General features: G+C 40.2%; 1 protein-coding gene across 2 annotated transcripts; it reads right to left on the bottom strand.

Moving 5' to 3' along the window:
- Nucleotides 1-17,500: 17,500 nt before the first annotated feature.
- Nucleotides 17,501-154,019, bottom strand: cacna1s.S (calcium channel, voltage-dependent, L type, alpha 1S subunit S homeolog). 2 transcript variants are annotated; one of them, XM_018249248.2, is made up of 43 exons: nt 153,767-154,019; nt 143,029-143,116; nt 133,121-133,310; nt 122,593-122,698; nt 113,349-113,488; nt 109,213-109,346; nt 108,620-108,772; nt 108,125-108,324; nt 97,992-98,095; nt 97,426-97,574; nt 94,569-94,650; nt 86,313-86,473; nt 79,113-79,338; nt 78,318-78,525; nt 77,312-77,432; nt 69,364-69,478; nt 68,163-68,256; nt 67,472-67,541; nt 52,990-53,122; nt 52,262-52,391; nt 51,384-51,443; nt 47,587-47,693; nt 46,431-46,518; nt 46,223-46,330; nt 44,049-44,101; nt 43,366-43,512; nt 41,937-42,138; nt 40,074-40,232; nt 38,898-39,008; nt 37,507-37,590; nt 33,290-33,442; nt 33,142-33,207; nt 32,101-32,192; nt 31,701-31,860; nt 31,480-31,607; nt 22,363-22,459; nt 22,178-22,280; nt 21,951-22,052; nt 21,701-21,825; nt 21,157-21,285; nt 20,243-20,445; nt 18,882-18,972; nt 17,501-18,025 (listed from the first exon to the last, which is right to left on the bottom strand). In XM_018249248.2, exons 3-43 carry the CDS (start codon nt 133,270-133,272, stop codon nt 17,999-18,001), a joined length of 5,073 nt encoding a protein of 1,690 aa, XP_018104737.1. In that variant the 5' UTR covers nt 133,273-133,310; nt 143,029-143,116; nt 153,767-154,019; the 3' UTR covers nt 17,501-17,998. The 2 variants fall into 2 exon arrangements, with proteins under 2 accessions (XP_018104737.1, XP_018104736.1); XM_018249247.2 differs by lacking the exon at nt 143,029-143,116.
- Nucleotides 154,020-204,644: the final 50,625 nt, after the last annotated feature.

The following is a 204,644-nucleotide window of genomic DNA, read 5'->3' as shown; positions in this document are numbered from 1 at the left end:
GAAGGGGACACCACTTCCACCAATCTGTTGAGTTCTATGCCGAGAACCATAGCTCTAATTTGTTTAATAGAAAACAAATACATTGTACATTATGCGGGCCTATCTTCTACTAATTTTACTTAATTGAGAATTGAGCATTTTGTAGAATTTCTCTGTGTAACATCTAGAACGGTAAGCTTAAATAGGAAAGAAATATATAGACTCACGGTTACAGTATATTAAACAGCATGTCCTTATGCATCCACAACTTCCCACAATTCTAGTTATACCGCTGGTGGGACTGACCGCTGGATAGGATTGTGGCAGAACCATATAAAAATAGCATATGTAAACATTCTGGGGTGTTAGGAAGAAAGAGGAGATAGAAGAGAAGGGGGGAATAAAGAGAGAAAAAAAAATGGGGGGGGGGAAATAGCAAGGGTGGTGAGGGGGTTAGTAGAAGAAATTGAGGTGGGGCAGCCGACAATCGGACTGAAATCATAGTGTGTACGGACTTGTTCGTTGGTATTGAGGATCTTCTCTGTCAAATGTAGGGCTTCAGTTTGTGAGTCGGTTTTGGTCATAGGTATAGTTATATACTATTAAACTCAACTGTTAAAAGGAACAGCTTACTATAAGGTCTAATACAAAGAAAAAAAATTGCTTAGCCATATTACCACTAGGGAAACTGTCTGATATAAAGTCTTGTGAACAATAAGAGAAAAAAAAAGGGGGGGGGGGTGAACAAAAAATTAAGCACATATAATTAGCCCATTATACAGTTACCACGTATGCTATATCTTTGGGTTTATATACGATATTGGTATCCAAATGGGATGCTGTTGGTCTATCTGGTGTAGGTAGGATAAGCCAAAGGGATATTTACCACATTACTGAGATGAAGCGGTGATATCAAGTGGCTGATCATGTTTTATCTGAGGTTCCTGGCATCAGAGGATCTGGGTCTTTGTCCAGGAAAGGAGATTCCGACTGGCTTGGGGTGAATGCTGATGGAAGTTCATCTGAGTACACAACCTGCTCCATTCCTGAATGTCAATATTTGGGAGGCCCAAGTTACGAGAGAATGGAATTGCATCCATAGGTTATTTTAGGAAACATGTCTTACCGCTCTCTATGCGCCATCCATGCGAATGGAAAGCCTCACTTATAGGGGATATTGCATTCTTTGAGAAGTTGCACTATGTTTTGCAGCATGCGGTGTTGTAGAATTGTAGTGTAGGCCAATTCTTGGTATATTTCAATGGTGTCATCCTCCAGTTACATCGTTTTGATTTCTCTGGCCTTGTGTAGTATCTTTTCCTTCGTGGAAAAATTATGGACATCTCTTGGCTTGTTTGGGCGTCCTCCGCTTACTCTGTGCAGACTGTCGATCTGGATTTCTGTATCTTATCTTGATCAAGCACCTGGTTGAATAGGTCTGAGAGAATGTGATGCAGTTCAGTATTGGCTACATCCGATGGTATTCCGCATATGCAGAGATTACAGCGGCGACTTCTATTCTCTGCGTTTTCTTGAAGTCTGCGGAGACTGAAGATATGATGCGCCTGTGTAGACAGTCTGGTTGAGTTTATAGCGATCGTTTGAGAGAGCAGAGTGACGTTGCTCTAAGTCTTGGAGCTTAGTGGTAATGCCTTGTATTTAATTTTTAAGTACCTGAGTCTCTTGCTGTTGGCTCTGTTTGATATCAGCCAAGAATACAGCCAGGTTGCCTATTTGTGGAAGGGCTGCGATCATATTCAGCAGGTTGGGGTTCTCTTAGGGCAGTAGGTAGCTGTACCCCTGCTGTCTGGTCTACAGATTCGCCCTCGTGGTCCTTGCTGTTGGCCATCTTGGGGCTTTCGTCTGTATTTCGTGACTGAGGATTTTTTGCAAAGAATTAGCCAATTTCTTTATCCTTTTTTCAGAGGAACAGTGTTCTGAGATGAGGGTAGTCAACTTCTGGGATTTCCCCATTTTGTTGAGAATAGCAATGTACACCAGCCCGGCAGACCTAGAGAGCGGGAACCCAGCCGAAACACATCTGTTCTAGGCAGCCATCAAACCACGCCCCTATTTGGGTTTTTTGAGTTGTTTAGCTTTTTATTCAGGAGCTCTCCAGTTTGTAATTTCAGCCATCTGGTTGCTAGGGTCCAAATTCCCCTTGCAGCCATTGATTTGAACAAGAGATTGGAATACTAATAGGAGAGGCCTGGATAGAAAGATGAATAAAAAGTATCAACAATAAATTTCTAGCCTGACAAATCATTTTTTTTAGAAGGGGTCAGTGACCCTCATTTGAAAGCTGGAAAAATAGAAGGCAAATAATAGAAAAACTATAAAAAAAAACATGAAAACTAATTAAAATGTTGCTTAAAATTAGCCATTCTATAACATACTTAAAGGTGAACTACCCCTTTTAAATTAACTGAGGAATAACGGTTTAATTCATTCCTCAATCTAAACAAATGACAACATATTTGAAGGATATTACAATAAACAATTTGGACTTCACTTACCATGCTAAGAAGTGTGTAACAACCACCTGAAAAAGTTGTGCAACACAGTCAACAACCCCTGCCAGGGTACATTTTTAACTACCATTCACAATTTCTTTGTAACCAAGGTGACTTGGTGAATGCCTGATGAAGTTCAAGAGTGAGCCAACAACGTTGCTGTGCAACTATAATAAAGGCATTTTTTTTTTACAGTGCAACAGTTCTACAGTCTGCTTGTTTACTATAAACTCACAAACAGCACAGATGGCTGTAATCTGCTACTCACTTTAATTTTAACCACGTATATCAGCAAAGGAAAATTGAGTTGTTATGCCTGCTTAATGCAAGAATAATTCTGAACATAAACTGCAATAAATAAGCATGAAAAAGATTGACTCTATAGTAGCATGCAAATCTTTGCAAGTGGTCACACCTTGTAATCATAAAATCTACAATTCGTATAACTATTGGTATATATGTGAGTGTATACTGTAAATGTACACTGGTGTTCATGGAGGAATTGAGCTTGATGGAATTTCATCTTTTTTAACCCAACTGAACTATGATAACTAAGCCAATAGTAAATAATGGCCTATAATTACTGTGGTTGAAAAAGTCAGACATGTAAATATTTATTTTCATACATTTTTAATTGTAACCACTAGATTTAAGTCCAATAAACAGACCTTAAAATGGCACACAAAAAAATGTGTCACTTGCCAAGAAAATGGCACAAATAAAATGCCCTGACTAATGTTTTAAAGTAGGTCTGTCCAACTGCCGGCCCCCCTTGTTTGGTCCCCAACATGAAAGTCTGCCTGCTGCTCTGGTATCACTACAGAGATTAACTGGCTCTTGTATTGTTTAAATTTCAAATTCACAATGTAAAACCATGTATTGTTCACACATGTAATCCCCCCTGCATTGTTCACACTTGTGACACTTCTATTGTTCACATCATACTGTTCTCACCTGAGACGCAGACCGAAACTGCCCACATTGTTCACACCTTATTCAAAATGCTAATAGGGCACCAGCACTGTTAGGGTTCTTACTGACGAGCGGTTGAAGCTGCACTCTCCTGCGTTCCGTTTTTCTGCGTTCAGCTGCAGAGGAGCGCAGGAATAGACACATTTAGCTTTTTTTCAATGGGGCTGTACTCACACAGGCGCGTGTAGACGGCGAACGCAGGAGAAATGCAGCATGTTGCGTCTCAACCTGCGTTCTGCGCCTACACGCGCCTGTGTGAGTACAGCACCATTGAAAAAAGCTAAATGTGTCTATTCCTGCGCTCCCCTGCGGCTGAGCGCAGAAAAACGGAACGCAGGGGAGCGCAGCTTCAACCGCTCGTCAGTAAGAGCCCTATCTGAATGTAGTACATTGTAGAGTGTACTACATACAGTATCATCAGATACAAATAGAATTCTATTGTTTCTCTAGACCGGCCCTACCTGTCAGTGCAGACGCTATGGGGTTAAGTATCCACCTCCCGAGGCAGGACAGAAAAAGTAACTTTTTGGCTCCACTCCTCCTGTTCCCCTCAGTTCTTTCTTCTGTCCTGCTTGGAGGTTAGGACAGCATTTCTTTCCTCTATCTTTTTTATCTATTTTTATTGCTGATTTTATTGCTGCACATCGTGTGTAGAGGAACCCTGTACAGGCTAACATACCAGCCTGTACAGGACTGGGTGGGCAAAAAAATCTTGGAGCTTACTCGAGGCATAGTAAAGTCTCTCAGAGACAAATACTGCAAAGCCCCTGACTTACAAAAGGAGCAGATGAGCTATAAATAGAAGTGGAAGACAGACGGCGCTTACACAGCGAACGCACTTCCGGGTTCATGTACTTGGCGCCAAAAAAATAGGTGGGTGCACTTCCAGGTTTTCAGTACTTGACGCCAAACGGCGCTCAATGCGTTTTGTAAGCAGCTCAATACTAGCAGAGCAGAGGATACCGAACACATTACATTAAACACTAAAGAAGATTAAGGTATTTTACGGTTCCTAATACACAATATTGGATCGATTTAGGAGGAATTATAACAGCTGTACTGAATTAAGCGCTGCTAATACAGTATTACAGCCTGTAGCCAATAACACTGTGCAAACTATACACTCTTTGACACTTAAAGCCTATAGGGCTAGGCAATAAAAGCTTATAAGCATAGATCACTAAGTGCTACTATTTGTTTATTCATACAGATTACTAACTGAGTAAAGTTGGCAACATGGATGCAGCCATGGCCCTAGAGCATATCAGGAAGGACAAGACCAATGTTACCACAACTCCTAAAACTAGAAAGGCAATGGAAAAGAGATCCCATAGCCAATTTAAAAAGTGCAAGATTTGCAAGTATACATTACGTAAAGGGGAACAGGGCATATGCCTGGACTGTGCAGAGCCATGACATGGGCAGCGTCAAGTTTCGGACCCCTTCTCAATCCAACTCACCCTTCCCGTTAGAGACAACTGGACACTTCTTTTAATTTATTACATAAATTCATCATCATATAATTCCACATTTCCAACGTCATAATATCAATAACTATCCAGCGGGATCCCCCACCCTTAAAGGAACAGTAACCTCAAAAAATAAGTGTTTTAAAGTAATAAAAATATAATGCAGTGTTGCCCTGCACTGGTAAAACTGCTGTGTTTGCTTAAGAAACACTACTATTGTTTATATAAATAAGATGCTGTATAGCAATGGGGGCAGCCCTTCAAAGGAGAAAAGGCTCAGGTTACACAGCAGATAGCAAATAAGATTTGTCTGTCTAATGGTGTTATTTGTAATCCATTCGTTAACCTGGGCCTTATAGCCGTTTTTAAATTTCCGCCATTGCTCCACAGCAGATTGTTTATATGAACTATAATAATGTTTCTGAAGCAAACACATCAGATTTACCAGTGCAAGGCAACACTACATGATATTTTCATTACTTTAAAACGCTTGCATTTTTTGGTGTTACTGTTCCTTTAACCGCTGAAGGCTGCTGCTATGAAGATCCCTTTGCAACTGGATATATCTTCGTTCTGAGGCTATTCCCCTTGTTTTGTCCTTTCCCCCTTCACAGTGGCCAATATCCACAAACCCCCAGCCTCAGACCTACATATCTTCCGCCACAGGCGTTCCAGTATGAAACCTCATGCCGGGCTCGCCCCCCCCAACCTGCAGCATGGTCCTTTCAATCCCTTCTGCCAAATTCATATTAAAGATATCCATCTCCACCTGAGACAAATGCACCCCTAATTCCCTGGCAGCCGGGATTCCAAGTATCACTATGCCCCCAGAGTGCCTTATAAACGCACTGATTAATTTGTTTATCTTTTGTCCACTACATTTCATTGCTTCCCATTCCTGTGCCCACGTCCAGACCAGCCAACTTATCATCTCCGACCAGACAATCGCCACTACCATAAAAACCACCTAATCTTATTCACATCCTGTTTCATAGCCCTCACCAAATCTCTGAGCCATGACCCCCATGTCATTGCCACCAGCATGAAACACAAGTATATCAGGATGTATCTCTACAGTTGAGAGACCCAGCACCTTGTCCATCACTCTGTGCCACAACAGCTCCCCAAATCCAAACCACTTGATGGCCAATTGATCCTCTGGAAAGCCCAGCTGCATTCCTGCCCTCTGAACTGCAGCTCTCTGTGCTGCCCTGCGTATGTATGAATTGCCCAACAGCCATACCACTTTCCTCCAACCTTTCAAAGAAAAAGAAAAAAGGTACCAGCAACCTAATATAACATGACATCAGTTATTCCAATCCCAACTCCCCAGCACCTTATCCTTATTCCCATATTCCACGAACGATGTGCGGATGTAACTTTTGAACCGTCTGGACTCCCACCGCCCTATCTACCCTATTGTCCCAGTCCGGACCAAGCCGTCTCCGTAGCCGCACCAATGCGGAATGAGTGTGTACCATATTCCTCCGGGACTTTGCCCAATTTTTCCAGGACCCATCTAAAAATTCTTAAAAAACGGAATCTGGATAATGGCACACCATCAGCATGTATCAACAGTGGTCCACCCTTCTCCGAATGCACCCTGAAGGCAACCTCGAGGGCAAATTATTCCCCCATCCAGTTCACCTAATTCAATCTTTTTGCCTCTGCCGCACTTGTCAGTTTTTTACCAGCGTAGCCATATTTGCACTCCATGTTCCTCCATGGTGATGTCCCCCATGCTCAAAACCCCCCAGTTTATTCGTACTTGGCTTACCAATTCTCCTGTCTGGAAAGCACAGAAAAAAGCCAATAAAAAGGCTGCCTGAAATAGCTGTATCTTGTATGGAGACTTCCCAATCCCTCCTGGAGCCTTCCAGCATGGTCCTTTCAATCCCTTCTGCAGGTTTTCTAAAACCTTCAATATGACTATGAAGATTTTCATTCATCCAGGTCATGTACCTAACATCTGTACCCCAGCGGTTTCAGAACATTTCACACGTACATTCATGCAACTCTCACAAGTAACACCTCTTTCTAGGAGTTGCATGACACATTGGATAATCCTATCACAATAACTACACAGAATCTACACCTCTGTGAATTTCTTCAGATGTCACCTCTTTGAAGAGTTACAATGTGCCATTGTGATTGGATTAGTGGAAGAGTTTATATGCCGAGAACTTCCCACACCAGTCATTTGAACTGAAGAAGCTGCTTGTATGAGTAGTGAAACATCTTCATTGACAAGTCCACTTGTTTTTAGATTTACCTATACTAGATAAAAAAACCTTTAATACTTGTCTTACTTCAAAAGCCTTAGTGTAATCTTCCCAATCCCGAAGTTTGAAAAGAAACACCAAGGCTGCCAGTCCTCTCTCCAGGCTCCCTACTGACTTACCTTTTTCCACCTTCCAAAAAATACCTCCATTCTGTCCGCCCGCTAGGCGGTCCCATTCCTCCCAAAAACTGGCTGCCCTAGCACCCCTCCTCCTCTTGTTGCAGACCAGTACTCAGCTTCCCCTTGCTTCCTTTCCCAGACCCTTCCTACTCCTGACTGCACCCCTCGTCTGCCTTCCCAACTGGCTAATAGATTTCTCAGCCCCTGCACAAATGTCTCCCCTTCGCTTCCCCTCGTACCTATTCCTGGCCCTTCCTTGCTGTTGTGGGTGCTGATCCACTAGGTTGTGCTGATGACTCTGCCACGCCGTCTGCCATTACCTGACGCGCTGAATTTCTTGACCTGTTAATCTTCTCTCCTTGGGCTTCTTCTGCCCATGTCCGAGTATTGCCTCTCCTCTCTGGTTCCGGCTCCCTGGGCCTGCATCTAGAAACACAGCAGCAGCATGCATCACCCTGTCCCCCGCTCACTCCCATGTTCCTGGGCTGAGGCCGTGTCTGTCCCAGGCCACCTGCCCCTCCATGTGCTTCCCTATTTTGTATACAATCCCTAGGTCTGTGGCATCTGTCTCTGCTTTCTTCCCTTGAGCGACTCCTAGCAAGCCCGTACGTGGTTCCCTGCTGTGGGCCCATGATCGTCCCTTTCTCCCTGGGCCTCTGCTTGCTTGTGTGCTGCTTGGTTTAACCTCAGCCCTCCAACTGTCCCTGCTTCTGCCCCCATAACTCCCCCGTGATGTATATCTCCTTACCTTATTCCCCCGAGACCTTGCAGGACTGACCAAAGAAGGCTAGAGCTTTCCCATATTTTAATCGGTATCTCAGCTGATTGACAGAGAGTTGTCAAAACCAGATCATCGCCTCACTCTCACCCAAAGGTTCCTCCACACTTACCCGATTCCGGAAGAACAACAAAAATTTTAGGACAAGGCCCCCAAACTAGACTCTGCGGTTGCTCGACGATCCAGGAATACTACTCTACCAACAGAGGAAGCAGCTTTCAAGGAGCCGGTGGATAAAAAAAGATGGCGGTTTCGTTGAGAAGGTACCATACACATGCCACAGCAATTCTAAGACCAGCAGTGGCTTCTGCAAGGCTAGCACGCACAATAAGGTTCTGGTGCCAGGAGTTATTTAAAAACCCTGGATCACCAGAGGAGTTGCAAGAAGAGCTATAACGTATTTGTTCAGCACTTTGGGCCTGGCCTTAAACAGATTATCATGGAGGTTACAGCAGGCAAAAGCACCGTTTTACTATCAGGCAAGAAGCTTAGATCTGATACACCTAATAGACCATACAATAGACCAGTGCTGTCCAACTTCTATGGTACTGAGGACCGGAATTTTTCCAATCTACATGGTGGAGGGCCGATAACGGAAGCCAGTGTTAGCCACTCCCTGTTTTTAGACCACACCCACTTTAAACCACACCCCTGTTACCGCAAGACCATGTCCACATTAATAAAACAAAAAACCAAACGGTTGGTGCTCACTGTAGGGATCAGGGCTGGAACTAGGGGTAGGCAGAGTAGGCGGCTGTCTAGGATGCCATTGAGGGGCGCACTTTTTTCAAGCATTTATTTAATAATTTGTTTCAGTAATGATGGTCACCCAGTTGGGTGGAATCCATCTCCTTCCCCTTCTCCCTCTTGCCGGCAAGTAATAGCTCCTTCTGTGCGGTGCACCGCAACGTACGTATACGAGTCAATGACATCACTGATGCGTTGGATGGCAGAGAGCTGGGGGGCTGCTCGGTGTGGCTCTCTCTAGCTGCTCTCAACCTTGCACAGTTGCACTGAACTGAAGACATTCTTTCTATTACTGTAAAGTGTGAAGCTTCCTGCTGGCACAGCCAGGTACAGATTTGGGGCCATATGTTTGCTGTTGCTGCTGGGTGCTGGCACAGGTACATAAATACTTGGGGGCAATATGATGTGATCAGATTTATTTTTGGCTGCTGCTGACACGGGTAAAGATTGGGGGCAATATGATGGCTGCAGGAGGGCTGTATGATGGATGGCTGCTGAGCTTGCTTGCACAGGCACAGGGGGCAGTAATATAAATGAAAAAGTGTTGTACATTTTCTTGCTCTCTTTATTTAAAAACCATCATGGTAAGGAGGGAAATGGTAATGCAGGACAGGGGGGCGCTGAGTGAAGCTCTTGTCTAGGACAAGGACTACCTTGTGCCTGCCCTGGCAAGGATGTCACTCATATGTAAAAAAAGCTAAGTCATATAAAACATAAATCCATATGCCTCCTCCTCCCCTGTGTATAACACACTACCCCAGCATATGATTAAATACCTTAGGGGCCACTAACAATAGGACCAGTCTAATATATACATACAGTGACACAGTGCTGGTGCCCCATTAGCATTTTTAATAAAGTGTGAACAATGTGGGCAGTTTCAGTCTGGGTCTCAGGTGTGATCAGTACAGGGCTTTAGGGGAGTGAACAATAGAGGTGTCACAGGTGTGAACAATGCAGGGGTTTAGTCTGAATTTGAGGTTTAGACAATGCAGGGGCCAGTTTATCTCTGTAGTGATACCTTTTAAAGTTTACATATGGTAAACAGACACAGCAGGCAGATTTTGATGTGGAGGGTCACATGAGGGGCCCGCGGGCCACCAGTTGGACAGCCCTGCAATAGACAATGGATGCTCCCAGGGACGCCCTTTTCGGCCTTTCCGAAACTCTTCCTTTCGTTCCTCACAATAGAGTGGAGAGCCCAAGAAGGGCAGACCATCCTTGCCCAATCAACAAAGGCAGGCCAGAAAACCAGGTCCTCCAAAGTCTACTTTAACCTGACTCACACAGAACAGGTCCAGGAGAGTTAGGTGGTCATCTCCAAGAATTCTTTCCTATCTGGCAAAGCCACATACAGGACAATTGGGTACTCTCCTTAATCAGCGAACCACAAGCTCTATTATCCATAGTCAAAGAACTACAAGACAATGGAGTCATAACATTAGTCCCTCCAAAAGAACACTACAAGGGATTCTACTCCAATTTGTTCCTGATATCAGAAAGGGAGGGTTCCTTCAGACCAGTGCTAAATTTAAAGCCCCTAAATCCTTTTGTGTCAAAACCAAAATTCTGCATGGAATCAACTCAATAAGCATTCATGTCAATGACGGAGAGATGCTACATGACAAAGATAGATATTCAGGATGCATACTTACCCATCATGGAGGAATCCCACAGGTACTTAAGATTCACAATTTTAGACAGACATTACAGCACAGCCCCCAGGGTGTTCACCAAAGTACTCAGCTCCTTCATTGCACATCTTAGACACAGGGATCATGTTAACACCTTGCCTACATGACCTAGACAATGATTGTTGGGCTACATGGTAGCAGCTCTAGAGGCCCTGCCCTTTGGCAGATTTCACATGAGATGTTTCCAAAACCATTTTCTAAACCATTGGAACAAAGATCATTTCAATCTCACACAAAAGATTCCCATGACCAGGCCAGTCAAACGTCATTAAGATAGTGGACACAAGCTCACAATCTGACCCCTGGCAAGACATGGGTCTTTCACCAATGGACAGTAGTGACCGCAGACACCAGCCTGACAGGCTGGGGCGATATGGCCACCACACGTGTGAAGAGATCTGTACAGCAGAGGAATCTAAACTTCCGATCAATGTCCTGGAAATCAGGGCAATAAGGAATGCCATCCTCCAGTGGTCACATGAATTGAGGGGGCAACCCCTGAGAAATAAGTCAGACAATGCCACAGCAGTATCGTAATGGAAAATCTTAGCTATGAGGAAAGACTGGCCAAATTGGGGATGTTCACGCTGGAGAAGAGGCGCTTAAGGGGTGATATGATAACTATGTATAAATATATAAGGGGATCATATAATAATCTCTCTAATGCTTTATTTACTAGTAGGTCTTTCCAGCGGACACAAGGTCACCCATTCCGATTAGAAGAAAAGAGGTTCCTCCTAAATATTCGGAAGGGTTTTTTTACAGTGAGAGCTGTGAAGATGTGGAATTCTCTCCCTGAACCTGTTGAACTGGCTCATATATTAGATAGCCTTAAGAAGGGGTTGGGTGGCTTTGTAGCAAGTGAGGGGATACAGGGTTATAGAAGATAGCTCATAGTACAAGTTAATCGAGGGACTAGTCCGATTGCCATTTTGGAGTCAGGAAGGATTTTTTTCCCTGTCTGAGGCAAATTGGAGAGGCTTCAGATGGGGTTTCTTGCCTTCCTTTGGATCAACTGGCAGTTAGGCAGGTTAAAAAAAGTTAAAAGGTTGAACTTGATGGACGTGTGTCTTTTTTCAACCTAACTTACTATGTTACTGTGTAGCAGCAACAGGGCACTGCAGGAGCTCCCTCAAATACTAAGTTGGGCAGAAGCTGACGTTCCAGCCATTTCAGCAGTGTTCATACTGGGAGTATTAAACTGGGAAGCAGATTACCTAAACCGGCAAAAGATAGACCAGGGAGAGTGGGCACTTCACGTCAAAGTCTTCGTTGAAATCATGTCCAGATGGGGATTACCAGACATAGAGATATTGGTGTCAAAATACAATTTCAAGGTTCCTACATATTGCGCCAGGTCGCAGGACCTGTATTGTTTTCCAGAAACAGGTATCCCATAGATTTGGGGGTGTAGACAAATGAGCCTAGCTAAGGGCTTTATAGCTAGCGCAAAGAGCACAGACGACAAGGGGCAGCCTTGTCTTGTGCCTCCCTCTAGATGTATATTGGAAGAAGTAAATGGGCCCCATTTAATATATGCTGATGGAGAGGTATAAAGTGCTTTAATTGTATGTTGAAATATTGGGCCAAATCCCCATTTTGACAATATATAGAATAAGTATTCCCATGATATCGTATCAAATGCTTTTTGAATAAACAGACTCAAAAGCATTGCAGGAGTTTTTGTTAAGTTTGCAATTTGGGTTAAGTGAATAACTCATCTAATGTTGTCTCCTGTATACCTTCTAGGGACAAAGCCCGTTTAGTCAAGGTATATAAGGGTGTTGAGTCTAGATACCAATATCTTTGCAAAAATTCTAAAGTCTAAATTGAGGATAGATAATAATTGGCACACTGGGGTGCACATATTTTTTTGGCTACTTCGACCATCGAATTGGCTACTTCGATCTTGGACTCGAACGATTCGAATTAAAAATCGTTCGACTATTCGACCATTCGATAGTGGAAGTACTGTCTCTTTATAAAAAACTTCAACCCCCTACATCGTCACCTAAAACCTACCAAGGTGCAATGTTAGCCTATGGGGAAGGTCCCCATAGGCTTTCTAACAATTTTCTGATCGAAGGAAAATCGTTCGATCGATGGATTAAAATCCTTCGAATCGTCGATTCCAAGGATTTAACAAACGATTTTTCGTTCGATCGTAGGAAATGCGGTAAATCCTTCGACTTCGATATTCAAAGTATTTTACTTTGACGGTCGAATATCGAGGGTTAATTAACCCTCGATATTTGAGACCTAAGTAAATGTGCCCCTGAGTGTTGTCTTTATCTGGTTTTGGAATCACAGCTATTTGTGCTACCAATGCTTCTTGGGGCCAAAAATTGCCCTGGGCAATAAAATTAAAGGCCTTTACGAGATGTGAACATACAATCTCATAGAATTTCTTATAGTATTGACTCGAAAACCCGTCAGGGCCCAGAGTAGTATTAGATTTAAGATTTTTAATAGCTTGTTAAACTTCCTCAGTGGTTATAGGACTGTCTAGTTGATCTTTATGATCTACGGGAATTGGAGCCAATTCTTACTAATCTTGTAAGAATTTGCTGGCATTTTTTGAAGAAAAGGGTGTATCGTGATGGTAGAGGTCTGAGTAGAATTTTTTGGGGGGATGAGCCGTTAGATGTCCCGCACTTGTTTTAATTTTTTGGGGAATAGTAGGGGAAATATTCAAGCCTTTTAATATTCTAGCTAATAAAGTATCGGCTTTGTTATATTTTGTACATCCCTGAGGACTATATGTGGACATATTTTATACTCTACAACTATCTGTATATTAGCCTGCATTGTGAGTGGTGTGCGTTTAAAGAAGTTCAGGACAATATTTACTCCCATGTTGGAACCTTAGATACATCAAAAATATTTTATACACCTAAAATTAAGATTAAAAATGAATCTATTGTGGCGCTGTAGTAACAAATGAGAAGCCTGAAATAGATCTCCCAAACCCCCCTGTATGCGTCCATCTCATTGCTTCAAGTGCTGGGCTGTCTTCAATTGCATTGATGTGAAGTTTCTGGAGGAGAACTTCTTCAACCTGCTTAGGAGAAGAATCTTTTGTGGGACTCTTGCTGTTTTGTAAATGCATGTATTTTATGTGTCTTTACGAGCCTCCAAGAGAATGTGGCCCAAACAAACTTTTTGGAAACGTCACATTCTCCTGAATTACCAAAGTATAGGATCATAAAATGAAACAGTGCATTTAACTTTTCTTGAATGGTAATTCAGTTTCTGCAAGCAAAACACACAGGATCACTAAACACGAATACCCAGGAAAGCATAAATTCTTGGAAAGAACGCATTCTGACCAATATATAGTGAATAAAGTACCCCCTATTGTAAAATATAAAGATATTATAAGTCACTGTGGAGTTCTATGACATTCGGCCTCGTGCTTTTATACAGGTCATGGAACTTTGAAGTTACTTCTAATATCCTCATATTTTCCAACAAGGGGTACTTTATTATAATACACAAATAGTGTAATAGGTAATAAAGTACCCCCAGTTGCAAAATATGAGGTATTAGAAGTTACCTCGGAGTTCCATGACCCGTATAAAAACAGGTCTCGTGTTTTTATATGGTCATGAAACTCCTCTGTAACTTAGAATATCCTTATATTTTACAAGAGGGTGTACTTTATTCACTATATAATACACAAAAGCCATGAATATCTTGTAAATTATATCCTTAGAAATGGTGAGTCATCAGTTATAAACAGTGAGTAGTGATGTAATTTTTGTCACATGACTCACTAAATCTTGTGTATTATAATAAATAAAGTACCCCGTTTTGTAAAATATGAAGATATTAGAAGATACCTCGGAGTTCCATGACCTGTATAAAAACACTCGGCTTTCCGCCTCCTGTTTTTATATGGGCATGAAACTCCTTGGTAACTTATAATATCCTTATAATTTATTAATTAAGGGGGTACTTTATTCACTGTATAAACGGGGAGTACTGATTAGAAGTTACCCCGGAGTTCCACGACCAGTATAAAAATGTGGTCATGAAACTCCTCTGTAACTTATAATATCCTTATAATTTAAAAGTGGGGGTACTTTATTCACTATATATATATATATATATATATATATATATATATATATATATATATATGTATATATATATATATATATATATATATATATATATATATATATATATATATATATATATATATATATATATATATATTTCTGCTCCAAACTAAACTGCATAGCTATGCTAAACAACTAGTAAAGCACAACAATGCATAGATAGAAATGCAAAATGCAATAAAACTGCAAATTAAAAAACTATTAAAAAATAACTGATTTGACAGCATTATTTGTGGTCTACATACCTGATCTATTCACACTGTAAAATAAAGACATTTTAGGGAAAAAGTACACAAAATGGTAAAATACCATTGCTGCTTGAAAATGGAGCTTGCCCGTTCTGTTGAGCCAGGGAGAGCACAGCATCTCAATCTCTTGTGTTGAGGAACCATACAATCAAAGGGCATGGGGTAGCTCCCAATGCATGCAACCCAATTGCAGGTCAAAATCCAGAAACTGCAAAGACTAACAGCCATCTAAAGCAGATGACATTGAGAACCAGTTCCACCGTGATATCCTCCGCTTCATCAGATGTTAAAAGGGAATAAAAACAGGGGGTCCTGGCAGACAGAGACCATCTCCTCCTTGTTTGAGGTCAAGTGGGTGCATTGAATATGTATTCAATGCGCCCACTTGACCTCAAACAAGGAGGAGATGGTCTCTGTCTGCCAGGTTCCTCTGTTTTTATTCCCTTTTAACATCTGATAAAGCAGAGTATATGACGGTAGAACTGGTTCTCAATGTCATCTGCTGGGTGTTAGTCTTTGCAGTTTCTGGATTTTGACCTGCAATTGGCTTGCATGCATTCTCCTAGTCGCTCACCCTCTGCTTGACCTCTGCTGCACTTTTCCCATACTTCCTGTAAAGATGATCATAGACACACCAGTAATATAGTACAAAACGCTTGGTGTGTCTATGATGGGAGACGAGACGACTGATATCGGTAGAAGATATCGGACGGCTCTTCAATTGGGCTGGCTGGAAAATTTTGACCAGGCACCTTTGAAGGCACCTGGACATCAGCCACTGTTAATGCTAACAGCTCTAACAGAAAATGAACGATCTTTCGCATGAAGGATTGTAATTGTAATGTCTATTGCCATCTTTATTATTGATGGATCCCATCAGTTTTGGTATTGAGTTGTGCCGGATTCTTATGGGGAATGCATTTCCATAAGTACATTTTGTAGTGTAGAACTACTGTGAAGAAGATGGAGCACTCATGGGGGACCGGCGGACCATTTTGTTGCTCTTTCCTTTCATATTTTGAGTAGTGCAGTGACATCTAATTCGTTCAGCAGGGGTGTGGTGCATGATGCTGTAAAATGCAAAGTTTGCTTATTTTTATAAAACCTGTCTCAAAGCTTTTCAGTTATGAAAGCTTTTACCCATTCAGTTTTTAGCAGAATGTGTGAAAAAATGTATTCTGTAGTTTCCATACTGTAAGGGTTCTTGCATTGCACCAGCCAGTGTCAGGCATGAAAATTCGTATTCACTATTTTCATTCTTTTCTAGTTTCCTGACCTTCTCCTATATTTCGCCTCTTCCATGGGTGGAGTCAGCTTTCACCGAGAAGGACATCACAAAAGAGGTGGGACCCTGCTTTTTTCCAAATATTCTTATTTAAAACTAAAACACAGCGGTCCTCAGTTGTTGGATGGCTGGACATTCCCAAAAACACGGAGAAAAGCCTAGCCTACCACTAGATTCAAAGATCTAGATTTGCTAGTCTATGGGGTGTCAGGTAGGCATAGGTTAAATGTTTTATTTGAATAAATCTATCTACAACTGTTATTTCTGGAACCTTCACTACTGCATCACCCCACATGTTGTTGTCTTGGTCTGGAATATCAGTCTGCCATTCTCCAATAGGACAGAGCGGAACAAAAACAGGAGGCAAGAGGGTAGTTGAGGTCACAGGTCAAACAAATCAGTAGCGCAGTACAGAATAGTTATCCACAGGGTAGTCAAAAACAGGTGAGAGTCAGAACAGGCATCAAACTAGACAGACAGGGACAGGTAAATTCAAGAACAGGTTAAGCACACCAGGAACTATTGTAAATAGACCTACGTCGGGCAAGGTGAAAAGGAAATGGCGCCTTTAAATATTTGAATTGCGTGCTAAGCGTGATGACGGACTCAGCATGCTAAATAAAACCGGAGATAGCTGAGCGGCGCGTGAGCCTGGAAATGGCCCAAACAAAAACGCTGCACAGAACTTTAAGCTTCAATATTAGAAAAACGTCACAAATAGAAGAATTAAATAAGTTGAAAAAAAGTCTTTATTTCTGATGAACTATTTGAAAACAAGTCAACTGAACCTGTTGGAAGGTGAACAACCCCTTTTAAAACACTAGTTTGATTTTGTATTTGGCAGAATACAAAGCCCATTTTGTATTTGGCAGAATTTGTATTTAATAAAAATAGATGGTTTCCTATTGAATGAATAGTATGCAATGTTCGACAAAATGCACATAAAATCTGAAATTCTGCTGGCACTTAAAGGTTTAAAATGTAATGAATATATACACTTTATCGAGTGAAGACAATTTATTATGGTTGGTGAAGAATTAAATAAGTTGAAAAAAAGTCTATTTCTGATGAACTATTTGAAAACAAGTCAACTGAACCTGTTGGAAGGTGAACAACCCCTTTTAAAACACTAGTTTGATTGCCCATTTTGTATTTGACAGAATTTGTAATTAATAAAAATAGATGGTTTCCTATTGAATGAATAGTATGCAATGTTCGACAAAATGCACATAAAATCTGAAATTCTGCTGGCACTTAAAGGTTTAAAATCTAATGACTATATACACTTTATCGAGTGAAGACAATTTATTATGGTTGGTGAATTGATTATTGACTGAGAAGGATACAGAATTCTAGAGAAGAGTTGGAGAAAAGTCAAACTGTTTAGGCTACATTTCCACCATCACATGAAATACACACAAATGGAAAACTTTTTTTCTCATGAGATGTAAACAGGCAGACCAGAAGATAAATCAAAATAAATTAGCAGCAAATACTTTATTCAGAGATTATTTTATAGGCAAATTCTGATTTTACCTTTTAACAACAATGAATTGTCTGTTTTATGGGTTCAATATTGAATCTTGAGTGAAGCAGGTGATCACAAGGTCAATTAACCTTCCATATCAACTATGGCTAATTAAATTAGCTCTATATGCGATTCTTTCACCATTCACATCAGTTCTCTTTATCTCCTGTGTTGCTATTCCCTGAGAATCATTAGTGGGCTTGAAATCCAAATAATCATTTGATCTTGTTTTTATTGGAATCAATCATCTTCTTACTCACTCACAAGGAGAAGTGATCACTTAGGTCCTGTGGAGGAAGAGTATACTTTTAGTTTACAAGTTAAACCAAAATGTTTGCAAAAGGCGCTCACATGCCCATACTGTATGTATATGTAAACTATTGAGGTAAACCCAAATATTAGCTGTATGTATCTTCCTCTCCAGTTAGATGTGGTGGGCACAAGAGAGCTGCCTTCATAAGGGATATTTCTCTTGTACATTTTAGCATTTACATTTTTATTTTAATCTGAGGAAGGCATTCTAATGTTGTAAGTACAGGGTCTAATCTAATTTTTAGGAAAAGCAAATGCATAAAAAATAAATAATTGCTTGTTTAAATAGGACTCTATAGGGAACTTTCTGGATAATGGGTTTGTACCAGGGGTAACAAGACTAGCTGGCAGACATGTTACTCTTCTTGATCCAAATTTCAGGAGATTTTGGTATGCCTGGCCACAACTATTATTATCTGCTTGTGCACAACGGTCATGACCCTATGCTCCTCCAAAAAGGGTAAACTCTGTAATTATGGAAGACTCCTGAAAAATATGTGACATATTTCAGCTGGGGCTAAAATAGGCAGTGGTGTGAAATTACTCTTTGCCATTGAAATTTCCCACTGTTGCTAACACCAGCAGTAGACTATAGCACCTATGTTAGTAAACCAGCTTGGTACCACAGTATGGCTATGAAACAGCCCTATTAATATGCCTAATAGTTACCTTATGCATAAGTTTGAATATGCACAAAACATACAACACATGCAGGTTGTGCATGCTGAAAAAGTGGGGTAAAAATTGCAGAACATGTCTTAAAAGAACATGAGCTTTTTAGCAATTCTAGCACTTCTTAAAAATTAAAAAGTTAACCTGTCCATCTGTTACCTCTTGGCTTGCATTAGTAGTGACATCCCACTGTTCTGAAATGTTTCGCTTTAGGCCTTCTTCTGGAGTCTCAAGCCTCTCTCCTAGTCTCCTAAAAACAGAGCAGCAAAACCATTTTTATCCATTTCCATTTACCATACATTTAACTGACTGTTTCTTGAGCTACATAATGAGTTTCTTTCCTCTTTGGAATTATAATGGGGTACAATTCACTTTTAGGGGTCAGTATAAGAATATTGGGTTGCATACTGCAAACTCACCATACTATAGGGGCAAATTCACTAAGCCGCGAAGCGCCGAACGCTAGCGTTAATTCGCTAGCGTTTGGCATTTTCGCTACTGCGCAAATTCACTAACGAACGCTGGCGTAGTTTCGCTAGTGTTACTTCGCAACCTTACGCCAGGCGAATTTTCGCTAGCGACGAAACTACGCAAATTCACTAACTTGCGCAGTGTACTGAACGCTACCTTTTACGCTAGACTTCCTTCGCCACCTCAGACCTGGCAAAGCGCAATAGAGTAGATAGGGATTGTTAAAAAAAAGTCAATTTTTTTTCTAAGTCCCAAAAAAACGCTGGCGTGTTTTCTACATGATGGCTGATAGGCTGAAAAAGATCGAAACATTTTTGGGGCTCCCCTTCCTCCCCCCCTACATTTCCTGACTCATGGCAACTTACCTAGACAGTGGGCACATATGTAGGGCAAAATAAAATTTTTATTTGCTGATTTGAAGGTTTTCTAGGCATTTGTAGTGCAGATACGTGTTCCTCCATTGAAATTTGAATTTTGCGCCGTATGCAAATTAGCCTTCGCTAGCGTAACTTCGCTTTATATACCGAATCAACGCTAGCGCAACTTCGCAACCTTACGCTACCCCTGTCCGCAACTTCGGATTTTAGTGAATTTGCAGAGCCCTGGCGAAACTACGCCTGGCGAAGTGCGGCGAAGTTGCATCTTAGTGAATTTGCCCCTCTGTGAGAAGTTTAAAAACATTTTAGTACCTTTATTCTCATCATTATCTCATCATTATAACCTGGGAATTATTACTATGAATGTGTTGTGTTTTAAAGGACAAACTTTGTTTGTTAGCCATTGCTGCCACACACTGGTACCTTGGCTTCTCTAGTGTGTGAGAGTGCAATTGCCCTCTCCGCACTAGTGATGTGCCCCCCCCAGACCCCCGCCACGCAGGAAAGGTAAGCGATGGGGGGGGGGGCCTTGCTCTCTCTGTGCATCTGGTTAAGCTTTCTGTGATTTGGTTTGTTCTGGCCAGTCTTTAATACGTGCCTTGCACAGACTTGAATTACTCTGCTTGCTCTATTCCCCTGTACATGTTTTTAGTGCTTCTAAAAATAACTCACCTTGATAACGTACTGTTGTTGGTATTGCGGTTTCGGCGTGGGGGTGGAAAAAACACATGGTCTGGAAGAAAAACAGGGGATTCTAAATCCTCACTTCCAGCTTCAGAAAAACGTAATGGCCGCTGACTTGTGATAGTAGTGTGAACAGGGCTCACTGGTTCTGTTGGGAAATTGTCTTCTTGGCCAAAAAGTCCACCTGTCCTCTGAAATGGAAAGAAGGTATAATGAACTTTTATTTAACTACTCTATGAGACAATGGTGATCATTTACTGATCCTCAGGGCACAAGTGCTAGTGTTGTAAGAGGTGGAATAGTTCATCCATTAGTGCTCACTAAACAAGCACTTGCATCGTGGGGAATGCATCAAGCCCAGAAAGTATAGTCTGGGGACACATCAAGCATGTCCTTAGTGCCTTCCTATGACAGGTTCTCCAAATTACAAGCGCACACCCTGGCCCTCCTGAAACTTGAATCCCTGGTGCCCAGCGAAATAGGGGATCGGCCAACCCCTCAACAGTCCAAACAAAAAGAAATTCACTGGCACTCAGGTAATGCTCGCAGGGTGAAACCCTTGCTTTAAATTTATTCAATGCGGCATGCAACGTTTCGGGGAGATAAAGGGGTTGTCCCCGGAACGTTGCATGATATAGAAGAGATCATTTATATAATTTGATGCAAAGAGACTGGTCTATCTTTATAATGGTAGTTCATCAGCCTCAACTTGCAGAAATTTCACTTGGCTAAAATTTGTTATTGTAAATTGCCATATATTCAAAGTTATAATAATGCATATGTTTGGGAAAATAATTGCAAGCATTTTATCTAGTTCACATAAAAAGATGTGATAAAACAGAATAATGTTTTTGTTTCTGACATAGAAATACACATTTTCTCTTTCATTGTTTTATGTGTACCCGGTATATCCCTTCCTCGATGGCTGCTTCTACCATGGCTCTCTCCAGCTCCTCTTCAGCTGTCAAGTCACCAGAGATGGCACGTTGCATTTCTGGCTCTGCCTCCTCTTCTACAGTACGCAACCCAGCCTGAAATAAATTTTATCCATTATTATATTTAATATTAAAGATGCAATAAATAAATGTCTACTATGTTTGTCTACCACCTATGTTTGTCTACCACCTATGCATTACTATTTCATCTTCCTAATGGAATACACAAATACACACATACCTGCTTGTGCCTATGCTAAATCTGAGGCCTTTATGATGCAAATTTTTGCAATACAATTTCTATTTAGACAATATCTAGTGACCATTAAAGATATCATTATATGAAAATCTGAGTTCCCTTTGGTTATTAGCACTCAGTTAGACCATCTGTTTCTCACACAGTCTGACTATATTTCTGAATGCTTCTGGCCTGACTGTATCTACTGTATGTTGTTAAAGAATGTTGATGCAGTAAAATATAGTTTGATGGAGGAGATTAGGATGAAATTACCTGGATTTCTACATTATTTTTCTTTGGCCGGTACCCGTAATACTCTTCTTGTCGTTTTTTAAACTTCCTAAAATATTCTTGTATGAGGAAAATTGCATAAAACTTTCCTACTGTCACCTCATCCTCTGTTGGCCAAAATCACAGGAGAGAATAGATAAAAACAGTAACAATTAATCTTTTATATAAAACAATAATGTTCATTATAATAAGTTTATCTTGAGAAAGCAGCTGTGACAATTTCTTCATTTACCTCCGATTGGTGGTATAACCTGGTCTAGCAGCTTCATGCTTGTCCTTTTCCAAATTTTCTTAATGATCATTCTTAACTCTTCATTGCTCTGTTCAAAATTACCTAGGACAGCGGACAGATTATAAGAAATAGAAATTGATTTTGATTTGTGTGCACAGCATATTGAAATATTAGGGAAGAGTGAAAACTGGGTAAAATACAGCATAAAGGAAGAGATGCACACAAACCTTCAGTCTTGATTTTTAAAGCCGTCCTCACAAGGGAAAACAAAGTTGCATTAAACGTTACTGTCCCATCACTGTTCAAAGGCATATTCATACTGACCAATCTCTGTAGATAAAATTATTAGTATTTAGTACTAATAATAATACCAACAACTTTTATTCTCTACCTAGTGTAACATGTATTTTACCTTGCAAGCTACACGGTGAGGACAGAATTTTCCAAAACCAAGAGGAGGTTGAATTCGTCGAAGGAGTGTAACTACATCAAGGTGCTTGATTCGCCCCCTGTAAACATGGAACAGACTAAGCGAGTGTTGCTTGTGAATTAAGTGTTAAGCAGCGTTAAAAACCTTAAGGCGTTTAAAACCAAAAAAGCGTTTGTGAGGAATTACATTTGGGAGACTGTAAGTACCCAGTGTAAATATGAGTGGGTTTGCTGGTATTACTCAGTGTGTGTCTTGTCACATGTATGTGGTGTTGGAGCAGCAGTTCCATGCAGTATTTACATGTGAGAGATGTCGGTGGGTTTTCATCTTGGAATCTGAGCTGCAGACTCTAAGGGGTAAACTTGCAGCACTGAGAGCAGCGGCAAACGAGGGGAATGACAGGAGGCTCGCAGAGCAACCACTGGCAGGGGCTAGTGGAGTGGGGGGAGGAGAAGAGGCAGTGGAGGCTAATGAGGGAGGAAGGTTTGTGACAGTCAAGAGGGGAAGTAGGGGACAGAAGGGTAGGGGGGCTGGTCCACAGTTTGTCCAAAACAGCAAATTCGCGGTTTTGGCTGAAGATGCTGGGGAGGAAAACTCCGAACTGGCGTGTATGGAGCAGGCTGATTCTCGGAGCACCCCGGGAGGCAGTGGCTCTAATACGGGTGGTGGGGGGGGGGGTGCAAGGAAGGAAAGGCAGGTTCTAGTTATAAGGGATTCAATTATTAGAAAGGTGGATAACAGGTTAGATGAGTTAGATGGATTCAGTGGAAAACAGGTTAGATGAGATAGTGGGCAAAGAAAGGGAAAATGGGGGAGGGCCACATGTCATATGCTCAATATGGTACCAGTATTAAATGTATGTTTACAAATGCAAGAAGTCTGACGAAGAGAAAGGCGTTTAAAAACTACAAATCTGTAGGGACAGAAGCTGCATTTAATGAATATAAACACTGTAATAAATATTGTAAATCAGCAATCCGGAAGGCTAAGAAAAGAAATGAAGAGTTAATTGCGGTGGAGGTGAAAACTAACCCTAAAAAGTTTTTTAAATATATCAATAGTAAAAAGATGCAGGTTGAGAGTGTTGCTCCATTAAATAATGGTACCAGTATGGTTGTAACAGATACAGAAAAGGCAAATGTGTTAAATCAGTTCTTTTCTTCAGTGTATACAATAGAGGAGTTTGGGTTCACAGGCTCACTTTATAACTGCACGAATGGTTCAGCTCAATCTAGTCAGTGGCTGACTCAGGATATGATTCAAAAAGCTTTAATACAAATTAATGTAAACAAGGCTCCAGGGCCTGATGGCATACACCCCCGGGTTCTAAGAAAGCTTAGTTCAGTTTTAGACCAGTCCTTATTTCTGATTTTCTCAGATTCACTGTCATCTGGTATGGTGCCTATGGATTGGAGAAAAGCTATGTTATGTTATTCCAATATTTAAAAAGGGATTACGATATCAGCCTGGCAATTGTAGGCCAGTAAGCTTGACATCTGTGGTGGGCAAATTATTTGAAGGCTTGTTAAGGGATCACATTCAAAATTTTGTCCTAGTGAATGGCATTATGAGCAACAATCAGCATGGCTTTATGCAGGATAGGTCATGTCAGACGAATTTGATTGCATTTTATGATGTGGTAAGTAAGATTCTGGACAGTGGGGGGGCAGTAGATGTGATCTATTTGGATTTTGCCAAAGCGTTTGATACTGTGCCCCACAAACAACTGCTTTCTAAACTAAGGTCTGTTGGGCTTAATGAAGTCGTTTGCACGTGGATACGAAACTGGCTACAGGATCGGGCACAGATGGTGGTTGTTAATGGGACATTCTCTGCTTGGAGTAAGGTTCTTAGTGGGGTCCCCCAGGGCTCAGTATTGGGTCCACTTTTATTTAACTTGTTCATTAATGACTTAGGGGAGAGTGTTGTAAGTAATGTATCAGTGTTTGCAGATGACACAAAATTATGCAGCCCAATTAATTCCATCCAGGATGTGGCATCCTTGCAACATGATCTTGACAAACTGGCAATCTGGGCAGCTAAGTGGCAAATGAGATTCAATGTTGATAAAGGTCATGCACCTTGGATGTAAAAATATTCCAGCCACTTATACCCTTAATGGGACTGCACTAGGCAAATCCATTATGGAAAAGGACCTTGGAGTCCTTGTAGATGATAAACTTGGCTGTAGCAAGCAATGCCAGTCGGCAGCATCAAGGGCAAATAAGGTCTTGAGCTGTATTAAAAGGGGCATAGAGTCAAGGGAGGAGGAGGTCATTCTTCCACTGTATAGAGCACTTGTAAGGCCCCATCTAGAATATGCCGTACAGTTTTGGTCTCCATCACTCAAACAGGACATTATTGTATTAGAGAGGGTACAGAGAAGGGCAACTAAGCTGGTAAAAGGTATTGAAAATCTTAGCTATGAGGAAAGACTGGCCAAATTGGGGATGTTCACGCTGGAGAAGAGGTGCTTAAGGGGTGATATGATGACTATGTATAAATATATAAGGGGATCATATAATAATCTCTCTAATGCTTTATTTACCAGTAGGTCTTTCCAGCTGACACAAGGTCACCCATTCTGATTAGAAGAAAAGAGGTTCCGCCGAAATATTCGGAAGGGGTTTTTTACAGTGAGAGCTGTGAAGATGTGGAATTCTCTCACTGAATCAGTTGTACAGGCTGATACATGAGATAGCTTTAAGAAGGGGTTGGATAGCTTTTTAGCAAGTGAGGGAATAAAGGGTTATGGGAAATAGCTCATAGTCCAAGTTGATCCAGGGACTAGTCTGATTGGCATTTTGGAGTCAGGAAGGAATTTTTCCCCCTCTAAGGCAAATTGGAGAGGCTTCAGATGGGTTTTTTTGCCTTCCTCTGGATCAACTGGCAGATAGGTAGTTAATATAAAGGAAAAAAGTTTTTTCAACGTTACTTACTATGTTACTATGTAATTAATAATAAATAGTTGCTGCTGAGTTGGGTTAGCTTGGGTGCCATACTGCCTGTGCACAGTTAGTTAATTGTTTTAAAGAAAGTAAAAACGATAATTGAATGGGCCCTGAACACTGTGAATTCCCATATAGCCTAGGTTAGCCTATGCAATAATCCGCCCCTGTGTCTCAAGTTCCATTGCTTCCCAGACCACACGCTTTTGTTTTTATTGCTCTTGAAAATGAATCTAACATACTGCTTCTTTTTCTAGCCTTCCATGTACCTGCATTTTTCATTTGGCACATTAGTTTGGTCTATTAAACAGTAGGAGAGCTAGGTAGAGATTGAAAGAAGGAAAATCTTTTTCTAGACGGCCCGGACTGTCAGTGCAGACGCTATGGGGTTAAGTATCCACCTCCGGAGGCAGGACAGAAGAATAAGAAACTTTTGGCTCCACCCTTCTCATATATACTGATGCTCCTCCTGTGCTCCTCAGTTTGGTACTTCAGCTTAGTTTGGAGGAGAATTAGCAGATAAAAACATGCATGCCATGTACAATAACAGCATTATAACATAACGTAATTTAACCTAACTAGCAGTGTGGGGCTTACTGCACTGACAGTCCGGGCCGTCTAGAAAAAGATTTTTCAGTAAGTTAAAAATCCTTCTCTCTCTAGACCGGCCCTTCTTGTCAGTGCAGACGCTATGGGGACGTCCAAAAGCTGCAGGAGCGGAATGAAAGACATGCATTCTGTAAAATTTGAAAAATGTTGAGAGTGATGCCCAAGTGGCCGTTCTACAAATTTGTTCAGGGGTAGCTGAATTATATAGAGCCCAAGAAGTACTCAGTGCTCTGGTGGAATGGGCTTTGACCTTAAACGGTCTGTTTTTTTTACTGAGGTCGTAAGCACAATTTATGGTGTCCACCAGCCCTCTAGCAATTGTCCGTTTAGATGCTGGTGATCCTTTGTTTCTACCATAAATGACCAAAAAAGAATCGGTTTTCCTATAGGGCTTTGATTTGTCTAAGTAGTATCTAATTGCCCTGACCACATCAAGTTTGTGTAGTTCCTTCTCTTTTACGTTGGAGGGCCTTGGGCATAGTGACGGTAAATTTATCTCTTCGTTTATATGAAAAGAGGAGACCATTTTGGGTGTAAAGGATGGAATAGTTCGAAAAACAGCCCTATCTTAGTGCAAAATTAGCCATGGCTCTTTCTGGGAAAGAGCCGCCATATCTGAAACCCTTTTTGCAGATGTAATTGCTAAGAGGAAAGTCATCTTCCAAGTAAGGAATTGTATGGGTGTGGGGTCTCTAAAAGGAGGCCTAACCTTGCCTACCCCTTGCAGAAACTGTATAAGGTCTGGTTCCCTAGCCCATTGGTGTTGGAGTAGGAGAGAAAGAGCGGAGACTTGACTCTTGAGAGTGGCTAAGGAGAGTCCTAGTTGGAAACCCTGAGTGAAAAACTCAACAATGATAGGTATGGAAGCTTGGCGCCAAGGTAAATCCTTGGTTAAGCACCAGTCTATGAACGTCTTCCATGTCCTATGATAAGCTTTTGTTGTGGACTGTTTACTGGCTTTCAGAAGTATGTCTGTGGCCTGTTTTGAGAACCCCTTGGAAAGCCAGATTTCGGATTACATAGCCATGCCATCAAATGGAGACACTGTACATTGTCATGTTTTACTGGTCCTTGAGTCAGTAAGTCTTGTCTGAGAGGAAGCCTCATGGAGGAGCTGCTAACATGTTTATAAGTTCTAAAGTACCATACTCTCCTCGGCCAGCCTGGGGCTATGAGAATGGTTAGCGTCCCCTCCTGTCAAATCTTGCGGATGATTCTTGGTAACAGAGTAAGTGGTGGAAACGCATAAACTCTGGTGAAAGTCCATGGAATGACTAAGGCATCCACTAATGCTGCCCCGGGTCTTGAGACCTGGCGCAGTATGTGAGAACTTTGCAGTTGTGTCTTGACGCCAACTTGTCTATGTCTGGTACCCCCCATCTGGACACAATCTGTTGAAAAACCTCAGAGTGGAGTTCCCACTCTCCCTGGTCTATTCGTTGTCGGCTGGGGTAATCTGCTTCCCAGTTCAGGATTCCTGGAAGGAATACTGCTGAGATGGCTGTTACATGGGACTCCACCCAGTCGAGTATCTGAGCCACTTCCTTCATTGCCCTGGTGCTGCGAGTACCTCCCCGTTTGTTTAGGTAGGCCACTGCTGTGGCGTTGTCGGACTGAATTCTGAGAGGGTGACCTGTCAGTTCTTGTGACCAATGAAAGATGGAATTCCGGATTGCCCTGATCTCCAGAATATTGATTGGTAACTTTGATTCCTCTGGTGACCAGGTTCCCTGACAATTGTGGGGTGGGAAGGTTGCGCCACAGCCCGTTAGACTGGCGTCTGTGGGGACCACTGTCCATTGGTGCAAAGTCCATGTTTTTCCTAAGCTCAGATTGGGCTTCAGTGTCCACCAGTTCAATGAACGTCGGACTGATTTGGTTACTGGAATGTGTTGTGACAGGTTGAAATGATCCTTGTTCCAGGGGTGTAAGAAATTATTTTGGAAAATTCACATATGAAACTTGCCGAAGGGCAGGGCTTCCAATGCCGCTACCATGTAGCCTAAGAGTCGAAGGCAGACACTGTGAGCTGCTGGCAGACGTGTTGAGCTGTGAGCGAAATCTTTTGGATTTTCTCTGAAATCAGTGAAATTGTCTGGAGGGAGGAGTTGAACCACATTCCTAGGAATTGGATCCGCTGTGACGGTCTGAGTTGGCTCTTTTTGTATTTGATGAGCCAGCCGTGTTGTTGGAGCGTGTTGATGCAAAGTTGAGTGTCCCTCAGACATTGGTCGTATGACGTCGACCTGATCATGAGATCGTCCGAGTATGGGGAAAGTGTGATACCCCTGCGTCAGAGGTACGCAATGAGTGGACAGAGTATTTTCGTAAACACTCTGGGTGCTGTGCACAGGCCGGAAGGAAAGGCTCTGAATTGGTAGTGTTTTCCGCAAATCTTGAACCTTAAGTACTTTTGTGATATTTGCCGTGGTGTTTGTGTATCCCCTTCTAAGGGACACTTCCATTTTTTATGCATAGGCTCTTTGAAAGCCGCCTCTTCTGTGGGTAACGTGGTATTTTTTGATAACCTGGCAATAGCAGAGTCAACCCTGGGTGCTTTGTCCCAAATCTTGTGTTGTTCCTCAGGCATAGGGTAGGTGCTAAGGAAACGCTGAGTTAGTGTGAGCCTGTGATCTGGCTTTGACCACTCATTCTCAATGACCTGTGACACAGATTTAAAAACGCGAAAGACCCTAGATTTCTTTGGCTGCACTCCTAAGACCCTATCAGCCTTAGAAGCAGTTGTTGTTTCGTCCTTAATTTCCAGGGTGACTAGCATCTCCCGCAGTAAACGCTTGGCTATGTCCGGGCCTGCAATGGAGCGGTAGTGATGTTCATTAACTGAGTCATCTGAAGAATTATCACTAACAGAAAGTTCATCTGGTTCAGGGTCACTATCCTGATCACTGATTTCACTTGAGTCGAATGTCTAAAAGGAGTTGTGGCTTCCTCTCTTTACTATGGGTTGGTGCTTTGTGAACTGAAGATTGAATTGTGGACTTAATCCAGTCAAAAAATTCCTCTAGTTGAGGTGTTTTTGTTGATGTGGAAGGATTTTGCCCTTGTGTGTCATTAACCTGAGGGTTAACCTCAATATCCTGAGATAGAATGGGATGAGGTGATAAAACTGGTGCAGGCTCTGGTGGATCTGTACAGTCCTGGCACATATCCTGTTCACTTTTGCGTAATGTATGTATACAGTTTTTGCATTTTTTTTGTTGTTTACGTGACCGCTTGTTTGTGGCCTTTTTGGCCTGGGGTGTAGAGATGGTAGTATTCATCTCCTTTCTGAGGTCTTCTAACACATTGTCTGTATCCATGATGTTCTAATGGTTCTGAGAGGGTGACCCGTCAGACGATGTATCTGTGTGATAGAAATAAAGTATGTCTATGATATGACCCAAGTACTGGAATATATAATAGTGGCTGTTACTATAGCTATATAGTAGAAAGATGCAGTATGCCAGTATGTGTAAGCCTAAAGGCTGTAATACTGCATGAACAGACAGACTTGTTTGTACATTGAAGTTGACAGTAGCCGTTCAGCTATAGGGAGCAGCTTCCCTGCTGCTGTTGCACTCCGGAGCTGCCGCTGTGTGAGATGACCAAGATGGCGGCCGAGTGACGTCACGTATTGCGCGCCTCTTGTCGCCAAGTACTATGCGCATCTCATTGGTGCCAAGTACATAACCCGGAAGAGCGGTAACTCGCTCCTTGGCGGTAATTTTTGGAATGCGGAAGTGCGCTCGCTGTGTTACCGCCTGGATTCCTAAGCCTGTAAGTAAGTCCAGAAGGACAAGGCGGTTCGTCAGTATGGCAACAGTAGTCGTCTCTGAAAAACTTTACTGTGCCCTGGGTGATAAAGAATCCCATCTTGTAAGGCCAGGGAACAACCTATCGGTGTTAATAGCCTGCATCAGTAGTTGTCTCTGATAGACTTTTTTTTCCCCACCAGTCCTGTGGAGTGGTATGTGGGCTGGAGTGATACCTGTATGGACATGTATCCAAACAGAAAAAACTCATAAAATAAAATTGAAAGAAATATATATATATGAGGAGGGTGGAGCCGAATTCTTATTCTTCTGTCCTGCCTCCGGAGGTGGATACTTAACCCCATAGTGTCTGCCCTGACAGAGAAAATATAGAGTTCATATTGGCAAAATAGCAATACCATGCAGGTGTTCAAAGTCACAATTTTGTCATTAATATTTGTATGTCACTTAAGAGAAGAAGTTCTATATATTATGATCTTTTATTTCTATAGCGCCCACATGTTCTACAGAGCTACAGAGAAATTATACATCATTCCCAGTCCTTGTTCCAGTGCAGTTTACAGTGTAAGCTCCCTATATACACACACAATGGTAAATTTTAACAAGAGCCAAGTAACCTTCCTGTATATTTTTGGCGTGTGAGAGTATGTCTAGCCGCAACTGGTTGTCCCAAGAGAGGCAAATAGCATACACCATGTCTACTGTATGTCTAGCCGCAACTGGTTGTCCCAAGAGAGGCTAATAGCATACACCATGCTGTATTTATGGTTATGTGGAATATCTGATATATACTACATAGAGGGCATAAATGAACAGAATGCCAAGTGATCAACATTTTTTTTCTTGTAAAGAGTATGAAATATTACTAAATGCATTAGCTATATAGCTTCTAATTCTGCCCTTGTTGTGACACTGTGAATGTAATCAAAGCCAGGTATCAGTGCTGTGTTGCTGTGAAATATGTTAATGAAATAATATAGTAAAAAGTATAGTAGTACTTTCTAGTACTATTATTATAATTTTTATTAAGTTTGGTAATGTATAGCTAGCTGTTCTCTAGGTGGCTAGTCTATTCCTTTGGTTTTGCATCAGATATGGAGTCATCTGCTGGTTGAACCAAACCAGTCACTCTTCTTTCTCTGAGGAAGTATTTATATGTTATCTGATCAAGAAAGTTGAATCTACAACTTCGCTAATATTCAAATATGCTATACCTTTTGTTTTGCATGCATAACTTTACAAATTGAATATTTACCTAACACCTGTATATATTAAATAGCTACTTTAACTAATTTTAACTTTTTCTAACATTTATGAAATTATAAAAGACAGAAATGTATAAGAGAAAAGGGAGAGGGCGGACATACACAAAGAATATAGAGAAGAATATGAAGGCAAATGTCAGTACATGGGTTGTGGTAAAAGGAACAGGGAGAGAAGAGAATAATGATTAGTAAATAATTGAAGAGACACCATTGGCTTTGGATTTAAACTGTGAGGAAACAGTGGAATGTGAATTTCTAATGTTGGAATACAGAGGACTTTGCATTGTTTCTGCTACAATTCAATGTTTCAGGGGTTCAGCATTTATATTGCCAGGACTGGGGCAAGATGGGCACTCTGGACTGCATGTGTACTCCTGGGTAACTGAGCTGGGGTTCTATTAACACTGAGTTTGTACTGTTATGGCACCAGGAACTCAGTATTTGTTCTATTGGCAGCAATAAGTATCTCTCGCTTGCAAAGCAAATCTATCAGTCCTCACATACTTGGCTTCCGGGTCATACTCTGCCCAGATCCTTTTAAACTCATCCAGATGGTGTGGCCCCAGAATAGACCAATCACGGGTCAGATAATCAAAATTATCCATGATCACAGCGACAAAGAGGTTGATGATCTGTTAGAAATATAACATAAAAAATTATCTTTTAAAAACAAAACAAAAAAAAAAGATTTAAAAACAGGCTAAATCTTCTAGACTCTCTCTTACCAAGAAAGCACAAAGCATGTAGAAACTAATGAAATAGAAGTATGCAAAGCTGGTCCCACATGTGTATTCCTCACCAGGCAGGAAATCAGACTTTGGATCACACAGCTTTCCATAGGAACAGGCCAGAAGAATTTCCTGCCAAGCCTCCCCAGTTGCACACCTAAACACAAATTTTACACACTATAAATCCTCAGCATTTTTTGATGAACATGGAAATGCAAAACATGCATACACAAAATCTGAGCCTTAAAAAAAGCTTTTTGTTTCTAATATTCTCCATTTCTTCTGGGTTCTTTGCATGATATTTATAAACTCCTAACTTTCCCAATTGCCAATTTTGAATTTTCTATTTACCATTTCCATCAGTGCCATATTATACACATTATATTACATATCTTACCTAAAAAGCACTAATACAGCCTGAGGGAACGTTTGAAAGTTGTTGTTGCGATTTATTTGTGTTCCATCAACCATGGCAATTTTACCAAAAACCTACAAAAAAAATAAATGTGTAAAATGAAAAATAGTGTACATCGTAATAAACATGTTTTTTTATAAGGCCATATATACTGTGTGTATATGTATATATATATATATATATATATAATATCAAAACAGGGGGGTTGTGGGAGCACTCTAAAGGCTTTAAAGTATATATAAGTATAATAAATGCTATTGCATATGTACCCAAAACAGGGGTTATTTTGTTACAAAGTTATGATCATAAAATTGATAAGCCACCATACCACGTCAAGGTAAACCCCGAATGGCGGTCCCTAACTTGTTTTATATTTTATGTGCATTTTAGCATTACCTGTAATCAATGTCCGTTGAACGCTGTTTTTTCACTGAGGGTTAATATATATAAACTTGCTTTTCAACATTACAAGAGTATGAAGATGGATAGAGGTGTTGTAGTTACATAATAGTTAATATTTAAAAATGAACACAAGAAGGTTTATACCCCAGATGCAGATTCCATATTTTGAAAAAATAATTAAATATGCCAAAACCACAAATGGGTTAGACTAATCCCTGAATCACTTCTGTGAACTACTTATAAATGACTCATATTCATATCAATATCCTTGTATTTTCAGCCAAATTTGGTCTGTTTTACAGGGCCGGAACAAGCAGTAGGCAGAGTAGGCACGTGCCTAGGGTGCAAAGCTGGGGGGCGCCGGAAGTAAAATTTGAAAAAAGGTGGCAACCCTACTGGCTGGCCTGGCGCTGCTGTTTTATATACTGTGGTATGTATCTAAACTAATAACAGAGTCTTCAAAAGTGCTCTCAACAAAACAGAAAAGAAGAAAAGAAAAACACCCTTGGCTAAGCAGGCACAAAATAACAATAGCATTGAAATGGTTACATAAACTGTAGAGCAGCCAATAGTATAGTGAATATCTTTACAGTACTTCCCCACTAAGCTTTACATACTAACCTGCATTCCAATGACAGCATAGATAAAAAACAGCATTACTATGAGGAGTGCCACATGTGGAAGTGCCTGGAGAGAAATGATGGCATCATTAAGAATGAATAGGAGAAGTCAGTATTATCATTTCATTTCTTAAAGTAAGATCTTTTACCTGGAAGGATTTAATAAAAGTCCAAAGGAGGGTTCTGACTCCCTCTCCGCGGCTTAGAAGCTTGACAAGGCGCAAGACACGAAACAACCTAAAAAATGTGATGGAAATTCGAGAAGTATCTTCAGAGCCTGGAGTTACTACTGGGTCTGGTGTCTGAAAAAGAAAACTGAAGGTAAATAAAGGAGCCATTTACTGAGATCCTATAGAACTCAACATGACAATAATCTATAGGTAGACTGAGGTGCTTGACACTTACTAGGAAACCTGAAAATGCTGGTTCACCAAAATACATTGTTTTTTGTTCCCTCAATTCCCAGTCCTTCATTATTTAATTTCTCCTAAATTATTTTAGCCCTTTTCTTCTCTTTTTTCCTACATATCTTCTTATTAAAGAGAATGCTACCTAAAAAATACCTTTTGTTTGAATTAAACTATGTTGAATTAAACTAAATGTGGTCTTTATATATATATATATATATATATATATATATATATATATATATATATATATATATATATATATATATAGATATAGATATATAGATATATATACAGTGGTGTGAAAAACTATTTGCCCCCTTCCTGATTTCTTATTCTTTTGCATGTTTGTCACACTTAAATGTTTCTGCTCATCAAAAACCGTTAACTATTAGTCAAAGATAACATAATTGAACACAAAATGCAGTTTTTAAATGAAGGTTTACGTTATTAAGGGAGAAAAAAAACTCCAAATCTACATGGGCCTGTGTGAAAAAGTGATTGCCCCCCTTGTTAAAAAATAACTTAACTGTGGTTTATCACACCTGAGTTCAATTTCAAAGGTTATAAAGCCATTTCTAAAGCTTTGGGACTCCAGCGAACCACAGTGAGAGCCATTATCCACAAATGGCAAAAACATGGAACAGTGGTGAACCTTCCCAGGAGTGGCCGGCCGACCAAAATTACCCCAAGAGCGCAGAGACAACTCATCCGAGAGGCCACAAAAGACCCCAGGACAACATCTAAAGAACTGCAGGCCTCACTTGACTCAATTAAGGTCAGTGTTCACGACTCCACCATAAGAAAGAGACTGGGCAAAAACGGCCTGCATGGCAGATTTCCAAGGCGCAAACCACTTTTAAGCAAAAAGAACATTAAGGCTCGTCTCAATTTTGCTAAAAAACATCTCAATGATTACCAAGACTTTTGGGAAAATACCTTGTGGACCGACGAGACAAAAGTTGAACTTTTTGGAAGGTGCGCGTCCCGTTACATCTGGCGTAAAAGTAACACAGCATTTCAGAAAAAGAACATCATACCAACAGTAAAATATGGTGGTGGTAGTGTGATGGTCTGGGGTTGTTTTGCTGCTTCAGGACCTGGAAGACTTGTTGACAATTTATTTAAAGTCTCAGCAAAGTGGAAACATGCTGCAGGGTATCTGTTCTTTTGCACATTAAGTATAATTAGCAAATACAGAGACTTAGGCTTCCTACATACAAGTGATTTTCTTTTTGCATGTGAAGTACATTCATACACAGGTTTGATTACACCTAAAAGCATCAGCTAATTGGAGTGTTTCCTTGTTTTTGACGTCAAAATCAAACGACAATTTTAATGAAGCATTTTGGTGAAAGAGCCCTTACAATGTCACTCTGAAGGTCATTTATGAATATATGGACCAAAGACAGACTCCTGAGGTACTTTACTAACTCATTTACTTATGATCCAACTGTAAAACACTTTATTTATCCTCACTTAACCTTTCAACTAGTTTTTTATCCAAGAACAGTAGGATCAAGGTCAATATTGCTGAATATAATCAGTAATAAAGTCCTTTTGTGTGGTACTGCGTCAAATATTTTACCAAAATATAGGTTAATAACATCCATCTAAACCCAAAAGTGCTCACTTACTCATAGAACTTGGTTCCACAACCCCATTACCTGTCACCATCCTAATTCCTCTGAAAACACATTTTATGTGCTCTATAATTTGAAATATATAGAGCTCTGTAACACACATGGCAGGTAACAGTATGACACATGTGATGTCTGTTATAATCTAATATGCAGTACCTACATTATGGCAATACATATACAGCTGGATGTCAGCCATGGTTCTGCACCTTTAGTAACCATCTTAGAGTTAGACTAAGTATCTTTATAACCTTTATCAATATAAACCATGATTCTGATCAAGCTATTTGATATAAAATCCTGTAGTCTAGGGTCACTGGTCGCCAAAATTATTTTCAGACAACTGAAAACCCCTTCTATTTAATGAAACCGGCAATTAGTCTCAAATAAATAGCCGGTACACGGATATGTTGCAAAGACAGTCCCCTGTGTATACTGTGTCAAACAAAAGAAACACAATGTTTCAGGGGTAGGACTTTTCTTCAGGTGTTCCATATTAATTTGCTGCGGGACCCCCACTCGTAAGTGCATGAGCTTGAAGGGGATCAATAAATGTTCTAATAGTTAGCCAAAAATGTAATCTATAAAGGCTAGAGTGACTAGATGTCTAACATTATACTTCAGCTCTCTTGCTTTCACCGATTGGTTACCAGACAGTAACCAATCAGTAACTTGTGGGGGACCATATCATAGCTGTTGCTTATGAATCTGACCCTCATTCTGAGGTTCAATTGCAAACTCACTGAACAGTTATGTCCCATGTGGCCCCGCTTAAAGTAGCTGACTAACTCAGAGTTAGAGAGTTGAAAAGCAGGAAGTAGTGTTCTGTTTTGTTTTGTTAGACATCCAGTCACTGCAGCCTTTATACATTACATGTTTGGCTAACTAATTATATTAGAAACATTTTTTTTTTATTTTGCACAGCCTATTTAGCCAGTTTTTATTTTTACGAACGAACGATCAAATGCCATTTTATTCTATCAAAAACTTAGAAAACAAGCCTATGGGACTTTCCCAGGTTTAATCTGGCGAAGTAGGCAGTTGAAGTATTTTTAAAAGAGACAGTACTTCGACTATTGAATGGGCGAATAGACGCAGCGTTTTCTTCGATCTATTCGAATCATTCTACTCAGGCGAATTTACGCCAATTCGATAGTCGAGGAGCACAAAAAACTACTCGAAATTCGAGTTTTTTTCCATCAATTCATTCACCCGGGCTTGGTGAATGTGCCCCCCAATCTGTTCCTTTAAGCCAAAAAAACTGAATCGATGTAATTGATGTAAAACATTTTTAAAAGTTTTTGAGATACATATTTAGACTGCTAACTCCAGGCTACTTTTAGCTCAAGTGGGAGTCTAACAACCCTTATGCTATCTAAATGCAAGTGCACACAAACATCACCAGTGATATTGCCCATAGCAACCCATCAGCAATTAGATCTGAAAACAGAGTTGTTGAGCCAAGCCTGCCTAGCAGTATAAAACTGTCAAAAATGACTCTCTCAGAAATCACTTAAAACAGAAAATTAATCTAAATTGTAAAATATTACATATGTAAAATATTTTTTCACCACTTCATATTTTGGGGTAGATCCCCAACAAACAACAAAAGCTGACCAATACCATGATCAGTAGTAAGTGTCACTGGACTCTGGAGCCATGTCAAAATACATTATGCATCAGATATATACTATAAATATATATCCTAGCTTTATCTTCTGCCTGGAGCTTGCTAACAGAAGACCTCTCCACCTTGTGTATGGAAAGGGTTTATGTGCTCTGCATATCTGGACTTGCTTTGACAAAGATGCAGGTACGCAGATAGGGTCTGACTGTAACTCAGCCTCTTCCTGTCATCAGATCAGCTCAACACAAAAAGCTGCAATCCCAGCTGGCACAGCTTTCTACTTTTTACCCTGCTCTTCATTGTGCATAAATATAGCATAAATATAGCCTTTTATCCAATTAGTATCAGCAGCACCTGCATGCTATCATTTAAAACATGAATCTAGAATTTAGATTGTAGGCTTATCTGATTGTTGAAAATATCTGCATTAAATAAATAAAGAAACAGACACAACAACTATTTTCCCCCCTCTCACCCAGCATTTCCTGTCAAACAGAAGGTTACAAAGCCATCCATCACCCCATGATTTAGTTCTTTCAAAAGTTGATATTAGAACATGACACTAAATGGCTCAAATGAAGTTCCCCTGGAATTATTATATTATATTTTGAAGTTCTGGAAAGGTATCGCAGTCTATAACATCCACCTTAAAACGGAATTTAAAGATCATTCTCAACAAATTTTTAACTCACATCTATCTCACTGAGGATAACATCAATTATACTCCCAATAACAATAAGAAAATCAAAAACATTCCAGGGATCTCCAAAGTAACCCTAGAAAAAATGAAAAACAAAATTAAGTGTCTGAATTGATATACTGTAATAAAATGCAATAACTTAGATATATTGCTGTATAATATTGATATATTATTAATCTATTATAAAATTACTATGTTATTACAATACATTTATATTAATACGTATAAATTGAAATCTTGAAAGCAAAAAACTTATTTCAGAATATTTGATTTCAGTATATGTGCAAGTTATGTCAAGGGTTCTACTATGTCCAAAATAAAAAACTTTTGTTTGAAACTGGATACTTGGCTTTATATACTGCATGCTGGTCAAAAAAACTCCAAAAAGAGAAAGGTGCTCTTAGCAACCACCTAATCTGCTGTCTCTCTGTTGGTGTCTGAATGGATGGTCTAAAATAGACAACTGGTTAAAAACATAGACTGTGAGTTAGCCCTAGTAAAAGGTGGGCAGTTGCAAGTTTTGCAATATTTATATTTATTATCAACATACTGTTTATGCAAATTTACAAGGTTGCTATATGATAAATACAGCTAGACTTAGTGGGGTTATTTATCAATATCCAAATTTTTCATATTTTTTAAAATAAAGAACTCAGACCAAACTAGAATCCACAAATTGACCTAATTTATTATTAAAAAAAAGCACAATTTAATCAGATAGAGAGAAAACGCTACAAAATTTAGCAAAAATCTGAGGTTTTTCCCAAATCGTACATATTTCAGGCTGATTCCAGTGCAGACCACAGAAGCTTTGACTTATATAAACCTCGGCAAGTGGATTTTCGGATTCAGACTTTTTTCAGACCTCGGGGTATAATAAATCTCGAAGAAAAAATTTGGATTTTATATTAAAAAAAAAAAACTCACATTTTTCGAGTTTTTTTGCATTAGGACTTTAATAAATAAACGCCTTAGCGTAACTACTGGTAAGTAGCTTTCCCCCCATATTTTTTTCTTTCAGAAAAAGGAAAGAAAAGAGAGAAAAAATGTCAGTCAACACTTAAGTTTTATGGGAATTGGTAAAATTCAGATTAAAGTATTTGGACACTGTTGTTTTTGGCCTACTTGAAATGGTAGTCAATGGTGGCTGTAGGACATGGGGTTTAAATCTGATGCAAGAGGACTAATAGAAATGGGCAGCTGTGAGCATGTAGGAGGAATAATCCTACTGCAGGAATCTTGGAAAGCACTATGTTAATGGTATACAGGAATTTTTTTTTGGGGGGGGGGGGTGAGGAGCTGTATTTTCTTGCTTTAGGAGACAAATTGCCTAAAATGTCCCTTCCCAAACAATTTTGTTTAGATACTAGAGCACATACTTACCTTGGCTTTAAATGCTGCCAACTTTAGTAACATTTCCACTGTGAAGATTCCAGTGAAAGCCACATTAAGGATATCAGACAGATGACTGAACTCTGCTGTCTGCCCATAATGCTATGGAGAAAGAAAAGAGGTTTAGGATGGACCTTCCCATATCTTAGTTTCATCAATGGTTTCTGAGTGTGTGTTGAATATATGTGACAGGGAATTTGGGCTTTTTTCACCAGCAGTTGTTACGGGGCCTGGGTGCCACCCCGTCCCCCCCAAGGGATTTATGCCGGCAGATTTTCGTTAATTGCCGGCGGGCCTGAGGGGGGACGGTTCCCGGTGCACCCCTGGTAGTTCTGCCACTGTTCACCAGTGATTTATATCTATTAAAAGGACTGGAATCAACCTGCCACTGCATGCACGGATCAGATTTCAGCCTGAAAATGCCTAATGCTTAGATTGTAAGCTCCACTTGGAGACTAATATTGATGATGGAAAAAAAAAACAGTTTTAATATTCATAATTTAAAAAAAAAAAAAAAAAAACTTTTAAGGGATGTTTAGTGTTAAAGGAACAGTAACGTCAAAAAATAAAAGTGGTTTAAAGTAATGAAAATATAATGCATTGTTGCCCTGCACTAGTAAAACTGATGTGTTTGCTTTAGAAACACTACTATTGTTTATATAATTAAGCTGCTGTGTAGCAATGGGGGCAGCCTTTCAAAGGAGAAAAGGCTCAAGTTACACAGCAGATAGCAGATAAGCTCTGACTGTCTAATGGTGTTATCTGTTATCCATTTGTTAACCTGTGCCATATAGCCGTTTTTCAATTTCCGCCAATGCTCCACAGCAGCTTGTTTATATGAACTATAGTAGAGTTTCTGAAGCATATCAGATTTACCAGTGCAGGGCAACACTACATAATATTCATTACTTTAAAACACTTAAATTTTTTGGTGTTACTGTTCCTTTAAATATTTTCTGTGGTAACATGACATTGCCCTTAGGCATCGTTTCTAAGAGAATCCCTACACTTTTTGTGGGAAACTTTTAATGCACGCATTGCCATACAGTTTAATGTACTGCACTGATAATTTCACCTAATTCCATCAACCTAATTTCATACTGAACATCAGTTAGTATTTGTTTTGAAATTTCATATGCACATTCAAAGCACAATCTGCAGCATTACCTTCATTCCAAGACTGATTGTATTAAGCGTGATGAGAGCAAACATCAGATATTCAAAGTATGAGGAGGTAACAAGGTACCAGATCTTATACTGGTATTGATTCTTTGGTATGTATCGACGAAGAGGACGTGCCTTTAAAGCATACTGTACGCATTGCCTCTGTGGGTACAGAAAATTAAAATTACTTCTACACTCTGTGGTGACTGGAAACTGCAACTATAACCACTGTGATTGTGTGGCACTACAACCATCTATAACATCTTGAAATTTGAGGAGCAGATTTTGAACAAGTATATTAATAACACGTTTTATTGCTCTGCAAACTTGGTGAGCAGAACACCATAAAGTGCAAGCGAGAACCAGTGTAGGAGGTAATTTATCTGCAGTTTTCTTTCTCCAATAGAGCTACAAGGGAAAGGACAAAAGTAACTGTGGCTGGAGACTGCAATTATCCCCGTTGCAACTATGTGGAAGTACAACTCCCAATTGCATACGGTATTCTGCAGTGACTAGAAAGTACAACTACTGTGATTGTGTTTAACTACAATCCTCAGTTGAACTGTAAGTACAAAAGCAAGTCTAAAGCATGAAAAATTAAGTCTTTATTAAGGGTATCACATGTGTTCTTCTTTCTCTTTATGGAGAATTTGTACAAAAAGAAGGACCAGAAGGGAAGAAAAAGGGCCGCAACCATCTATTTCTAAACCTGCTTAAGTAGAAGATTAGTGGTTCGACACATATTGTGGCTGCATTCTAAGTAAAACTATGTCATTTGGAAAGTTTTAGGGGGTTATTTACTAAACCCAGTCTGGCTTTTTGGAACAAAACTCAAATTTTTCTCTTTTTTTTTTTTAACTCAAATTGGCAGAGGTCCTATCCTATTTTGAAGTTTCTGTGGACTGCTCTGGATTACCCCGAAAATCAGACCATTTCAGACTTTTCAGGCACAAATACCAAAAATGTGGGCTTTTTGGGAAAAAGCCAGAAAAAATCTAGGATTCACTTTATCACTGGATATTATCAAATTTTACCTGAATTGATTAAATCTAGCTTTTTTAATAATAAATAAAGTCGGATATGGGAGTTTGGTAATGAGATAATAATGCAATAAATTTGGATTTTTGTACATAACCCTCTAACATTTTATAAAATAACTGTATCCTATTTAAACATTCGGTTAGAAAAACGAGAATAATTTTTTTTTTAATAAAAAAGTAAAACATTGCAATTGAGGGATTAAAATTGGTGTTAATTTTGACACCAAAAAAAAATTTAAAATTCGAATTTAATATTTCGAACCTTAATAAATCTACCTCCTAATCTCACATTTTGATAAATCTGCCCCTTAAACATTCAAGTTAAAAAAAAAGTATAATATCATTGTCATAAATCTTTTGTGCAGGATTTGGTATTCGGCCAAATCAAATACTGAAAACTGGCAATTTTCAGTGGTTCTAACATCACTTGTAAATGTATCTGCCATTGCAAAAAGGTTTTGTCTGGTTGTTGTTTATACTTTCTGCAATGCTGGGTCTGACTCCTGAAACAATGTAACACAAAGCTGCTAATTAACAGACCTGGAGGAGAAAGGGATAAACAAATGCTGCTGCTGCTCACGTCAAAGTTATAAAACCGCCAACGTATATTGGAAATATCTTTACGATTATAATTTTTCTCTATACAAAAAACTTTTGGGTGGTTCTAAATTCTAAATTTGTGTTTAATGTGATCTTGTTTCACTTATTTGATGTCCTTTCCCTACATAAAGTATATAAACATATGGTATCATATAAAGCCATATTGATCAGATCAATATGCCTTTATATTATCATATTATTTATATTAACATATATAGTTGCTTACCTGGTTCTTGTCTAGCTCACAGTTTTTGTACTCCTGCTCCCCCTGTTCCTGGAAAGTGACGATAACAAACCCCACAAAGATGTTCATCATAAAAAAAGCTATAAGGATTATGTAGATAATGAAGAAGATTGCAATCTCAATACGATAATTGTAGATAGGCCCCATATCCTCTGAATGTGAATCAATTGCTCTATACAGCAACCTGTATATACACAACAGACACATAGTGAATATTTGCATATAGTTGTTACAATTCATTGTCATGTTACTGACTTGTGAATGTCAGATAGTATTAATGTTCTTTGATTATACAAACTTAGGCAGAGCAAAAAGAAATAAATTGATTAAGCACAGAAAAGCAAATTAGAAAGGTATGAAATATATAGTTTACGTTCCGGGTTTGGGATATATATGAAAGGGATTGTTCACCTTTGAATTAATTTTTAGTATCATGTAGAGAGGGATATTCTGAGACAAATTGTAATTGGTTTTCATTTTTTTATGATTGCTGAAATGGCATACTGGAGAGTTGCTGAATAAAAAGCTAAATAGCTTTTTATTCAGCAGCTCTCCAGTATGCCATTTCAGCAATCTGGTTGCTAGGATCTGAATTAACCTAGCACAGAGACTGTGATATTAATAGGAGAGGACCTGATTAGAAAGGTGAGCAATAAAAAGTAGCAGTACCAATTCATTTGTAGCCTTACAGTGACCCCCATGTGAGAGTTGGAAAGAAGGCAAATAATTAAAAAACTATAAAAAAAAAGAAAAAAATGAAGGGCAGTTTAAAAGTTTTTTTTATGGTCAAAACTGTCAAATTTGATTAGTGAATTATCCAAACTCGAATTCGACTTTTTTTTTTTTTTTTTTTTTTTAAAAACAAGAGTTTAAAAAAACTCACATGAATTTAAAAATCAACTGTTAATACATGTGCCTCCCCAAGTTAACTTAAAGGAACAGTTCAGTGTGAAAATAAAAACTGCGTAAATAGATAGGCTGTGCAAAATAAAAATGTTTCTAATATAATTAGTTAGCCAAAATTGTAACATATAAAGGCTGGAGTGTTCTGAAACAGAGCTGAAAAGCAGGAAGTAGTGTTCTGACTGACTTGTTATACATCAAATCACTCCAGCCTTTATACATTACATTTTTGGCTAACTAACTATATTAGAAACATTTTTTATTTTGCACAGCCTATTTACCCAGTTTTTATTTTTACACTGAACAATTCCTTTAAAGGCGAACTAACTATATTTTAATACATTTTTTATTTTTGCACAACCTATCTATTTACCCAGTTTTTATTTTTACACTGAACAATTCCTTTAAACTTTATTAATTATCCATTAAGAACTTCTTAAGAATTTGTAGTAGCTTACAATAACACAGGTAATTTTTTTATTTTATTTAAGCTATGTTTAATACGTACTGAGGCCAGCCCTCAAAGGTAGAGATAGTAAAAAGAGACATCATTCCAGAAAGCACATTATCAAAGTGGAAGTCACTGTGAGTCCAAATTCTCTCCCTCAGTTCAATTTGAGTTGAGTCTCCATCCTTTGCCACAATAAAGTAACCCCTAAAAACACAAGAAAAAAAGGGAGAAAAGCCATGTATGCTCATTACACAATAAGGAGGGTCATAGTATATCCATCTCTCTATCTATGCATCTCTCTCTCTCATTGCTTGAGGCAATAGCCAGTATATGGGCTTGTGAAAAGCCATTTTATTTATGGCAGTTTACCATAAAGTTTAGAACTGATTGCCAAGCCCTAACTTACAATTAGAGACATAAAGCTGTGTAATTCTCTCCACAATGCAGCTGTACTTGTCAAATACACAAGATGGTTTTAAGAAAAGATTAGACACAAGTGAGAAATACAGTTAGTGAAAAAAACTCTTAGCACAAAGTTTATTTAGTGACTGGTCTGACTGCCCTATTGGATTTTTCACCTTCTGAGGCAAATTGGAGAGGCTTCTATCAGATTACTTTTTTAAACTTCCTGGATCAGATAGCAGTAATGCACATTCCAATGCCTACGTTAAATGTGATGAATAATGATGAATTGACATGAAATTATATATCATTTCCAAATATGTTAATTACAAACATACTTGCATTCCTCCTGAATCATTTTGGTGGTGTCTGTGCAGCTGTAAAACATGCCCTAAAAAGTAGACACAGAAAATCAGTACTCAAAACCATAATGTCTCTGCTCTGTTTTTCTTTGTATAGTTAACAAATCATAATAATTAGTTGCTTAGGTGACAGCATAGTAAAACTTTTTTTTAGTGGCATATAATAATAAATGTATATAATCACTACAAAAAAAGGTTTCCAAATGGTTACACTATGACTATAGTCTCAACAAATTAAACCCCAGTCACTAGGAAGGACCAGAAGGGAAGAAAAAGGGCCGCTATAACTCAAAGTCCAAATATGTGTGGGAGATCTAGTGGTAATAAATGCAGTAGCAAAAATGATTGTAAAGTAAAAACTTTTTATTAGGACATATTGTAATAACCTAACACGTTTGTACCAAACGGAAGCATAGTAAACTGACCCAGCTATCTGGATTTCATTTTTTTTTTTTAATTGTAATCTTATATTGAAGATTACATTATATATTCATGGGCAGTTTTTCCCAGTTGTAGTATTTTATTATATTTTTAGTTTTTTATTTTAAAAATGTATTATTTTTTAATTTATCAATTCCTATTTTTGACACACATTGATATTCTTTCTGTTAACGTATTTAGTACATTAATATATAAAGGGTTAATTTATCTAGATATTTTAGTACGTTACAAAATGACCTATTCTTAAATTGGTCTTCATTTCCTATTTATTTTAGTTATTGAATTATTCAACTTTCAATTCTGACCCACTGCAACCTCAAAATACTGTATTGCCCTCTATATTTATTGTCTATTACCTATTTTCAGGCACTCTTCTATTGAATTTTTGTCACTGATTCAAACCACAGCCTTGCTGCTATGCAAATGAGACCCTAGCAAAATATGTTAAAAAATGAGCAATCGTCGATTGTCTTAGAATACCATTGGGTAGATAATGTAATGTAATATTTAAGCTACTGATTTAAAATGTATTTAACGTGCTACAAGAGATGAGATGAATGATTTGGGTTAGTCAGAGCATAATTTCCTGGGAGGAAAGTATTTCGTAACTGCTGCAAGCAATGTATCAAATGTTCTAGCAGAGATTGAAAAAAATATATTCTAAAAATGAAGGAATGTTGGGATGATTATTGGATCCATAACCATAAGAAGGCTAAAGAGTGGTAAAAAGGTCAAATATAGAAAACGATACTGTATACCTGTAAGACTAATATCTATGGTGGGAAAAGCTAAGTAGTAACCTAGGCACATGTTGTGATATATTTATATTTTACTGAAACATTTGATCATGTAAAAGTGTGGCTCATAAAATCAGAGGGAGAAATGGTTGGTGCTTGGGTAGAAAACTAAGATGTATAATTAGAAAAGAATTATTGGGACCAGAGTTATTTATTTCTTTGGAGATGATTTAGAAAGTAAATGGTCCATATTTGCAGATTACATTAAAGGGAACTATTGTGATAATTAAAATGTAACATAAGCAAAATGTCTAAAATCATTATAATTAATTAAAAATCTTTCCTATTCCTGGAATAATCAAGTTAATTTTCACCTTTACTCTCTCAGCAATATGTCTCACGTCATGCAAGTGTAAGAGCCAGATTTTTAGTGACATGGATTAGTTCCAATACAATTGTGTAGAAAAAGAGAGAATCACAATGTGGTGGAATGCTTTAAAAGTTTTCAACTCAATGAACTGAGGCCTATTTTTAGCCTAACTTAACATCATGTTTTGCTCAGAGTTGCATATCACAAGGAACAATAAAGTAAGAATGTAACTCACTGTAAAAACAAAAATAAAAAAATTAAGAATTGTTTACATGTGGTTGTGCCAGGACAAAACATTTTTGTGCTTTTGGTACAATTTAATATAAAATAAGAACATTAGCTTTTTTTTAAGGGTAACAATTGTTCAGAAATACCTAAAAAAAACAACTAAATTTAACAAAAATTTTTGGACATTTACAGGGTGATTGGTGGGTGGGAGGAAGAAGAAAGACCCCCTACATGCTCTTCCCTATTTTGTCTTGAATAAAGCAACTGTATTTTGTAGCTTAAGGGGAAACTTTTTACATTTGGACTGATCTTGAACACGCCCTTCTGGTTTTATACCCTTCCACAAATAGGAATTCAAACCACCCTCCTTTTACCTTAAATAGTTGCACTCCAATACAAGAGAACATGAACTGTAGAAGGGTGGTCACAAGAACAATGTTTCCAATGGTTTTTATAGCTACAAAAACACATTGGACCACATGCTGCAGAAAGATAAAGATAAGAGAAAAACAGATAATGTATTTAATGTATAGGAAAGCAGATGTGTGTTTAATGAATATTTAAAAAAAACCTTTAATTCACCTTCAGGCCCTTTGCACGGTTTATTGCTCTGAGAGGACGCAAAACTCTGAGAACCCTCAGAATCTTTACCACAGAGATAGCACTTGACCTATACATAAAATAGAAACAGTCAAATGAGAAAGAATGTGAAGAAGTGAAAATCAGTTAACTCTAAGAGATGAAAATTATATAAACATCTGTTAAAGGGGTCGTTCACCTTTAAGTTAACTTTTAGTATGTTATAGAATGGCTAATTCTAAGCAACTTTTTAATTGGTTTTCGTTATATGTTTTTTTTCTGTAGTTTTTCAATAATTAGCTTTTTCTTCTGATTCTTTCCAACTTTCGAATAGGGGTCAGTGACCCCATCTAAAAACTCTGAAAATGCTCTGAAAGGCTACACATTTATTGTTATTGCTGTTCACCTTTTCTATTTTTTTCCAGACTCTGATTCAAATCTGTGCATGGTTGCTAGGGTAATTTGGACACTAGCAACCATATTGCTGAAATTGCAAACTGGAGAGCCGATGAATAATAAGCTAAATAACTCAAAAACCACACAAATTTAAAAATGAAAACTAATTGCAAATTGTCTCACACTCTTATATCACTCTTTACATTATTATCAAAAGCGAATTTAAAGGTGAACAACCCCTTTAAATACTGCTGCATTACATTTTTATAGAATAAACAATCACACGTCTGTCCCTTCCTGCAGCCAGCTATGTGTGTTTAGCAATATAGGCTGTTGAGAAAAGGCCGCATCAAATGCACCAATGGGGTCCATGCTCAAAGGACTAGATATCTGGCTTTTTTTGCCCAGATATCTGTCAATTAGGGGCCATATACAGGTAAAAACTGCCAACTTAGTCTATATGGGCCAAATTAATATCTTAAATGTGCTTGTTCTCACACCTTATAGATAAAACATTTCAATATTCTTCCTTATCACTAACACACCCCTGACTTATGGACTTGCTTTCTAGCTCATTTTATTTCTGGAAAAATCAAATCATACATAGAACATATCTGCAACAGGAAATAAAATTGTGTGACAACCCAAGTGTGATAATTTGTCCTGCATATAAAAACTTCTAATCTAACCCTATTTGTTTTCATGATGGAAATGGAAAGTAAAATACAATTAACAGAATTAAAGAAATCAAGTGAAAACTTACTGGATACCAAAGGAGACAAGAGAAACGGCAACTACCAGAAGATCAAGAATGTTAAAATAATTTCTGCAGAAGGAGCCTTTGTGGAGAAATGCACCATATGTAGTCATCTGAGGAGGAAAACATTTGGGAGAACAACACAAAAAAATCCAGTGTATTAATGCTGAAGCTGAAAGAAACAAGCTGATTTCTCAGTCGGCTACAGGCTCTTTGCTAGGAATGGGCTGCACCTCAATGATGATGGTGCAGCTGTTTTGGGAGAGAAGATGGCTAGACTGTTGGAGGAGATTTTAAACTAGGCGTGGGGGGGTTCAGTAAAAGATGCAGTGGAAAACAGATTAGATGAGATAGTGGGCAAAGAAAGGGAAAATGGGGGAGGAGATTTGGCTGGGGGTACTGTTAACGATAGGGAGGACCACATGTCATATGTTCAATATGGTACCAGTATTAAATGTATGTTTGCAAATGCAAGGAGTCTGACTGGTAAAATGGGAGAGCTGGAGGTGCTGGTGGGAAAATATGATGTGATTGGTGTGGCCAAAACATGGCTGAATGAGTCGCATGACTGGGCAGTTAATATCAGTGGCTATACTTTGTTTCGGAGGGACAGAGGCAATAGAAAAGGAGGAGGGGTATGTCTGTTTGTTAGGTAGGATTTAAAAGCTTATATAAAGGAGGAGGTTATGTTAGAAAATGAGGTGGAGTGGAGTTCATCACCAATTGTAAAGAGTCCAGCAAACTAATTATAGGCGTATGCTATAGACCCCCTAATATAAGTGAGAAGGAGGAGGCTAAGCTCCTGATGCAAATAGAAAAGGCTGCTTGTTTGGGTAAAGTAAATGATAATGGGGGATTTTAATTACCCAGATATTGCCTGGAGCAACAGTACTGTCAGATCAGTTAATGGGAACAAGTTTATAAACTTGTTGCATGACAATTTTATGGCACAGGTTGTTAAGGAGCCTACCAGAAAATATGCTATTATGGATCTAGTGATCTCAAATGTCCCAGAACTTATAGCAAATGTGCAAGTCATTGAACCCCTGGGTAATAGTGACCATAATGTTTGGTGCAAAAAAAACAATGAATTTTGGAAAAGCTAATTTTAGTGCCGTGAGGGCTGCCCTACAGAGTATTGATTGGGCCATTAAGTTTTCAGCTAAAAACACAGAACAGAAATGGTTGTCATTTAAAATGATATTAAATCATTACTGTTCTCAATTTATTCCCTTAAGGAGTAAATGTAGAAGCTCTAAGAATCATCCTATGTGGCTTAATACAAAATTAAAGAAGTTAATAGGAAAGAAGAGAAAGGCATTTAAAAACTACAAATCTGTTGGGACAGAACCTGCATTTAATGAATATAAACACTGTAATAAATGTTGTAAATTAGCAAATCGGAAGGCAAAGAAAGGAAATGAAAAGTTAATTGCGGTGGAGGCACTAAACGAACCCTTAAAAGTTTTTTAAATATATCAATAGTAAAAAGATGCAAGTTAAGAGTGTTGCTAAATTAAATAATTGTACCAGTATGGTTGTAACAGATACAGAAAAGGCAAATGTGCTAAAGTTCTTTTCTTCAGTGTATACAATAGAGGAGTCTGAGTTCCCAGGCTCACTTGATAGCTGCACTAATGCCTCAGCTCAATCTAGTCAGTGGCTAACTCAGGATATGATTCTTAAAGCTTTAATAGAAATTAATTTAAACAAGGCTCCAGGGCCTGATGGCATACACCCCCGGATTCAGTTTTAGACTAGCCCCTATTTCTGATTTTCTCAAATTCACTTTCATCTGGTATGGTGCCTATGGATTGGAGAAAAGCTGATGTTATTCCAATATTTAAAAAGGGATAACAATCTCAGCCTGGCAATTATAGGCCAGTAAGTTTGACATCTGTGGTGGACAAATTATTTGAAGGCGTGTAAAAGGGATCACATTCAAAATTTTGTCCTAGTGAATGGCATTATGAGTAGCAATCAGCATGGCTTTATGAAGGATAGGTAATGACAGACAAATTTGATTGCCTTTTATGATGAGGTAAGTAAGATGCTGGACAGTGGGGTAGATGTGATCTATTTGGATTTTGCCAAAGTGTTTGATACCGTGCCCTACAAACGACTGCTATCTAAACTAAGGTCTGTTGGGCTTAATGAAGGCATTTGTACATGGATAGGAAACTGGCTACAGGATTGGGTACAGAGGGTGGTTGTTAATGGGACGTTCTCTACGTGGAGTAAGGTTCTTAGTGGGGTCCCTCAGGGCTTGGTATTGGGTCCACTTTTATTTAACTTGTTCATTAATGACTTAGGGGAGGGTATTGTAAGTAATGTATCAGTGTTTGCAGATGACACAAAACTATCCAGCCCAATTTATTCCATCCAGGATCTGGCATCCTTGCAACACGATCTTGACAAACTGGCAAACTGGGCAGCTAAGTGGCAAATGAAATTCAATGTTGATAAATGTAAAGTCATGCACCTGGGATGTAAACATATCCAAGCCACTTATACCCTTAATGGGACTGCACTAGACAAATCCATTATGGAAAAGGACCTTGGAGTCCTTGTAGAGGATAAGCTTGGCTGTAGCAAGCAATGCCAATCAGCAGCATCAAGGACAAATAAGGTCTTGAGCTGTATTAAAAGGGGCATAGAGTCATGGGAGGAGGGGGTCATTCTTCCACTGTATAGAGCACTTGTAAGGCCCCATCTAGAATATGCCGTACAGTTTTGGTCTCCATCACTCAAACAGGACATTATTGTATTAGAGAGGGTACATAGAAGGGCAACTAAGCTGGTAAAAGGTATGGAAAATCTTAGCTATGAGGAAAGACTGGCCAAATTGGGGATGTTCACGCTGGAGAAGAGGCGCTTAAGGGGAGATATGATAACTATGAATAAATATATAAGGGGATCGTATAATAATCTCTCTAATGCTTTATTTATCAGTAGGTCTTTCCAGCTGACACAAAGTCACCCATTCCGATTAGAATAAAAGAGGTTCCGCCTGAATATTCGGAAGGGTTTTTTTACAGTGAGAGCTGTGAAGATGTGGAATTCTCTCCCTGAATCAGTTGTACAGGCTGATACATTAGATAGATTTAAGAAGGGGTTGGACCGCTTTTTAGCAAGTGAGGGAATACAGGGTTATGGGAGATCGCTCATAGTAAAAGTCGATCCAGGGACATAGCTTCAGATGGAGTTTTTTTTTTGCCTTCCTCTGGATCAACTAGCAGTTAGGCAGATTAAAAAAAAAAAACCCTAAAAGGTTGAACTTGATGGACGTGTGTCTTTTTACAACCTTACTTACTATATTACTTACTTACTATGTTACTATATGTACAATTTGGGCAAAATGTGAAAAAGCCCACAATTGGCCCCCACTACATAGGGCATCATGCAAATTGTCACAGGCCTTTGTGAAGGCTTGTGGGCTGCACGGTGAATGGAATGCTTTCTGCGTCAGGCTGAGCTGCTCATTCTGACTATTTGCTCTTCAATCACTGCTGGATTTTATATATGCAGAATACAGCGTCTAGGGGGGAGCAGGTGCTCCCAGAATGAGCACTAAGGACCGTGCTCTAGCTCTTGAAGCTTATAGAGTTTGAAAATTTAACAATTTTAGCAAATTTTTCTTGATTTTTGTTCTTCGGCTTTGGTGATAGGCTTAGTAATAACAAGTATTAATGTTTTATAAACAAGGTCCATAGTGTGATCCACATACTGAAATGCTGAGAATAATAAAAAAATAAATAAAAAATGAACAAAACTTTTCATGAAATATATTCTGTATTTCTTACCTTCAAAACGATTTCAGTTGTAAATATGGCAGTGAAAACATAATCAAAATAAGCAAGGATCTGAAAAACAAATGTTAAAAAGTGTCTTCAAACAGATCCATATGAGTAATCCCTACTTTACCTATTTCTGCATTTCACAGAAATAAATGCTGTTATTATTCTCACAACACATAGTTAAGCACTAAACATAGTTATACAATACATAGATGTATATGCTGAATATAGATTACATTCTAAAAACAATAAGCAATGACTGATATAAGTGGTAAAGAGGCCATATCCAAAAGAGTTTACAATCTAAAAAGAGGAGTATGAGACATAAGGTGTCGGGATGAGCACGATCAGGTGAGATGTGGCATTAAGCGTGTTTAGCAGGCTATATTATATGATGAATCTCTGTTAGATTGGAATATATTTATTTAAATAAATGCATTTTAAGAGATTTTTTTAAAGGCAGAGAAAGCAAGACATTTCAGAGGGAATTTCAGAGTAAGGGTGCAGCCCTTACAAAGTATTGCAAAGAGGTTGTAGAACAGGAGTATAACAAATGTTTTAGTGAGTACCAAATTAAGAGATGTAAGGGGGAGACTGCTTTGAATGTCAGGGTCATTAGTTTGAATTTTATTCTCAGAGAGCAATTAGTACATTTGTGAACTGCATAGCTTTGTGGTTTCCAAATTACCCAATTAAGCAGCAAGGCTTCCATGGTAAGAACCTCAGTTGAAGTTTGTGTAATTATTAATGTCTATTGGATTATAATTTATGGATTTATTCATGTTATTATTTGTCAATTGAAATGGTTCTAGCTAAATGTCTGACAAAACCTTAGAACAAAAAGGATAAAAAGGATAAAGAAATATAGTCGCCCCTGCAGTTACCTGGTTACGGAATGACTCTGGCTCAATTGGATCCTCAGCAGCCAAAGAGATGCTGCTAAGCAGAATGAACAGCAAGATAAAATTGGTAAAAGTTGTGGCATTGACAATGCGATGACAAAGAACCCGGAACCTGGAAAGAAAAATTGTAATTCTGTCTTACATGTTGGTCACTTTTCATCATTGGACGAACATTATTCTATGGCTGTATAGTAAAAATCCAATAATTATTATATATTATTATTATTATTATAACAGGCTGTCCCACTGCCCTGTTTACAGTGACCATATACAGTAGATATTAGCTTTTGAATGAATGGATTTTCTCTAATGCTCTTCGGCATGGTCCATGTTTGCTACTGTACCGGCCATGAATCTATTGATTCAGAGGTCAGGTCAATTAAATCATTTCAGACTTATGGGCTTTAAACATAAAACATTTTATTTCCTCTCAAACTATTCATACAGTACATACTGTATCCTTTATCTGTGCATGTGATCTGCATAAAGGTGCAGGATTTGGACAGGCCTTCACAGGTCTCAGAGCAGTTTAACACACCAAATTGGCATAGGAATGAGCTTTTATAATTTTGTCAGTTCACTTTAATGACTGTGAAAGTTTTGTGTGATATTGTGAGTAAAACTGCTGGGAAACCTTTGTTATTCCACAGTTTGATTGATAACAAATCTGTCTCAGAGATAAAAAAAAATATTCAAGTACAATTTCTTACTTGTTAGTGGGGCCAAAGATGAAGAAAGAACTAGCATCAGGCATGGGCACTGCCTTCTCTTTTAACTGAAGCTCTGCCAAGGGCCGTGGTCGAGGACTTAGAGGAATTTCCGGTTCCTCTTCTTCATCATCACCTAAAAGGCATTAGAGTGGCCAGCAGTGAGAATATTACTAATTTACTAATTTATTGTTTCACAGACAGTACAAAGTAGATGCTCCATACAAATCCAGTAAGTAATTGAGCATACCATTATAAATATATTTTATATATACCGTATATACTCGAGTATAAGCCGACCGAGTATAAGCCGAGGTACCTAATTTTACCTACAAAAATTGGGAAAACTTATTGACTCGAGTATAAGCCTAGGGTGAAAAATGACAGATCAACCTTTTCCATTGCATACCGTACTTTTACTCAATTATTTGTTTTGTTGATAATTCATGCACATACCACATAATACCAACCTGGTGCATAATGAACCACAACAGACTTTCAATGGGGCTTTAAATAGGTAAAGTTTATATAAATAAAAATGTGTTAAATTAAAACATCATCTAGTATTAGCCCAACACTCACCTGGGCTGAAAGCCCTACCTACTAATGACACCCTAATGTAAGAATATTGCTACTGCACAAAAGTCACACCCTCGTCTTCCGAAAAAATGCTGCCCCCAAATCTGCCCAATACGCACTGCATTTTTAAGCTTTCCAAGATGGGTACAACTCACCAATAAATGCCCAACCTTGCGCTGTGCCCGCACCCTATCCACAGAACTCTGGCAATGACAGACACGGAAGTCACGTGACCTCCCGCACCGGCTGATGGGCTGATTGTCAGAGAGGAAGAAGAAGAAGTAGCAGCCCCTGAGTGAGTAGCTCTAAGCACAGGACAGAGAAGCTCATACAAGCTACATATTCTGTACAGCTCCTGTGCTTGTCATGCTGCTTTGTGCGCCTATTGTGCCATGAACCGAAGCTCCAGCACGTGAACCGGAACTTACAGATGTTTGACAGGAAGTAGGAAACCTTTGCCGGTGTTCAGGCCTAGGATGGCGCAGTGTCTGCTTTCCGTACATGAGTCTCTGCAGGATTCATTTGTTCCACAGGTGGCCGCACTTTGCAGCGAGGAGGCGGAGAACTTGGCCCGGTAAAATCAACTTTCTTTCTGCGAGCTGGTGCGACCTTTCTGCCCCCTGAGTTCGGAAGGTGAATGACAGTCACTGACAGTCCAGGACCGGGTAGTGGCACTGAGGGAGGATGGGGCAGCTAGGGGAGGATCTGGCCGGGAAAGGGGGAAGCGGCACTGCCCCCTCTTTACTGACTCGAGTATAAGCCGAGTTAGAGTTTTTCAGCAGATTTTTTGTGCTGAAAAACTCTGCTTATACTCGAGTATATACGGTAAAAATGGTGATTACTCTTACTGATCTATGTTATTGTTTGATTTTTTTTTCATTTTTATCAACAAATTTTATCAGTACAGTGATCACATTGCCAATAACATATAAGACAATCAAGATAGAGTCAGTCCAGCAGATCATACATTTATACAATACCACAATATGATAATAGCACCCAATCTAGATCATCAATTCCAATTGTACTTATAATTATAAACCAAGAAAAAAAAAATGGAACATACATAAAGAAAAAAAATAAATAAATCTTCCTCTACATTACCATCAGCTTATTATAAAATAAGTTTTATAATACAATGATTTAACTGTTTAATGTTCCTCCAGTTGGGAATACACCTGCCAAGTATGCCATATATCAAAAAATTGTTTGTACCTCTCCCCAAGGATTGAGCCGTTAATTTCTCATAAAGATATACTCTCATCTCCGTTCTTTAACTTTGTTTTTTTGTAAATATAGAGACTTCCAAGCTGCTGCAATCATTTGTTTTGTTGCATTAAATATATAAGTAATTAAGCGCATCTCTTTTTTTTGGGATACCTTCAATCTGTTTATGTAGCAACGTCTCTGCATAATTGATAAGTGTCAGGTTGGTTTTATGGATCAGCTCTGCAGATTCCAATTGCTTGGTTAGGGTGTTAATATGCATCAATCTGGCTTTCTTTTTTCGAGACGCAGCTTGGATAAGAAGCCCCCTAACATAGGCCTTATGGGCATCCAAGGTAACCTGTGCAGTAACATCAGGTGTGCAATTCAATTTAAAATATTCGATAAGATGAGAGAAGATCTGATCCGATAGCTGTGGATCAAATAACAGAGAATTATTTAGTTTCCATTGTAATTGTCTTAAACTGTGAAAGGGAAGTTGGAGCCGAGTGATTACCATAGAATTAGCAGACCAAACTAAGGAGTGAATATTAGAGGACCCCATAGATGGAAAATAAGGTTACGAGAAATAAACATCATATCATTACGTGAGTAAGACTTGTGCGGTATTGAATAAAAAGTAAAATCCTTTTTACCCACATTATCTTCTCTCCAGGCATCAATGAGTGTTCTAGTACATGTTGTGATTACTTACACGAACAACCTCTAGAAACTGACTGAGCAGTCCTCTGAGAGGACATTCTATCCCAATATGCATTAATAACCACATTAAAATCCCCTGCAATGATTACCAAACCCTTACGATGCATGTCCAGTATCTGGAAAAAAGATTAAAAAAAACAAATCCTGCTTTTCATAAGGGGCATATAAGGAGGCCTAAGTAATTTCTTGATCTTGAAGATGACCTGTAACAATAATCTAGCGACCCTCTGACCTCTGACAGCAAATTAAAGTTCAGATTTTTATTTTAACCACAAGATGGCACTAAAAACAGTACATTGCAAAGTTGGCAGCTAATGTAGCTTGCTAAAGAGCCTGGAATAGGACTGAAAGAAGTTGCATATACCTTATATTCAGGGCCGGAACTAGGGGTAGGCAGAGTAGGCACGTGCCTAGGGCGCAAAGCTGGGGGGGGGCGCGTACCTGCTCGGTCGCCTACCCCATTGTCCGGCCCTGTCTCTCCCCGACTGCCGTGGATATTTTTTCTTAATTGCACTTTTGCGCATGCGCGCACGTAGTTTCGCGCATGCGCGCCATATCGCAACTTCGCGCATGCGCGCCATAGCGCAGTTTCGCACATGCGCGCTATAGCGACGTAACGTGCATGCGCACCACAGCATGCACTCAGCCGGCGCCGTGGCCAGCCAGGTTGCCTAGGGCGCCTGGCTGGGTTGGCCCGGCTCTGCTTATATTGCAATAAAGGTGTTTTTTAAAGTTACTATTCACAAGTGTTGCCCTATTTTCAGTGTCCATTGTGGTCTAGTGGCTGTTGTGGAACCTGCACTTTGTGTTCCTTCTTTCTCTTATCCTGTAAGAATTTCTGCTACCTGCCTGGAGTTATGACCAGTTTTCCCTAGTCTAGGCTCACTCTCATTTTACACAATCCCTGGATTTCTGGACTCAGATTAGGAGTTGAGTCTGTTTTTAGTATACTTCCTGTATTGCTCTCAGATTTATAATAGCACACAAGGTCTCCAGTCAGTCTTTATCTAAACACAGCTCAACCAGATCCAATTAGTTCTAATATATTGAAAGTTACAAGAGGAAAGGGACATAGGAGACAAATTCACCTACATTACAATTACAGTATAATTATGAATTAAAATCTTAAGGATTTAACAGAGGATAGCAATGCATAGAACCAGCCTCATGGCGGCATTGGACCCAGAGAGGAAAGTAGATTCCAGTAAACAAGATATTGCACAGCAGCCAGTAGCCCAACACTGGTTAGAAGCCCACCATGATCCCGTTACATTTAAATGTATGCCAGTAGAACATGTACCTAGACAATCTAGGGGTGGAATTTACTCTTGCAAAGTGAGGCATTTTGGATATTGCAACTGGACTGTGTGATACCGAAGGGGTTAAATGATACTAAAAACTATAGTATAGATATGGGTATATATAGTTTATATGAATTTACAGAGGGGTCAGTGGAAGTGAGTGTATGTAAGGATGCTGGGTTTCGTTTGGAGGGGTACAGGAACATAAAGAAAATCAGTGTTTTAAAGTAATAAAAATATAATGCAGTGTTACCTTGCATGGGTAAAACTGAGGTGTTTGTTCAGAAACACTATTATTGTTTATATAAATAAGCTGCTGTGTAGAAATGGGGGCAGCCATTCAAAGGTGACATGTCTCAGGTTACACAACATATATCAGATAAACTCTGTTGAACATACTGGTGTTATCTGTAATCCACTATTTAACCTGTGCCATATAACCTTTTTTCAATTTCGCTATTGCTACACAAGTTTTACCAGTGCAGGGCAACAGTACGTGATATTTTCATTACTATAAAACACTTTCATTTTTTGGTGTTACTGTTCCTCAATTGATGAGCTCCTAACATAATTTGGCACCAAAAACAATTAGTGGGGGTCCCCCAGTAGGGACTGAAACATTGGATTAAGATGAGTTTCTTACAGATTAATTTGAGTCAGTTCCAATAATATTTTGTGCACACACATGGATGGTCTACCATCCACTTACACCTGATTTGAATATGATTCTTCGTACAGTACCAAGTTATTATTGGATATACATGGCAGAACCTGGTTAACAACAATGATTCATGCCACATCCGGGCATTTATCAAGCTTACGAAACACTGGGCCATTAAGCCCTTTTATCAACAAGAAAATGTTGCCACCTACTGTACAATTCTCAAGCAGGTTGTTACAATGTCACGTTATTACACAATCTGGTTACAATGTCACATGTTATTACACTTCATCTGGTTACACACCCAAATGTTTATTCAATTTCAAAAGAAATATAGACAAAGTTAAAAAAAACAAAAACTATTCATTTCCAATGGTGGTTACTAAATGGTTTCATAAGAGCGGGAGACCTTATGGTTGGAAAAAAGGTTAGAACATTTAACAATCAAAACGAAAGGTACAATATACCCATGTGAGAGTATTTTAGATACTTGCAACTGTCACACTGGTTACACATTTTTTTTAAGGAAATGGATGGAAACTATACCAGTTACGAATTTAAGTGTAAACAAGGGCCAAGACTTAGAGGATCTATTTCCCGATTATATGATCATTTGGTTTATGAAGTAGATAGAGCGCCCCGAAGTCTCAGTCCAAATGGGAAGACGACCTCGGAAGCCCAATAGAGGAGAAATCATGGAATCAAATATATGTCAATGTTTCTAAAATCTCAAACAATACTTTATTAAAGGAGAATTGTTATAAAACCATCATGAGATGGTATATGACACCATAAAAATTACATAGAATGGGGGGCGTGGCTTGGAGTGGCATGTGAACAGACGTGAGTTGGTGCGGCTCCGGAGCTCGGTCACAAAATCCCTGATTGTATCCTGATCGAACAGCAATATCACGGCTACAGAGGCAACCCCAGCAGAGGGACTACCCCAGAGAACGCTGATGGGGCAAAATCGGGCAGTCAAGAGAGCCTCGGAGGCGGCATCGAAGCTCGAAAAATATGCGCGAGAGAATATCTCTGAACAAAATGGCGCTAGAGAGCAGTCTCCCGGGCCCGATGCGAGGGAAGGCCAAAGCCACGCAGATGGTAATTCCCAGGAACCGACCCTAGCAGACCTACTGGCTGAAATCAGAGCCTCAAAGGAATCTAGCAACAGCCTTATATGCTCCAAGACAGAAGAAATCAAAGTAGACCTTTCTATCATTAAGCTTGATTTGCAAAAGGTGCGGGAAAGGGCGGCGGCCCTGGAACAAAGAGTGAGCTCTGTGGAAGACCTATGCCATCCATTGCCCGAACGTATACAGCATTTGCAACAAGCGGTGGTCGCATGCACTTCCAAGTCGGACGACTTGGAAAACAGGTTGCGACGCAACAACCTTCGATTTATTGGCTTCCCGGAAAAGGCAGAAGGTAACTCCCCTGAGAACTTCCTTGAAGCCTGGCTTATTGATCAATTTGGGCGAAATAACTTCTCCACAATGTTTGCCATCGAGAGGGCCCATAGAATACCCACCAGAGCTCCGATACCGGGGGCCCCACCGCGCCCTTTGATTGCGCGCCTCCTAAATGCCAGGGACCGCGACGGCATCCTGACGATGGCACGGAAGTGGGATGCCCTCAACTATCAAGCTGCATGGATTTCGGTGTTTGGAGACTTCTCTGCAGAGGTACAGCGCCAAAGAGCGAAGTTCCTAGATGGGAAGCGGAGGCTACGTGACCTCAATCTGCAGTATGCAATGTTATACCCCGCCAGACTCCGGGTCATCGCGGAAGGCCAGACCAGATTCTTCACCTCGCCCACTGAGCTGAGTGCCTGGCTGGACACCCAGCAGAACCGGGCATGAAACACCCAGGCCCCGGAGGGAGTGGGACCACTCTTCATCCATCTGGCGTAGTCTGGCATTTGGAGGGCGCACCGTGAGTTTTGGGGTGGGTGGGGGTGATCTCCCGTCCACTAAGTTCTGTTTTTCCCATTCTCCCACTCCTAACTGCCCCACAATTTTTTCAGCGATTGGAAAGCAGCTGGGGCCGACGGCCTCCCCATTGAACTTTATAAATGCCACTCAAAAACACTAGCACCATTTCTGCTTAAGGTGTATGAATCAGCCCTACAGGCGAAAGAACTCTCGCCCTCTATGTATGAAGCTGCGGTAATACTCTTAGCAAAACAAGGTAAAGATCCATCCTTACCAGAATCATACAGACCAATTTCCCTCCTAACAGCGGACGCTAAAATACTAGCCAAAATCATAGCAAATAGGTTAAAGAAAGTAATTCACCTCCTAATTCCAGATGATCAATTGGGGTTTATGCCGGGCAAGACCACGGCCATGAATATCCGCAGATTAATGGTTAACCTCACACTGGAACACTCTAACATAGGAGGGTGAGCTGTGGCGGCATTAGATGTCGCCAAGGCATTTGATACTGTGGAGTGGGGGTATTTGTGGAGAGTGTTAAGACTTGTGGGATTTGGAAATCACTTCATAACCCTTATACAGTTGCTTTATGCCAAGCCTATAACTGCATTGCGGGTGGGTGCAACATTGACTGCTCCTTTTGCTCTGACCAGAGGCACAAGGCAGGGCTGTCCGCTGTCCCCACTCCTGTTTGCGTTAGCCATCGAACCCTTTGCTGCGGCGGTCAGGCAAAACACACGCATAACCGGTTGGGTGTCGAGTGTTGGGGAAGACAAAATCCAGTTATACGCTGATGACACCCTGATATACCTTGGGGACTTAACAGAACTTATTAACCTGACGGAGAGGTTTGGGAAGGTCTCAGGGTTAAGAGTAAATCCCTCAAAATCCATGCTATTTTTGGTTGACCCCCAAATGCTAATGAGGATCTGACTAACTGCCCCCTACAAGTGGCAAGTAAATTCACATACCTAGGTGTGGAAATTGCACTACCGATCTCTAGTTACTGTGACCTCAATGTCATCCCTCTTCTAGCCTGGGTGGACTCGAAGCTGACCGCATGGGAGGCCCTCCCTATAGGTCCAGTAGGCAAAATTCACCTGATCAAAATGTTTATACAACCTAAGCTGATGTACGCGCTGTGGCATGCCCCACTGCCTCTCCCCATAAAGATCTTCAATACATTGGACATGAAACTGAGAAAATTCATTTGGGGGAACAGAAGGAGCCGGCTAAGTATGCAGACACTAAAGAGACCGGTGAAAGCAGGAGGGATGGCACTGCCTGATTTTCAGGCCCTCTATTTTGCTTTGCAGATCTCACACCTGACAGTACTCAAGCCAGATGGCCCTTGCTCCGCCTTATTTAAAGTATGGCATACCTTAATCCCCCCAGATGTATCTCCCGTGCAAGCCCTATTAGTGGCTCCCACAGGTCCGAACAGGGCAAAACTCAACCCACACCTGGGAAATGTCAAATGGGTTTTTGCCAGGATTAACCAGACTACAGGATTCACTCAAACTGACCCATCCACCCCACTGTGGCACAACTCTAAACTGGGAGGTGTGGCTGACCTAATACCCTCCCGAAACTGGATCGAGAAAGGGGTATGTACCTTAGCAGATGTTTGGGGTCTCAGTGGCCCTCTCACCTTTCCGGAACTAAGAACCAGGTGGAACATACCATCTTCACATTGGCTATTTTATATGAGACTCAGGGGCAGGTTGCTGGAGTGGCATAAAGGCAGGCCAACCGAGCTAACTGCACATCCGCTCATTTCATTGCTCGGTAAACTTAAACCCCAGGGAACTATTTCCAAGGTGTACAAACTCATGGTGGCTTACAGATCTGAGGGCACACAGTTGAAATGCAGGGAACTCTGGGAGGGTGACCTCGGTGCTCTCACTGATACTCAGTGGGAGGCAGCCCTTAGAGCCCCCAGGAGAGTCTCATTTGTCCCCAGACACCATTTGCTGCAGTTATACTTGCTACATAGGGCCTACTACACGAGAAGCAGGCTAAACAGAATGTACCCAAATACATCAGCTCAGTGCCTCAGATGTGACCAAGCAATAGGGGACTTAATGCATACCCTCTGGAGCTGCCCAGCTCTGCGTGACTACTGGGACAAGGCCCTTGAGATTCTAGGTGAGCTGACGAAGTGTGAAAGTCTAAATGACCCAAAAGTGTGCCTATTAAATATTCAGGCAAGGTTGGGAGTAGATCCACACATGAATGAATTCTTAAACAAAGCTCTATTCCAAGTACGGAGACTGGTCACCCTGAATTGGAAAAACCCATCACCCCCTGTAGTGGACCAATGGGTGGCGGCTATGGCTAACCTAGCCAATACTGAATATCTTTTGGCTAAGCGGAAGGGCCGCCAGGACAAGTTCCATAGGACCTGGGACCCCTGGCTAATGAAATTTCCCCCAAAACAATATTGGTGGTCTGACACTGGTAATGACACTGGTAATGGTTGGTAATGTTTCCTAGTGGTACAATAAAGACAATCAGAGGCATCTCGCAGGGAGTCACAAATGTTTCTTTTCTCTGTATGTGTTATTGATCTGTATTTGATACCTGTTCTGTACGCAAGTGGACAATATGTATATGTATAACCTGATGAAAGTCACATTGATGTATAACCCTGGCAAACTCAATAAACTTACCTGAACAAAAAAAAAAATTACATAGAATGCAAAAGGAGGTTTCTCCCATATGTTTTAGAGATTGTGGGGAAATAGGTACATATTTGCACATGTGGTGGGAGTGTCCTCAGGTAAAAAATGTTTGGAAGCTTGTATTCTGGGAAATTAGTTTGATATGTACTTTAAAGATTTCTCCATGCCCCAAAATAGCTTTAATCAATTAATTTACTTAATTTAAAAATACTTGTAATGGAAAAACTAACTGCACTTGTGAATAATGAGGTTGATATGGGAACCCTACATCTCCTGATATCCAATTAATACTGGTATTAAGTCCTATGGCGAAATTAAATAAGCTAAGATATAAACTCTGTATGGAATGTAACCCTTATAAGTATAAATAACTCTATAATATAATAGTTTATATTGGTTGATTTATTTTAATTTTTAATTTAACTTTAAGTATCAGCAGTCATTGGTGATTGGTGGTCATTGCTATTTGAGTATATGAGGTAATAAGTATTGACCCGGTGAGAGGGTATACTTAATTATTACTGTTCTATATTGATAAATAAATATTGTAAATCTTAATAATGTTGTTGGACAAAAAGTATTTATGACAGTAATTTTATTATTATTATTGTAATTATTGTGCAATAAAAAAAAATTTTAAATGGAAAAAAAAAATAGCTTGAAAGTCATATTCCTATTTCAGTTGCTGCACCCCATGACCAGCTTCCAAAAAATGGGAAACAACTGCCTGCTCAACTTTTCTTATCCTAATTGCAGATTTATGTACTCTAATTCGTTCCCTCAAGGAACGGGAAGTCTTGCTATTATATAGCAAGCCACATTTTATGACATATATAACAAAGGTTGACCCACAGGTGTAGTAACCCCAGATTTTTATGGGAATTCCCTTCCTTGGGGTCAAGAAACGAAACACAATCCTGACCACTTTGAGCTGTAAATTTTATGTAAGATAGTGAGGAGTTAATATCCTACGCAATTTTGGAAGTTGATGTAGCAAAACCTATTCATGAAAATGTTTGCATAGGATGGCGCCACGTTGGACCCCTTCCACAACCCCATAACATCTCTCCCTGTAGATGCTTTCACATTTGTACTCTTAACAAAAAGTCCCTGTATATCTTATGTATGATCTATGAGATGTGACATAAGGATTAATGATCCGATCCACAAAGATAGACAATGGTCTTAAAAGTGAACCCATACAGGACACAATGGGCAGTCAAAGTGGATTATCCAATCTTTCATGATCTTTGGCAAAACATAATATACAGGTGTTACTGGGTGTTCCACCTGTAAATAGGCAGCCAAAGCCCCATCTATAACTTAATTCAAGGGCAAATTTAACCAGACTGTTTATTTTGCTGCAGACCTAGGGAGAGGGCTGGTGTCCAAGGCTTTATATGTTACTGAATCCAATAAATGTCGATTTATTTCATCCACATAGGATTTTCTATCCATCATCACCAGTACCCCTCCTTTGCCTGCAGGTATAATAACAATCACCTAACCATTCATTAATTCTTGTAAAGCTTTGTGTCAGATTATATCGTACTGAATTACATTCCCCTTTTATGAATTTATTCTCCACCTCTTTTCACAGTATTAATAAATGGTTCAATAAATACATTGTCAAGGCTTGGAGTATATTAACTCAGTACTTTCAAACCCAAGGAGCCTCCTGTATATGTACCAACCGTATCCATTTCAGTCAGTTCCTGGCTTCACTAATTGTGCTAAAAGTGCCCGAAACATGGCTGAATGAGCCCCTTGACTGGGAAGTTAAAGGAGAAGGAAAGCTACGGAGGCATTTTATTGCCAATAGATTAGCTGCAATAGTGCAAGCTAGAATGCTATATTTATTCTGTAGAATGTTTTACCATACCTGAGTAAAAAGCTCTAGAAACTCTCTGTTTGTTTAGGATAGGAGCTGCAGTATTAACATGGTGTGACATCACTTCCTGCCTGAGTCTCTCCCTGCTCTGGGCTCAGATTACAGTAGAAAAGGGAGGGGGGTGGGGAAGAGGAGCAAATTGAGCATGCTCTTGCCCTGGGCAATGAGGTTTAAGCTGAAGACAGGAAGTCTGATACAGAAGCCCATGTGTACACAATAGAAGGAAAGAAATGCAGTGTATTTTTGACAGGGGACTCAGAGCAGCACTACTTTGGGGGTTTACTGGTATATTTAGATGGACCTTTCTGATAAGGCTTACTTAGTTTTAACCTTTCCTTCTCCTTTAAGGGATCACATTCAAAATGTTGTCCTTGTGAATGGCATTATGAGCAGCAATCAGCATGGCTTAATGAAGGATAGTACATGTCAGAAAAATGTGATTGCTTTTTATGATGAGGTAAATAAGATGCTGGACAGTGTGGGAGCAGTAGATGTGATCTATTTGGATTTTGCAGAATTTGATAGCATGCCTCACAAACAACTTCTTTCTAAGCTAAGGTCTCTTGAGCTTAATGAAGTCATTTGCGCATGGATAAGAAACTGGCTACAGGATCAGGTACAGAGGGTGGTTGGTAATGGTACATTCTCTACGTGGAGTAAGGTTCTTAGTGGGGTCCCTCAGGGCTCGGTATTGGGTCCACTTTTATTTAACTTGTTCATTAATGACTTAGGGGAGGGTATTGTATGTAATGTATCATTGTTTGCAGATGACACTAAACTATTTATCCCATCCAGAAAGTGGCATCCTTGCAACAGTGGCAAATGAAATTCAATGTTTATAAATGTAAAGTCATGCACCTGGGATGTAAAAATATCCAAGCCACTTATACCCTTAAAGGAATTGTTCAGTGTAAAAATAAAAAATGGGTAAATAGGCTGTGCAAAATAAAAAAATGTTTCTAATATAGTTAGTTAGCCAAAAATGTAATGTATAAAGGTTGGATTGATTTGATGTATAACATGTCAGTCTGAACACTACTTCCTGCTTTTCAGCTCTCTTGGTTTACACTGACTGGTTACCCTGGCTACCAGGCAGTAACCAATCAGAGACTTGAGGGGGGGCCACATGGGTCATTTATGTTGCTTTTGTATCTGAGCTGAATGCTGAGGATCAATTACAAACTCACTGAACAGAAATGTCCCATGTGGCCCCCCTTCAAGTCGCTGACTAGCTCAGAGTTATAGAGCTGAAAAGCAGGAAGTTGGATTCTGACATCCAGTCACTCCAGCCTTTATACATTACATATTTGGCTAACTAACTATATTAGAAACATTTTTTATTTTGCACAGCCTGTCTATTTACCCAGTTTTTATCTCACTGAACTGTTTTAATAGGACTGCACTAGAAAATCCATAATGGAAAGGGGCCTAGGAGTCCTTGTAGATAATAAACTTGGCTGTAGCAAGTAATGCCAGTCAGAAGCATCAAGGGCAAATAAGATCTTGAGCTGTATTAAAAGGGGCATTGATTCATGTCAAGAAGGGGTCCTTCTTCCACTGTATAGAGCACTGGTTAACCAGGTTCTGCCATGTATATCAAATAAAGTTATTTTAATCATAATAACTTGGTGCTGTACGAAGAATCTTATTCAAATTAAGATGCGTTTCACCATGATCAAATAAATTTAGATTTTATATATATATATATATATATATATATATATATATATATATATATATATATATATATATATATATATATATATATATATAGTAATTGGATAGGGACCCGCACTCCAATGTTTCGTGAAAAAAAGGATTTTTACGTCATAACGACTGACATAGTACATATCATCAGTGTGTTTTTTACCAGACACACTGATGATATGTACTATGTCAGTCGTTATGACGTAGCGGCTAACTATAGGCGTAAATGTGTATTGAAACACTGGCCTCTGGTACATAGTGATGGGGTGCTGACTAAAAAGCTCCCCAAAAGACCTAAGTTTAGTTACAGAAGAGGTCGAAGTTTGAAAGAGAATTTAAGCTCTGCAGATCCTGTATCTAAATATACGGAGCTCCAGCGACAACATTTTTTAACGCCTCGTCCAGGCGTGTTTAAATGCACCGGTTGCATAATGTGCAGCAGTCTAATTTTGGGTTCAAGTTTCACTCATCCCCATACTGGTAAAAAATACGCGATAAGCATCGCATGACGTGTACCACCACGATGGTAGTCTATATCATAAAATGCCCGTGTGGTCTCCTATATTGTGGGAAGACGATACATCAACTAAAAGAGAGGATTGGGATGCATCGAGCCAGTATAAGGGCCGCATTAGATCCTGATAGGGACGATAGGAATAAGGGCAAGAAACAAGATATAGCACAGCAATTGGTGGCAAGACATTGGGCAGAGGCGAAACATAGCCCTGCAGCGTTCCGTTGCATGCCAATTGAGCATGTTCCAGAAAGAACACGGGGAGGAGATTCTGATAAGGCTTTACTCCAGAGGGAAGCCTATTGGACCTATGAGTTGGACTGTGTGGCACCGAAAGGGTTAAATGGCCAACTGGTGTTGAGCTGCTTTTTAAATTAAAGTACTAAACATTCTTGTTTTCATGATGTGCAAATATATGATATTTAAGTAGACAGAAAAGGCAACAAAGTTACAAATGTTACAAATGTATCGTTTATGTGGTCAGTGAAAAAATGACACATTGTTTAGAGTGAAATGCCTTTAATGTGTATCTGTCGTTATTATCAACACTACAATATATACTTTGTAGGCATTTGCAGGGTATACATGGAAAGAATCTCAGCAATATGGACTATTTTATGAATTTTCACTTATTCCACTCGGGAGTGGCATCTTGTGGTGAGAATGCTAATTACGTGTCACGATTTAATATGCTCACTAAGCCAATGATTCTAATGAGATGTGATTCACATGTATGACGTCATAATACTAACACTTGTTAATTTATCCTTGATAAAGGCCCAGGCATGGGCCGAAACGTTGGATGCACAAGTTGAAATAAAAATCCTTTTTTTCACGAAACATTGGAGTGCGGGTCCCTATCCAATTACTGTATGCTAATGCTTTGACCTTGCACCCACAGTAACCTCAAGACTGGATCAGAGTGCGTGCGTTTGTATATATATATATATATATATATATATATATATATATATATATATATATATATATATATATATATATATATATATATATACATATACATATACACACCAGCTGCAAACTGTTAACTTGTTTGTGTAAGCAAGAAAGGAGATGGGGCAGGTAGGAAGGTGTGTGCCCTGGCTCCTCCAAAGATTTGTTGCAGGGGGAGGGGTGTAGTGTGGTGTAGTTATGAAGCTGTATAAAAATACTGTTGTATATGTATTTTATTTCACTGAGGTACTAAGTAAAAGAAATGGAGATACATTAATTTACATTTTGAAAATGCTTTAGTTTTTTAATAAATTACCCAACATCTCACCTGGGAAGTCTGCAGATGGATATGGATCTTTGATTTCATTAACATTAGACTCAAATTCATCAATCTTCAGCTGAAAACAGGAATAAGAATATACATGTGGATATGTTGTAATAGTTTCATAACTCCGGGTTTTAGCATGAAATTCTAAAAAAGTTGCATGGCTAGTTGTCTATTTCGGGGATTTAGTGGTTGAGGAAACCATTCCACACGTATGGAGTAAAATCAAGATTCCAGCTTTATTTGGTAATTAAAACAACAAACAGGAATCTATTACAGATGTACTCCTACCCTATGACATGAACATGTCATAGGGTAGGAGTACATCTGTAATAGATGCCTGTTTGTTGTTTTAATTACCAAATAAAGCTGGAATCTTGATTTTACTCCATAGATGCCTGTTTGTTGTTTTAATTACCAAATAAAGCTGGAATCTTGATTTTACTCCATACGTGTGGAATGGTTTCCTCAACCACTAAATCCCCCACATATGATGTCTACTGGAATGGAGACCAGTATGAGGGAGCCAGCGCACCATTGGGAGTGGACACAGTGGAGAAGTGGCCATGGCACTGGCATGTGAGTTTTCTTTTGTTTGGATCCCTAGTTGTCTATTTCCCCATATATGTTCTTTGATTTTGTCTATACTCTACTATACATAGTACTATACTATTACCATACACTACTTATTTACCTTGGCTGTAGTGGGTATACCTTCACCTTTTGCTTTCAGTTCTAGTTTCTTTGCCAGTAACAATTTTTCTTCTTCTGATTTATCAGGATGAACACTAAAATAAATAAACATCTCATTAGGATATGGGAGAAACGCTTAAATAAGAGTTGTAAGGACCAATGAAAAAGGGAGTTTAGTGCAAAAGTGGACACGCCTACTTCATCTGAGAATACAAAATACACCATTTGAAAATATATTTAAATAAACTTAAATGACTAATGTCCAAAGAGACAACTCTCCACAATATTCTTTCAATGACTTCAAAATGTGTCTCTTCAGTAGGAAAAGCCTACTTGCTTGTCAATTGTCAAAGTGGAACCATATATAATGTTACATATAAGAAAACACAATTGCAAAGCCTCGGTATTTTGTTGCAGATTGCTTACTATTATAAATGTTGAAAAAAATAGTAAATATGAACAAAGCAGCCATACACATGTGCCATACTCTCATTAAATTCCAACAGGAAGCAAACAGTTTCATTTTTGTCAATACATCATTGCATGTGTCATAGAGACAAAACATACTAAATTGATAAGCAACATAAAATCGGAGCTGCACATACCAATGCTCTTGTGGGTGGTTAACTCGTTTATTCAACAATTACCATACACAATAAAACATCAATGATTCTCTTATATAATGAATGTACACTGTACAGAGTGTTATCAAATATGTTGGATGCATTTTAAAGGAGAAGGAAAGGTTAAAACTAAGTAAGCCTTATCAGAAAGGTCCATCTAAATATACCAGTAAACCCCAAAAGTAGTGCTGCTCTGAGTCCCCTGTCAAAAGAAACACTGCATTTCTTTCCTTCTATTGTGTACACATGGGCTTCTGAATCAGACTTCCTGCCTTCAGCTTAAACCTCATTGCCCTGGGCAAGAGCATGCTCAGTTTGCTCCTCTTTCCCCGCCCCCCTCCCTTCTCTACTGTAATCTGAGCCCAGAGCAGGGAGAGACTCAGGCAGGAAGTGATGTCACACCATGTTAATACTGCAGCTCCTATCCTAAACAAACAGAGAGTTTCTAGAGCTATTTACTCAGGTATGGCAAAACATTCTACAGAATAAATATAGCATTCTAGCGTGCACTGTTGTAGCTAATCTATTGGCAATAAAATGCTTCTGTAGCTTTCCTTCTCCTTTAAGCAGCTTACTTACCGAGCTAACTTTTTCCTCTTACGTTCCTCAGCCTTTGCTTTTTGAGCAGATGTGAGGTTTTCTGCCTCTGCTAAATTATCCACTGCAATGGCAAGAAACACATTCAGCAATATATCTATATGAAGCTAAGGATGCAGTACCCATTGACCTATGTGAATCCTATTTTACTTTTTCAAAGTTTTATTAATGAAAACAGAATGAAATAAATCAATGTACAGTTTTTGTTTTTATCATTTTAAACTTTTGTAATAATAATGGTATTTATACAATTGATAAAAATCACTTTGCAGCATCACTGAGTGGTAGAGATGTCGCGAACTGTTCGCCGGCGAACTTGTTCGCGCGAACATCGGGTGTTCGCGCTCGCCGGAAGTTCGCGAACGTCGCGCGACGTTCGCCATTTTGGGTTCGCCATTGTTGGCGCTTTTTTTTGCCCTCTCACCCCAGACCAGCAGGTACATGGCAGCCAATCAGGAAGCTCTCCCCTGGACCACTCCCCTTCCCTATAAAAACCGAAGCCCTGCAGCGTTTTTTCACTCTGCCTGTGTGTGCTGAAGAGATAGTGTAGGGAGAGAGCTGCTGCCTGTTAGTGATTTCAGGGACAGTTGAAAGTTTGCTGGCTAGTAATCGTTTTGATACTGCTCTGTTATTGGAGGGACAGAAGTCTGCAGGGGTTTGAGGGACATTTAAGCTTAGGTAGCTTTGCTGGCTAGTAATCTACCTTCTACTGCAGTGCTCTGTATGTAGCTGCAGTGGGCAGCTGTCCTGCTTCTGATCTCATCTGCTGACTGCTGCAATAACAGTAGTCCTTGTAAGGACTGCTTTTATTTATTTTTTTGTTGTTTTACTACTACTACTACTACTACTATAAGAGCCCAGTGCTATTAGTCTAGCAGTGTTGGGGAGTGGGACTGGTGTGCTAATCTGCTGCTCCTAGTAGTTCAGCAGCACCAACTTTAATTTTTTTTTTTAATATTCATTTTTTTTTTATTTTACTTTTTTTTATTTTACTACCGCTGTAGTAGTGTATAAGTTGACCTTTTAGGCATTATTTGCCCTGTAGGCATTATTTGCACACTGTTTTCTTCAACCCGCCATCTAGCTGTGTGACCTTGTTCACATTCTGTCTAAATATCCATAATATTACCGTCTCCAGAAAAAACACCGGAGTGACTTTTTTCAAGCAGCCATAATATATTTTACGTAATCCGTATCCACCGCTGTAGTAGTGTATACGTTGACCTTGTAGGCATTATTTGCACAGTGTTTTCTTCAACCCGCCATCTAGCTGTGTGAGCTTGTTCACATTTTGTCTAAATATTGATAATATTATCGTCTCTAGAAAAACCACTTGAGTTACTTTTTTTCAAGCAGCATTCATATATTTTACGTAATCCGTATCCACCGCTGTAGTAGTGTATACGTTGACCTTGTAGGCATTATTTGCACACTGTTTTCTTCAACCCGCCATCTAGCTGTGTGACCTTGTTCACATTCTGTCTAAATATCCATAATATTACCGTCTCCAGAAAAAACACCGGAGTGACTTTTTTCAAGCAGCCATAATATATTTTACGTAATCCGTATCCACCGCTGTAGTAGTGTATACGTTGACCTTGTAGGCATTATTTGCACAGTGTTTTCTTCAACCCGCCATCTAGCTGTGTGACCTTGTTCACATTCTGTCTAAATATCCATAATATTACCGTCTCCAGAAAAAACACCGGAGTGACTTTTTTCAAGCAGCCATAATATATTTTACGTAATCCGTATCCACCGCTGTAGTAGTGTATACGTTGACCTTGTAGGCATTATTTGCACAGTGTTTTCTTCAACCCGCCATCTAGCTGTGTGACCTTGTTCACATTCTGTCTAAATATCCATAATATTACCGTCTCCAGAAAAAACACCGGAGTGACTTTTTTCAAGCAGCCATAATATATTTTACGTAATCCGTATCCACCGCTGTAGTAGTGTATACGTTGACCTTGTAGGCATTATTTGCACAGTGTTTTCTTCAACCCGCCATCTAGCTGTGTGACCTTGTTCACATTCTGTCTAAATATCCATAATATTACCGTCTCCAGAAAAAACACCGGAGTGACTTTTTTCAAGCAGCCATAATATATTTTACGTAATCCGTATCCACCGCTGTAGTAGTGTATACGTTGACCTTGTAGGCATTATTTGCACACTGTTTTCTTCAACCCGCCATCTAGCTGTGTGTATTATCGTTTCCAGAAAAACCAACTGAGTTTTTGTTGTTGTTGTTGTTTTTTAAAAAATAATGCCAGGCAAAGGCAGGCCGCCACGCAGAGGCCGTGCTAGGGGCCGTGCTGCTATGCAATCCTGTGGCCCTAGCAAATTGCCCAGTTTTAAAAAGCCAATGACCCTGAACTCCCAAAATGCTGAAGAGGTAGTTGACTGGCTTACACAGCACACCCCATCCTCTACCGTTTCTAACTTTACCACAACATCCTCCTCATCCTCCACTGCTATGGCCACCCCACGTAACACTTCCTCCACCACCGGTGCCCCTTCTTCACTGGGGTCAGAGGAGTTATTTTCCCATGAGTTTCTTGAACTGAGTAATGCGCAACCATTATTGCCAGAAGAAGATGAAGGAGATGAGGACCTTACACCAGATTTAATTCTGGCAGAGAACACGACAGAGATGGACATAATGAGTGATGAGGAGGAGGTCCCCGCTGCTGCTTCCTTCTGTGATGTGTCAGAAGAAATTGATGCATCTGAGGAGAATGATGATGAGGAGATTGATGTTTTGTGGGTGCCTAGTAGAAGAGAGCAAGAGGAGGGTAGTTCAGATGGAGAGACGGAGAGTCAGAGAGGCAGTAGGAGAATAAGACTTAGAAGAAGCAGGGAGGACAGCCCGCAGGGATCAGTAGGGCAACAACATGTATCGGCACCTGTGTTCAGCCGGCCAACGCACCCGCCATTGCCGCCAATGCCGCCAACTTCTACTGTTACCGCCAGATCGCACACTTCCAAAAAGTCAGCAGTGTGGGATTTTTTTAATGTGTGTGCCTCTGACAAAAGCATTGTAATTTGCAATGAGTGCAGTCAGAAACTGAGCCTTGGTAAGCCCAACAGCCACATAGGTACAACTTCTATGCGAAGGCACATGAGCGGCAAGCACAAAGCACTTTGGGAGCAACACCTCAAAGGCAACAGGCAAACTAAAAGCCACACTCCTTCTGGTCCAGCATCTTACTGCTCTACCTCTGCTCTCCTTGACCCGTCTGAACCACCCTCCACTCCGCCTTCCACCTTGACCACCTGTTCCCATTCCCAGTCATCTGCCACCAGCCAAGTTTCTGTGAAGGCCATGTTTGAGCGTAAGAAGCCAATGTCTGACTGTCACCCCCTTGCCCGGCGTCTGACAGCTGGCTTGTCTGCACTCTTAGCCCGCCAGCTTTTACCATACCAGCTGGTGGACTCTGAGGCCTTCCGCAAATTTGTAGCAATTGGGACACCGCAGTGGAAGGTACCCAGCCGCAATTTTTTTTCTAAAAAGGGAATACCACACCTGTACCAACATGTGCAGAGCCAAGTTACCGCATCTCTGTCACTTAGTGTTGGGCCAAAGGTCCATATGACTACTGACGCATGGTCCTCCAAGCATGGTCAGGGCAGGTATGTCACCTACACTGCCCACTGGGTGAACTTGGTAATGGCTGGGAAGCAGGGAATGGGTAGCTCAACAACAACAGTGGAGTTGGTGTCACCGCCACGGATTGCACGCGGTTCTGCCACCACCTCTACTCCTCCATCGCTCTCTACCTCGTCTTCTTCTTCTTCTTACTCTGCTGCTGGGTCCTCCTTCTCCTCCTCCACACCTGTGCACCCCCAGCTCCCCCTAGGCTATTCGACGTGCCAGGTACGCCGTTGTCACGCTGTCTTGGGGATGACGTGCCTGGAAAGCAAAAACCATACCGGATCTGTACTCCTGTCATCTCTGCAGTCACAGGCCGATCGGTGGCTGACCCCACACCAACTGCAGATCGGAAAAGTGGTGTGTGACAATGGAAGCAATCTGTTGGCAGCGTTGAGACTAGGCAATTTAACACATGTGCCCTGCATGGCACATGTGTTAAATTTAATAGTCCAACGTTTTGTCTCCAAGTACCCAGGATTCCAGGACGTTCTCACCCAGTCCAGAAAGGTGTCGGCCCATTTCAGACGTTCCTACACAGCCATGGCACGCCTTGCTGACATTCAGCAGCGCTACAACATGCCAGTCAGGCGTTTGATTTCTGACAGCCAGACTCGCTGGAATTCAACGCTCCTTATGTTGGAACGTCTGCTGCAACAACAAAGGGCCGTCAACGAGTACCTTTTTGAACTGGGTGGTAGGACTGGATCTGCACAGCTGGGGATTTTTTTCCCCCGTTACTGGGTGCTTATGCGCGATGCCTGCAGGCTCATGCGACCTTTTGAAGAGGTGACAAATATGGTCAGTCGCACCGAAGGCACCATCAGCGACCTAATACCCTTCGCTTTATTCCTGGAGCGTGCCGTGCGACGAGTGACAGATGAGGCTGTAGACCAGCGTGACGAGGAGCTGGAAGCGCACGATTTCTGGTCGGAATCACCAGAACGAACCCAGGCACCTGCTGCAACGCAGGGAGAGGTGCCAGAAGTGGAGTCAGAGGAGGAAGGTGGCTTTGTGGAGGAGGAGGAGGAGGACCAACAGGAGCAGGCTTCCCAGGGGGCTAGTGGTGACCTTTTGGGGACCCCTGGTCTTGTACGTGGCTGGGGGGAGGAGACCGTGGATGATGCAGTCCTTGATAATGAGGAAGCGGAGATGGATAGCTCTGCATCCAACCTTGTGAGAATGGGGTCTTTCATGCTGTCATGCCTGTTGAAGGACCCCCGTATCAAGAGGCTTAAGGAGAAGGACCTGTACTGGGTCGCAACGCTACTAGACCCTTGGTACAAGCATAAAGTGTCAGAAATGTTACCAACATACCACAAGTCCGAAAAGATGCGGCATTTACAAACCAGCCTGCAAAACATGTTGTACAATGCTTTTAAGGGTGATGTCACTTCAGGAACTCATCAACATTCCAGGGGCAGAGGTGCCAGTAATCCTGCCACGAGCACACCTGCAAGGACAAAGCCCTTTGGCCAGTCTGTAACGTCAGACATGCAAATGTTTTTCTGTCCAAGGCAGCGCCACAACCCTTCTGGATCCACCCTCAAAGAACGCCTCGACCGGCAGGTAGCGGACTACCTGGCATTAACTGCAGATATCGACACTCTGAGGAGCGATGAACCCCTGGACTACTGGGTGCGCAGGCTTGATCTGTGGCCAGAGCTGTCACAATTTGCCATGAACCTCTTGTCTTGCCCAGCCTCAAGTGTGCTCTCAGAAAGGACCTTCAGTGCAGCAGGAGGGATTGTAACTGAGAAGAGAACTCGCCTAGGTCACAAAAGTGTCGATTACCTGACCTTTATTAAAATGAATGAGGGGTGGATCTCGGAGGGTTACTGCACGCCGGAAGACTTGTTCTGACTTCTATGCAGCTGTCCTTCTCTTCAAGCCTCATGACTCCACACACAGCTGTCCTTTAGCGTCCTCCTCCTCCCTCCGCCACCGTTACAAACTAGGGTGCAAACCCTACTGGTTTAATTTTTTCTGGCCTCTGTGCTTCAGTGGCTGCAACCAAAAAAACTGGGCAAACAATGTCTACAAGGTCAACGTATGGCAAAAAATGACTATTTTCAGCATTTATATGGCATATTTTTTCTGGCAACTGTGCTTCAGTGGCTGCGTCCAAAAAAATGCATATTTTCTGCATTTATATGGCATAATTTTTCTGGCCTCTGTGCTTCAGTGGCTGCAACCAAAAAAATGCATATTTTCAGCATTTATATGGCATAATTTTTCTGGCCTCTGTGCTTCAGTGGCTGCAACCAAAAAAATTTATATTTTCAGCATTTATATGGCATAATTTTTCTGGCCTCTGTGCTTCAGTGGCTGCAACCAAAAAAATGCATATTTTCAGCATTTATATGGCATAATTTTTCTGGCCTCTGTGCTTCAGTGGCTGCAACCAAAAAAATGCATATTTTCAGCATTTATATGGCATAATTTTTCTGGCAACTGTGCTTCAGTGGCTGCGACCAAAAAAATGACTATTTTCAGCATTTATATGGCATATTTTTTCTGGCCTCTGTGCTTCAGTGGCTGCGGCCAAAAAAACTGGGCAAACAATGCCTACAAGGTCAACGACGTTGACCTTGTAGGCATTGTTTGCCCAGTTTTTTTGGCCGCAGCCACTGAAGCACAGAGGCCAGAAAAAATATGCCATATAAATGCTGAAAATAGTCATTTTTTGCCATACGTTGACTCAACGTATATGGCAAAAAATGACTATTTTCAGCATTTATATGGCATATTTTTTCTGGCAACTGTGCTTCAGTGGCTGCGACCAAAAAAACTGGGCAAACAATGCCTACAAGGTCAACGTATGGCAAAAAATGACTATTTTCAGCATTTATATGGCATATTTTTTCTGGCAACTGTGCTTCAGTGGCTGCAACCAAAAAAACTGGGCAAACAATGTCTACAAGGTCAACGTATGGCGAAAAATGACTATTTTCAGCATTTATATGGCATATTTTTTCTGGCAACTGTGCTTCAGTGGCTGCAACCAAAAAAACTGGGCAAACAATGTCTACAAGGTCAACGTATGGCGAAAAATGACTATTTTCAGCATTTATATGGCATATTTTTTCTGGCAACTGTGCTTCAGTGGCTGCGTCCAAAAAAACTGGGCAAACAATGCCTACAAGGTCAACGTATGGCAGTTGTTTAAAGAGAACAGTAGATTACTAGCCAGCAAAGCTACCTAAGCTAAAATGTCCCTCAAATCCCTGCAGACTTCTGTCCCTCCAATACAGAGCAGTATCAAGCAGATTACTAGCCAGCAAACTTACTATCATCTGTCCCTGAAATCACTAACAGCTCTCCCCCTACACTATCTCTTCCAAGCACACACAGGCAGATTTTTCAGATACATTTTTGCCCTTGATCCCCCTCTGGCATGCCACTGTCCAGGTCGTTGCACCCTTTAAACAACTTTAAAATCATTTTTCTGGCCAGAAATTTTTTTTTTAGATGTTAAAGTTCGCCTTCCCATTGAAGTCTATGGGGTTCGCGAACCGTTCGCGAACCGCTCGCGTTTTTGCGCAAGTTCGCGAATATGTTCGCGAACTTTTTTTCCGACGTTCGCTACATCCCTACTGAGTGGTTTGTATTTTTCACTGAATATTTTAATATTGTTTGGAGTTACCCTTTTATACATGTTAACTCCTGAAAATTAATTTATACGTTCTGCATTTTGTACCTAGGTTATGCATGCGCTGACACCTAAATGGAGGGAAAACTCTCTGCTAGAACTTAGAAATTAGCATTTGTGTAAAGGCTCAAGACATCACTGAAACCAGCCCTTTCAGTATTCTCATTATAACCTTCATTCACTCAGGTAGTAGCAAAATTGGAAGAATTATTGTTGCAAAGTTGCCCATCCAAACCACACACAGCACACAACATTATATATGGCAGGATCACAAGACAGCATTTTATACAGTTCCTAACTTTTTTTATTGGCCAATATTGCCTACAAAGATTTGATTTAGACCTGATAAAGCAAATGGCAGAATACTGCATAAATTGAAGACTTAAGTGCTGTGTTTAAAGTTAGGCTACAATATAAGGCCATTCATTTTACAAAGAAATGTGCATATAAAACATACAGCATTTACTGTATATGAAAAATAACAGGGCCCTTTAAACAAAAGCACTGAATATTGCTGAAATAAAGGGGGTTGTAATAACAAATATCATTTGTTATTTGATCATATACAGAGAGAGAGAAGAAATATAGCCATATAACATTTAGCACTCCTATTGAAAGGATACAATTCCCACAGACAAACAAGATAACGAAGTAGATACAGATGAACATTCCAGGGGAAGAAGGACCACCATAGGCCATTATTCCATTATACATGACAGTGTTCCAGTCCTCCCCAGTCAATATCTGACGGAAGGAAAAATATGAAAGACTAATATTATTTTAGGGATACAATTACAGAAGAAAAAAATCTTAATTTTGCATCTGGTGCTATTTTTTAACAGTATGCTTCCTAAAAAAGGTGGTATGCTTACATTAAGCTTAAGACAGTAGGGCCCTTTTTTCTTGTAATTTTGGTTAAATTATTGTAAGACACCTGTTTGTTAGTGGTGTTACTAGTGGTTACCAAAGTGCTGTATAACTTACTGGCAATATAAACTATATTGATGATAAGACCAATGAATATTTTCCCCTGTTTTTTGCAAAAATAAAAAATTGAAAAAAAAAAAAATTAAAAATAAATAGAACCTGTAGTCTAGATCCTACTTCTTTAAATTTTCAGTTGTGAGAGGAAGAAAACTCAAGTAATTCTCTGTATATGAAACTCTATCTTACCTTCCTTATCTATAAGCAATATAAGAACATATGCTGAAAAAAATACATGAAACCGTCTTCTAATAAAAATAGAGTCAGAGTGCTGTTATAACCCTAGACCCTCTACAGAGGCTGCCCATTTGCTCTCCCAAACCGAACCATGGCAGACCCCCAGTACCACCCAATTTCCAATACCTATAATTAAAAAGCAGAGTTAGCGCTGTAGGGTTGCTAGATGCTTGTGATGCTGTTTGTAATTTCCCCAGAAGCCAGATCATTGGAAATACTTACATTGGAAATACTTATATCTAGAGGCACAAGATGGCATCCACAACCCCCACAAAAGTGTCTGATATTCTAAAAAGGACAGTTATGTACCATGAATTAAATAATTTGATAAATCTTAGCAAAGCAACCAAAAGTCCCTTTGTATCCTTTTACAAACTCCTGCTCCTTTGTTACGGACTCTATTGTCACCTGGAAGACAGTGATCAGCGACTGTGGAAAGTTATCAAATGTACTCCTGCGAATCTCTGTATCCTCAAAGTCAAACTTGCCACCAAACATCTGCATTCCAAGCAAAGCAAAGATGATCATGAAGAGGAAAAGCAGAAGGAGAAGAGAAGCAATAGAACGGACAGAGTTGAGAAGAGAAGCCACCAGATTATTTAAGGATGTCCAGTACCTAAAAACAAAGGTGTCAGGATACTTTAGATTTCATGTAACTTCCCCCACTCTATGTAAAATGTGAACTAATAATTAGACTTAAATGTGATAGAGTGAGCTTTGACTGGTTTGTTGTTTACAAAAGTGGAGTGCTGGCCTGGAGACAAATGTAAATAACATTGTTCACTGGTGGACATTTTGAAAGTGCTAAGGAGGGAGGTTTATTAAAGTAATAATGGAGATTTAATAATGCATGATGTAGCAAATAAAGGATTCGGTTTAGAATTCGGCCGGGAATTTTCATTTTTCAGGCCAAACCAAACCTCAAATCTTTAATATGATGTGACTTTTAAATCATATGAACAAAGTAGTTGTGTTTTCTTTCATGTGCACTCTTTCTGTGTTTTCTTTCATGTGGCGATTCTTTTTAACTGTGCCATGCCCTAATTTGCACTCTGGTATGGTTCAGGATTCAGCCGAATCCTGAATAGTCTTGAATCCTGCATCTCTACTTATTAACCTCCATTAAAATGTCCATGTGTGTAAATGTTTTACTCTGTGTATCACTGTGTTTATCACATGCACATAGAATCAATATTTTCTTACCGTGTTATCTTGAAGATTCTCAATAATCTAATACAACGGAGGACCGATATTCCAAGAGGAGACATAATGTTGCTGGAGACCAGCAAAATCTCTAGAATACCAGTACACACCACAAAGCAGTCAAATCGATTAAAAAGTGACATAAAGTATGATCGAAAGCCCAAGGCATATATCTTCAGTATCATCTCTAAAGTGAACATTGCCAAAAGTACTTGATTTGCGGTATCTGCAAAAAGATAAAAATTGTGAAGTATTGACATCTGCTATGTTAAGCAAATCTCCACTATAAAAATTAAATGATCTTGTTAAATGTTACCAATTTATAAAAGTTTGGTTTAGACACAGCGACATGCCAATTACCTATTGCAATCACACTCTCTGTTCTAGGGATGCAGCCCCCCCCTTAGACCTGCTCTGACATGAAAAGTTAAGCATGGGTTGGGTAGAGGGGGGGGGGGTCACAGCAGGGAGGCTGCCTCTTAATGCACTAAACAAGTTTAAATAGTAAGTTACTGGGGTTAGTTCCAGGCATGCAGCCCGATTGTCTTGCACAGTCCTGGTAAGCCTAGTAGCCAGGACTTTAGCATCTGTATTTATGAGGGATATTGGACGATATGAACTACAGACTGTTGGATCTCAGCCTGTCTTTGGAATAACCACTATGAAGGCTTAAAGGATGGCGGGAGTGAGTGGGAGTCCCAAGCCGCTTGAAAAGTTTCTAAGAGGCGAGGGACTATTGTTCGGGCCTGTGATTTATACCAGTCGGAGGGGGGGAAGCCCATCTAACCCAGGGGTTTTATTGCTCAGGAGTGTCTTGGTTGGCCATTTTGATTTCCTCAGCCTTTATGGGCAGGTCAAGTCAGGCTCTTTCTGCTGGGGATAGTATGGGTATTGGTATGGGGTCGAGGAACTGATGCAGCTGGGATGGTGAAAATGTAGTGGAGGAGATATAGAGTTTCCTATAGTATTTGGCAAATACTTCAGCTATTGAGTGTGTTTCGTAAATCATTTGGCCCCCCTCAGACTGGATACGGTGATGGCCGCAGATGGCTGCTGTTGTTTTGCCAAAAAGGCCAGTGTTTTTCTGCTTTTGTTCCCTTTGTCAAAGATTCATTGGAAGCTATATAGTAGGGCTTTATTTGTGATGGAGGTGGACTCCCTAGCCAGTGCTGCCTCTGCTTGCCTCACCTCCTCCTCCAGTGGCTGTGGTAGGATGATTGAAGTGATGTTGTTGTGCCTGCGTTAATCGTGTCTCAAATCTGGTGACTGCTTCTCTGGCCTTTGACCTAGCCTGTGCCACTGAGGCCACTAAAAAGCCCCGGGCAGCTTCTTTGAAGGCATCCCATACCATTCCTTGTGTAGCTGTTCCTTGATTACTTAATCAAGGAAGTGAAGTTGTTGGGCCTCACCTAAGCCATAGGGGAGTTATATAGCAGTTTGATCCACTGTTTGCCCAGGCCAAACCTATGTAGTGCTTCCCAAAGGTAGTTCCACTTATTAAGAATACTGGGAACATTCTCAGTATTCTTAAAAAGCTTTTGTGTGTGGCTCAGGATGTTTGAGCCACAGGGGTCTCATAGTCTATCTGGGGGAGAGGGGAGAATGATCTGATAGGGATTGGCGTAAGTAAGAAACCTGTTCAATTAGTGGGAGCATGTCTGTTGAAGTAAAAGCCGGGTCTATCCTGGAGAAGGTTTTGTGAGCCTGACGAGTGGCAGGCGTATGTTTTATTGTCAGGATGTTTCCAGCGCCAGACATTTGTTAGGCCCTTAAGAGTCTGCCCAATGTGATAGGTTTGTGGGCCCAGTGGATGCCTATCCCAAGTCAGGTCCATGACCCAATTCATATTTCCCAGTATATAAGTTGGTGCAGGAGACAGGTTGGTCCGTTTTTTCCCTATAAGTTCAAGAACAGCCATATTAAATGGGGGTGGAACATATATGTTAACAATTATCAATGGTTTATTAGCGATAAGGCATGACATTATCATAAATCTGTTATAATGGTCAGTACTCAAGTGCAGCAGCTTGAAGGGTAGGTTTTTCCTTATCAATACAGATACTCCTCTAGAGTGGGAGAAGAAGGTCCCGTAAAAGGCCCAGCCCACCCTGCAGCTGTATAGAAGAGGTTAATCATGTAGCTGGTATGTTATCTCCTGTGTGCATCAGGGAGGGCAAGTGGTTCCACATCTTAAATCTTAGGCCGTAGTCGGGTCAGCCTAGTGTAAAAGGTGTGGTTCCCTTATTCCTATGGCTTGGGAAATGTCAGTGTCATCATTAAGGCAAAAGTGGTAGCGGGGGCGCTCCCCATGTAGGGGAGGGCCAGACAGTGCACCCTGTAGTTTATGTATAGACCAAGCTGGTACTACGTATCAGGGTGCATGATGCAGGTCAGGGCTGAGACAAATAGTCTAACGGAGAACATAGGTCAGAGATAGGAAGTGTATCAACCAGACCATACAGTGTACCTACTCCTAGCGAGGGCTGGCAGGTGGTGACCGTCGCTCTCTCAGAGGGGCATGTTGTTCATCTGTGTCTTCTGGTGATTCAAAAAAGCTTGTGGTGGCGCAGTCTTGCATTGAATGGCAGAGAAGTCCGGATACAGAGAGATTGTGGTGCCATTGTGTAGGATCGGGCCTTTGAGCCTTGCTGCTCTCAGCACCACATCTCTGTCTCTGGCCTAGGGGGGACTCTGTGGGCTCTTTCCACTACAAACATTAATGAGAACGTGTCCACCCCCAATACCTCCTATAGCCATTTAGTGATAAAGGCTTCTGGATGTTGGCCTTCCATTCTCTCGGGGAGCCTCACAATTCGAATGTTACTCCTCCTTAGCCTATTCTCGAAGTCCTCAGTTTTATACATAAGCACTTGAATTTGTTGTTTCACTGTGGGCATGGAGTTGTGTAGGGTGTTCACTGTGTCTTCGAGAGATTTTCCACTTCAATGGTACGGTATCTCAGGTTCTGAAGATTTTGTCGTAGGAGGGATAGGTTAATCTTGATCCCTTCCAGTTGTGAAGTGTTGGCCGCCTTGCTTTCTTTAATGGCTTATAGGGATGCACCGAATCCAGGATTCGGTTCGGGATTCGGCCAGGATTCAGCCTTTTTCAGCAGGATTCGGATTCGGCCAAATCCTTCTGCCTGGCTGAACCGAATCCTAATTTGCATATGCAAATTAGGGGTGGGAGGGAAACCGCGTGACTTTTTGTCCCAAAACGAGGTAAGTAAGTAAAAAAAATTTCCCCTTCCCATCCCTAATTTGCATATGTAAATTAGGGTTTGGATTCGGTTCGGTATTCGGCCGAATCTTTCACAAAGGATTCGGGGGTTTAGCCGAATCCAAAATAGTGTATTCGGTGCAGCCCTAATGGCTTCTAACAGATCCTCCACTGTGGGTTCGGCAGGCTCTGGACCAAGAGAGGGGCCAGGGGACTCTGACGCAGAAGATTGGCAGGAGTTTTCGTCTGGTGGGACTTGGCTGGGTAAGTGTGCATATTTTAAGGCGAGTTGCATCCTTCGATCTGGCTCGTTTTCATGTTTGCCCATGGTTGCGTTCACCAGGAATAGTTAGTGTATAGGATGTGGAACTGGAAGACTGCCAGGAGGCTTCTACCTCATTCGTCTGGTGCCGTCTTCCAGACATGCAAGGGCGTCTGCTTTCTGATTATTGTTTGGTATGGTAGTCACAATGGTTCTTTTGTGGGCCTACTCAGGGATAAAGCAGGTGAGCATGGCTCTGTAAATGGCAGCTGATTCAGGTTAACTGTCTGCCCTATTGGTGCTGGGTGTTTTCAGACCCTGCTCTTGGGTGTGAGGGTATCGCAGTCTCCCTTGGGTTAGGGTGCTTATAGGCCTAGCAGTTGGCTGTGTGTTCAGAGCCCCTTTCACAGTGTTTGCTTTGCTGGGCCTGGTTGTGGGGGTCCGGAATCTGGCTTCCTGGGGTTTAAAGGAGGGCGCCCCAGGGTCCAGGGCTCACTCACCCAAATTTGCACCCTCTCAGGGCTCCTCCTGTGGTCTGGGTCTCCTGCTTAAGCTTGGAGCGGAGGATTGGGCGCTCCAGTGCGGCCGCGGTTCGGGGATGCGCTTACGCGAGTCCCTGGCTTCTGATGCCTGGCTAGGCCGCAAAGTATTTCTGCACTCCGGAGGAGCTGGGAGGCTGGTTTTGGATCTGGAGGGCAGCAGTTGGCACATTTTTTTGACCACGCCTATTTTTGTGGCTATACCCCCTAATTACTATGTTCATTTTACAACATTTGGCAGGTTATGAAGTTTGAACACATTTCTGTTTTTTTTTTCAGTTATTATAGTTTTGCTAATAAAGGTGAAGTGCGCTTTAAGCTGTGAGTCTAACCTTTCCCAAGGGACCTGTTATCTAATATTGTTACAATTACTAATTTGCTTATCTGAAATTGTTACAAACGTTTCCAAGTGCACCTAGTGGCTGTTCTGGGCTCTGTGCCAAAAGCCAATTAAGTTAGGAAATTGTTTTTTTTTCTGGCTGTTCAGTGCAGAGAAAAAGGGGACTGCAGGTTGAGCTGTCAAAATAAGAGACTGTCCCTCTAAAAACAGGACAGTTGGGAGGTATGTAAGTGGCCTTTATTTTACACACTTACTGTATATACACTTAAATATATTACATACATTTATACACTTACATACATATTTTAGTAAAAAAAAAATTTTCTTGCATTTTTTATTTTACACTTATATGCACTTATATACACACTTACACACGGTCACACAATTTTTGGAAGCGTACACACATTTTATTTTTTTTTCATTTTACCAATTTGTGTTTTTTTTACCCCTAAAAACTGTTTATTTTGGCAGTGGGACTATTGGATAATCTATGTTGGCCACTACTTACACTGTCGGATCAGTTATTTTGTTATTTTATTGATTTACACAATTTTTGTGGTTTTATTGCAAGTATATCACTTATTTGCATTATTGTTCCTTATGTATTATAGTATAGTTTCGATGTTTGGTGCTTTGGTATAGAAAGATGTATTTTATCTTGTTTGATCTGTCAGGGTATGTAACTTAACAAATAAATGGGTTTCTGGGGGTCTTTTACAGTTTAGGGGTCTTATGGCACATAACGCACAGTTGCGGCTCTGTTTTCAGCAGCTGAGTTGGCCAGCGTGAAAATTCATATGCACGTTTTTCATTTAGGGTCTGTACATACCACATACTTTGGTAAATCTATGCATATCATGCATCAAACTATTCGGTAGACCTCTGACAACCATATTTAAGGTGATTTTTCTTTGTTTGTAAAACATTGTGTGAGATAAATGCGCCAAACCAACTTTTTAGGAGATTTTCAGAAAAGCTTTTGTGTAGAAAGACTTCTTTATCTTTGTTGGATTCGTAAGAATGTGTGCTTCCAAAAATATATGGTTTTGGGGGGTCTTTGTGCCGTTAGGATGGTCTTGTGGCACATAAAACTAAGTCACAGACCTTTGTTCATAGAAGGAGAATCGGCAGCCAACAAAATTCATATACGCTATTTTTATTTGGGGTCCGCATATGCCAGCTGTTTTGGTATATCTATGCATATTGGGCATCAAACTGTTTAGTAGACACTTGGCTTCAATATTTAGGGTGTTTTACAATTGTATGTAAGAAATTGGGTGAGATAAATGTGGCCAATTGCAATATTTTAGGCGGTTTTCAGAGATATAAAAACCGCTGCCTTTATCACCAAATTTAGGAAAGGTTTGCAGATCGATGCTTTGGAGTAGAAATTCGTGCATACACAATTTGGATCCAGGAGAATGTGTACTTTCCAGAAAATATATATGGTTTTCTGGGGTGAACATACTTTTTTCTACTTTTGCCCCCCACAAAACTATATAAATGTGTTGATTTTGCAGTACCTGAAATGAAAGACCAATTGGGTGGGAGGGGGTCTTCCTTTTGTGGCCCCTATATGCCACGTGCTTAAATAAACCTATACATATTGGACATAAAACTGTTCAGAGGACCCCAGGCTTTCATATTTGTGGTGATTTGTCATGATACCTAAAAGTATTGTGGAAATACGATGCTGCAGGTTGGAAATTTTGAGGTGATTTTTGGAAATGTCACCAAAATCGTCAAATTTAGGAAAGGTTTGCAGCTTGGTGCTTTGGAGTAATAAGACATGCATACTCAAATTTGGATTCGGGAGAATGTGTACTTTCCGAAAATATATGGTTTTCTGGGGTGAACGTACTTTTTTCTACCTTTGTTCCCCCCCCCCCAAAAAACTATGTAAATGTGTTGATTTTGCAGTATCTGGAATTACAGAACTGATAGCTCAAATGGGGTGTCTACATTTTGGATCCCCTATATGCCACATGCTTAGGTAAACCTGTACTTATTGGGCATCAAACTGTTCAGTGGACTAATGATGTGTGGGAGATATGATGCTGTAGATTGGAAGCTTTGAGGTTATTTTTCTAAAAATTCACCAATATCTATAAAAAATTATAACTTTAGGAAAGAATTGCAACTTGGTAGTTTGGCGTACATAGATATATTTACCCATTTTTGATTTGCCAGAATCTGCACTTCTTTACATATACGACATTTATACTACATTTCTTTACATATACCACTCGTGTTATTTGTATTCGCTGAGTGTGCGAACAGACAAACTAAAAGACCACCCAGGAAAGACCCTTAAATGGAAAGAGTACAAAATGTCTAAAAACTGCTTGGCAGTAGTTGTTCGCATTTAGTACAAATCGGCTGGCAGGGAAAGGGTTAAAGGACCAGTAATATCAAAATATTTTTTAAAAAATGTTAGTATACATCGAAAAAAACCCACCAAGACAAATGAAACTTTAAAATCGCAAAGTCTTTATTAAGAAATAACTTACCGAAACTCTGCTGATCCGGATTTGAGTGCGGTTGCTACAAATTGACTATATATATAGATATATATAGATATATATCTATATATATATATATATATATAGATATATATATATATATATAGATATATAGATATATATATATATATATATATATATATATATATATATATATATAGATATATATATATATAGATATAGATATATAGATAGATATATAGATAGATATATAGATAGATATGCATATGTAGCCTACAAGTTATACCTCTGCAGAGAGCATAGAATAGTAGATGGAAAGAGCATAATGTGTAGAAATTTAAAAATTATATGGCTTACCCTGAGCTTTAGTCAACCATTCTGGCTGGTTGTGATGCTCTGTTGCTATCGTAACAGTGTTAAGTAAGATGATAAGGATAACAAACCAGTAGAAAAATCTAGATTTCACAAGAGCTCGACACTTCCTGCGCAGGAGTCGGTGCCAGTGACGCCATTGTTTCCTATAGGTACAAGAAAATCCACTGATTTTGTGTATATATAATGTTAACAGCACATAATTGAAATTATTTGTTTTAAATAAAATAATGTAATCAACACTGTTGTACTGGAATTCACAATATTTGCAAACAAGAATATAATATCTACATGTAAGGAACTTTTTGTATCAGGTTTTACATAGTGGAAGTAACATAGTGTGTGAGGTTATAAGAATAAGGGATTTGATCAGTGCACATTACTGTTCCCGTTTCACTAGTAACCTAGTGTCTATGCAAGTGCTTAGATATGGGATTCAATAGTCATTGACAGTTAGATTCAATATATCTCATAGGTATTTTCCTAAAAGATATATTAGAGCTTATTCAAATAAATGATTCCAAAACAAACAAAATCTAACAAAATAACTGCCTTTTGCACAAATCCTGCATGTAGAGAGTAATGATTTCAGATGATTTAAATATAGTGAGCTCTAATACATCTTCTAGGCAAAAGGTATAAGATATATTGGATTTAACTGTCCATGACTATCTGACACCCAACTGCTGCATGAAGAGAGGATGAAGAGAAACAGATGCCGAGAGAGGAATAGGGAACATAAACTTGATTATTTCAGAAACAGTACAGAATATTTAATTGATTGTATTTAGAAAGTTTCATATTTCAGTGTAATGAAGCTTATCTTAAATTATCATATTCACAACAGTTCCCCTTAAGTTATCGAGATCCAAATTACAGCAAGAGCTCTTATCGAAAAAGCCCCAGGTCCCAAGCATTTTGGATAACAGATCCCATAACAGATAACATATCCCAACATGGGTCTTTAGTTCCAAAATTATAATTATAAAACTGATGTCACCAAATTATGTCAGGGTAAACCATATATGATGACTACTTATTTACCTCATTTTCAAAGTGTCTCTTGACCTGGGCATTGGTCTCAGTCACATGGCCAAAAGTGGGGGAAGATTAAGCCAGTGAAACCATTGTTGTGGTTTTGACCATGTATATTTTATAAAAGGTTATGGCTGAGGGAGGATAAAGCCCAGTGATTAAGACCAATGTCCAGGTCAGGAGACCATGCAGGAAGGTGCTAGCCTGTGAAAATAACCAGAGTTTAATAGTTAAGATGACAATATTTCTTTTGTCAATACCATGACATAATATGGTAGTGTGAGGAGTGCGGTCCAGTGCGTCCTCCCTCGCCGGCGTCCACTCCAAGATGGCGGCGCCCAGGGCGGGCCACGTGGGTCTTCCTCTTCGGCGCCTCGCCTGGACGCGGCGGATTTGCGCCTGCGCGAAGACGCCAGCGCGAAGACACCAGCGCGAAGACGCCAGCGCCAAAACGTACAGCGTCAACACGCAGCATCAGCACGCAATGCATGACGTCACTGCGCACGTTTTGGCGCCAAAGAATTGTTTAAATGCCCATTTGTCACTCTCTGCCTTTGCCCGTGAATAGGTTCTACTTCATTGTGTTCCTGGGTGCTATTATCGTGTTTGGATTCTTGTTATTTGACCTCTGCCTGTTCCTGTTTACGACTACCTGCTGCCTGAACTGATCTCCTGCCTGGCTGACTACTCTTTCTCTTGATCCCTTCCTGTACTGCGAATTTTGGTGTGTAACCTGCCAGCTTCCTCCTTGGTCCGACACTTCAAACTGAGCCTTCGGGCCTGACAGTATTCACGGGCCATGGACCCTTCCGAGGAAGCTCAACCCCTACCCGACTTCGGAAGAGCTTTTCGTGGGCTGGCTTCTCGCATGGAGTCTTACGAGGCCCAGCAGACTCATTTTGGCCAAGCCTTGGAGGCCATTCTGGACAAGCTGTCGATCAATCCTCCAGCGTCCGCTGCTGTGGCTGCTCCACTTGCTGTGCCTTTACCTGCTTCCAATCCTGAGCCTAAGGTACCTGCTCTACCTCTCTACAGCGGAGACCCCCAGGCTTGTCGGGGTTTCATTAATCAGTGCCTGATACAATTTGAACTTCAGCCTTCACTATATGTATCTGAGCGAGCTAAAGTGGGGTTCGTCATCTCCCGTCTTCATGGGAAAGCATTGGAATGGGCATCGCCCTTATGGGAGAAGAATTCCCCGCTCATTCAGGACTGTAACTCCTTTCTCCAGTCTTTTCGGACCATCTTTGATGCTCCAGGCCGAGTTACCACTGCCTCTTCCCGTCTGCTGCAAATCCGCCAAGGGAGTCGTTCTGTCAGTGAATATGCGATTGACTTCCGTACCATTGCAGCCGAAACAAACTGGAACAATGACTCTTATCATGCGGCTTTTTACTAGGGGCTCTCCATTCGTCTCAAAGATGATTTGGTCTCCCGCGATATCCCGGAGCTGTTGGAAGATCTCATCGCTCTGGCTATTAAGATTGATACTCGAATGCGGGAACACCAATCCGACAGGGAGAGGAGCAAGAAATTCCAGCCACAGTTGGCTCCACGATTTCAGAGACCACTGCTTCCTGGTATTCCTGCTCCAGTTCCGTCTACCTCCTCGGAGGAGCCTATGCAAATTGGCGGAGCCCGCTTATCCGAAGAGGAGAAGATGCGCAGACGCACAGCCGGGTTGTGCCTATATTGCGGAGGCAAGGCCCATTTCGCCTTTAATTGTCCAGTGAAGCAGGGAAACTTCCGTGCCTAGGTAAGTTTGGGGAGACTCACCTGGGCGGAATTGTTCCTTCTCCCCATCAAACTCCTCATCGATTTTTGCTTCCTGTGCAGCTTCAAGTCTCGCCCAAGAGAATTTCGACCCAAGCTTTTCTGGATTCTGGCGCTGCTGGGAACTTCCTTGACCACTCCTTCGCCATCCTTCACAGCATCCCTCTCCTGTCCTTGACAACCCCTCTTCGAGTCCTGGCAATTGATGACAGACCACTCTCCACAGCGTTCATCTCTCATGCCACACAAGAACTGTCTGTTACTGTTGGAGCCATGCATGTTGAGAGACTTTCCTTCCTCATTATTAACTGTCCTTCCACACCTATAGTCCTGGGGTTGCCCTGGCTTCAGCTCCACAATCCGACCATCAATTGGGTTGAAAGCCAGATTTCCCATTGGAGCCATTTTTGCCAGCAGAACTGTTTAAATTCTAATACAATACAGAAATTATCCTCTGTTTCAATAAATCCTCACTCTCTTCCTCCAGCATACCAAGACTTTTGTGATGTGTTTTCTAAAAAATCTGCCGAAACCCTTCCCCCTCACCGGCCCTATGATTGCCCCATTGACCTTCTCCCTGGCACCATGCCTCCTCGTGGCCGTACCTACCCTCTGTCTCCATCGGAAACCAGAGCCATGAAGGACTACATTCAAGAAAACCTGCAACGCGGTTTCATTCGTCCTTCTTCCTCCCCTGCCGGAGCTGGATTCTTCTTTGTAGAGAAGAAAGACGGCACTCTTCGACCTTGTATCGATTATCGGGGTCTCAATAAAATCACTTCAAAGAATCGGTACCCGCTACCTCTTATTACTGAGCTCTTCGACCAACTCAAAGGAGCACGTATTTTCACCAAGCTGGATCTCAGAGGTGCATACAATCTGATCAGAATCAGAATGGAAGACCGCTTTTAATACCCGAGACGGTCACTATGAGTATCTTGTCATGCTGTTCGGGCTCTGCAACGCGCCCGCGGTCTTCCAGGAGTTTGTTAATGACATTTTTAGGGATTTACTTGGTGTTTATGTGGTCGTCTATTTAGATGATATACTCATCTTCTCCCGTTCCTTGGTTATATAATTTCTTCTCTGGGCTTTGAAATGGATCCGGTCAAGATTGCCGCCATTCAAGAATGGCCGCTTCCTACTAGCACCAAATCCATACAGCGGTTCATCGGCTTTGCCAATTATTATAGGCAGTTCATCAAAGGCTTCTCTTCCAGAATTTCCCCTATTTTGGCTCTCATCCGCAAAGGTGGGAAACCCGACTGCTGGTCTTCACAAGCCAAGGAAGCATTTGAGTCTCTGAAAAGATCCTTTTCTTCTGCTCCTGTTCTGAAACATCCCGACCCCCAGCTTCCTTTCTTCATTGAAGTGGACGCCTCCGATATAGGAGCTGGGGCAGTACTTTCCCAAAGGCAACTTAGTGATGGAAAGCTCCACCCGTGTGCATTCTTTTCAAAAAAATTCTCCCCGCCTGAACGAAATTACGATGTGGGCAACAGAGAACTTTTGGCAGTAAAATTGGCACTTGAAGAATGGAGACATCTTTTGGAAGTCTCAACGATTCCTGTGACGATATTCACAGATCATAAGAACTTAGAATATATTCAAGCTCTTAAACGTCTCAATCCCAGACAGGCTTGGTGGGCCCTTTTCTACTCTCGTTTTAATTTCTTCATCACTTTCCGTCCCGGTTCCAGAAATAAAAAAGCTGCGCCTTGTCCAGAAGTTTTTCCCCGGAAGACTCATGTTTTCTAGACGATGATCCCATCGTTCCTCCAGCAAAGATTGTGGCTGCTTTATTTCCTTCCATGGCATCACAGATCCTGTCGGCACAGTCCTCTGCACCGCCTGATACACCGTTGGGTGTGGCCTTTGTACCCCCGGATCTTCACCAGACAATTCTTCGTCAGTCCCACAGTTCTAAACAAGCCGGTCATCCCGGAATCAAGAAAACGACTGAATTATTGTCTCGTCTGGTTTGGTGGCCTTCTCTACGAAGAGATGTCAAAGACTTTGTATCTTCCTGTTCTGTGTGTGCTGCCTCGAAATCCAGTCATTCCTCTCCTGTGGGGTTATTATTACCTCTGCCTATTCCCGCTCGACCTTGGACACGTCTGGCCATGGATTTTATTGTGGAGCTTTCACCATCCCGTGGTTACACGGTCATCTGGGTTGTAATCGACAGATTCAGTAAAATGGCCCATTTCATTCCTCTCCGCAAATTACCTTCTGCTGTTGAACTCTCAAAATTATTCATTCAACATATTTTTCGTCTCCATGGTTTTCCCGCTGAAATTGTTTCCGACAGAGGTTCACAATTTGTTTCGAAGTTTTGGAGATCCTTATGCAAGTCCCTCAACATCTCTCTACAGTTTTCATCTGCGTATCACCCTCAGTCCAACGGTGCCTCTGAACGCGTCAATCAAGCACTAGAACAATTCTTAAGATGCCATATTTCGTTGTGTCAGGATGATTGGGCTGACCTTCTTCCTTGGGCAGAATTTGCTCACAATAACTCTCTGCATGATTCTTCCGAGAGATCCCCTTTTTTTTGTGTGTCAGCATCCTTTGGCTTTCCCACAAGACTTCCTTCTCTCCAATGTACCTGCAGCCAATGATCAAATGGCTCATATGTCTGCAATTTGGCAAGCTACTAAAACCAATCTAGAGAAGAGTTCTATTGCTCAAAAGACTTTTGCCGACAAAAGGTGGATTCCTCCTCCCCCATATGCTATTGGGGATAAAGTATGGCTTTCCACTAGGAACATCCATCTCAAGGTTCCTTCAGCTAAATTGGGTCCCAAGTTCATCGGTCCTTTCCCCATAATTGAACTTATTAATCCTGTAGCGGTTCGTCTACAACTTCCACCCGAGATGCGGATACCTAATGTGTTCCATGTGTCCCTTCTTAAACCTGCTTTAATCTACCATTCTTCGTCCTTTCCTGCTCCAGTTTCCATGGACGTCATCTCGAATTCGAAGTGGAAAAAATTTTGGATTCTCGTTTGTCCAGAGGGACTCTCCAATATTTGGTGGAATGGAGAGGTTTCGGACCCGAGGAATGCTCCTGGATCAGACATTCTGATATCCATGCTCCACTTCTTCTAAAAAAGTTCCACAAGAAATTTCCTTTTAAACCCAGTCCTGGTGGTCCGGAGGCCCCCCATGGGGGAGGAGGTACTGTGAGGAGCGCGGTCCAGCGCGTCCTCCCTCGCCGGCGTCCACTCCAAGATGGCGGCACCCAGGGCGGGCCACGTGGGTCTTCCTCTTCGGCGCCTCGCCTGGACGTGGCGGATTTGCGCCTGCGCGAAGACGCCAGCGCCAAAAGGTACAGCGTCAACACGCAGCGTCAGCACGCAACGCATGACGTCACTGCGCACGTTTTGGCGCCAAAGAATTGTTTAAATAGCCATTTGTCACTCTCTGCCTTTGCCCGTGAATAGGTTCTACTTCATTGTGTTCCTGGGTGCTATTATCGTGTTTGGATTCTTGTTATTTGACCTCTGCCTGTTCCTGTTTACGACTACCTGCTGCCTGAACTGATCTCCTGCCTGGCTAACCACACTTTCTCTTGATCCCTTCCTGTACCGCGAACTTTGGTGTGTAACCTGCCAGCTTCCTCCTTGGTCCGACACTTCAAACTGAGCCTTCGGGCCTGACAGGTAGCTAGTCAATTTTATGATCATAATTTTGGAACTAGAACCCAGTTTTTGAAAGTATACGCACTTACATACATATCACATTACTAGTGAAACAGAGGATCAGAGAATGTGCTTTGATCAATACCCTTTCTTTTGTATACTTTTAGGTAATTTGACTGGATCAGTTAAACTTCCATTGTACTTCTATATTTTACTTAGCCTTGGAATTCTCCCACAATAGTCTTTTTTTTGTATTCCCTCTTTTTGTGTATTGTGAGGCTAAAAGAAGATACATGTCCATCAAACTTTGTGTTAAATTGAAACTGATAAAAATGTAGTTGAAAAGGCCCTGTCTGATTGATCTCTCTACAATTTGTATCAGAGGGGGAAAAATCCTTGCTTGTTTCAGTAACTTGCATCATGTTCTCAATCTGTAAAAAGTCATCAAACCCTTTCTTTTAGCTAACTCTGACCGTACAACACAGCTTTATAGCTTGTGTAAAATAAAAAACAAAAAAACCTTTTGGTATATTAAGATAAACACCCTTTTTCTAATCTGCATGGATACATTTGTGCCCACTGGAGAGAAGCTATATTATGTTTAGAATTTAGAATCAGGGGAGTTTATTTTATAAGTGCCAACAGACCTTAATTTAAAAAGCAAAGCTTTAGGTGGCACTGTACCAAAAGCTTTGGCAAAATACCAAGCAGATCACACCTACTAAAACTCAGCTGTCCCTACTAAATCATTGTAAAAAGCTATTAAATTAGTTTGACATAATCTGCTCGTTATAAAGCTGTGCTGGTTGCTACTTATGTCATTCTCCAAAATAAACTCTTGAATATGATCACTCCAAATAACTTCCCACAACAGATTGAAATTTACAGTTCTATAATTTTTAATAAAGGAATTTCATGTATTACCTAGGTGTTGTAGTACTTTTACAGTTGTAATTTGCTAGGTTGTTAATTTGCTGTAATTTGCTAGGTTGTAATTTGCCCCCCACAAAACTTTATAAATGTGTTGATTTTGCAGTACCTGAAATGAAAGACCAAATGGATGGGAGGGGGTCTTCATTTTGGGGCCCCTATATGCCACGTGCTTAAATAAACCTATACATATTATATTACATTAGATCCAGTATAACATAATTTAATGTATTTAGACATACATTAGATCCAGTATAACATAATTCCTTTACAGTTGGGTATAATATGGCATGCAATTGTCATGCAGCACATTATAAGCTTAATTAATATCTGGGTAATTAAAACATTTTAAAAATAAATTCTTCCTTTAAACTAGATTTCTAACAATGCATATAATATAGACATACCCCTCTTTCTATTTCACCCATCCCTCCCAAACAAGGATTAACTCTATATAATTACTGCCACTGCCCAGTGGTGTGGCTCATTTAGCCATGTTGCAGCAATGTCACTGTCATGTTACTCATCCATTTCCATTAACTTTATTAACACAAAATCATACTGTTATGGTCAGCCTTCGTGCCAAATAAGTAGGAAATGCTTAATTTACTGATGGAAATGCTAAACTTTGGTCAAAATGTAAACTTTAAAAAGGGAGAACGTACAGGTAACTTTTAATTTTCTTTTGAAAATCAGATAAGGATGTATATAATAATGGAGTGACATGTTTTTAATGTCATGCACTTCTATACAGTTTATTAGCATTCTATGCACAAGCCTGGCAAAGCTGGCTGATGCTGACTTGGCATTTCACACATTATCAGTAATATCCCAACACATTTCTTTAAGGATCACTTACAAGAAGCTTATAAACTTGTTGATTCCCTCCAGTTCATAAAGACTTTCTGTTTCCGAGCGACCCTCTTCCAGTTGTGAAAATCCTAACAGAGATGAGAAAAAAGAAAATAAGTAAATTCTGGTTCAGGTACAGAGAGAAGTAGAAACGACAGAAAAACTATTTAACATGGTGCAACTTATGCTCTCTATGTACTGTATTTCAATACAAGTATTGTATTGAAATACAGTACATAGAGAGCAAAAGTTGCACTAATTGTAACAGTTCCTTAGTAAGAGGTTACAGAATGAAAGGTTTAAGTTTAGAAAGCAGAGGTATGATGTATGGGATAAAACTTAACTTTAATTAATAAGACTCTAAGGGGTGGATCACCTTTTAGTTAATTTTTGGTATGTTATAGAATGTTCTATTACTATTTCATTATTTTTTTTTTTATAATTCTTTAACTACTTGTGTGGTGTTTATACAAATGGCCTGTACATGTTACTGTGCTCAGACTTATACTGTGCATACCTCCTGGACAGCTTAAACGTGAAAGTAAAAGTTACTGTTATGTAATGGCTGCAAGAGTCTGCTAATAAAGCACTGTTGTACTCGACTCAGTGTCAATACTGTGTCTGCTGACAAAGGACACTCAATTAACCTGATGCTTGATACAGGTTCAACTGTTTCTATACTACCAAAGGATGTTTTCTTGAAATACTTTGCAAAAGATCTGCTTGTTGCACCTGCCCTGAAACTGGTCAGTTACTTAAAGGATCCAATCCCTGTGCTTGGTTGCTTGCCAGTGACTGTACAATTTGAATCAAATACTGCAAAATGTGACTTTTACATTGTGAATAGGGGTACTGCTATACTTGGAAGGGATCTCTTTGCTGCATTAAACCTACAATTAGTTGATGGCCTCATTACTACAGCACCAGTGCCTGCCACACAGTCAGTGTCTAAAATTTCATCAGAAAGCAACACTTCACTGGGTTGTGAAAAGAACTTTGTACACAAAGTTAAGTTGAGACCAGATGTAAAACCAGTACCATTTCCTGATTCGGCATGGGAAAAACTTGCTATAACCTTGATAGACTATTACAGTAAATGGCCTAAAATTGCATTTGTTTCTCATATAACATCAGCTACAGTAATAACATTTCTGTCTACAGTCTTCAGCAGAGAAGGTAATCCAAAGGAGTGAATATCAGACAACGGACCACAATTTGTCTCATCTGAGTTTGAATCCTTTCTGAGAGAGAGGAATATTGTGCATAGGAAATTTTCAGTGTATTACCCACAAGCAAATGGAGAAATCGAGCGATTCAACAGATGTCTGAAAGAAGCACTACAGACTGCAAATCTTACTGGGAAATCTTGGAAAGTATTTACAACAGAGTTCCTACATAACTACAGAGCAACTCACCATGCAACATCCCAATCATCTCCAGCTGAATTATTACATGGCAGACAGATGCGCACTAAGGGGCAAATTTACTAAAGGGCGAAGTGGCTAACGCTAAAATTCACAAAATCATTTTCCTACTCCTGATGTCAACTACAATAGGCCTGAAGAAAGTGAACCTATAAGGTGTACTGAGAGAATCAGAAAACTACCTGCATGGATCAAGTACTTTGTTATGTGAAAAATGTATAATATTGTTTTAAAATGCATACTGTTTAATTGTTGCTGTTTATTATAGTTGTCCAAATGTGTGGGGTTTATACAAATGTCCTGTAGATGTCACTGTGCTCAGACTTATACTGTGCATACTTCCTGGACAGCTTAAAAGTGAAAGTAAAAGTCACTGTTGTATAATGGCTGCAGGAGTCTGCTAATAAAGCACCGTTATACTCGACTCATCCTCGGCTACCCAAAACATAACTTGTCTTACCCTTCTGACTCTTTCCTGAGTCATCGACCCTAGCAGTCAAAAGCTCTGTGACCCTTTTCATATTCCTTCTTTCGTTCAAACCACTGCCTCAATGCTAGGGTAATTAAGACCCTAGCAAACAAGAGAGCTGCTGAACTAAAAATATAAAAAATGAAGACCAACTGCAAATTGGTCTAAAATATTAATGTCCACATTACACTAAAATTTAAAAGATGACAACCCCTTTAAAATGTAGTGACGTCGACCATAAATGAAAGAGGCCAGTGTATAGCTGGACTGAAAGTATTATTAGTGTAACTTCTATAGACACCACTCTATGAGCAAAAGATGTTCCTATGTCTGCACTAACATACCTATCGACTCGAAGTACCATTTAGGGTAGTTGAAACATGAAAGATGGGAAGGTTAATCACCTTTTAGGTAAAGATGGGTGAATCTGTCCCATTTCGCTTTGCTGAAAAATTCGTGAAACGTTGAAAAATTCGCAAAAAACGCACTGAAGTCAATGGGCGTCAAAATTATTTCGACATGCGACAACTTTGACACAAGCATCAATTTTTATACGTGTGACTATTTTGTCCAAATGCATTAAAGTTAATGGGTGTCAGAATAATTTTGACGCGCCAATTATTTTTTGCCGCAGCAAATTTTCCAGCAGTTTTGCAAAAACATTAGTGGGTAGTGAAACGTGAAAATTTGCTGCAAATCCTTGTTTGACGGATAAATTCACCCATCACTACTTTTAGGTATGCAGAGCTGAACCACTATGCCTACCTAGTGGTCTGACATTGGCTCTGTATCACTCCCCCAGCTACCCTACTGGCTAATGTAAATTTGGCGGCTTCACACCAATACAGATTAATTTTCCCTATGGGCTTTCCATGGTTATTTCTCTGATGCGATGATAGTTATTATAATTTTCAAACATGATTTCCAGTTACAGCCCTAGTCCCACTGCCACCCCTAGACTACCTCCTTACCATCTCCTGGTTCCATGTCTGGGTCCATGACTTCAGCATGTGTGATCCAGTCCAAATAACCTCGCAGATCCTCATCCATTGCTTGCTGTTCTCTCAACATCTGGAAAGCACCCCGTGATTTAGCTTTTTCACGCTCCTTGGTGAACTCTCTAGGGAATTTCACAAATGTAGATTTTTAGGACCTCAAACACCAAAGAAAGCATACAAATATGAAATAAAAAATGCAATATGTTGCAAAAAATTTCAGACATAATATCCAAGGCTATTGTGATACTAAACTCTATAGTTAGTATAGGTATGGGTATATAGAATTTTAATTAAAAGTAGGGAGGGGTGTGTGTATGGATGATGGGTTTTCATTTGGAGGGGTTGAACTTGATGGACTTTGTCTTTTTTCAACCCAATTTAACTATGTAACTATGTAACTATGTTCTACATTACTTCCACAAATGAAAAACGTAAATAACAATATTATACAACATAAAAATGTATACAATGAATACAGAAAAATCATCTTAATTTTGTATAATGTTGACGAGTAAATGGTGTATAACATTAATTCTTACCCGCTCAGGACACCCAAAACTAGATTCAGCACAAAGAATGATCCAAGAAGGATAAGGCTTACAAAGTAAATCCAGGGCCATTCATTGCCAATAGCATCATTGACCTGAAAAAGCCATATGAAAAATCAATTATCAAGTTTCTAAGGTTTATTAATAGTAAGTTATTTAGGCAAATGCTTCTTGCACTCAAAACTCAAAAGGGTGTTACTTACTAAGGTACAATTTTTTCTGGTCAGATTTTTAAAGTCCATGACAAGATGTCCTATTTAAAATTGGAAGATATCCTGATCTAAGCTGGGGTTATCGGACAATGATACGAAAAAGTCTGAATTTTTGGGCTGTAAATCCCAAAAAAAAATGTCGGGATTTTTCTACAATTTTATTGATTAGGATCAGGTGTATCCCTGGGCAAAACGAGGGCTAATAGTAGGATTTTTCAATACACTACTACAGTACACCAGGTGTGCCAGTAATATTAATATAATATATATATATGAATATAACAATAATATGAAGCACTGACATAGAAAAAAAACAATTAAATCTTACATGATAGCTGGAGTATTATTTATATTGCGTATGTCACATATAGCATTTTTCTGTGGGCATATTTTAATCAGTGACATGTGGGGCAGGTTGAGAGTTTTTTCCCCCCACAGGTCCAAATTTGTTTAAACATTTATCAAATCAGATGCAATTTTCTTATTTTTAAGCCATTGTCCTTACATGCCACATGTGGGGATAAAGGATTTGCACAATTTTCTCTGCACTGAAATATTTTATCTTTTAGAAAAGAAGGGTTTGGGTTACTAGAACACTAAGCGGATTCAGGGAGAGAATTCCAAATCTTTACAGCTTTCACTATAAACCTATTCCAATTATTTAGACGGAACCTCCTTTCTTCTAATTGGAATGGGTAACCTTGTATCAGCTGGAAATACCTACTGGTAAACAAAGCATTAGAGAGATTATTATATGATCCTCTTAAATACATGGATCTCCAATGTGAGCAACCCCAATTTGGCCAGGCTTTCCACATAGATTTTCCATACCTTTTACCAGCTAAGTTGCGCTTCTCTGCGCCTTCTCTAATTCAATAATGTCCTGTTTGAGCACTGGAGACCAAAACTGTATGGCATATTCTAGATGGGCCCTTTCCAGTGCTCTGTACAGAGGAAGAATAACCCCCTCCTCCCATGTATATTGAGTGTTACATGACCCTTTTGTCATGTTACACTCCACGTGTGCCACTTACCTGATGGCACGGGACAAACCTGAGCCACTCCGCAAATATCTAAAATAAATGGGCACCTAATACAGGCAGCACTCCTAACTGGTGGCAATAGGGCCTCACTAACTAACTTGCTAGCACAAAGCTGTCTAGCTAACTAAAAAGGTTTAACTTCAGCGCTCTTTAGGATCAGTACCCTTTAAACAGGATACTCACAAATCCTCTTTGGATACTTTACTTTAGAGCTCTCTTCAGGCGAGTCCAGCATACAGTGCAACTACCAGCCCCTTTGGATGTTCCAACAATAACAATGGTCCTGCTGGTTGTTCCTCCGGTCTGTATTCCTTTCACACTCTCTGTCTTTCCAGGCACAGTAGCTGGCTTCCCTGTGCCAGCCCGATCCAAATGAATGCTTTTGGTGCAGCCTCTCAGCTCTCTGGGCCCAATAGCAGCTCTCTGGCCTCTTTCTCTGTTCACCATGTGGCTCTCTATGCCAGGCTCTCTTCTTTTGCGAGTATCCGTGACTTCCTCTTCCTGTCAGCCACTCAGTAGCTGCTGTGTCACTTCCTGTTGCACTGAGATCACTGAACTGCTGGTTGCTAGGTAACAGCTTACAGCACACAGACACAGGCTCTGTGCTTCTGCCCAAGGATAAGAGCAAGGCGTTTGCACAAATTCCCTACATATATATGCCCCTTTTAATGCAGCTCAATACTTTATTTGCCCTTGATGCTGCTGACTGGCATTGCTTGCTACAGCCAAATTAATTATATACAGGACTCCAAAATCATTTTTCCTTATGGATTTGCCTAGTGCAGTCCCATTAAGGGTTAAGTGTCTTGGATATTTTTACATCCCAGGTGCATGACTTTACATTGAACCTCATTTGCCACTTAGCAGCCCAGATTGACAGTTTGTCAAGAATGCCACATCCTTGATGGATTTCATTGGGCTGCATAGTTTAGTGTCATCTGCAAACACTGATACATTAGTTACAATGCCCTTCCCTAAGTCATTAATGAACAAGTTAAATAAAATTGAACCAAAAAAACCCCTCTAAGAACCCTAATCCAAGTAGAGAATGTACCATTACCAACCACCCTCTGTATCTGATCCTGTAGCCAGTTTCCTATCCATGTGCAAATTACTTCATTAAGCCCAACAGACCTTAATTTAGAAAGCATTTGTGGGGCACTGTATCTGTATGCTATAAACCACCTTGTATAAGTGATAAGAATGAAGCCCAGCTACTTTTACAAATAGAAGTGGCTTCGCAACTAGGTCAAGTTATTATTATGGGTGACTTCAATTCAATTTCCAGCCATTGACTGGGGTAATGGGGTTGCCAAGACAAAAGCAGGTTTGTAAATATGCTTAATTACATTTATTTCAGCTCGTTCAAGAACCTACTAGGAATCAGCATGAGCGTACGCAGAAAATTTTCCAAGGGGGGGCAAGGAAGAAAACATATTAAACAAATGACTTGTACCCATATTTTGGTTTCCACAGAAACCTAACAACAGCTTTTCTCTAAATATACAAAGTAGTAAGTGTTGCACATGTATAGCATTGCCATTATATTAGTGACACAATCTCCTTGTTGGCCAGGACATCTTTTCTATTTTCTTAGCACAATTACTAGCACTCAGTTTGTAGAATGTTACTCCCTCTAGCGTTCTAGTTACAGCTGGATACATACAGCGAAGCCTCCATTTTCCTGCCCCACCAATATATAATGCATAACACTTTTCCCTGATTTTTTCTGGTCCCTGAAAAATGTTCATAAAGTAGATTAACAACAGCAAGAAGAGGTTGTGCACAACAAAATGTTGTTCCCAGAGTGGCAAAACGGTTAAAACAGTCAAACTAAAAGAAACAATGAGGGGGATACAAGACAGGAGCAGGAGATGGGGGTGAGGTGCAAAAATATATATTATAATATATAACAGTATATATAGTATATATAACTTCTATATTAACCACGTAGGGTGGTTCTTGGTGCTTCTACATTTACTTCTTAATGGGCAAGTCAACCCCAAATAAAAATTTGCCTAACAAAGAAAACAATTCTAACCAACTTTCCAATATACATTAAAGATTTTCAGTGATTTTAAAGTTATTCATAAAAATCAATTGCTATTGAAAGCAGCATTGGCTTAACTCCTGGTTGTTACTTTTTAAACAATGTTGCAAAAGTCTTGATGCCCTAGCAAAGACAGGTCTGTTAATCAGCTGTCTTGGCTTATATTGAATTAACAGTCTTAGTCATCAGCGCAGAGAATAGAAAGGGACACTGATCACTGGTTTCAAAAGCAATACATATACAGTAAAACCCTCATTTTACGTTTTTCAAGGGACCGGAATAGAAACATGTAAAATCAGGGAAAATGTAAAATTAGGGAAATGCATTATGCATAATATATAGGTGGGACCACAAAAAAACTATTTAAGTGCTTCAGCAGAGTATGGTCGTGCAGCAACAGGCTACAGAGGTGCCGCAGCAACAGGCTACAGAGGTGCCGCAGCAGGCTACAGATGCCCAGCAAAGAATGCAGCAGCAGGCTATAGAGGCCCAGCAAAACACTACCGCTCAACTTCAACAGAGCATGGTCGTGCAGCAACAGGCAACAGAGGTGCAGCAGCAGGCTATAGAGGCCCAGCAAAAGATCTTGGAGGCTCAAGTATTGGCTTTGCGAGAGTCTGTAAAGTAACTGCCTTACACGGGGCTACCATTAACCACCAGCACTCCACAGATGCTCAGTTATTGGCGTTGCGAGAGTCTGCAACTTCACAGGCAACTGCCTTACAATTACTCAAGCCAAGGTGTTGGCTGAGGCTGTCCAGCAGTTTGCTCCAGGACGGGAGTCCGTTGTCATGGCCCAGGGGAACCCGGTAACCACCCGGGCAAGTCATTTTCTCCAAAAGCTGAGTCCCACGGATGATGTTGAGGCCTTTCTTACCACGTTTGAAAGGACTGCAGAGCAAGAAGGGTGGCCCTGAGATAAATGGGCCGGCCTAATAGCTAAATTTTTGTATAGCGATCCACGAAAGGTATATTACGATCTTAACCCAGGTGACGCCATGAATTATGGTGTCATAGCAGAGATCCTGGCCCGCCTAGGGGTAACCACGGCAGTAAGAGCTCAGAGGGTACACAGGTAGAAATATCGAACTAAACTACCGCCTAGTTTACAGATGCACGCCCTTATCCATTTGGTTACCAAGTGGCTGCAACCCAAGGATCTGAATGGACCCCAAATTGTAGAGCAGGTTGTGACAGATCGTTATCTTCGGTCCCTCCCTGTGGACCTGCAGTGTTGGGTGAATCATGGGGACCCCAAAACCGCGGATCAGCTGGTCGAAATGGTTGAGAGGTACACGGCTACCGAGGAACTACTTGCTCCCACCGGTCAGCAACCTTTCAGCAGCTCAGTGTGAAAGGAAGTGGAGACGTGTCACCCCCTGCACAACAAGGGGTACCCGCAGATACCTCTTCACCCCGGAAGGGGGGGAACATGCAATGTTGGAGGTGTCAAGCCTGGGTCCACACGAGAGCACAATGCCCATTGAAGGAGGAGCCCATGGAGTGTGGGGCTCTCCAGCAACTGTCCTGTTATGCCCACAAAGTTTTCACTGCATGCCCTGACTTAATTGAGGGGCAGCTCGAGTGTACTGTCTACATTAATTAGGTTCCAGTCAAGGCTCTCCTGGATTCGGGGAGCATGGTGACCCTGGTATTGGACAGTGTTATTGACGAATTTGAACCAGTGTCCAAGTCACTTAGAGTAATTTGCATCCACAGAGATACCCGGTCTTACCCCCTATTCGAAGTGACCATCACTGCCTTTAGCACTGCCCAGATGCAGGATTCTACCTTAGTTAATGCCGAGAACAAGTGGTGGTGATAAATGGGGTTTCTCAAGAACCATGTGCAGAGAAGCATTGGCCGCACTTCGCTGTAAATGGCAATCTACTCTATAGAGTCACCAAGGTCCATGAGGAGGCGGTGGAACAACTGTTAGTTCCAAAGCCATACAGACAAATGGTACTTGACCTGGCGCATGATGATGCACTGGGTGGACACTTGGGGGCAGAGAAGACCGAAGCAAGGATCACAGACTGGTTTTTCTGGCCAGGTTTAAAGTCTGAAGTAAAAAAAACTTACTGTGTGTCCTGTCCTACCTGCCAGTTAACAGCTTCTCATTTTTGCAGCCCCTTGGTGCCCTTACCCATTATTGAGGTACCATTCACATGTATAGCAATGGACTTGGTAGGTCCCCTGGTAAAATCTGCCCGAGGGCATCAGTATATCTTGGTAATCCTTGATTACGCCACCCGAAACCCGGAAGCCATTCCCTTAAGGAATGCCACATCTAAAGCCATTGCCCGGGAGCTGTATCTGATGTTTTCAAGGACAGGGTTTCCCAAGGAGATACTCACTGACCAGGGTACCCCATTCATGTCAAAGGTTATGTCAGGTGTGTGCAAATTGTTCCAGATAAGGCAATTACGTACGTCTGTCTACCATTCTCAGACAGACAGCTTAGTGGAACGGTTTAATAAGACCTTAAAAACCATGCTTAAGCGGGTGGTACAAAAAGACGGTAAGTATTACCTGCTCTTTTATTTGCAATTCGGGAGGTGCCTCAGGCATCCACAGGGTTCTCCCCCTTTGAGTTAGTGTACGGGCGCAGGCCCAGGGGACTGCTTGATATTGTCAAGGAGGCTTTGGGAGAGTGAAGCTACTCCCCACAAAAGTGTTTTGGAGCATATCTCTCAAATGAGGGAAAGGATCACAGGAGTGATGCCATTGGTTAAGGAACACTTGCAAAGAGCCCAAGAGGCTCAGCGCCAGGTATACAACGGGTCAGCTAAGGTGAGGCAATTTCAAGTGGGAGATAGAGTGGCAGTGCCCATTTGAAATAGTAGAAAAAGTGGACGAGGTGAACTATAAGGTTCACAACCTGGTAAGAGAAAGCCCTACCAAATTTATCACATAATTTGTTAAAGCCTTGGAAGGATAGAGAACCAGTTTCGGCACTGGCTAGTGAGAAACTTGAGTCTCAGGTTGGTGCTGACAGTGTCCTGGTAGCTACAGCATTGTCAAAAGCCCAGGCCCAGCAAGTAAGGGAGTTTCTGCAAAGAAACAAAGATATTTTTTCTGATTTGCTGGGGATCGCTAATGTCATAGAGCATGACGTAATTACAGAACCGGGAGTAAAGGTGTGTCTCAAACCTTACCACATTCCAGAAGCTCGCCGAAAGGCTGTCTTAGAGGAGGTAAAAAAAATGCTGGAGTTAGGCGTTATTGAAGAGTCACATGAAGAGTGAATGGTCAAGCCCCATTGTGTTGGTACCCAAGCCCAACGGTACTCTGAGATTCTGCAATGATTTCACAAAACTCAATGACATTTCCAAATTTGATGCCTATCCCATGCCCTGGGTAGACTAACTTAAAGAGAGGTTAGGTCCTGCCCGTTATATTACCACTTTGGACCTCACCAAGGGGTACTGGCAAATACTCCTAACCCAGACGGCAAAAGAGAAAACAGCATTCTCCACTCCAGATGGCCATTTTCAATATAAGAGAATGCCCTTTGGTTTACAAACTGCCCCAGCTACCTTTCAAAGGGCAAACTTTTGAGGCCCCATCAGAAGTACACATCCATTTACCTGGATGACATTGTCATCTTTAGTAGGGACTGGGCGTCTCATTTGCCTAAAGTCCAGGCTATTCTTGACTCTCTGAGACAGGGTGGGTTCACGGTGAATTCCGAAAAGTGTGCCATAGGGATAAAAGAGGCAAGAAAACTTGGGTGCATTGTAGGTAGAGGGATAGTAAAACCCCAGCTAAATAAGGTAGATGCTGTCCAGAACTGGCCCCGCCCTAAAACAAAGAAACAGGTACGAGCATTCCTGGGAACGATTGGGTACTACCGTAGGTTTGTCCCCAACTTTGCCACAGTAGCAAAGCCATTGACTGACCTGACCAAAGCTCTTTGTCACCACCCCATCTTGGTGGCACCAAATTTCTCAAAGGAATTTATTGTTCAGAGGGATGCTTCAGACGTAGGTCTGGGAGCTGTCCAGGTCATTAATGGGGAAGAACATCCCTTAGTGTTTCTCAGTAGAAAGCTGACTGCAGTGGAGAAAAAGTATGTAATAGTTTAATGAGAATGCCTAGCCCATGGGTAGCCAAGCCGCGGCTCCGGAGCCTCATGCGGCTCTTCATCCTGCTTGCTGTGGCTCCGTCATGCCTGTCACTTCGTATATACAGCCCTCGAACCTGCTAGCGGCTTCTTAAGTGTGCGACCGCGGTAAGCTAACGGTTAGATTACCGTGGTCGCAAACTCAGGAACCCGCCAGCAGGTGCGAGGGCTGTATAGACGTCCCAGGAGTGACAGGCAAGACGGAGCCGCAGCAAGATGATTCATCATGGTCCTTACCGCGGTCACACACTCAAGACAAGAGAGAAGCCTCCAGAGTCCAGCTGCAGCAGGTGCGAGGGCTATAGATGTTGATGTGACACATTTTAATAACGTCTATAGCCCTCACCTTAAAACAGATGAGAACACTAGCATTTAATAGGGCTATTTGGTGTATTATTTCAAAGTAGGCCTACACTGCACTTTTGTTTGTTGTATTCTGTTGTTGTAATAGTTAAAATTAAAAAAAGGTTAAAACTTTTATAAGTTTATAAACTGTGTTAGGTTTTGCGGCTCCAGACTATTTTTCTTTAGTGAAAGAGGGGGCAAAATGGCTCTTTTGATAGTAAAGGTTGCTGACCCCTGACCTAGCCATTAAGTGGGCCTTGGACTCCCTCCATTACCACCTTTTAGGTAGTAGATTCCGTCCCACTCACCTGGATGAAGCAGAAAAAAGGGTCAAACGCCAGGGTAACCCGATGGTTCCTAGCACTTCAGGAGTTCAAATATACTGTAGAGCACAGACCCGGGAAACAGCATATGAATGTGTATGCTCTGTCACGAGTCCATTGTCTAGGCTCTACTAGTGCCTCCACCTCCCCTGGGTTGAGGCAGAGGGGGGGGGATATGTACAAGCCATCCATTTAAGAATGTTCCCTTTAAGAAACACCAGAGGGTTAAGCAGCCAGAAGGTGGGCTGGACAGCCAAGGGGTGTTTAAGGGAGTGAGCAGCAGGTGTGCAGAGGTGTGAGAGAAGGAGCTGCACAGGAGGGCTGGGCTGGATTGTTGGAACGGCTGTACTTTCAGAGAGCTTGGGGGCCTGATAGCTAGGGGTTATTTTCCTTTTGTTTTCCCCACAGACCAAACACCGTGGGGTACCTTGGGGTACTGAAAACTTAAAAACGCTGAAGTAAGCTATTTTGTTTATTACTGGACTTTATGTTTCTGAATGAAGCTGTTTTTCTTTCTGTTGCATTTTGACTGCTGCTGGAAGCTCTTTGTGTTCAAAATAAACGGACTGTTTTTCTTTTCACTTTGGAGTGGCCTGCATTTATGCTAACAATCCCGCTGTGATCCCCCCAAACTTCACAGTGCACAGTTATGCACGACTGCACCGGGGGCCGAAGTGGCCGGTCGTGTTGCTTAGCCCGGCACTGAATAAGAAACTGCCACCGGGGTCCTGGTAAGCATCAGGCCGGCAGGAACATTTCATCGGCTGCTCTAGGCACCTGTTTATAAACACTGCAGCCCATTGGAGCTGAGGCTCAGGCGGGGTGATTTGTCTTTAGCTGTGGGACAAAGTGACGCTACGATCAGCTGCTTCTTTTTCTCTCAGGCCTCACTCTCTCTCCTTCCTCTCTCTCTAGTCTCCTGTGTGGCCTTCCTCTGCCTGCCCCTCTTTCCTCCCACACACCAGAAGCCTAAGACCTCTTAGGTGACCCCTGTGAAAGGGTCGTTCGACCCCCAAAGGGGTCGCGACCCACAGGTTGAGAACCGCTGTCTTATAAAATTACCTTGGAAGTCCTCTTCCTCAAGTTTACACCTAGTTTTTAAAAATCGTTCTTGAGGATTTCCATGGCCGGATTTACATAGCAGGCGCCCCTAGGCCCGCTATCGCCCTGACCCCTTCCTTTTATTCAATTATATTTTCATCATTGGGACCAGAGAGATGGGGATTGGCGTACAGGAAATTTTAAATCATATCTCCTGCACCATTCCAGTGTTTCTGAACCAATGTGGGTGTTGGGCAGAATCCCCCCCCTAAAATCATGCCGCTGAGGATTTCACCACCTTGCAGTGGTTGCTCTGAGAGCTTCCTTTCCTCCCCCACTTTGCCGCTGCCCTCAGTGCTGCAAGTTCCTCCTTTAGAGTCTGCAGTCCAGATTCCAAGGTGAAAACACACATGCATCTCTCACATGTAAATACTGCATGGAACTGCTACTCCAACACCACATACATGTGACAAGACACACACCAAGTGATACCAGCAAACCCACTTGCACTCATGTTTACATTGTCTATTACAGTCTCCAAAACGCAATTCCTCAAAAACACCTTTTTAGTTTTAAAAGTCTTATGGTTTTTAACATTGCTAAACACTGAATTCACATGCACCACTCGCTTAGCAGCTCCCATACTGTGAAGTTACAAACTTATTGAGGTATCAAACCAAACTTGAAATGTTATTTGATAAATCTGCCATAATGGAGTAAAAGATCATGTTCCTTATATAATAATTATTTTCCCTCCTGTGGAGCAGAATGTTAGCTTGCCTTCTTCTTGATTCATTTTTTTTTGAAAAGCAGATATTTTCTTGACAAACCAATACATGAGGGTAGGGGTGATTTGTACAGCATATATAAAAATCATTTTGATAACAGTAAACCTAATACACACCAAATTATTTTTTAACAAAGTATAAATATTGTAAACTTAATACAACACATAGGTAGACATAGGTCTATAGATACGCTCACCCAGTATAGCACCTCTGTCCATCCCTGCATCGTGACACACTGAAATACAGTCAGCATGGCGAAACCAAAATTGTCAAAGTGCGTAATGCCATTGTTAGGTCCTGGCCACCAACCTCTGCATTCACTCCCATTTATTGCGCACTGGCGGCCCTGACCTGTCGTGCTGCATGGGGCAGGTTTCTCAACGGTGGCAATTACATCTAAAACACAGTATATAAACAATTTAAACAAGTAAATATGTATGACTAGATCCCAGAAAAAAATGTATTGTTGGTTGATGTAAATAGCGTTAAACTTACACCCAAACTGTCCTCTTTTAAAAGTTTATTTAAATGTTTATTGAAAAACTTTTTGTATTGTCTATATTGTGCTTTGCTTATCATCTAATTAATGTGTCAGCTATTCTGATTAATTATGGAGTTTTTAAAACTGAGACTAAAGATATTTATACATAAGTGATTTTGTCCATATAAGGAAGCTGTATAATATTCTTACCTGTTGCTTTGAAATAACAAGTCTTGTGCATCTTTCCAGAGAAAAGTTCTAATCCAACGATAGCATATATTATAATCATGAAAAGGACGAGCAATGCAATATGGAGTAATGGAACCATAGCCTTAATTATAGAGTTCAGCACTACCTGAAGACCTGCAACAGAAGCAAGTTTTACAATGCATTAAACATTTAATTATCTTTTTGCTGATGTTAAGGTACTGTACAAGTATGGGATCTATTAGCCTGAGACATGTTACCCCAGGAATACCATTTCCCCTATTGCCCTATTGAAACAAACAGTTCTTAATTTGACCACTTTGCTTTTCTCTGTAATAAGAAAATAGTCCAGGCAAGTTGTAAAACAATGAGTACAAATGTTATTCTGCAACATTGTTGCATTTATTTAATTTAAAAGATTAATTAACATATGTTATTGATATATGAGAATGCTCAACCCATTTAAATAATGATTACAAAAGTACAAAAACAGTATTGACAGTTAACTGCAATAATAGTAAACTTTATATACATAGTATATGCATATTAAAGATGTGTTATTGCTCATAACTGTCCAAATGCTTTGGAATACTTACTTGGCACTCCAGACACCAAACGAAGAGGCCTAAGAACACGGAAAGCTCTCAGAGCTTTAACATTAAAGCCAGATCCTCCTGGTGCTGTTACACCCTGAACCCTATTGATTTGTTCCAAGGCGACTGAGAAAAGTCTGTTACCAGAGAGAAGTATATAAACCGTCAGTCACTGTTTTCCTTTTTGCGACACATATGTGGAATCTACCAACAGAAGTCTACAGCCAAGTATGCAATATTTAAGTCCTTGAAACTGACATACTACTGTCATACTTTCAACAAACCTCCTTTGAAATGTGGTATAATGTGGATGTCAATAACTTTTGTCAAATGTCAAATTACCTTTGGGTAACAAACCACCATTACAAAGAGCAATGTTTTTATCACAGTATGTACATTCTTGACTGTCAAGAAACAGTAGTGTCTCATATGCTTTTGGCACTTTAGTATGGTCCCTTTGGTATAGGCCTATAGGCAAGAATGGGGCCTGTCTATTCATGTGTTCCCATGCAGCATAAACTAGCAACAGACAGGAATGAGCATAAAAGCATTATCCCATAATGTTTCTGATTCACCTGACCTGTGGAGGCCACACTAATATTTCTTACTAACTTTTATTACATTCCCCCAATAGTATCCTTTTCGTACTTTCTCACAGGTAAAGGTTATGTAAAGGTAAAAAAGCAGCATCTTCATCAGCAACAGTGGTTGTTTGGATATGATCATAGAAATGGCCACATAAAGGCAATGTTAATTAAAGGAGAACTAAACCTTAAAAATGAATACTTTATGTACCGAACTTATTGCACCAGCCTAAAGTTTCAGCTTTCAATAGCAGCAATGATCCAGGACTTTACCATCTTGGAAAGTGTCTGCAACATTCACATGCTAAGTGGGCTCTGAGCAGCTGTTGAGAAGCTAAGCTTAGGGGTTGTCGCAAATTATCAAGCAGAAACTGAGGTTGTCCTGAATATATAAATACATGGCAGCACAGGAACCAGAGCAACTAGCATCAGAATCTAATAATCAGCCCCAAAGCATCGGCTTATATTAATAAGCCGATGCTTTGGGGCTGATTATTAGATTCTGATGCTAGTTGCTCTGGTTCCTGTGCTGCCATGTATTTATATTATAAATATATTCAGTGTGGCATCCTTGAAGACACAGATCTTCCCTGCCAAAAGGATGTGGTTCCCTTGGGCTGGTACAGAATCCCAAAACATAATGTGCAAGATTTCTAGCCTACTTCTTTATTTAAAGGGAATGTAAATGCAAAAAATAAAATCCCATTTTTACTTTCTTTGATAAGAAAAAGAAACCTATCGCCACTAAACTTTAATTAAAAATGTCTATCGTTTTTATAAGAAACCTGTCTGTAGGCACTGAAATTCCCCCATCATTTACTTGCTGTGGATAGGAAACTTCAGATAGTCCCTAACTGCTCTGCAGATAAAGGATCATACTTTCAAACAGCAGGGGAGCCCCCCACCTTACTTCCCACAACTTGGGCAGCTTCGTTTGTTTCCCTTTAGAGCAACAGTGTGAGATTCGTATCCGCAGCAGTCAGAGCAAGTAAATGAAGGTGGAAGTTCACTGCACACAGTCAGGTTTCTTATAAAAACTATACAGGTTAATCATTGGGGATAGGTTTCTTTTTCAGTTAATAAAGTAAAAATGGAATTTGGAGGATTATTTTTCTGCAGCCACTGGTTCTGGAGAGTTGGAGAAAGTTTGTATTACACAATACAAAAACTATAAAATCCACATTAGATTACATGACAACACAGGCCCAGTGGAGTCTGCATATTCTGATTATTAATCAGTCTTGCTGTATCAGATTTTGGCAGATATTATTTGACTTTTGCGGTTTTAATAATTTATGATGATCCCTAAGACTCCCAACAGCAGCCCAGACCACATTTAGCATGTGCATGATCTTGGTCTTGCAGAGATATATAACAAAGTTACAAGATGGCCCCCTGTGGTAAACTTTGAAAGCATAAATCATTTGTAAAGTAATATAGGCTATTGGTGCAGTAAGTTCATGTTTATGTTTAGTATACAAAATACTGCATTTCTAGCATTATTCTATTTTAGACTTTAGTTTCCCTTTAAGCTTTAGGTCTCCTTTAACTGTCATGGTTCTAGTATTGCTGTTTCTGCTACAAGTGTGGGATCTACTGTAATATCATATTACCATAATGCATGGGATCTTTCTTAATGAGGGATCTTTCATGTCTTCTTTTGTCATCATCAATGAAAGCCATAATTCGAACTTTACTTTTAAGGATCTATGCTTTAAAATATTTTGTCAAATAAAGTAACTTTTCAGTAAAACATTTAAAAGATGTTGGTGATAAAATGATGACATTGAAAAGGAAAAGCTTTTGGTATTATAATCCTGAGAGACTTTGATCCTTAAAAGTTCAGCCAGCAAAATGTGATCTTTATAGAGTCTATTTATCAAAATTCTAATTTGCTATTTTTTTATTTTATTATTTTCTTTATTTGAATATATTTTTTCTATATTTGAATTTTTACCAGACGCAAATGTTTTCTTATTTTAACATCCTGCCTGTATTTAATTTTAAATCCCTACCTCTCAGTTCCTTCTATGCCCGTTATAGGTCTATCTAGTATAGTTCCTGGGAGTGATTCTGTTCTGCTAATCTGATCCTGACCCCTGTGAAATACCTCAGTCCTCATTATACGATCTGGTTCACTTGCTTGCTCAGAACCTTTGCCCTGATCCTCTCACTTTAAGACCTGGTGGCGCCTGAGTAGCTGAGGGCTCCACCCAAAGCCAAAGGTGGCTGTTATAGGCAGAAGTGTGAGCTGCGACTAGGATCTTGCAAGTGGTTCTGGGTTTTGGGTTACCAATCGTGACACTTATTTATTAAACAATGTGAATGTAAAAAACTCAAAAATTTGAAAAACTCAAATTGAAAAAAAAAAAATGGCAAAATTTTATTTAGACAACTCCTATTGGCTTGTACATGAACTCGCAAGCATTTATATGCCAAACTTTTACTTTCAGGCTTTTTGATTCTTTTGCACTTGATACTGAATATTTTTGTTTTTGAAACCATAATTCAAATTCATGAGTTTAAGTGTAAAAAATGTAAGCATTGATAAATCACCCCTTATGTATATTTTTAAGCAGCATCCAGAAATTGTTATGTTTTGATGAGAAGTGTTGGAATGTGTTTATTAACCCTTGGTCTATCAGATAAATGGATATAAGTTGTGTCTTTGGGATTAATAGAAGATTCTATGGGTACTAAGAGGTGCAAAATCCTTAGAACTCATTCTTTAATAACTTGCATTTTAAGGATCAAGGACCTTTGCCTTTGGGTGCTCACAAATGAGACCGGATGCAAAACATGCTGGCTTTTACATTTTTCACATAGACCCCGTGTTTAATAGATTAGCCCTGTTTTCTTTAACATCTGCATCTGTTAGTATTGTTACTTATCTATGTTTAGAATCTACGTAATGAAATGAAAACAGAAAGTTCCAACCTTTAAGCTCCCTTGAAATGTCAGAAGATAGAGACACCATTAGATGGCTGTAATAACTTAATTTGATAAATATCCACTAATACCTAGGTAGCATTTGTAACATAGGCTGAAGCCAACATCTGTACTTTTAACACTATTTTTATATTTTTATATTATAACAAATTATTATTCGTTGTTATTATTGATTGATTGATTTTGTCCAGCCCTCACTTTCTACCCTCTTTGTTTATCTCCTACTTGTTTTTCAATATTTTTGTCCTCTATTTAGTCAACTGTGTGAATAAAGTTTCATTATAATACTGTTACATGTACAATGGTGAAGGTGACACTGCAAACACAAAAGATTCTGAAGCCACAAGATAACGTTTGACAGAATCCATCACAAAGGAACAAGATAAGGCTAGGTTGCATTTAATGGTCAGCCTAAGGGGGTGGGGAACAGCAAATACACTGTGAAATATGCCTGTACAGAATAGTTATATATATTTTTTGGAAGTTCAGATATGTTTATAAAATACATATTTTTTACATAGCTCAAATGAATGAGATTATGTCAAAAAAGAATGTATATTCTCCTTTCAGTGGAAGAAAACATCAAAAGGATTCAATATTCCTTACCCAACAGACACAATGGTGAAGTCCAAAATATTCCAGCCATTGCGTAGATATGCATCAGAATGGAGAATAAACCCATATGCTACTATCTTTAGAGCTGCTTCAATGGTGAAAATAAAAAGGAAGATATATTCAACCTTTTCCTGAAGTAAGACACAAATGAAATAATATTAAAACCTAGAAATATATTTATCTAAACAAATATTGATAAGGTTTTTAAGATGTAATACGGATTTGACTAAACCTTATATTGGGACAGTGCCATCCCGGCAATTAACATCTACTATGGTCTACATAAGTTCATTATACATATACTGTAGCTGATACCATGGGGACATTGGGATTGGACAAGTATTCATGTATATAAAATTTTATCTGATATAAGTTCTTATGCATATTTTTAACAAATGTCTCTGAATGGTGCGTGCCTACAAAATCCATTATTGCTTCTAAATGCATTATTGGGTCACAAAGCAGTCAACAAACAAGTACCAATACAGTCATATGAAAAAGTTTGGGAACCCCTCTAAATTCTTTGGAGTTTTATTATTGGCTGAACTTTCAAAGTAGCAACTTCCTTTAAATATAACCGCGTGCTTCCGGGTTTATGCGCCGGCGTGATGACGTCATCGTGCAACGGCGTGAAATTCAAGTATTACAAGTAAGGGGCCTGGCACTCAATATCACTGCCCGTTGTTAGGTTCTATTTGTAAAGTTCCTAGGTGCCTGATTCTAATTGTATTACCGGTTTTGACCCTTGCCTGCCTTTTTGACTATTCTGATCCTCTTCAATCCTGGCCTTGCCTGCCTGATTTCTCCGACCTCTCCAATCCTGATCCTGCCTGCTTGTTACTACTCTGACCTCTCCAATCCGACCTCTGCCTGTCCACTATTTTACATTCTCCAATCCTGATTCCGGCCTGTCTGACGATTCTCTGCTTGTGCTGGCCCGGCCTGCCTGTTCCTGGTGGTGTTCTTCCTTTCAGTATCCTGGTGAGACGATCGTGCCCCTTTGTTCATCCAGAACCGTTAGCTTAGCTCCTCTCTCAATTAAGACCTGGCGGCATCCGATTAGCCGAGGGATTCTCACGAGATGAAAGGCAGCGGTTAGAGGCAGAAGTCAGAGCCGAGACCAGGGAGCTTAGCTTGGGTTCTGGATATAGGGTGCCGAACGTGACACTGTGCCTGTGGCTTTCCATTTCCTGATTACATTCCTTACAGTTGAAACTGACAGTTTTAACCTCTGAGGTGGCTTTTTGTAGCCTTCCCCTAAACCATGATACTGAAAAATGTTTGTTTTCAGATCTTTTGACAGTTGCTTTGAGGATCCCATGCTGTCACTCTTCAGAGGAGAGTCAAACAAAAGCACAACTTGCAATTGGCCACCTTAAATACCTTTTCTCATGATTGGACACACCTGCCTATGAAGTTCAAGGCTTAATGAGCTAATCCAACAAAGTTGGTGTTGCCATTAATCAGTATTGAGCAGTTACATGCATTCAAATTAGCAAATTACAAGGGTACCCAAATTTTTGCACAACAAGTTTTTTACATTTGATTTAATTACATACAACTGAATACTGCTTCACTAAAACTATTTGTTCAGAAAACAGCCCAGTACTCAGATGTTACTGGGAAATGAAAGACATACCTTATCTTTTTTGTTAAATGTGGAGTAAATTATTATGCAGGCTGAGAGGGGTTCCCAAACTTTTTCATATGACTGTATCTTTGGGCAAAATATGAACCCATTTATTGGTAGTGCTTGAAAAGCAATTCAGCACAAGGTCTCCAAATTATGGGGGTTTGGAAGGTAGATGAGTATAGGACACGAGTGGATACAGTAGGCTAAAAGGCAGCTCAGTATTGTAGTACACTATCAGTCCAGATTTTAGAATGCTAGCTAGAAATGGTACTTAGACCTTGACTGTGACTAATTCACAGTTACAAGGCCCTATCAATGAAGTAGCAAAAAAAAAATTATGGTGTACAAGTTAGGAGTATCATAATCATATGCCCTTCATACCCAGGTATTCATATGCACACCATGAGTGCTTTACTTTAATCAAGGCAGATTGGTTTAGTATGCATACAGAAGTGGGACAAATGAACAGTAAGCACATAAGTCATTAGTAGAGCAAGAAGGGGATACACTTTTGAATAACATGGATACAGGTAACAGCCTCAACTAAGAAATGCAGAAGCATGCACAAGCATGCACAATCAAATTAACAACATTGAATGTACAGTCATGGCATTTTGGTTATTCTACTGGTAAGGAAACAAGAGTCACGCAAGAATGAAAGTGATGCTATGATTATGCTAGTTCCAAAGTGACTAAATAACATGGAAAAAATATTAATACCATGGTTGCATAAGATAAGGATGAGGTGTACAAAACAGAAATTACGTAATTATGTATGACTCTGGACTGTGCTGAAATCTCTTCCAACACCATATTGAAGTTATCCCATATTCCACTTTGAAAATGAAAAATTAGATGGCGCCCAGTCGTCATCTGGAGAATCATCCCCAAGATGCAGCTAGCCGAGACCGAGTCAAGCGCGGATAACGGACAATGGAGGAGATAGTCTCTGTGCATAACTCCATGACAGATAAAGTAAATTCACAAGACACCCTTTAATCAGCATTACAAAACAAAATAGCCTCCAGAAGAAACAAATAATGCTGAGGAGGGTACCAGAGGACATTACACAATAGTTACTCGGCCAATATGCAAAAACCCTCATATTGACAGCATTACTAGAGACTCCTACAGACCACTTTATCAATAGAATAGACTACCTAAGACGAAAACAGCACCCAATGGGGCACCTAGGGATGTCATACTGAGATTACATTTTTTCCACATCAAGGAAGATTTGCTGCAATTCATGAGGAAACAGAAAAGTCTGCCCCAGTCATATGAAAAAATACAAATCTTTGCGGTTCTCTCACCAACCACACTGGCTAAACGCCGCAAATTTAACACAAGCCTTAAAGTGATTCTGAAGCTAAAAAACTACTTTTTAAAAATATGAATGTACATTAAAAGTTACCTATAGGTCATGTTGATCGTTTTTTGCGGAGAGGTCTGTTTCTGTAAATACTTTTTAGTTGATGTTCCTAAAGCTGACTGTTTTGCCAACCTGACTGTCCCATCTCAGCCTGTCAGTTAAAGTTTCTAATGCTAACAGACTTCTGCTGCACAAATATGGCAGCCCCCTCATAGAGGAACACAGGGGTACCCCCTGTCCTTTGAGCAAATACTTTATGGCAAAACTATAAGTAGCAAACAAAGCCAATACTATGATAGATGTAAAAATTGTTTAATTTCTGGTGTCAGTATCTCTTTAAGAGCCCACGGAGTACCATACAAATGGTACTACCCAACAAAAGTAATAATACAATGGCAAGAAACACAAAAAGTTGTTACAAAAGTTGTGGAATGGAAACAAAGTCTATCAAGTTGGAATATACCACTAGAGCAAGAACCAAAAACCTCCCAGACAACATGATGAATAACAAACAGATCTACCAATCATGGTATTCACACTAAGCCCGTGAAACTACAGTGGCATTAATCCCTTGACACTGGGACAGGAAGTCACTAATCTGTTGAACCAACCCATCACACACCCCCAATTTACCCCCTACCAAGTGCAGCATCACGCCCAGAAAAGGGCATTTAGGTTAAATGGGTAAATTGCTTATACAGTTTACGTATATAGTTAATGGTTTTCATGTTTTTCACAAATTTTGTTTTTGTAACACTGTTATTATTTCTTCTTTCCCTCTCTGTTGGGGCCCAACACCTACTAACATGCTAATTTATATACAATACCAATGTGACCCTGCCAGCTGCCCGTACAATCATACCAGTAAGACAAAATGGTACTGCAATGTGAGGGGCCTAAACACCCCCCGCAAAAGACTACCAGCTCTAGTGGAATGCAAACGGCATAATGCAGATTTAATTTGGGCTCAAGAAACCCATTTCCGCAATAAGGACCGAATAAATATAAAAAACAATAATACAGAATGATATCGCCTCTACCAAGAAAAGAGGTGTAGCTAGCAAAACACAACTTGAGTATACATTGTACAACACAGCTGGCGGATCCTAAAGGTAGATAGATGTCTTATAGTGTTGTTGATTTATAGTACACATTAGTTGATGTTGATCAACCTCTATAACCCCAACAGCAACGAAGTCTAATTCCTCAAACAAGTACTAGAAAAGCTAACACCCATGCAATAGGGCACGCTAGTAATAGGGGGAGATCTCAAAACCATACTTGACCCAGAAGTGGACAGAACCCCCAGCCTTCCACCCTACCCAAAATGTATAGCCACAAAGTCACCAAAGGGGCTAGGACCCAACACAACCTATATGATGCCTGGCAAGTCCGAAACCCTACGGTGAAAGACTATACCCATTACTCCCCTTACCATAAGTCCTACACAAGAATAGACCTCTTTCTAGTCCAACCACAGACACTTAACCACATAACACACAGCTCTTTAACCCTCCTAATACTCCATAGATGTCAGAACCAGCTACTTAAAATCCAAAGCCATACCTATGCCATGGGCAATACGGAAAATGCAGCCTTGAAAAGACAACTGATTAAACAGACCTATCAACAAAAGGATAGATAAAATACAAGCAGCAAATCAGGATTTCAAAATAAACCCCAATGACACAGCCCAATTGTATTCTAACCTATATAACTTAAAAAAACTTACATTAACTTTTAGTGAGATGTAGAGAATGATATTTTCAGACAATTTGCATTTGGTATTCATTTTTTATTATTTGTGTTTTTTCAGTTATTTAGATTTTTATTCAGCAGCTTTGCAGTTTTAGCAATCTGGTTGCCAGAGTTCAAATTACCCTAGAGACCATGAAATGATTTGAATAAGAGACTGGAATATGAATAGGAGAGGTCTGAATAGAAAGATGAGTAATATCCAATTTGAAAGCTGGAAAGAGTCAGAAGAAGAAAGAAAATAATTAAAAAACTATAAAAAAGAAAAAATGAAGACCAATTACAAAGTTGCTTAGAATGAGCCATTCTATGACAAAGCAAAATTTAATGGTGAACCACCCATTTAAAAGATGACCCAAGAGTAACATTACCCTCTACCAGGGATAGTTAAACATACCTGGACACATTTCAACTCCCCACCATCCAACCAGAAGCAGTGACATCTCTGGTAGCACCTATCCTACCAGCTGAAATCTCAGCCACCATCAAAGGCCTACCCACGAATAAAGCACCAGGGCCCTGATGGGATTACTAACAAATAAGAAATTCAGCTCTCAACTCAACCCATACCTCACTAGAACCCTAAACCAAGCATTCCAGACAGGCACACTGCCAAAAGAAATGCTACTCTCTTGTATAACAACAATACCAAAACCAGGGAAAGATAAAACATAGTGTGCCAATTACCATCCAATCTCCCTACACAATGGAGACTTGAAAATATATGCCACCATTCTAGCACAAAGGCTTCAACCCTTACTACCTGATTTAATAAATAACGATCAATCTTGTTTTGTAAAAGGATGGCAACTATATGGGGGTATATACGGGTTAACGTACATGGTTTCCTTTCTGACCCCTTTCCCCTGACCAATGGGACCAGGCAAATTTGCCCTTTAGCCCCCCCTTATCTACATCCTAAGCATGGAACGCTTAGCCCAAAAAGGTCTCATAATTGAGCCCACAGAACCCAAAATGCGGCTATTTGCAGATGATGTGGCCCTAGTCATTACAAACCCATCTACAGCTCTACAAGAACTATTCACTGAACTGTCTAAATTTGGAAGACTATCCCACTATAAACTTAATGTGTCCAAAACCCAGGCACTCCCTATTCACATGCCACATAATGAACTGCAGCAACTAAAATTGGACACATTATGGACTGGAAAGATAACTCCATTAAGTACTTAGGCAGTGTCGGACTGGCCCACTGGGATACCAGGAAAAGTCCCAGAGGGCCCAGGTGTCAGTGGGCCCTCATGCTGCTAAACACTTTGCCTATTTCATAGGCATTCCCTATTTCTGTGAGAACACAAGAGGTTAAATAGATAGAATAAAAGATTATAGTATGTAAAGAAGAGAGACTAGGAGAATAGAAGTTGAGTGAGGAGAGGAAGAAAATTGTACTGAGGATGATGCTCTGGTCTAAAGTTTTTTGGTGGGCCCTTGTCTAAGGTTTTTTGGTGGGCCCTTGGTGTCCCAGTCAGACACTGTACTTAGGAGTCAAAATCACAGCTAACCCCCAATGTTTTATATAAACAAAATTTTACCTCAATGCTGCTGGACACCCACAATAAATTGCAGGCTTGGAAAACTACGTTTATATCCTGTCTAGGGCGGATAAATGGGAAATTCTGCTGATCATTTCCAAAATATTATATAAATTCCGAGTGCTCCCGATACTACTGGGAAATGCTTTTTTCCAGCCACTGCAGAGACTCCTCATGGCATTCATCTGGGGCTTAGGTAAACCAAGGATTGCCAGGGAGATTATGTACATCAACAAGCAAAAATCAAACCTATCTCTGACAACATGGACTCAAGCAGAAATACAAAAACAGGGGGACTTATACAATTTGGATGGCTTTAAAACCTTCTCATCAATCCAAGACACATATAAGCTCCCCAGCATCATGGACATTTACACCACTCGCATCTGTAAAGCCACCAGCATCGTGGCTGATCCAACACACCCCTCACACTCATTGTTCACACTCCTGCCATCTGGAAGAAGGCACCGAAGCATTAGGGCCCTCACTACCAGACTGTATAACAGTTTTTTTCCCCCAAGCCATAAGGCTCCTGAATACTCAGGGACCATACAGATCTCTCACACACACACTCCATCTGACCTTACTATATACCACAACGTTACACAGCCACTGTACACCATTGTACAATTGTTCTTTATGAGCACATCTGCACTTTATCATGTTCTTTATCATGTTCTTACTACTATCATATCACAATGATATACCCATCATGTCTGACGTTTAGCATTATTTACTTAACATATTACATCTGCTGAGTGTGCACTGTCTTGTCCTGTCCCACTATGCTGTCCTGTCTTGCAGGAGTTGGATATTTTTCCACTTGCACTATTTGTCTGTTGTCCGGTACTTCTATGTTGTGTGTAGCACCATGGTCCTAGAGGAACATTGTTTTGTTTCACTGTGTACTATATAAACGTATATGGATGAAATGACAAACTCACTCTTGACAGCAATCAACTATACACGTACCTGGGAATAAGACATTATCTCCAAACAAACTACTAGCAGCAAAACCCCCTACACTAATTGAGCAAATACCTCCTAAAACACCCCCTAAAAAAGAAGGGAATTGCATACAATGTCCTAATATCAATATATACCAAGGATGCTCCTCCTGCCTTAAAAGCATGGGAACATGATCTCCAAAGGGTCATAACCCGGGACCAGTGGAATCATCTATACAGACAGCCAAATACTTCTGAGTCTTAAACCACCAAGAAACAACAATCATGATGTACAGATGGTACCTTACCCCAGAGAGAATAAAAAGGCATACCCCAATGCATCCAATAAATGCTGGAGGTGCCAAAAAGACATTGGAACACTACTCCATATCTGGTGGTCTTGCCCAAAAGCAAAAAGCTTCTGGAACAAAACAGAGGAACTCCTTCGTATCAATTACACTCAGATCTAGCACTGCTAGGTATTCTCCCTCGACAGATAAAGGAAAACCATAGGCTCTTCGTATTTTACACAATCTTTGCCAGTAGATCATTAATTACCAGGAGCTGGAAATATCACACCCTCCCAGGTACAGAAGATATTTGATCAGAAGTGAAACGTATTGTGACCTACAAACAGACATTTGAAGCCTCTATGATAAAAGGATGAAAAATGGCTCCATTACTACTTGTGCCAATTCACTATAAGTCAGAAACCAAAGTACATAAGTGCCTAAGAAACCTGTTATAAGGGTATTCCTATGCAAGACCAATTATTGAAACATAAAGGAATGTAATTTCAATTGATTACTTTATTGTAAGCAGTTGCTCAATACTCTCACTTTTTTTCCCTCTCCCTTCTCACCCTCAAACTCTCTTTACTGCATAAAATGTAAAAAAACTGCAAAAATTGTTAATAAAAAAAAGATGAGTGAAGGCAGAAATATGTATGCGTGTATATGTATTTACGTTTGTATATTTTTATATATATATATTTTTATCTATTTATGTACGCACCACTGTACAGCAAAACAATATATTAATAGAACAAACCATGTCAATGCAAGAATTATTACAAATAAATGCAAAGTATAGTTACATTAATGATTAAGAGCTAAGTGTCGAAGAGACAAGAGGCCCTGTCCTGTGTACAGTCCAAGTGCATATTAAAGCATCTAGCCATATTTCTGTATTAATATAGATGGGGAGGCATGTACTGTGTTTTGACTGCCTGGTATAATGAGTGTGGAGAGAAGCAAGACTATGTAAATATGCACATTTGAAGAAGGACAGTATAAATGGCTAGATACAAATTGTATTTTGTTAATATTGACATTATGAGAGGACCCAGTTTATTTGAAAATCAAGATGGATGGATTCAATTACAACAATTTGTGCCTTTAAGTTAGCCATCTAATTAGAATAGATAACACATGATATCTAATTTTTATAACTTCATATTCATAATTATTTATTAGAATGTTATTTTCTAATTAAATGTACACTAAAGCTACATAAAAATATACAGACATATTGCATAGCACCTACAATTGAAAAAAGACACAACTATGAAATTTGGTCCATTATTTTTAATTTAAAGGGCAAGAAAAGCATACAAATGAATAAATGCAGACGTATTTTACTACATTCACTGGCCTCAAGCATCACCTTAGAGATGCACAAAAAATCCCTTAACTATCCCCCACGCCCACCTCTGACAGGCCTACTCACCAACGTCTTACGCTTGCGGTGTCTGGGAGAATATTTATTAATACAGAGGAATCAGCCCCTCTGCTTCCTCTATAGTTATACCACTGCAGATAAGTATGAAATGAAGTAGAAAAGAAAGGGGACTTCATCATCAGATGCATAAGGTATGACAGTCTAATTATTCATCAGGCTTTACTTGCCCTTTAAATGCCAGTTAATGGCAACTCTTACAAACACACAAAAACATGTACTAGGTAATATTTCTTACCAGGATTGTATTTACTGAGTTGGTGTCATCCTCTGGCATTGGTAGGAAGATGGCTAGGGCCACGCAATTAGCAAATATACTCAACAGAATGATCACCTCAAATGGTCTATTTTCAGGAGTTAAGGAGGAATTAGGATTTAGCAAACATTAAACAAGTCTAGTCTCAAAATAGACTATAACATGTAAAGATAAACAAGGGTTTGTCATCCCAGGGTACTTACAGTACCTCTGTGATTGCCAAACCGCTTTACTTAATTTTTCAGGATTCATTGAGGTCTCTCATGGTGACAAGATACTGGTGAATTGCTAATGTGGAGCCGCTATTCAAAAAGGGATCACGTTAGTCTGACATCATTGATAGGAAAGCTTTTCGAAGGGGTACAAATAGATTAAATACTTGACTTTGCTGCAAATCATAATACTATGCATTTGTACCAGCCTGAATTTATGGGTAGCAGATCTTACCAAACAAAAATAATTGCCTTTTTATGAGGAGGTGAGCAGGAATCTCTGCAATGTCAGTGGATGTAACTTACTTTACCTCAATGATGATGGTGCAGCTGTTTTGGGGGAGAATTTGGCTAGAGGTTTGGAGGAGATTTTAAACTAGGTGTGGGGGGAGGGTTCAGTAAAGGATTCCATGGAAGACAGGTTACATGAGGTAGTGGGCAAAGGAAGGGAAAATAGAGGAAGAGATTTGGTTGGGGGTACTGTTTAGGATAGGGAGACCCACATATCACATGTTCAATATGGTACGAGTATTAAATGTATGTTTGCAAATGCAAGGAGCAACATTTGAAGCCTCTCCAATTTGCCTCAGAAGGGAAAAAAATTCCTTCCTGATTCCAAAATGACAATTGGACTAGTCCATGGATCAACTTGTACTGTGAACTATCTTCCATAAGCCTGTATTCCCTTACTTGCTAAAAAGCCATCCAAATCCTTCTTAAAGTTAGCTAATATATCAGCCTGTACGTCTGATTAAGGGGGAGAATTCCACATCTTCACAGCTCTCATTGTAAAAAAACCTGAAAAAAATCAGATCAAATTAAATATTTAGGAGGAGCCTCCTTTCCTCTAATTGGAATGGGTCACCTTGCGTCAGCTGGTAAGTAAAGCATTAGAGAGATTATTATATGATTCCCTTATATATTTATACATAGTTATCATATCACCCCTTAAGCGCCTCTTCTCCAGTGTGAAAAACCCCAATTTGGCCAGTCTTTCCTCATAGCAAAGATTTTCTATACCTTTTACCAGCTTAGTTGCCCTCTCTAATTCAATAGTCTGACTGGTAAAATGGGAGAGCTGGAGGGAAAATATGATGTGAGGTGTGGCTAAAACATGGGTGAATGAGCCGCATGACTGTGCAGTTAATATCAGTGGCTATTCTTTGTTTTGGAAGGACAGAGACAGTAGAAAAGGAAGAGGGGTATGTCTGTTTGTTAGGCAGGATTTATAAGCTAATATATAGGAGAACGTGATGTTAGAAAACTAGGAAGTTTTATGAGGGGAGTTCTTCACTGATTGTAAAGAGTCCATCAAATTAATTGTGGGAGTATGTTATTGACCCCCATAATGTAAGTGAGGAGGAGGCTAAGCTCCTGATGCAAATAGAAAAGGCTGCTAGTTTGAAAAAAGTAATGATAAAGGGGGATTTTAATTACCCAGATATTGACTGGAGCAACAGCACTACCAGGTCAGTTAATGGGAATAAGTTTATAAATTTGTTGCATGACAATTTTATGGCACAAGTTGTTGATGCGCCAATAAGAAAATATGCTATACTGGATCTAGTGATCTCTAATGCCCCAGAACATATAGCAAATGTGCAAGTGAATTGAACCCCTGGGTAATAGTGTAATAATGTTACAGATGCAGCCACTTTGGTTTGTCTGTTTGACACAGAATAACTAAACACAGATATCCCATTTATGTCATTTAACACAGAAAACTGCGTCACAACATCCCATCTAATTAAGGCATTCACCATTGTTCACAATGGTGCTTTGGTATGCTAATGGAAAGGTTAAATGCATTAAATGAGTTAAGATGACTTTAGATAACGCAGTTTCTTCAATTAACCATGAGTCATGACGCATTTATCTCACAAATCCAAGTGGCTTCATCTGTATATCATTTAATGTCTGGTGCAAAAAACAAATATACACTGGGTCAACAAAAACCCTGAGTTATAGAAAAGCTAATTTTGATGCCTTGAGGGCTGCCCTTCAGAGCATAGATTGTGGCATTATTTTTCAGCTAAAAACAAAGAACAGAAATGATTGTCATTTAAAATTATGTTAAATTGTTACTGTTCAATTATGTTACTTGTTACTATTCCTTTAAGGAGTAAATGCATTAAGATAATATAGATGTAAAGAAGTTAATAGGAAAGAAGAAAAGTATGTTGGGACAGAATCTGCATTTAATGAATATAAACACTATAATAAATGTTGTAAAACAGCAATCCAGCAGGCAAAGATAGGTAATGAGGAGTGCATTGCGGTTGAGGCTAAGACTAACCCCAAAAAGTTTTTTTAAAGGGATACTGTCATGGGAAAAAATTTTTTGTTCAAAATGAATCAGTTAATAGTGCTACTCCAGCAGAATTCTGCACTGAAATCCATTTCTCAAAAGAGCAAACAGATTTTTTTATATTCAATTTTGAAATCTGACATGAGGCTAGACATTTTGTCAATTTCTCAGCTGCCACTGGTCATGTGACTTGTGCCTGCACATTAGGAGAGAAATGCTTTCTGGCAGGCTGCTGTTTTTCCTTCTCAATGTAACTGAATGTGTCTCAGTGGGACATGGGTTTTTACTATTGAGTGCTGTTCTTAGATCTACCAGGCAGCTGTTATCTTGTGTAACGGAGCTGTTATCTGGTTACCTTCCCATTGTTCTTTTGTTTGGCTGCTGGGGGAGGGGAAGGGAGGGGGTGATATCACTCCAACTTGCAGTACAGCAGTAAAGAGGGATTGAAGTTTATCAGAGCACAAGTCACATGACTTGGGGCAGCTGGGAAACTGAGAATATGTCTAGCCCATGTCAGATTTCAAAACTGAATATAAAAAAAAATCTGTTTGCTCTTTTGAGAAATGGATTTCAGTGCAGAATTCTGCTGGAGCAGCAGTATTAACTGATTCATTTTGAAAAAAATTTCTTCCCATGACAGTATCCCTTTAAGTATATTAATAGTAAAAAGATGCAAGAGTGTTGCTCCTTTAAATAATGATACCAGCATGGTTGTAACAGATACAGAAAAGGCAAATGTGCTAAATCACTTCTTTTCTTCAGTCTATACAATAGAAGAGTCAGATTTCCCAGGCTCACTTCATAGCTGCACTGATGGCTCAGCTCAATCTATTCAATCAATTCAGTGACTGACTCAGGATATGATTTCTAAAGCTTTAATAAAAATTAATATAAACAAGGTGCCAGGGCCAGATGGCATACACCCCAGGGTTCTAAGAGAACTTAGTTGTCTGGTATGGTACCTATCTAGGAAAGCTGATTTCATTCCAATATTTAAAAAGGGATTAGGATCTCAGCCTGGCCAGTAAATTTGACATCTATGATGGGCAAATTATTTGAAGGCTTGTTTAGGGATCACATTCAAAATGGTGTTCTAGTTAACGGCATTATGAAGGTTTGAAAAATAGGAATATCCAGCACAAAGTCAAAAAAGACATACATGCAAAGAGTCAGTACAGGTATTCTATAAAAATAGATCTACATGATTACAGCGAGAATGCACAAGATATTAGAATAAAAACATTTGAATATTTTGTGTCAATAGTAACATGAAACATCAAAGTCTGAGTTCATGCCCAGTGGTATCCTTGTATTTAAGTTAAAGATCCAGAAGACTTCTCTCTTAGTAAGTATTTTAAACAAATTGCCTCCTCAGTTGTTCAGACTAACTTTCTCAATACCTTGTATGCTTTTTTTGAAACATTGGTGTCTTTGTGTATATTTGTGTACATCTATGTAGCTTCCAAAGAAATTAATAGATTTCTTGAACAGATTATAGTCTCCATAATTATACATGTATTCCCACTAAGCCATATATAAATTAACATAAAATGGGGCAAATCATGACTACAGGATTGGGTACAGAGGGTGGTTGTTAATGGTAGATTCTCAACTTGGAGTAAGGTTCTCAGGGTTCTCATATTGGGTCCACTTTTATTTAACTTAACTAATGACTTGGGGAAGGTATTGTAAGTAATGTATCAGTGTTTGCAGATGACACAAGACTATCCAGCCCAATTAATTCCATCCAGGATGTGGCATCCTTGCAACCAGATCTTGACAAACTGGCAATCTGGGCAGCTAAGTGGCAAATGAGATTCAATGTTGATAAATGTAAAGACATGCACCTGGGATATAAGAATATCCAAGCCACTTATACCCTTAATGGGACTGCACTAGGCAAATCCATAATGGAAAAGGACCTTGGAGTCCTTGTAGATAACAAACTTGGCTGTAGCAAGCAATGCCAGTCAGCAGCATCAAGGGCAAATAAGGTCTTGAGCTGTATAAAGGGGCATCACGGGAGGAGGGGGTCATTCTTCCACAGTATAGAGCACTTGTAAGGCCCCATCTAGAATATACCGTACAGTTTTGGTCTCCATCACTCAAACAGGACATAATTGTATTAGAGAGGGTACAGAAAAGGGCAACTAAGCTGGTAAAAGATATGGAAAATCTTAGCTTAGCTATGAGAAAAGACTGGCCAAATTGGGGATGTTCACGCTGGAGAAGAGGCACTTAAGGGAAGATATGATAAATATGTATAAATATAAAAGGGGAACATGTAATAATCTCTTTAATGCTTTATTTACCAGTATGTCTTTCCAGCTCACACAAGTTCACCCATTCCGATTAGAAAAAAAGAGGTTCCGCCTAAATATTCAGAAGGGGTTTTTTACAGTGAGAGCTGTGAAGATATGGATTTATCTCCGTGAATCAGTTGTACAGGCTGATACATTAGATAGCTTTAAGAAGGGGTTGGATTGCTTTTTAACAAGTGAGGGAAGACAGGGTTATGGGAGATAGCTCATAGTACAAGTTGATCCGGGACTAGTGCGATTTTGGAGTCAGGAAGGAATTTTTCCCCCTCTGAGGCAAATTGGAGAGGCTTCAGTTTTTTTTTTGCATTCCTCTGGATCAACTAGCAGTTAGGCAGATTAAAAAAAAAAAAAAACTAAAAGATTGAACTTGATGGACGTGTGTCTTTTTTCAACCTTACTTACTATGTTACTATGTAACTAGCAGTTAGGCAGGTTAAAATAGAGTTTAAAGGTTGAACTTGATGGACGTGTGTCTTTTTTTAACCTAACTTATGTTACTATGTATTTTCTAATTGGACCAGTGTGTTGACAGGAATATGTACTTGGTCCTTTGCTTTTCATCTTGCTTATTAATGACCTGAAGGTGGGCATTGAAAGTACTTTTTTTTGCTGATGATACTAAATTGTGCATAACTATAAGTTTCCTGTAGATTGTGGTCACTTTTCAGAGTGATTTGAGTAGATTAGAAAACTGGGCAGTAAACTGGAAAATTTGTTTCAGTGTAGATAAATGGCAGAACATAAATGTAAACTATAAATGGCAGTGTGTTGGGGGTTTCTTTAATTGAGAATGATCTAGGGGTTTTCGTAGAGAATAAATTATCTAATTCTGTGGTTACTTGAGCAAATAAGGTACTGTGTTGCATAATAAAGGGCATTTTCTCAAGGGATGAAAGCATAATTTTGCTTTTTTTTTATTATAGGTCCCTGGTAAGGTCTCATCTGGAGTATGCAGTGCAGTTTTGGACTCAAGTCCATAAGAAGGATATCAATAAGCTAGAGAGGGTGCAGAGATGTGCAACTAAACTGGTTAAGGGGATGGAAAACTTAAAGGGATACTGTCATGGGGAAAAAAAAAAATTCAAAATGAATCCGTTAATAGTGCTGCTCCAGCAGAATTCTCCACTAAAATCCATTTCTCAAAAGCGCAAACAGATTTTTTTATATTCAATTTTGAAATCTGAGATGGGGCTAGACATATTGTCAATTTCCCAGCTGCCCCAAGTCATGTGACTTGTGCTCTGATAAACTTCAATCACTCTTTACTGCTGTACTGCAAGTTGGAGTGATATCACCCCTCCCTTTTTCCCCCCAGCAGCCAAACAAAAGAACAAAGGGAATGTAACCAGATAACAGCTCCCTAACACAAGATAACAGCTGCCTGGTAGATCTAAGAACAACACTCAATAGTAAAAACCCATGTCCCACTGAGACACATTCAGTTACATTGAGAAGGAAAAACAGCAGCTTGCCAGAAAGCATTTCTATCCTAAAGTGCAGGCACAAGTCACATGACATGGGGCAGCTGGGAAATTGACAAAATGTCTAGCCCCATGTCAGATTTCAAAATTGAATATAAAAAAATCTGTTTGCTTTTTTGAGAAATGGATTTTAGTGCAGAATTCTGCTGGAGCAGCACTATTGACTGATGCGTTTTGAAAAAAACATGTTTTCCGATGACAGGATCCCTTTAAATTATGAGGGTAACATTGTAGGTGGTTCTTCATAGTTAGGAGAATGAGGTTGTGGAATATACTGCCAGATGATGTTGTGGTGTAACACTTTTACAAGCATAATATCCAAGTCTATAGTGACACTAAAATCTACAATTCATTTAGATATTGGTATATATATTTTTAGTGTGTGTGTGTGTCGGTATGTTCGCTGGGTTTCATTTAGAGGAGTTGAAATTGATGGACTTTGGTCTTTTTTCAACCCCTTAAAGGAGAACTATTGCGGAAATTAAAATTTATATAAGCTTCAGCAACTTAGGGATGGGTGAATTTGACCTGTTTAGTTTTGCCAAAAATTCACCGCCAACAAAATGACGCAGGCGCCCATTAGTCCATGGGCGTTTTTTTTTGGCGCACAATGCCATACAAGTATATGGGCGTCATTTCCGTGGCGAAACAAGGTGAAAAAATTCGCCCATCCCTATGCAGTATACTAAAATAAGAAATTTTCTATATACAATCAGTTAACTATTCTGAACCGTTTCTGAAATAATCAAGTTCATTTTCAATATCCCTCTCTCAGTATATGTTTCTCTTCATTCTCTGTTCATGCAGGAATTGGGTATCAGACAATCATTGATTCTTTTGCTTAGAAGATGTATTAGAGCTCACTCTATTAAAATCAAAAGGCAGTTATTTTGTTAGATTTTTTGTTTATACTGGAATCAGTTATTTGAGTGAGTTCTAATTCATCTGCTGGGAAAGGAAACCCCCCTATAAGATATATTGGATCTGTCAACGAGTATCTGACACGCAACTGCTGCATGAAGAGAAACAGATGCGGAGAGGGATAGTGCACATAAACTTTATCATGTCAGAAACGATGCAGGATATTTAATTAATTATATTTACAAACTATTTCACAATAGTTCCCCTTTAACTATGCAACTATGTAAATGATCAAGCAGTAGAAGTAATATGAAGCAGGGCCAAGTCGACAGGGCACCCTGGCAAAAATTGTGGTGCACGCAAATTTTTTTGTGATAATTTTGTATTTATTCTGACTTGAGCACAGTATTTTAAAAAATGTGCAGGCAGGCTAGAAGGAATTAGAGTAAACACATGAAAGCACAGGCAGAAGGAATACCTCTATTTCTGTCCTGTTTACAACTTAGACTATGTGGTTCTTTAAGGATATATCAGCTCTGGCTCTCCCATTTAAACAGAAAGTATTTCTGAGAACACCCCCCAGCAAGTCACCCATACCAACTCTATTAATTAACAGCCTTCCTGGATTATCCTGCTTATCTGTAGCAAGAAAAATGGCCTATTTCCCTGACCCCATCACAGACATGGTTAGCTGGAGAAGCAAGACAGGCAAGGCTAGATAGGGCAAACAAACAAGGTTCTTCTGGTACTGGAAATTGGAGCATTATTAGCAAAATGAATAGCAAATACCAAAATTAAAGTGAAATCAAAAAGTAAGGTAACACAAGTTTGTGGTCTGTGCCCAAGCACAGGTCAAAGGGAAAGCAACAGGGATTGAGTAGCAGTTAAAAATTCAAGAACAGGAACCATTTTGCGCGAGTAAAAACACATCTCACAGGTTCATTTGGAGGTGTGTTCAATAGCTGGTATAGGTTCAATTATAAGGCAGTTTCCAAAAAAGTTGGGACACTAAAATGTAAAAGTGAAAAAAGTGAATGGGATGATTTGGAAATATTTTAAATTGCAAATTCTACAAAGACACCATAACATATTGAAGCCTTTACATTGTATTGTTACCAGCAACATGTTTAAAAAAAAGGGTGGGACAGTTAATGTAATCGTTAAAAAAAATAAAAATAAAAAAAAAGATTGTGGCTGGGAAGGTTGTGTAATGCTAAAAAAATACCTGGTGGAATATCTGACCAATTGGCAACGTCAGTAACTTGACTGGGTATAAAAAGCTCATCTAAGAGACACTGTATCTCTTAGAAGTAAAGTGGGGAGGGGTACACCACTCTACATGGACAAGTATTGTAATGCAAAATAGTAAAGCTGGGGAGGGGTACACCACTCTGCATGGGCAAATATTGTAATGTAAAATAGTAAAGCTGGGGAGGGGTACACCTGGTGATTTCATAATCTACAGTACATTATACCATTAAAAGGTTCAGAGAATCTGGAGAAATCTCTGTACCAAGTAAAGTAAAACCAGTAGCACTCTGATAAAGGTGACAAATGAATCTGTGGTTTATTTAGCCCATGTGCATACAAATTCAGGGCAGCGTTTTGGGCTCCACTGAGCCCTTTGCCAGGCTCAGTGGAAGAAGGTAAATGCCTCTAACTCTTTACTTAACCCTCGGTTCAGATTCAGGGCATCGGAATTAACTGGAGCCATCTTCTCTTCGGTAATCTTTGAGAAGGTAATCAGCTGGTCCTGAACAACTGGGCATGCGCCGAATCGTCGGAAGACATGAAGATAACCTAAGAGAAGAAGATGGTGCCAGTGAACTCCAATGCCAGGGCACCAAGGGGTAAATAAAGAGTTAGGGGCATTTACCAAAGGTACCACCTGTTAGGATATGCACAGTGATTTATTTTGTCTGCCTGTATGTGTGGTATAAATGTTTTCCCGCTTTTCTCTATTGCTGGGCAGCAAACCTCTTTTTCTTCCTATGCAGACAAAGTAATAAACTATGCTCTCCACATTTTATCCAGCATTACAAGAATTAAAAATATTCCCAGGCAGCTGGGAAATTGACAAAATGTCTAACCCCATGTCAGATTTCAAAATTGAATATAAAAAAATCTGTTTGCTCTTTTGAGAAATGGATTTCAGTTCAGAATTCTGCTGGAGCAGCACTATTAACTGATTCATTTTGAAAAATTATTTTTTTCCCATGACAGTATCCCTTTAAGTGCATGGGCTGCTGGGAAAGGCAGACTTACATACTTAAGTAACCTACAAAATGCTGTTTAGAAGAACTCCTGATCTCAGAGCAAGCAGTCTGAGTGTAGGGTGGCTGCCTGAAAAGAGGTAGTTACAAGGTACTCAGTTTTTTTGTTATATGGAGTTGAAACAGTGCTTTCTGAGAAAAGTTAGCAAAAATACTTATGTTTTTTTTGTTTCTTTTTGCTCTGGAAATAAATTTACCTTCCAACAGCTGCCGGCTTCTGATCCTTGATGAATGCAGGAAGAACTCCTATCCCACCCCAGGCTGGGGGGGAGCAGGGAGGGGGTCTATGTAGGGTAGGGGGTAGGGGTTTTTATTATTAGCAAGGGTTTGGTTCTACTTTAAGAGGCCCTGCATTGGGTTTATTAGAAAACTAGTGAGGAATCCTGAGAACTTAGGAGTCAGTATGTGCTGCAGCAGCAAGTCTAGCAGCTGTCTCTTGCTGCTTAGCTCTGACAGGATGATCGACAGAACTGCATGTGCACTCTACTTTAGACATTAATATAGATTTCTAAATAATTTCTTAATAATGTAAACATGGCAATCGTTATTCATTTAAATGAAATTATATAGAGTATAAGGCTGCCAGTGTTCATTTTAAAGTTCCCTTGTATTCTTGTGCTCTGTACTTTGCACTTGCTGTGCATTCATCAGAGGGCGCTACACAAAAGTTGTATAGGAACGGGCATAGGAGCAAAGTACCTTTTATCAAAATCCATTTTTGTTTGTGACTGATCAGCATTCAACAATACATTGCACATTAGCCATAATCATATTTTTGCATTTGTAAAAAAACTTATTTAAAGGGTTTAAAGAAGGTTTTATATTAGAATTTTTGCAATGAGTATATTGTAAGTGATAATGTTATACTGCAAATGTGTTCTGTTTGAATATCTTGCTTTTTATGTATTTAAATGCTGATTGGCACAACAAATAGTTTATACCTATGATAAGATATGTTGATAATGCACATCAAAGCATTGCAATATATACTACATTTACAGGTATTATTATTTATCATTAAAGTACCAGTACTGCAAATATTTGTAAAGGATACTTCCATTCAACAATGTTTATGCAGCTTTTCCTGAATGGGTTTTGCAGTCCGAGGCAGAAAAGTGAGCGAGGCGGTCGTGGAGCAGGTGGCACTAGGGGCCTCTTTTTTTTCTTCTGAGTTCCTTCCTCCATTGTTGTGCCACTTGGAAGCATTTCTTTTTCTAGAACTTCTTAGTCTCCAGAAGTTCCACCTAAAACATACAGGACAAATATGTAAGAATACAGGATATTTGCTGCTACAGGCAATCAAGGTTTATTATATTTACTGTATATCAACTGACATTACTATAAAGCTACCTAAAGGAGGGTCAGAAACTTTTAGTATGAAATTATAATATGTAAAATATAATGGGGGTCAAACAATTCATGAACATTTTTTTAATTTATAACAGAAGTTAATCTGCCAGTGGCAGATAAGAATAAGTTACAATAAGTGAAAAATACAACAATTAGAGCGAAAAAGCTTTTAGTTCTGTACATTAGCACAATGCATTTTAAAGGAAACAACTCAGATGCAGTTGAACTGCAGACTTTCATTCAGTGGGTTGTACAAAAAGAGTGCATAAAAATCTGAGGAACTAAACGCCTTTTTCAAGGACTCAAAAGTAATTGGACAAAATAAAATGTTCATTTCTAATGACAACCTGAAGTCTTGAACATCACCACATTCTGGGTTCCCCCCTTTTTAGGGCTGGGACACACTGGGCGATTTGCGTAGATTTCGACTTTCCGCGACCAATCTTCCCCAAATGCCTTCCCTCGCTCTAAGCCTGGCTAAAATGAAAAATGGCCTGCACTAATCACACGCGGCGACTCGTTGTCCGAAGTCGCCCGAAGTTTCCTTGTGAGGCAACTTCGGGCGACTTCGGAAAACGAATCGCCATGTGTGATTAGCGACGGTGACTTTTCATTTATCCAGGCGTACAGCGAGGGGAGGCATTCGGGGAGAAAAGTTGCGGCGATTAGTCGCCAGGCGACTAAATCTCCCTAAATCACCCAGTGTGTCCCAGCCCTTAATGCTCTGCCAGGCCTTTACTGCAGCGGCTTTCAGTTGCCGTTTGTTTGTGGGCCTTTCAGTCTGAAGTTTAGGCTTCAACAAGTGAAATGCATGCTCAATTAAATTCAGATCAGTTGACTGACTTGGCCATTCAAGAATTTTCCACTTCTTTGCTTTAGGGCTAGTCCACAGATTTTGTCGCCTGGCGACTAATCGCCTCGTCTTCTGAGCGACTATCTCCCCGAACTCAGTGAGGCAACTTTGGGCGGCTATTGAAAAGGCATTAGCGCAGGCGACTTTGCATTGTAGCCTATGGGGAAAAACGCAGAGGCAGTTCGGGGAGATAGTCGTTCAAAAGACAAGGCGATTAGTCACCAGGCGACAAAATCTCCCTGAATCTCCTTGTGTAGCCTTACCCTTAAGAAACTCCTGGGTTGCTTTGGCTGTATGTTTTGGGTCATTGTCCATTTGTATTATGAAACGTCTCCCAATCAATTTGCATTTAGCTGGATTTGAATAGACAGTGTCTCGGAACACCTCAGAATACTTTCGGTTGCTTCTGTCCTGTGTCACATCATGAATAAACACTAGTGTCCCAGTGCCACTGGCAGCCATGCATACCCAAGCCATCACAATGCCTCCGCCATGTTTTATAGATGATGTGGTGTGGTTTGGATCATGAGCTGTTCCACGTCTTCTGCATACTTTTTTCTTGCCATCATTCTGGTAGAGTTTGATCTTGGTTTCATCTGTCCAAAGAATATTTTTCCAGAACTGTGATGGCTTTTTTAGATATTTTTTTTTTATAGCAAAGTCCAATCTACCCTTTCTATACTTGAGGCTTATGAGTGGCTTGCATCTTGCAGTGCACCCTCTGTATTTACTTTCATGCAATCTTCATGCAGTCTTCCCCTGGAGAGTGTTGTTCACTTGTTGCTTTCTTTCTTTCTCAGGATGTACCAAACTCCTGTCACTCCTGTCATTCCTAATATTGTAGCAATTTCTTGGATATTTTTTTTACGTTTTTGCAGCTTAAGGATTGCTTGTTTCACTTGCATAGAGAGCTCCTTTGACCACATGTTGTCTGTTCACAGCAAAATCTTCCACATACAAGCACCCCCCCTCAAATCAACTCCAGGGCTTTTATCTGCTTAATTGATAATTACATAACGAAGGTATTGCCCCCGCCAGACCCATGAAATAGCCTTTGAGTCAATTGTCCAATTACTTTTGAGCCCCTGAAATGGTGATTGTGTTAAAAAAGGTTTTAGTTCCTCACATTTTTATGCATTTTTTTTTGTTCAACCCGCTGAATTAAAGCTGAAAGTCTGCAGTTCAACTGCATCTGAGTTGTTTCATTTGAAATAATGTACAGAACCGAAATATATATATATATATATATATATACATATATTATACAGCTAGAGGGAGCTGCTTGTCAAAAATGTTCATTGCAATGCATTGCTATGGATGTGCTTTTCTATCTTTATTTTCTCTTTTGCTCTATATAGATAACCAGTGATTCCTGCACAACTTCCACTGTGAGCACAGCAGCATATATCCCCTCTGTTCACAAGCACAGTCATATTTTCCTAAAAGAAATAGTGGCACCTGGCGGGCATTTTCCTTCTGACATATCGGTGATATTTACATCTGGAAAAGTCCCATGTTCGCTGTAAAGTTTATGCAATTAAAAATGTAGGCTTAAGGTGGCCATACACAGGCTGATAAAGACTACACACAGACTGAGTCAGCAGCTTATCGGTCCGTGCGTGGGGCCCTGCAACGGGCTTCCCTGATCGATATCTTGCTGAAAGTCGGGCAGATGTTGATCAGGCAGGGTTATAAATCCTGTTGCATTGCGGCAACATCTGTTTGTAGATGCGGTCCCGCGATTCGACCCTAAGGCCCACAATCGGATCAGTCCAATATCACCCACCTCAATGTGGGCATATCAGGATGAGATCTGCTCGAGAGCAGATCTCTCTGTGTTTAGCCAGCTGTACAGGCAAAAGAAAAAACAAATGACTAGTGATCGGCAAATTTATTCGGCAGGCATGGACTTATGGCGAATATCCGGATTACATTGAATTCGCAGTGGAAAATTCGCAAAAAAATACAGGAAGAAGAGCGCTCGGGAGAAGATGGCTGCCATGAACTCAGCTGGAGAGGACCTAGAAGGAGGGGTAATTAACAAGTTAGGAGCATTTGCCCGGGGGGGGAGGTAGGACGGGGGGGAGGTAGGACTGGGGGGGGCCTACGCAGGGGGGAGGGATTTTTGTGCCTAGTGGTTGAATTCTCCTTTAAGAAGAACTAAGCATGCTCAGTAGCCAACAGTCAAGGTAAATTCCCAAGGGAGGGGGTGAAGGGTTAACATCCCTACGTGCCAACCCTTGTAGGCCTCTGTACTTGTTTTTCTGTACGACCCTGTACTGTCTCTTCTTAGACAACCTTGCATAAGTATCATCATGTACTATAAACAATATTATCAGCTTGCCTCAGACAAAATAGCTTAGCTAACGCGCATGCACATATTTGTCTCTTTTTTCTATCTTGTCCATCCTGAAGGATATACCTATTACAGACATATACTATGCTAATAACTATGCTGATACGTCACTATATCGGGACGTCTTTACTTATAACCTATATAAGCCTATGTTTGACCTTCAATAAATGGAACTAAGAGTAAATAATATCTGTGCTTACAAATGTGTGTTTCCATGGGGAGTATTTTGGAAGAACAGCCTAGTGATGGGTAAATCTGACCTGTTTCACTTTGCCAAAAATTTGGCAAACAGCAAAATGTTGCCAAACCCATTGAAGTCAATGGGCGTAAAATTGTGCAAAAAAATTTCAAACCATACAACATTTTTTTTTACTATGCATTTTAGTCTATGGCTGTTATTTCTCAGTAAAATGAGGCTTGATACCTCAATAAGTCTGTGACTGCACAGTGAGTGTGGGAGGTGTTAAGTGAGAATGCAAATAACTGTGTGCTGTGTGTTCTGGGTAGTATCTGACAGAGACATGCAGATTTTCTCTTTTGGGATAAGCTAGTAAATACGTTTAGTGCATTTTATTTTATTTTTTGTGTTTTTGCTAGAGATGTAGTTTCTAAGGGGAAACTTTTTTTTTTAACATTAATAGGGGGTGTTTATTTTACTGTTGGTAACAAACAGCATTTTTTTTTCTTTCCCTCTATCTACTAATTAAGAGTTTATCAAGTAAATTCTGACTAGGCTTTGTGTTCTTTGGTTTGATATCTCAGTAAGTCTCTGACTGCACAGCGAGTGCACAGCATGTGAAGTAAGGGGCAGATTTATCAAGGGGTAAATTAAAAATTCTAATTCGAATTTTCTAATTTTTTTATGGTCAAAACTGTCAAATTGGACTAGGGAGTTATTGAAATACGCTTCGAGTTTTTTTAAAAATTTTTTTTATTGTTTTTCGAGATTTATCATACTTTGGCCCTTTAAGAACTCAAATTTGACTATTCGCCACCTAAAACCTGTTGCTGTTTAAGTCAATGAGAAAGTTCCAAGGAACACTTTGGAGTTGTTTGCAGCCATCCTGACATTCGAGAGGTGAATAGCCTCATCTGCCAAAAGTCATGCCGAACAGTCTGCTGTTTGCCTGGTGCTAGTGTTCAGCATGTGGTGGAGTGAGTGGACAAGTTATTGGGAGGGTCTGGGGAAGACTCGTGGTCTCGGTATACAAAGGTACCAATGACAAAGTTAGAGGAGGTGGTGAAGTCCTCAAGTATGATTTCTTGTTGTAAAGTGTAAAGTTGAGGGCGAGGACTTCAAGGAAATTTTCTCAGATACTGCCTGTGCCACAAGCAACGTTAAGAAGACAGTGGGAGCTTAGGGAGATTAGTTTAGGGTTTTTGGAGAACTGGGCTGATATCTCAATCGACTACAGCCCAGGAATGGGCTGCACCTCAATGATGATGGTGCAGCTGCTTTGGGGAGAGAATGGCTAGAGAGTTGGAGGAGATTTTAAACTAGGCTTGGGGGGTTTATTAAAGGATTCAATGGAATATAGGTTAGATGAGGTAGTGGGCAAAGGAGGGGAATTTACTTTATTTCAGAGGGACAGAGGCAATAGGAAAGGAGGAGGGGGTATATTTGTTAGGCAGGATTTAAAAGCTAATATAAAGGAGGAGGTGATGTTAGAAAATGAGAGGGCTGAAATCTTATGGGTGGTGCTCTTCACCGATTGTAAAGAGTCCAGCAAATTAATTTTAGCAGTATGCTATAGACCCCCTAATGTAAGTGAGGAGGAGGAGGAGGCTAAGCTCCTGATGCAAATAGAAAAAGGCTGCTAGTTTGGGCAAAGTAATGATAATGGGGGATTTTAATTACCCAGATATTGACTGGAGCAACAATACTGCCTGGACTGTTAATGGGAACAAGCTTATAAACTTATTACATGACAATATTATGGCACAAGTTTATGAGGAGCCAACCAGAAAAATGCTATACTGGATCTAGTTATCACAAATGACACAGAACATATAGCAAATGTGCAAGTAATTAAACCCCTGGGTAATAGTGACCATAATGTGATCTAATTTAATGTCTGGTGCAAAAAACAAATATACACTGGGGCAACAAAAACCCTGAATTACAGTAAAGCTAATTTTGGTGCTTCGAGGGCTACCCTTAGATTGGGGCATTATGTTTTCAGCTAAATACACAGAACAGAAATGGTTGTCATTTAAAATAATATTAAATTGTCACTATTGGGACATAACATCTGATGGAGAATTTAAAAACTTTAGATCCTTAATGATGAGTTTGGGCTGCCCCCCGTCATGTACTTTTGCTATTTACAACTAAGGGTAGAACTACACAAACGATTTTGACGCGTTCCGACGCACTGCGACAAAACGCATGCAACAAAAATAAGGTAAGAGATAGAATTTTGCATGGTGTCGCATTGATCAACCGACGCAATACCATGCGTCCGCAGCGTCTGCATCCGACAGTCGTGTCGTGTTGGATCAATGCTGCGACACCATGCGAAATTCTCTTACCTTATTTTTGTCGCATGTGTTTTGTTGCAGCGTGTTGGAACGCGTCTAAATCGTTCGTGTAGTCCTACCCTTAGACGCGCTTTCTGTTCCCAGTTCCCCGCTCGACCCCTGCAAATATCCAAAACCACCCTGGAAGTTTACCTACATAGGCGAGATTTAAAAAAAACCTCTCCCATGGTTCTATACCCTGTTATGGCAAGCCAATCCTGATCCGCTGGCCAGGATAAAAGGAAAATGGCAGAACGACATACCAGACCTGGAGGAAGAAATGTGGGTAGATGTCTTAAAGTAAGTTCCAGATATTACAATGTCCGTTAGGGACAGGTTTATTCAAATTAAATTCATTACAGGCTGGCTAATTTGTACCCCCAAGTATCAGATACACGTCCCAAATGTAATCTTGTGGTAGGCACCTTCCTTCATGTTTTTTAGAATGCCCAGTCATTAAACAATTTTGGTCTGCTGTGTAAAGTATATTAATGAGAGCCTGGCTCTCCCTAACATTTAGTGCCCAAAGGTATGCTTACTTGGGGTGCTGTAAGATTTGGGACTATCATCATACCAACGGTTGTGAAAAAAGCTATTTTGTTGACCTCGAAATCTACAATGGCTCCAGCATTTACCCTCTGGAAAAAACTAGTTAAATGATGTGTTACCCAAACAAAAGTTGGTATACTTGGTTGAATGTTCAATCTGTATAAATTGATATGACTCACAATGGCTTAGTTATCTATGTACTCTTTCTATCTTTACTCTTCTTCCTCACTTTACCTATTTTTGTGTAACTGTTAAAGCATTAAATAAATTTAATTCACTTAAGGAGTAAATGAAACAACCTACAGTATGTGACATAATATAGAAGTAAAGAGGTTAATATGAAAGAAAAGGAAGGCATTTAAAAACGACAAGTCTGTTGGGACAGAAGCTGCATTTAATGAATATAAACACTATAATTAATGTTTTAAAACCTCAATCGGAAGGCAAACATAGGAAATGAAGAGTGAATTGTGGCAGAGGCTAAGCATGCAGGTTAAGAGTGTTGCTCCTTTAAATATAATGATACCAGTATGGTGGTAACAGATACAGAAAAGGAAAATGTCCTAAATCAGTTCTTTTCTTCAGTGTTAAAAAAAACAGAGTTCCCAGGCTCACTTCATAGTTGCACTGTTGGCTTAGCTCAATCTAGTCAGTGGCTGACTCATGATATAGTTCATAAAGCGACGAACCAATATGGAGCAGGCACTCAATGAAGGCAAACTTCCACCAGGCAATAGTTCAAAGTGAAAAGAGTGTATTGTGTCCACAGCCTGACATTAAAATTAACGTAAACAAGGTGCCAGGCCAGATGGCATAAACCCCCGGGTTCAAAGAGAGCTTAATTCAGTTTTAGACTGGCCCTTATTCTCTCAGATGCTCTTTCTTCTGGTATGGTACCTGGATTGGAGGAAAGTTGATGTCATTCCAATATTTAAAAAGAGATTACAATCTGAGCCTGGCAAATATAGGCCAGTTAGTTTGACATCTATGGTGGGCAAACTATTTGAAGGCTTGTTAAGGGATCCCATTCAAAATTTTGTCCTAGTGAATGGCATTATGATTAGAAATCAGCATGGCTTTATGAAGGATAGGTCATGTCAGACAAATTTTATTGCTTTTTATGACAAGGTAACCAAGAGGCTGGACAATGGGGGAGCAGTAGATGTGAACTATTTGAGTTTTGCCAAAGCATTTGATACAGTGCCCCCCAAAAAAATGTTTTCTAAAGGTCTGTTGGACTTAATGGAGTCATTTGCACATGAATAGAAAACTGACTACAGGATCGGGTACAGAGGGTAGTTGTCAATGGTACATTCTCTACTTGAAGTAGGGTTCTTAGTGGGGGTCCCTCAGGGCTCGATATTAGATCCACTTTTATTTAACTTTTATTTAACAGTGCTGTCTTTAAAAAACATAAACAATGATAATTAAAGCAAACTGATGCCATGTTAACATACATGTGAATCATCATCTACTGTAAATAGACATTTCAGCTTATTCCATGGTCCTCATTTGTGAAGCTAAATGCAGCATGCAAGGTGCACAAAAAGGCCACAATCAACCTTTTTGCTGCACTTCACATGCTGCCTTTCAGCTGTTTATAAATGGCTGAAGGTCGCACAGCCTTTGGATCTAGCGCTAACACATATAGTTATTCAGACATGCAAGGTAGGGAACAGCAGAACCTGTAGCACACATCAGGGCAGGCAGTAAGTACAAGGGTGTGCTGATGATTTTTCATCATGTGCTCAGTGCAGAGCAGTGGCCAGTTACCAGGGGTAAAAAAAAGCTGCCTCTGGAAACTTTAAGAGCCTAATTTCCATTTTTCAACATCGAAATTTGTCTCTGCTAGTGCAGTGAACGCTAGCTAGCACTAGCGAAGCAGCCCCCCCTGGACCCACTCCGACGCTAAAAGTTGAAAGCGCGGAGTGGGAGGGGACGGCATCGGGGCTGTTGCCTCAGACAGCAGCAGCCCATGAAACGCCGCTGGTGTAGAGCACAGTGCACAGTAGGCTACAAGTGCTCCCAGAAAGAGCAATAAGGGCTCTTGCACTTACGGCCACCAGGGTCAAGAAAGGCTAATGATGGGTGAATCTGTCCCATTTTGCTTTGCAAAAAAATCTGTGAAACTGCTAAAACATTTGTAAAACAAATGGCTACAATTTTTTTTACAATTTTTTACGTGTGCAAATTTTTTTTCTTACTCAAACTGGGAGTTAAAGTCAATGGGCGTTTTTTCATGGTGACTTTTTTGTCTCAGCGACTACTTTTTTTGCAGCAAATTCTTGCGAAAAAATTTGCAGACAGCGACATGTAGAATTTTGCTGCGAATCCAAGCCCCTTGTGATTTTGGCTGTACAATATTTAGGAAAAATACTATTATGTAACAGTTGTGACTATGAAACTATGCATTATAATGAAAAATATACTACCAACTAAAGTAACATTTAAGCCACTGCAAAGTCTCTATTTATTGCTTAAGTACTACCTTAAACATTCTTAAGAAATTATTAATTAAACATAACCCTTTCACTGGCAAAGTGATCTGGGAGTCTATGGGGCAAATTTACTAAAGGGGGAATTTTCGCCTCGCCACACTTTGCACAACTTTGTCAGACGTTAATTCGCAATAAATGTATTTATTTATCTAAATACGAAGTTTTTAAAATATGAAAAAACGCTAGTGTTTTGTCTTTGTCTGTGTTTTGTCTTTGACTTTCGGCATACAGGATATGATGTCATTGACATAACATTGTTGAGGATGTAGCTTCATCTTATCAATTCACTAGAAATAACCTGGCGAAGCAGACTCTGGCGAAAAGGGTAACGTAGTGGAAACATTGCACTTTGATGAATTTGCAGCATAACAATGGTTCATCTGAGTGAAAGTTTGCCTGCCGAAAGAGCCCAAAACTTGCTAGTGAATTATCCCTTACGCATTTTAATTGGCAATGTCCCTGTGAAGTGTCATTTTGGTGAATTTTTGCTAGCAAAAGCCACTTCGCCCTTTGATAAATCTGCCCCTATGTTTCAGCATTTGAAAAAACAAACATTGCAGAGTTCCAGAGTGGATGGGGAGCTGTCAGTGAATGTGTTAATAAGAATCAAATTTGCAACTGGCTGTACATGCCTGACATAGTCCCCTCATCAAATATACCATGGGCTGCTGCACCAATTATCCTTTTTACCATTATCAGCAGCATTTTGTATAAATAAATGAACCTGTAGCCACTGTACTGAGCCATAGCCTTTGACCAATGAACTCATCCAACACCCTTTCCTTAAACAAATGGTATGTTCATTCTGGTATAAATTTAAATATACAATGGCATACCTTCAAACTGTTCCCCGTTTTCAGTCACACTTTTGACAGCTCAACCTGCGGTCCCGTGTTTGTACCGGAAAGTTTGACTTTCTCTGCACTGAACAGCCAGAAAAAGAAACAAAGTTTCTAACTTAATTCTCTTTTGACAGAGAGCTCAGAACAGCTAACATGTGCAAATAAGATGCTTTGTAACAATTTTGAGATAAGCAAATAAGTAATTGTAAATTTAGATAAGAAGGTCCCTTGGGAAAAGTTAGACTCACAGCTTAAAGGGCAATTCACCTTCATTTGCAAAACTGTAATAACCAGGCCCGGATTTGTAGCGAGGCCACCCGCCCAGCCGCTCTATGGGGAGCACTGAGGACTCCGGCACTTGCACACCAGTGCTTTTGCGCCTGCGCGAGGTAGTGCGGGCAGGCGCTAGGCCCCTCTTTTTATTTACAAAATGTTGGGAGGTATGCGATGGGACACTTTTTTTTTTTTTTTTTTTTTTTTTTTTCTTTTAAAATTCTTTTTATTGAATTTTCATGAAAATACAATGAATTAAATATATGAACAATCATATTATGGAATAAAAGAACAATTCATATGAGTAAAATTCAAGAGATGTTTTCATGTATCTGAACCATGAAATAACCAGAAACAAATCAAAATAAAAACAGAAACAAAAACAAAAAGACCCGTACTTTTTTTTAAAAAAAAGATAATTAAGACATGGGAAGTCAGTACAAATAGTTTTAACACACTATTACCAAATTCATTCATTAGTGATCATCTTGTCCCATCAGTTTAAGGATAAAATCTTTTTTAGAAACATCTAAAGATGAAATATACAGGGACCATCTGTTCTTAACTTTATTTCTTTGAATAGAATCATCCATCCTAAATCTAACCGCTTCTTGCATACATAGCTGATGCAGATATGAAATTACGTCTTTCAAAGAAGGGGGTTTATCTTTAATCCAAAACAGAAAAATAGACTTTCGAGAAGCAGCCATAACCAGCCAACAAAAAGACAGTATTTCATCTGTAATCTTCCCAGAAGAATCCCTCTGTGATAACTGAAACGAATCTTTAAGGTCTAACAGTGCATATTGGGGTTTCAACAATATATCTAACGTGACCACTCCTTTAATGTAACGTGAAATTTTCTCCCATAGAGTTGTGATAAGTGGACATACCCACATATAATGAAAAAAATCAACATTTTGCTCTTTGCATTTCGGACAATAAGAAACCTTCTGAGAATCTTTATTTTCTTGAAACAATAGTCCATAACCCAGATGAATGAATCTAAATTGCTGATCTCTCCAGCTCTCAGAAAGTACACTCTTTCTAAAATTTTGAAACGATCTCAAAAGGTCTTTGGAAGAAATGTTTATCCCTAAAAACGCGGACCATTTTTTACTGGAATTATCAAGTGGATCAAAATCATTAGAAATAGGGTTTAGAAGATGTGATGAGATCCATGAAATATTATTTAGTTTGAGATCTTCAGTTAATTGCACTACGGAATCATAAAACTGATGATGATTTAGTTGTGACTTTGTTTTGTGATCAATTAGTTGAAAACCTTGTCTAATTTGCAAATAACTTAACCTCTCTTTCTCAGAAAGACCATATTGTTCTTTAATTTTGTTCCAAGAAAGAGGATCTCCAGAAACCGGATCAATAATATGACTAATTTGAAAGATACCAAATCTTCTCCACCTATGAGAGACAATATTTCTTCCCTTTTTAGGAAAACCTCCCAAAAAAAAAGGAGATAAGAAAGGTGAGACATTAAAATTTAAATTATTCTGTTTACACAAAATTTTCCAAGTGCTGAATGTATCTCTATATATTGGGTTTCTTTTAATATCAATATTTTGCTCTGACCAACCTCTATGTAGAGAAGAAATAATATGCTCTTTTGAGTCTAAAAATTGTTCCAAATCTAGATTTGTGAATTTCTCTCTACCAGACAACCATTCAACAATATATCTAGTATTTGCAGCAACATTAAACTTTCTAAAATCTGGAACATTAAGTCCCCCTAAGCATTTAGGTTTCCTAAGTTTAGATAAAGAAATTTTTGCTTTTTTGTTATGCCAGATAAAATTACTTAAAATTCGATCCATCTTCTGCACATCTGAGTGCTTTAACAATAGTGGGAGATTTAATATAGGAAATGCAATTTTTGGAAAGATCAACATCTTAAATAATGCTATTCTTCCCATTAAATTTAATGGACTATCCATCCATTTTTTACAAAGAGTATTCATTATTTGAATTAATGGGTTATAATTTAATGAATATAGCTTAGAGAGATCAGAAGAGACCAGCAATCCTAAATATTTCAATGTACCAGAAGGAGATTTAATGTGAAGGTCAGCAAGTAATTGTCTTGGAATGGTATTACCAATATTCAAAATATTTGTTTTGCTAGAGTTTATAAAGTATCCCGAAAAAGTTTTATAATAATCAAAAAATTTAAAAATGTTCTTAAGTGATAGTGTAGGATTACTAACAATTAAGAGAAGATCATCAGCATATGCTAATGACCTAATATGTTTGCCGTTAATCATCAACCCTTGAAATAAATCAGAAGAGTCCATAAACCTAATTAAAGGCTCCATAGAAATATTGAACAAGAGTGGGGATAAAGGGCAACCTTGGCGAGTTCCTCTATACAAACCAAATGTTTCAGAAAGTTCACCAACTACAGCAATTCTCGCTTTAGGATTTGAATATATGGAATGAAGCAGTCCAATAAATTGACCTCTAAAGCCAAATCTGTCGCAGCATTCAGAAAGATATTTCCAGGAAACATTATCAAAGGCCTTTTCGGCATCAAGGCTCAAAATTGAACATGGAACCCTAGATTTCTTGGCTTTATAAATAACATTTAATAAAGTACGTATATTTTTAACACCAGTCCTATTTTTCACAAAACCATTTTGTTGAGAAGAAATAATAGTAGGTAGTAATAAAGATAATCTATCAGCTATTATTTTCGTTAATATCTTAAAGTCAATATTTATTAAGGAAATAGGTCTGAAAGAAGCAGGTTGAGAAAGGTCTTTACCTTCTTTTGGAATTAACTTAATATGGGAGACCAAACTAGAATCTAAAATTTTCCCATGACAATAAATCTCGTTATATAAATCAGTTAAAAAGGGGGCAAATTCCATTTTCATATTTTTATAAAAGGGAGAAGTGAATCCATCAGGCCCTCCTGCTTTAAAATCTTTGAGTGAATTAATGGTTAATAATACTTCTTGAGTAGTAATTGGTTGATTGAGCGAAGCTAACTGTTCTTCAGAGAGTTTTGGAAAATCGACCTTCGAAAGAAAAGTTAAGCTTTCAATATCATTTGTTTGTGAAGGGGAATAGATAGATTCAAAATAACATTTAAAGATATTAACCACATCTTTCGGAAGATTAGTTAAATGACCTAAATGGTTTCTAATCAACATTGGTTTATGAGAACTCTTACTATTTTTAAATATATTAGCTAAGAATCTGTTAGATTTATTATGCAAATTACTAAATTTAGCTTTGTAATAAGCCAATGAGGATTGATCTCTCAGGTTATTCCAATATTTAAGTTTATCCAAAGATTCTTTATACTCCTCACTATGTTGTCTAGATGGATGCATAATAAAATTTAAATAAGCCTTTTTCTGAGCTTTAGAATGGAATATGAATTCTTTATTAATTTTTCTCATAAAATGAATTTTATAAGAAGTGATCTCACCCCGGATTACTGCTTTCCATGTATCCCATAATAATGGTAAATTAGCTTTCTCATCCTGATATTGCATATTTTCTCGAAGGAATAAATTCCATCTCTCTTTCAACTTTACATTAAACTCTTGTTTGTCTTTAAGAAAGATAGGATATGACCAGGGAATGTAAGATTTCGGTAAAGGGCCTAATTCAATCTCAATCAAGACCGGGGCGTGATCTGACAAACTAATATTCCCAATATGAGCTGATCTAGTTTTATTAAGTACATCAATTGAGGAAAACAAATAGTCAATTCGAGTCCCTGTCCCATGAGGATGAGAGAAGAAAGTAAAATCTCTTTCTGTTGGGTTTAAAATTCGCCAAAGATCTACTAACTTCGTCTGATTTTCAAAATTGGACAATAATTTGGACTTTCTAAAAGGCTGTTTTTGGGTTGGACCACTTTTATCTAGAGGCCATAAATAAGATTCATTGAAATCTCCACCAATTATAAACCTATTTTGCGGATAGGATCCTATTTTTTGCGCAATCTGAGAGTAAAATTCTTCCTTACTTGAATTAGGAGCATACAATGAACCCATATACCAATTCTTATTTTGCAACAGTATTTCAGCTAATACAAATCTACCGTCAGTGTCACTTTCTGAATTCAATATTTGTAAATTTAAGGATTTATGAAACAAAATTGCTACACCTCCTTTTTTTTTAACTGCAGGAGAGTATACTACTTGGCCAACCCATCCTTTTTTTAATTTTTGAGATTCTCCCTCTGAAAGATGAGTCTCCTGAAGCATGACTACATCAGATTTAAATTTTTTTAGCTCAGCTAGAATTCTCTTTCTTTTAATGAACGAATTAAGCCCATTTACATTCCATGTGACTATGTTAAGCATTGCAACATGTCATGAAAAGTAAAATAAAGGTTTCAAAATACTTAAAATAAAATAGTAAAAGTGTCAGGTCTAAAAAAATAATTAAAAATTCAGTACAGGTCAATGTTCTCAAAAAAAACATGGCAAAAAGATAGAGAAAAAAAATAAAATATCCTGATAAAAAATTTAACAAACCACCTATAACTTACGAGTAAATGGCTTATAAACAGATACCTTATAATAATAAGAGTAATAATTTGAATATGAACATTTCTTAAGACAGAAAATTTTTCAAAACTCAGTGCCTTTACATCAGTTACTAACAACCAACTTAAAATAATAAAATAAAGCACCAAAAGTAAAAGCATTAGGTTAAGTGACTTCACTTTTTTCCTAAAGAGAGAGAAAGTGTAAACTCTCTTATCCAGAAAAGTGACAGGGTAAAGTCTGCATCACTTTTCACTTATAAAGAATAGTACCTTCAAATAATTAAATCAAGCCAGCTTAAGTCATTGCAGTTTCAGAAATCAATTGTTCCTGAGAAATAGGAGATCTGGATCTAGATCTCAAATTAGTAGTTGAAGTCTTGTCTTGAAGTTTCTGAGATTGGCGTGAAGGGACACTTTTAACTTCAGTATTTGAGTGACAGAGCTGCAGGCCAGTGTACAATCAGAACACTTTTTCAGTAATATCTTTTAAAAAAATTATTTTTTTATTGTTTTCTAAATAGTTTAGTGGGACAAGTATGACTAAAGTAAATCCAGCCAATTATAGTTCAGGATGTCTATTATCAAAAAAGAAATCACAAACATCCTATTAGCGATACCCTTTGCATGCATTGTTATTCGTTTGTAGGCATCAGGACATGATGTTTTGTAATATTTTGCTGTTTTCTGGTTCTAAAGGGGTGGGGTGGGAGCACTATGCTGCAAACCAGGGGTGTAACTATAGAAATAGCAGAATCTGCGGCTGTGTATAGGGGCCCCATGAGACCCTAATTCATATACATTTTAAATAATTAAATACTGGTAAAACAAGTGTCTGGTGCTTGTGACAATCCTGAAGCTGTTATACAAGTCAAGGCTTGCAGGGCCGGCTTTACATAGTGGGCACCCCTGACATTCGTTGCCCCCTTCTCTCCCTTTTATTGGTGAAAATTTTCAGCGTCTGGACTGGAGCATTCACGGTGTTTCTGAACCAATGTGGGTGTGGTTGGGCAGCATGCCGCCCCATAAAATTCTGCTGCCCCAGGCCCAAGCCTTGGTGGCCTCTCCACAAATGTGAGCCTGAGGGTTGGTCATGATGGGATTGTTTATACTGGAGAAAATGTGCTTCAGAGGGGATATGATACGTTTTTACAAATATGCAATAGGACAATACAATACATTTTCTGATGCTTTCTTCACCAGTAGATGCCACCCAGGAGTTGAGAAGAAACAATGTTTTTTTGGTACATTATGAGAATGTGTTTCTTTCCCTAAGGCTCTTGTACTGGCAGTTACAATACATGACCATAAGAGCAGAATAACAAATTATTTACCTGACCTTAAACTGTCTCTAAGCAAGTTTTGACTTAGTCAGGATAGCGGGATATCCAACTTGTACTGCCTCTTGACCTCATAACATTATGTAAAACAAGTTCTGTCACTGAATCTACCACTCCAATGTTGCCAATACCAATTACTGAAATGGTTCTTATATGGCTCAGGTGACCTGAGCACTTAACAGTGAGTAATTAAAAAACACACACCAATTGTGTCACATTTCAAGAGAAATTTATGCAGACCTTGTTCTGTAGTTCTGCAGGTCTTGCGGTGCCTAAACTCTGAAGTTGAACCCTACACAACAACGAAAAGGATCTCATCATCCATAAGAATATATCCTTGTTCTGTAGTTGCCTGAAGGAGATGCTAGAAAGCCAATCTTGTTATATCCTGAATAGCATTGTGGTACTCTGGAATAAATATTGAGTTATTTTCAAATATATCGTGATACCATGCATTGCTGGCAGCATGGATGGGTGAGTTTGGTTGGTATAAATACCATGTAGAGATACCATTATATAGATCCATGACAGACAAGATGTGCTTTTACCTTTCTCAGCAAGTAATGCAAAAGTAGGCAGAATAGCTAGCTAAACCAGCCAATATTGGCATTTTCAGAAGGGGAGTGACAGTGGGACTTCATTATACAATGCAGGAAAAGTGATAGGCCCTATAAATACAGATGATACAACAGTATTTGATGGACTCAATACTGTTAATACACATGAGGATGATTATGGGCTCACTGTGGCATTTAATCATTTTCAGAGTGTTTTTAAAAGGAAGATATAATGCAACACGGTAGAAAACGTGCCCTTGTCCAATCAAATTGAAACTCCCAAGGGCCATATCTTAGGTTATGTAGTTACTGGCCAAGAGGCGGGGGGATTAAAATATAAGCTGTTTAGCTCAAATGTTAAAAGAATTAGGTCTTTTGGGCTGTTACCAGAATAAAAAATGTTGCTTTAATTGTTTGCATTAAGCAAATATGAAGTGGCATTTTGATGCATTGGCAACCTACCGGGTTGCCAATGCAGAGGGGATCTGTTGTAAAACAGTTCTCTTTTAATACAGCATCTAAAAATTAGCTCTCAAAAACAGCTCTACCCTACTTTTCCAACCAACAAATCAAAAAACCTTAATCACACCTCTATTAGGCAGACACTTTAGGCCTTATTTAAGAATATGGGGCAAGGTGCAAATCACCAATGCAAACAAAGCACTTTTGCATTTTGATCTCCTAAAAGATAAAGAGTACTGCCTCACTCTGTGAGGTAGGTTGGCAGCACATGGGCATTCAAAGTAATTGTTGCAGAAATTAAAAAGCCACCACTATCCTAATTGCTGCTGTCCTCGACAGCCCACTTGTGAAGTAGAGTAAAAAAATCCAAACTTTAACTTTTAACATCTTTACTTTGCTGCTCATGCATGCTGTTTAAGACTGCATAGAGGATCGCTGGGACATCGACAGAGATGGCGGCACGGTGCTACACTGGGGGCACCCACATAAATTTGAGTTCACTTGTTCACTTGTGGATTTTTATATACCTGAGAGTGCTGCACTTGGCACTGTACTGTGCTATGCACTTTACAAGCATAAAATATGAAGACAGACCATTTGTAAAATAAAGATAATCCGATTTCAGCTACTGATGGTGGCTGAGGACACCGTATCATGAAATATTTGGCTAGCAGGAAATGCTGGGGCTGATGTGTTAAGAAATGCTGGGGTCACCGAGTCATTAAATGTTGGATCGATATGAAACATTGTTTTTAAAATAACTGTTTTTGGTGGGCATGTCAACAGATGAGCTGGGGTCACACTGTCATTTTATACCTGATTCACATTGCTGATTAATGGTGAGTTGCTAGCTATCAAAATGTTATTTTGGAATATGCTGGAAGTCAAAGTTATTCATTTTTAGGATTGCTGGGGTTGAGGGGTGTTCTGTGGTGGGGTTTGTAGTAGGTCACAGTGTTTTATGTGTATATATATTATTTATGTGTATTATATTCTGTATGATGAGACAGTGTTATTTTTTGATGTAGTGTTACTAGCAGTGATTACATGTTGGGGTATGCTGTAAATAAAAGTGTAGTTTTATGCTGGTAGTTGATAAATATGTTGTTTTATGATAGTGTTCACTGTGTCATGCTTGAGATTGCTGGGAGTCAAGTGTTGTTATATGCTCACAATACGATTAAATCAATTGTACTCCCTGAAATATGAGAGCTTAATTTCTGGTTTAAAAAAAATATTTTCAGCACTTATCATAGCTGAATTTTATCTTGCTGTCCCTTGTAACCTGCCTGAGGAAGTACCACGTCTCTGGGATAGTACCATAAATTAGGAATGCACAAAATCCCATATTCAGTTCAGGATTCGGCCTAATCTGAGCCTTTTTTAGCTTGATTCAGCCGAATTAAAGAGCCTGGTTGAATCAAACCCAAACCCTAGTAGATAAAGCAAAACATTTGCAATGTGAGCCAATAGTTTCTGGTGGCACAGATAGTTCAGATTTGGTTTGGTATTTGGCTAAATCCATTAAGGAGGATTTGGGAATTTGGCTGAATACAAAACAGGTGGGTTTGGTGCATACCTACCATACTCCATTGAGGTTTGGTGCATCCCTACCATACTCAATTGATACATTTTTCCCATAAGGAGAATGCTGTTTTTTCAGCAGTATGTCTGTTTTAAGGGCAGATTTATCAATATTTGAGTTTGAGATGTTTCACAAGTAGAGTAAAAATGTGGTGTTAAAAAACAAACACAAATATACTTGAGCGGGCCATATTTATACATAGGCACCTGAGGGTCAGTACCTAGGGCAGCAGCTTTAAGGGGCCAGCCCTTGGGTGTCTATAAAATGAATTTTTTTTTCTTTTAGTAAAAAAACCCTCCCCAGCTACCAGAGTTTACCTGCATAAATCCGGCAGGAGAGATGGGGGTTCATTCATGTCATGCATATTTGAAGTATCCACAAACAAAACACCATGTCATATCCTATGCTGTTGAACAACTGTAGGTTGTTTATTAGCTAATAAAAACTTTCGGGCCTATGCAAGACCCTTTGTCAAGCCTAATGGTGCAATATGGACAATACCTTTAAATACCTTTTCACTATTTGAAGGTATTGTGTGTATTGCACCATTAGGCTTGACAAAGGGTCTTGCATAGGCCCAAAATGTTGCAATTTTATGAGCTAATAAAGAACTTACACTTGTTCAACAGCATTGGATGTGCCATTGGTGTTTTGTTTGTGGATACTATATTGGGCCCTTGGCAGTTTTTGGGCCATATACCTAGAGGCACCTGATACCAAACAGGCATACACTGGAAGCCGCACTCCATTTTTGTAATGCATAGTGGAAGTGACATCACAGACAGCTGTGATGTCACCTTCGCAAACTGGGGGTGCAGTTTCAAGATTTTCAGCCTCACTGAGGATTAATGAAACAATGTTATTATTGTGTTTATGTGTTTGTTGGTTGGGGGGGATTTTGCAAAACGCAACAGCAAATACTGTGTTTTTCTGCAACGTGCATTTTTTTCCTCCTCAACCTAATTTTGACCATTTGTCTAAAACTGAAGCTTAAAATGTAATGTTCTTTCTGGTGGTTGTCAGTAAACCAGGCGCAGACGGAAACGTGTTTGGAAGATGAGTAATCCCTTTAAAAGTGGGCAATATCAGAAGTGGGTGTAGCCAAAAAACAGCAATGTAGCTAAAATTATGCACATATCATTCCCTAGATTCAGCCACTGGTAAGCATACAATACTGTTACACATACCAGGCTAGGACCCTACTCAGTTAACACTGACTGAGCAAAGATTTTTGTTTTTTAAGTCTTCCAGACTGAACAATAGGCAAGTTGAGCAAGATTTCATACTTATAAAAAACATTTTTTTCAAAGAAGGTGATTGGTACACTTTAATATACATGTGCTATTTGATATATTTGCTGGAAGTGCTTTAGCACTTCCAGGACTTTTCCTGAAGCCCTCAAGCTGGCACACTTTGGCATTATATAAATATTTATATAAATATTTAGGTTAATGTTAGACAAGATGGTTTCTTAACAGTGTATTTCCTGCAGTGGAGAAACGTATAAAATCATCCAGGCAGCTTTCTATTGGGTATAATGGAAACTGCCAGGTAAACTGCTGGTACAGACAGATGGTTGTACATCTCAAAATGTGCACTTGGCATGCTACTGTCTATACCAGACTTTGTGGGCAGTTTCAATTTTGTTGGGAGTGGCACAAGTACTTTCCTTATTTCTCTGACAGCCTAAATAAGCCTATTTTACTGACTTTACATATGAGGGCTATTTAATGTATTGTTTATGCTGGTGTATAGTGTGCCCTTATTTATTGTATGACTAAGGAATTTTCTTGTGCTGTAAGATATATAACTTGTCTACCCAACAATTAACAAACATTTAATACTTTCAAGCTGTTAATAAAAGGGTATAAAGTAGAACTACCCTCATCCAGAACCTGGGACTGTTGTAACTTATTTGTATAACCTTCTGTTCAATAAATTCTAAATATAAACTCACTATAAACAAGAATGTATTTAGCATGTTGGTACATACCTCAATTCTTTATTATCTGCCACTCCTTGGAATTCACTTCAAGATATATTCCCTCTAATATTCAAAAATCCAAATCAGTGTACAGTAAGTCCACTTTTGTTTTTCCGTCACAACACATAATAAGTTTGGCTCGTTAGAAAAGCAGCCATGTGTTAGAATGAAATGTTTGCAGTGTTATTATGAAATTTGTAGTATAAAGGGAAGGCTCATTGTTGTCCCCAGGTCTTGCTGGTGTGAAGTGGCAGCAGACCAGAGTTAGCCTTCCAATTAAATTTAGAACCTTGAAAAAAAAAATCTCTTTGCGACAGCTGCACAGCTCAAATTCCCTAACTGTGGGGGAAGGTAACAGAACTAAACTAAGTAACATTTTGTCAGTATAATTGAAAGTCATTTTGTGAGAGTAGACACGTTTTATTTGCCCTGGAATAGTTTGCCTTACCATTTGCTCAGTCCTATGTGTGTTGATTTGTAATCAGAATGTAGTAGCTTAGTAGAGATCAAAGACAAAGTAACTAAATGTATAGCTTACAAAAATTTCCTTCTTTAAATATATTTGCAAAATCCTGTAGAAATTTGTAGTTAATATTGTCCTTGTTATATATGTGATGTTAGGGCTGGGGAAAAATAAATTTAGTTTGGTCACATCATAGGCACAGTATCAAAGCACATGTTATTCCCATAATTGCAACCCACAAATCCATACCAGAAATAAATAAAATACCATGTATACTAACAAGAATTAGGAGACCACAGAACGATTATTGAACAAAGCTTAGCATAAGCAGGATTTAACATTTTGTACAACCATATCATAACATAGTAACCAGAAACACTTATAACAACTTTGGGGCATATTTATCAAGGGTCGAATTTTGAATTGAAAAAATTTCGAAATTCTAATTCAAAAAGACCAACCGAAACTAAGTCAAAGGTTTTGGTCAAATAGGTGCAATTTCAATCTAATAGGTCCATATTCGGCCAAATTTGAATCGTACGAATTGAAGGAATAGCGCATTCGATCTAATTTGATTCAAAGTTTTTCCCAAAAAAAACGAATTGACTCCTAACAGGTTCTAGGAGGTCCCCCATAGGCTAAAACAGTAATTCGTCAGGTTTTAGATGGCGAATGGTCGTAGTCTAATTTTTAAAGAGACAATACATGATAAATTTTGATATTCTAATTTTTTTTACTTTTTTCAAATTTGAATCGAATTTGGACTATTCCCTAGTCGAAGTACACAAAAAATAGCTTGAAATTTGATAATTCTGCCCCTTTGTATAACAAATCAACAATAACATCCCATATAAGGCATTCTCCTTCTCCACACTACTGTTTGACTTCTATTTTTACCTTTCATGTAAGGTTCATGCATATAAAAACAATTTCAAGCTGTGCATTAAATTGTATTTACTGTATGTGAGCAGTGGAGGGGCACATTTCTCCCGTTTCGCTTCTCCAGAAAATTGTGAATTTCCCGCAAAATTCGTGAAACCGTGAAAAATTTGCAAACAAATTTTGAAAATCGAAATTGACGCCCGCATCTGTCTGAAAAGTTGCTTGCGTCAATTCTGATGCTGGCATTAAAGTCAATGGGCGTCTGAATAGTGTTGACAATAGTGGCGAGAATTTTGACGCAAGCGACTTTTCGGACACGCGTCTAAAAATTTTGAAAAATGCGCCGCAAATTTGTGACAGGCGTATTTATTCACCCATCACTATATGTGTTACATCGAGCTAAAATTTTGAGAAAGAGAGAGAGAGAGGTAACTGTGGAGCATTTACTGTACACTGTACCACCAAACACTAATACAGTACAATATTCAGAATAGATCATGTGCTTGAATATGAATATTAACACAATGTTGGTGGTACATATAAAAAAAAAAAAACCCCAAAAACTTTTGTTGCCCTGCACAGATTGTTGAAATGAGGTTATGTAATAGATATACTAATTGTATATTCTATGCTCAAATTCATCTCTGTGTTCAGAAGTGCAAGGTTTGTTGCTTTCAGTCAGGTGCTTAAAAGCTACACCTTCAGATTCCACAATACTAACCCCTGCAGGCCCGGATTTGTGGAAAGGCCGCCTAGGCCCGGGCCTAGGGCAGCAGGATTTTAGGGGGGCGTCATACCAACCACATTGGTTCAAAAACAGTCCAGATGATGAAAATTTGCACGATTAAAGGGGAGGGAACAGGGACGACGAATGGATGTAAATCAGGCCCTGAACCCCTGGAATTGAAGACAGGGGAAGGATTGTATGAATAGGCAGGAATGGCGGTAACGGGAATTAGTGGATCCAGGGAACAAAACGAGATCAAGGATGAGCCCGAAGTCAGGTCAGGCAGCATAAATTCAAGGTCGGGAATCAGGCCGAGGTTGGTACAGGCAGCGAAGAATCGTAATCGGAAAACATGCCGGGGTTGGGTCAGGCAGCAGAGAGTTAAGGGTCAAACAAGCCAAAGTCAAACCAGTAAATCAAATCAGGAAAACAGTAACAAGGCTAGTATCCACAGGAGCCAAAAGATCACTTAGCAATCTGCCAATGGTCCTTGGCAACTTTAAATACGCAGAGCGCATGTGCTGATCGACGCAGGTGACAGACGCCTGCACATGTTCACGCCATTAGTGCTCTGTGGACAGCACTTAATGAACTAAAATTAGCTTTTCTGAAATTCAGGGTTTTTGTTGCCAGTGTTTATTTGTTTTTTTTGCACCAGACATTAATGAGATCACATTATAGTCACTATTTCCCAGGGGTTAAATAACTTGCACATTTGCTATACTTTCTGGGTCATTAGAGATCACTAGATCCAGTATAGAATTTTCTGGTTGGCTCCTCAATAACTTGTTCCATACAATTGTCATGGAACATATTCCATTAACTGTCCTGGCAGTAACAGTACTGCCAGGACAGTTATTGGGAACTGTTGCATGACAATTTTATGGCACAATATCTGGTTAAATAAAATTAGCTATTATCACTACTTTCTCCAAACTAGCAGATTTTTCTATTTGCATCAGGAGCTTATCCTCCTCCTCCTCACTTACATTAGGGGGTCTATAGCATACTCCAACAATTAATTTGCTGGACTCTTTACAATTAGTGAAGAGCTCCACCCATAAGACTACAGTCCCTTCATTTTATAACATCACCTCCTCCTCCTTTATATTAGCTTTTAAATCCTGCCTAACAAACAGACATACCCCTCCTCCTTTTCTATTGCCTCTGTCCTCTGAAACAAAGTATTGCCGCTGATATTAACTGCCCAGTCATGCGACTCATTAAGCCATGTTTCAGCCACACCAGTCACATCATGTTTTCCCTCCAACGCCAGCACCTCCAGCTCTCCCATTTTACCAGTCAGACTTCTTGCATTTGCAAACATACATTTAATACTGGTACCATATTGAACATATGACATGTGGTCCTTCCTATCCTTAACAGTACCCCCAACAAAATCTCCTCCACCATTTCCGTTAATTTGTCCACTATCTTTGTGTTCTGTGGTTTGAAACCTTTAATTCTGTAACTTCAAAACAAGTGGGAGCTGCCACGCGAGTGTTGCATGTGATCTAAGTGTTACATGTGAATTAAGAGTTAAGCAGTGTTAAAAACCTTAAGGTGTTTAAAACCAAAAAGGCGTTTGTGAGGAATTGCACTTGGGAGACTGTAAGTACCCAGTGTAAATATGAGTGCAAGTGGGTTTGCTGGTATTACTCAGCGTGTGTCTTGTCACGTGTATGTGGTATTGAAGCAGCAGTTCCATGCAGTATTTACATGTGAGAGATGTCGGTGGGTTTTCATCTTGGAATCTGAACTGCAGACTCTAAGGGGGGAACTTGCAGCACTAAGTTTGTTTTTATGAGCATGAACTTTTAGATGAGCAACATAATATTCATCACATCTCACTAGGCTAACTAAGCATATAATGAACTGGTTTATTTAAGAACATGCACTTTCATATCACCAGCATAATATTAATTATGTCTCACTCTTTAAAGGCTAACTCAGCACATAATGAACTGGTTTGTTTTAAGAACATGCACTTTTAGATAACCAGCATAGTTACATAGTTAAGTTGGGTTGAAAAAAGTCCATCAAGTTTAACCCCATCAAGTCAACCCACTCACACGTACCATACACTCACATAAACTATAAATATACTAATATCCTTGGAACTACCACTGGGGATCCTTCAAAGTAATCACCACTGCACACAGTGCACTAAAGAATTGGAGGTATGTCATTTTGAAGGAGGTGATGCCATCCAGACTTGGATGTTTACCTCAACTGCCTCAGATTTACTTCAAATTGCCAGTGCAGCTGTGCAAATTTTGATGCATTAGGTACAATTCAATCTAGCGCATTACCCCCACCACAACTATGCTGGAATTACAGGCAAAACAGTGAATTGTTGTGTTGACCTTCTAAAATTTGCATCTTGCACACTGTTTGTGCTATTAAGTTTTCCCTGATCTGTTACCCAAAGTGTGTGGGTGGGGGGGGTGGTTGTAAATCAGTACCTAATATGAACCAGAAGGTTCAGGGGGAGAGGAAGGAACTTGGGCTTGTGCCTATATTGCATTGCTAGAGTAGCAGAGGTTGAGGTGTGGTGACTCAGGTGTTTTGGATTTCTAACTATATGAATCTTTTAGTAACACACATGTCTACCTTTGTTAAACAATGCGGAGTCCCTGAAAATGCTTGGTACAAAGCACCCCTTTTAAAGCAGACTTTTAAGAAAAACAGACTGTGCTGGGGAGGTTACTCATATGTTAGCAGTACATACCCAAGATGTTCACAAGGTGTTTGTTTATGAGGTTTCAAAAAAATCAAAAACGTCCCACTGTGTGGCAAAGCAAATAATAATCCATGTACTTCTTTCCTGTGGATCTCTACCCATAGGAAAGGAGAATAATGCTGTTCATGGTAAAAATTATATTTTTTTGTGCTGGCTTTAGTTTGCTAGTCAATTTTATCTGTCACAGGTGAAACCGCCTTCTAGTACCATTGTTTACTCACACTCTGAAGCCAGTTTTGGCAAGGAGAGAAAAGAAAATTGAGAATTTAAATGATTTAAGCCCACAAATGTGTCAAAGTACAGGTATAGGAACCCTTATCCGGAAAACCGATATCCAGAAAGTAGGGATGCACCGAATACAGGATTCGGCCAAGATTCGGCTTTTTTCAGCAGGATTTGGATTTGGCCGAATCCTTCTGCCCGGCCGAACTGAATCCAAATCCTAATTTGCATATTGGGGAGGGAAATCGTGTGACTTTTTGACCCAAAACAAGAAAGTAAAATTTTTTCCCTTTCCCACCCCTAATTTGCAAATGCAAATTAGGGTTCGGATTCAGTTCGGTATTCGGCCGAATCTTTCACAAAGTATTCAGGGGTTTGGCTGAATCCAAAATAGTGGATTTGGTGCATCCCTACCAGAAAGCTCCGAATTACAGAATGGCTGTCTCCCATAGACTCCATTTTATCCAAATAATCCAAATTCTTAAAAATGATTTCCTTTTTCTCTGTAATAATAAAACAGTAGCTTGTACTTGATCCCAACTAAGATATAAGTAATCCTTATTGGAAGCAAAACCAGCCTATTGGGTTTATTTAATGTTTAAATGAATTTCTAGTAGACTTAAGAATTGAAGACCCAAATTACGGAAAGATCCGTTATCCGGAAAATCCAACATTCTGGATAACAGGTCCCATACCGGTACAAGTAAATTACATACTAAGTAGTGATGGGTGAATCAGACCTGTTTCGCTTCAGCAGAAATTCGCCAAAATGCATTGAAGTCTATGGGCGTCAATGCGACGTGTCAATGGTTCTTCCTTTGTATAGTTTGATATTTTTAATGCCTATAATGTCTACCAGAGTGTTTCCTTTATTTTTTTTAATTTTAGGTCTATTTTGGTAATGATCCTGGCTCTTAAACGCCTTTTTAAATGTCAAATCAAGATACACCATCTTCAGTGATTGCAAAATACAGTATTATACCCCTAAAATTGGTGTTATCAAAATGTTTGATAGGAAGCACAATCATAAAATGTAAAAAGTGAGGGTATGGGCTTGAAAGCAGACAGAAAATGTGTGATAATGATGACACATGTATAAAGAAGGAATTATATGGGTTAATTTGAAAAAATTACTAAAACTCTGAACCGGCTAAGCCAGTACAGGTGCAGTAAGACTACTAATCACATGGGTGTGTGGAGGAACGCTGGGACTCACCCTAAAACCAGATGCTGACATAAGCATTTTGATGAATACCTAAGCACTAGTATAATCTGGCATGTATATGAGAGCAAAAAAGCAAAACATTTCTAAATTTTGTAGGCAGGATATTTTTTTTCTAATGTAATAAGGCAATCTTGACTTCTGCATTTTTTATTATGCCGGTATATTGGAGTGTAAAAAATAACCCCTTAATGTTTATTTGCCGGAAACAAATCCTATTAACATTAATAAGCAACTGGGAGTGGCAGGTGAGGAACTGCAAGGGGTGCAAAATGTAAACAATAAAAATGGCCACACCCAAACTATCTTTGATCTATTTTTTTCAGATTAGTAACTTATTTGAAACTAATAAAATGTTAAACACATGGCTATCATTTAGCATGATATGCCATGCACCAAACCCATTGAGTGCCAGTCCTATTTTATGGAGAGTTACCCCTCAAACTGGTGTAAAATACAGCACAACCTTCGCAGCACTGTGCATTCCAGGCAGAAAAGCAGTTACAGTGACACGCAGTGCCAAATTTTATAAAATTACCTGTTTTAAAGTTAACATAGGAAGAGCCCATGGCTATTGGCACATGAGTTTGTGACTGCCACAGTACTCCAAGAAAAACATGTATCTCATTTGCTTCCCATTCCCTTGAAAGGGAAATGTGCTGTCTGACTGATGCTTCTATTAGTTGTTGGGTATTGTTCAGAAATGTTGACAACCATGTCCTGTCTATTAGCAAATGAATTTGTTTGAGATGGGGTGTCTTCTATTCCAGTGAAAAGCAACTACCTGTCTCTAGAGACAAGTATTTCGATAACTACCTGTATGGTTGAAACAGAAACAGAAAAGGCAAATGTGCTAAATCAATGAAATAATGATGACCAGGAGCCACTGTGCTGTATAACTTTAAGTTTTAATGAGTAAAAATGTGCACAAACCTCTGCGGAGAGATATAATGGCAGCAAAAAACAAATCCAGGTTCAGGCCAAAAGTCAAGGGCAGGCGGCAGATAGAAAGCATCAGGAACAGGCCAAATGTCACGACAGCAGAGTACATACAAAGTCGAAAAAACAGCCGAGGTCAATACCGGGAGATCAATATCAAAGGGAACAAGGACCAGACAAGAACAGGACAGGAACGTGGCAGGAACAAGACAAGATTACCAGATTCAGGAACAGGAACCAGATTGTCAAAACACAAGGCTTGGAGTTAGCAGGAAGGCCAATAATCAGCACAGAGGAGTCTGGGATGCAGGCTTAAATAGCCTTAAACAAACAATTACCTGCAGTTGGATAGAGGATGTAGATTCCTGTAAGATGGAGGCAGTGTCATCGAAGATATTATATTTCATGCTGTTGCTACACTGCCTCCTGTGGCTCAAGCAGGAGGAGCAGTGCGTGGAATTCAACAGGTCCCTTGTTCAAAACCAGGGAGTTCCTAAAAATCAGTTATTTTTTTCATTGTATACAATAGAGGAGCCAGAATGTCCCTGCTCACTTCATAGCTGCACTGTTGGCTTAGCTCAATCTAGTTAGTGGCTGACTCAGGATATGGCTCATAAAAATAAAATTATTGTGAACAAAGCGCCAGGGCCAGATATCATACACCCGGGATCTAAGAGAGCTTAGTTCCATTTTAGATTGGCCTCTATTTCTGATTTTCTCAGATCCACTTTCATCTGGTATGGCATTGGTACCTATGGATTGGAGGGAAACTGATGTCATTGCAATATTTAGAAAAAGGGATAGGCTTAGCCTGGCAATTATAACAGGAAGTTTGACATCTGTGGTGGGCTAATTATTTGAAGGCTTGTTAAAGGATCACATTCAAAATGGCATTATGATCTGCATAAAGCATGGCTTTATAAAGGATAGCTCATATCAGACACATTTGCTAAACTAAGGTCTGTTGGGTTTAATGAAGTTGTTTGTACATGGATAGGAAACTGGCTACAGGATCAGGTACAGAGGTGTCAGGACTGCCAGACGCACCCGACCCAGAAGTATCCGACGGTGCTGTTTACATTCCCGGCGGTCACAGTGAAGATCCAAGATGGCGGCGCCCATGCTGAACACATGGCTGCAGCGTCGCTGTATGATGATGTCATCTCTGGTGCCGGGATCTCATCATAAAAGGGCGCCCAAAACACTGTGACGGCGCCCAAGAATAGGATTTGCTGCCATTAATCCTGGGTTCCTGTTTGTGTTTCCTGTATCCTGATTCCTACTCCTGCCTTGGTTTTGACCCCCTGCCTGGACTCTTGTTATTTGATCCTGATCTGCCTGCCATTGAACTTTTGCCTGGACTTTGACCTTGATTCTGCTTAACCCTTTGGATACCGCGACCTTGCTCCCTCAAGAGGGCTTCCTCCTTGATCCAGACTACCTCCCTGGAGGGAGCTCCCGGCTCCCTGACATTATTCTTGGGCCATGGATCCCACTGAGGAAGCTCAGCCAGATTTCGGCAGGGCCTTTCGAGGTCTGCATACTCGCATGGAGGCGTACGAAGCTCGGCAAAATTATGTCGGACGCACGCCTGGAGGCGATTTTGGAAAAGTTATCTATGCTGACGCCGACTGCTCCAACGCCGACAACGCCCACGCTAGTTGCTGCCGACATGGCTACACAGTCCTCCACTTCTGGTCCACGTATTCCTGCACCGCCTCTCTACAGTGGCGACCCTCAAGCCTGTCGTGGTTTTGTGAATCAGTGCCAGATTCGGTTCGCCCTGCAACCTGCAGAATTTAACTCTGAGCGAGCAAAGGTTGGTTTCGTGATCACTCGTCTGGCAGGGAAAGCGCTCGAATGGGCATCTCCGCACTGGGAGAAGGAGTCTCCTTTAATTGATGATTCCAAAGCCTTCCTTCAAGAATTCCGGACTGTGTTCGATGCTCTCGGTCGGGTGGCGACCGCTGCTTCTCGTCTGTTCCAGATCCGCCAAGGAAATCGCAGTGTTGCAGAATATGCCATTGAATTCCGTACTCTCGCTGCAGAGACTTGTTGGAACAATGATGCCTATCATGCTGCCTTCTACAATGGTCTCTCTATCCGCCTCAAAGATGACCTGGTCTCTCGTGAATTACCCACGCAGGTTGAAGACCTCATTGCTTTGTCTGTCAAGGTGGACACCCGTCAGAGAGAACATCAAGCTGATAGGGACCGAGTCAAGAAATTTCAACCCATGTTGGCTCCTCACTTTCAAAGACCTCTATTACCTCCTACCCCCCAGCAGCCTTCTGTTATTCCTCCGGAGGAACCTATGCAAGTCGGAAGAGCTCGTCTCTCTGAACAGGAGAAACTCCAGAGACGTACGGCTGGACTTTGTCTCTACTGTGGGGGTCAATCTCACTTTGCCAACTCCTGTCCTGTGAAGCCTCAGAGTTCCTCTCTTCAAGGTAACCTTGGAAAGACTCATGTAGGGGCGTTACTCCCAAGTCACAAGAGAACTCTCACCGGTTTCTTCTGCCTTTACAGATCCGTCTGTCCACTAAGACCATTGTTGGCTCAGCTTTTATTGACTCTGGAGCTGCCGGAAATTTCATGGACGCTCTCTTTGCCAAACATATGAATGTTCCCCTGTTTCCCTTGACTCCTCCACTTCGAGTAACCACCATTGATGACCGACCCCTTGAATCCGAGTTTATCTCTATGACGACTGGGGAATTGCCTGTGCAGGTTGGGACTTTACACAAAGAAAAGTTATCGTTCCTGATTATTTCCTGTCCTTCTGTTCCAGTCGTCTTGGGGCTTCCCTGGTTACGCCTGCATAACCCTATCATTGATTGGTCCTCGGGGCAGGTTTCCCGTTGGAGTCCATACTGCCAACAGCATTGCCTTCCTGCTGAACCCATCCAGAGGGTGAATATTTCTACGTCAGATTTGAAGACGCTTCCCTCCTTCTACAAGGAATTCTCTGATGTCTTCTGTAAAAAGTCTGCAGAATTTCTCCCTCCTCATCGTCACTACGATTGTCCAGTTGATCTCCTGCCCGGAACCATGCCTCCTAGAGGTCGCACTTATCCTCTCTCCCCAGCAGAGACCGTTGCCATGAAGGAATATATCCAAGAAAATCTCCAGCGGGGGTTTATTCGCCCTTCTACTTCTCCTGCAGGGGCTGGATTCTTCTTCGTGGAGAAGAAGGATGGAGGCCTACGTCCTTGTATTGACTACCGGGGTCTTAATAAAATCACCGTTAAGAACCGGTATCCCTTGCCTCTGATCGCAGAACTTTTTGACCAACTGAAGGGGGCTAAAATCTTCACTAAGTTGGATCTCCGTGGGGCGTATAACCTCATTCGCATCCGTGAAGGTGACGAATGGAAGACAGCATTCAACACTCGTGATGGGCACTATGAGTACCTCGTAATGCCCTTTGGTCTCTGCAATGCCCCCGCTGTCTTTCAAGAATTCGTGAACGACATTTTCCGGGATCTCTTGGGAAAGTTTGTGGTCGTGTACCTAGATGACATCCTGATTTTCTCCAAGGACCTTGCAAGCCATCGCTCCCAGGTGAAGGAAGTACTCTCTCGTTTGAGGAAGAACTCTCTCTTTGCCAAACTGGAGAAATGTGTGTTTGAAGTGTCCAAGATTCCTTTTCTGGGCTATATCATCTCCCTAGAGGGTTTCGAGATGGATCCTGTGAAAGTGTCTGCAATCCAAGAGTGGCCCCTACCGCTGAGCACTAAGGCAATCCAGAGATTCATTGGTTTTGCCAATTACTACCGGCAATTCATTAAGGGGTTCTCTTCTCGCATTGCTCCTATCCTGGCCCTCATCCGAAAAGGGGGTAAACCCAGCTTGTGGCCCCCGTCTGCTATTGAAGCCTTTCAATCCCTGAAGGATGCCTTCACTTCCGCTTTGGTTCTCCGCCATCCTGATCCGGAGTTACCTTTCTTCATCGAGGTGGATGCTTCTGAAGTTGGAGCTGGAGCTATCTTGTCCCAAAGACATCCCTCTGTTGGAAAGTTGCACCCATGTGCATATTTCTCTAAGAAGTTCTCTCCTGCCGAACATAATTATGATGTAGGAAATCGAGAACTCCTGGCTGTCAAGCTTGCCTTAGAAGAGTGGCGTCACCTCCTTGAAGGTTCCTTGATCCCAGTCACGATCTACACGGATCATAAGAATATATCCAAGAAAATCTCCAGCGGGGGTTTATTCGCCCTTCTACTTCTCCTGCAGGGGCTGGATTCTTCTTCGTGGAGAAGAAGGATGGAGGCCTACGTCCTTGTATTGACTACCGGGGTCTTAATAAAATCACCGTTAAGAACCGGTATCCCTTGCCTCTGATCGCAGAACTTTTTGACCAACTGAAGGGGGCTAAAATCTTCACTAAGTTGGATCTCCGTGGGGCGTATAACCTCATTCGCATCCGTGAAGGTGACGAATGGAAGACAGCATTCAACACTCGTGATGGGCACTATGAGTACCTCGTAATGCCCTTTGGTCTCTGCAATGCCCCCGCTGTCTTTCAAGAATTCGTGAACGACATTTTCCGGGATCTCTTGGGAAAGTTTGTGGTCGTGTACCTAGATGACATCCTGATTTTCTCCAAGGACCTTGCAAGCCATCGCTCCCAGGTGAAGGAAGTACTCTCTCGTTTGAGGAAGAACTCTCTCTTTGCCAAACTGGAGAAATGTGTGTTTGAAGTGTCCAAGATTCCTTTTCTGGGCTATATCATCTCCCTAGAGGGTTTCGAGATGGATCCTGTGAAAGTGTCTGCAATCCAAGAGTGGCCCCTACCGCTGAGCACTAAGGCAATCCAGAGATTCATTGGTTTTGCCAATTACTACCGGCAATTCATTAAGGGGTTCTCTTCTCGCATTGCTCCTATCCTGGCCCTCATCCGAAAAGGGGGTAAACCCAGCTTGTGGCCCCCGTCTGCTATTGAAGCCTTTCAATCCCTGAAGGATGCCTTCACTTCCGCTTTGGTTCTCCGCCATCCTGATCCGGAGTTACCTTTCTTCATCGAGGTGGATGCTTCTGAAGTTGGAGCTGGAGCTATCTTGTCCCAAAGACATCCCTCTGTTGGAAAGTTGCACCCATGTGCATATTTCTCTAAGAAGTTCTCTCCTGCCGAACATAATTATGATGTAGGAAATCGAGAACTCCTGGCTGTCAAGCTTGCCTTAGAAGAGTGGCGTCACCTCCTTGAAGGTTCCTTGATCCCAGTCACGATCTACACGGATCATAAGAATCTTGAGTTCATTCAATCTCTCAAGAGGCTGAATCCCAGACAAGCAAGGTGGGCTCTCTTCTTCTCTCGATTTAACTTTGTCTTGACTTATCGCCCTGGCTCCAAGAATCGGAAAGCCGATGCTCTGTCTCGAAGTTTCGCTCCGGTGGATCGTACTCCTGAAAGACAAGAGCCAATTATTCCTCCTGTCAAGATCATCGCTTCTTTATACCCTCAATTTGCTGATCAAATTCTGGCTGGTCAATCTTCTGCTCCTCCTGATACTCCCATCGAAATGGCATTCTTACCTCCTGAACTTCGTCTGCCTATCCTGCAACAGACTCATAGCTCCAAGCAAGCGGGACACCCTGGTCCTGCTAAGACTCTAGAACTTTTACGGCGTCTAGTCTGGTGGCCGACTATTCGCAAATATGTCAAAGACTTTGTTGCTGCTTGTACCGTTTGTGCCACTTCCAAGCCTAGCCATTCTCGCCCTAGCGGGTTACTACAGCCTTTGCCTGTCCCCTCTCGTCCTTGGACGCATTTGGCAATGGACTTCATAGTCGAACTTCCTCCCTCCAGTGGGAACACCGTGATCTGGGTCGTCACAGATCGTTTTAGCAAGATAGCCCACTTCATCCCTTTACGGAAGCTTCCATCTGCAGTGGAGTTGTCACAGTTGTTTATTCAATTCATTTTCCGCCTGCATGGCTTCCCGGCGGAGATTATCTCTGACAGAGGTTCCCAGTTCACGGCGAAGTTTTGGCGTTCCTTATGCAAGGTCTTGGGTATTGCTCTCCAATTCTCCTCTGCCTATCATCCCCAAACGAATGGGGCAGCGGAGCGAGTGAATCAAGCCTTAGAACAATTCCTGAGAAATCATGTCTCCCTCTGCCAAGATGATTGGTCTGACCTTCTCCCGTGGGCGGAATTTGCTCATAACAACGCCTGTCATTCATCCACTGGAAGATCTCCATTCATGTCTGTGTATGGCCAACATCCTCAAGCCTTTCCGCAAGACTTTGTTTTGACTGATGTCCCAGCCGCTGATGACCATGCGGCCCATATGTCCGCTATTTGGGCTGCAACCAAGTCTAATTTGGAGAAGAGTGCTCTTGTGCACAAGACCTTCGCGGATCGGAGACGTAGGTCCTCTCCTCTCTTCAAGGTTGGTGATAAAGTTTGGCTTTCTTCCCGAAACATTCGTCTGAAGGTGCCATCTCCCAAGTTGGGTCCGAAGTTTGTGGGTCCATTTCCCATCTTGGAGATTATCAATCCTGTGGCTGTCAGACTTCAGCTTCCCCCTGAGATGCGAATCCCCAACGTGTTTCATGTCTCCTTGGTGAAACCCGCTACCTCCAACCGCTTTTCTATTGACCAGTCTCCCCCTCCTACTATCTCTGTGGATGGTCAACAAGAATATGAGGTGGAAAAGATCCTTGACTCCAGAATCACCAGGGGTTCTCTTCAGTACCTCATCAAGTGGAAAGGCTTTGGCCCTGAAGAATGCTCCTGGGAAGGACACTCTGATGTTCATGCTCCTCGTCTTGTGAGGGATTTCCACGCCAGGTTTCCCCAAAAGCCTTGTCCTGGTGGTCCAGAGGCCCCCCGTGGGGGAGGAGGTACTGTCAGGACTGCCAGACGTACCCGACCCAGAAGTATCCGACGGCGCTGTTTACATTCCCGGCGGTCACAGTGAAGATCCAAGATGGCGGCGCCCATGCTGAACACATGGCTGCAGCGTCGCTGTATGATGATGTCATCTCTGGTGCCGGGATCTCATCATAAAAGGGCGCCCAAAACACTGTGACGGCGCCCAAGAATAGGATTTGCTGCCATTAATCCTGGGTTCCTGTTTGTGTTTCCTGTATCCTGATTCCTGCTCCTGCCTTGGTTTTGACCCCCTGCCTGGACTCTTGTTATTTGATCCTGATCTGCCTGCCATTGAACTCTTGCCTGGACTTTGACCTTGATTCTGCTTAACCCTTTGGATACCGCGACCTTGCTCCCTCAAGAGGGCTTCCTCCTTGATCCAGACTACCTCCCTGGAGGGAGCTCCCGGCTCCCTGACAAGAGGGGAGTTGTTAATGGTACACCCTCAACATGGAGTAAGGTTCTTAGTGGGGTCCATCAGGGCTCAGTATTGGGTCCATTTTTATTTAACTTGTGACTATGGGGAGGGTATTGTAAGTAATGTATCAGTGTTTGCAGATGACACAAAACTATGCAGCCCTAATTAATTCCATCCAGCATGCTGAATCCTTGCAACAGGATATTGACAAACTGGCAATCTGGGCAGCTAAGTGGCAGATTCAATGTTGATAGATGTAAAGTCATGCACCTGGGATATAAAAATATGCAAGCCACTTATACCCTTAATGTATTGTTTGCACTAGGCAAATCCATAATGGAAAAGGCTGTAGCAAGCAATGCTAGTCAGCAGCATAAAGGACATATAAAGTTAAGCTGTATTAAAAGAGGCATAGATTCGCGGAAGGAGAGTGTTAGTCTTCCACCGTACAGAGCACTGGTTAGACCCCATCTAGAATATGCAGTACAGGTTTGGTCTCCAGCACAGGACATTATTAAATTAGAGAGGATACTGGCTCCACGACCTCTTTAGAATGGATTTTGAAGGTTCTTGTAAGATGAGAACCAGGAAGCTTAGAAGTTGCAACTTTTATAGACACTCCAGCTCTTAACCACCTCAATGCCTTTCTCAGGATCTGCCAGTAATCAAACTCTTGACTATGTGATAAAGTGCATTATCTCTGTAAGCCACTGGAGACTTTTGGGGTGCAGCTTCTTAATGGTAATATATATTGCTATGTGCTGTCCTATATACACACTTGTCTCCTTCAAGTCCATGTGGTTTTAATTTATATGCCTGCCTCCTGCAACAGATAATTGCATGATCTTTGAAGCCTCCTACCCTGATCCAGCCTGGGATAATCTGTATTCCAGTGATCTCCTTTGCCTGGTTTCCTGTTCTGTGCCATGTCCCTGTGCTCCAATCCTTACTTGATTCTTGTTTGATCTACTGGTATGGTACTCGGTCTGTTTACTGGGCTTCCTCCCTATTGGACATTTCTCGCCAGCTGCCTGCCCAGACCTTTATGGACTTTATGCTTTATGCTACCTGCCTCTGACCACTGGCCTGGTATAAGTATCTGTGTATTACAACGCAAGATGATATGAATATGTTGTGTTTGCACTGTAACTGTTGGGTTTAATCATTATTAAATCACCTTTCTTCATGTATACAGTATGTACCTGGGTTACATTGCACATAGGCTTCAACCGGACATTCCCTCAACTGTGACCAAACCTGACAGCCTTGCAGGTTTCTTAACAGGTCACCCACCAACTGCAACCTGCTGCTCTCATACCGCAACCTACTTAACCTGTGCTACCTGCTGGGTCAGATCAAACTTCTGAACCTAAGATTTCTAATACAGTGGTGACCCTCAGACTTGCTTGGGATTTCTAAATGAATGCAAGCAATGTTCCTTTGAGACTGTGCATTTGTGTGTATACACACAACATATTGTGGTGCATACAAAGAATTTTGTGTGAAAATACAAAGTTTTGCTCTTATTCTGACCTGAGAACATAGTTATAAAAATATACACACACACACATTTAAAATGTGCACACAAAATATTTTTTGCACATATAGCCAAGAAGGAATTAGAGGGAACATTGAATGCATGATACAACTTGAACTTCTTCCTCAACTATTTCCTTATGAAAAATTCAGGTTGGCTTATATTAAAGCCCTTGCTTGTGCATCACTTTTCTGGGAATAAGAATTGTCCCCTTGTCATTTTTGATACCACTGGTAATATTTTTTTTTGATGCCACTGGTAATATGTTAAAGATTTTTGATGCCACTGGTAATATGTTAAATTCTTCTGCCTCTTGAGAATCACCCAGGGGTCACATTCTGCCTATGCCACTGACTTCAGCACATTTGCTACTGAGACTGCATGGAACAGGGAGGCTATGGTGGTGGCTAACTTGAATGATCTCAATGAGCCCACTTAACACATGCTAATTGCTTTAGACTTTCCCTGCTCTGTAAGGAACTGTTTGCTCTTGTCTTCAGTCAGTAGCTTGTATATTGGTTCTGGACTCCTCAAGTTGTCAACAGTCTCCTCAAGTTGTTAAGTTCATCTTGCCTTTTTTACTTTATCCAGAGCCTATACATCTTAGAGCCACCAGACTTTCCCATTTACAACAGGTCTGTAGGCCCGTGTATGTATTGTGGCATTAGTAGCCAGGAGAACGAAAACTTAACTGAAGAAGAAGGCTAGAAATATATTACAATATTTTAGTTTAGGGGCTGACTCAAAATATTCAAATAATTACTACATGGCAGCACAGAAACCAGTGCAACTAACATCAGAATTTTATAATCAGCCATGTTGAATCCGTTTATATTAAAGGTCAATCTCATTTTCTACATGATCATTTGTAATGACCCCCTAAGCTTAGCTTCTAAACAGTTGCTCAGAGCCCACTGAGCATGTGAGTTTTGCAAACACTTTCCAAGATGGTGACCCCCCTGTGACAAATTTAAAGTCCTGGATCACTGCTGATATCGGAAATCTGAAGTTTTAGGCCAGTGCATTAAGTTTAGAATATAAAATATGGCATTTTTTTTGTTTCATCTGTTTTTATTTCAGGAAAAGGCATTATGAGTTATGCTTGACAAAAACCAAGACAAGGTCAGCAATAAAGTAACATGAATGCTTACACCTGATACAAATTGCTGTTTACAATATTTGTGTTAGGAGTTACAAAGCAATGAAACAGTAATCTCAACAAATATGCATACAAATGTAAGAGCGTATCTCAGAGTAAAAAAAATCAAATAAACAATCTTTATGCAGCTTAACTACCAAAATATCGAATAGGTAACCTTGTATGCTAATACTTTTCCCTTTATATGAAGAAATTTAAGCTAGAGAAAAATAGGGGGAAAGCTATGAAGAAGGAGTGAGTTGAAGTAGAATAGCCACATATAGTGTAGTAGAATAAGAAAAGAGGTAAAGGTGCTCAGTAAAATATGGCATTTTTAGACATATTTATGTGCAGGGTTTTGTTCTCAAACCCAAACAACTACCACACCAATGCCTAAATCAGTTGGGGGGAATCTTCCCTAGGCACTGTTGTGTCTTCTCCCTATTAATCAACACAATTTTAGTCCAGATAGCTCTCCTGCCAAGGTTTTCCTGACTCCAGAGCTGGTCTTGGCTCATAGCTCTTGGCTCAGACTGTGGATGGCAGGCCTATTACTCCGGGTCTTTTGACCCTGACCATTACCAGCTACAGGTGTGCTGCCTTCTTTCAGAGATCTCCTTATTGTTCATCAAGTGCCTGGCTGGAGTTCATTCTGCTTCTCCAATAGTTTGTCTTTTCCTCCAAATTCTATCCCTGCCATCTCTGCAACCTCTTTTCTGGGACATATGCCACCTTGTTATAGAGACTTTTCTGATTTGGTGTTTGAAAACAAAAATGCAGAGGTCCTACCTCCACACAGACCTTACAGTTACCCTATTGATTTAATTCCTAAAGTCAAAATGTATGTGCATTCCATTTCCCATTTCCCCAAATCACTATAAAGAATTGTTACCCTCTTCTGTTAGTTCCTCAAACTGTTTGATCATCACTGTCATCTCTATCTACATTATATATGTATCTTGTTCTCTCAAGATAAATAGATTCCAATTGTGAAACTGGGGCCAAGGAGATTGGGCCCCTTCATGTTCAAATCATTGTCAGCAATGCCTGTTTAAGAAAAGATTATCACTGTGCAAAAATTAAAGGTGCGACTTCCACAAATCTGAAAATCCATTTCTGAAGTACATTGTGTCTTTATCCAGGTTTATGATTGATCTGCACTGGACACAGCTGACAGTCCTTTTAAATGAATACTAAAAGAAATTTGAGTTTACTTAGCTTTTATTGTTGAATACATGGTTAGTATGACAGCAGAGCTCTTGACCCCAGAGAATGTTAGGTGACTGGGTACAAGCAGGATTGAAGGGTTTATGTACCACACTACACACAGATAGTGATGTAAAGAGGCATTCAAAGAAACGTCACCCAAATTGGGGTTTTATAAAAATTTTATTAAAATGGGGCCGATGTTACTCAGTGGTCTACAGAAAGATACATGCAGAGTCCAGAGGAGGATTACCAAGGATACCAGCTGAATCTTTGGCACATTCCTAGCTTGGACAGAGTTGTCATCTCCAAGTTGGAGAAGACAACTCTGTCCAAGCTAGGTATACACTTAACATTCCTAATCTTGAGATAATTAAAAGTGTGGAAAAGAAGGAAATACTTAGTGGGACTTTCACTAAGATTCGTAGTTGCGCTGGCGTCCGCTTCACCGCACTTTGCCAGGCGTATTTTCGCCAGTGCTCTGCAAATTCACTAAAATCCGAAGTTTCGCTCAGGGGTAGCGTAAGGTTGCGAAGTTGCGCTATTGTTAATTCGCCCAGCAAAGCGAAGTTACGCTAGCGATGGTTAATTTGCATATGGCGCCAAATTCAAGTTACAATGGTATATGTAGCAGAACCACACAAGCCTGGGAAACCTTCAAAACAGCAAATAAAATTTTTATTTTGCCCTACACATGTGCCCACTGTATAGTTAAGTTGCCATGAGTTAGGAAATGTAGGGGGGAAGGAGGGGAGCCCCAAAAAAATTTTCGATCTTTTTCAGCCTATCACCCATAATAAAGAAAAAAACGCCAGCGTTTTTTGGGACTTAGAAAACATTGTAACTTTTTTTGAAGCAATCCCTATCTACTCTATTGCGCTTCGCTTGGTCTGAGGTGGCAAAAGAAGTCTGGTGTAAAAGGTAGCGTTCAGAACAATGCGCGTTTCGTCCGTTGCGCAAATTCGCCAGGCGTAAGAGTGCGAAGTAACACTAGCGAAGTTAAGCCAGCTTCCGTTAGTGAATCGGCGAAGTAAGGAAAATGCCCAACGCTGGCAAATTCACGCTAGCGTTAGGTGCTTCGGCACTTGGTGAATTTGCCCCTATAATGCATTGCCATTTTAACCCCTTTTAAAGTTGAAACTCTTACCAAAGATGTATTAAAGGCATCTCTGAAATTGTTGAATCTGCTGATTCATTTTCAATTCAGCCTCTTCCTACTTGTCCTTTCACTTTGGAGGTTAGATGTTGGATCTATTTTATCTCAACTTCCTATCTTTAGGAATCTTATATCCATCTGCATAAAATGGTGGTTTGAAAAAGGTGCAAAGTGTAAATAAAAAGTATGATGTTTTTCATTAGTAAATGAACCCACATGTGTGCAAGTAGCATCTGCAATTGTTTAATGTCTTATTGCAATATTTTCAATTTGTAATTTTATTTTTAGTTTAGTTTAATTTTTATATGTTATGTTTGTATGTGCTTCCTGTAATAAACTTTATCCCACCTATTGGATAGCTTAGACCTTCGGACGGTTAGATTTAATCTGTAATGTCCCGTAGATATCTCACAGGACGTGATATCAGAAGCAGGCAATCGGTTAGCGTTCCTCCTTACTGGCGCACCAGTTTCTCAATATATTTCACCTCAAGGAAAAGCTATCCAATTGGTGGGATAAAGTTTATTACAGGAAGCGCATACAAAACTTTCTTTTTGAGGAATGGGTTTTGTTTGTTAAATATAGCACTAATATAATTGTAATATTGTAATTAATCAAAAGCCTGGAAAAAAATGTGGTAGAAATTGCAATTGTTTCAGACCTTACAATACAACCTCTTCCTAAAATAAAACATCTATTATTATTACAACAGAAGGAAAGGCAATGAGTGCATGAAGTATGCAATTTTAATTATTTACAATCACAATTACTTTGTTGCATCCATAGACAGTACCACATTTTTAACTGGTTATATTTAGATAGTTTGTTATTTCCATGAGTTTAACTCCTGAATCCCTTGTGTGTTTCAAAAGTAGCTTAATTCTTACAGTACATCATCTCACATATAGACACACTCAAATATGTAACTTAACTTGTTTAGCTGCTGGCTGTACTGTTCTGGTTATATATCCCAACAGAAAAACATTTACTGACCTTCAGGATACTTCCAGTCCTAAGCTAAGTACAAATTAAAAGCCTAGGATACTTACAATTAATATTCACAAGACAAGATTTACAGTAATGAATATATATCTCCCTATCCCAGCATCTGCAATTACACCTTATCTGGCTGCAAAGATTGTGGTGTTTCACATTAGTGTGCTGTGGTTTACGCAATACATATTGCAAGGAACTGTGAGCAAGCATGGGAAATGTTCCTGGAATCTCAGCAACATCTGTGGGTTCAGTATATAAAATATGGCATTTTAAGCCATATTCATTTTTAGGGTTTAATTCTCTTTTAAAGCCAGTTCCTGAAATAAAATTGTAGTAAGACTATTTATGTCTTACTGTATATGTATATGCTAGAAATACAGGTGTAAAAAACCCAGGCTTGCCACTTTATGTTGAAACCTAAAACTGAATTGATGTAAACGTACTCAAAACTCTTCTCTGATCACCTGGGCCAAAAGGTTACAATGAGGATTATCATCGGTGTATGCTATAAACTACCTTGTATAAGTGACGAGTATGAAGCCCAGCTACTCTTGCACATAGAAGCAGCGTCACAGCTGGGTCAAGTTGTTGCTATGGGTGACTTCAATTATCAAGACATTGGGGTAATGGGGTTGCCAAGACAGAAAAAACTAGTAGGTTTGTAAGTATGCTATTCCAGCTCGTTCAAGAACCTACTAGGAATAACTCTCTTTTGGACCTTGTAATACCTAATAATACTGAACTCATCTCTAGCATTTGTGTGGGTGATCATTTAGGGAATAGTGATCATAATATGGTCTCCTTTGAGATCCTGTTGCAGAACCAATTCTATAAGGGAGTAACTAAAACACCAGATTTCAGATGTGCAAACTTTGACAGGACATCTCTGCAACATATTAAGTGGGAAATGCTTTTCACAGGGTTAAATGCAGAACAAAAATGGGAAGTCTTTAAAATGCTGCTTAATAAATATAAATGTCAGTATAATCCCCCTTGTAAGCAAGCAATGCCGTTGCAAAGCAAAACCTTTTTGGTTCAATAGAAGTGTTGGTGTTGAGGTGGGTAAGAAAAGGCGTGCTTTTAAGGCTTTCAAGTTTGCTGGGACAGCCAAATCATTTATAAGGTACAAGGAAGCCAATAAATCATGCAAAAAAATCTATAAGGCAAGCTAAAATTGATATGGAAAAGAATATTGCAGCAAGCAGTAAAAATATTCCAAAATTATTTTTTAAATATGTTAATAAAAATTAAAGCAGGAAGAGTTGGGACCTTTAATATCAGAGGGGAGTCAGCTGATTGATGAAAACAAACAAATAGCGCAGATTCTGAACACATATTTCATCTGTCTACACAAATGAGGAACCAGTTAATGAAGGTTTCCTTCTTGATAGTCCCAATTCTAGCAATTCTAGTTCTAATTCAAATTTTCACACATGAGGAAATTCAAAAGAGACTAGAACATGTTAAGATAAACAAAGGTCCAGGGCCAGATGGTATTCATCCCAGAGCGAACTTAGCTCTGTGATTGCCAAAGCTCTTTACTTAATTTTTCAGGATTCTTCAAGGTCTGGTATAGTGCAGAGAGACTGGCAAATTGCTAATGTGGTGCCGCTATTCAAATAGGGATCCCGTTCTCAGCTTCAAAACTATAGGCCAATTAGTCTGACATCAGTGGTAGGGTTAGTTAAAGGGTTAATAAAGGATAATATACTGGACTCCACAGCAAATCATAATACTATGAGTTTGTGCCAGCAACAATCTGCCTTTATAGATACGCTTGTACTATAAACAATACCTACCAACGATGCTACCACGAGTCTGGATGGGGTAGGATTGCTGCGGATAGTGACAAGCTAGCTGTGTACACTATTAAGATGGCAGCTACAGTGATCATTTCCTGGTATTACACAGGATCACATGGTAGGGGTATGGTGGCCTAAGAAAGACATTTCTATAGAAAACACCGGCACAATATGGGTACTACTAGCAGGTATAACCTTGCTCGTTTATTGCGGATGCAACGTTTCGGGGCGTGACCCCTGGTCTCTTTAAAGGATTGCCAAGAAGCCAATTAATGCGGGTGAAGCGTATCGCATCCTCCCCGGAACTATATGATAAGGAATCTAAAAATATGGTACAGAGATTCGTGGACAAATGGTACGATCATGATACACTTATGAATACAAAAAGGGAGGTAGAAGCAATTCCACGTGAGGAAGCCCTTGTACGAAAACCTAGGAATAAGTCCACCTTACAGAGGGTGCCCTTTATTACATCCTTTGATACAAATTCTAAGAGGTTAAAAAAGAAAATCTTAAAACATTGGCAAATTTTGTCCACTGACCAAAATTTGGATATTTGTTTGGGGTACCACCATTGTTTTCCTTTAGGAGGGGAAGAAATATAGGGGAACTTATTAAAAATAAAAAACCCAATAAAAATAGGGGTGTCAGTACTATCTTAGACTCTCAGAGCAGTGGCACTTACCCCTGCAGGAATTGCGGACATTGCAACGCTATTATACCTGGTGCAAATGTAACTCACCCACAACAAGGCACTAAAAACGCAATACGCGGTTTATTTACATGTGATACGAAGGATGTTATTTACAGCCTTAAATGTCCTTGTGGGTTATTATACATAGGACAAACCAGTAGGGCCATGAAACTCAGGCTAAACGAACATAAGTCTACGATTCGTACCTACAAACCCCTTTTGACAACTGTAAAGGTTGAGACTAAATCTGGCAAAAATAAAAGTGAAACCTTGTTGGCTAAACACTTCTTTACCCAATCCCACCAACTCTCCCAATTACGTTGGCAGATACTTGAGAAAGTCTCTCCTAAAGCATGTGTGGATAAAAAGAAATTATTACTGCAGAGAGAATGTTATTGGATATGGCGTTTTCAGTCTCGCCACCCAAAAGGGTTGAACGAAGAATTAAACTTGAGCTGCTTTTTATAATACTTTTACCTTGTATTAATCTATAACTTTTTCTTCTCTTTTAGATAAGCAATTTGCGGTCATTTGCCTCAGGGAAAGATTATATACAAAAATTCCTGCTAGGGTAAGATAAAATAAAATCTAATTAATAGAGATAAAGTAAAATAAAATAAAATTAAACTAAAATTAAATAAAATAAAATGTAATTAAGCATGTCTAATTTGTCTTAGTATTGTTTAAAAATGTTTTTCCTTATGAGCATGTAGCAGATTTGAAACAAAGTATTTTTTAAAAATTTGTAACACCTGTTAAACATTATATTGGTATTTTATATTGATACATTTTGTACTGAATGTTGTTACCTTTACTACACTGGACACGTTATACTTGTGGTTAATAATTATTGTTGGACACAGTTTTTTACCAATATAAGCGCAAGATTAGACTGAAATATATTTTTATTCGTTTTTATTCAATTTTACAAAACGGACACTGTAATTTTTTTTGTCACATTTCCAAAAAATTTTTTCAAGGACTTTTTAAGGATTTTTTCCAAGAATTTTTGTAGTTTGGACTATTTATTTTTCTATTGGCCTATATTTATGCATTTGTACTTTTTTTCATTAATTGAATGTGACACTTCTTTCACTAATTAACTTAATTCCTATGCTTTTAAATTCTATGTGCACTAATATCCGGTATGCTTGAGAAAGGGGTCACGCCCCGAAATGTTGCATCCACATTAAACGAGCAAGGTTATACCTGCTAGTAGTACCCATGTTGTGCCAGTGTGTTTCTACGTTGCTTCTGAGGTTGCCAAATTCCTCTATCATCGAGCACCTGGGATTCGCGTTTTTCTGGACGGCCAGGGTGTGCGAGTGTAAGTTCTTTCTTTTTACATTTCTATAGAAAAGGCATAACCATACAAATGAATGACAAGCTGATGCAATACAAACTATAAAACAATGCTGGGGGCATAACAATAGGTTCCATGCAGGATGTTGCCACTTTGCAGAGCAATTTGTATAAGTTGCGTAACTGGGCAGCATACAGGAAAATGAGGTTCAAATGTTGATAAATGCAAGGTTATGCACTTTGGCAAAAATAATATAAATGAAAGTTATACACTAAATGGCAGTGTGTTGGGAGTTTCCTTAAATGAGAAGGATCTAGGGTTTTTTGTAGATAAAAAGTTGTCTAATTCTGGGCAGTGTCATTCTGTGGCTACTAAAGCAAATAAATAGTGATGGGTGAATTTATTCGGCAGGCGCGAATTTGCGGCGAATTTGCGCGATTTGCCGCCAGCGAATAAATTCACGAAACGCCCGCGAAAATTCGCAGCAAAAATTTTTTTTTTAAAAAACGGGCGCCGGCGTCAAAAACGGGCGCCGGCGTCAAAAAACGGGCGCCGGCGTCAAAAACGAGGCGCAAATTTGCCCATCACGACAAATAAAGTTCTGTCTTGCATAAAAAAGGCCATTAACTCAAGGGATGAAAACATAATTATGCCTCTTTATAGGTCCCTTGTAAGGCCTCATCTAGAGTATCCAGTGCAGTTTTGGACTCCAGTCCTAAAGAGGGATATAAATGAGCTGGAGAGAGTGCAGAGACTAAACTAGGTAGAGGGACAGAAGACTTAAATTATGAGGGTAGACTGTCATGGTTGGGGTTGTTCTCTCTGGAAAAAAGGCACTTCCGAGGGGATATGATTACACTTTACACATTAGAGGACATTATAGACAAATAGCAGGGGACCTTTTTACCCATAAAGAGGATCACCGTACCAGAGGCCACCCCTTCAGACTAGAAGAAAATAACTTTCATTTGAAGCAACGTAGGTGGTTATTTACAGTGAGGTCAGTGAGGTTGTGGAATGCACTACTGGGTGATGTTGTGATGGCTGATTCTATTTTGATACTAAATTTTATAGTTAGTATAGATATGGGTATATATAATTTATGGGAAAGTAGGGAAGGGTGTGTGTATGGATGCTGGGTTTTCATTTGGAGGAGTTGAACTTTATGGACTTTGTCTTTTTTCAACCCAATTTAATTATGTAACTATGTAACCTTTGCAACCTACATTATTTTTTACATCTTCTGTGTTGTTTTTTGTGGTACAGGTATGGAACCTGTTACACAGAATGCTCGGGACCTGTGGTTTTCCGGATAAGGGATCTTTCCTTAATTTGGATCTTCATACCTTAAGTCTATTAGAAAATCATGTAAACATTAAATTAATCAAATAGTCTGGTTTTGCTTTCAATAAGGATTATTAAGTCTTAGTTGGGATCAAGTACAAGGTACTGATTTATTATTACAGAGAAAAAGGAAATCATCTTTAAATATTTGGATTATTTGTGTAAAATGGAGTCTATTGGAGGTGGCCTTTCCATAATTCAGAGCTTTCTGGATAATTACATAGTAACATAGTAAAATAGTACTATTTTTTTTTAATCTGCCTAACTGCTAGTTGATCCAGAGGAAGGCAAAAAAAAAAAAAAAACAATCTGAAGCCTCTCCAATTTGCCTCACAGGGGGAAAAAATTCCTTCCTGACTCCAAAATTGGACTAGTCCCGGATCAACTTGTACTATGAGCTATCTCCCATAACCCTGTATTCCCTCACTTGCTAAAAAGCAATCCAACCCCTTCTTAAAGCTATCTAATGTATCAGCCTGTACAACTGATTCAGTTGTAAGAGGCGGAACCTCTTTTCTTCTAATCGGAATTGGTGACCTCGTGTGCGCTGGAAAGACCTACTGGTAAATAAAGCATAAGAGAAATTATTATATGATCCCCTTATATATTTATACATAGTTATCATATCTCCCCTTAAGCGCCTCTTCTCCAGCGTGAACATCCCCAATTTGGCCAGTCTTTCCTCATAGCTAAGATTTTCCATACCTTTTACCTGCTTAGTTGCCCTTCTCTGTACCCTCTCTAATACAATAATGTCCTGTTTGAGTGATGGAGATCAAAACTGTACGGCATATTCTAGATGGGGCCTTACAAGTGCTCTATACAGTGGAAGAATGACCCCCCCCACCGTGACTCTATGCCCCTTTTAATACAGCTCAAGACCTTATTTGCCCTTGATGCTGCTGACTGGAATTGCTACAGCCAAGTTTATCATCTACAAGGACTCCATAATGGATTTGCCTAGTGCAGTCCCATTAAGGGTATAAGTGGCTTGGATATTTTTAGATCCCAGGTACATGACTTTGCATTTATCTACATTGAATCTTATTTGCCACTTAGCTGCCCAGATTGCCAGTTTGTCAAGATCCTCTTGCAAGGATGCCACATCCTGGATTGAATTAATTGGGCTGCATAGTTTTGTGTCATCTGCAAACACTGATACATTACTTACAGCACCCTCCCCTAAGTCATTAATGAACAAGTTAAATAAAAGTGGACCCAATACCGAGCCCTGAGGGACCCCACTAAAAACCTTACTCCAAGTAGAGAATGTACCATTAACAACCAACCCCTGTACCCGATCCTGTAGCCAGTTTCCTATCAAGGTGCAAACGACTTCATTAAACCCAACAGACCCTAGTTTAGAAAGCAGTCGTTTGTGGGGCACGGTATCAAACGCTTTGACAAAATCCAAATAGATCACAGCTACTGCCTCCCCCACTGTCCAGCATCTTGCTTACCTCATCGAATTCGTCTGAAATTACCTATCCTTCATAAAGCCATGCTGATTGCTGCTCATAATGCCACTAGGGCAAAATTTTGAATGTGATCCCTTATCAAGCCTTCAAATAATTTGCTCACCGCAGATGTCAAACTTACTGATTAGGCAGGCGTCCCAAACGACAAAATAGGAGCACACAAGGCTGGATATCAAGGGGTTAATCAGTTGTGGAAAAATCAGGCAAGCAGGGTCGGCAACAGCAAATCACAGTCTATGTATCAAGGATTAGCGTAGCGGAGTGGTCAGAAGGCAGGCAGGGTCGGCAACAATAAATAAAGTCCAATCGAAGTATCAAGGGTTAACACAAAGGAATGGTCGAACAGCAAGCAGAGTTGGCAACAGTGGGTCAAATCCAAGCAGAGTTCCAGGGGTTAATACAGAAGAATAGTCAAAGAGCAAGCAGGGTTGGCAACAGAGGTTCAAATCTAAGCAGAGTTCCAAGGGTTAATACAGGAGAATAGTCAAGATGCAGAAACAAGTCAAAATTCAATAAATATATGAGAGTAACTTACTCAAAATTTAGCCAGGAAACACGATGTCCGAGCACTGGAAATCCCCTCTGTGCAGACTTAAATGGAGACGCCTGCATCATCACGCTGCGCCGCCTGGCTCCCTGGATTCAGCGCCGTGACGCCCCCATAGTGACGGACACAGCGCCAGCTACTGAGGTAAGTCCCTGACATAGATTGACTATCAAAGAGAACAACAATTCCTGTGGAAGAATCGGAAATAAAAGATCAGATGGACCGAAGGGATGAATGCTCTCTTTGAAGAGCTTATGTGACAGGTATCTAGTACTTGTAAACCTGCCATTGCAGCTATTTCAGTCTCAAGATCGTTAAAGTTTTGGCTTAACTCTCTTGAAGAGGGGATGTAACGGTTGGCACACTAAAGTCAGAACAGATGCTAAGCACCTTGGTCTTGGCTCGTGCTTTTGCCTGTAGCAGCCACCTTTGGCCTCGGAAGGAGCCCTCAGCTACTCAGATGCCGACTGGTCTTATAATGAGAGGTGCAAGGCGAAAGGTTCTGACCAGGCAAAAGGGGCACAACAGTATGCAAAGTCTTTGGGCAGAAGGTCATAGTACAAGGCATAAGGCAATAGAGTCATCAGATCAGGCCGGGTTGGGGCAGGCAGAGAATAAACATAGTCAGGCAGGCAAGGGTCAAACCAGGAAGTCAATCAGAGGGGTTAAGCAGAATCAAAGTTGGTAATCAGGCAAGGGTCAGGATTCAGAAGTCAGGATCGTCAAATAGCCAGGCAGTGGTCACAACAGGAATCAAACAGGTTCAAACAGAATAACACAAAGCTCAAAAAGCACTAGGAACAAACTCCTATAACGGGCAGTGTGTAAAAGGAAAATGTACCTTTAAATACTTTTAAATTTAGAGCCATGGTGCGCTGCACCTTTAAAACACAAGGAAGCGCGACACGCGCGCCCTAGGATACCGGCCCCTGTGGCATAGAACACAGTCATGGCAAGCGTCCCCGCTTGGAGTGCGGTGGGTGTCCCCGCCGACCCCCACAAACCCCAACAGGGTAAGTCATTATTACAGGAGATCAATGCAGGGACATCAAGAGATGATATTCTTGATATGTTATATCCTATTAAGATGGCAACTGATTTTTTGTGTGATATGACTGTCAATGTTTTAAAACATGGAGCAAGAACCATGGTGCTTTCTACAGCAGGTAGAAGAGCTCTCTGGCTCAAAGCATGGGCAGCAGATTCTGCTTCAAAGAACAGCCATATAGCCATGCCCTTTGAACCTAGTAGGCTTTTTGGCAGTCCCTTGGAAAAGTTGACGGAGAACTTGGACACAAGATAGATCACAAGATAGTCCGCAAGGTCAGAAAAATAATTTTTTTCTTTCCTCTTCAAGAAAATCCCCACTCAGATCATCTTCTTTCAGAAGACCTTTCAGAGATGGAGACAGGGGGAGAGACACTGGATTCAGAAATAAATTCTTCAGATCCAGGAACATGGCAAAAGACACACCCCAAAAGAAAGACAAAACTCAAATGAAGGGGGCAGGTTTTTGATGCCAGAGGTCAAGAAGAAGTAGGTGTGAGAATTGCTTATTTTCTTCCAGTCTGGAAAAATAACAAATCAGATCAGTGGGTACTTTCAATAATAAGAGATGGTTATTATATAGCTTTCCACCTGGCTCCAAAACCAAGGTTTTGTGTAAAGAGTGGACAACTTATTAGCGGATTCTCTCAGCAGGGTGTCCATGAGTCAAGGGGAATGGGAGCCCAACCACCAAGTCTTTTATTAATTAGTGGAGAGATGAGGATGGTGTCAGATAGACTTGATGGCATGAAAAAAGAACAAGAAACTTCCCCTCTTTTGCTCATTGAGGAAACCAGACAATCCAGCATATGTGGATGCGATGTTGATTCCATGGTCGTTCAAGCTAGCATACATATTTCCCCCATTGCCTATGATCCAGAGAGTTCTACAGAAGATCAAACAGGATCAGTAGTCAATAGTTATGATAGCTCCCTTTTGGCCCAGGATAATCTGTTTTTCAGATCTGTTACTCCTGTCCAACAGAGAATTCTGGAGAAATCCATGGAGGGAGGATCTTCTCTTACAGGCACAGATAAAAGATCCAGATCCATCCAGATGGAATCTAGCAGCATGGAAATTGAGAGGGAATTATTGACTGATCAAGGCCTTTCTCTTGAAGTGATAAATACCTTTATTCTTTCCAGGAAATCATCCACAACTCGGGTGTATAGAAGGATCTGGAGAGTGTTTTTCTCATTGTGCTCAGAGAAAAAAATTTCTCTCAAAAGTTGTCCTATGTTAGGAAATCTTCAATTTCTACAAGATGGATTTTCGAAAAGTTTGAAACCCAATACATTAAAAATTCAAGTTTCAGCATTTCATATTTTTTGTCTAAAAATTTGGCATTAGACCCGCTGGTCAAGCGTTTTTTTAAAAGCAGTCTATAGGATTAGACCAAGGATCCCCCGTGGGATCTAAATTTGTTTTTATCCCTTCTATCTGAAAGTCCATTTGAACCCTTACAATGGGCCTCTCTGAAGCACTTATCCTGGAAAACTACATTTCTTGTAGCCATTACATCCGCAAGGAGGATTGGGTACTTCAAGCATAAGCAGCAGTTCCCCCTTATACTATTTTCTTTCAGGACAAAGTAGTGTTAAGAACGCTACCATATTTTACTCCGAAAGTGGCTTATTCTTCAAACATAAATGCTCAGATAATTTTACCTGCATTCTGTCAACAGGCAGAAAATTCTATGCAGAGGAAGCTTTGTACTCTGGATGTATACAGATATCTGTCAGAGTACATAGACAAGACAACGCCATTCAGATTCACAGATCATCTATTTGTGTTATTTGTACAAAGGAAAAATGGAGAAAAAGCTGCAAAATCCACTATTGCTTCTTGGGTAAATCTTTAGCATATTGTGAATTGGGGAAGGAACCCCCTTCTCAGTTAAGAAGGGCTATTTCTACATCATGGGCAGAGAAAAATTAGAGTAAAAATTTCCCTTCTTCCCTTAATCCCTCTACCCCTTTTTTTCTGTATCCCCTTTGAAAGTTAAAAAAAAAACAGAATACCTCTATTTTTCAGACAATTTGTACCAAATAAAATCTGAAACCTGTTACATTCTGATTGGATTAAAATTGTCCAACAGAATTGACACCTCCCACTGACTTCTTGGAAAAGTTTTACATTAGAGGTTTACGTGTTTTTTTACACTTAATACATCTTGAATTTTTAGAGCTTTTTAGTGATATAGGAAAAACACAATTTTTTGAGATTTGTGGAAAAAATTAATTTGATTGTTAGTAAATGGGCCCCTTAATGTATGGAGATCTAAATTACGGAAAGATCCCTTATCTGGAAAACCCCAGATCCCAAGCATTCCTGAAAATACATATTATAACTGTACTTCCTGTTTTTCATCTCTATATGTTTTTTTATAATATAACTTTATTCAAAATCAACAATAGACATTATTATTAGTGCCGTTTCAATTCGGCGAAAAATTTGCGAAACACATTGAAGTCAATGGGTGTTAAAATAATTGCGACGCATGACTATTTGCATTAAAGTGAATGGGCGCCCAAATAATTTTGATGCATACATTTTTATGCGCTTGCCAATTTTGACCCGGCAATTTTGACCCGGCTGGCTAATTTATTCGCCCATTACTAATTATTATTGCTAAAAACAAAGGCCAATTATATAGAAAGCTAGCCAAGCATCATGCAGGTACACCTTCCACTTGCTCTTACACATTGGTGCAAATTATAAATTATGCAATCTTTATTCTACTGGCAAGTTGATTTTGCAATAAATGCTAATACAGTAAGTACCAAGGAAAAAAACTTGCATATTTTTTCCAAAATTTGTCTTACATTTTCTCATAAAAATCAAAAATTTATCTTAAAAAAGGTAATTAGTTTAACAAAAGTTTAACAAAGTAAAAGGCTAAAAAGTGGAACGGTCACTGCACATACAGTAAGCATTCACATCAATTGCTGTTACTCTTAAGCTTATTTAAAGAAAAACATTTTAAAATGTCTTACTGTTTTGGCGATACGTATTAACTCATTTAATAGTCTTCTTTAACCTAATATTTTGACTGCTTCAGACAACTCATTCATACTGTTAGCAAGTTGTTAATTAATTAAATAACTGTAAGAAGAAAAAAAAACACATTACAGGTTATTCCATTTGTTATTTCAGTTGCTGTTCCCATTTGAAGAGTAGCAGTGTTTAAAAATAAAAGCAACGGGGCGTGGTCTGCATGGAGACCGGATAGGCAGCACAGGCCGCACGCTCCGGTACAAGGGAGCTATATACTGCCGATAATCTGAGCTCACCTGCGCTATCCACGCTTTTACCGGACGGGTGAAGCTCCCGGGATACCTGCCGCAGCCTTCGATGGTGCGGAGAAGCAGGCGCAATCACTCCGTGCGCTACTCAGTGTCTCCCCGCGTCATGGCTAATAAAGATGGCGGCGCGCCAAGCCCCAGACGACCTGCAGGGTCCTGCAGGAGCTGCTGCGGGGAAGCTAGCTCGTTTTGCTAGGGATCCACTGCCACAGCCTTCACCAGCAGGTATGTCCAACGCTGCCAGCATCATAGTGGAGCATACAGCCATAGAGCCTAATACAGATGCACTCTCCTCCCCTGTAATCCCACAACCTCTTGCTGAACCTACCCTAACAGAAGTCCTGCATGCTATAACTTCGAACCACACTGCTCTGGTTGGAAAGATAGATGAACTCAGGACAGACTTTGCTATTCTGAAACATGATGTGCAAAAATTAAGGGAAAGAACAGGGGAGGTGGAACGAAGGGTCAGTGATATAGAGGATTACACAACACCTCTGCCTAACAGGATACTGGCCACAGAAAAGCAAATAGCGTTGTTGGAAAACAAAGCAGATGATTTGGAGAATCATTTGAGAAGGAATAACATAAGGATCCTGGGCCTCCCTGAGAGGGTAGAGGGTAATGCCACAGAAAATTTTGTTGAAAAATGGCTGGCTGATACGTTTACCCGTACCACTTTTTCTTCAGCCTTCGTGGTGGAGAGGGCACACAGGGTACCGGGCAGACCACCTCCACCGGGGGCCCCTCCACGCCCTTTAATTGCCCGTCTTCTGAATTACCGTGACAGGGATTCGGCTCTACAGGCGGCTAGGAGAGCAGGAGAAATACTTTTTGAAAACCACAGAATTTCACTTTATCCAGATTTCTCTTCAGAGATTAGGAAACAGAGAGCTAAGTTCACTGAAGCCAAGTTGCAACTCAGACAACGACAAATCCCATATGCCATGATGTTTCCGGCGCGATTGAGAGTAACAGACAAAGGCAAAGCCAGTTTCTTCACTACACCGGAGGAGGTCATCAATTGGCTGGAGATGAGGCCCCGGCAGTCTCCACGGAGGGAGTAAGGAGCTTCGTTATTCTGCTTCGAGTTGGCTCGACACGTGTTTACTCTTAGGCTTACATTGTTGTTGTGGCTGCTGTGGACTGTATGCTGGTTTTCTTTTTCACACTGACTGTATCAGCAGGAACTGCTCCGGACAGGTAACAAAATGGTATATTTTGTAAAGCAGGACAGCTATTCATTGATTCTTTCATCCCTGAGCGGAAGCGACAGGCCCAATGACATTTCAGTGCGCCCAGTAAGGTCGAAGTGTGCACACGAACCCCCCCTTCACAGTTCAACTTATTTCAATTAGGGGTTAAGGACAAACTCACTCTCACAAGGTTATGGAGTGGGTGGGGTGGGAATGGGTAAGGGTTAAAGTTATGGGGAATGATATAGTTAATTTTTACGGTGTCTTGCGATTCATATCCTATTGTGATTTAATGTCAATGTGCAGTTTTTTTTTCACTGTGTCTTCAACCGACTCTATTACATTTCCTATCTGTAGGACTGATGGCTACCATTAGCATAATGTCATGGAATGTTAGGGGTATGGGGGATGGGATAAAACGCAGACTGGTTTTCGATTTTGTTAGAAGATACAAACCTCAGATAATTTTTCTTCAGGAGACTCATCTGGTGGGTACTAAGCTGTCATCCCTGAAAAAACCCTGGGTTGGCTCACTGTATCACTCGTATTTTTCCAGTTACTCTAGGGGAGTATCTATCTTGTTGGCCAAAACCTGCCCTCTAACGGTGGAGAAAGTAATTTCTGATAAACATGGTAGATTTGTCTTCTTACACGGAAATGTATTTGGCAAGAAATTTAACCTAGCGAACATATATGCCCCCCCCCGCCTACGGAGGAATTTTTTAATGCAGTGACTGACACAATGTTACGTTTGCCCATAGCGCCATTTCTCCTTATGGGTGATTTTAATTCGATAGCTGATGCTGCACTGGACAAACTGCATCCTCCCCGTGTTTTCTCAGGGCATTTCACCAGGTGGGTCTCCTCCATTAGTTTGGTGGATCTATGGAGAGTGCGCAATCCTGCGATCAAACAGTTTACGTGTTACTCCCCTGGCTCCAACAGCATGTCAAGAATAGATCTAGCTCTGGGTTGTCCTGAGATGAATAAATGGGTTAAAAAGGTTGAGATACTTACAAGGGGCATCTCAGATCACTCCCCCCTGTTACTTACTTTTACGTACTCACAAGCTCCCGTGGATAGAATATGGCGGCTGAGCCCCTATTGGGCAAAACATACTCATTTAAATGAAATCATTGCTACTAGTATATCGAATTTTTTGGCTGTGAATGGTGACGAAACCCCCCCAAATGTAAAATGGGATGCTTTCAAAGCCTATATTAGGGGTGAATTTATTAGCAATATTGCAGCCCTCACGAAAATAGCACAAGCGGATATAGCCCAAAAAACTGAAACGGCTCAGGTTAATGAAGCGTCCTATGTCAATTATCCTACAAACCAATCGTTTCAGAAATGGCAGGCTAGTCTGAATGCCTTGAAAATTGCCCAAGTGGAGCTTACAAAAAAACATATGCTATATCAGAAAGGTAATATCTTTGAGCATGGGGATAAAAATGGGAAGCTACTTGCACTGATAGCGAGAGAGGACACATCCAACATGGTAATACCAGCTGTACGGCTATCAGATGGTACGGTAGTGTCTTCAGTTGAAGAAATAAATCAGAGATTTATGGACTTCTATGCTGACTTATATAGCCCCAAAATAAACACCACCCCAGAAGAAATAAGAGAGTATTTACGTGACTTGTCTATACCTAATTTGACTGAGCAACTTTCTTTGGAGCTAGCTGGTAACATCACGCTAACAGAGGTTGAGATGGCCATAGCTTCATTTCCAGCCGGAAAAACTCCGGGTACTGATGGATTACCAATGGAGTGGTACAAGCAGCATGTTAAGCTGCTTGCACCTATCCTGACGGATTTATACAATGGGGTACAAAAAGGGGCTCCGTTGCCAACCTCGATGAGGGAATCTTTGATAATCTTATTGTTAAAACCTGGTAAGGACCCGTTAGAATGTAATTCATACAGGCCCATTGCACTCCTTAATGCAGATGCAAAAATCTTAGCGAAAGTCCTGGCAACACGCTTGGCGCCCATCCTCTCTGCCCTAATTTCCTCTGATCAGACAGGTTTTATGCCTGGCCGTTCCACGGATATAAACATCAGAAGACTGTTCACAAATATTTCCATTACACACGATAACTCAGGCAGTCGACTGATTGCCTCTTTAGATAACGAAAAGGCCTTTGATTCCGTTGAATGGGAATATCTGTGGGCCACGTTGGGTAGGGTTGGCATCCCCTCTTCGTACATTGGCTGGATTAGAGCCTTATATCACTTACCTGTGGCAAAAATCCGTACCAATAATAAATTGTCCACTCCATTCTCGATCCTTAGAGGTACTAGACAGGGCTGTCCTCTTTCTCCGCTATTGTTTGCACTAGCCATGGAACCTATGGCCTGCCGGATCAGGTCCTCCCAGGTAATTGAAGGGCTGAAACTTGGGGATCTATCTGAGGTCATTTCAATGTATGCGGATGACACTCTATTGTATTTACCAAACCCTCACCTGGCATTGTCAACTGCTCTAGCCATAATAAATGACCATACTAACTATTCTGGACTCAGGATTAACTGGTCTAAGTCTGTACTCTTTCCTGTAGACCCTCTCCCTCCGGGTACTCCCCAAAGGACTCTGGGACTTAACTGGGTGTCCACCTTTAAATATCTTGGGATTTGGATTCATGCTGATCTAACTAAATTCACGGAACTTAATATTCTGCCTCAAATAAGATTCATGGAACAGAAAAGGCATGCATGGGCGAATCTGCCGCTGTCTCTAATTGGTAGAATAAATCTACTCAAAATGGTGATATTGCCGAAATTAACTTATATATTTCGACAATCTCCCATGAGAATTCCACACACGATCTTCTCTAAATTGAAAAGCCTCTCGCTTATGATGTACTGGAACAATACTATCCCCAGATTATCTCTTTCCACTTTACAACTTCCAACCCGACAGGGAGGTTTAGCAGCCCCCAATCTTTTCCTTTATTACTTGGCAACACAGTTGGTGGTTGTGAGGAATTGGGCCATTTCTGATGACTCAAATGCGTCCGTCATCCTTGAAGCTAAACTGGCAGGGTCCTTTGAAGGTTTAAAGAATCTACCGTATCGTGGTGCCTCTTACAATATTGCGATCTCCCCCCTGATGAAAGAAACCATAAAGGCCTGGCAGCTGGTTCTTCGATATTTTCCTAAACTTCAACTTCAATGCTCTAGCTTTACCCCACTATGGTGTAACCCCTATTTAAAGCAGCTAGAGTTAATTCCAGACCCTCAGCTTTGGGCTAGATATAACATAAAATACCTGTCTAATGTCATAGCAGATGGTAAACTTCTTGGTTTTCCAGCTCTGAAGGAAATTTTGCCTTGCCGAATAATATGTTTTTCAGATATCTGCAATTAAGACATGCTTTTATAGCTCAGTTTCGGAGTGAATCTGTAGACATTACACTGACTGGCTTGGAGACTGGGATACATAAGCAGGTGTTAGGCAAGCCATTATCATATTTTTATGCACAATTGCAGGATGCTAGGAGTGTCCCACTTAATAAACTTCGAACAAAATGGCAAAGTGACATCCCTGAGCTAACACAGGAAAACTGGGATGAATCCCTTAATTTCATCTTTGAGGGAGTGATTAGCAGTAAAGACAGAATGACACAAATCAATTACCTGCATAGAGTGTACTTTACCCCACATCGTCTGCATACAATAAATCCGGCCATTAGCTCGGAGTGCCCCAGATGTCAGCACTCGCCTGCGGATTTTTTCCATATGGTGTGGGTCTGCCCTGTGATCAAAACGTACTGGAGGGCAGTTGTGCAACTTATTACAGCAAAAACTGATATCTTTGTTCCATTTGAGCCCAGAGTACTTTTATTGAGTCAGGTAGAAGATGTATCTCCGAGGAGGGCACACTGTTCACTAATCTCTATACTCTGTATGTATGCTAAAAAATTGATTGCGCTAAACTGGAAATCTAGGGGGGGACCCAGGGTTCATGACTGGGAGCAGCTAGTGGACAAATCTTTACCAATGTACAAACTTACATATATGAAAAGGGGCTGCCCTGAGAAATTTGATAAGGTGTGGGGTTTGTGGATTGAACAGGACCCTGAGCTAGTCCCACCTTGACTCACTAACTGAACACACTGTGTTACCAATGTCCTCTGCCTGTATAATAAAATCCAGGGGCAGCTGACAATGTCACGGGACCGACTGCTGACTTACTATTTTTTCATTGGGGGAAAATTAACAAGTATTGTGGACATTATCACGTGACTATCGGGTGGGTTAGGAACAGATTTATATTGTTTTAATGGTGCCAAGTTTTGAAGGAATAAAGGTTGTTGTAAGGTTATGGATACACTGAGATTACCTAGGAATGCTGAGATAGAACTGTAGTATAATGACATTCAAGGTTATGTTAAGGATCCGAAGAATCTCACAGACACCATGTTTTTGCTTTTGTTGTTTAAGTTTTATTTTAAAACAAAAATGTTTACATGATACAAATAGTATGGAACAATCATTGTATTTATGTCTGATGTGTTCACTGACTGTACAATAAGTTTCAATAAAAAGAATTGTTAAAAAAAAATAAATAAAAGCAACATCCAGGCCCATTAACCATTTAAGTGCCAGCAGAATTTCCCACTTCATTTCCCCTCAGTGAAAGACATTTGTGCTATCTCATTTTAGGGACATTTCCTGGGGGGAGGGGTTAGTTTATGTAGGAAATCTCTACATAGTTTTTTCTGGAGAACCTGACCTTTTCTAAATCTGCATGAGTTTTACACTTCTGGAATAATATATAGACAGATTTGGAAAGCTTCAAATTTCCCAAACATGTCAATACCAGATATGTATAGTTTTATGAAGATTTCTGACTTGTACAGATCAAAAACTCCCAACGGTAAATTACCGAATTTTAAAGAACTACAGTAGAATATGGCATACTTTGGATTTCAAAGCCAATAATTGTTGGAACAGTATATTTACCCCAGGAAACCATATATATGGGTAACCATGTCTTTCTGCTCCTAATTACCAAACATCAAGGGTTTCTCAACTTATTGGTTTCTATAAAAAATTATGAACATTCAGAAAAATCACCTCAAAACGTTCACTTTGCAAGTTCATACCTCCCACATAGTATTAGGTACCAAGAAAAAAAGATATAGAATTAGAGCCTAAATCAGTAATAAGAATAGTTGTACGTAGCCTACAGGTTAGAATCTATATATACCACAACAAAAGAAACATAGAGAAAAAAGGAATGTTGAGGTGTCTTAGTAGGTAGACACCCCCTCCTCCCTTATGCTAACCAGTTCAGGAGAGCTGTAAATACATTACAGATAAGTTACTAGCGTAACACTTAAAACTTCACCTTTAATTCAAACAATTAAAAACTAGTACATAGAGCGTTGGGCCATGCCCACACAGCACACCAAACACAGTTTATACAGATTCACTACTCCACAACCTATGGATAGTGCTGGACAATCGCCATAAAAAACATATATTAAAAACTTAAGCAAAAAGGTGGAAGGTGGGGGAATCATTAGGCAAAAATAGCTCGATGTGTATGTGCGCCCGAAGGGTGCATATAAGTTTTGCACAACTAGTTAAGGATTATGCAAGTAAGTATCCCTTTACCTTTTAGCCAAAAAAACCCACTCCCCTGTGCCCAATTCTGCCTGTCTACGTGGGGAGCGGATAGGGGCTACATCCCCCACCGTCCACCCGGTGGACCACTGAACAGTTTGAGGTCCATTGTACATAGGATTACCAAAGTATCTGGCATTTAGAAACCCCAAAATGAAGTTAGCACATACAACTTGCCCCGGAATTCACTTCAGCTACTCAGTAATCATCACATTTACTGTCTTTTTTGCGAGGTAAAATCAAAAAAAAATAAGTTGACCCCCAAAACAATATATTTTTGGAAAGTACACATTCAGATGAATCTAAAATGGGTAACCACATCTTCCTACTCCAAACTACCGAGTCGCAATGCTTTCCCAAAATTTTTGTTTTGATGAAATAGCTGAAAATCACCTCAAAGCTTTCCATTTCTACCATCATATCATCATCTTATCTCCCGAATAGCATAATGTACCAAGAATAAACATCCTGGGGGCGTGGTCTAGCGTGCAATGGAGAAAGACACACAAGCCAGGAGCTCCGCTTCAATTGATCTTGAACGACTGTTTTTGGGAAGGGTTCACATCGACTGGTCACATCAGTTACCTCTCTTTATTGCCCATCTGGACTAACATGGGAGTCAATAAGAAAGGAGCCGAAACAGCTACAAACAAGATGGACAAATTTGTCCACCATCAATCCCAAGATGGCGCCCGCTCTCATAGAGGTAATGCATCCTCAGTGCAGGACTCGCAAGACATATCGGATGACCAAGGCCCGGCAGAGCCCACATTGAAAGAAGTACTTCAAGCTATACGTGACACTCGGAAGGCGGTAGAAGTTATGATCGACACACGAGTGGAGGAAGTTAAAATTGATATTGCGCTTCTACGGCAAGATTTACAGTCCCTAAGAGAGAGAACTACAGAAGCTGAGTGACGTATCTCAGATCTTGAAGATGTGATGAGAGATTTACCGCAAAGCATACGGGACTTACAAACACAGTTGCGCACTTGCAAGGCACGAGCTGACGACCTAGAGGGCCGACAATGACGTAACAATCCATGTACTGGGAATACCAGAAGGTGCCCTGTGAGGTTCGTGACCAATCCTTAACATTGGGCAGATCTTCAACTCCTGCTGGTCTCCACGCCTGAGCCTGTTTTGCCTGACGCCAAGGTGCTTCCTAGAACCTCTCCCTGCAACTACAGATCTTCGCTTCCTGCGACTACCACCATTAATCTTGTGTTTCTCTGTAACCCTGCAGTCAGGGCTGGTCCTATCAAATGTGGGGCCCAATTGGGACCATGTTGGCGGGGCCCCTAGACAAAGTGTTGCTGGCTACTGACACACCAAGTATTTAGGAAAATAAGGGCATACAGGCACAAAATAGAAAGGAAAGGGGCAGACAAGGTAACATAATAGGGGCACACAGGGTAAGAGAGAGAGGGAACAAATAGGAGAGTGGACTGGGCCAATTAGTTTGGGGCTGGGCCGATTCAGCTTGGGAGCAGGCTTGGTTGGATTGGGGGCAGGCAGGGCCTATCAAGGTTGGAGGAAAGCTGGGCCTATGAGAGTTGGGGGCAGGCTAGACCTATGGATTTGGGGATGGGCTGGACTCTCAAAGTTGGGGGCAGGCCAGGCAGCATCATGTGCTGAGGGAAATATTATCTGTGCTGCCCTGTGGTGCGGGGCCCCCCAGAGGTGCGGGGCCCAATTGGGCCCAATTGGTCCAATTGGCCTAAGGCCGGCCCTGCCTGCAGTCACGTTATCCAGCGCTGAAGTCGCACTAAAATTGGTGTATCCAGCTAGATTTACAGGCTCCCATATGTCATCTTCACTGGCCCTCCCTCCGTACCTATTTGGGGATAGAACTGGTGAGGGAGCTGTAAGGGTTGTCTTCCTCAACGTCAGTGGTTTCACATGGATCAGTAAGTCGGACAGTATGTCCGAGCCATATCAACAGGAACCACTTGAGGAAGCTAGTATTCTAGAGACTTTGTCCCAGCAAATGGCGGCCCTGACGCGAGCTGTCCAAGACTTGCAAGGTGGTTATCAAAGCATTCAAGCCCGTTTAACCGAACTTCCAGTTGATGACGCCGGCAGTTTCTCTGCATCTTCTTCTGGGCGTCTTGAACCAAAAATCAGTTTACCAGAGAAATTTAGCGGGGATCGCAAGCAGTTTCTGTCCTTTTGGAACAGCTGCAGGTTACTGTTCTCCATGAAACCCTGTCATTTCTTTTCTTCAAGGAGAACCCCAAACTTGGGCTCATCGCCTTTTGGCGCTAAATAGCCCCCTTCTGAAGGGGCGGAATGTCGAGACTTTCTTTGCAGCTATGGCATCCTTATTTGATGACCCGCAGTGTCCGGAAACAGCAGAAGCCGCATTACATGCCCTCACGCAAGGGAAGCGCCCTGTGGAAGATTATGCTGCGGAATTCCGGAGGTGGGCTGTTGACACAAGCTAGAACAAGTCTGCCCTCAGACATCATTATCGAGTCGGTCTGTCAACCCAGTTGAAGGATGAACTAGCCAGAGTGGGAGTTCCTGTTCCTTTGGATGAGCTCATTCAGCTTACCATCCAGATTGACAAACGCTTGAGGGAGAGACGTACTCAGAAATATTCCGTTCCAGTCTCCTGGGTGGTCCCTAGAGCGCCCATTTCAGGCGCCTCATCTGCTCCTGCATGTGTCCCTACCACTGAGCCTGAGCCAATGCAACTTGGTTTAACTCGTCCGAGCCTGAGTCCTGAGGAGAGATTAAGAAGGAGGCGTTTGAATCTCTGTTTATACTGCGGTTCAGCAGACCACTTATTATGGAATTGCCCTCTTCCTCCCGGATGGTAATGTTTCCTCCAAAGGGTGTGGGTTGGGAATACATTTACATCTTGAGAATGCCCATATTTACCTTTTGCTCTCATTACAGTGGGGAAGAAAACAGTTGCAAGAGGCAGCGATCATTGATTCAGGAGCCAGTGGCTGTTTCCTCGATTCCTCTTTTGCTCGTTCCCATGGTATTCCATTACGTCCAAGAGCTCAGCCGGTGATGATCAGAATGGCGGACGGGTTCACCTTTAAGTTCTGGACCTGTTTCTTTTGTGACTGAACCCTTAAATGTATTAATAAACAAGTCTCATCTTGAAATCATTTGTTTTGACGTGGTTCCTTCTCCTCTGTTTCCAATCAATATCGGTTTACCGTGGTTAAGGGTTCACAATCCTATTATTGACTGGGCATCAGGGAAATTATCTTTGTCATCCTCTTTTTGTCTTAAGAACTGTTTCAAAAAAAGGTCGCCTGCCTCTCAGCAAGCTTTGGTCTGTGTCTCAGAAGGAGATTCGAGTTTATTATCAACAGTTCCAATGGCATATCACGAATTTTTGGATGTCTTCAATGAGAAATGTGCCGATGTTCTATGATTGTCCTATTGACTTACTCCCTGGTTCACCTATTCCGTTTGGGCGTATTTTTCCTCTCTCTGAACCCGAACTCAAAGTTCTACAAGATTATATAGACGAAAATCTGGATAAGGGTTTTATAAGGCCCCCCACGTCTCCAACAGGGGCAGGAATCTTCTTTGTTGAAAAGAAGGACCATTCACTTCGACCCTGTATTGATTATCGTGAATTACATAAAATTACCATCAAGAACAGGTATCCTCTTCCATTAATTCATGAACTTTTCCAAAGATTACGTTCAGCGACTATTTTTTCAAAACTTAATCTTAAAGGAGCATACAATCTAATTCGAGTAAGGGAAGGAGATGAGTGGAAGACCGCTTTTCGCACTCGCTACGGACACTACGAATATCTTGTTATGCCCTTCGGTTTATGCAACGCGCCAGCAACGTTTCAACATTTCATAAATTATATTTTTCGGGACATTTTAGATACTTTTGTGGTGGCCTACTTGGATGACATTCTAGTCTATTCTTCATCATTGGAGGATCACCGTAGACATACTGTATGCGGGAGGTTTTTTTCTCGACTACGTTCACACAACTTAGTAGTCAAAGCGGAAAAGTGTGAGTTTGAAAAAGATCAAATAGATTTTTTGGGATTCGTCATCTCTCATAACGGCGTCTTTATGGACTCTAAGAAAGTGTCTTCCATTCTTGATTGGCCAGCTCCTAGTGACCGCAAGGCAGTGCAAAGATTTATTGGGTTCTCTAATTTTTACCCTTACTGATTTAACTAAGCAAAAGATCAGGTTTAAGTGGTCTGTTCCAGCGCAAACAGCTTTTGATCAACTGAAGGAAGCCTTCACCACTGCTCCTGTCCTTATGCATCCTGAACCATCTTTGCCTTCATTTTGGAGGTGGATGCTTCGGAGATCGCTGGCTCTGGAGGAATGGAGACATCTATTGGAGGGTTCAATACATCCAATACTGGTGCTTACCGATCTCAAGAATTTGGAGTATCTTCACTCGGCCAAAAGACTTAAACCTAGGCAAGCTCGATGGGCCTTGTTCTTTCCTCGTTTCCAGCTCCATATTACTTATCGGCCTGGGGCAAAGAATGTCAAGGCTGATGCCTTATCTCGGATGTTCTGTCTAAATTCTTCTCGCTCAGAGGGGCCTGATCCTATTTTGCAACCAAGTAATTTTTTGCTTATTCAACCCTCCTTACTACAAAAGATAAAAGAACATAGTACTTCTGACTTCACTTCTGGAAACTCCGTGGTGAGGGCACGAGGGGGCCTTTATTACTTTAAGTACAGACTTTTTGTTCCACCAACTTTTAGATCGGAGGCCCTGGGTTATATCTATGATGCTCCACTTGCAGGGCACTCCGGGTTTACGTAAGTCTCTTGATTTGGCCCGTCGTCATTTCTGGTGGCCCACATTGGGTAGTGATTGTGCAAAGTATGTTCGCTCCTGTGAGACTTGTGCTAGGTGCAAGGGATCTACTTCCAAACCTTTTGGTCTGCTACATCCATTACCAATACCGAATCGTCCTTGGGGCTCCATTTCCATGAATTTTATTACAGATCTTCCCTCTTCGGAAGGATTCTCCACTACTTATGTTGTAGTTGACCGTCTTACAAAGTTGGCTCATTTCATTCCTCTTTGTGGCATTCCCTCTGCCTCTAAATTGGCTAAAACATTTATCCAGGAAATTGTTCATCTTCATGGTCTACCAGAAAATATCGTTTCAGATAGAGGAGTACAATTTACTTCCAAATTTTGGCGGACCTTGTGTAAGGGTTTGCAAATTGATCTGTCTTTCTCTTCAGGTTACTATCCTCAGACTAATGGGCAGACGGAAAGAACGAACCAAACTCTTTCCTCAAAGATAATTGGACCTCACTTCTTCCAATGGCGGAGTTTGCCTATAACAATTCAGTGCATTCTTCCACCAAGCAAACTCCCTTCTATGCCAATCTGGGTTTTCATCCAACGATGATTCAATGAATACCACAGTTGGTATCGGTTCCTGTGGCACAGGAAAGACTGGAGTTTTTAACAGCCAACATTGCAACCCTTCGCCAAAATTTGCGTAAGGTTCAGATGGACTTTAAATATTTTGCTGATAAGAAAAGAGGTCCAGATCCAGAATTTAAGTTGGGGGACAAAGTCTGGCTTTCAACTCTTAATTTAAGATTTAACTGTCCAACGAAGACGTTGGCCCAAAGTTTTATTGGACCCTTTAAGATCCTACAGAAGATTAATCCTGTGGTTTATGAACTTCTGCTTCCAAAGACATTACGGGTCCATCCAGTTTTTCACTCAGCACTCATAAAGCCGGTTGTTCCGAATTAGTTTATTGGTCGAAGGTCCTCAGTCCCTGATCCTATTGTTGTCTCTGATCATGAGGAGTATGAGGTGGAATCGATTCTGGATTCCAGGATTAGGAACAGAAAGGTTCGGTATCTCATCAAATGGAAAGCGTATGGTCCTGAAGAAAATTCTTGCGAACCTACTGCTAATGTTCATGCGACCGAGCTATTGGAGGAATTCCATCAGAGGTACCCAAACAAGCCCACTAGGATTCACGTCCAGAGGCCGCTCCTAAGGAGAGGGCAATGTCAGGGACTTACCTCAGTAGCTGGCGCTGGGTCCGGTCCGCGCTGTGCAATCCTGCGCTGTGCGTTCCAGCGCTGTGCGTTCCAGCATGGTGAAGGTCAGTGCCGTCACTATGGGGGCGTCACGGCGCTGATTTCAGGGAGCCAGTTTGTGCAGCATGATGATGCAGGCGTCTCCATTTAAGTCTGCACAGAGGGGATTTCCAGTGCTCGGACATTGTGTTTCCTGGCTAAATTTTGAGTAAGTTACTCTCATATATATATTGAACGCGGTTTTGACTTGTTTCTGCATCTTGACTATTCTTCTGTATTAACCCTTGGAACTCTGCTTAGATTTGAACCTCTGTTGCCAACCCTGCTTGCTGTTTGACTATTCTCCTGTATTAACCCCTGGAACTCTGCTTGGATTTGACCGACTGTTGCCAACTCTGCTTGCTGTTCGACCATTCCTTTGTGTTAACCCTTGATACTTCGATTGGACTTTATTTATTGTTGCCGACCCTGCCTGCCTTCTGACCACTCCGCTACGCTTATCCTTGATACATAGACTGTGATTTGCTGTTGCCGACCCTGCTTGCTTGATTTTTCCGCAATTGATTAACCCCTTGATATCCAGCCTTGTGTTCTCCTATTATGTCGTTTGGGATGCCTGCCTGATCTCTCTGTGACCAATCCTTAACATTGGGTGGATCTTCAACTCCTGCTGGTCTCCACACCTGAGCCTGTTTCGCCTGACGCCAAGGTGCTTCCTAGAACCTCTCCCTGCAACTACAGATCTTCGCTTCCTGCAGCTACCACCATTTATCTTGTGTTTCTCTGTACTCCTGCAGTCACGTTATCCAGCGCTGAAGTCGCACTACAGATTGGTGTATCCAGCTAGATTTACAGGCTCCCATACGTCATCTTACTGGCCTCCCTCCGTACCTATTTGGGGGTAGAACTGGTGAGGGAGCTGTAAGGGTTGTCTTCCTCAACGTCAGTGGTTTCACCTGGATTGGTAAGTCTGACAGTCTACCAGAACATCCACTTTTGGAGGGTCTTCCCAAGTTCCTATATCTGCTGAATCAAAAGGAAACATAATCTTAAATATTTTGGAAAAATCTGTTTTTTCCCCGCACTTTGCCATTCTTTTTCTAATAACTTTTTGACTGAATCATGCATTGGAAACACAAAAGCCTTCTTCTCCGCAAAAAGTTGTTGACTATCTGTAGATGTAGAAGCAATTGTATCTTTTTAACCAACTACTTTTTTAACCTCCTTTATCAACTTTGAGAGCTTCTCCACCAGGAACATCTTTTTTACTTTTGGAGGTTGAGGATGAGAAAGAATTTAAATCATCTGAAACAGAGTCTTTTGTAGGGGGATTTAAACATGCTTCACACATTTATAATTCTACAGTAAAGGCTGTTCACATTGAGCACATACTGTGCTAGGTGTATCAGACATCTAGAAAAAATAAGGGTGACAAATGTGTAACTTAACATAAGTAAGTATTTAAATGCCTGACTAATATGAACCGGCTGGAATAGGCTACCATTATGTACCTTATGCAGCCTCACACAAACTTGCAGCCTGGCAGCACGGACCGCAGGAACTACAGGAGAGACCAGCAGCCACCAATGGGTTTGTCAATGGGGCTTATATACCTGTCAGGAAGACCTTATTTCCTCCAAAAAGACAATAAAGCCTCCATTACTTGGTTTTTGCAGTTGAAGCCAAATTGGTCCTTTTGTCGGTGCTGGTGATGTCATCATCAAGTGTCAACCCAGGAAGCGAAATGCGCTGTGAGAACGCTGTCCTCACAGCAGGAGCAAAAACACAGCAAATCAACTCTACCCCCATAGGGGATACAGAGACTGCTCTAAACTTGCCAGATTTGCCTAAGGGACCCAAACCCCCTGAGTAACCCACCCTCAGGTGGTTCCTCATAAGGCCTTCAGACAGCGCCCTGTCTGGCTCTTCGGACCAGAAGTCCCTTGACTTTCCTACTCTGGAAAGGACAGAAAAAAACACTACTGGGAGTTGTTGGGGGGGGGTTAAATGTAGGTTGTTTTATTGGCTGTTCTTTTTTCTGTCCTACCAGGAGATTGGATGGGTGCGTGCTGCCTTGAGGATGATAAGAAAACTAAAATTTCATTATGAATATATGAGTTCTTGTTTCTGGCCCTATATTTTCAACGTTTCTCTAAATTTACACAGATTTAGTATCTATCAATCCTTTAAATTAAGATAGTCTATCCATGGAGCCCAAGTATGCCAGTAATTAGAATTTTTGTGAAGAATCATTGCAATTATTTCTTGCATTTTCCAAGTTTCTTCCATAAAGAGAATCCAGTTTTGGATTGTAAGGGGATTCCTATTCCCTTTTTTCGGTATCATAGCTTTTGCAGCTTGTAACATGAAAAGTGGCAATTGATTATTTATTGTAGTATCTGTTTGGAGATCATAACGGAGGATTCATTTCAATAAAAAATCATTTGAGATCTTTTCCTGCATGACCTTCTCTATTGTATTATTATTTCTTTCCAGTAACTGTTTAAATCTTCCCACTGGTACCATATGTGTGCATAGGAGCCTGTCTTTATGACATCTCCAACATTTTTCCTGAGATTCAGGAAATGCTCTCTTGTCTAGGCTAGGAGGGAAATCCAAGTTTTGTATTTGTGGTTGTAAACCAAATTGTTGATGTACTAGATTATATTTTTTTATATGAATCAAACCACACTTTCAATGAAGCAGAAATAGTGGGGGGCCTCCAAATATTTGATGATATATTATTCTTATGAGACCAAAGAAGATTAATTAGTGGTACATTTGATTGACACTGTTCAATATCCAACCACACTACCATATCCGTCTGGACTCTGGCTTTTATTATTTGGGAAAGAGTTAATTGTCTGAAATAATTCCAATTCTGTAAAAAGTGATTCTAGCCGTTCAATTTCTGTTGGGGTGACTGTCGTCAATTTGGCTTTTGATAGAAACTACTAAATTTTCCCAACATGTTAGGTTTTATTTGAAGTTGATATAATTCTTGATAGAAATCACTGAAGCACTTAGCTATATTAGGGGTTGTACGATGAGTTTGTTGTTGTCTATTTATAATCATATCTATATGGGAATTGCTTTGTACTTTTTTTTTAGCAATCTCACAAAATCTCTATTACACTTATCACCAAGCTCATATGTTTTTTGCTTTCAATTAAAATATGCTTTTTGTGTGTTCTGATCTAATATTGCTTTTAGTTGTATTCGTTTAATCTCTAGTTCTTTAGGTAAGGTATCAGCATCCATATTTCCCTTATGTGCTGTTTGCAATTTTTTGGATTTCTTTAATTAAGGTATCCATGACATCCTTATTTTCTTTCTTCACTGTAGTAACCATCGCAATTAAATATCCTCTTGTTACACATTTTATTGTTTCCCCTAATATTCTCGGATCTATACCTTGCATGTTGTTTTGCATTATTATTTGATTTATTTTCGATTCTAAAAAAATATAGTTTTCTTTGAATGTATTAGAAAATTGTTTAACTTCCAATTATATTCTGGTGCGTGATCTGAGATTGAAGCAACCCCTATTTTTGTTTCCTTAACCAAATGGAGCTTTTATAAAAAAAAAAGAAAAAAAAAAAAACTTAGCCTGATCTGCACCACCTTCCGGGTTACTAAAATACTTTCTTAAATAAGTTTGCCAGCGATGGCTTCGCTCACAGCGCAACACTTCTCCAGGCGTAGATTCGACAGGACAACGCTAATTCCCTAAAATCCGAAGTTGCATCCAGGGCACCAACGCTGGCAAAGTTGAAAGTTAAAGTTCAATGGACGTATAGGTTGCAGCAAATACATTACACCCCACAAGCCTGGGAAACCATACTAAAATAAAGTTGTTATATTGCCCTACACATGAGCCCAGTGTATAGTTTATGTGCCATATGTTAGGAAATGTAGGGGGGAAGCCGGTAACCCCAGAAACATTTTACGCTCTTTTTCAGCCTATCACCCTGAAAAAGGAAAAGACGCTAGCATTTTTTGGGACTTAGAAAAAATTTCTACTATTTGTTGACAAACTCCTATCTACTCTATTGCACTTCACCTGGTCTGAGGTGGCGAATGCAAGTCTGGCGCAAGTAAACCTGCATCTTAGTGAATTTGCATAGTTACGTCCATTTGCCAGAGCGCAAATTCAAAAGGCGTTAGGGAGCGAAGTACCGCTAGAGTCTATCTCCTTTGCTAGCGAAGTTACGCAAATTTTCGCCTGCGTCACTTCGCCCTTTAGTAAATTTGCCCCATAGAGAGAAAAAAGGGAATTCAAAAGAAGAAAATTACACATTTCAGTGTCTTATACATATCTGTCAGTAGAAGTTCATCTCTTGTTGAAAAAGGAACTAATGTCTGATCAGCTCAGCACACTTCTCAATCTTTGTCCATTATTCCTGTTTTAGGGGATGCAGAGGGGGGGGAACGTGTAGGCCCTTGTTTTTTCCATTCTCCTTGTACGGAAAAGTCAATCTGCGGTCTCTCTGGATTTTTGCAGAATCTCCTTTTTCTATTTAAAATTGTGAATATAGCAGATAATGTCTCTTGGTGCATTTAATGGGGTCCCATTGGGTTTGGGGACTCTATGTGCTCTATCCACTTTTATTTCAGTTGATAGATCTTCCTTTTTAGTATGCTGTTGAAAATTTGAAGCAGCACCTTGTTTATATCGGGACACCTCTCACCCTTAAGTTGTTTCTTCTCCCCCCATTTTCAATATCATCCATATGCTATCTGTTTATTCTGAGTGTAAATTTTTGTTTGTAAAAGTTTCTGGTTTTACAGCAACTTACTTTGATTTGTTTCAAGCAGATCGGTTCTTGTTGTTAGTGACACCATGTCTTTTTTTATGTCTTGCAGATCTTTATTGTAGCAGGTTGCTTGACAAAAAGGCCTTTTTGTCCAGCAACCTACTACAATAAATCCTGTCCAGAAGTGCTGTCTATGTCGAGTTTGTCGTGGGATACATTGGGGACACTGAAGACTGAGAACCTGGCAGGGGGAGGAAAAAGCGGTGAGTTTGAGTGGTCTCTATTTTTGTTTTTTCTACTTATGTATATGTGTCCTCCTCACCATCGCTGTTTGTATTAGGTGAGTCTGTATGCGCTGTGTCCCTTTCCTCCCTCTCTTCCTCACTCCGTTTACTCGCCGCCACCATCTTGGATTCCCACCGTTCATTTTTCTCTTTTAAAAATAACGATGTGCTTTCCATTTTGGCAAGCATTTTTTTGTTGTGTGGGAAACCTGTCAATTTTCCTCTGTTTTTGGCTGATTTGCCCATCTTTTTGCCTCCTCAGATTTCCTGCTGGGAGAAGCAGTCAGGAGCTGCAAAGCTATGCAGCCATTCAGCAGAGCGGCAAGTCACCCCCCCCCCAAACCTGCTCTCCTGTGCTGCTACCCGGAGGCCCTGGGTTTTTTTTTTTGGATCGTTCAGTGCAGATCTTATAATAAATTCATTGACAATTTTGTTTGTGAGTTTAGTCATGGTTTAAAATACCACTAAAATCACTAAAATCCTACAATAAATAAGCCTCCACGTCTGCTAAAAATATGATAAAATAATAATCTGCAATGACTAACAAAAAACTATAGTTTTTATTATATATGCACTGAACCAAATCCAAATTCTGATTTGCATATGCAAAGCAGCAGGTTTGGCCAGGCATTTGGATTTCTCCAAATTCTGCTGAAAAAGGCTGAATTCTGGCCAATCCCGAAATGAATCCTGGATTCTGTGCATCCTTTCTTTATATATCCTTAATTTTATATAAATATTTATTGAATTTATGAATCTATTACATTACCCTATTAATTATATCTCTTTATGTTCTAATATGTGACAAAGGCCTCAATCCCTGCACAGGGTTGAACTCAAGAATCTCATGACTAACGATCCGCTGATATCTGTAAACTATTGTTAACAAAAGGTCTATCAAATCTTTTATTTTTGCCATGAAA

This window comes from Xenopus laevis, chromosome 2S (assembly GCF_017654675.1).
Source record: "Xenopus laevis strain J_2021 chromosome 2S, Xenopus_laevis_v10.1, whole genome shotgun sequence".
Lineage (NCBI taxonomy): Eukaryota > Metazoa > Chordata > Amphibia > Anura > Pipidae > Xenopus > Xenopus laevis.
Note: the sequence above shows the minus strand (reverse complement) of the source record. Positions and strands in the feature narration are given on the sequence as shown.

What these genes read in the sequence shown, in the direction of transcription:
- cacna1s.S (XM_018249248.2), bottom strand. Translation starts at nt 133,272, where the DNA reads ATGCTTCCAAGTGGCACAACAATGGAGGAAGGAACTCAGAAGAAAAAA. An exon ending in AAGAGGAAAAAGTTAGCTCG is followed by an intron (nt 68,257 to 69,363) that starts GTAAGTAAGCTG and finishes TATTTATTTTAG; the next exon opens with TGTTCATCCTGATAAATCAG. An exon ending in CAACTGAAATCGTTTTGAAG is followed by an intron (nt 47,694 to 51,383) that starts GTAAGAAATACA and finishes TTTCCTCCTCAG; the next exon opens with ATGACTACATATGGTGCATT.